At 41.0% G+C, this 232418-nt stretch overlaps 4 protein-coding genes and 4 long non-coding RNA genes across 13 annotated transcripts; 2 read left to right on the top strand and 6 right to left on the bottom strand.

Moving 5' to 3' along the window:
- Positions 1-15727: 15727 nt before the first annotated feature.
- On the bottom strand, positions 15728-18899 carry si:dkeyp-92c9.2 (uncharacterized protein LOC571482 homolog). Its single transcript, XM_034704606.1, has one exon. It carries the CDS (start codon positions 18806-18808, stop codon positions 17825-17827), a length of 984 nt encoding a protein of 327 aa, XP_034560497.1. The 5' UTR covers positions 18809-18899; the 3' UTR covers positions 15728-17824.
- Positions 18900-31636: 12737 nt separating this feature from the next.
- Positions 31637-77516, top strand: LOC117827823. Of its 2 annotated transcripts, none has more exons than XR_004634280.1 (4): positions 31637-31880; positions 36576-36684; positions 38170-38295; positions 77390-77516. It is a non-coding gene; the product is annotated as an uncharacterized LOC117827823 (long non-coding RNA). The 2 variants fall into 2 exon arrangements; XR_004634281.1 differs by lacking the exon at positions 77390-77516 and adding an exon at positions 40073-40432.
- A 9346-nt stretch (positions 77517-86862) lies between these two features.
- Positions 86863-90101, bottom strand: edn1 (endothelin 1). The gene is made up of 5 exons (XM_034704601.1): positions 89602-90101; positions 89224-89374; positions 88740-88886; positions 88383-88487; positions 86863-87775 (listed from the first exon to the last, which is right to left on the bottom strand). The coding sequence occupies exons 1-5, from the start codon at positions 90074-90076 to the stop codon at positions 87637-87639; spliced, it is 1017 nt and encodes a 338-aa protein (XP_034560492.1). The 5' UTR covers positions 90077-90101; the 3' UTR covers positions 86863-87636.
- Positions 88674-106416, top strand: LOC117827833. Its single transcript, XR_004634291.1, has 3 exons — positions 88674-88934; positions 90979-91003; positions 105756-106416. It is a non-coding gene; the product is annotated as an uncharacterized LOC117827833 (long non-coding RNA).
- On the bottom strand, positions 93644-161172 carry hivep1 (HIVEP zinc finger 1). Of its 5 annotated transcripts, XM_034704535.1 has the most exons (10): positions 161011-161027; positions 160648-160808; positions 158571-158690; positions 107787-107840; positions 98851-104645; positions 98043-98179; positions 97733-97908; positions 96912-97013; positions 95637-96169; positions 93653-95360 (listed from the first exon to the last, which is right to left on the bottom strand). In XM_034704535.1, the coding sequence occupies exons 3-10, from the start codon at positions 158608-158610 to the stop codon at positions 94236-94238; spliced, it is 7962 nt and encodes a 2653-aa protein (XP_034560426.1). In that variant the 5' UTR covers positions 158611-158690; positions 160648-160808; positions 161011-161027; the 3' UTR covers positions 93653-94235. The 5 variants fall into 5 exon arrangements, with proteins under 5 accessions (XP_034560428.1, XP_034560429.1, XP_034560430.1 ...); XM_034704537.1 differs by having other exon boundaries at positions 93644-95360; positions 160648-161172; XM_034704538.1 differs by lacking the exons at positions 160648-160808; positions 161011-161027 and adding an exon at positions 159853-160229 and having other exon boundaries at positions 93644-95360.
- Positions 161173-167888: 6716 nt separating this feature from the next.
- Positions 167889-169432, bottom strand: LOC117827834. Its single transcript, XR_004634292.1, has 2 exons — positions 169347-169432; positions 167889-168399 (listed from the first exon to the last, which is right to left on the bottom strand). It is a non-coding gene; the product is annotated as an uncharacterized LOC117827834 (long non-coding RNA).
- A 24430-nt stretch (positions 169433-193862) lies between these two features.
- On the bottom strand, positions 193863-213281 carry tmem170b (transmembrane protein 170B). Its single transcript, XM_034704635.1, has 3 exons — positions 212771-213281; positions 201499-201669; positions 193863-198331 (listed from the first exon to the last, which is right to left on the bottom strand). Exons 1-3 carry the CDS (start codon positions 212931-212933, stop codon positions 198201-198203), a joined length of 465 nt encoding a protein of 154 aa, XP_034560526.1. The 5' UTR covers positions 212934-213281; the 3' UTR covers positions 193863-198200.
- A 4329-nt stretch (positions 213282-217610) lies between these two features.
- Positions 217611-226398, bottom strand: LOC117827832. Its single transcript, XR_004634290.1, has 3 exons — positions 226188-226398; positions 218160-218314; positions 217611-217717 (listed from the first exon to the last, which is right to left on the bottom strand). It is a non-coding gene; the product is annotated as an uncharacterized LOC117827832 (long non-coding RNA).
- Between the last annotated feature and the right edge of the window lie 6020 nt (positions 226399-232418).

The raw sequence follows: 232418 nt of genomic DNA, 5'->3' as shown, positions 1-232418 counted from the left end.
TTAATGAACATTTTAGCGTAGCATCCATTTAACTATGCCAGAGATAGCCATAAGGTTAATTTTCATCAGTAATCCCCCAGCAAGTCAAAAACAGAGTTCATACCAAAAGATAAATATAAATATTCACACATACTAACAATACATCATGATAGCATGACAATAAGGACACAAAACTCCACAAGAGCATCGGATACACAAAATAGTGCAAATAACGTGGGTTTGAACTAAAAGCAGAAGAGACAGCAGGCATGTAGACCGACATCAGTCTGATTAGCTACACCTGTTCGCTTAGCTCAGCGGTGGTAACTCAAACTTTTCACTTTTGAATTGTTAACTGAGCCATCTGGAAGTTCTTCCAAAGGAAACTGTGTCAATCAAAAGCTCAGTGATGTGGTTATTTGCCTTCATGGCATCAGAGGAAGATGCTTGGTTTAATTTTGGACTCAAAACACAACCTACTTTTTATGGGATCAGGAATAAACAGGAGCTCACTGTGAGGGAAGTGAGCAAGGAGGTCAGATTATCTGGTAAGTCATGAAAACTTTTACCCGTCATTTGATTCCAGCTATCTGTTGTGCTAGGAAGTTAGCAGTGTGAATGCGACAACAGTGAGGCTTAAATGAAGTTATCATAAAGAATACATCTTAAAAAGACACTATGTGATGGATCCATGAGCGAACACACAACCAGACCACCTCAGTATGTGACCTGGGGGATCAGATCTCAGCACACTGATGAGCGTTCACACAGCCAATTGTGATCCGATCATCTTGATCTGATCTTGATGTTTGCTGTAAACAGGGTCTTAGATCCACTGTTATGCATTAGTGAGCCTTTAAATATAAAAACATTGCTGCTCATATTTGTCTGTAATGCTGGATGCTTCAGTTCAGACTGACACTCTGTATATCTCAGTGAACAGTTCAGTCCAGGAGCTTAATTCTGTCGTCCTCTGCCAGTTTTTCATCCCTCTCTCCCCTCAGTGACCTGTTAGTGCGACTTACTGACGGCCGCTTTCACTGCTCTCTGACACACTCCCTGCTGTGATTCCCCCAAATCTCCCTGCTCCATAATACTCTGAGTCCATGTGTGTGTGTCAGTGTGATTTACATAATGTAGGAAACAGAATGTGTCAGTTGTTTCTGCATCATTAACATCAAACTCAGCAAAAATATTTCAATCAAATCTTGTTAAAATAACTCTGAATGTCAAAACTCCACACTTAGCTGTTTCTGCGCCGCACGTTCACACTTAGGAGAGTCAATTTAACACATCTGAGGAGTGTGCACCTCTTCGATCAACACCCTGCAACTTAAAATAACTGCAAAAACAAATCTGCATCATGTTATGACAGCTTAGAGTGAGTAAAGATCTCTGCACATGTCAGGAAGCATTCAGGTTTCATGTGCTGCTGTGTCTCTCTCTTTTGTTTCCATGAATGTCTAAAAGGGGCAGAAGATGTTAATAATGAAGTGGAGTTTAGAGTAACTAAAGAAAGACTGTGTCATGTTTAAAGTTTAACAGGCAACAAATAAAGCCTCACCACCAGTTCAGTGACGTTAATGAGGTTTAAAAGCAGCTGAATAGTTTCCTTTAATTGACGGTAATTTAAGCACGTCTTCCCCTCGCTCTTTTGAAGTGGTCTTTGGTCACTTTCATCACAATGTTGCTTCTAGTTTGTCGTGCGAGTGTCAAACAGTTCGAGGCCTGAGGCAGCACTTATCAGCTCCTTTCAAAGCCATCCTTAGACGTCCCTTATGAGCGCTTCGACACCACTCACACCTTCAGTCCTGAGGACTCTCACATCACTGTACTGTGACCTTAATGACCCACGGTGACATCAACGTGTGAAAGAAGCACAGGAAGTATTTAAAGCCTGACGGTCATCAGGACAGAGATACTGAGAAAAACTGAAATGTTCTTTTAAAAAGAGGATTTTCTTCTGTCCTCATTCTCAGTTTTATATTCTTCCTGTCATGCTGTATTTGGATGCAATTATACTCCATACAACTTTATTATTTCCAATGAGTGACTGAAAACAGGAGCACAGTTACAAGAAATAAAGAGCTGCAATTTTCTGGGTTGCAATTGAGGAGTCTATCCACGAAATGGAACGGTGGTTGGATGTAGTTAGAACATTTACTTCTCTACTGTGATCAAGTTTAAATATTGAAATAGTTATAGGCTATGTCCAAACCATCTCTTAATGTACTTTTTACTCTTCTACAATTATGGAACAGCTTTGGGTTCTACTTCTCTTCCATACCCAGATCTTGATTTACAAAAATGATGCTGCAAAGTCCATGCTAACACTTAACTATGGAGAAGTTGTTGTTTTTAACTTGACTGAAACTTGAGCAGCGTCACAACACACCTTCAAACTTTTACTTTACTTTTTCACATCTGTTTGGTAAAATGTGTCAACTTCAGATCTGTTTGGTAAAATGTGTCAACTTCAGATTGTATCATTAGTTTTTAAGTGCAATGTATAGATGTTTGTTTTTTCACATATCTGTCCTCTTTTTTTATTCTCCACCTTTTTTTTGTTGTGTTCATTTTTATTAATGGGAATATTGTTTAAAATAGAAACATGTAAAACTTGTGATCTGCATGTATTTTAACCAAAATTCCCCCAAAATTATAACCAAAAATTTAATCTGATTTAATAATTATGAATTAAACTACTACACATAACTCTTGGGTTACCAGTAGATACGAGCTGGAAACAAGATCCCCATTTTTCCTTTTTTCTTAATGAAGTGGGTCATGTTTTTGAATGCTATAGCTGATGGGTACATGATACATTCAATTAGATTTACACACACATATTGTGGGGCAGGGCCGGATCAAGACTCTTTTGACTGGGGTGGCCCGACTCATGCACTGACTTCTGCAGGGGTGGCATGCACAATCACAAATACATCAACTGACCCTCTCTATGTTTCTATCATTTCTACTTTGACTCAATCATTTAAGGTGACATATCATGCAAAATGGACTTTTTAATGGTTCTCTACCTGAAATATGTGTCCCTGGCATGTCTACAAACCCCCCGAGAATGAAAAAAATCCATTCTGCCCCTGTTTTGATTTCTCCACCTTTCTGTAAATGTGTGCTGAAATGAGCCGTTTCAGACTTCCGTGTTTTTGTTACGTAACAACAATATCCGGTCTGTCACGGAGTCAGAGCTCGGAGCTTGTTCAGCCCATAGACTGTATAAAATAATACTGAATCCCCCCCCCGTTTTTCATTACCTGCATAAATGTGTGCTAACAAGGAGCTTAGGAGGGAGGCATGCTAGTTGTAGGCTGTCTTAATAAACACAAAGGTCAGTTTTACTCCCCACGTCTGCAGATTTGAAGATCTAGTGGATGATTTTTATTTGTCATGGATAAGCGCTAATTAGCATAGCCACATAGCTACATGTTCATAGCTGTAGCTGTAGCTGTGTACCAAGACACACGTCGACATACTGACAAATAAAACAACAAGAAACACTAAATCTGTGACCAATCCTTCAGAAAGGCCCTGCTGCCTTTCTGGTAGAGGTCGGTTTTACTCCCCACGTCTGCAGATTTGAAGATCTAGTGGATGATTTTTATTTATCATGGATAAGTGCTAGCGCTAGTTAGCATAGCCACATAGCTACATGTTCGTAGCTGTGTACCAAGACACACGTCGACATACTGATAAATAAAACAACAAGAAACACTAAATCTGTGACCAATCCTTCAGAAAGGTCCTGCTGCAGGCGCCTCTCCATCAGGATCAGATTCTGGATCAGATTCAGAGGGTTGAAGTAACGTGATCTGTGAGCAGCCGTGTATATTCAGCCAACATGTAAACATTAGATCAACGTGCTGGAGAGCCGAGGGCACATCCAAAAAGAGGGTTTTTCAGGAATGCCAAAATCTGATTTCAAAGTGTTTTTTTTGAGCATAAACTTTAAAGACATGTTTTGGGGACCTCTTAGAACAATATATATTGATGAAAAAAGCATGATATGTCACCTTTAAAGTATCTTAAATATATTCTAACATGTATACAGGGTGGAAACTTACAAATTATTTTTGTTGGATTCTTCAAGAACTCAAAAAGGGGATCCCAAATCACAAGACCACCAATGAACGAAGTGTGCTACATTAAAATGCAAAGAAAACTACCAGCAGCCCGTCCAAACACAGCCAAAATAGTTGATTTGAAGTCTCTGACAAGGCCAATGGCTTAGGGTTTAAGAGTGGCACCTGGGGTGGCCAATCAGATTTAAAGGGGGGGCACCCCTCTGGATCAGCCCCTGATGTGGAGTGTATTATTAAGTGCTACCATGAAACAACCTATAGACTGTATGAAACATGGACGCAGCCTCAGTGACATCACTTATTGGTTTCTGGAGAGACGTTGAAGCCAATGGAGGCGGCCATATTGGAAATGATGACTTTCAGCTAACGTAGACACAGATAAAGAGTTGACCCACCCTACCGTGTGTATGCATAAATAAATGAGCTTCACAGACCTAAAGGAGCTTCCTTGCTTTTTGCAGTCAGTCTCAAGTGGTCACTCAAGAAACTGCAGTTTTTTGCACTTCCACGTTAGCTTTATTTTTTTAGAAGATGCCGCTCGGGAACCCTGATCATAACTCGTTGCTGTTTCTGTAGCTTCCATTTTTAACCTCTCAAAACTATAAAAACTTCTTAGCATTACGCACAATCCTCTTTGCCTTCAGGTTCCTTGTGGGTGACCTGACTCAACTACTCTGCAGCAACACATCATTCTCCAGCATGTTGAGTTATTTTGAGATCTCATTAGTCAGAGTAAAGCCAGAGTAAACATCCAGCAGAAATAATCGTCCTCCTCACATCTTTCTTGACCTATTTTGACAGCAAACTGTTCTCAACAACAAAGTTATTTGTGATCTAATTTAAGGTCTGATTTGGTCGGAGAGCTCACGTCTTTCCTGGCACAGTTCAGCCCCTCCTTAATAAGAAAATCCCAGTGCCGCTGCAGCTGTGGAAGGATCTCGTGCTCGACCAAATGACCAAGATTTATTTATTGAAATGTCACAAACAACAGCTGCTGACTGATATCCGTTTCTGTTGAGGCTCTGTGTCGCATAAATCTGTTGTTTCCGCTCTGCAGAGACCATCGGCTGCTCGCTGATAAACTGGGCACCACAGCTCTTCTCCCAGTTACAGCTCCACCAATCAGATGACTCGCAGACCCTGTGTGTAAACCCGACATATTCAATCAGAAACACAGATTATAGCATACACTGAATTTGTTTGTTTCTGTGCAATCCTTTAATCATTCATGTAAGAGCCATGATTTATGAATTAAGGATGATATGGGTTTTTTGAAACTGTGACTTCAAAGTGTCTGGTTGTTCAAATCAATCATTTCCCTCACAGATAAACAGTTCATCCTCACATCAAACGAGGATACCAGAATCTGTCTCACTGACACAGATTTTTCTCCACATCTTTTATTTTTTTTCTTCTGTCAAACTGTGATTGCTTTTCAATCTCGACTCATGCAACAATTATTCCCCGGATTGTTTCCTCCTCACGTTCAAAGCCGCAGCACGCTGCCAGGCCTTTATTTTGCACATAATTCTGCAAATCATTTTCCTCTCTGACAGCTCAAAGCTTGTCTCCCCCTCGCTGTGAGAGGCCCGCGGAGAAAAGCAAACTCGCAGACAGTCTCGTAGACATAAAACCCAACATTGCAATCAATCCAGTAGTTAGAATATTCCTGCATGTAAATAAATTCTAATAGGTTTTCATCCCACGTTTGTTTTGCATTATGATGAAGCTTCTCCTTGCCCTGCTGTGCAAATAAGATTCTTCTTCTTCTAATCTAATTTATCAGGTCTGGCAATTGTTGATGCAATCACTTAAAGAGCCGTGCAATTCCATTACAAAAAGACAGGCACCTGGGCGGTCTCTCTTTGGAGATTAGCAGCCCTGCAGCGAGGATTTGGTAATGAGTTGGAGGGGATTTACCAGTGGGAATATAATATGTGGCCCAGAGCTGCTGTGTTTTTCCCTCTAAATCCTCTCAGGGCAGACCGGCCACTGGTTTGGTTGAGTGCTGCAGGTTTTCCAGCATCTCTGCGACATCAGCTCGAGGGGAGGTCACATGCTGGAGATTACAGTAACATGAGGGGGGAGATTGGTTTTTACTTTGGCTCACTCTGAATCAACATACCGTCAGCCTGAATGTTTACTAATCAGGAAATATTTCACAAACGAGAGCGTTTAAACTTTGAATTGTTTTTTTGTAAGAGTGACACTAAACTACAGCGTGCAAACTAATTACAAAGAATACAATAATAAACATATAGTTATGAAAGGATGTAAACCAGTAACTTACTCAAAATGTGTCCTAAAATACACCAAATAATATTTTGTGAAATAAACATTTGTAGGTAACATTTTTTTAGGAGAGGATTGATACTGCTTTTATTTCTCTACAATAAAAAAGATAGCTACAACCAGCTTATGTTAGCTTAAGCCTGATTTACACTTATGCATCTAGTAGCATACACTGTAGGTTCACGTGGCCTTGTTATCTATGAAGAAGCCTACCATTGTAGCCTGACATGCATGTCCTTTTAAAAATGTAATCTTGTGCCGATGTAACGCTGACCCCAAGCCCAGTGATTGGTCTGCTAGTTTTATATTAAGGTATTTCCTGCATTCAAAAAAATTCTGGTATAGCTGCCTAGCCTGACTCAGCGGTTTTATATTTCATCTCCACTGTCATATCATAACCCTAACCCTAACCATAATCCTAATCCTAATCACAACCCTAACCCTAATCATAACCCTAATCCTAATCACAACCCTAACCCTAATCCTAATCACAACCCTAACCCTAATCATAACCCTAACCCTAATCATAACCCTTAGGGTTAGGGAAAGAATGATTTTGTAACAGAATAAATGCACAAAATCAGGCAATTCTAAGGCTTCTCCTAAAAACATCGTACGTAAAAGGGTTTTCAACACAAACCATTATTTTTTGCAAAGTTAAGGTAAAACATACGGCTACAAAAGATCCTAAATTAAGAGCTGTTCCGGAGTCGAAAGAGCTGGCTCTTCTTTGGGAGCCGAGTTAAAAGAGCCGAACTTCCCATCACTGAAGCACATGCTTACTACCATTTGCACTCTTAGATGCCCTTGGAACTATTTGTATTGTAAAACGTATCAATGTAAATACTTTAGACCTGTACCATAGTGATAAACAGATAACTCTTCAATTTGAATCAAGTAAATACCACTTGTATACTTTAAAACAGAGGGTCATTTCATTCCTTGTGGACTCGAAATGACAGAATTTAAACTTTTCAAGTCATTGATCTTAAACGCTTTCAGAAAATTAACAGTAGCAAGACTTACATATCCCTTCGAGCCACCAAATGGTATCATAACAATGGTGTATATGCTGTTTTGTAATGACACAGCACAATTTTATAATTTCTTTGAAATGTATTCAAATTATTTCACGGACCCCCACACTATGGTTCGCGGACCCCCAGGGGTCCCAGGATCCCACTTTGAGAACAACAGGTTTAGGCTGAGTTAAAAACTAACATCAGCTAGCTGTAGCTCTACTAGATACATTCTTTCAAATGCGCTAGCTTAGCCATTTTGGCTCTGACTGGGAATATGTGATTGATGAAGTCACATGACAAGGAGCATATGTTGTTAGGCAGTGGGTGGTAGGTTAGGATGTAGTTTCAGACAGATTTGTTTTTGAAAACTCTTATCTTGAATATCTTCCTGGCTGAGCAGATTTCCATCAAATCCCAGAACAAAAGCCAGATCCTGCAAACTATCTATATTTACAGTTCCCTAAATCAATGAACACAGTATGTGCAGTAAGAGACGGCTGTATTAGTGACAGCCAAATATACTTTGAAGCAAACCATCATGTGTTGTCTCCTTTAGATGCCAGCTCACTGAGCATCGTATATTCAACATACTCATGTGTTTTTGCACAGTCTCATCTGAAATTTAAATACATATGGATATGAGCTCGCCTGCTAGTTTAAGCACTGCATGAAGCTTTAATGAGACCTCTGATTGCTCTTCACAGAATTTGTTGTCCCCTAAGAGTCCTCTGGAGTCCCCTTCGGCGGCGTCCTTCGCTTCTTATGGGTGCATGGCTGAGTGAACCATCTGTTCACTGAGTCAGGACGTGCCAGCAGGCTTCTGCTCTCCAAGGTCCCAAACTGTACTCACAATCTGTAAAGAATCCCACAGTGGAGACTGACCCCGTATTCAGATGATGATATTGCTTTTAACGCTCATCAACGCAGCATGGGGTCCTTTTTTTTTTTATCCTGCTGCAGTTTGTGGAAATCCTTTACTTTAAATTCTGTCGGCTGCACTCGGTCAAACTGACGGATTAAAATATTTTAAATATAAATATGTGGGTCAAAAGTGCAGCTACTGTAGTTTGTGAATCGTCTGCCCTCCAAAGTAGTTTTGCAAACTAAGATAAAAAATTTAAAAAAAAGTCATATATTGGTTTTTGGATTATTGTTCTGAAGCTTTGAGTTTAGAGTTTTTCCCTCTCCAGCTTTGTCTTTCTCAAGCTCGAAGTGACCCAGTTTGAAGGAGATGATGGAGCTGGAGAGGAGAAAGTGGCTTCCAAACACAAGGTCGTCAAAGTTTTTAAATTTACCGCAATGACCCAAAAAAAGAAGGCCACCCTGATTATGAGAAAACACTGATTTTTAAGACTAAAGGCCTCTTTGAAGACTGAATCTTGTTTCTATGAAGGAAATGTTTTATTGAAAATATGGATAAAACTAGTTCCAGTCACCATGTCTTTATTTTTTCCTAGCACTGTAATGGTTTGTGATAGCTAGCTTGTTGAGCTCGTTATACACAGAAGTGACTGTCCACTGTTGTACCAGATGTTAGTATATACTTGCTAAACCCCACATATGAGACGACCCCCCTTTTCTCAGATATTCTGATGTGTTTTGATGGAAAAGAAACCTGTCTTATATTCCAGTCAATACTATAATTCATAAGCTAGCTTACTACATTTAAAACAAGCTTAGTCAACAAGTTAGGACCAGCACAGAAACCAACTATTTTGTAGCCTTCAATGAAATGCATCACTAGCCATATTGTCTGATATTTGGTTTGATAAAAGGTTCAAAACACACACAAGGCTATGATGCTAGGAGACAGAAGCTGAAGCTAACATGCCAGCAGTATCTTTGCCAGTTCTTTTGTAGGACATGAAAGGTAATGTAATGCATGCGATCAAGGGGAGGGTTGCTCATAACGTGGTCTCAGTTGACAGTATCAGTTTTTGAAAAGTCAGATATGCATGCATGTGTTACCTTATATTGTGTTTAAATTGATTCTAAAATATAAAACTGACACCAGCTGTAATCAGTTGAGACTGAGCTTGAAATGTGACTCTAGCTTCAAAACACAGCATCCACTGATAATGTCTCTGGATACCATCTATAGGAAGCATTAGCAGAGGGGGGATTTGGGGCACGTTGGATCCCAGAGGGCAGATAAAAGGCAGTGAACGGCAGCAGCCGAGGCTTTCAGAGAGCCACTGGGAGCACTCTATAGAAGAGTGACATGGAGGCAGAGAGCTTGGTGATTTGTGTCCTCAGAGGACAGGAGAAAGCTGGAATGGACTCAGTCAGGCTGTCGCAGCCATCTGCAGAGGTTCCTCTTAATGTCATTTCATCCGTCGTCTTTTTTCTCTTTTTTTCCAATCAAAAGCATCCCGGCCTCACCTCCCTCACCTCTCTGCCCTCTGAGGTGTCCCCAGCCAATGCCACTGACCCCGGCTCCGACCAGCGCCATATGGTTTTCACCCGGCTGTCCTCTCGGTGCAGCATTGTGAGCAGATTATAAATGGCATTTTAAATAATCATTTTCCAATACCATCAGATGGAGAGAGCAGACAGAGGCATCGGGCCTGGCAAAGTAAGCTGCTTTGCCTGAAAAGACATTTGAGTCTTAGTTTTACAGCAGACATCTGTTACACTATCACAGCTGTATGAATCCACTAAAACTGAAAAAATCTGCCTCTCTTTTTTTGGTTGATTGTGGTATTTTACACAGTGCTGCATCACTGCTGCTAAAATGAAACATCCCTTTATTATTGCTCAAATAAACTGTTATTTCATGCAGTGTTGTAGTGGAGTCCCCAAACCTTGAGTCTTAGTTGCATTTCTGTTGATTGAGGATTTATAAAGAGGAGTGCTTTTTAACTCCAAACTACTGATTGTATGAACCTGGACTGACTGTGTGGCACCTTTTGGATGTGTAGATTTCATTGATTAACATTAAATTCTAACTGATCCTGTGGCGTACATAAATAGAGAGACCTTTCATTGATTCTGCTGCAGTTTCATCACTGCAGGTGTCTAATAAACACAAAAATACATGCAGCCCACCTGCTGTTCATCAGAATTTCAACCAACCAAACATCTTGGACCTCATTGAAGAGTCACTTGAGAAGCTAACGTCTCTACTAGCATGCTAACATTTAACAACAACAGGCTAACTTTAGCAACTCTGGGTGCAGAATGCACTTAAAGTTTGAGCTTGTCCCTGTCTTCCCCTCTATGGTTCTTCTCTGCATCAAACATGTTGAAAATCTTGAAAGGCAAAAACACATGATTTGTGATCTGTCTGCTGAAGAGTACTGAACGTAAATGCAGGTGAACATGTACCAGCCCTTGTGCCAAACTAAATAAATCATCATGAAAAAGAAAATCAATCAGCAACATTTTTTCAAAAACTAGTTTGAGTCCTCTCTTCAATCTTCCAAGTCTGAATGCAATCAATGCTCTAGGCTGAGTCTGAATCGAAGTCTGAGTCATCAGTGCTCAAATCCAATGCTAGTCACGAATGCTTAAAATCAGAGGTTAGAAATGTTCTCATCACACTTCAAATCAGTGTTGAAGTATTTGAGTCTAAGACCGCAGGAACTTTACCCCGGAACTAGGGTCTTTACCCCTGAACTACATGCGTTCCGACCAGAGGAACCAGGGTCTAAATTTAGTTCAGGGGTAGATGATCTCCCCCCTGAAAAGCCCCTGCTTTGGGGGTAGTACTTTTCAAAGGTCCTGGGACTTTCGGCTGAACGTAACAGTGTTTGTGGAGTTAACACAGGCGTTCCTGGGAATGCATACTAGTTTAGTTTTTATTAAGATTTCAAAATATTATTGAATCTAATTTTTTTTCTCCATATGTCACTGGCCTGATTTGCACAATTTACCTGGGACTTCAGCTCACGGTCGAAACACAGACAACAGTGGGGGCAGAGGAACCTTTTAGTTCAGGGTAAAGTAGTTCTGGGGGCTAAAAGACCCTGGAACTCTTGGTCTAAATGCACCTTTACACTTTTGCCACAGGGTCAACAGGCAGCGGTGAAATCCTTTTCATTGATTGATTGGACTTGAGTGTGGGAGTAGCTTGTTCCTAGCCACGCTATGCTGTGGACAAACAAATCACCAGGATTATGGGGTTTCAACCACACAGCCAGGTTATAGATTATTGAAAGAGTCGTGATGTTATTTTATTATCTTAAAGTAAGAGAGAGAAAATGAAGGATTAAAGGAAGTAAAGGTTACTACAGTAATAAAGAAAAGAGAGTTGGTATACTTATCTGTTAAATTCATCATCATAAAACTCATCAATAGCCACAGAAGTCTAGAGGTGCTCCGGATATTCAATGGTTAAATAAACATTATAGGAGTAACAGAATGGAAACAATATTGGTCTTCTTCCATCCAGATCCAGACTTGGAAACAACCGAGACCAAACCTTGTTTTCCACATTTTTCTATAATGAGTAGGAGCCGTATAAAACCTGCTCATCAACCCTGCTTTCTTTTCCTCTTTGTAACTCACAGAACAAAGCACCAACTCTCCTCTTTCATGTTTCTGCCTGTGCAAAGTTTTTGTCAGGAGAGGGGAGTGTAGCTGAGCGGAGACAGCATCACAGTGTTTCCACCTGTGGTTGCAGCAGAGAGGGTGGTGATTGACTGCAGGGACACGCTCAGATGGAGCGCAGCCCCCGCCCTGCTGACAGGAAGCCAAAAGGCCATCTGCAGTGCCGGGCTATTGTGTGGCTGTGCATTAAGCTATTTTATGTCCCACATGAATTTACTGCCAGTCTTAAGTTAGCTGGGCTGCAGGAGGAGAGTATTTCATGTGGGGAGAACAAAGGCAGTTTTGGTTAAGTGTGTGAGCCTCGCAGATGTAAAAGCTGCGCACGTTTGAAAAGATGAAAACAGCAGATCTGGCCTTCAGCTCAATACTTTATTAAATAATCAACAAAGTAAATATCATCATCATCATCATCATGAAAAAGGAAAACAAAACATGAAAAATGAAACAGTCACATTTGTTTTTCTTCAAGTTTCTCCCATCAACAGTATTGAACTTTAAGCGACACGTTTTAGTGGCTTTACAAAAGTCACTCGAGGTGATGTGCTGCTTCGTTTCGCAGTGACGGTAACAATGATGGCTCAGGAGTGTAAATATGGAAACACAGGTGGATCTAGGCGGAGGAGGCGAAGGAGATGGACACTTGACAGTTGTATATTTATCTCTGTATTAACATCCTTCCAGTGTTGGTTTAATGTGAAATGCTGTGATGGATCAGAGTTTGTGAAACCTAAAGCGCTGGAGCTACAGTCTGTGAGGCTGCAGGATGAGCCGGGGCTGCCTGCGACAAACGCTACATCTACAATGGCTGCTTTTGTTTAACCAGCTGGTGCACTGATGAGAAAAGCTATTGATAACTTGATCATGTTTAAATGTATGCTGTGATGTTTGTGGCTGTAGATGACCACATCTAAATCAGCAAATTGACTAATGAAGTCTGATATGAGACGGCTGAGTTGAAAGAAAAGATGTTCTGTTATAACTCTGCTCACATGAACTCACATGCTCTGCTATTTCAGGATCAAGCTTGAGAAAATGATATTGATTAGTCATATATTTTTGTCTCTATTTTTCTAAACATGAACAGACCACCTTTAAGATGACAGTTACATCTGCACACATAAGAGACTTAAATACTGTTGACATCATGTTTCCTTTGAAGGAGCACTCCATTGAGATCCATTTTTAAGTTACCAAAGTCATAATATTTCATTTAAAACTTCACATATAAAAATCAAACAAAAGCAGAAGTAATAAAAAAAAAGAACATCTCTAACCTATCTGGCTGGCATGCATGCTACTACACAGCAAGACTATTTCTTTTTGTTCATGTTTTTCATTCTGAACAACACCCAAATATTTACAACGCAGTCTAAGGTGTCCATTGAAAACTCACACCAACCTACAGCAGCAGCAGCAGCATACTGAAATAACTTAACACAACTCACAGAGTTGTGGAGACTTAAAGGAAAAGTTTTTGTGTAGTCAATATTTTTCTTATTGTCAAGAAAAGAACACCAGTATTTCTTCATTACAATGAAAATTGACGAATTTTTCTTGGAGCTAACCTCCAAACACAACAACAACTGAAAATTCTTCAGGAATAAAATGTGTATTCATCCCCAGCTGAAAATAGTCCCTAAGAACCAATCTAGTTACTCATGATGAGATGATTTTAAAAGCTGTAGTGCTTCCTTGTAACAGGAAGTACTCTGCTTTGTTGAAATCATTTTTTACCTTCATGATATCAGAGTCTGGAGTTCTGAAAGTACTTAAATAAGATGAATAAATAATGCTTCTTGACAATAAGAAAAATAAAGAATAACCCTGGACTAATCCGTTAAATCTTTATCACATTGTTTACACATAGTCAAGAGTCTTCAAAACAAAAGCCAGTCTAAGGCCCATCTGAAATATTCTGCAAAGCAGAACAGTCAAAGTCCCAGATGAAGGTGCCATCCACAGGAAAATGTCCAGTTTCCTTTCATTTTCCTTCATAGTCTTGTTGGAGTATCCCCAGTCAATGGGTGTCCATGTAACAACAGTTGTAACTCCTCCGCAGAGATGTAGCAGGCATCGCGTGTCAGTTTTTGTCAGTCAGTGAAAGAGCTGAGGGCTCAAGCCGAGGGGTTTGATTGGATGAGCAGAATTAAAGCTCCACTTGAGTCGTGAGTTGATTGGCTTGGAAGCCGCTCGGCTCTCGGTGGAAAAGCTATGACATCCAGCTGGGCGGGTGATTGGGCAGATGTACGGATCGGGGGGACAGTTGCCTTCTTGGTGGGGACTAGATTTCATCACATTTGACAAACTATGTCAAAACTCAATTATGCTTTAATGAGCCGGGTTCCTCTGTGTCCGTGCCATTAACTAACAAGATGAATGAGCTCATTTGTCTGAAGCTGTTTAGGATTAAAGGAAGGCTAACAACATGCAGCTAAAGAAAACCTGCAGCAGATTGTTTCTTAGTTGTCCCTGATGTCAGGGCAAAGCACCATCTGACTACAATGTATGGTATCTTTTATTTTAACCAACATCCAGGTCTAAATGAAGAGCATAGTGGAAGCAGATTTTGCCCTTTGCTTTGACCCACATTCACACACAAACACAACCAACATGATGCCAACAAACGATCCCATTCTGCCCTTCCTCATCCTGACAATGGCTGGTGGGTGTGGGGTGTCAAATCTAATGAAACAGCCAGGGAACAACAGCTGAGTGTGAGTGGATATGGAGGGGACTGGAGGGAGGGGGTTGAGTCAAGACACAAGTGTCCTTGTGAAAGCCACAGCCAGACCAGAGAGAGAGAGAGAGAAAGAGAGAGGGAGAGGGCTGCACTGACCACAACAACAAGCCCAAAATGGCTGCCAGTCAAAGTTACAGAAAAAGAGGCATGAATCACTGCCGTCGCTCCTCTCTGGTTGAATGGTGTGAGCTCATGCAAGGTCCCTCAGGCGGGCACAGAGGCAGGCTTGACTCGGATAAACCAGGCTGAGCTGGAAGAGGCAGCAAGGCTGAGCTTTGGGTCTCTGAGGCCTCCAGTATCTTAGAGCAGGATTTGGAGGCTCAGTCGAAGGCTGAAACTATGCGAGAAGCGTGAGACCTAATCTTAACGGATTCTAAACCGTTTGCGCCTTTCCTCACGTTTTCATTCATTGCTCCTTCTCCCTGTTGAATTGAGTGGCAGGATTTTAAACTGAATTACCAAAGGAGCGGATGTGTACCAGAATCTGTTTGTTTGCCAATGCGTGTAAAGGTCAGATCCTCGAGGGATACATCTTTATCATAAGAGGGCATTTGAGTCACACTCAAAATGTGTAAAAAGAGGGGCTGACAACTGTGGAAGGGAAATGAAGCACCAGAATCTCAAGATACCCAAACACAACAAGTTAAGACTGAGATAGATGGAAATAAAGCAGCCATGTTTTTTGGTTTGCAGCGGCTTCCTGAACCAAGAGAATCCAAATGTTAACCATGAGTCCCATATTGGGAGTCCAGGCCCAAAAAAGGCTGACACAGTTAGTCTAAGGAGCCCAAAGAGGATTGACTTTTCCTCTACATTTAACAGTTTCCAACAATCAAACGTGGGTATACTGTGTACAACCATCATTGTATTTAAATTAAATGACTTATATGCCACATGAATGGCATGACTCAGTGCCTTGAGGGAGTCATGGTCAAGATATAGGCTCAGCTAACTGGTTAGCGCGGGAATCTTCCTGACGTTGTGTATTTTCCAAATCATAGAATCCTTAATCTTTAACATGGAACTGCTTCATGGTGTGTTTTAAAGTGTTTTTTATTTGTTTTAGAGCCAAGATTTGAATACACAAGTCAAAATTCCACCTCATATTGTGAGATGGAAAACTGCCATTGCTAGCTTATCCTAATGTTACACTCTCTGCTAGCACAACAGCGCTGTTTGCTAACGTCGCCTGATAATATTTTTGAAACTAATCTTTTTTTGCTGCTGTAAACTGTAGTTGTTAGTAGCAGTGCCATTACTCTTAACTGCTGTCTATAGTAAGAGAGGAAGAAACATGTCAATTCTGTGGCTAACAAATTATGGTATTGGATTAGTGCAGCAGCTAGCATAATAGTAGGTATTGCTAGAGCAATTCAGGCTGTATATGAGGCATTATCAATATTAGTAATGGTGTCTAAACAACTGTATTGTGCAACTTAAATTTTTCATGATTCTGTATAAAAAAGTAGAACAAGTAATAAGTCCCTCTTTGGCTGAGCTAGTGTTAACTGGTGATCATGTTGAGCAATGCAGGACAGCAGGCAGAGGTTGCAGGGTTCACAAGCCAAAACGGTGGGTAGCTCCTGTTCTTGTTAAGGACCATTTTTAAATCTAATCTACTGCTTAAAATCCATATATTTCAATGTAACAGTGACAGTTCTAAGGCTCATCTGTTACCACATCTGATGTGCACAAACAAGGGGAAATAGAGATTAAAGGCACTCAGGCACAGATGCCAATGACTCATTCAGGGGAGCAGTTTAGCATGGCGCAGGAGTTTGAGGAGGGATAAGAGAGGAAACAAAGCCTCTTGTAACAGATGAGAGTATGCAGGTGACCGATAAGAAATTGGGGCAAATTCAGAAAAGACAACAACAACGAAATAAACAAGCTTTCCTGCCCCTTACTTGAGCCCAGAGCTGCACACGTGCATCAAACACTGCTTCATTCATGCATTGAGGAGAATAAAGTGCACACAAAAAGGTATTTAAAGTTGTGTATGTGTGTGTGTGTGTGTGTTTACAGTCCGGCTGACCTGGATAAGCCACTGGAGCTCTGCAGGGCTGCCGAGTGGACTAGAAGGGGGCAGAGGTTGAGAGAGGGGAGGGGCAGCAGTAATCGGCTAATCTCATTAATACCCCGACTGTGGGTGCCCTGTCAACAAGACGCAGCGAACAAAGGAGGGAGTAAACAGCTGATGACCCTGGCTGCCGTCCACCCCGCACAATGCCGTACACACACATGCCCATGCATACTCTCGCACAAAAAAACACGTCAATCTCAAATCCGTGTTCTGCTTCCAGGAGGAAACTCTCCAGAGATTAGATAAAATAGAAACAGTCCGCTGGCAGGTTTGAGTGAGTTGAGATAAAAAAAACAGCAACTGTCCCCTCAGGCGAGACGACCCTCAAAAGGCTCCACAAAACACTGCCTGTTCGTCTTGCTTTAGTGATCACACAGCGCACAGCAGGACCAGCGGGACCTTACATGGACCTCCTCAGCTGTTCCCATCAGTCTGAGTCACTTTTCTTTGCTGGCACACAGGGCTTAGCCAGCAGCGGATGTCAAGATGCCTCCTTATAGTGTTCGGGAAAAGAACAGTGCAGCGTTTTATTCTTCTGTGAATCCCCTCAGATGTTCAGAATAAAACTGTGAGGAATCCTTGATGGTGCTTTGTGTTGGTTCCTTGATCTCTTTTTCATACTTGATTGATCACTTTCAGATAGAAGGGCGAGGATACAGGGATGCTTGGCTGTGCAGATCTTTAGGGGCAGCTGGGATTGATCAGACACAGGAGGTCAGAGGGGCAGGTGGACCAAATGGTTCCCCAATGTAAGTAAACTTTGGAGGAAATTCCAAGAAAAGGAACCCACTGGGAGCCTCTGATAGCCAATTATCAAAGTAAATATTGGGAGGAGATTATTTCTAATTCCTTTTTTCTATCTGTGGATGGACGAGACGACATAGATTAAATGGCTGCTTAACTTTGTCAAACAGGCCTTCTTTGCTCCTTAGGAACAGCAGAAGAAGAAAAGGGGAAGACAAATCTGTATGAGACAGATTTGTGTGTCATGTGCAATGATACGTGTCAATCAGAGTACAAAAAGGCATGCGGTCGGCTGAGATCAGTGCTCAAACTCTCACCGATCCAGCACCCGACTATAGTCCTGAGGGCCACAGCTGCCTTCACTCTTGAGTTCAGCGAATACTTGTGTGAAAAAGTGCGGGTCTGCGTTGATTCGCAGCATCTTGGCGCTGGTGGCATCAATGATGGCGAGGCAACGGTCCCAGAAGGCCTCCTTACCGGCCTCAACCAGGAAGGGCTTAAGTGGGTACGAGATCTCATTGCCCATGTAGGAGTACGACAGGTAGAGACAGGTGAGCAGGATGGCCTGAAGCTCGTGCTCTGACGCCACCAGGTCGCCATCCACTACGTCTCGGCACAGCATGTAGACGAAGACCACGTTGGCTGGCGTGACGAAGGCCTGGTCCTGCCAGCCTTGCAGCAGCAGCGAGCGGTCCACAGCCCGCAGCCAGAGAACAGGGTCAGCGGGAGACAGGTGCTTGAGGCGGTAGCAGCGACAGCACAGGAACTCACCCAGGCAGCGCAGGAGCTCGCTCGTGGAGGCCTGGACGATGACTCGCTTTGGGGACGAGGTCACCGTGCTCTGGGGGACTTTCTTCACAGAGGACAGCTGCTGGGACTTGCTGTAGCCAAATCCGTGCCCCTGACCCAGCCCAATCCCGTAGCCGAGCCCAAGACCCAGACCGGCTGGGCCCTCGTAGCTGGACAGGTTGGCACATGACAGCGACTTCTTCACATTCTCACGGTTGAGGTGCAACAAAGGGTCTTTCTGATAAATGTTGATGTTGTTGTTGTTGTTGAGAGGATCCCCAAAGGTCACTGAACCCTTCTTTGAGTTGCTCTTCTTCTTCGTGGAGGCCACCAGTCGCTTCCACGTGAGCGCCGGCAGGAAGATGGACTGGCCCCTCTTCAGCCCGCGGTCTTTCTGGCTGTTGAGAGAGCGGCTGCTGAAGCTCGGGTAGTGGCTGAGCGAGCCTGGCCGGTTGTCATAGTAGCCTGATTTCCTCGAGCCGGGAGACAGGGATAGTACAGTGCCCATGGTGAGTCAGAGTTCCAGAGATTACTCTGCCTTACTGCTGTTGACGAGAGGAGGACGGGTCTGAGGCAACGCTGTCTTTTCTTTTTCACTGTCCAGTAGATGTGAACTCTAAAGATGAGGTGAGCGGTGCAGACATGACAAGGTGAGCACAGCTTTAATGACTGTGGCTGCAGAGACCTGCAACAAGAGAGCACACAGAGAGAGGATTTACAGACATGGACGGCAAAATACACAAATGCAACAACAGCTGATCATACTTAATAAACATACAGGTCACATACTGAAAGATGCAGCCTGTTAAGATTAACCCTTTCAAATCCTGTGCCTACCACACCACTAGAAAACATGTGCAACCAAAACTATAAAAAAACACAGTCTACTTTTGATTGTTTCACCTTTAAGAACAGAATGAGAGTTAAGTATCTAAAATTCCTTGCTGAAAATAGATGCAAAAACATCCGTATTTGCAGATCTGAAACTGTGCAGTGTTGTTCCTGACTATTACCTCCACTATGGCAAAAAGAAGATGGGGGGGAAAAAATGATACAGAATATATACGGGGCACCGCAAGACATTTACTTTGAGTGCTGGTATCCTGTATTGATCTGGATTTAGAAGTGTTCCAGTACATCATACTCTGCTTTTGAGAAACCTTGAAATGCTGCTAAGAAGATGTAAACCAGAAACTGAGGCGTAAAAAACTCTAATCCAGATTTCCGTTCATTGTTTGTTTGCAGACCAATGTGGCTTAGATGTTGACAAATAAAGTATTTACTGCATGGAGATTATGGTGATATTGTTGTTCTAATACAAACAGGGACATGAATAACCAGGTTTCTCTGTAAATGTCACATAAATAGGAAACTAATGAGGATTTAAAGGCATTCAGTGCAGAGTAAGACAATTTGTTCTGATCTGTAAGGAGAATAATAATCCGAGTAAAACTGGATTAGAAAGGGTTAATCATCTGATTCAATCAAGGAGCTCCTCTTCTGTGAAACTTGTGAAGATTCCTGGATTTGAAACTGTGAAAAGGACTCTTATCTCTCTTTGAATAACCCAGTGCATAAATAAGGATACACTTCTGTAACAAGCTACTGTATGTTATACACAGCATCCAACCCAGGATTAAAATGACACAACTGTGACTTCAAAATAAAACATTAATGGTACATGCATTCTTCATAGGGGTGCTCACCTGTGCGCACGAGATGATGTCCGCAGTTTTCAAGGGTGCAAAAAGATAACGGAGTGCAACAAATGTGTCTTTCAGCAGACACAGCACGATGACTGTGGTTTGCAGCAAGCAGTTTTGGGATCTGTCTGCAGAGTCGGAGACAGAAAGGTTTTGACCCACTCCTCAAAGATGCCAAGTCTGGATCCACGCGTGTGTCCTCGCCAGGCGGGGTGCAGGTGTCATCCTCCGCTGCACCTTCAGCCCAGCCCGGAGTGAAGATGTCTGACTTTATGAGATAAAACAGCGCTTTGTTTGTGTCTCCATGTCCTGGATACAAACTTTTCACAGAGTCTGAGTCCTTTCGATACATTCCATCTCTCAGGTCCGAGGTGGAAAGTGGTCTCCCGGGTCTGATCCTGGTCTCCGGGTACAGCTGAGGGTCCGCGCGCTGGCCGGAGCTCTTGTCCCTGCAGTCCGACCTCGGCACGCGCTCCTCACACACTGACGGCTGAGCAGCCAGTGAGCGCACAGAGAGCCTCATCACACACACATACACACACACACACTCACACACTCACACACCGCCCCCTGCCACACAGACTCCTCCTCGTGGGGCTCAGCTGCAGCTTGACACACACACACACACACACACGTACGCACACACACACAGATAAACAAACCTGAACCTGTCAACCCTGAACAGCTGATAATAACTGTGATGATTCTTTATCTTTATGTTTTATTTTACCTCGTGGGCTAAATCTACATGGGTCACTAGGCTACACAGTGTTACACTGTTATCTTATCTTCAGTAGTAGTAGTAGTAGTGATGGGAATGACTTAAAAGATTAGCCTAAAGTAATCTGGGGTACAGTTATAGCTAAATCAGTTAGTAAGTAAGTAGTTAAGTAAGTAGGTAAGTAATTAAGTAAGTATATAAATAAATTAGATTTAGATAATGAATTTATTCGAGGTAAGAGAATATAGTAAAAACACAGTTATAAAAAATGTAGAAAATAGGGGAATATCTGAATGCTTAGAGAAAATAGAAATATAGTAAATGATATTGTAAAATGAATACAAATTTTAAATTAAATTAGATTAAACAATGAATATTTATGTGATCCCAAAAATAACCCCAAACAGTGGAAATAAAGTAAGATATGAAATAAGATAACATTACTCTATTGATCCCCAGGGTGAAATTCAGTTGTTGCAGCAACACAGACATAAGTACAATCAAGAATAAGTTTCAATAAGTAAAATAAAATAAGAAAAAATAGAAATTGATAAATTAAGATAGAATACAAATTTAGATATATCAAATCAAATCAAATCAACTTTATTTATATAGCACTTTGCACACAACACAGCTGATCCAAAGTGCTTTACAAAAGAAAATGAGGAAAACAAAGAGAAAATTAAATAAAAAACACACAGAGGAAGATAGAGGGTAAGAAGAGTGGTAAGAGAGCAATATAATTAAAAATGAATATACAAATGTTACAAATGGTTTAAATAGTGGTAATTACAGGCAGTATTAAAAAAGTTTCAGTAGTTAAAGGTTGACATTGTGTGATTATGGTTTAGTTATGACATATTAAGCAATATGATAAATGAATATGGGTATATAATATGATATGACTAAGTTGTAGTTAACAATAATAATGTAATATAACATAATATAATATAAAAACAAGATAATTATGTAATATAATGTAATATGCAGAATATGTAGAATGGTCCGTTCAAGTACACAGACTGCGTAAAACATGGACACAGTCTCCAGGTCACCCATTGGTTACCGAAGAGGTGCTTTGAACCCCAACAATGACAGGCACCATGCTTAAAATACTTACTCCACCTAACTCTATATCTACCTAGACACAGGCAAAGAGATGGAGTGTACCTCCTGAGAAACAGCTGCAACATGCCCCACCAAATGTATGTATAATGAGAGACTTGATAAAATCAAAGCAGATGACTTGTGAGAAAAAATCATCCTTGCATGGTGTGTGGGGATAAATCAAAAAGTTGGCTTCATTTTTTAACAACTTAGGTTGCAGCTTTTCTAAGTACCAAATGCATTATATTTATATGATATTTATATATGCATCACTTAGATGTTGCAGCTGGTTTATAATTACATATCTAAGAAACTTCATTTGTTAAATAAACGTAGTAAAATGTTTTCTCTTTAATGTAAAGGAGGAGTCCTGGTAGTACGACTAGAAGTGCTTTGCTGAATTACAGTTGCAGCAGTTGCACTTTTAGAATTAGCAGAAATCTTTTTTGTCACTTCTGCACAAAGTTTCAGTCCCCTGCTGAAGAATGTGTTTGTCTAATAAACTCTGTCAGCTCCATAAAGTGCAAATGGTGCAGAATGCATGCGGGCCAATAAAGATATAATGACTTGACAGAAGATGTACAATAGTCCCTGAGAAGCCTGGAAATATAAATGTCAGACACAGGGAGCTCAAATAATACAGGCTTATATAGATTTATAGGAACATTAAGGTACAGGTGTTGCATTCAATGTCCTCTTGTAATCTCTCTGAGACTCTTAGCTACTCGTTTACCTCCCTGAGATCTTGTTATATGGTCACTGTTGGTGTGCTGTACCTGAAAGGTAAACTCAGGACCATGTTTGCGTTTTCATCTGCCTGCTCAAACCACAAAACCTGCATACTCCCTTGGAGGCTCATAAAGTTTTATGGATCAAATCGAATTGAAAAGGGTGTATCAGCTGGAGCTGGAATGAGAGCGAGTATGTCTCACCTGAGAGGGTTTTACCGCTGGTTAGAGTGGGTAAGCCCCCTCACGTGTTCACAGGTCTGCTTCTATTATGCAACTGTCTCAATGAGTTCATCTTGTATTGTAGGTTGAGTGTAAGAGGATCAGATGCATGGATTGGAGGAGCGTCAAAAGGATATTGAAGAAGATATTGCTTCTTCCTTTTTTTGTGTTGGGTTATGGGGCAGAGACAGTGCGTTGCTGCAGCCTGGGGGTCTTGATCAGAAACAAAACACCCAGAATGGCTGATCAAAAAGTTTCATATACTTTGGATACTACATCAACTGCATCAGTGTAAATTAAACACAACTTAGATGAGGATTGTCACCACAAGGGGGCACTAAGACTGGAACTGAATTGTGGCAGGTACTGTAGAGAGATTCAGACTGATATCAAACATTTGACATTTGAGGCATTTAAATTTCATCAAAGTGTAACAATTGACCGTATATAAAGATGTGCAGGTCTACACCTCCTGATGCTGTCTAAAAGTGAAGCTAAAATAAAATATGAAATATTGTACACTCGCAGTCATACTCTGCACACCACTGTTCAGCTAGTGAAGCCACATATGTCTATGTCCTGCCCCATCATTCATTGCATTATTACCTCTTATATAGTATCAAATAACTAATTAAAAATAAACTTCTCAGAAAAATACACACTTGGACATAAGACGGCATGATAATAATTGACTATTATAACAGAAACCATGTTTGAGAAAAATGTATCTGATGTTTATTTGGGATTTTAAAGTTTGACTCATGTCCCATCTGTTAACATGGAAGAGGTGGGCTGTATGACCCACACTGCAGCCAGTCAGTAGGGGAGCTCTAAATATTTCAGCCGCAGTTTTGGGGAGCTGTCATGTCACCCATCTTTAAATAAGATGTGGTTCACAAACATTTGGTGTTTGTGGCAGTCTAGACCAGGGCTGGCTCAAGTCAAAGGGGGTAAAGGCAGTCGCTCAGGGCACCATGGATGTTTTGAATGTGGCCCTGTTTATGATGTTAAATATAGATATACTACCAGACTGACAACATCTTTGCTCTGCATCGTTCACATTTAACACTCCCTCTTTCTCTCTCTTTGTTGCTTGACCCACTCACTCACTACACTCACTCACTCAACACAGTTTATAGCAGGAGGAGAAATGCAGAGCTTTCAGTAACAGGAGGAAGAAAGAAGAGGGTGAGAAGTTACCTTTAGAAGTAACTTTGTATTAAAGGATGATTTTTAAGATGATGTACATTTCTCTTCATCCTGATCCTTGCTTCAACTATTTAAATAGCAAGCCAATGTGCGTCTAATGATCACACTGTGTTCCTGTATGCAAACAGACAGAATCAGAAATACTTTATTAATCCTCCGAAAGAAATGTGGGTATTACAGTTGCTCCCAAACAAGTGAAATCAAAAATATAAGATATAAACATGAAGACAAAGATGTGGCAAAGAAATAAGTAAAACATGTGAATTATTTGTACAGAAAGAAGGAATAAAGAACAAATAAGGCAACAAGTATTGCAGTAAGTTTGAGTATGAATATAAATTTGTGTCAGTGTGCGTATTCAGGTTGAATATATACAGATATAAGGAGAGAGAGAGCAGTGTATGAAGAAGAGTCGGGTGAAGTGACAGTGTCAGTTGCTTTAAGGTAGACAGAGCATTGCAACACTGCATGAGCTGAATCTCAAGGTGTGTATTTGAAAGTCTTTGAGTGAAGAAATAACCAGTAGAAATGATATCTATAATAACATAATAATATGAAACTAATGTTAAAATAAAGAATGAAAGTGGCAAAAAATCCAACTTTGACTTCAAGCTGATGTAAAATAAACTTGAGGTAAACAATAACATCTTTCAATAAGTATGTTGGACATGAAGTACCAGGAGTGTATAAATAGCATCAACATAGAGTACTGTAATTAAAATACATATATGTACATCCTAGGGGAGAACCCTTTAGACACCCATACTGAGGTCTGAGCTGTCTCCCAAAAAGACCCATGATGTCGTCTTATCTTATCACACTGTAGAAATCTGGATATTGATCAAATAACATAATTAGGTTTTGGGATTTGTGTTGCATTATGGCATTTAAAATGATACTCCGTAGCAGATAAACTGATTTTACAATGTTAGGGAGTATAATTGTTCTATTCTCAGTAATTCCTAATAATAAATCCCTGTGAGGAAAGTTTGCACCCACATTAAATTCAGTGGTGCCAAATCATAATCTCGCCTAGGGTGCCAAAAAGGGGTTCAGACCCTTTATATCTGAGTCGCATCACTTAATGTTGATGACAAGACAATCTAAATTTGGTGGGCCCAGATGCCAAAGCCAAGCTGTTCATAGATTGTACAAGAACTGAAGAACTTTTCATCCTTGTGTTTTTTTCTATTCACCCAGCAAGTTTGAAGTCGACTGTAAGAAAAGGACACTTTGATTTGGTTCGAAATAATCAAAATGGCAAATTGGGTTTAATGCGGGTCCAAGAAGTCTAGACATTATATATACACGCACCAATTCCAAGTACTTGGTGCTGATTAAGCCTATTTATCGTGCTTGTAAGGGATTTAAAAGTTGTATCAAATAGTTTTAATCAACAGATAATAAACAACTGTAAACATCATTATCTGCAGCAAATCTCCTCTAAAGCTTAACACAAAAGACAGAAGTGCTAAGACAATATCAGAGGACCTCTCCAGAGATTCTCTTTATCAGGAGCTCTGTGGTTGAAAGCACTCATCTGATTGATCATGAATCACTTTATAACCTGGCGGAAAAAAATATCTAAAAGCCTGTTTGGCAGTGTCTCAAACTCACTGTCACACTCACAGCTGTCCACTGCTTTTGTGACTGAGTCATCCTCCAGAAGAGGGGAGCCTTAATCCCAGCTGTCAGCAACACAACACTCCAGTACAGTGGACTCAAAGCACCTTTAAGGCAAGCAACTTTATTCTGTACTCCCTATTTAATGATACAGAAATTAAACTTGTCATAAAAAGACACGTAGAGGAATGTAAAGATTTAACACATTTTGTACACATCAAACAAACTGATACCATTCTCCCATCTGGAAGATATACACATAAGATGTGGATTTAACACCTTTTGTTTACATTAATCAAACAAGTCAGTCTTTCGTAGAAGAGTTTAACATTTTGGGCAATAGGTGTTTTTAGCTTGATTTGAAGAGACTTTGATAGCTAGCTAGCTTAGTTTAGCCTAGCTTGGCCTGCAATTGAGAGTGGAAATAGGGGGAAGTTGATCTTCTTAGGGTTGCCAACTGTCCCGTATTAGCTGGGACATCCCGTATATTGGGCGAAATTGGTTTGTTTTTCATACGGGACCTCAATTGTCCCGTATATTGACTATTAACTCTTGTAAATACAGCAGACTACACTCTACAGTGGCAGATCATGTGCCAATCACACCGCCTGTCATCCAATCACAGGCCGCCCCTCACGCGCATCAGTTGTTTACAGCGCAAATACGCCAAGTCCTGCAAAAAAGTGTGGAGAGGATTTTCTCTCTGATGGCCATTAAATGGTCAGACTCAAGAAACATATGCAGCACAGAGCTGATCAAAAGTGAACTGCTAATATCTGTAAACTGTGACTTGTCATGTAAGGACTTCTCTCTGGTTGTGCAAAAGGACTGAAGACTGCTTGAGTCAGTCAAGAGCAGCAAAGAGTATCCATGGGAAAAGTACATTTGGTGAGTCATACTCCTCTTTTGCATTTGATTTTTCTTTTGCTTTTTTTTTATGTAAAGAGCCAAATTGTGGTTTCTTTGAGGTTTATTCATATGAGGTTACATAATGATACAGTAAGGATTAAAGGGAATATACACTGAATTCACACATCATGCTCACACCACCATGGCACCGTGCACCTGTCCCTTATTCAGTAGTGAGAAAGTTGGCAACCCTAGATCTTCGGTAACTTGTAGAGACAACACAGCAGCCTAAGGCCTTCCCTGGATCAGTTAGCATTTTGGAAACAAGTTTATTAGCCTGATACTGAGCGAGATCAATATCTCCCATCTGTCTGTATGATACATATTTGAAATAGACAGTTAGCTTAGGCTGGCTTTGCTATGAGTCAGGTCATGTCAACAAGGTCACTTCTGGCCCCAAATATCAAAGACGGCACCAGCAGAGACAACTAGTTTGAGGGTTCAAGAATGCTCCTTGTCAAAGTAATGGGTTAATATCAAAGTGGCGAAGTCAGCTTCTAACATTAAGTCTGCAGTTGAAATCTCATGCTCCTCTTCCCCCTGACAGTCAGTACTTTTGAAATTGTATAAGATGCAAATGATGTTATGAGTGTGGATTACTCACCCTGTAACCACATGTTCAAACCATCTCACATATTTAAACCCAGATAAACCACAGAATCACAAGTGTTAGTCTGAGTCATCGAAACACACAAAACAACGCAGAGGCAAGTCCTCGTTAGGCATAAACCCATCTTTGTTCTCTCTCTTCTATTTAGGTTTCGTACGTCAGTGTGAGCTGGCTGATTGGCTGGGCGGGTTGTATAGGGGAGATCTCCTCATTCAGCACACACACACACACACACACACACACACACGCACACACACACACACACACACACACACACACACACACACACACACACACACACACACACACACACACACACACACACTCACAGTACTATTCCTTTCCCGTCCTCATTTTCTCTGCTGTCCTTCCCTCTCGCTCCCTCGGACAGCTGCAGGACTCTCAGCATCTCCTGCACAGCTGACCCGGATGCACTGACAGCTATGAAAAGAGCTGTTGTTGTCCACCGATGACCCCCCCCCTCCTTGCAATCACACTCACACACATAAACGCACACATGCACATCACCACTTTACAACAGCAGACATGAGGCAGGAAACACGAGCACAGACCTGTGATGGCTTTTATTGTCATCCTAATCCCCATTTTGACATTTTAATTTTTAAATCCTGGGATTAAATGAGGATAAATTGGATGACACTTTATATAAGCATTTTGTATTCTGGCAGCAAAAGTATTCACTCAAGTCCAAGATTCTTGAATGAGCATGTTAGCTTTCAATAAGGGAAGTTGAATGGTTGTATTTCTTCAGTTTTCCTGATTTGAACCTTTGTCTAAATCCTAACTTTGGTCAGAGATCTCTTTTTGAGTGATTTGTTGTTGTTTGACCTAGTTGAATTATGCAATGGGGATGTTCTGTCATGTCCCACATTTTGCTGCAGCGGCAGTAGAAAAAGACTGCTGCAGTCGATAAAACAAATTGTTTTTCCGAACCGTGGCTTCTGTTACAAATGAGGCCCAGCAGCTGTTTTTTCTGTCATCACAGACACTTTCATCCAGATCCAAACTCACAGCGGATCCGTCTTGCCTCTCTGTCACACACCCACCGATCTTGTTTGCTTTCTTTGAAACAGAGCAGCATGAATGCAATGACATGAAACCTAAATATGAGTTTTGTGTAGCAGCAGAGCTTCAGTTTCCTCTGTTGATTTATAATTAGAGCTCATTTCTGTGTGTATGGTGGTAAATGAAATGGAACTTAACTTGTTTGATTTCTTTATAACATTTACAAAAGACCAACTTATCTGATGCATCAAGAGGGAATCCATACCTGCTGATATAGAGTATAAAAGCACAAATACTTGATTCTGACTGGTGACCCCAAAACAACGATGATTCATTAACAATATCAAAAGCATCGCTATAGGAAACCTGACTGTCAGATCAAATCAGCCTGGGTAAGGAAACCCAGTTGGCAAAAACATCAGTTTCCATCTTCAGACTGGTCTTGACAGTCAGGAAATAATGACGGTTACAGGCCAAAGATGTGAGAGCAGCCTGAGGAGCTGCTGGACCTAGACCATCTCTGATAGGGGAGGGGGAGCAACATCCTGTCCTGCAATCCAGGCCACGACTGCAGAGCTGATGAGAGCGTCTCTAAGTTTTCAACCACTACAAAGTAACTTAAACCAAAAGTGGAAGAGACAATAGCAACACTGTTAAAAGTTGTGACATTTGCCTCATTTGTTTTAAGGTGTCAACTGCACTGCTCTTAGAACAGGGAGAGCTGAACAAAGACAGAAATATCAGTATAAATATCCCTGCTGAAGTCCTGTCCATCTTGTCTAACGTTACCTTCAATTGAAATGTTTATTTTGATGTAATTTATAACACATGAGCATGTTGATTTTCTAACTTTACTCTACTCCTTTGTAGTCTTTAGTGATGGAATGACTTGAGTCCACAGAGTCCCATTCATTGATAAAGTTTGAGACTCAGAACTTTTGTGAATGTCCTCCACACTTAATGCTACCAATGATGATGTTGATGACAAAGGCATTGATGATGTCGATGATAATGATGACAACGATACTGATGCATATGATGATGGTGATACTGATATTAACATTGACATCAGCATTCTTGATGATGATTGATTTTGTAGCTGTGGAAGTGATGATGTCAATTCAAAACAAAACACTGCTTCGCCTCTAGCACTTCATCAGTGACACTTACTCATGTTGTGTCCTCCTGTCTAGAAATGTGCGTGTGTTGTTCTCAGTCTCATGAATGAATTTGTAAATTAAAATATTCAGTCTAATGTTTATTTGAACTGCAAGGAGGCTGAGCAGCGGAGGAGTCTTTGTCTCACCCTTTCGGTATTCTAATTCACATAACGACTAATTTGTGGGCTTTGTTTAGATCGATCAAGATCTTGTAATTGCACAGGTCACCGAAACAACTCTTATTATACTAACATGATAAACAGAAACACACATGTAGGTCTAAATACTACAAAGGAGTCGTTCTCCCAAACATGAGGATGTTCTCGATGCAGGAAGGATGCTCAAACTGGCATATTTCAGTTTGAGTATAAGGTGGTTTGACTTGATTTGGTTTTATGAACAGCTGCCACAACAAGGGTACTGGAGGTTGAAGGGATCCCTTTAAAATCTCTTTAAAGGGAGAACATAAAGGCAAGAAGAAACTGAAAGCTCCAGGAAATGTCAGGAAAGGAGATATCAGGGAAAAGGGCAAATACTCAACTGAAGAGGAGATAAGAAAAAGGGAAAGTCTAAAGAAAACAGGAGTTTTAGAGACAATAACCATGGCTGCAGAATGAGGACACAGGCAGGCAGAGAGGGACAACAAGCTCAGCTGTGGGTTGCTGCTGGAGTCAGACAGGTTCACCTGATGACACATCTGTCAGTCTGACTTACCCAGACTCTCTAATCTCCCTCTTACAGACCTGCGTGGAGCGGCTCACAACACTGAAGGGAAAGACAACACACATGCTGCAGGGGGATTACAGGATGTTTCAGGACAGTTTCAGGCTGTATGACAACCTATGACCTGTTTTAATGTGAAAAGTGTTTGTGTTGTGAATGCCTGAATGTGTAGTCCCCTGGGGACATATTTGAAGTAGATGTACTCAAAAACATGCCATACATTGTGCATGCATTATAGTTAAGTCTTAAAGTTGAACTTAATTTGAAAGATGAGTTGCTGCAAACTAATCTTGATGGTTTTCAGCACAGAGTTTTTGATGCAAAATTACATATTTAAAAAACATCAATAAACAATATAAAAACTGCTGACCGGTTTACCGGTTCTGTTAAAATGAATGAAAGGGTCTACTATTAGATCTTATTCTGCTTATATGTGGTAATGCTGCTCTCTAGTGGACAAAGAAAGGTCATGCTTTAGCTTGGGGTTTATAATAAGCAGGCTCGGCTATGGGAGTTTTAATTGAGATGTCAAAGTGTAAAAAATAAGATGCATTGATGTGAACAGGATTCTACCTAAATGTTGCTGAGTATCTTTTTTGTTTTCATGGTTTTGTCTTCAAACAAAAGGATGAATACAGTCTAATCTAAAGATACAGTTTGGTTTTATTGTTGATTATTTTTACTTTAATAATCAGATTTTTTACCAAAATAATGCATTTAAGTATACTAATACTAATACAAATACTAATACTACAACTACTACTACTACTACTACTACTACTACTACTACTAATAATAATAATAATAACAAACACAAAAGACCCAAAGATTCAACACAGACAACACAAGAACCCAACAATAAGAACTGAGACCAAATGGACCAAGAAAGTATTACAATTCAAAATATAAAAGGAAAGAAAGAATAAAAAGGGTCCACAAGCAGTAAAAAGGAATACACATTTGAAGAGAGGTAAAAGCAATGAGGTGAAATAAAAGCAAAACAGATCAAATCATCAAGATAGGTAAAGCATTTAAGGATATGTAGATAAAAGCAGTAAAAATAAATTAATTAATCAAGATGAATAAAAGCTGTAAAGGCAGTGAATGAGATATTAGGAGAGTAAAACAATTAAAGGAAAATAAAATGGAATAGAAAGTAATATTTTACTAAAGGCAGTAAGAATACGGTATAAGATAAGATATTTGCTTTTTAATTATAGGGTAGTACCCCCCAAAGTCCCCCAAATTGTACAGCACCTTAAATACACTGAAACATTTGCCATCACTGCTTGATGCCTGAATTATCTGCCTTTATTTCCTTCTTATAATTATTTTGAGGAACTGCTAAGATCTTAAGTGTGTGAAATAGCCTATATCGAATTATATATTTGTTGCAATAGCGCCACCTTGCGGACAGGTGCAGTAGTGGTCAGTAAACAAGACTGATAAGTCAGGGAATCATCACGGCGCTTAGAAATGGCTTTCAGTTAACCAGCCACGCTCTGTCAGCATTGGTGATTTCATTTTCAATGCAATTCACGTTTACACAATGTAACAAAACTCGTCAAAGCATCATGAAAAAATAAACAATTGATTAAATATTTAAAAATGGCGGACATTCTGTCGTCACGTGAAGGTGGCGTGGCTTGTACCGCATTTGAAATTAAGGGCTGCACCTGACACATAAACAAACATACCGAAAAACACAACTTCCGTTTAAGGTTTTACCCCAAACAACACTAAAACTAAGACAGAAAGTGATTAAGTTTAAGAAGCACTGATGTGAAATGTAGTAGTCTTTTGTAGTGTCCTCAGAGGGTGAACGTAAGAGCCGAACAGGTGAGTTTCTAATTACATTGCTAATTGTTGCCAGCTTGTTTGTTTATACACCGTCCAGCACTTCCCCTAAATTTAATGGAGTTCATCTTTCATTTCACATGTGGGACTCCTTGAAAACTGTTTTCCTGTTCCTGTTGGTGCAATTAACTTTGGCAAATGTGTGTCCTTTTATTTCAACATTTTAAATGTAAGAGTGTCTGCTGTGAAGAGAGTAGACTACAGTAGCCTACCCAATTGTGCTTCATAGTTGTCACTATTGTCACAACACTAAATTCAATTTATAGGATATTTAATATGACAAGGTTGTTTGGATGCATTATACAGTAAACACCATAGCCGTGCTTTTTGTAAAATGAATCATATAAATTAAAAAATAAATACATTTCCCTCTTGGAAATGTGATAGCAATAGTGATTTTATTTATAAAGCACTTTTCATTACATGAAGCCCAATGTGCTTTACATTTAGAATCAATTAAAAAAAACAAAAAAAAATCAGTAAAACAATGAAAAACAATAGATACACTTGACCAGTGGTGGACAAAGTACACAGCCTCATTACTTAAGTCAAAGTATAGATCCTCCAGGTCAAATATTACTCCAATACAAGTGAAAGTTGATCTGTGAAGTATTTTTAAAAGCAAGTACTCCAGGACTTTAACTCAAGTAATAAGTACCTCTTAAAAACATCTCAAAATGTTGTATTTTCACAATACATAAATGCAGTCAAGATTACAAAGAAGTACATTCTGTTACATCATGTTTATCTAGAAACAATTACTTGAAATCTCTAAAAACTATACCATGGAATAAGAACAGAAACTAAGTTACTCCAAGCACAGACAACTTAGTTTGAAATGTTCATCTGGAATGAAACAGATGTTACGTAGCTCAACATCTTTCTCAGGTTGGACAGTGAATGTTTGTATGTTTGGGCAGAGTGGGAAACAGGGAGAACATTTCAAACGATACGTATCATTCTTCATTTCAAAAACCTCTAACACGAGCTGAAGATATGACCGTGGGTGCTCAGGTGGAGAAATATAGACATCATTACCACCTCTTAATGAACTGCTCTGTGTTTGCTCCACATTCAACCGTGGAGACGCACACTATACAGATATGGCTAAACCACTGAGACAAACAGAACTACACAAACACATGTTACTGTCTTAGGGATCAGATTTCAGAAAAGATAAGGAAATTCATGAGCTGACTTCAAAGCAAAAGTAGTGAGTAACTAGAGCATTGATAAAAATGTAGTGGAGTAAAAAGTACAATAATTGTCTTCTGAATGTAGTGGAGAAAAAGTAATACGTTTCCCCAAAAAATAATACTCAAGTAAAGTAAGTATTCAAAAAATGTACTCAAGTAAATTTACTCAGCTACTGTCCACCACTGCACCCAACATACTTCAGTAACAGCAATCAAACAAAGAGCAAGTGTTGCCGCACATGCAGCCTGTCACAAGTTATCATGTTATTCATACACTCTGGAAAATAAATATGTTTTCAGCTTCGTTTTAAAAGTAGAGACAGTTGTGATGGACCGTAGGTCAGCAGGCAGTTTATTCCAGAGATATGTACCCCAGTAACAAAACGCCCCGTCCCCAGACTTTGTCATCTTTGAGGTACCAGCAAACCAAAATGTTAAGAAATGCACATCATTTATAGAACCCGACCCGGACCCTTAGGTCAGCAGATGTAAGACTTTTAAATGTACCCAGTCAGATCATATTAATGACTCAACCCTGATTATAATAAACAGATGATCAATAAGTCAGGACTAGGGATGGCACTGGGTTAATGTAAAACAATTTTTCCTTTGGGTTACATCAATCTTTTTGGTGGGTTAAAGTAAACTATAAAAAAAATGCAAATTGGCCTGCGCTGAGTCTTGTATTTTTAGATAAAACACAGCATAATGGTAGTGCTGAAGAGGCTGTCATACAGTACCTCAACTTCCATGTTTGAGATAAATCACAAAGACCATATTCTAGAGAAGTTAACAAACTAAACTTAATTTATGAGTGCTGAAATGTTGGCACAATCATTTTTCAGTTGCAACAAATGTTGTTGACTCTTCTCTCCACTAGAGGGCACTACATACCTGTGATGTTTCCTCTGGCTGTCTGCCTGCCTGCTTCCCAGTACACTGATAGATGTTAAATCCTTTGGTGCCAGTTTAGTTTGGATCTAACCTGTTTTGGCAATGTGCTAAATGCTTTTTATAGTAGCTCAGGGCTTGGCAGCAGCAGTAAAAACCCAATGGCTGTATGTCCCACATTAAGTGCAGGCCTATCATTACTGTCTGCACGGCTTTTAACAACCTGATGGGCTGGTTGCTCTTATATCATTGTTCAAAGCTAGACCATATGTACATACATCCCCACACATCCTTCACATGTTTCACTTCCTATGACTGGGGAGGCTTTGAATTAGAGCCACAATAAGATCCAGTGACCTCAGGAGCCTTTGGAGGAAGTCAGTGAGACCCCCTGCTACATATAAAAGTGATGTACCCAGTACTTTAAATAAAGGAAGGCCTGAATTCAGACATTTTTTATTGCTTTACCAAGATTAATAATTAGATTGATTGAATATGAAAGTGTTTTAAGGGTTATCTGTGACTCAGAGAAACTACAGTAGTCTGCAAATGGGGATTTAACAGGTGCTCTAGTGCAGATGTAACTCTTAGGATGAAACAAAAACAGTGTTTAGCTTTGTCTCTTGAAAATTGTTAGCCAATTATATCATGTCTTAAGTTCCCCACACATCCCTCCTGCTGTTTTTTTTCCATGTTTGTGTGTTGACCAACCTGTCTGTCTCTGCAGGGTCAAACCTGTTAACCTCTCCATTGAAGAAAACATCATCAGGCAGGGGGGGCGATGAGCAATTCGCTACACCTAAAGGCACCCAGACACCCTGATCCCACAGGCAGAACGTAGCTTTCAGCACCGAGCAAACATTTGATCCCACAGCGGATCAGCACACTAACCCTCAGCCCCCATTAGACCGCCGTGTTTCACCCCATTGCTTGTTCTTTACGATGTACAGATTGAGAAGGTCCAATAGAGAAAAGATTTACGCCCTGGAGTTGACATTTACTCATACAGGTGAGTTTAGGGTTGAAGTGCAGACGTAAACTGTGTGTGTATAGCGTGGTAAGATTTATAGGAGCAGAAAGTGAAGCCTTTCAGCTCACGGTTGGGAACTGAGGGACAACTTGTTTGTTGTTTCAGAGCTGCCAGTGGTGTTAACCCATGACCCCGCTGCCCTCTGACCTGTGGGACGACAGCTCCATCCACGCGTCAGGGAGAAGGGCTGTCACAGCGGAAACATCCAGAACACGGGCAGGGCCGGCAGGGAGACAGGGACAATTAGACACGGTTTGGCTAAAGCAGGATCAAACACACCGCATGGCTGAAGAGTGTCAGGCTACCGGATGCATGATCTGTCTGCAGGAAAAGTGTGAATAGATGCCACAGGCTGCAGAGGAGAGTCAGGATTAAGAGCTCAGCTCATCAGGGAGCAGGTTGCGTGACATGTATTCGTAAAATCTCAGTGATTGAAGCTTTAAATGTTTTGCAGATTTATTTAATCAAAACGTTTCATAATTGTTTTGATTAATCTGAATCTAATCGATCAAGACATCAAAAGTGGCATAATCAGCAGCTGCTTGTATCCAGAAAAATATATAGCACTGTAGACTTTGGATGAACTTTAAATGTACATTTTTCAAACTTTGGCTTTACCCAGGTCAATACATGAGGTTTTGTTGCCTCTGCCTTTTGTACACACTTCGTAAAACCTCAGTTGTAGATACATAGCAGCCTGGGAAACTGGGTTGCAAATTCTCCTCTGTTTGTTTACATATCAAACCAAACAATCAGGAATACACTTTGGAAAACAACCATTAGCTGCAGCCTCGGTACATTAAATGAAACTATGAAAAGAATGCATCACAACTTCTCAAAGCCCCATAAAACATCTTCAGATTGCTGTTATTGTGTGACTGCTGGTTTGAATTTGAAGGATGTACAGTGCAGCAGATAAAAGCTGCAAATGTATCACTTTTGGGAAGCATTTTATCATCAGCGCAGTGGCACGTTTATAGATATATCTGCAAAGTACTGTATTATTATTACTATTATTATTATTATATCATTATCATTATTATTACTACTATTATTACTAATATTATTACATATTTTTTTTTTATTTTTTTATTGTATTTATTGTATTTATTTATTTTATGCCAAGGTGCTAAGATCATACTGATCCAACTAGACTTTGAAGCAGTGCTTTTCAGGGTAAAAATGAAAACCCGTTAATGCTCAGTACGTGATGTAACTATTGTCAATGCTGCAGGCAAGAAATGATGGCCGTCTCTTGGATTTGTTTTGGTGAAGCCCCACTCGTTTAATGTTCCTTTTGAACAAAAGCAAATACAGCAGAATGTACAGAGAACAATGTCTCAGGTCTGGAAAATATGTCGGGCCAAAGCCTGATGGAAGACTTCAGGGGAACATTGGGGGTTCAAGTGGTCAAGGTTCCTGCTTGTACACTGTTTGTTTGTTTTATTTGGAGCTCTGCAGCCATCTGATTTTGATGGCTCCCTGAATTTATCACTGTTTTCACTGATAACCACCTTCCACCGAGGTTTAAAGGTCCAACATTTGTCTTGCATTTTTCAGGTGACAGATCTACAATACCGATGCGACCACACGTCTGTGTCCAGTGCCTGGAAATCTGCTGAGGGGAGCTTTCATTCCCGTCGCTGGACCGTCAGAGGACAATGCAGAGGTGGGTGACAGCAAACATCAGTGCCACACATGTATCGCACGGGGTCACATTATCTTCAAAGCCTGTCGCCTCCAACATGTGATACGACTCAGAGCTCCAAAAAAAAGGCAGACATCTTGCATTCCTGAGCCCATTCCACAAAGTACAATAACTTCCTTGAATTCTTCGACCCTCGGCGGCGGAGCCAGGGCACATCCTGTTGTCCTCGCCGCACTTCCTGTTCATGCAGCTCAATCAGTTGTCCCCGTTACCATAGACACTGAAAAACACTGTGCTCATGCTTAATAAGCTAACAAGCAGGTAATGCATGGATGACTGTGAAGAGAGGGGTAAAAAGGCGGGAGTCGCTTAGTTATTATGTTGGCATCAGTTCATAATTTCCTGCCTGTGCAGTATAAGTATGGTTCATGTTTACAAGATAATTACAGGAGTGTGAATGTCAGTCATCTATTTATATTTTACAAGCTGAAGTGTTCACATCATTTTATTCCACGCTCTGTGACGGTTGAAAGTTTTTATCCAGTAGCCGCTGGTTCCTTCTCTTCAATGAAGCTTTATGATTTCAGACCTGAGTGTGTTTTACTGGCTGCAGTGGAACATCAAGTGGAGACTTTCTAGATGTCACATTTACATTTGATTTATTTTCCCCTCAAAATTCAGCCCCAGATTTGTGAGATGTATCGAGGTTTGTTGGGAAACTTTGAAGTCAGGGATCAAAGTGGCGGTGAGAGATCAGTGTAAGGCAGCCCTATTCAATTAGCGGCCCATGGGCCACATGTGGCCCAAAAGCAACCTTTGAGTGGCCCAAAAGCCACTGCAGAGTGATTGTGACCTGGATGCGGTAAGAAAAAACTATGCCTACTGTTTATTTTTTTGGTTATATGCACTGAAGTTGTGACTATCTCAGATGGGACCAAATATGGACAGGGACAAACTGTGTTTTTTGTTATTTCAAAAGAAGAAAAATACCTCAAGTTCTGAAAAGTTGCTGTTAAGCAAGTTACTTTTTGATGCACTTTCAGATGTGACCAGAACTAAAGATGGTGTTCCTAATCTGCACTTTGTTTGATTTTGTTCATATGCACCTTAACACGTGCTTGTATTTACCCATCAAAATGTGTTGAAGTTATGTGTTTGAAATGTAAAATTTAAAGAAGCAGTATCTCAGCATAGATTTATATTAAGTACTGCTCTTGTATTGTGTTTTTGCCCTTTTTCGATGTGGCAATACGTTAATAAACATCCAGTGTGTTTGTTATCTTATCTATTTGTTTTTCTTTTAAATGGTTAACTTTGCTCACTCTGCTAAAAATGTCCGGCCCAGCTCATGTCCTTAGTCTGAAAATCCGGCCCGACCAAATATTTAATTGAATAGCCCTGGTGTAAGGGATAAACTGTCCAGTCATTACGATGTGTCATACTTTAGAAATGTTGTTATACTCAACCTTCATTCTCTGCCTTTGTTCTTTGAAAACATCATTTTAGATGAAGTGCATCTGAGTGGAGGCAAAAGCAAGGGAAGGAGGAAGGTGGAGTCGTATTGCTGCAGATCCATCCAAAAGTGCACAATGACATCGGCACCAACCAGCTGCAAAAATCTATCAAGCAATGGTATGAGCAAGTCCATACTTAACATGACACATCACTGATCAATCAATGCATTACCAAGCAAGTTGTACCAAGAGGCATCTCCCTCTCTCTGAAGACACTAGTTGAGAGTGAATGGTGCTCTCTCACAGGGACAGATGTAAATACGCCTGGGCTGCTTGCACATGTACAGTATGTAGCTATGTTTCTTTTACCAAGATATAGAGAAGTAACCGTCCATCCTGATACATATGGATATTCTACCTTTCTTTTACTTTCATTAACAGAGGTAGAAGCTGATTTTATAGATGGCAGAAGTTAGTTACCATACTCTCTCTACATTCCTAGCCTCTTCCTCAGTGTGGTAAAGGGTTATCGTCAACTTAGCTGTCAAACTATCATTTTGAAGCATCAAAAGCAACCTGCATAGAACCATCACACAATCAAAACCATCAGAACAATGGTTTTGAAAAACATAAATTTAACTTGAGACATCACAGTCATCAAAGTGCGTCCTTCAACAACAGGAGGAACGTACAAGCAGACCTCTTTCTTTCTCTCTCTCTCCCTCTCTCTCTGTTTCTCTCTGCCTTTCTTTCTCTTCCTCTTCCTCTCTCATTTTTTCTCCTCTCTTCCTTTTCTGTCTCTCTTTTTCTCCAATTTTCTCTCTCCTTTTCTCTCTCATTTCCTGTCTCTATCTCTTCATCTTTCCCCCGTCTTTCTTCCTGTCTTTCTATCTCACTTTCTCTTTTTCTCTCCTTTTCTGTCTCTCTCTTTCTCTCCCTCTCTCATTTTTCTGTATATCTCTCTCTCTTACACATTTCCTCTCCTTTCTGTCTCTCTCTTTCTTTGTTTCTTTTTCCTTCCTTTTCTGCCTCTTTCTTTCTTTCTTTCTTTCTTTCTTTATCTCCCTCTCTTTTTTTCTAGTTCTCTCTCTCTCTCTCTCTCTCTCTCTCTTTCTCTCTCTCTCTCTCTCTCTCTCTCTCTCTCTCTCTCTCTCTCTCTCTCTCTCTCTCTCTCTCTTTGTCTCTCTCTCTCTTCTTTTATCTCTCTCTTTTTCTCTTTCTTTCTCACTCTCTTTTTGTCTCCCTCTCTTTTTCTCTTTCTTTCTCACTCTCTTTGTCTCCCTCTCTCTTTTTCTCTTTCTTTCTCACTCTCTTTTTGTCTCCCTCTCTCTTTTTCTCTTTCTTTCTCACTCTCTCTCTTTTTGTCTCCCTTTCTCTCACTTTCTCGTTCTCTCTCTTATTCTATCTCTTTCTTATTCTCTCTCTTTCCCTCCTTTTCTCTCACTCTCCCTTTTTCTTGATTAGACTAGACTTTCCCTCCCATTCTCTCTCTCTCTCTCTCTCTCTCTCTCTCTCTCTCTCTCTCTCTCTCTTATTTCTCTTTTTCTTGTTCTCTCTCTCTTTTTCCCTCCTTTTCTCACTCTCATTTCTCGACTAGACTTTGTCGACAGCAAATAGATGAAAGTTTGTCTGTTCATGTGAGTGAAGGATGATGATTTTAGTTCAGTATTTATCAATAAACAGCTAAATCAAGACCAAGATCTTTCCCCGAACATCACAAAGATGTTCATCAGTGTCAGTGAAGATTTTTCTGGTATGTTCAGAATCTAAACTATCTTTGAAACTTCTCTTCCATAAGTTATCACTGCAGGAAAATAGGCAAATGGAACATCCTTATGTTTAGTTGTTTTTCATACCTGTCTATTTTAAGTCAGTGATCGGTCACTTCAGAGTTTGAGCCCCTTCCCCTTACCTGCTGACTCGACTAGTATTTACTATTTATCATTTCTAATCAGAATTATGAAGAAAGAAACACAAGTATGGACAATTTGATGATTTCTTAAAACTGGGTCACTGCTGGAGTCTCTGTGCATTTTTGTCTGTCCCTGAACAAAGCTTTAGGGCGTTTTCACCTGGATTTTTTTTTGCATGTGTGTGAACTGAATGTTTGTCAGAAGAGTTGCTCTGTGCAATTTTCTCTGGTGTTGAAGTTTAAAACTAGAACAAAAATGTTATCCTTTGTGTAGTCATTATGGAGTCAACAGTTACATCTCATTCACTTAGAAAAATCTGTTCTATCCATCCAAGATCAGAAAATTGTCACATATCTACCTCCATATCTCAAATCATTGATTAGTTGTCCCTGACTGAATTGAATTATAGAACTTAAAGTGTAATAAAAATGCATGGAATTGTGTAGATTTGTGATTTCATTGATGCCAAAACTGTTTGGATACGTCACTTTATGAATAGAGATTCATTATGAGCGGTGGTATGCTAACATTAGGGAGGGAATAGAGAAGTTGTAGTTGGAGCGAGTGTCTTTTTTCACTTTGTCCCCCTTGGGAATAAAGTTTATTCTCAGCAGTCAGCTCATAAATATGTGTACTCTGCCTGTGATTGCTGAAAACAGTATGCTCATGTGCATGATGTTTATTTGTAGTATTAAGAACGCCTCCAAGACAATCTTTATGCAGTTGCGTAGCTGGAAACAGTAAATTCAGATGAGGGAAATAAAAGAGTTGGTGAATAATGTATGCCTGCAGTCATACGGATATATTATAAAGCCTTTACTAGCTGTGTGCTGCATATTAAACACTTGGATGAGTGCTACAATAAGCTTGGTTTGTTTCATAACCACAATCCTGCTGCCAGCACGGTGCTCATTTGTCAGCTTCCAGCACAGCAGCCGCAGCCAAACTTTCATCCTACGCTCACACAGAGAGAAAGAAGGAAAATGAGTGGAGTCTCCAGGGTCCTTACTCACCCTCAGGGATGCATTCAGTTCTGCTTCCTGCAATGCTGCGTCTGTGCAAGAGTCCAACAGGCAGAGGAAATCAGACCGCTAACATGCCCTTTAAAGGGATGTTGAACAGGTCAAAGGAATTTTTTGCCATCTTTTGAGTCTTTTATCTTATTTTACAAACTTATTTTTTACTACCTGTCTAAAATAACAGTTTCTTTCTGCCGGCTTTGAAAGCAGAGGAGGAATGTAACAAGCCCTCATACCCTGATATGATGAGGATGAGAGAACATTAGGAATGGACAGAGATAGCAGACAAAGGTGGCGGTCCATGACATCATGCGTCAGGAAGGTGATACTGCCTCGCCTCTCCTTTAGCTTGGGTCAACCCGTATGCACACTGCCTTAACACCACACCTCCGTCTGCTGCCTGTAAACATGACACTAATCTTTGGTGTGTTGGTGCATACAACTTCAGATTCACTTGGAGTGAGGAATGAACCCTTGTTTTATGGAGCATTTAATGTTTTTGTTCCCCTATTTTACCTCAAATTACCAGATTAATTGTGAAGTTATGTAACAACCCTGCAGCCATACTTAGGCTGACAAAGCTGCAGCATTAAGGTGACGATGAGGGTATTCGTGACTGTACAATTTTCCTCCTGACTCATCCCGTATCTGGTCATGCTGAGGAGTTTTCACGCCTTTTGGATAAGCCGTATCAGATGGCATACCGGATGCATGCGTCTGGACGAGGGCAGAGTTATGTTTCGATATTCTTGGCATCAGGTTGTTATCTGAAACGCCCCTACACAACCAACCCAAAACAAACACAAACAATATGTTATTGCAGCAACAGGAATGCATTATGCAGGATGATTATTTCTCTTAACAGTGTGACCATTTTAGGGTCTCTGGTACCAAATCGTTGAGGAAACTTTCTCCCTTTAATGTGCTCCATCATGACGTATCATCAGCATCACATTCCTCTGTCTCTCCTCTGTCTTACCATGGTGGTAGACAATCATGGGAGGTGATCTCTTATCTCAGATGGTGCTGAAATCTTTGATTGTCCTAATCATCAGTGGTGAAAGTAGTATTCAGATCATTTCGATGAGTAAAAGTTCAAATATAACACTTTGAAAATACACCTTTATGAGTATTAATGCTGCTTTTTAAAGAAAAATCTAAATAGTGTGAGCAGTATTGACTGAACATGTAGCAGAAAACTTTGATGTCTGTAGGAAAAACAGTCAGTATGGAGAGCAAAAGCAGACAAAATATGATAACATCCAGGCACTCATTAGTGGTAATCTGAAGACTATATATTATTATTTTTATTTCTATTTACCACTCATTGATAGATATCTGCACCAAGTACAACTAGCGATCTGGTCTGGTTTGAGGATTTCAACCTGAACGTCAAATTGGTGTCACTGAAGTTAATCAGCATTTGCCTTTCCAGTCTTAATTAATGTGTGATGGTTTGAAAATCATACAAAACATATTACCATTAAAAAAGAGTAGTCCCCTGTAAACACAGGCAGCCTTCCATCATGTTTTTAATTATATTTTTTATTTTGAAAACCTGAACCTGAACTTTTTGTTTCACCATGTTAGAGCTTTAATCAATCACTGAAAAATGTGAGGTAATAAGTAAGCTTCATTTTTGCAAGTTTAGCATAAATGTGTACCTTTTTGTCTTAGTGTGGCCTCTTTGTATTTACACTATTACAATCATGGCAAGGCAAGGAAACTTTATTTGTATAGCGCATTTCATACACGAGGGCAACTCAATGTGCTTTACATTAAAAGAAAGCATTGGAAACATTCAGACAAGCATAAAAGAACACAATTAAAATGACAAGTATAATAAAACAGAAAAGAAAAGGTGTGTTAAATGTGTTAAAAATAAAAATAAAGTTTGCATTTAAAGTGAGTTAAAATGAGCTAAGATTGAAAGGCAGTGGCAAATAAAAAAGTCTTAGTCTTTAATTTAAAAGAGGTGAGAGTTGGAGCAGACCTGCAGCTCTCAGGGAGTGTGGTGATATGTGGTGCATAATGACTAAACGCTGCTTCACCATGTTTCATTCTGACTCTAGGGACTGAAAGCAGACCAGTACCTGATGACCTCAGAGTTCGAGGTGGTTCATAAAGTAGCAGCAGATCAGCAATGTATTTTGGGCCTAAACCATTCAGTGCTTTATAAACCATCAGCAGGAAATGGGAAAACATTTTCCTTTAATGTCATATAATAATCACAGCAGACTGAAATAGATACTCTGAAATTAGCACGCCTATATCACAGCAAGAGAACTAAGAATCACTTTGAATTGCTTGAATTGATTTTGAATCAAAGCCTGGCTTCAAGAGTTGAAATCATTTTTTTTTAAAGAGTCTCAACAACTTAATCATTATAAAATAGCAAGGTAGCAGCAACATCAATTGGCCTGTTGCAGCCACAATAACAGATCATCTCATTATGATCTTGCTGCTCTCCTAAATTAAAGCTGTAGAGGTTTTTTTAACAGATGCATTTATAGTCCCTAAATGACCGCATTTAAAAGTCAGGTTAGTCTTTACAGAGCCTCTATAGACATTTTTTTTAATATTTGGTACTCATAGTGTAAGAAGAAGTGTAAAATCAGTCTTGAAGTTAGAAGGAAGTCTCTACTAATATTTCTCAGTTTCAGCAATTAGACTTTGCCCAAGCTGGATGGGATTATGTCAGAGGATCCCAAAGAATTGAACCCCAGGTCTTGGTTTGTGCGTCTGAACGTTGGACATGTTGAAACTTCTGAATGTTTTGCTGTTACAGTGATATTTCTCCTTAATGTGCTCCTCTCTGAGCGGAGCGAGACTTAGTTTATTGGCTCTCTGACACCATCAGTGAAATCCTCTTTAAGCCTCTTCCCCTCAGCTCTGCATGCTCATCAAACTTCACTCAAATATGTTATGATCTTCTAACTGCTTTCCCCAGCAGGGCAGCATGTTAGGAATGCTGCTTAATGTCAGCGCCTGTCAGTCCGACTTAACGCGGGCCGCTCTGTAACACTGCGGATATGTTAAACCCTGTGATGTCATGGCGTGAGACTCGGGTAAGAAAAACTGCAGGCACGCGATGTTATTAATAGAGTGATGTGTATACTGCGTGTGTGTGTAGCTTGAGCTGCAGATATTGCATGGAGCAGTCCTGTCTTATCTCAGCTCCCAAAGGTGTTTTAATAGAGGTGCAGATGTGTGTAGAGATCAACGCAGATTAAGAGAAGTCATGAAGACATCAGCTGTCACTGAGGGGTTTAAACACAACCTTTGTGCTGCTTTTGTTTCATCATTTCTTTACCTTAATTTAACATTATTTACTTGAAATTCAGAGTTAAATTTTGATCAAGGGAATGTCGAATAAAAACATCCACAAGAAACATCTGGGAGTCAAGTTAATGCTGCTCAAATGACCAGGAAGGACTGAACTTCTAGCATATTTTCTGCCTTATGTTAAAAGATGAATAATGCCATTAATGCACTTGTGTGGTCAAATTGAGTTTTACTCTCAGGGGAGAATAATAAGACACAACTACAATTTTAAATTCTGAATGCACCTGCAGATTGTAAATGCACCCAAACGCTGCTGTTGGTGCTCTGGCTCTATTCTTATTATTCAAATAAGATGATATGCATACATGCAGCACCATACAGGTCTCAAATCACCCCTTTTCTTTCACATGCAGTAAGCGTTAAGTTAGAAGTGCCTTCATACAGCATGTGATAACTAAAGTGCAGCATTTACCGGTGGTGTCTTGCCCAGATCTCCTCATCTCTCTCTTTTTTTGTGTGTGACCTAAAAAGACCAAATCGTTCTCTGTAAATATTTTGACAGTTGTATTAATCAGGGGATAAAGTGCTCAGGAGCTGACACTGGCTCAACCTCAGTTGAACTCAGTCAGCCAACAGTGCCACTCTGCTCGGCTCTCGCTGCAGAGAGAGAGAGAGAGAGAGAGAGAGAGGAGGCACTGACATGTCTTTAACAAAATCAGAGGCACAACGAGAGCAAACAGCTCTCAGCCGCAGAGCTCTAAGGGCGTGTTTGGGCTGGAGTGTCATTAGACGTGCGCCAGTATTAATCTAATTCATGTCTTGAAATTGGGCAGAGAGTGGGGGGAAGTGGTATTCAATACATAGTGCCAAAATATCATCTTCAAGGGACTTGTTTCTCAGTACTGATTAATTTGATTGATTACTTTGCAAAGCTACATTATATCAGAGTTTCTGATGTGTACATGGTCACTGGGGCAGTGAACAACAAGCGTACATGTAGATGTGGGGGATGATATCTGACATCAGGTGATAACCCTGATGAAGATGGCTCCACTGCATGTTGTTGCTCAGTTTAGGTGGATGTGGAATCAAATGTTCATGCCAAACGACAGGCAAGTGTTTGTCAAAGTCCAAAAGATCCATCAGTCAGCAGGGAGAGAGAGACTCCTCGACTAAACAAATGTGAGTGGTTACCAGATTTAAAGGCTTTCTATTATTTCAAATTTTTCAACTGAGAAATGCACTTAGAAAACACGAAGTGCTAGTCAAATCAGCCTCAGTTGAACTTTAATAGTATAATCATTACTACCATTGTTTTAGCATCATTTTTTGTTTTAATTCTATCTTATATATTATGTTATTTTATTTTTCTGGTATTTATCTGACTCTATTTTATTAATTGTATTATAATGGTTGAACATTTTTTTAAATCTGATTTTATTGTAATGATTTTATTTTAATTTTTTAAGTATTTCATATTACTTCCCTCTCTTGTTGAGGCCCTGTATCATTTTACCTATCGCTATTGTTTTCTGTCTCTCCTGTTTATTTTGTGAGGCACTTTCGGCTGCATGCTTGAATGTATGAAAGGTGCTAAATAAATAAAAACAAGTTTTGATAAATATTAGATTAGATTTAAAAGTCATACATTAATGTTTAGCACAGGCTAAATCTGCCAGACTGCACTCACTCCCTGAATATGAAATTCAAGCCGCTGTCATCTGGTCGCAGATCATCTGATCCTCTTCTTCAGTGTTGGACAAACTTATTCAATAACTTATTCATCCCTGGCACTAGTGACCTCTCAAACATCACATATGATACTTTGTCCCCTTGATGTGTATTTAAATGTTCACTGTGTATGTGTTTTAGCATTCATTATGTGTGTGTATCTCAGTGTTGTGTGAATGAGAATCATTATTTGTCTTGTTGTAATCATCACTGGCTGTAAAACAAATTACCTCTCAGGAACAATTAAGTTTACTGTGACCTTGTCCTCATTAGAGAAAGAACATTTATTAGCACCTAATATATAACTGAAAAATGTAAAATTAAAAAAAGAACAAAACAAACCCCAATAACTAATAAATACAAGATCATTTTTGTTGTGGCATTTCCTTGATTTTCAGTAAAATGACTGTAAAGATACTACTCGCCGTATTTTGTAATCCTTTGTAGAAGTCTGCAGCATAGACTGAGAAAAACCATTACATGTTGGTCCAGATCCAGACCTGAGTCATGAACCAACAATTAAATTGAAGTAACTGGATACAATGCTGTTTAGAGAAATTAAAAAGGTGTGGTGCAACCAAGAATGCAGCAAAACATCACAGCGGCCCAGAACATCACTGTAGAAAAACACTGCAGCTGGTGTTTGAGAAATACAATGTTTTCTGTGGCAAATTATGACCAAACTCTTGGCCTGGCAGAGAGCTCCTGCTCAAAGATCAACTTTCACAACCCGTGCACGAGTTTGTAGAAACTCTTTGAACAAACACAGTGAACAAGTTTTTAGAATCCATTTTTTTTAACCCCTTTTAGTTTAATGATTTTCTAGTAAGCTGGTCTAATATCAGTCTATAATTGCTATCATTGGGGTGCTGCTTTGGCTTGTTTTTTATAAACTGAAATTTGTCAGATCCACTGCCAAGTCTACATTCTTCCCTGTAGTGGATTGTCACTGCAGACCTAGCCGCTGTGACCTGAACCTGATCGTTATAAAAGAAGAACTTGACTTGGCATAATTAGACTTGATATTGGCTTTACTAGTTTACACTTACTTGGAAATCTACGAGTACTCTCCCTCCTTTTGTTTGTAACTTCGAGGAAGCAGGGTTTATCGTGGGTAGTTCCAAAGACACTGCACGCAATGGATCCATGTGTCACCTTTGTTCATTGGCTGGGAACTCAGCTTGGCCTTGTTTTTTTTTTCTGGGTCAATCTAATTGTTGGTGGCATTGATGTCTTTGATGAGGTGAATTTGCTGTAAGCACATTTTATTGCGTAACATTTTCTCTAAAAAACTCTATGACTTTGTATTTTATTGTAACTCTGGTCTTTTCGTCTTGATTAAATTCAATCATTTTGTGTTTGACCTCTTATGCAACAGCGACAGATTCACTGCAAGGGTTGGGGACAGGTGACGTTGGTCGGTTAAACAAAAGGTCGTCTCACGATATTTCAGAGTTGTGCAACTCCTCATCAGATCAGGTGATGTGACCTCCAGGTGGGCCGTGTCCATGCATTTATCTAAATTGCTAAATTGCTAGTCTGAGCCTGCGTGTTGGTTCAACATGACACAGGCGGGGACTTTACGTAATAAATAATAGCGGTGCATGGTGCCCCAAGTGTCCCTTTTTGAGCGTGTGACGATTCTCTCTGTCCCACTGGTGTTCTGGTGTATTTCAACTCACCTCCTAGAACCTCACATCTCGTGATACAGAAAAGATACCCAGAGTTAGCCGATAGAAAACCAAAAATTGTTCCTTTTAAGGGAGGTGAGTCGAGTTGAGGTGTATCGTGTAGTAGAAATTATGCATTAGAGTCGGACTGCGCTGAATAAAAACCTTAAGAACTGGCTCTGAACTTGTATAACACTTGTGTTACTCAGCTTAAGCTTTACAAGGGAGTGTTTTGTTGTGAAAAGCTTTTCGCCCATAGCAACATATTTTCTCACAGCTCGACTTTAAATGAGACGCACAGTAGCACTCAGATCAAAGTCGGTATAACCGCAAACCCCAAACTTCACAGAACCTGTCTGCCAATCATAACAAGCTGGCGTGCTTCTTTGTCCTTATTACAGAGTCCGTGATGAGAAGGGACACGTGTGAGTGTGCCAGCTGAACCTGAAAAACAAGCAAACATTAAAACACCAGCAGAGCCTTAAAGTGAGGGCGAGGGAGCAGGAAAGTGGTGGGAATACTTATTTTTAAAGTAGTGTTTTTCCTCTGAGTCCCTGGACTCTTCAAACCGTCCTTCTCTCTTTTATATTTCCTGAATTTCTCTCCATCTCCTGGTCTCTCAATTTGAAGCCCCCCTTCCCTGTTGCTTAACCTGAGCAAGGAGCCGTTTGATTGGTTGGAAGGAGTGGTGGGAATGTGGCTTTGGCTCATATGCCAAAGTCCTCGGGGCATCCATAGTTCTGGGCTTTAATTCTCACCAATTTAATGCCTGAGTAACGTTCAAGATCAGGAAAGGCTTCTGTGGAATTTAAAGGAGGACCGTTGAAGCTATAGAAGTAACAAAGCAGTAGTGTAGTCTATAATTATATCCTCTACGTAGTCCACAAGTTTTATATCCATGTTACAGTGGATGAAAATGGAAATCTCTTTGGGGCACGCATGAAATGTTGAGTGGAAATGTTAAGGACCAAGAATCAGTTTCATAGGGTATCTGTGCCAAAGTGAGCCAACGACAATACTTTCACCTCATAACCGCCTCAAAATGCAAACCACAAAAAATGAAACTAATTGGAATACAGTCATACCTTCATGTAACTCAGTCAAAGACAACCAAAGGAAGGAAAACACAGTCATATGAAGAATGAAACTCTTTGAAACAGAAGGCCAAAATGTTACAGAATGGGTTCGTTATTTCATGCTTGGCAACTGTACAGTAGAATTTAGGATATAGAGAAATGAGATTAGGACATGGTAGTCAGTATTCAATAATTTACATCAGTGCAAAAAAAAGAATTGGACTATCAGAAAAAGAAAAACACTTCAAGGTGAGCGTTAAGTCCACTGAACGATCAAACTTTGTCACCCTCACTCTCAGCAGTGGAATTAAAAGTCGGTGAATTAATGTTCTTAAAATTGTGGGCACAAAATCCCAGTCACATGTTTTGTCTGAGCTGTAGCACAGCCCAAAGCTACTAGCTGACCCGAGGGTCAAAGGTAGCTAGCTCTGACTTTGATGTTCTTATATAGCTGGATTTTTCTTAATACGGTTTCTAAAATATAAACATGTAGATTTTCCAGTAACACAGAAACCAGGAACACACCAGTTATAAAATAAAGATAATAAAAATACAGATTAATTTCAGTCTATTTATGCTAAATTGTCTAATTTGAACTGTTAATCTCAGCAGTGTTCAGCAATTTAACATTTCAGTCAGTTGAATAGCTAAAATAATCACCAAACAGAGATAACAAATATCAAAAAAGAAGAAAAAAATATGAAATATTGTGTCAATATAATCACTGTGAAGATTTGTCTTTTTTTTATTTAGTAGAAGAGGAAAAATAAACACGCATTTTATATTTGACATTTATTTACCCTCCATTCTGTGACATGGCATGATTGGCATATAACCCCTCAATGGGAGTGATGTGTAACCAGCACAGGCACGTGGACGTTAACCTGCAAACAGAACCCAAAGCTGAGGGTGTAAACCAGTATGACATTGTTCACCTGCAGACTCTGTGATGTCGTGTTAAGCTGTGTTTAATAAATTGTGGTTCATTTTGACAGTTTTCTGAGTTTCTTCTTGCCTTAAGTCTGGTCAGTTAGTCTGAGTTTTACATTTCTATCTAGAAGACTATGAGATTGGGGCGCTGGTGGCCTAGCGGTCTAAGCACCCCAGGTATGGAGGCTACAGTCCTCATCGCAGAGGTTGCCGGTTCGACTCCTGGCTGGTTGAACGTCTACCGCATGTCTTACCACACTCTCTGCTCCCCATGTTTCCTGTCTCTCTCCAGCTTTCCTATCCAATAAAGGCAAACATGCCCAAAAAATATATAACTGTAAAAGACTATGAGATTAGTTGCTTCAAAATATTCCTGGTCCAAAGCTCAAAGCTGCAAGATAGAGCTTGGTTATACTTTCCATATTGAAAGAACAGCTGAAAGAAGAGGTTAGGGTTGCAGGGTAATCTAACTTGAACTGATAATGTCGTAAAAAATGCTCATCTTTGAACTCAAACTGTTTCATTTTGTGACTTTTCTTGCTTTAGATTGAATCTCTTTCCTTCTCATGTACATGCGTGCCTAATACCTTCAAAAGAAAATCTCCTCCTTCTTCCTTTTAACAAGCAGACATAGCACTTTGAAACTTTGCCAGGAGAAATACTAACAAAAGTCTGCGTGTTGTTCATTTCTCTGTGGGTATCAGACCTGATGACAGCAGTGACAGGCATAAAAAAAACCATAAATAGAAAGAGTCAAACCGGTAGCTGATGGTTTGCTTTTTGTAGCTTTAAATAATCAAACCAAAGGTGCATTTGTTGCTGACACCTCAGTCGAATATAACAACAAATTTTTCTGCAGTACGAAAACAAAAGCAGTGCCAAGTCTGTAGAAATATTGCCAGTAACAATAATCCAGGGAGCGATTACATTTCCTTTGACACGTGTTTGGAAAAACAGTTTAGCAGCATATAATTGTAACTTCTCGTAGACGGGATTGTTTAGTTCACAACTGCACAATTTTAGCATTGAGGCCACAAATCTTAAATTGATGTTTACATTCCAGCTTCAGCTATTTTCCAGATATACCTGCTGAATCCTCCCCTTCTGTCGGGTTATTTTTGTACAACTGGAGGAGGCTTTTAAGTGAGAGCTGGTGTCTATTTTTATCATGATTTACCCGTCTTTGTGATGATTTTGAAGCCTTGAAACGCAGGTAGGAGCAAACCACATAAACCTTGTTTATGACAAGTATATCCTACAGAGGAACAGATTCATTTTGCTGCTCTTAATCACAGAGCGTGGCGTGTACATGCAGCGTGTCAGTTGAAGCACGCCCAGTACATACCGACTCGTATGATGTGGTAAACAAGAAGTCAAAGAAATGCATCGCCTGACCTCATTTCGCCACAAAAATATGTCTTTATTAGAATTACATAACATGTTGGAATCCTGTCCTGAGGCCTCCCCTGCTCGCTGATGATAAAAGTTGATAAGCGCGTATGTTTATGAAATACTGGTTAGTATTTTTCATAATATTATTATCCGGGAAGACTGAAAGCCAAGACATTTTACAGGAATTGGAAGTTGTCCTGGATTATTTTTCCAGAAAAACAGAGTACACAGACAAATCCGGGTTATATGTTCGGTTCATCCACCTTTACGTTCGAAACAACTTGTTTATAGTTTGCGAGGGCGGAGAGGTAAGAAAGGATTTCGAGTGAACAGCATTCCAGGAGTTGCTGTATGTTTTCCATTACATCAGAGCTGTCTGAAGGGCATTGAGGGCAGAGAGTCACTGTCAGTTAGCAAGACTAATGTGTCTCATCATCAGCCTGACATTGTCTGTCAAAGAATAAGAGGTGATCCCATGATGCACTTTGTGGTTTCGAGTTTGTGATGTGTCATTTACTGAAAGTGGTTTAGTCTAATCAGATTCCTGGTTGTATATTGTCTTTAAAAGCGGAATATTATCGGCGTTATTCATTAGTGGAACCTTTTATGAAGCGCCTAGAACAGCCTCAGGTCCTCATTCAGCATGGCTCTTATCTGCAGCGCTGCAGGAGTCTCTCTGTGGTTCCTGTTATTGCGATCGCCATGCCGTGCAGGCAGATACTTGCACCCACTTTGGCTGTGGCCAGGCTCTCGGCCTTTTTCCAGAGCCTGACAATTCAAATTGTTTAAACCTCGATGGCAGAAAATAAGTATTGTTTGTTATTACAATGCCAGTCTACAGTGGTCTGAGCGTGCGTTGTTTTGACTCTGAGAACAATCAACTGTGGCAATAAAAGAGCGTCCCTCCCTCCCTCCCTCCCTACACAGCCCACCCCCTTCCCTCTAAACCCCCCGTTTATTTAAAGCAAGGATTCCTCCAAAAATGTCAGCGTCTCCTCATTATCCCTCACTTTTACTGGAACTGGGGAAACACCTCCACACAAAATTTTTTGGAACCTGATGTGCTGCCAGCTGTCAAGCCTACGACTATATTAATTTAAAGTAATGATTTGAAGAACGGTCATGTAAGGCTGGAATGGAGGAATCATGTAATCACAAAACATGTTCATTGAATGTGTAAGTTCAATGAATGTTCTGGAAACTTCTCCCGTGACAGCCAACATGACTGGACTTCCAACGTGGCCATGTATGTACAGTCATGGCCAAAAGTTTTGAGAATGACACAACTATTAATTTTCACAAAGTCTGCTGTTACAGTTTTTATAATGGCAATTTGCATATACTCCAGAATGTTATGAGGAGTGATCAGCTCAACTGCAATTAATTGCAAAGTCCCTCTTTGCCTTGAAAATGAACTTTATCACCAAAAACACATTTCCACTGCATTTCAGCCCTGCCACAAAAGGACCAGCTAACATAATTTCAATGACACACAGGTGTCACACACATTAACACAGGTGTGGGTGTTGATGAGGACAAGGCTGGCGATCAATCTGTCATGATTGAGTGACTGGACACTTTAAAAGGAAGATGGTGCATGACACCATTGTTCCTCATCTGTTAGCCATGGTTACCTGCAAGGAAACACGTGCAGCCATCATTGCATTGCACAAAAAGGGCCTAATAGGGAAGTTTTTAGCAGCGAGTAAGATTGCACCTCAGTCAACCGTCTATCCAATTATCAAGAACTTCAAGTAGAGAGGTTCAATTGTTGCCAAACAGGCTCCAGGGCGCCCGAGAAAGTCCAGCAAGCGCCAGGACCGTCTCCTGAAGGTGTTACAGCTGCGGGATCGGGCCACCACCAGTGCAGAGCTTGCTCAGGAATGGCAGCAGGCAGGTGTGAGTGCATCTGCACGCACAGTGAGGCGAAGACTTTTGGAGGAAGGCCTGGTGTCAAGGAGGGCAGCAAAGAAGCCACTTCTCTCCAGTAAAAACATCAGGGACAGACTGATATTCTGCAGAAGGTTCAGGGACTGGACTGCTGAGGACTGGGGTAAAGTCATTTTCTCTGATGAATCCCCTTTCCGATTGTTTGGGGCATCTGGAGGAAGGCTTGTTCGGAGAAGACGAGGTGAGCGCTACCATCGGTCCTGTCTCTTGCCAACAGTGAAGCATCCTGAGACCATTCATGTGTGGGGTTGCTTTTCGGTCAAGGGAGTGGGCTCTCTCTCAATCTAGCCTAAAAACACAGCCATGAATAAAGAATGGTACCAGAACGTCCTCCCAGAGCAACTTCTCCCAACCATCCAAGGGCAGTTTGGTGATGAAGAATGCCTTTTCCAGCATGATGGAGCACCTTGCCATAAAGCAAAAGTCATAACAAAATGGCTCGGGGAACAAAACATTAAGATTTTGGGCCCTTGGCCAGGAAACTCCCCAGATCTTAATCCCATTGAGAACTTGTGGTCAATCCTCAAAAGACGGGTGGACAATCGAAAACCCACAAATTCTGACAAACTCCAAGCATTGATTATGCAAGAATGGACTGCCATCAGTCAGGATTTGGTCCAGAAGTTGATTGACAGCATGCCAGGGAGAATTGCAGAGGTCTTGAAAAAGAAGGTTCAACACTGCAAATATTGACTTATTGCATGAATTCTGTGTAATTCTCAATAAAAGCTTTTGATACTTATGAAATGCTTCTAATTGTATTTCATTATACCACAGAAACATCTGACAAAAACGCCTAAAAACCCTGAAGCAGCAGACTTTGTGAAAATGTAATATTTGTGTCATTCTCAAAACTTTTGGCCATGACTGTAGTGTTGTTGCATTAAGCTACTTTAACATTGTTCCTGTTTAGTGCACTCATGTGTCCACTTCAACATGACAGTAAACCTATTATAGTTGACAGATGACTACGATACAGCCATGCAAGAACTGTCAGGCTGTTGATGTCTGTCAAGTTTGGTTTTCTCTTGCATGAATGCTATTTACTGTAACGGTCACAGATTGATCATGGAAATGTGCAGTATTGTTTTTTAGCATAATACGCCTTCTTTTTCATACAGAACTCACAAAAACAGGCTTAAAGTTTTTAATTCGTAGCATTTAATTTGATTAGCAGAGATAAGGTAGTGCTATATTCATCGGAAAGTTAGGTACCATAAATGCACAGGCAGTAAACATAACATTTAAGGGTTGAGTGTAAGATGCAAAGGTGCTAAGACTGATAAGAGTAGCTGTAGATTGAACATTAATACAATTTGTAGCGACTACTAAGAGCCAAAAGCCGCTGAGAGGCTGAGAATGGGCCCAGTAAAGTGTTGCACGTGCAAAAAATCAAAAATCAATAATGCACAAAAAGTAAGTTTAACCTTTTATTAACGAAAAAGGATAATCAACTCATGATAAAGTGCACCAAAGAAAATAAGCAATAATAAGCGGTCAACAAAAAGTATGGAGATCCAGCTCACCCCCTTTCTCTACCTCCAAACAAAAGAAAACAGGTGGCCTAAATGAACTTAATATCCCTGCCCCTAACACATGACCCGTGAATAACCTAATTAACTGACCACACAATAAACCATATCGTAAACAAACAACAAAAATAACACCACAAAACATATACAAACATCTATCCCACCCTAAACCTCAAAATAAGATACAATAAACACTTGAATCCTTAATGGCTCCTACACAATTCTTCAAAAAAGTCCAACTGCAGTGATCTGAAATACCAACCAATATAAGTTTAATTCTTGCTAGTTTGAACATTTGCTTGACATCTGCTGCGGTTTTCATTTTTGGCAGGTTGGACACCAATCATTGGGATGTTCCACCTTCCATAAGAGGTCCAAATAACAAGTCAGGTAAACATTAGTATCCCTCTAAACTTTAATATTTACTTAAAACTTAAAGCTGCTGTTGGTAGTCACAGAGTAAATGTCTGTTCAGAGAGAGGGACTTCGAATGTCAACACTATCCCTTCCAACCAGATTTCCTCTTAGCCCCACAACACAGATCGTGTGTGCAGTCATGATAGTGCTGGACTCATAACACATCAGAAGACGTAGTAGGGGCCGCCCCTTAACCAATCAGGACAGAGGATTGGAGAGTAGCTATGATTGGTCCGTCATAACGGGAACGAGGGGAATAATAACATTGCTTGATACAAAGGCGTTGGAAAACGCAGAGATTTCGCAATAGTCTCAAATTACTCCACTTACCGATGAGTACCGATGGGCATAATGACCTTTTCTCCAAACCCAGCGGAAAAAAAATAACGGTTTTTACAACATTCCTACCAACAGCAGCTTTAATTAACATTTGCACAGTTGGAAGAAGGTCAACATTAGCATCTGAGCTAAAATCTTGCATTTCGCAAGCCAATGAAGTCTCTTTGGTCAATGTTAGTAGCTAGCTCGCTGTGAGAGTCAGCTGCAAATCAACACAGGAATCTGTTTTGCTGGGGATTGTTCTGACCTGAAGGACCTTTGCCATTTTATTGGTAAGTTGAATATGTGAGGGTAATTGGCAGTCCTGTGGCTCCACCAGCCAAATTGCTTTTGCAGATGCCTTGACTCTTAAAAAAAACGTCACGAGTGAAGTATGTCTGCATCCATCACGGTAGCATCTTAGCTTCATTTTTTTCAATGAGCGGAGAAGTAGGCGTGTCGTCCATTTGATATCCTCCAAAATCATACAGACGTATCAACATTTTTTTTCCATAAAAAAAGAACATTCATGAAGGTAGGATTTACTGGATTATTGTTGTATTTAACTGCACCAGTCCTCCTTGCTCGTGTTTTTGATCTAGAAATGAAAAGCGAGAACTTTTGGGTGGCAGATCTGAAACTTTTTCCTAAACCAGGCAAGTCTGGTTTCTTTAACATTTCTTTAGATAGTTGGTAGAATGTCTTATATGGAATAAACCGGTCATTTGTTGTGGGGAGGATAACAGGCCTAAACAGGCAGGTGGCTACACAGGTACTACAACCACCATCTCCTCTGATGTACTGTACCTTTAAAACCTAACAGTGTCGTTATAGTTGGTTCCACTTGATCTTAGGAAAGTCTGCAGAGAACAACAGGAAGCTGAGCTGAATGTTTATGGAACAAATAGCTTACAGATTATGTAGCTTTTTGTTGTGAGATAAGACGCAAAAGGGAATAAAATCATGCTGCAGAGAAACCTTAAGTGTGAAATGGAAAACCACTTACTGATGGAGACTTTGAAAGTGTTTCAGCCTTCCTCTCCAGACTTTCCATCCTTTTCTTCAGCCTTACTAGTGTGTGTATGTGTATGTGTGTGGGTGTGGGTGTGTATATGTGTGTGTGTGTGTGGGTGGGTGTGTGTGTGTTTTATGGGGGTTGTAGGTGAACGGTGGAAAGGTGGGAGTCTCTCCTTTCAAAAGAACTGAGAACAAAACAGGAAACCATCCCCTTGTTTTGGCTCGTGGTCGCTACAAGTGTTTGGAATTTTGAGGAGCCAAATTCACATGTTTTTATGTGCATGTCTGCGCTCAGGTCAGAGCATGCACACACAAACACACAAACACATCCAACCATACATTCACACACACGCACAGACATAGAGCAGGGGGAATGTCTGGCATGCCTCTATAAGCAGAGACCTGAAGACTGAGAACCCCCCGTGGATGTTATGAGGAGCGATCACTGAATAGACTAAATACACGCAGATACAGTTTGGCGGCCTTGGTTAACTCAGGGCTCGAGTTCAGTGTAGATCAAAGTGCTGTTGATGCTTGTGGCTTTATGATTTTGGCTAACAAATACAAAAAGCATCATGACCCCTTAGTATGTGCCATAAACTGTGCACCACTCCTGTTTTTTATCTGTTAGAAAATGTTTACTCTTTTTGTTTGGAAAGTAACACAAAAGCAAAAAAGGAGCCTGGCCCCATGGAAGACTTCTTATCGCCTCCAACAGGAACAAAAGATAATACAGAGAAAATGGGCTGTTGTTGTTTTGAAAGATATCTGGGAACTCTTGCTGTTGTTGATTTTGTCTTTACAAAGACAAGGCTTTCCTCCACTTCCTTCAGGCATCACATTGTTTCGGCATAGTTGGCATCCCTGTGCAGTTTGAGTCTGAGTCTTTTATTTTATACCGTTGAGGTTACCTGGCATCCTTCACACCCTGCCAACAGAGCTACTAAACAAAGTGACACCTATTCTTCTCGACTCATGCACGGGGAACCTCCCCTGTGGATGCCTTCCTGTAGCTGTCAGTTCCTCAGCTCCTACCCTCATGACAAACAACGTCTGAAGAGATGCTTCTCCTGATATTAAAGCCTTTTAATGCTTCCTTTTATTGTGTGAAACAATTCGGCTACATCAAGGTCAAAGCTACAAAGAGGAAAATAAAGGTTTGGCTCATAATTGATACTTTGATTGTTTCAACTCAAGCAAAAACCCACAAATCAAAACCCTCTCTTTTCTCTGTCACCATAATGAGCCTACAAGGTTCTCTAATGGAAAGCTTGATGGCTATCATTAAGGTAAATAACAATCCATCTTATTGTATGACACCTGGCTACTGTGTGAAAGGTTAGACTGTCAAAAGTCAAAGCTTCCAGGTGGATTCCACCTCACAAAACTAAATCAAAAGGTGTGCACTTACATCTAATTTAAGTTTGTATTGTTGATGCAACTAAAGGTTACTGGTATTGTCTTTTTTTGTACAGTATCAGAATCCATGATTCCCCTAGGAAACAATGACATTTTTTATTATGTTGTAGCGTGGCATAATCATTTTGTTTTGTCTTGTCTGGATGTACCGTATCTTATCTCATTTAGTTGTATCATATTGTAGCATAGTCTTTCAATGCGTAGCGTTTTGTTGCATAACGTTTCATTGGTTAGCGTTTCGTTTGGTAGCAATTCATTGGGTAGCATTTTGTTTCATTGCAATAGCATTTCTTTGCATAGCATTTCGTTGTATAGCGTTTCTTTGCATAGCGTTTCGTTGCATAGCGTTTCGTTGCATAGCGTTTCGTTGCATAGCGTTTCGTTGCATAGCGTTTCGTTGCATAGTGTTTCGTTGTATAGCGTTTCGTTGCATAGCTGGGGGTTTTGTTACGTAGTGTTTCATTATGAAGCCTATAGTTACGTTGCGTTTTGTTGCGAAGCTTCTCAATGCGTAAAGCTTTGTTGCATAGTGTTGCTTTGCTTTGCGTTGCACTGCGATTCAACCAAGCGGCAACCTCCGGTCTCAGACTATGAAGCCCATGCGGAAGTGTTATAAACTGCAGTTCATCAGGAATCCGCTGGAGGCTGGCTGCAGAAAGACCGGAAACCACATACACACCAATTCAAAAAAGACGATCTTTACAGCAGAAATAAACATGTATACAGCCTGGTTCAAAAAATGGCTTGGCTCTACGTGGATAATTTCTCTATCGGCACACACTGTACGGGGGGTGAATTTTTTTCTAACGCGATGGTTCAGAAGATATTAAGATTACGAGTTTTTGCCCAAATAAGGACATGACTGACTTGACTCCCGGTCGGGAACACATAGCTGTTGGCTACGAGGCTCAAACTCCGCCCCTTTACGTCACAATCTGCCTGGTTGAGTTCCGCATTTCCAATATGGCTGCCGCCGTCGATTGGCTTCAAAACAGCGCTCAGGAACAGATGGGTGACGTCACGGATACTAAGTCCATTATTTATACAGTCTATGGATTCAACCTACCAGCTGGAATCCTATCCCACTGTGTCCTGTCCTATCCTGTTAACCAATCAGCCGGAACACTTTCTGAATGAATGATATCTCGTTTAATCAAGAAAAGCAGTCAAAGCAGTTGTTAATTAACAATTCAACACAATTAAAGCAGATGTAAAAGCTGCTGATGCTTAACCAATTTATCAACACATTATTGTAGCTCTACATATACTTAGTATATCCTTATTGATCAATGCTGTTCCTCTTGGAAAACTATCACTTTTTTTCAGCAGTAAATTGGGTGCAGAGCAGATTGAAATTACATTTTGGGGCTTTTCAAAATGTGTCAAGTTCAAATTTTTTATTTTTTTTAATCTAAATACCATTCCACAACAGGAAATATTAACCGTTAAACTATTACTGTTGGAAAGAACTGATCAATTAAATGTAAATGAAAATAACGTCTTTCTGAGGAACAATTTGTTGAAGCGAAGAATAATCTTTTCAAGTCGCCGCGTTTTGTTTGATGTTTGTTTGAAAGAGTAATGTGGCAATTAAAGCCCACATTTCCCTTTGTTCTCTGTGAACCCAACATCTCTCCCATTACACCCAGTGTTTTTTGTTTAGGTATAGATGTTGTCACTCATGTTCAATAGCATTGACCTTTGACCCCGCAGAAGTACTTCCAGGTGGGACCTCTCTGGTCTTGCCTCGACATCGAGCCAGAGACCTCCTGCAGCTACACACAGATATCCCAACCCTAAACAAACAGTGATCTGACCGCTCAGAAATGTTGCGTGATCTCTGAGAGCAGGACAGCTCAGTCATGCAAAGACTGACGAGCCTGAAAAATCAAATATATGGCTCTGACACTGACCATGAATGTCCAAGTTTTTATTGTTATATTTAAGGTATAATAATGTGAAAACTGAAAACCAACTTTTTTTTTCTTATTCTTGGATTAGATGGTTCACATTTCTGTGTGATGCTGGAGCTGCTTCAGCACAAATTATCAACACCAACCTCTGTTGTCCCTTTTAAAGAACCAAATACCTCTTCTATCTTGGTTCATATATTTCCAAAATTGACACTAACTTTTAATTGACATTTCAATTTGGATATTTCTTGTAGCGGAAAATGCAAAGAGCTAAGCATGCAGGATATGCAATGTCTAATTCAACTGCAAACATTTCCCATGGAACAACAGTGTTTATAGAAAATACCAAGAAAATACTCCAAATTATATTGCAGGAAAAAGCCTTCAAAAAGTTACAACTTCTGACTGATATGCTCTTTTTTTGTGTTAGCATTAGGGATGTCAATTTTAAGTAATCTCTGTGATTGATCTTTGGAAGTGTTATCGATCAATTATTGATTAAAGCTGAGGTTGGTAGTCAGATTTAGATGTACTTTTTGTCATTCTGGTTAAAATGATCTTTATGTCCCGACGGCAATCAAAACATAATGTGTTCTTAAAAAAGAGCAGAAAAAGCTGCTATCTACAGCCGGAGTAAACCTGGGAAAACAACAACCAATCACCGCTTTTGGGGTCCAAAATTTTAAACCAATCAAATCCCGTCCTGCCCTACCTTTAATCCTTTAAAAAAAAATGTAGACGTGATAGAAAATTGAAAACAAATAACGTGTTTGAGTACGTTCTTAACAATCTAGTCCTAACGTTCCTAACATCCCTTAGTATCTCTCACACTTTCAGTTTCTATCATACTTACACACTCAAACTCGCAGACAGGATGGTTTTCAATAGACATTTCCTGTTAAAGAATAGATTATACATATTCAAACAGGGACAGAGACGACCCAGTATTGGACAGACGCAGGGTTTCAGATAGAGATGGTAGAAGCCCATAACTGACACCCAGCTGGGCAACCAATCCAAAAGGCTGGGTTTGATTGTGTACGGAAAAAGAAAACCATACAGACTCTATCGTCTCAACACAAAAAATGCTAAAGCCCAGCTTCAAACTAAGAATGCATGCATACAAAGACAAGGCCAAGACTTTGAGGGATTGAGAGTCAAGACCAAGACCAAGGCGAGGTGCAAAAAGGGACCAAGACCTTCAAGAAGTGGTCTGAAGAAAAGTCATTAGACCAAGGTTGATTCAGGTTACACTCCAAACGTCTGGACAGCTGTTCAACCTGGCGTGTTATCTGTCATCTACATTCAGAGTCAGTTCTGCATGGTGATATGGTTGATTTCATCTCTTTCCATCACAAACCTTACTGCTTGTTGCTCTAAAAATTGACAACACATCTTCTAACATGCATCGCTGTGCCTGTTGCTCCAAACATCATCAGCTGTCAGGCCATCGTCACCCAAATCTGCTCCATGTGTTAGAGGAATGTGTGCCGGACAAAGGCTGCAGCTTGTTACATTAGCAAAGCTGGAAAGAAATTATCATACCTTCTTCCAGAACCTCAGGAATGCTGGTGTGTGAACTGAGGGGTCACTGTGGAGCACACTGAACATGAATGTGAGGAATTTATTTTTCCAAAATCCTTAGCAGGTGCCTGCAAGCATACTTACTGTACATGTAATCTTCCCTAAGGGGACTGTGGCGCCCTCCAGTATCACGCAAGTCTCTGTGCGACTTCTTAGTCATCGTGCTTTGTCTGCTCTACCTGCGCTCCCCCAGTGTGTCTGCGTGCTAACATTAAGCCACAGTCAGAGATCTGGACGACTTCAGCAACACTGTCTTATGTCCAAATACCACCCGTGAAGAGGATGTTTAAGATATGAGAAACAGATCAGTCATTACATCCTCCAGCTATGTGGAACATTTTCCACTGGAGCTTTTTGGGACTTAAGATGAAGCATAAAATGTCTGCAATGCGTGAAGTGATACTTGAAAGAGTTATGCATGACAATCCATCTACATTTTCCAGCTGATCTCCCTTAACCTGAAAACCACAGCTCATGGAAAATTTGCAGAACTGCAGGGGAGGTCTGTGAGCTGTGACAGGCCAGTGAACAAACAAACCTGAGTGCATGAAGATGATAATGGGGGAGGCAGCAGGCTCGGGAAGAGGATGCTCTGTGTTGTGCCACCTGCAATAGAAAGACCTCACCAGCTGTTTTTTCCTTGAATTCTGTCCTCACATCCAGTCTGTTGGTGACTGAGTTCCAGGCATTAACAACAAGATTTCTGTTGTTCACTACCATCTCATTTTCTCCTGTTCCTCTAGCTTCTCCTTAAAATCTACAGTGGCCAGAACTGCTTTAGCTTACTTCATTTCCAGATTGTTGAATTGGCTAATGTGGGTTGAGGCAGCAGTCACAATGTAGGAATTTGATCTAAAATTTGTGACATTTTTAACATTTTTTCATCGGCTGTTCTCTGTCACAGAACCTACTAATCCCTTTCTGGTGAGTGAGTCTTGATCCAGGACTGATTATTGGTTGACAAAGAATTCTCAGCAATTTCTGACAGATGTCAAGTGTCACCTTTGACGGACAGTTGATTGATCCAAAGTCAAGTCTCAGGATCTCAGATTTCAGACAAACCTTGTAAAGAAAATCTGAGTTTCAGCCTAATTTGATCATTTGATCAATTAAGGTTTTTGCAGTTCCTAAAAATCTTTATCCCTTATGCTGTTGTTCTTAGATTTGCTGTAACCCTATAAATTATTTGAATGAAGACGTGTAACAAGAGTGAAGCTTGTCAGAAGCTTAGTGGTGTCAGTCACTCCTGCTCCCTCTGGGCATCACTGGTGCCCCTCAACTCATTTACCCCGCTCGCTCCAGTGCGAGCTGTAGATTATCTCAGTAAGAAGCTGTCTGTCATCGCCTGTGGCCTGTCGCAGAGCGGTAATGGAGCAGTTAAGAGTGTTTTGAGGTGTGTAATCTGTCAGGGGGTGCTGCAGGCTCATGGCTCTGGGATTAGCGTGACCGAGGAGAGAAGGGTCTATTTCCCTTTATTTGAGCTGACTGTGTGACCTCATTGTCGGCCAAAGACTCTGCGTACAATTAGCTTTTCTGATCGCCTCAGCAACACAAGAAAATGTTTCATGGTGTGACCAGAGAGCAGAAAACGATCAAGTTTATTGCTTGTGTTTGTATAGCTGTTGTTTCCGCAACACCTTTGATGGCCTTAATCAGCCCAGCAGGGACCTGAACTCCGTGACCTTTGGGTGCAGCTTTGATCCACTGTGTTGTTGCCCAGGATCTCTAAAGGGACAGGTCAGGAATTAGGAGGGGAGTCAGACGCCGTCTACAAACAGGCAGTGTCACCAGCACTTTGCCAAAATATTTCATGCTTAACCAGGCTTTGCCTGAAGATCATTACCTCAGTACTAGGAGGGAGGAGAGGAGGAAAGGGGAGGACTGCCGGTGACACCAGCATCAGGCCAAGATGAAGGATGTAGATAACGCTGCTTACAAAGATCTTGCCTGCATCGAAATGTAAAATAACAAAGTCTGAATGGAGTCATCCGTTGTCATAAATTGTTTCAGCAGGTGAAAACATTGCAGGTCCAAATATGGAAAATATTTGTAGACTTGCCTTCCTGTTAATCATAACGTAAGAATCTTAAATATTCTCTAGAGCTCTCAATTGTACCACAATGTTTTGATCAGCAGATTAAGTTTACCACATTTTATCCCAGGTCTTAAAATATCAACGCTTTGTCATTCCCCTTTGGAATTTCATTCCTAGGAAGATGATAGCGTCTGTTTTCTTCCCGTCCCCCATGTTGTTTACGTGAAGTGGTCTGTTTGGTTAGACTTGGGGGAAAAATGAAGGTCTATTTAAGAAAACTGCAATGGCGAAAAATGTAACTCTACTTCAACTTTTGATTTCACACATGATTTGAACCCACTTCTCTTGGGGGGTTTTTGTTGTGCCTACCCACTGCACCTGGCCACTACATTGAAGCAAAAATATTGCTGTCTTTCTGCTTTACCCAAAAGACCAGCTGGTGGTGGTTTGGTTTGGTTTGGTCTTGGTCAAAGGCCTTGAACAGCAGGATGAGATGCCAAAGAATCTGATGCCTATGTGGAGGTTTTTGGCGACATGTAAAAGAGAACAATAAAAGGTTTTTTCCTGATTCGACATCCATGGCCAAGTTTTCCTGAGGACACATTGAGATCTCCAAGATGTACATGACAACCATTGTTTACTAAATAATCTAAATTACAGGACTAGCAAACTGGCATTAGATACACAGTGAACATTGTGTGTAAAGCTGTGTGCCAGACTTTTTATTTAGTAGAACCATTTGCTATATTGTTAAGGTTATATTTTATGTGTCAACTATGCCGAGTGCATCAGCTGGGCATTAAAAAAAAGGTAATCTCTCTGGACACACTTGACTTAGAACTGCCCGACTTGAGGACTTCAAATCACACGAGAACCTGACTGACAACACTTGTAGCTGCACCCAGTCAAATTCAAATTCAAATTCAAATTTGCTTTATTGGCATGAACAAAGACATGTTGCTGCCAAAGCACATACAATTCATACACATACATTACATATATATTCATTACATATTTTATATGCATTAATGAACGATGGTGTCACCCATACAGCATATCTCAATGTCCTCACTTGATGCAGTATGCTCATAAAACCTTCACCCAACATCAGATATCATGGTATGGTGCGTCCCTCAGGCTGTGACAGGCAGACACATATTTAGCAGCCAGAGGAGCTGCTGACCCTTTCCCCAAGAGAACTGACAGCTTCTCTTCTGGGGTTAATGTTGGGAAGTTTGTTACTACTTTAGTGATTTCCCTGTTGTGGGAATCTCTTAGTATCTCTCAGAGAACTAGCTACAGTGGAGGAGGAAGTGCATCTCTGTCTCTATATCCCCTATACAGTCCTTTAATTTATCATCCTGTACACATTGTGTTTCTTTTTCAGTTTTGTGTTTGTCACTTTTTCGGTAGTATTGCTTTGAGTAGGCTACTAATCTGTTGTAACTTGCACCTGCACCATCCTAGGCATATACAATCATCCAGATGCAAAGCAGACAGAGCTTAAGTCTAACTGGTGCACATTGAAAAACTTATAGTTGGTCACAACTTTCATCTGTAGATCGGATGCACTTCCGCTTGTTAGCCCAGCTGGTGCATTCGGCTTCAAATGATTGTAAAACCAACAACTTGTAACATTAACCAGTGAGGTTGAAGTGCTGGTTGGTGGATTACCTTTGGACACAGCTAACAGGGTGCTGCTACCTTTGGTTATGCATTAAGAGAACCAAAATGAAAGTTATATCTTCCATTTCAGCAAAAGAGGAACTGAACATATTTCCCCTGATGGAGAACTAAAATTAGAGAATAAAAAAGGGCTTTTATATGAAGTTTTTTAATGGATCCATTTATGAGATATCGGTATCTAATAAACAAATCATGTCAACAGTGATGTTAGCAACTGGACCTCCACAGGTGAGCTGTGTTGAACAAACACTGAATCAACTTCTATTCATTAAAACAAGTGAACCGGACGAGGTGAATCAGATATGTGCAGCCTTTTGCCCTCTTCTGATTCATAGACTGGTGTGGACAGTGTGATGAGTGTGGCTGCATGGCATGAAATGATTGCTGTGTTACTCATTATAAATGCGAGACAGAATTCAGGAGAACTGCCTCATTTGATCCTCTCTAATCTCACAATGACATACAGAGAACTTGAGGTATTTTAGGGATTTATCATGAAGTGAGGTGACACGTCAGTCTCGTTTATCGTAAGCAAGAAATAAAAACACTGGAAACATGTTGAGTAACTTCTGTGGACTGATAACATACTTGTTGGTGTAATTCAACATAAAGAGGAATGTAGACTCAGTCCTTCTTTTCTGAGCCTGGTAATGCCACTTTACCCCATGCTGACCTTTTGCTCTCTAACCTTCCTGGACATGTTTTTTTTTCTTCTTCTCTTCATTCATCTCTTTCTTTCAGCCTTTTGTTCCTGACTGTTGTCTTCCTCTGGCTTTTCAGGAGAGCGTCCTCCTTTCAGGTTCAGTGACTTACAAGCATCTAATACAATAGTTTGAGTCTGAGAAGTGAGGGTCTTCTCTTCCCGGTACAGAGAAATCCAGTTCTTTCCAGATTGTAGACACAAATCAGAGACATTAGAGTCTTCACAGGGTCTTATATTTGTTTGTGGTGACAGTCCTGGTATCAGAAAACATATTTTATCTTTATAGAAATATTTATTTAAGACCCTCTTTTTCATTGGTTGGGAGATTCCAGCGACCAAAGCATCAAAGGCTGTAACCTCTGTAAATGTTGTGCCTACTCTACAGACTGAACTGCATGTCCAAGGCCTGATTCAGCTTTTTTTTCTTTGTGCCACACTTTTGAAAAACAAAACAAATCGGTGAGCCACTCCTTCCCAACATGTCCCATAATTACTATGAACACTGCTGTATTTATACAAGCCACCCTGCTGCCAGGAGTTCTGACACCTGCTTTTAACAGTAAGAGAGAAAAACCAACAAACTGTGATGGACGAGGAGCCAAAAGTTGTCCAGATAAGCAATGTTGCGTGAAAGGAGAGCAGAGTTTGTTTTCTCAAAACAGGGGACATCAAAGCTTTCTCAAGAATCAATCTGCATTTGACCGAGTAGAAAGTTGACTGAAGGTGCAATGGAAATGTGATATGTCTTTCAAGACACCAAGTTTCAGCAATAAAACATCAGCCCTGAGATAAAAATCCACAGACATGATAATCAGATAGAACAAAGAAACTACAACAATAATTATGTGGAATGAGATCAGGTGTGCGGGTTTAGACAAGAATGAATAAATCATGATTTCTTTGAGTGCTGTGAATAATTTTAACTCCATGTCACCAGCTGCCACAGCATCCGTGTTGACTCAAAATGAGGACTGAGATACAAATATCAATCAATCAATCTTTATTTATATAACACCAATCACAACAAACGTTATCTGAAGACTCTTTACAAACAGAGCAGGTCTAGACAGGACTCTATGTTATATTATTAACAAAGACCCAACATTAAGACTGGATAAAATCGAGGCAGATGGCTGACTAACATGAGTCTGGTTCTTCTGGAGGTTTCTGCCTTTTTAAAAGGAAGTTTGTCCTTGCCGCTGTAACTTGCTAAATGCTGCAAAGTGCTCTGCTCATGGGGGATTAAGATGAGATCAGACTGAGTCTTGTCTGTAAGATGGGACTGGATCTTATCCTGTCTTGATGTTGGGTCTTTGTTAATAATATAACACAGAGTACGGTCTAGACCTGCTCTGTCTGTAAAGCGTCTTGAAATAATGCTTGTTGTGATTTGGCGCTATACAAATATGGATTGATTGATTGATAAGATCCAGTCCCATCTTACGGACAGGACTCAGTCTGATCTCATCTTAATCCACCATGAGCAGAGCACTTTGCAGTATTTAGCAAGTTACAGCGACAAGGTCAAACTTCCTTTAACAGGCAGAAACCTCCAGCAGGACCAGACTCATGTTAGACAGACATCTGCCTCGACTGAGTTGGGGTTGGAAAGAGGGATAGAGGAGATGAAGAGACAGAGATGATTGTGGTGAGATGCATAGTAGTAGTTGTTAAAACTACGATCAAGGGCGCACAGGGACACCAGAAAGGTCTATGGTTAGTAACTTTAATGGGACAGGGAAAGTTATAAAAAATATGTCACCTGCTGCATGTTCTTCTTGGTAAAACTAACTACATGGTTGCTCCCCTTTGGACTGAGAAATCAGGAAACATACGTAAAGGTTTCTATTTGAATGAATTCACTGAAACAAAGTAGAAAGTTTGTCCATTTATCAAACTGTAACAAAGACCACTTTCTAAACAGTTTCTTTCTGTAGAGCAGCCTCAAAGTTGACAGTTACAAAGAGGTTCGATGACTTTAAGTTGTTCAACTTCCACTTACCCACCAGTCCTCCTGCGCCCCTCCAACCATCACACCATCAGTCAATTTCTCATCTCAAAGAACAGCAGGAGTCACTCAGGTGAGGCGAGACGCTGGCACTCAGCAGCATTTCTCCCAGCAGTCACTTTTGAAAAGTGGCTGTTTGGATTCTGCCGGGGAAATTGCTCATATCTACAAAGAGTATTAGATTGTTTTTTAACTCCCTGGTCCCTAAATGCCTTGTTAGGAATAACAAACAAGCTGCCAAGATAAATCATGCCCTGTTTTTCCCTCTGTGCTCTAAAGGCTGCCATTTCATCACGCTGCTGTCATCCTCACAGGTCCGGTCCCGAGGCAGATAGCAGGTCAGAGACTAAGAGGGTGCAGAAAGCCATCTGTCTTTAGCTTATGCTCTACACGCAAACACATCCAGTTTGCATCCTCCTGTCTGTGGCTTTTGGCAAGTGAGCATGAAAGGGAAATTTATGTTGCTATGTCCGGATGTCTGCATTGCACAGGCCTGAATGTTGATATGAGGTGTTTTAATAAGGAGATAAAAGAGCTGGAACAGGCTACATGGCAGAAATTGGAGCAACGGACAGGATACACTCAGCTAAACAAATACCACCGGTGCATTGATAAATGTGTCACAAGGCCATTATCACTTCCATGCATCCTGACAGACAACACAACATTTTCCCTTTTTACAATCTTGGAATGCCAAAAATGCTTTAACGGGGTCAAAGAATGGTGACACATTTCGAAAACAAATTTATTAGCTGAGTTGGAACTTAACTTATTTTGTAATTGTCTCACAGAGTAAAGGCCAAATTCCACCAGATCCATGTCTGGTCCATCTCCGATCTGTCACGGCACCGTATCTGATAGGTTTCTATTCTAGTCCGTGTGTTAACTCCCACTGGATTCGCTTCGTTGTGTTCCGGCTGCGTCTCTGATCCGGCAGGTCAGAACGCAACGGATCAGATACGCAAGACTTCTATTTTTGCTGGGTGCTGGAGCACGACGCATCAATTCAGCACAGAGCAGATGGAGCAGGACAGGAAGTCAGGCACCAAAACAAAATAAAAACCTGGTTAGTTTTCGGAATAAAACTCTGTGTTATCACCAGATCATATTTAACTTAACTACAACAACAAAATGTAATTTAGAGCGGAGGCAGGCCTGGAGTCAACAGGTCAGAGGTTTTCAGAGGACCATAAAGACAACATGGATGATGAGAGGAGGAGGAGAATCCTTGATTCAGTGATTGTCAGTGAAAACCTTGGTCACATGACTCAAGCTGTCCAGCAGTCCTGGTCCGCGCTGCATTCCGAAAACGCAACCGATGGGTGTTGACGGACGAGAGCCGGACCGCAGCGGATCGGAGACAGGCCTGACACGGATCTGGTGGAAGTCCTGTGTAGGTCTGAAAGCTGACATCATGTTTCAGTGCCTTTCAAAACAGGCTCTGAAAAATGCCTTGGTCACCCCCTGGACCCGCCTCTGCTCCGAAGTAGCTTTTCTTTACTGTAGCATCCATCAAGTGGTGAACTTAGCCCTCATAAAAAGTATTTATATTTGTAGGACCAATTTTAACACAGCCTTTAGAGGAGTTCAAAAAAATTTGTTACATGTTTCTATTTTTTTTATTATATATTTTGGGCTTTTACACCTTTTATACAGAGAGGATAGGACAGTGGACAGGAAACCAGGAGAGAGAGTAGGAGAAAGACCATAGACTGTTTAATAAAGGGACGTAGTATCCATGACGTCACCCATCTGTTTCTGAAGCACTGTCTTGAAGCCTATTGTCTATGGGTGCCATATTGGAAATGCTGACTCAACCTAACTTCGTCCGAGACGGTGTGAGGTAAAGGGCGGGCCTTTAGCTTTTGCGCTAAGCCTGTCAATCAAGCCAGCCACGCCCTTATTTAGGCAAAACTTGTAAGTAGTAATATCTTCCAAAACAATGCATCATAAAAAAACCTCAACCACTCAAAACATTTACTGGAACTACCAGTTTCTGTGTTTGGCCCCATATCAGCTGATAATTACAAATTACCAATCAGGGTCTTGTTTCGTAAAATAGCAGGCTGGATTATCGGTGAAAAACATGTTGATCTGTAATGTCTCTGAGCTGAGTCAAGATGAGGATTCATGGCTCTCTGGTTGCCAGATCTCTGACACAGTGCCAGTATTCCCAGCCAAATAAATTTGAACCTGGCATATGAACAACTGGAACAGGTTAGCTGAGTCAGAGGATGGCATTATCTTGCCTCAGTTAGTCACGCAACACAGCGTAAAACTTAAGTTTCCATCTGGTGACACCAGCAGTGCATTTTAAGACGAGACCACATCTGAATGGTTTTTATTAAACTGTTTCTTGTTTGCATAACAAATAAGCTCTGAGTTATTCTGAGAGTCTAAATGTTTGTGTGACAGAAGGCTGAGACAATTAGGTGGATGTTTGACGTGCATGTTACTGAACTGTTCTTTTGTCTCCTTTATTGGACGGTAATCATAATACCATAACTGCTCCATGTAGCTGCACCTGTTTACTTCATCTTCAAACCGATGTAAGTGTGAGGTGTGGCGACTTTAAACTACATCAAGACAATGTTGTAATTGGTCTAAATTCAGACATTGTATAATTATATAACCAGAAAACACTCGAGAAGACTGCAGTTCTACTTCTGCAGAAGAAGAGTATACAACAGAAGTGCATGAGTAAATTGTGAGAGTCCTGAGGTGACATTTGGCTTTTAGTGCCATTGTCATCAAAACCAGCTTTAACTAAACCTCAATGTCTTTCTCATTTCCTCGTTGATGGTGGTCTGATGCGGTTTGAGACCTGCGTGGTCTGAGATGTGGATGAAAGGTCAGGGCAAACCATTAAATCTGAAGGATTTATGCCAAACTGCTAAAAGCTCGTTAGAATCCATAACTCAGTGGCTTCATGCTGCTATTTTCTAGGTTATATGCGAGGGACATTTCTTGGATCAAAGCGACACAGCTAAATATTAAATTTGTATACATTGTCAAAAACGTGACGTCAGTGTTTTAATTAAATGTTTTGCAGACACAGGAATGTAAATGATTTATAGCGCATCTTTTATGATAGTCTAAACAGGTTTGGCAGCTTTGAGTCAGCATAGAGCTTCAATTACAGTGATGTTTGGTGGGGCATGAGGATCTCTGCAGAGTCATTATTTTCCCTTCCTCTTACAGGAGCAAGAACTGCACAATTAAAGGACTCAATATACCTTGCATGGGGCAGACTTCGACACTGTTTGACATTTTGTCGGTGTCTCACTGAGAGTTTGATATCAGTGTTGATCATCGGCTGAGCTGCAACTTCAGCTTATCTCCTGCTGTCACTCGCCTTAGCTCAGCAACTGAAGGAGAGACACAGAGCAGTGCTTGTTGTCTGTGCTGTTATCACTAAATAAACTGTCTGACAGAATGTTTCTCCATTTGCAGCCTATTTGTCACCATTTCTTCAGATGCATGCTCCTTTATTTCCTTGGAAATAAAATAGTTTATGAGGAAATTTCTTTAAGCTCCCCTGAGAATATTCTCTTGCCATGCTTTATATTATTCTATAAATGTTTATACATTTATGGTTTATACTTCTGTGTCCACCCTACACAGGAAAGGGCTGACGTGGACGTGAGCACCACATACTTCTGCGTTGATGTGTCCCTGATGCGCAGCAATACTCCGCCGAAACACTTGAGGCCATTGTGGTCTCTCTGATAGTCGGGTTGTCTGTTTCTGGCGTTGATACTTTTCCTGTTTACTTTTTCACAGTGTTTGCAGCTGATACATGTTGCTGTTTATCATACAGCACTTATTACAGGGAAGAATAGAGAGGACGTGTCAGAAGAGATGAAATACACAGCCGAATTGCATGGATCCCGGATGTGCTGTGAGTGTGGGAAATTTGGAGGAGGTGCACATCAGCTACGTGCGTAGGCATCTGTGAAGGCACGGGAGCTACGCAGACCTACGGTGTAGACTAAGCCGTTGATTTGACGTAGAAGTATAAATCAGGCTTTAGGAGACAGAGTGAAACCGAAAAGTTCTTATAACCCACATTGCACAACAAAGAACGCATTAAAGTGGGGCACCGTTGGCCTATCGGTTTAAGCGTGCATCCTATGTACAGAGGCAGTGGCCCCCTGCCTCAGCTATTTTCTGCATGTCTTACTTCACTCTTTGCTCTCCACATTTACTGTCTTTCTTCAGCTGTACTGTCAAATGAAAGCAAAAATGCCCAGATAAATAACTTTAAAAGAAAGCATCAAAGTAAAAATCTTCAAAATGTCAAAGCACGAAAAAATATTGCAATGAGGCCGTTTATCAATCTTCTCATGCATTGTTTAATTTCTTGTTTGTACAAAAAAAAGTTAAATGACATAGATTTATTTTTCTTTTATCTTCAAAAACCTGCAAAAACAGAACACAGCACATAGTGAAGAATTCGAAGGTTCTAATTGTGGTTAACAGTCTATACTGCAACCTGCTGGGGGCGCTATTGGAGCTTAGACTAATCGTTATATTGACATATTTAGACTAATAATACTGTACACTGTTTGAAACAGATAACTGCCTTTAATCAGACTTGCTCTGTGTATTCTACATTCACAGAAACAAGCTCAGTATTATGGAACACGCTCAGTGTTTACAAGCTGACAAGACACCAGTTTTATTTTGAAATGTAATCATACAGAGCTTTATTTTGGTACATTGTGTTATACAAAGCAGCATTCTCATTCAATATTTAATTTTATTGCTGCAGAAACACTGAAGGGACAAAAAAATTTGCTTTTATTCCAGACCAAAACACAAACTTTCAAAGTGATAAGCAGCACTTTCATATCAAGAGTCAGTTTAATGTCAAAGAGTCGCAGATTAAATGGTCTTTGCGGTGACACCTGCTCACTGTTACTGTAACAGCTGTGAAGCTGCAGGTGGTACAGTATGAGTTTCTGTATGCAGCAGGTGTCAGATGCTGTCACACCTGCAAGATTCCTGGAAGCACCAGCTTGCATTCAACAGACAGTCAGAGTTAAGTATAGTTCATCTTGTTAGAAGCCATCAGAAGTTGTCTCTCTTTTATTTAAAGCAAAGATCGGGACATGTGACCTCTCACCCGGTTGTTTTAAAGGCCTCCTGTGGCACAATCCCTCATGTTGGTTCACAGTGCTTGGCTGTTACATTTTTACCAGTTTCAGAGAAAGATGTGCGTGAGATCAACCCCCTCTGTGCCCAGGGGTCACATCCCCACAGTGAGGGTCATCACAGCCTGAATGGGGTCTCAAATAGCCCTCATAAAGGCTTAGTGGGTGCAGGACCCCTGTGGGTAGCAGGTAGGGCATCAGAGTCCCACGGACAAGGAAAGGGTGTCAACACTTGAAAGATGGCCGGAGACGTCTGTGATTTCTGACCCCCTAAAAGTAACAGCCAGAGGTCGAGCTTAAACAAAGTGATTGTTCAAATTAGATTTACAATCAACACGCCTGCAGCCTACAACAAGTTTTATAGTCATTTAATGGGTATTCCTAAAAATCTGACCCTCGCTGAGCCCAAAAGGGAGTGTTCAGTTTGCTTGTTATTATGTTGCCACATCCTGAAGGGATTCTATTTCACATAACCACCTGCTCATTTAATCAGATGGAAATTCAGCATTATATGTTCAATATAGTCGGGATTGGAGTGGCTGGATGATAACTCAAGGCTTAAAAAGGTTCAGTTTTTATTTGTCCCTCTTCCACTTTGGTGCCTCTAATGCTCATGGATTTAAACTCATTAACCTACTGGAATACTGATTTAGAACCAGGAGTAACGCAGGTACAGTTCTTGAAAAATGTGCCTGCAATTTTCTTTACAGGATTATAAGAAGCCAAACACCTTTATTTTCTCTGAATTTTGAATATGAAGTAACATCCTGCAGCTGGTTAGCTTAGGTTAAAATGTAGGATTCAAATAAAGGAGCACAACTTGACTGTCTCTGTCTAAAACAACCAAAATTCAACCGCCAACCTCTGAAGCTTATTATTAGCACCCAATATGTCATCAATTAAATCCGAACAAAACGTGTTGACAACATCTCCCTGGATAAATAAAGTTGTTTGAATCTTGTAATAAAATAACAAGTTGTGGTTTGACGAGTGATGACTTGTCCAAATGTTTTCGGGTTAGAGGCAGTGGCTTACTGGAGGTTCTGCCTGGCAACCTTACGTCAATAACAAGAAAATCATATTTCCATATGAATCAAACACTTCCTCTGAAAACCATTGTTAGACTTTTGAATCATAAACTGATGTCCCAGTTTTACTCAAAGTAAGTTATGTAATATTCTGAATGTTCCACTCTCAGATTGATACTGGGGTTTTGGAGGAAGTTCACGTTGGGTTGCGATAATCCTGCCAGTTGTTTGGGTTAGGGTTGTCTGAGGATGTGTTGGTTGTCAGCTGACTCACCAACTGTTGACAGAGTTTGGGTTTTGTTTGGGAACGGCTGCCTCGACTTGCAGCAGGTGCACACAATCTTGTTTGGTTTCGGGGAGATAGCACCAAAGCTGTGAGGCAGAGGGTATACTGTTTAAAGACGGGGCAGAGCGACTGTTAAAGCTGAGAGTCAGGGATGATGGAGTGATAGCAGAGTGTGTAAACACTTTCTTTTTGAAACTGTGCTTCAGTGTGTGTGTGTGTGTGTGTGTGTGTGAGTTTGTATGAAAGTGGATGTTTGACGTGATGAGAGGCCACTACTTTTTATTTTTGGACTCCTTTTGCTTTGAGACACCCATGCAAAGGCGTATGAACAAACACTGCACTGAGTAGTGGTTTTACAGCAAACGTGTTGAATTGAAGAGTAAACTTAGGAAAAATGGTCCAATGCAGACTGACAATCACATAATCAAATTAGCTGAGTGTAACTGAGATGTTGACATAAATATGGGTTACCAATGGCTGAGTAATGGAACAGCTCAGCGCCTCAGACCACTACAGTGTTTATTTTTTGTCCACTAGTTGAGCCATGTCTCTTAGAAATGGAGTTTGAAGAAATGCCCTTTTAAAAAGACATTGACTATTCCAATCGAATTTATTTTGAAAGTCCCTCTTCATACAAAATAAGATTAATTGTCATTGCACAGATCATTTTATGTATCATGTAACAAAGAGTACAAGAAGATCACTTTTAAAGCTGAATTTATGTATGAACTGAATGGTAGAATTGGAATATTGCAGTTTAACAAAAGTGTGAATTGGATGACATAACATTTAAGCAATGCAATACTATTTAAATCATAAAGCAGATGTATCCTGTTGGATGCATCAAAGTCAAAATGCGGTCATTGAACAACAAGAAGTATGAAGTTTTCAATACAGAGCGGGTTCCTTGGTTCTTTAATCCCTGAATTCTTAAAATTGCATCTGCTGTGGAAAGCAGATGCAATCCATCCATCCATCCATCCATCCATCCATCCATCCATCCATCCATCCATCCATCCATCCATCCATCCATCCATCCATCCATCCATCCATCCATCCATCCATCCATCCATCCATCCATCCATCCATCCATCCATCCATCCCATCCATCCATCCCATCCATCCCATCCATCTCTATTACAGGTTGTGTTTTATGTCACCTTATTTCCTGACTGTGTTAAATACTTGATTCTGATTGGTCAAAACTCCAAAACAATGGTAATTAATTTGCAATGGCAAAAGTGACACTAAGGACAACCTGATCACACACAAATCAAATCAATCCGCATAAAGTCCGGCTCATTTCACCTCTGCCTGTTGACACTGGTAAAAAAGGTTAGTTTCCCTCTCAAGCTTCAAAGTCAGGAAATAATCACGTGCAGATGTGAGAGCAGCCTGAGGATCTTGAACCATCTCTGAAAGGGTGTCCCCCTGTTGGAATTCCACTTTGCATAGCCACCTGTTTAACATACATTATCCCTTACATGTCACAAAAAATGCAAAGACGTCCCCCACTCGTAGAATGGGGGACATGAACTGAATTGGAAACTGAACTGAAGTGATAATGCACTACTTTTGCACTACCAGTGTTCTCTGTTTCCATCTCTCACCCCTGTTGCTAAACTTTAGGGATGAGGATGTGTGGTCTGCGATCAGTTGGGGCTCTAATGTAAGAAAAGCCTGAGTGGTTTTATTAGACTTCTTAGGAACAAATGATGTAAATGGTTTTTATGTTTGGAGCTTGTTGAGTAAAGTACAGACAGAGAAGTTAAAGTGCTGCCTCGTGAAGCAGCCATTGCATTAAGACGTCCAAGCATAAATTGTGAATTATGTAATCTAGGAAGGGTTTGCTATGCTGGTGCAGCTGTGATGGGTTTGCCTTTCTTGGTAAGCACTAGAAAGGACTCGGGCAGTTTTTTTGTAGTAAATTTCAGAGTCGAGTTCCTTGCTAAAACATTGTGACATTTCTTTAACTTGATTTTATGAGTCAGCACTCTGCAATGTGTTTCATGCATTATTCTTGAGGCTTAATTAGTTGTCCTGCAAACTTAATCCAAGGCAGAAATAAACCCTCACACTACCGTAACACACACATCTCTCTGTGATCTACCATCTGTCACGTGATGCGACCTCAGGACCTGTCAGACCACCACAGATCTCCCTCCAGTGCAGCTGCACTGTCTGCTCCGTCCGTGTTTCCGATAGTGTTGTGGGTGAGGTATTCAGTGTTGAGTGGGGACATGTGGGGCCTCCGTGCAGACTGACAGACGCTTTGGGAAATGGGACAAAGTCTTGCAGAAAATATGTCTGGAATGTGTAACAGAGAAAAGGGACAGAGAAACTTTCATAACAAGTCCAAATGAGGGTTAACAGTTACGGCAATCTTTTAGTTTATCAGTGAGGTAAGGGTTGAAACCCCCGGCCTTGCAGATAATTTACAAGGATATTAGCCAAGCTCTGGATAGCACTGACATCTGCAGAGTCTGTGCTCATTTAGTTTGGTAATTTACTTGAGATATTTCAGGTCAAGGTTACGGGACATGTAAGATTCACTCTCCAGTTTGTGCCACTGTACATTGTCCTCCTCTGACTTAGATTTTGCAATCTTATCTACAATATTGAATCCTTGACTATTAAAGCTCTTGTAAGGAACATTCAGATTGCATTGATTTTGGTAACCCCTGTGGAAATACTAGAACCTCTTATCTGTTTGATGATTTTGTGTTTACTGACAAACACACTTTGAATCGTCTCAAAAACCATCAATGTGCGGCAGAATTCTTTAACGAGTTCTAAAACTGTTAACACGTTGAGTATATAGACTGTACAAATAATGGACGTAGTATCTGTGACGTCACCGATTTCTGAAGTGCTGTTTTGAAGCTGATCGTCGTTTGGAGCCATATTTGAAATGCTGAACACAGCCTGACTTGTGTCAAACTAGTGTGAGGTATAGAGGCGGACTTTGAGCCTCCTAGCCAACAGCTACAGTTTTCCTGCCTGTCAGTCAAGTCAGCTGTGCCTCTCATTATTGAAAACTTAATATCTTCGAAATTGCAGCGTTATGAAAAAATTCATCCCCCCTACAGTGTGAGCCGATCGAGAAATGAGCTATCCTACACTTGTTTTTTGTACCAGACTGTAAACATGTTTATTTCTGCTGTAAAGATCGTTCTTTTTGTATTTGTCTGTTTGTGGGTTCAGGTACTTCCAGAGCCAGCCTCAGTTGGACACTCAATGAACTGCAGTTGGCTTCAATTCTCACGGCTGGAGGTTGCCGCTTGGTTGAGTGTCAGGTAATGCCCGATCAATAAAGCTCATTCTGAGGTGCCCCAGTGTCTTCCCTTGAACCCTCTCTGCACACCCTGCTCTGCACTAACCCTAAACTTGAGTTGCATCCTTATTGTACTAGTGCACACATGTCAGCAGTCTTTACATTCCTCTGAGCTCCCGCATTTATAGAACTCATCCTGCAGCTCGTCCCGTATTGTTGTTACTCTCTTGTTTCCCGCCTCAGGATCGGATTAAATCTCTGAACTTCCATTGAACTGCTTCAACCCAAATTAAGACATCCAAATTATTGAAAGCACGTCGAAGGCCACGGTAAACAGCTAACTTGTTTTGTTAATGTTTCTTGAACCTCGACAGTAAACTTGTGATGGTATAACAAAGTGACATGATGGTTTTGTGCAACCTGTTGCAACAAAGTCTTGGAGAAACTTCAGACTGTTTCATGCAACAATAATTACAAGCAAAAATGTCAGCATGTTATATAATCTGATCAGGCAAAGATTATGAATCACTCCTTGTAAAATGCCTGGAGGAGATTTTGTCAGGAGGCTGTATAAAAAAATGCGCTGAGAAAATGCTGCTGAATTTACGAGGCTATAAAAAATCTCTGAGATATCAGGGACAGTAGGGCAGTGTTGAAATATATCGGGCATGAATTGTCTATTATTATTTTGTCTGAGCCTGATATCCATTCTTTAAATTGATGATAGAGGTCCTAACATTTATAATTATCTACAACTGTATGCGATGATAGACTGAGCTAAAGAGGATGATGATTGAGTTCATAAAAACACTCAACAGAAAGCCAAAATCAGAAGTTTATCACCTCCTTTCAAAACAACAGCCTGTTGGCAGTGTTGAGCTTATGTTATGAAATAATTCAACATATAATGAAGAGACAATTATGTCAGTTTGTGCTTGAAGTATTGCCGGAGTGTGGATGTTTTTAGTTTAGGATTAAAAACAGAGGAGTAGCTGGTTTAGTTCTGTAAGATGTAAAGAGAAATGCCCCAAAACTTCATAAGTGTGGTGTTATATTTGCTCATATTTTAAAAACTAATATTAATATTATTTTAAATGTTGGATGTCATACTACATCTGGGCAAAGTTTCTAATTGGGAGGTAAATGGCATTTGAATAATCCCAAATTGAGACTGCATGCTGCTCTGAATGGCTTGTTCAAAAAGACACATGAGAATTAAGCGAGAGGGACATGAGATTTGCTCAACTAGTGACATCACAGATTGATGAATCTTCTTAAAAGAGCACGATAAACATACTTCTCCTCTCTCTGCTCATTGTTGATGATCATCGTTCCCTTTAAAAATGTCAGGGTCCAAATAGAGAAATGCCGGTTAACACTGACGACTTTGTAGCTTGGCAACAGTGGAGGAGGCTTCACCATTGCGATGTTACACCAACCAAAAAAATATATTTTTTGGAGCTGTCATTCATGCAAAGCTACTACAGAGGTATCAGAGGGACAGTACAAAGGCTGAAAATAAGCTTAATACCCTCTCTTTGAATTATTTTCTCGCATGGATCAAACATGAATTTATCATTGAGCATTATTTTCAAGTCAGTGATATTTGGACACCAGGATATTTACTGCAAACCTAAGGGTTTTAAAGTAGCATTGACTTACACTGTGAACATCTGTTATGAAACAGTATAACAATGGACAACTTTAACCAGAAAGAAAAAGTTGTGGGAAATCCCACTTATCTTAAGAGTGAAGAACAACTTAATTTCTTAACGAGCATGAACAAACAAAAACTGACATAATAGCACTCATCGCTGATGAAATGTTTTTTATTTTAAGTGGTATACAAACAAAAGAAGGTGAAAGAAGGCCTCATACAAGCCATCAGTGTCTTTCAACATTTACCTTATGAGTCCTTCGGAGTGAATTTTCATCATGTGTTGAGAGACAGAGAAAGAAAAAGAGTGACAGAATAAAAGCTTCATCTCCACCTGCTTAGCAATGTAAACAAACAAAGCCGACGAGGAACTCAGTTCTATTAATAACATGTGTTATCGTGCAAGCTGCTCTAAGTGTTTGTCCCTATTTCTTTTTGTATTTTCCTTTGAAATTATCTTTGGAAACCCAAATCAGATTGATATCTGTCTGTTTGTAGTTCTGGCTGAGTGCAGTGTTATTCCTAAAGAGTGATGTTTTCACTAGATCCCATATATCAGCGCTTACTGCTGACAAGCATAGCTGGGGAAAATAAAAAGAGTCAGAATCCTTAAAGCAGAAAGGAACGCATTTATCAGGGGCACCATATTCTTGGTTGCATAAAACCTTGATGTAGTTTTATTCTATGCAGAATTAAGCCTCAGGGAGATCTCGCTTTGAGTCAACAGGCATGCCAGCAGCTCTGTGAGGCTGTATCTGGGACACAGAGGTGCTTTAAGGTTAGAGCTAACATCAACGTGCTCACAGCGACAGTGCTAACATACTCACATTAAGCAGATGCAGCCATGTGTTTCACATGTTTACCATCTTAGCACACAAACAGTAGCGTGTCATTATTAGCCATGTGAGCAGGAATGCTAAGAGGTCAATGCAAACATCAACATGTTAACATTGACAATGCTAACATGCTAGAGTTTAGCAAAGTGGGTAATCCTTTTTCACTATCTTTGTTTAGCATGCTCACAAAATCTGTTTAGCCTTACTGCACAAAGAGGGCTAATGGATGCCATTACTTTGGTTGGTATTTGGTCATTCACTAGCTTAGAATCAGTGAGCTTAAATATGTATGTGCTGGCAGAAGCATACTGGGATCCTCATGTTCAGAACTTTTTACATCAGACGGGAAGCAGGCTTAATACAAAGACTGTAAGACTGCAGCTGAGGCATGTTCAGTAAAAACCAAGATGGCTGCCGCTGATTTGTAGCATTCAGAATCAGCTATTCAATTCAATTCAATTCAATTCAAAACCTTTTTTTATTCTCGAAAAGACATTGAGGTTTCCCTCATTTCCAATGTCGTCGAGATCACACGCACATTAGAAACAACAAACAAACAAACAAACAAACACACACAATCATTCATAAAACAATATATTAATTAACACAGATACAGTTTGAGACACAGTGGTCCGAGATCAAAGTCTTACACTCTGCAAAAGAGGGAATGGATGTCAGCTTTAAAGTCTGTTGGAGGGTATTCCATTAATAAGGGGCATCAATGGAAAATGCTGATCAACCCAGTTCAGTGTTAACTCGAGGGACTTTCAGAATGAGCCAATCAGAAGAGCGAGTCCCGTAGGATCCATAATTTTATTCCAACAAGTCTGAAAGGTAGGTGGGAAGCTTTCCAACAAGCGCTTTACAAATATACAAAAGCCAGTGTTTGTTCTCCTTTGCTCAAGAGAGGGCCAACCAACCTTCTCATACAGGACACAGTGATGGGTGTCATATCTGTCACCAGTGATGAATCTGAGAGCTGAGTGGTAAACAGAGTCCAAAGGTTTTAGTGTTGAAGCTGCAGCATGTTTATAAATCACATCACCATAATCTAAAACAGATAAAAACACTGCTTCAACAACTCTCTTTCTACAAGACAGTGGGAAGCTGGATCTATTTCTGTATAAGAAACCAACTTTCTGTCTAAGCTTGGTGGAAAGAGTGTTTACATGGCTTTTTGAATGTTAGATTCTCATTCAGCCATATTCCAAGGTATTTAAAATCAATGACTCTTTCAACTTTAACAGCATTTAAAGTGGGTATGTGCACATTTTCATGAATAAAGTATCTTTCTATCTATCTATCTATCTATCTATCTATCTATCTATCTATCTATCTATCTATCTATCTATCTATCTATCTATCTATCTATCTATCTATCTATCTATCTATCTATCTATCTATCTATCTATCTATCTATCTATCTATCTATCTATCTATCTTCAACTCCTAGGTTTATTCCTAGAGGGGCATTTAAAAGTTATGTTTTTGTGCTGTTATTGGCACCAAATGTTTAGTCATGGAATCATATTTGGCACAATACATGTTGAGGTGATCCTGAAACCTGCCCTGTATTCCACTGCTCTCCATCCACTTTATGTTGAATCACCAAAGTAATGAGGGTACATGCAGTATTTTGCATAACCATGAATGCCAGTAAAAATTGAGACAATTTTTGACTAGTAAAATATTTCACTACTACATTAGTAATGTTTTTTCTGTAATGCTCCAGGAGTAAGAGTCAGAAAGTCACATAAATGTCTCTATTGCTGTCTCTGCTGGATTCGAAATGTCAACCTGTAACTATTGAGATGTTTCAGGACCAAAGCTACAGACTGACTGACATTATAATCCCTAGAGCTATGCTGCTACAGTGACCAAAACTGACAGGAAGTATGTGTCTTTGAAGTAAATGATGCTGTTTTAAAGCGTTCACTGAGGTTAAACTGTACTTCTAGCTAGTACAGCCTCAGGCCTCTCAGAGCAGACACTGATGAATGTTTGACTTGGTGAACTTTAATTTGGAGGGCTTTAAAACTAACACCTGTTAGCCATGTCAACAGAAATGCATATAATTACTTTGAGTGCCAAATGCATGCACATAAATAACGAGTTATCTGTAAATATCGGGTGAATATATCAGTTATGTAACTTCTGAAGTGTTAGACTCCATGGGATGTGTGTATTTCATCATCCATGAACTAATTTCGGACAACAGGGTTCAAACTGACTGGTTCCTGAAACGTTGTGTGCAATTCTTTGCATTCTGAACATTCCCTCCAAATGTGCAGAAGCGATGTATGACAGGCCCCCCACTCTTTTTGATTTCAGACTTCAGTAAAGTGAAATGAAGTCAGGGAAAAGCAGAATAATTGCAGAAAGGACTCATCCCCACATTCATGTCTGTCAGCAAAGCATTTTTGAAATATCTCAGGGATATTCCTGTAATGCTCCCGGTACTTGTTGGAGGCAGCCGCTGGGTTGAGTTGGGCTGAGAGCGGGATTACAAGCAGACAGAGTGCTGAAAGATACCTGCACACAATCCCATAATCAGCTCTCTGGAAAGTGTGTCATCCCTGCGCACCCAGATGTGATGACAAATCAAATGTAACCATAGAGGAGAGGTCGCCAATCTGACTTTCTTTTGCAAAGCTGACTCTGAAAGTGCAACTTAACCACCCACCATCCTCCCTTGACAGGTTTCTTGTGGTGCTTAGTCATCCAGCTGACTCCTGGTGACCTTCTTTAGACAAATCTTGGAGTTTGTCTCAGTCAGCCACGGTTAATAATCCCCTCGGGTTGCACAGCTGCAGGGTTTCGTGAGACGTTTTGGCACAGCTGGGAGTGTTAGTTGGAAAACAGGGCGTGTGGTAGCGCTGGGTGTTGGTTGAACGTCAGTAGTAGAGGCCAGTCTGCCCCGCCCAGACTTTCCTCGCGCACAGTCCTATTGTTTGGCTACTAAGCTTGAGAATTCCTGTGGAGTCGAAGAGATTCCTTGCTGTGTAATGGGGTATTATGTTAGAACTGGCTCTATTCAATAGACTAATGAGTTATGCCAGAAGCTAATGTCTCAGGGGGGTTCTGTTCGTAGAGCTGCATACTTTAGAGGGTAAGTGCCATTGTGCTGGCTCCCAGGCCCGTCCGCATGCTGTTAACCTCTTCAGCGTGCAGGTACAAAGAAGCATCTCCTTTTAGCAATGCTCCTGCAGGACTGACAGGTCAATAAAGCTGCTGCTGCCTCATGACGCAGAGGGCATGTGATTGTGCTGAAGATAAGCCTGAAATAGCCGAGTCACAGAAGCAAACATGCAGCGGTCTCTTCGATAAAGGTAATCTGATAAGAAGCCAAGCAGTCAGTGGGTTAAAAAGGCCAAAGTGATATGGATTTTCAATGGACGTGTTGTACAATAATAGTGTCCGCTGGGAAAACCGTATTGAGGAATTTCTATTTTAGTATTTCCATTTTAAGCCACTTCTACTCTGATTCATTATCAATCAATCAATCTTTATTTATATAGCGCCAAATCACAACAAACGTTATCTCAAGACGCTTTACAAACAGAGCAGGTCTAGACCATACTCTGTTATATTATTATCAAAGAGCCAACATCAAGACAGGATAAGATCCATACAGACAGGGCAGTCTGATCTCATCTTAATCCACCATGAGCAGAGCACTTTGTAGCATTTAGCAAGTTGCATCAGCAAGGATAAACTTCCTTTAACAGGCAGAAACCTCAAACAGGACCAGACTCAAGTTAGACAGACATCTGCCTTGGCTGAGTTGGGGTTGAAAAGAGGGATAGAGGAGATGAAGAGAGAGATGATAGTGGTGAGACAGCAGGCCACCAACGGCAGCGACTCAGAGGAACCTACGAGACAAGGGAGCTCAGGGACTCCAGAAAGGTCGTTATAAACTCATATAGACTTGTATCTGCATTACAAAATCTATCAGATTTCAGAACATGCAACCCAGAGCAGTTTGCATGTCTTCAAGTATAAATCATAGGAACAGTTTAACATTTATATAACACTTAAAAGTAGGTTGATCTATCTACTTATGCCTGTTCAAATATTCAAATTTAGCTAAGCAATGTCACCGACAGATACAAGTTTGGGGTTAAGGCACAATCTTGTCATCTCAAACTTATTTTTAGTTTGTTGCAGCAGTTTACGAGCATTTTAATCAACTTTAACATTAAAATGCTTCAAGTTAAGACAAGACATTTCAATCAATCAATCTTTATCTGTATAAAGTCAAATCACAACAAACGTTATCTCAAGACGCTTTACAAGCATAGCAGGTGTAGACCGTACTCTATGTTAAATTATTAACAGAGACCCAACACCCACCTTAATCCACCATGAGCGTTGCAGTTCGCAGCATTTAGCTAGTTACAGTGGCAAGGATAAACTTCCTTTTAACAGGCAGAAACCTCAAGCAGAACCTGACTCATGTTAGACAGACATTTGATATTTGAGTACTTTTACTCTGAATAGTTTCGGTGCAATTCTGCAGAGAGGACTGTTACTTCAGTAAATTGTTGAATGCAGAAGCAGACTTTCTTATTTTAGAAAATAATCTGCATTCTTATTCCACCTGTGATGACTAATCCAAATCATGTTGTGCATCATTGTTACATCATGCATCCGCTCATGAACCTGAAACAGAAATGTAAGTAATGTTGTAATGGAGCCACTTTTAACCGGAGAACATCATCCTGATTGTTCAGTTCCACAGGTTATGTAACATGTTGTGAACAAATAACACACTGTATCAAAGAATAATTCTGGTTTCTTGTGGTCTTGATAACATTTCCTCTCAAATCCCTTGAGAGCACAGTATCAGCACATCTACCTCTAATAACCAGAGGTTTGTTTGGCACTCAGACTAAAACATGCTGTACCTGTTTCATTTGATTAAATCCAGCTGAATGCATTTCTCTTGTGTCATCCAAACTTTTCCCCCCATTGTCCTCGCACTGTGTCTGCAGCCCTGAATGTCTCCTGCAGCGGACAAGTCTTTAAATTGTTTTGCAAACAATAAGTAGGTCTGTCTGGAAAATATGACATCAGTATTATTATGATTCGACTCTGCACGCAGGAGGACACACCGGATTCTTTCAATAAGCCCAGGGCTCAGAATCCAGCGTGGATTTGTTTGCTAAATGGGCTGCATAGATAAGACTTTTCAAACAATTAGTATTGGATTGTTCTCCGCTGCCAGTTTGATTAGTGATGAGAGCGTTTTAGCCGCACCAATGTTTGAACTGAGCCCAAGAACAATTTGTATGACATCTATCCTAAGTACAACAGAGATAATGCCGGGACAAATCTGACAGATTGATGCAACACATTCACACTGTTTGAGTCTCCACTGCAGAATTAGAAAAGTAACTCTGATGAAGAGAAATCACTTGTCAGGAGCAGCCTACTTCAATGCAAGGGTTATTATGGGGGAGAAATAGTTCTGCTGTCCAGTGAAATCCAAGTTTGGATCAATACGTTAGCATAAAAATGTTATGTAATAAGGTACTGACAGGAGGTCTATTTTAAAGGTACAGTGTGTAGATTTTAGCATCATTTAGCAGAGCAGACTTTGTAGAAATGTGATATGATATTCATAAGTATCTTTAAATCAATATATAACCACCTGTTGCTTTATTTTTCATAACTTAGAAAGAGCCTTATATATCTACATAGGAGCGGGTCCCCTTCAAGGGAGGCGGCCATATTGCACCACCATTCATCAACACTAGCAGGAAACAAACAAACTAGTAAGAGCCATATGTGCTTTTGTATTTAGTGAATGACCGTGGGAAAATGACCGGTTGGAAGACATACAACAAGAAGAGAGTGGTTGTTAAAATAAGTTGTATTCACAAATAGAGGATCATATATAATGCATCACAGCAGCTTCTTGTCCTCGAAGGCCACCGTCACTCCTCCGTCGGAATCTGACCGTGAAATTTTCCCATTTCTACACACTGTACCTTTAAAGCCGATTTGATCTCCTCAAAACACCTTCCAGTTAATTCCTGTTGGGCTGGCCTCGAGGTGATACAAGTTTTTTTGTGTCAGTTGCTAAATGAGCGTGATGAGTGATTCACTGAAATGAAAAGGAGTTGATTTATGAGCCAAGATGAAACTTAAGATATCTGTGAAGGTGTCAGAAGTTCTGGTGTCATTACGGGAGAATAACAAATGCAAGGACTCCTGGAGGAGGAGAGGTAGAGGAGCTACAAACAACAACTATTATCTGCTGTAATTTGAATAAATGAACGCTTACTCATGTTTTGTAGAATAAAAGTTGAGTCACTTGTCGGCAAAAGTAAGAAAAGCCCTGTAAAGGCGGCGTTAGATACCTAGACCTATTTTGAAACAGTGATCATTACAGACCTGTAGAAAAACAAACGTGAGGGATGAGTGTTTGAAACCCGAGCTGCTGAGAGAAACCTGAAATCCACGTAGAAATTGCAGCATATTCTTTGGTTTGGCTCCAGATGAAAGGACAGGGCTGGTCGAGTATTTATTGCTCTTTGCCTCTTTGTCCTCCACATCAACACTTTCTTGTTATCACATCTTAGGCTGTCTCTTTCTTTATCCTATGTCTCTTTCACTCTTTAACAAGTTCCCCTTTCACTTTTGCTTTTTGTACCACCTGAAATACCTCTCCGACTGATCCAGACTGTTTTTATTACACCTGAGACTTAAAAAAACAATGTTCACAGAGGGTTTGTAAATGTTTTTGCCTGTCAGTTCTTGCACTCCTTATGACTTACCACTAATTTCCTACTTAGTAACATATATTAAAATCATTAAGAGTGATTGCAAATAGAACACAGCAAAGATTTCAAACATTAAGGATGACAGAGTTGAGCAGTTGTTTTAAATAAGTGAATACATTTATTTAAATGTGGCCAAATTTTGGCACCTTGCCGACAAAACATTTCATAGAAATGAAAAAAACAAACATGAGACAGACCAATATGGCCAAAAAAGCATAAATAAATAGATCTGATAATTACAACAATATAGATTACATATTAAGTGAAAACTTAAATTATTATAAATGCAAATAAATCTGTGAGAACATCCACATGTAAGACTCCCAGCAGTGACTGTACTGCAAAGCTACAATGACCTGCGTCCTGATGAACAGGAGACGACCTGTTACATCCAGTAAATAGTTTCAGTCAGTGAAAAACTGCCACAAGGCACCCTTCTATGAATGTATAATAGTGGGCTCATTAAATATAACAAGTGGTTCTGCCTTCCTCCTTACATGGCAGTGGTTTTATTATCTTTAACAGCAGCGTTTGTACGGACTCTTTCCTTTAAAGTTTTTGAAATGCTGTTTGTTGGAGTCCAAAGGAGTCGTAGAGTCTGACCCTGACACATTCACGATCAATCACTTTCCTTGATTTTTGCAGATGTGGGGCCAAGTCCTCTGTTCACCTTATCTCCCTTCACCTGGACTCCCTGTGTTGTCTTTGACTTCGACCTTCTGATGAAGTGCAACTAAGTCCAGGTGGAAACACTCCGCTCTGCTGCAGATGCCGCCTGACACTGCAGCCAACATGGAGAACGTCTGCTCTCCATTGTCTTCCACAGATGCTTCAGAGAAAGGTTTTGAGACTCTTTCTCCCTCTGTATGACAACCTGCAGAGGTTATCCGTCTTCTTTAGGAGGCCGCGCTCTTGCCCTCCCATGCTCTCGCCCTGTGGCGCTGTCTCACCCTCCACTTCTCCAGCAGCAGGCGGGTTTTCAGGGCGGCCTTGATCGCTAGAGGCGACACTCGTTTCTTGTTGCTGCTCTTTGTCCTGTGGACAAAAACAGAAAGCAATCAGACATCGGGACCTTTAAACTCCCAGGTTATGTAAAAAGTAAACCTATATCTGGGTGGATTTGGAGCTGTCACTAATATTCATACTGATAAGTATGTCAAAGAGTCATGCAGATACACTTTGGTAAGAGATTTGAAGTTTGAATTTTTTAAATATTATGTGTCAGACGTTTGGCGCCACCACCTTGAGGAGGGTTTTGAGTCTGAAACATGATGGTACGTGTGCAGGTGGATCTCTATTACAAACATCACTCTCATAGATAAGTGGTGGAAAGTGATGCAGCTAACTGTAGGTTAATTCCACACAGTCTTATCCAACACTTACATGGACTTATACTGTTGCTCAGTCATCATAATTTATAGGGAATTCCTTGCTGGAGGGTTAATCTCCAAATTCTTTCTCTCAAACACGTGCTGACTGTTTGTATCTCTCAGGCTCACACAGTTTAACTCAGGAGAAGGTTCTGTCCCCTGACATATTTGCTCCACAAAAGATCTCAGTGTTGCGTGAGGTTATAATTGCCACGTACACTTATTTTGCAAATAGACTCTCAGTTATTCAGCCTCCTATGGGATTGTCTTACCTCCTAATCCTGCCCGTGTCGGCTGCCAGCTTGTGTTTGCACTGCGTCTCAGCGCAACCATCGCCCTTGGCTGAGCGGATCACCGTCTCTGGCGATGTCCCATACCTGTGAGCACAGGGGAAAAAAACACACAAGATGAGAACGGGCTCACGTTTCATTTATTCATACCACAGTTTCGACACATTCAGGGCCATTTAAAAAGACTTAACTTGTCCTCACATGTAATGAAACCAACAATTACAGAAATGATAGACTCAGGCGATTTCTAGTATCACTGACAGTAAACACGATCGATATAGTTTGTTATTGCTTGTACAAAGATGTTTTCAGGGATGTTTCAAAATCCTAAGTACACACCTGGGGTGTTTTTCCAGCCGGCAGAAGTTTCTGCATGTTGCGTCGTTTTCACGCGCGCACTGGCAGCGGGGCGCGCTGATGGTTGTGGAGTCCGCAACCGCGCGCTTCGTCCTGGGAGCACTGCCCAGTCCGTATGAGACCACGCGCCTGGAGCAAAAAAGAGACACAGTTTGAATTAAACATCTGAAATGAACGGTCAGTAAACGAGGACTCCCTGTTTATAAAGTTGTTTAGGCTTTATAATGTGATTGAATTGGCTTGAAAGTTACATTTATCCGAGACAGGTAAGACAAGCTGGACTTAATTTATCATTACGTGGAGAAATGTAACGATTAGCAACCCCTCTCTGTTAAAGTAGATTAATATTTCGAATTGGTTATCACTTGCCTGTTATATGACAAAATCACAGATTGAATTATGTCTGCTGCAGAAAAATACTTTATCCCCACTGTTAAAGACAGGTATCAGGTTAATGGTGACTTACTCAGGTGTGTTGACCCATATTATGTCCAGGTGGCAGAAGTAAACGCACTCCTTGTCCCGAAAAGTGGCGCAGGAGCAGCGTTTGGTCCGCACATGGCGCGCCTGGGTGGCAGTGGAGGCGGTGGGTGTATTATCAGCAGGCGCCGACAGAACTGTAATTGAATAATCGTGATCAAAACAATGCACATGAACCTAAGGTAATACATCATTGATATGCACGAAGCAAACATTGTGTTGTCAGCCTAATTGCAACAAGTTTTTGCCCGGCTTCTTTGCATTTAACTGTTAAATAAAGTTGGTGCGTAAATAAGTTATTCTAGCGTATCCAGTTCTCATGCACTGGGTAAATTGTTAAATTGGTGGTTAAAGTGCAAATTACCTGTGCACAGAATCCAGGAATACATCACTGATAACACGGAAATCAAAACGTGTATATCCATTTCAATGCTCTTCTCAAAAAAACAGCGTGAATAAAATGAATAATCCTCCAAAAGTGTCAAATTAATCATCCAGTGTATCTCTCCCTCGCAAAGTGTTTCGCTGATCGTCCTCTGAGGTTGACGCAGCAGCGTAGAGGCGTCACTCTGGAGTCTCTCTGTCAATGTGGCCCCACATGTGCAGCCCTTTGACTTTATACAGGAGCTTCCCTCTTCCACTCCTCCTCCTCCTCCTCCTCCTCCTGCTGTGCAGTACAGCTTTGTCCTTTGGCTCCTACCCAGACATTGATGTTTGTTAGTATTCAGTCTCTGATAAGGCGCCGTGCAGGCCACGATGGGGACTTTGAGATGCCCTAGGTTTGAGTTAGAGGGTTTGAGGGGGTGGGGAGGAGGGTGACTGAATGTGACCTGTGCCATACTCTTAGAGGACTCCTCGGATGAGCTGCAGTTGCATGTTTGAGACAGCAGATGGCAGTCAAGCTACAGAGTTAATGTCTGGTTTTCATGGTGAACACAGTTTTTTTATTGAAAAGGAGAAAAGTTGATTGTTTAGCTGTGAAGTTTTGTTACTTGACTTAAATACTACAGAAGCAAAAACAAAGTTAACACAATCACAAAAATCAAAGTACTTCACTCTATCTTGTTATTGGAGTTTGTACCACTTAATTCTGGACGTAACTGTTTATGAGATTGTGCTGCCGACATCATATTTTCCTCTTCATGATCTAGACCAGGGGTTCCCAAACTTTTCAGCCTGTGACCCTCAAAGATATAGGTGGCAAAGACTTCCGACCCCCACTGTCCCTGGCAGTGGTTTAATGTGGCTTCATTTAGCTGGTCTCCAGAAATTTAGCCTACCTATATGAGCCTGTGTCTGTGTTTCCTGTGCTGTTATGAATTAACCTGCTGTTACTGATGCTTTTGATAATTTGAGTCATCTGGCAACAAAGAAAGGCAGAAAACTTATTACATTTTCTAACTTCAAGGTTTTATTTCAAATGTAGCTTTTGTTGATTTTTTTATTATAATGGGTAAAATGTATGATTTTTAGATAACTTTGAAAAAAACATTCTGGAAGACATCTCACGACCCCCAATTTGTGTCTCGCAACCCCCCAGGGGATCCCAGCCCACACTTTGGGAACCCCTGATCTAGACTGTAGATCTGATTTGTGAAAAAGTCAGAGTTGATGCATCCCAATCTCTGTCTCCATGAATATATTGTGCTAGCTTTAAAACTAACATTGAACATTACATGCAACATAACCTGTTTAACAATCTTCATCTGTGACTTTTTTTCCTGCTGTCTCATTTCTCTAGATTAAAGCTGTTTGTGAGGATTAAGGTAAGATAAATACAATTAACTTTATTTTGAATTTCTCTGCTGTTGTTTGGAAATGCTAAAACATAAGACAAAATAATAAATTCATTGAAATACAAATTTCACAGAGATAAAAACTATTTTTTAATTTTTTTATAATTAAGTAATTAAGTGGCTGAACTGTCAGGTTAATATATCTTTAAAGCATATATTTGTAGTGTATGAGGTAATCTGTTTAGCGTCCTGGAGCTCTTGTGCCCTGTGGTCCATGAAGGGATCCTACAGTTTTGGATGTACAAGGAATACTAAATGTGAAATCATCCCTGTTTATGGATAAAAATGAGTTTAAATACTTCAATATAAGTTTCAATGACCAGTTAAGAAATACATGCAAACATTTTCAGGTTCAATTATAGGTTTTATTATGATTTCATGAAATAGTATGTGCCCAAAAGTATTATTGTTAACACTATCACTACATATTTCAACACTCAACAAGAATATGTACATGGGATGATTGCTGCTACTTTTCAGACCACTGTATACCATTTAATAGCTGTAGTCCTTGTTTCATATTTATTTTAATATAACAAATAATTACCAAAGTACAAAATGTGAGTTAATCTTGTGCTTTTCCTCCTCCATCAATTTTGATTAACAGCAGTGGAAAATGTACCTTGTTGTTGCGTGAGTGTGTGGTGCAGACACACATCCTGTAAGTGGAAAAGTTCCCTGACTTGCTGTGGCTCTGAGGCCCCTAATGAGAAGCTGGAGTGTAGAGTTTCCACTTGATAGGGAACAGCTTGTACTAATGGCAGGAGGAGCTGATTTGTTGTTTCTTCATCAAGGACAGAAATCCCAGTCCACGAATCCAAGAGAGTCGAGTTAGTTGAAGTTTAAAATGTCTGTATATAAGTTTAGTCACTTGAACCATTCAGCTGTTGTGTTGTGATACTGTGTAAGGTTTGTTCTCACCATGTTTTAGTTGTAGGTTTCTGCGTGCTCTTCACTTCATCAGCATGAATTGTGTTGGTCTCAACACTATAATGACCTCTAGGGGTCTCTGTTTGCTTATATTTTCTCCCTTAGGTTTCATCCACCTCTGTAGGAGGAAGGGGGTGGATGATTTGGTCTGTACTGTAGATGGATGAGTCACCCTCTGAATGAGGTTATCACAGTAAAGCCTCTTGAGATAAGAGAGAAGTTTCCCTCTCTGAGGCTAGATTTCTATATTTAGTCAGAGTTCCTTTGAGAGCTTTTTACCATGACTTTAGTGCAGAAGGCGTAAAATAAAACAAATGTAATTTATTTATCGTGTGCCACTCATTTGCTTGGACACTGGTGGTTTCTGATTATGTGGCATTGTGATTATAAAACTTACTGAGCAGTTTCTCACTGTGTGTGGTAAGTGGGATGGATGAAAATCACCAGTTCCTCCTTCTGCAGGCTCGAAAAGATCACAGCTGAAGCAGAACTTACCTCTGCATAGACAGTTGTTTTTGGGCTCTGCAGATCGTGGCTTGAATATTGATTGTTTTTCAGACAGGCACCCTACATGATCCAATATTTGTGGTTACATTTTGCCTTTATTTGATAGGAGAGCAGAAGAGAGACAGGAAACATGGGGAGCAGAGAGTGGGGGAAACATTGCAGCAAATGGCCGGAGTGAAACCCATGACCGCTGATGAGGACTATAGCCTCAGTATGGGGCTTCTATTAAACCGCTAGGCCAATGGCACCCCTACATGATCCAATATGGACTATCGATGATGGTCCTTGGTTTGCAGTTTTGTAGCTTGTGAAATTAAAACACTTTGACAATTAGTTACCAAAATAATGGTTATAATTAGTAGCATTTCTTTTCCAATTATCTCTTTTTTGTAACTGTAAGTCATTTCTAATATTAATTTAATAAATGGAGCAATAGATTTTTTCAATTTTCATTAATCTACTTATTTTTCTCCATTATTTTTCAGTCTATAAAACTTCAGACGATCATAATTAAGCCCATGTTGATGCTGTCAAATGTCTATTTGGCTATCCAACACCACATATATTCAATTTATCATGGAGGAATAAGAAAATTAAAGTTATAATTTTTGCCTTTATTCCATATGACAGCTGAAGAGAGGCAGTAGTATGGGGAGTAGAGAGTGGGGGAAGACATGCAGGAAATGGTTGACCAGCCGGGCATCGAACCGGCGACCCCTGCGACAGGGACTGTAGCCTCCGTATGTGGGGCGCTTAGACCACTAGTCCACCAGTGCCCAGAGGAATAAGTAAATTAAACAGGATTCACTGTGAGAGTGAACTTTTACATCTTTGTTTAAAAAGGTTAAAGGAATTAATTATTGATATGGTTGCCAGTACTTTTTCAGTCAGTTAGTTGTTGCAGAAGCAATTTTATTACTTTTTGATGTAGAAAAATGTGCTACTTCTCATGTAGGATTCTGCATTCAATCAACAGATAAGCATAACATTAACATAGAATACATAAAGGCGGATCAATCAGAATCTTTTTTACACCACAGTCCCACATTTGTGCTCTCATCGCTTAGAGTCTAAGTTGTTGAAAGGAAGATGTAACGGCTCAAAGTGTGAATGTTGATCCAGTCCAGAGTCTACCTCTTATGAATAACTCACCAAAAACACACAATCAAACAATTTATGTTTGTAAACAAATTTTTACTGATACAGTTAAGAATATTGATACAGCAATGTAAAGCTACCATAATGCACATACCTATGGACTTATGAATCAGAATGGGCACTAGATGGATTATAATAAATAGTTGAACACAACATCTGTACACAGAAACATTGCCCCATAATCCATAGAAATGTACATATACCAGTACAACATTTATATTTCCATAAATTTACGAATGACAAATCCAAAATAAAATTGATATCCTCCATTGTCAGGCCTCTTTTTACTTCTATTTTTGAAATAAACACGAGCAACTACTGATTTTTTTAAGGAATTATGTACAGGTTCCTAAACAAGAAACTTCATAAAGGCACAATTGTCTATACAACATGTACAAAAGAAAAAAGAAATTGTCTGGAGCTGACAATCAAAGTAAAAATAATATAATTGGTCATCATTATAATTTTCATATGATTGCACATACAATATGTCAGCATCTGTGCTTTGAAGGTGATTTGCAGACACAAACCCCGGAAAAGTTTTTCAGTCTTACAAAGTGACAAGAATTACAAAAAGAGAACAAGAAAAACTTTCCACTCAGGGTTTTCAGGTGGCGATGACCAGTCTGTCTTCATCATCACTGGATACCTCATTATAGTCATCATTCACCTTGTGCCAGCCGGTCATTGGCCGTGGTCTCTGATGTGGAGGATCTCTAGCTGCTTCAACCGGTGACTCCTTAGCAGGGTCCTCTCTGCTCTGAGGAGCTGGTGATGGATGTTTCTGTGGGGATTTATCCCTTTCTCTTCCCCCAGCAGTCTGTGTGAGCTCGACTCTACTGTTCCCTGCTGCGCAAGCCCTGCTGCCTGAGGTTGGTTCTGGTGAGCTGCTAACCTTTGAAGGTGCAGGCGGCGAGGCAGGCATGCAGCTCTGTAAAGAACCGAGCCCTTGTTCACTTTGAGATGGCTGTGCTCCAGGAGCTTCAGGGCTGCACTGCTGCTCTGAGGACCCAGGGAGAGGACTCAAGGTGGAGAGAGGGCTGAGAGAAGGAATGATGGCAGGAAGGGCGATGTTAAGTATCTGCAGACCTGGGAGATGTGTCTGCGGGCCAGTGCTGCTTTGGGAAGTTGGATTGGCAGCCAAAACCTGAAGCCCAAGGGTGGCGTTGAGGGTTAGCCCTTGCTGAGAGAGCAGCTGGGTGGATGTCAGGCCTGTGTTGGTAAGCCCCATGAGGTTAAGTGCCTCCAAGCCTACTGGCTGTATTGTCTGAGCCTGCAGGCCAGTGACCTGCCCTAAAGGAAAGCAGGGTAGAACATTACTGAGGGGTTCTTGGACCACAAGGGGCTGGGTGTGCAAGCCCTCTGGGTGGGGTGAAGTGTTGGGAGCAGGTAAGGGGCTTGTGTTTCTGTGGATGACACTCACTGCCGGGATGGTGAGTTGGACGGGGCCAGCCTGTATTGGTACAAAGGTGGAGTAAGCTGCCAGGCCTGCAGGGACCAACTGGATCCCCCCAACTGGGACCATGCTGTAAGTGGAGCGAGAAGGCTGCTGGGAGTGCAAGGGCAGGTGGCTGAACAGGTGGGTCTGGGCATGTGCTCCTGGTGTTTGGGACAGACCATGTGGATGAAAGTGCATGGGGCCTTGAGATCCAAAACAGGAGGTCTGAGTTCCTCGATCCACTGGTACACCTGTTTCACTGGTACTCACAGCAGGGGAGGAGGAGGAGATGTCCTGTGAAGAGGAAGACAAACATAACCTTTCAGTTTCATTTCTTGACATTAATGCAGCACAGTCCTTTAAGATTGGATGAGTTGAAGTGTTATTTTCTAAACAATCCACCAAGCCTAGTCAGAGTTAACAAGATGCATTCACCTGTTTGTAATGCATTCACAGGAGCTTTGTGGATGTGCCTCGCATGCAGGATTCTAAGTGAGGGTATGAATGGGAAAGAAGGGAGGCAGGCAGGGAGGGGTGAAGAGTAACACAACGAGAATACACGGGTCTCACCTGGCCTAGCTTGGAACTCTTGCCTGGCACTGGGGGACTAGGGGGGACCTCAAAGTCAGGGTAGTCGATGGACATCTGTCTGCATGGCGACACTGGGCTCATCATGTGCACTGACTCTGTGTCTGAGGTGTAGGATTCTGATGTGGCAGCGACAGGTGGAGGAGAGTAGGGGAGGGGCATTTGGCTGTAGCAGGACGCAGAGATGGATATCTGCTTGCTCAGGGACACAGGGCTCATCATGGGGACAGACTCTGAGTCTGACGTGTGGGATTCAGGAGCTCGAGACTGGGAGTGAGATAGGGAGATTGAGCTGATTGACATCTGGGCTAGGAGGGCGCTAGGAGGGACTTCAGCTTCTTTGCAAGGGATGTGCTGCGGGCTGGCAGAGACCGAAGGGTTTGTAGACAGGCCAGACTCTGCCTGGCTGTCGTCCTCTTCCTCCTCGTTGTCGTCGTTCTCCTCATCATCAGGGCCATCAGAGTCATCACCATCTGAATCTTGACGGTCAGCACTGCTCACCTGACTACGGTCTCCTGTTGGTGAAAGAAAACGTAAGAGGGAAGTCTATTTCTGGTAATCCCTAGAATATATGAGTCATCAGAGCTGAAATAAAAATAGATTGTCCCCTTGGTAGTACTGAACATTCATTCATTAAATATCCTCTGTTATCCCACAGTGAGAGAATTCACGGCCAAGAATGAATTTCAGTGACATTCTTTGCTGCTGCGGCATTATTTCACACCCTACACCACCGTACACCCCTGAGCTCCATCACAGGCAGAGGAGGTAAAACAAATATGCTGTTAGAGACTGGGACCATAGAATGCTTTCAGGCAGCTTCTTTCTGTCTCTCTTTTTTTTTTTTTTTCTAAAATTAGACGCAGCAATTTCCTCTTTCTAAATGCTGTGCATGCCGCCCACTCAGCTTCGAGTTAACAGAGGAAGAAGCTGCATTTAGAATTTCTAATTAGACCGTGGCAAAGCTATTGATCGACATAGCAACAGAGAACCAAGCGGGAACAAATGGGGTTTTATATCTCAGGCCATTAACAGAACTATTTAAAGATTTGCAATCGTGTTTGAATCCAAAGCAAATAGTTTAAACAAGACCTATGTTTGTTAAATCATTATCCTATTTATTATCCTAAACCGTTAACAAAGTCCTGAATTCACAGAGAAAATGTTGATTTAGTTTGATAAGCTCTGGCTTTGCAGCACACAAAGATTCTTCTCTATTTCCATCACATGGTAAATCTGCTCAATGAATCACCGTACCTGAGTCCTCTGCATCCTGATCCTCAATGAGACCTTCAGGAACTCCCATCTCCATGCATTTCTTACTGTGGGCCTTGGATTTCATGTGCTTGGTCAGATTACCTGTGAAGAGAGAGGCAAAAAAGGTCTTATGGGTGGGTAGAGGTTGAACAATAGCACAGAAGGAGTTTATGTAAGACAATGCGGTCTTTGGACAAGCTGTACGTAAAGGGTGAGTAACTGATAAAGACATTTTTAAATTAACGTGGGTTGCTCTGACACCAAGTACTGTTCTGCAGTGTGGTGTGGGTAGGCGAGTTCGATAAAGAACGGTGAATCATACTGTCTTGGTTTAAGACATGGTGAAAAAAAAAAAAAAAAAAAAATCTTTAATTTTCATTGCGGCTAAAGAAAGAAGAAGTGAGCTGCAGCAGTTCTTGGCTACTTGGAATGTACAGTCTGAAATGTACATTTCATGTTTAGCTGCAGTTATAATCTGCTAATTTAGGTTTACTTATGTGTGTTTTTTAAATGGCTGTACTTTGTTCTTAACCGTATGTTTGTATGTAATGTATCCAGTCAATTAGAGCTAACTGTCTGATGTGTGAGGACTAATCCAATGTTTAGATAGTATTAGATTCAGACAACATCTGGATTATTACATATATAGGATCTGAGGATATTAATATTTTTACAATGTTTTTAATGTATTTATTTTGTATGATATTTGTTAAATTGATGAGACCTACACTCCTCTTCAAACTCAAGTTGTATTGTATTGATAAAGGCTTCTCTCCCATATGAGGTGCAGTGGCTGTACACTTGATTTACTGAGCGCTAACCTTTAGTCTTGAAGGAGAAGTTACAGTGGACACAGTGGTATGGCCGGACATCTGAGTGGGTGCGGATGTGTTTGCGCAGCATGCTGGGCTTCTTGCAGCGGATCCCGCATTCCTCACAGATGTATTTACCGCGTCCACGTCCACGAACATAAATGTACTCCTCATTGGATTTGAATCTGTAGGATTGCAAACAAGCCATGAGGAACACATAATATAGAGAGGCAACAGGTAAAACCAATAATATGTTTTTTTTAATATGTGTTAAGATACAAAATAATTACTAGATTTATGAATCTTTTTCTTATCTTACCCGCCATCAAATATCTTGACCCGTCTTGGTTCTGTTTTAGATGCCAAGTCCTTGTCTGACTCGCTGCTGGCCTGAGTTTCTGGTGGCACTTTACTTCTGGTTTCAACTGAAACCGACTTCTGAGCTATTGGCACCTTCTGAAAGAAAAAAGTAATGAACAAATTAGGAGTGATTACTTTAGGCCTGTGTTTTCTGGCAGCTTTTTTTGTGCTGGCAGTGCCTGTTTCCTAAACAAAACCAATGCATTTCAGCTTTTTCAGTGCTAATCATCCTAAACTCAATCCCCCCTCCTTGCCATAAGCTGTTTTTTTGTAGCCGACCTCTCAGGGCTCTCATTTTCAGATGAACTTTTGAAACACCACCCTTCAATGTCACTCCTGCACTGACCAATCAAAATCAATTAGGAGCGGGACTTGTAGTATCAACTTTGACAACATCTTTGGGGTGATGAAACTATGCACAGGTTTTTTTTTTTCACAAGCCCAGGTTCATTTTCTCCAGTTCTTTTTCTGTTACCAATGGAAGGACAAATTTCCTTTCCATTTTTTTCTTTGAGAACATTTCCTTGAATAAAAGTAAATGTTGAGAAAACAGTAATTTCACACAGACACTCCAAAGGGGAGCAAAGGTACTGCGAGATAGCTTTTGTAACCTATTAACAGTAAGCACGAGTGAGGAGAACTCTGAAATTGAGGTCTTGGCGCTGCAAGCACACAAAGGCCATTAGTGGACACAGGCCCTCATTGATTTGATTCAACAAACACTGCAGCAATGTGAGTAAAACTCAAACATGAACATTAGCTCTTACCCTTGGCATCACGTCCTTCAGCTTGCTTGAGTAAGACAAGATATCCGACTTCTCGCTTGTTCTTATGGCCGAGGTGTAGTGTATTTTCTTGGAGCTCTGTTTGGAGTCAAAAAGAGACATGACCACCTTGGTGGGCAATCCAAGTGGGTTGGGGTTGTTTGGGCTGACATTCCAAGCAGCATATGCTGAAGTCTTTAAGTCCGTCTGAGGAACATGGATAGGTTTCCTCTTCATTAAGAAACACCAGGTAAAAGTGGTGGCAGTTTTCAGACTTGGGAAAGAAAGGCGATGACTGTCCTTTGTGTTAACCACAGACACAGATGTGTTCAGTTTCACTTGACCACCATGAAAACTGGAGGGCCTAATAGGTGATTTGGCGGGAGACCATCTCTGTTCTTCAACTTTTTCTTGGGGTTTCAGAGAATTACCAGCTGGCATAGAGGTGACCTGGCTACAAGGTGTAGTTTTGGGGACAGGTCCTGCTTCCTCGAGAATAATGGTACTTGTGTTTTTCTCCAGTCCAGTACTGTCAGGTGACATTGGCTTAATGTCGTCAGTATCCTCTGAATCTTTCTCTCCGTCTGTTTTCACCTGTGGCAGAGGTGGGGCCTCAGTTTCAATGGGACTGTCCACCGGCTCAGTTGTGCAAACCTGCCTAACAAGCGTTAGCTTCCTCTGTCGGGTAACCTCTGACATCTTGGAGTTCAGATAATTCACTGACCTCCCATCAGTTAAACAGGCCACCCCATGCTCATCCTTGGCCCGTTTCTGATGCTTTTCCATATAGATGTCCAGGCTGTTGGCAGGCGACAGCATTCGTTTACTTGAGGCAGTGGGTTCCTGCTGTGGGCACAGAGTTACTGATGCCAGTTTCTGAGTGCAATGTAGAGACCCAAGAGAAGGTGCTCGTTCTCCTGAATGGACATGAGTGCTGACTGTTTGAGTCCTATTTGTCTTTGCAGCGGGTACAGCTTTGGAATCACTATCTATGCTGTGAGAGGATGGAAGGCTGTCTTTTTTGGAGAGAGGGGGAGTAGGGTGCATCTGTTCATGAGTTATGAGGATCTGTGGCAATGTTTTAGCACCAGCTTGGGTCTGATCAAATAGGTCCCTTTGTTGTTCACCTTGCAGAACAACTGCATGTGTCTTAATCTCAGAGGCCTGTTGATTTGGTTGAGCAACATATACATTTTTCAGTACATCTGAGGATTTTGAAATGCTCAAAACTGGATTGGCAATAGGTATAGTCAAAACTGGCAAGGCAATCTGAGTTGCCTGGGTGTTGGCAAAGGAAAATGTTTGGCTTGCTCTTAGAGCGGGAGACGTTAGTTGGTATTTGGGCACAAAACTTTGCTTTTCCTCAGAGTCAGCTGGTTTGTTTTGGATAGTCTGGCGACAGACTAAAATCTGGTTCAGCGGTTTTTGTACCTTTTGGCATGTTTGAACCCTTGAAGTTTGATGCCAAGGGTGTGGAAGGCCATGGATTTGAGGCTGCTGAGTTGGGCTCCCCAAATTAATGCTTTGCACAATGTGCTCGTTGTTTTGCAAAGGTGACTCTCCACTTTGTAGAATAAAAGGCTGAGCCATGGTCTGCCTATTGGCGATGTGAATCTGCTGACATCTATTCTGAGTTAAAGAGCTAACATTTGCAATGGCAGGTTTATCTATAGGAATGACAGTTTTCCGTACAGGTTGCTGACTTTCTGGGCCTATCTTTAATGACATTTGGCGAACTAATGGCCCTCGCCTCCTTTCAATAAGTGGTACCTGGGGAGCTTGGGAGACTTGTCCACCTTTTGGCTGAGCAACAGGGGACAGGGATCTGCTAGGAGATACATTGCCACAGTCAAAGGACTTGCTACGATAGTCACATGCAATCTCAACAGATGGCTGAGTGCAAGTGATTTGCTCTGATGCAGCACGTCTCATAATTCCAGGAACACCAAGTGTGTTGAAGACTGTTGGCAAACATTGAGGCTCTTGAACTTTATTGACACACTCCCCTCTGGAAGGACTCTCTGACCTAGATGGTTCTTCTCTGTCAAAAGAGGCAGAGACACTTGAACAACGAGAAAGACTACTGTCCCTGCTCAGGCTTCTTGAAAGGCTGGACTCAAAACTAGATTCACCCGAGGAATGTTCCATTTGAGCCAGGCGAATTCTTTTCTTTTTTGGTGGGAGTTTCTCTGCAGGTAACTTTGACAAGCTCTCACTTCTCTGAGGCCAGTTAAACTGATCTGTCGGCTTATCTACTGGATCAGCCGTCTGTGTTTCATGTTCTCTGTCAGGTTCCTCTGTGACCAGAATCTCAGGAACTTGGATGTTATTTTGACGAACTAGACGAGAATGATGGACAGGAGTATGGTTTTCACCTACACCTGCTACTGTGCCATCACAGCACTGGTCCTTCTGCTGCTTTTCATAGTCAGTACTTTTCGGTTTCGATATATTTTCATGATAGCTGTCAGCTGTGACATTTGATTTTGCATCAGTTTTGAGTTTGTTTAGGAGCTCCTTCTCCATGCCATCAACAGGAGAGGCTCTGTCAAGTGATTCTGTCTCAAATGAATTGGGTCTGCTGAGAGAGTTGGTGTGTCTAATGACTGACGTACCACTGCCTTGCCTTTGCAGTTCTCCCTTAGTAGAAGTGCTTATTTGGGTCTCTCGTATAGGAGACAGTCTGGAATCTGAAGCATTGAGACCTCTTGCTACGAGTTGAATCTGAGGTAGCTTTGACTGGTTGTTTTTAGGCTGTATGTCCACTATTACATTATGCTGAGAATAAGCCTGACTTGCGAGAACAGATGGTAGCTCAAAACTCACAGAACACGGTGGAATGGTGTCAGTAGGGGATTGATCATCCTCATCTCCAACACTTTTCATTTTTCTTCTCTTTCTTATTGATGTCTGTTGATCAAGTATCCCCGAGCCCCCAGTTGATCGAGGGACTAAGGGCTGCAGTATGTTAACGTGAAAAACATCTTGATCAGTGTCTTTTACATTGACTGGTTTGTTTTTTGGACCATGAAGCTCAGAGCAGTAAAATTTCTTGTGAGTTTCAAAATTCTCCAACTTTCTGTACCGGTTACGACAAGTTTCACACTCATACATCGTACCTTTATTCTGTTGAGGCTTTCTGTTTCTGTCCTGACTATGCTCGAAGGATCTACTTCTTTGCATCTGCTCTGTGGTGCTGTTTTGAGCTCCATAATAGCCCTCATCCATGGAGCGAACACTATGAAGACCATGCCCCTCACTCGTGGAAGAGTCCTCCACAGCTGCTTGTCTGACTAAGGTACGGGAATGCATTGCTGGATTTGGGGTTGACGGGGCTGATGAGAATACATCATCATTCAGTGAGCTAATTTTTTCATCAAACGACTGACAAATTCGCAAAGGATGGGGGAGAGGGGGAACATTCATGGGAAGAGCAGAGTGTCCTGGTGTTGTAGGCATTGAATTACTCCTTGTTATAGGCAAACAATCCATTGGTGGGTATTGGGAAGGTACGGAGAGAAGAAATACTGGCTTTGATTTGTCTGTGGGAGTGAATGGGGACTTGGGGATATCTGAGCTGGAACTCGACCTTCTCCCAATTGGTTTTAGGTCAAACTGAAAAGAGTCTTTGAATATGTATGATTTAGGGGAGTCTATGCTACCTCTCCTTGACAAAGAAGTCCTCCTTGGCTTTACACTGTCCAGCTGTTTATTGTCAACCACTGCCTCATTATCAGAGATCAACTTTGAAATTCGTTCTTCCAGAGAGAGGGCTTTGGCTTCTAATGGCGGACGCATCTGTCCCTCTGTGGCCCTTGGCCTTTGATCGGCTACTACATGCATTACTGTTCCAACCACAGGAGGGACAATGGGAGGATTGTTCTTGACAATGTCAATGTCTATTGGTGGAGTTATCTTGACAAATGGACTGGGCGGACTCATTGCTTGGTCAGCACTTTCCGATCGTGAGAAGTATCCAGAATCTGTACTTCCCAAACTGCGGGGACTGAGTAGACACTTCATTTGTTGCTGTTGAGAGAAGTCTGTTGCTTGTTGCCTCTGAAGCTGAGCGTGTCCACCTAACATTGGAGACTTGCAATGTGGGTCTTCGTCTTCACTCACGGTATCTAGTGAGGCATTTGTACCATCAACCTCTTTAAGAGATGACAGGACTGTGATGCTTGATCTTAGGTTGGCAGTCTGGAACTCTCTTTGACGTTGTGCAGCAGCTTGCTCAGGTGCTGTACCTGTAACTCTTGGGCTGTCTGCCCTCATTGGGGAGACATTAACCGGGTATACAACAACTTTTGGTAGTGCAGCTGTCACTTTGGGCTCATGAGCCCTCTGACCAGGGATGAGTTTGTTTGACTCAAACACAGCCGATGAGTCAGTCTCCCCATGGCTTACATGGGCTGTACCTGCACCCTGTAAACTATTTTCAGACAAAGCTGCCATACTGCTTTGTGATGAGTCAGGGTCCAAATCGGCAGTGCTACTCTCCTCATCACTATCCCCGCTCTCCTCTGCCTCTGAATGTGTACCAAGGGCTTTGTCAGACTCTTGAGATAGCGACCCACTTCCAGATTCAGATCGTGCAATTAGACCCAGTTTTATAGCGTGAGCATGTGATTTCTTGTGCTTGTACAGATTGCTCTTTGTTTTGAAAGAAAAGCCACAGGTAACACAGGGGTATGGTCTCTCTCCTGTGTGAGACCTGATGTGTTTTAGCAGCACACTGGGTTTTGCACATGCTCGACTGCAGTATTCACAAACGTACTTTCCTGGCTTCTTAGCCTTTTGGTCTTTGTAAACCTGTTCAGCGCCAAAGTTCATTACAGAGGTCATCTGCACTTGGTTGCTGCCAGGTGTAACAGGGACCTGAATCGTGCTTGGAACACTTGCTGAGAGGGACTGGCATGTGTGCACAACCGGGGGTTGGCTTTGTGGCAAAGCATTTGAGCCTGAAGGAACAGGTGCATGAGTTATGGTGGATGGTCCAGTAGCAAAGCTCATGTGCAAGCTAGGTTTTTCAGGGTTTGATGCAACAGGCATAAAATGAGGTGAAGCAAGCTGAGAGGGCTGCATGGGAGTACCCTGTGTTGATGTCTGCACATTTCCTTGTAGTGGTCCTGCAATGCCAATAAAGTTGCCTTGTTTGTCAATATAATAAGTCTGCATATGGGGAGGTTGGGTCCGGAGACCAACATTGACAGCTGGCATTGTTGTTAATTCACCACTAGATTGAGCACCAAGGGTGGAGGCTGTTTTTCCGATGGCATGCAAGGAGTTTTTCCTTTCAGCCAGCGTACTAAAGTCAGGCTCCATGGCTTTGAGTAGAACATCAAGTGGAGCACTGCTGTGGTAAGGGTCTCCCTCCAAGCTGGAGCTCTTGCTGTCTTTAAGATGAGACTCTGCAGCAGTTATCAAAGAGCCCTCCCCACCAACAGTGGGATCAAGTGATGGCGATCCAGAAAATGTTTCCTCCTGCTTCAGCCTTTCAGTGTTAATGGAAGGTGACCCCTTGCAAGGGGATGCTGCAACTGGCTGGGCATATTGTGGGTCTCCTTTCCCACTGGGTGATGTTGCAGGATTGTGGGCAGGACTGTTGGAAGAAGAGCAGCGGATAGGTGTAGCTTCCCTGGATGGTGCTCTGTGCGGTACAGCTTCAGATGTTTTGGACTGTAAAGGCTTTTTTACAGGTGATTTGGGAATTTTCTCCAGACGATTCTCTGCGACAATCTTTTTCCTCTTCAGGCCTTTTATGTTATCTGCATTTCTTCTTTCACCTTCAGATGTCCCTGTGGAGACACACACACACACAAAGTTGGTATGGTGGGGTGTGGGGGTGACTGCATTATTATTTCCAAACTTGTTCTAACACAATTAGTAAAGTGTGAGTTTAAAAATCAAATCTGGTGATACAAATGTAACTGTCTGAGATTGATTGACTATTCCTTATTAATATAAGAAACCAAAACCCTTCAATTAAAACTTAGTGGGTGTAGATAATTCTTCAAGTTGGTGTAGGGATATAAATATTTAGACCTTTGTCCTTTCATTTTAAAAATGTGTTGCTTTTATCAAGCTGTGTGATATTAAGCTAAGTGTTCATTAATTACCTAAGTAAACAGTTTAACACGAGTAACAAGAAACCAAAGGATGCAGTTTTGCTTCCTGAGAACACACTGACATCATGTGATTAAACCTCAGTCACTTAGCATCTACTGGTATATTACAAAGTCTACAGCTTCACTTTCCATAGCTGAATCATCTTTTTCTAAAGTAACACGGAGAACAAAATGAAAAATGTTACAATATTTCTTTCTATTGTTATTAAAAATTCTTAATTCTTTAACTAGAGTGTTTTGAATCTCACAGAATGAGGTGAAGTACCTCTGTAGTACCCTCTAATTACACCGTCTCTATGTTGATACGAATAAATGTGAAAGCTAGATTATGTTAAGTATTCAGTAATATTCTTGTCTGAATTGCTTTGAAACTGAACCACACAATCAGTCCTAAAGCCAGTCATTGATAGCTGATGAACACTTATATAATCTGAAATGTAAATTTATGGTGCAATAAAATGACATAAGTGATAAATAACAATTGTGGGTGTTATATAAAATATAATTCTACATTCAGTAACTGTTCAAGTATTGTCAATTACATGAAAAAGACGTAGCTTTAACACATTTAAATTCAAAACCCTCTACCTAAAGCTGAATAAATTTACTGTCAATTTAATCAGTTGTATTAACAGCCTCTGTTTCTGAAACTGAATGGAGATGCATCCTATAATTTAGTCACGTCCCCCTTACTTTTATTATCATCTGTGTGACTAATACCAAAGAGGCCCACGCTTCATTACATAAAGTAATGATCATTTTTTCCTTTCTTGTTTTCAGTATCGGCTTTAATAGGATGGGCAGATCAGAAAATGAAAGACACAAGTCAATGAAGAGAAACTGCATTCCAATTGTGGATCAACACTGTTTGAAAAGGGGCACACCCATACCATGGTGTCCCATATTTGTTGACTTGGCTCTGCTGTAGTGATTCAGCTAAGTGTTTTTAAGGGCATGTTGCATAAGGTTACCAGTGCCCTGTCACAGTTTCCTGGCTTATGTAGGTATTTCCCATAAGATGAGGTCAGGGTTCCTTCAAGGACTCAGGCATAATTAGATTGAGGAGCGCCTTGTCTTTTAAAAAAGTTAATCCGTTCACGGCACAAACATGCAAGGAATATTTAAAGCACCAAGCGGTTGCAAGTTGCACACTTTAAAAACAAACTGTGATTTGTTTAAGTTAATCCCAAATGACTTCATGATTAAAAATAACAAACAAACATTGGGCCTAAGCTGTTAAACCATGTGACTCATGTACAGAGGTTAGAGTTCTTGAAGTGGGCTGCCCATCTTTGATTGATACCGGTGGTCCACTCTCTCCTAGTTGCCTACTCTGTCCACTCTCCTGTCCTCTAAATAAAGGCGTAAAAGCCCAAAAATAAACAAAAAACCCCACAATTGTTTAAACTGCAGTGGAAAGACACGGAGAAGGATTAGTTCTTTCAACCCACTATACTTATACAAGTGTGCCAAGGAGATTCCATGACTTCACTGAAGCTTTTCTGTTGTAATAAACCTTCTGAAGAACATTTGTTCCTATCTGTCTCGAGCTAACACTTTCAGGTAAAAAAAAAAAAGCTGCAAAAGTAATCTCTCAGCACAAAATAAATCTAACAAAAACAAACAAAAAAATTAAGTAATCAGCAGTGTGATTAGATATCTGCTTTCTAAATGTCATCATAAATAGGCATAACATCATTAATTCAAGCGTTGATTCATTTTCTAATGTGAAAAGACCGTGGCTTAATGAAAAAGTGTGAAAGGACTAGTGGAAGACTCAGCGTCTTTAAAAGACCGTTCTCAAAGAGATTAACCTTTGACTCGCCGGCACAACAAGACGTCAGAACCTGCTGTACTGTGAGAGGGAGATATTCTTAAGTGTACTCATTCTACTTAGCGTCTACACCCATTCTCAAGTACAGAAGATGATTAAGCCAAAGCCAGCACGTCGTGCAAGTAAGCTGGGTGTTTTTAAAACGACAATGTTGCAGTGATGAGTAAGCGCCGTTTAAACAAAGACCGTGAAGATGCTTCGGCAAAGGGAAGCAGGCTTCTCTGAGTGTAGTTGCATAAGAACCCACGTAACAAAAGAGATGTTCTACACTATACTCTAATGACTATATATAAATGTGCTGTTATATATAACACATACATTTTCATTTGTAGTATACAAGTCTTTATTTTGAACCAAAATATTTAGCTGTGTTAGAATTAAAACTTGGTCTTGAAAAGTTTATTCGAATCATAAATATGACAGAACTCTGCAGATACTCAAAATTAAACTCATGGTCAGAAAAAATAAAAATAAATTCTGTTCCGACTAACCTAAAAACCCTCATAAAATCATAAAAAAGCAGTATTCACTCAGCAATGCTGGAGCCAACAATTTTTATATTACAAGGAATTTTACTGATGCAGAAACATGCTGCAAAAATCCAGATGTTACACAGCAGCTGGCTCTTCCATTGTAACTACTAGTAACCAAATATTATTAACTTCACTCACACGTTATAAAATATTTTCTGAGAGGGAAAAATAAATATAAAAAACAAGTTCAATAAAAGCATAACTAAATACTGGAAAATGCAGATTTAACGATGCTGCGGTGTTGGATTTTTTTGTATCAATGAGCAAAAAAATCTTTTCAATTCAACAAAATTACATTTATTTTCTGCTTCAGTTTCAAACATCTGTTTTATTCTTTTTAAACTGCCAGGTGGTGAATAAGAAAAACAAAGCTTTCAACCCATTCCTTTAAAAAAATCATCAAAGTATTTTCTTTCATCAAAACCCTGAGAAAGTCTCTCTTACCTTTCTGTGAGCCTTTGGGGTCTTTAAGCTCTTTCTGTGCTTCTTCGATTTTATCTGTAAGACAAGAACAGAAACTATTGTGAGCAGGGAGAGAGCGGTGCTGCACAGAGGCACACAGACTCTGGCTCCACGGTGAAGCCAGTGCAGAATGTAACTAATGATACTGGGGATGCTTCCCACACGGCTGCAGCAGGATGAAGGTCTTTCAAATGAAAAACAGATATTCTTCCATAGCTGAGAGAGAGCACACTATTCCATTATGGAAACTACTTTAATCACGGAGGGGGCAAGCCTGAGTGCACACACGGTAACACGAGCATGCGAGCACACACCCGCTGCAAGAAATAACAGCATGTAATTGTGTGTACGTACAGGTTAAAGTTTGCAAACAAGTCAATATGGTGGGTTCATTCTCATTGTCACAGAGTGGGTGCCAACCCACAGAACAATTTGCATATTCAAATAGTGTTTAAACCCCTCAGGGAGGGCAAATTAATTCCACTCCAGTCATCTATACGTCCGTCATTACCCACAGTCCCACAGGTGAAGAACCTGTTACTGTATGAAGCCATATGGATGTGTGGGAGGTGATGAGGTACTCGCTGTGCGTTACTGTCATCATTATTAATTACATACGCTAGATAATGTGGCGTGAATGTGTTACACTGAAAAGATGAGTAAGGACAGAGAAGTAAGCCCTCTGATTTTAAAGTTTAAATGTGTTTATATAATCATCATACTAACAGTGCTAACTCCACACCAGCAGTTTCCTTCTCTGCTAACATGGAGAAAATCTGGAGCAGCCTTTTTTCTTTCCACTTTTTCATTATGTGAAACATATTCTGGTCTATTCTGCCAACTCCCTGCAATACAGCTTTGTTTACTGTAAACTTAAGTCATCTGTTAAATCTGGTAGCAGTAAACAACAACAACAACGCAGGATGTGCAAAGTGCTTTTTTTAGTTTGTGCTTTTTCTTATTTTACAGAAAGCTAAAACAATGAGTCCTTTTGCAACACGTTCATGAGCAGAAAATAAGAGCAGTACTGTCGCATGTTTCTTCCCCTCATGACCAACTAGATGGAAAAATAACCCCTCTGAGGATCTGTGCCCTGAACATGACATTAATGTGCAATAAGAGTCCTCGAGGACCAGCGGTTACAATTTTGTCCTAGATTGCACAAACGTTAATGGAGGGTGAAAAAGGATGTTCTTCTGCGGTTCCCAAAATCACAGTGCGATGCCGGGAATAACCAGAGGAGGGGGGTGGACGCGGGCGGGCCACAGAGGAGGTCAGTAGATTATGTCATAATGTGTGTGTGTGTGTGTGTGTGTGTTACTGCGGGCACACCCTTCTCCATCTCTCTCTCTCTCTCTCTCCCTCTCTCTCTCTGTTTCTGTGTATATCCCCGGCACACGCCACAGATTACATAATGCGTCCCCACCCCTGTGCTGCCGTGAAGCAAAACAAAGGCACCCTGCCAGCAGAAACACAGCAACCAAGGCTCATGAGGAGCGGGCACGGTGTTTGTTTGTGTGCGTGTCTCTGACAGAAAGGTAGACAGAGAGGAGTAAGAGGTGTGTGTGTGTGTGTGTGTGTGTCTAGTCTATTTACATAAATATAAGCATGTGAACGCCCTCGTCCTCCTACCAAAGAATCAGGTAGGCTGTGTTTTCCTGGCATTGCTGCGGTATTTCTCCAAACGGAGAGGATACCGAAGCTTCCCTCATGGCAACCACGGCTCAACCTCGCAGCTTCCTCCAATAAAATGCTGTGTTTGTACACCAATTTGAGATATTAAGTACTTCTTTTGTGGTCAAGAGACTGAGAAGTAGATATTCGCTAGCATATGCTTCATTGTTTGCACAGCATGCTACATATGTCTCGTATTAGACCGCACTGGAAAACCGAGGCATAAGTGATTACTGCCCAACAAAAATCTTATTAGTGGTTCTGTATGGTAGTGTAAGCTGCTATAGATCAGATTGCACTTCTTACATAACAAGCCACAAACAAGACCCCTCATGCTGAGCGACACCCATGATGAAGTCAAGCTCCGAAGCACGGAAAAGAAGAGGAAACGCCAGCTCAAATGGGTGGAAAAGGACAAGGCAGCATTACTCCACAATAACAAAAAAAAAAAAGATTCCATCCTCAGCGCCGAGTCATTAAGACAGCAGGGAATGATTATAAGCTGGTTCATATTTCCCTCATTACAGCTGCTGGGGTTGCTGAGGTGGTCCCGTTGATGGCTGCATATTTCATCTGAAAATCTGTGTAATCGTCCTGTAACCACCAGAAAACAAAAAAGGAATGTACACAGATGCGATGAAAACCAGAGCACATAATGGAACACGACCACAAAAATTAGAGGGCAAGGAAGGGAAGAGAAAACAGTTTGAGGGCTGTAAACACAACCAAACTATTTACAAGTGCGGTCTTTAACAACACAGGGAAAAATTACATAATTTGCTGAACGCACAAACTCCTACTGAATATTGCTTTACTGTAAGACAAGTCACACTGTGATTCCTTTTGCCAGATTTAAAGCTCCTTCTGACCAATAAATGACGGGGGAGAATTACCCAGAATCAGCAGAGCACATTCAACCACTTGCCTGAGGGGCTTTCTATGCTTAAGCGGGCTTTATGGTAAGCAAAAAGCATCTGAGGTATCGGACTGTCTTTAATAATTTACAAGAGTATGAGTCAGTACGCTCCCCTGATGTAACTTAAACATGCGGTTGAGATATTGCCTCTTACGCAAATCACCAAAGACATTGATCTACAGCTGTTAAGTATGACAGGCTGTTAAAATAAGACGTACTATTTGTCATCCTCTCCTCCGTTATCTACCAGACCTCCCTGATAACTCTTATCTTAACTACAGAGCTACAAACGCCGGTGCTGGATCTGACAAAAAGGATGACAGTCACACTCAGATATCCAGGTTCCTCTTCAGTCTCAAGGTGTCCGACTCGTGATCTTTGATCTACGCAACGTGATATCCGAGGATTGGCGAGGATCAGGCTGGGAGGGGCCGGAGTGGGTGGGTGGGTGCATGACAATTAGGCAGAAGTTTGTGGGGGAGGGAGTGAGTCTCTCTCCTTGCTGTCATGACAACTACGAATCTCTGATGCTACCCTCCCCTCGTCGATGCATCTTTCAGCCCACTCCTCTCTCTGCTCTGTCGAGGATCAGTAGGAAATGTGATTGTTTGCGCCCAGAGGGACGAATGTGACGTCACCGCACAGGAAACGTGCGTACATTTCAATCCCAGTGCCCACCTGACAGAGATTTATAGCCTATCGGTGTGACCCAGGGGGGTTCTCAGCATGAGGGGAAGCCCATCTTAACTCTATTAAGGTGTCTGACAGATAATTATCTGCTGGGATGTGGCTGCAGATACAAACATGCTTATACCTTTACAGCCTCTGGAAAAAGGATTGACTAAACCTGACTTGAGTGGACCTAAAAAGCTTCGAAAAGTAGATTTGATTTTAGAAATTTCTTGTAGGGCATATTTTCAATTAATTAGAGATCTTGCAAATCACAGAGGAGGTAAGCCTGAATGCACAGGCAGTAAATTGCACATCGCAATTGCAGAGAAGATGCAAATTTTTGTGGGGGTAGGAGTCAAGTCTTGTACTGACATGAAAAATGATCCTGTGTTAAACTCACAAATCAGGAATGAAAGAGAAGAAATGAAAATACATCAGCTTACAAAATGTCTAACGAATTTTTGTTTCAAGAGAATGGGAATCTGTCAGCAAGCTGTGAGTAACACGTTTCTGTGACTCCACGACTATATAAGGCAACTAGTAGTGTAACCGGACGTAGCCAAAAACTACATAAGATTAATCATTTGACTCAGAGGGTGAGGCTATGCATACTCGTCAGCACAGTAGCAACACACTATAGCTGGTGGTCGACAGATGACAGATGTATGTCTAACATGAGTCTGGTTCTGCTGGGGGTTTCTGCCTGCTAAAGGAAGTTTGTCCTTGCCACTGTAACTTGCTAAAAGCTGCAAAGTGCTCTGCTCATGGTGGATTAAGATGAGATCAGACGGATTCCTGTCTGTAAGAGGGGACTGGATCTAGTCCTGTTTTGATGTTGGGTCTTTGTTAACAATATAACATAGTATAATCTAGACCTGCTCTGTTTGTAAAGCGTCTTGAGATAACATTTGTTGTGATTTGGCACTATATAAATAAAGATTGATTGATCTAGTGATAAACATTCAGGTGTTAGCTTTCCGTCTTGGAATAACCAGCATTATTTTCCCTTCCTCAATAAGGACATGAATACAGAGGTGAGTTGTAGTCTACATGCAGGAGGGAAAACTTTGTATAATGTCAAGTACGTCTAATCTCACAAAGCACCCAAACCAAACAACACGCTTCTGCTGAGCTAGCTGCCAGAGAGAAGGCTGCTGCAAACACCTACAACCCCAAGGTCAGCCCAGGTGAGCTCAGCAGACCAAGAAGGAGCCACTCAATGGGGCTAAAATGACTGATTGTAAGGTATGTTGCTGAAGGCCTGCTTCCAATATCAACTATAGAGTCTGCAGCTTTAAGGGAACTAATTAGCAAAACACTGGTGACACGAGAGGCAAGGTACAGGTATTAAGTCAAAGTGACTTTCCCAAGAAACCAAAAAGTGTGACAGTGCAATAACTCAGTGATGAAGTTACTTTCTGATTTTAGTCACAAATAAATGTAACCTATTACTCATTTTCAGTAACTTCCCAAACACTGTCACAGGTGGTGATTTTGATGCGACTTGCAGAATTCCCCAAAAACTTTTGAAAACTTGGGACAACTGGGATTGAGGCAGTGGAGTCTAAAGTGAAACTAAAAGTGCACCAAAGCTACACAAGTATTCAAAAACACATAACAGTGGAGCTTTATGGACATGCAAAGACCTCACAATACAGCTGTTCATGTCTAAGACTTCACCTGTTGCCACTCTGCTGACACAGCTTCAATGCTGGTTCTGTTGTGTGAAGAGTAAGAAGTTCTCAGTGTTTGGGTCTTAAGAAGTCTTACATTTGATTTTAAAAAGGGAAGCCTGAACAATATCCTGGACTCACCCTGAAAGCATCCTGTTCCTGTGTACTAACAAATACCCACGAAGCTCAACACCCCCCTCCTCCCATCACTGCCAGCTTGAGACAGATTCATATTTTGCTCGACAGCCTGCCCTGCTGGGCTTCAACATGCCAAACAGCGGCCATCAAACAGCATAGTGGCAGCTTTTCATGAAGTCCATATGCACGGTGCTCAGATGGCCCCGACGGCTTGGCTCTTGCTTCCCCCTACTAGCATAAGAGATATATGTCCGAAGGGGGGGAGGGTTGTGTTGTTTTCCTAAAGCAGCATCTGTGGGGGTTGAGGTGTCATCAGTTTGCGTGACAGTACACCACTGTACCAGCAACAAGCCACAACAATGCCAGCGGAGGACAGTGTGTGGGCAGATGGGCGTCTAACAGCGATGATGATACAAATCAGTTAACAGGGAGTCAGTTTATCTTGCTATATTTAATGTGTTTGGACAGATAGCATTGTGAGTGGTAGAGGTTGAACTCATTTGCCTGTTAGTGTAGAGCTGTGATAGATGTGGTTGATGTAACAGTACGAAATGTGAAGTGAGGAGCAGCCAGGAGGATTGGGTTTGATGTGTGGACGATGGCAGGTTGGTTTCGAGGTGCACTGCCAGCTGGATGTGGACTGCACGGCGAAGCAAACACAGAACCAACGCTGCATTTAAAGAGAGGAGAGGAGAGGAGAGGAGAGGAGAGGAGAGGAGAGGAGAGGAGAGGAGAGGAGAGGAGAGGAGAGGAGAGGAGAGGAGAGGAGAGGAGAGGAGAGGAGAGGAGAGGAGAGGAGAGATGCCTCAGCAGGCTGAAGATGACGAGATGGGAGTCGGCAGCTGCCCCCTTCTTCCCTGTCACTGCGGGGGGGAGATGGAGATTATGTAATTCGAGCACCTCCACCAGCCTGCTGTACACACCCGACTGCATACTCACACACACACTCACATCAAACACACCCTCGCACTGGCTGATGCATTCTTAGGACAATGACTAACAAGGGCATTTTTCAGTAAACAAAACAGACACGACGGGCAGACGGAAAACTAAAGTGGATAAATCAATTCTTAAAAGTAATTTTGAGAGCTACAGCAGAGCTAATCCCTTTATTCCAGCTCCAAATTTAAGAGAGTTTGTTGCTTTTCTTTGTCCTACGCGGTAGGAAATGGAAAATCTTTGAGTTACAAACACATTGCCGGAGACAGCTGGGAATCTTGTTAAGTATTCTGACTTCAAACAGACAAACAGATTAAAACAGATTGAAAAAAATATTTGCTTCCCTTCTGTAACGACAACCTGAGGCGACTTGTGAGGCAAAATCAATTCATCTGGGACGTTTCCAATAAGGGGATTTAATGAATAAGCAAGTTTCCGAGCTAAAATGAAGCACTTGTTTGTCTTGTTCCAGCGAGTAGACTCTCTTATTTGATTTTTTAACCATTACTCAACCAAAACAAACAAACTTAGGGTCATATGAGGATCTGAAAACTTGTGACAGGAAAGATGTTTTCTACTCCAGTCAAGCATTTAATGACAAATTATTCAGCATATCGATCCGAGTTATAAATAACCCGTAAACAAGACCGTTTCCAGTATTTCAAAAACAGAACAGGCAGCTTTTTGGAGAACTGAGAACAACTTAAGAGCTTAAAATATTAGTTTACTCATCAGTTACATAAGTGATGGAAAGTTATCAGCAACATCTTTGAAGTTTAACCGTTATGAAAGTTATTTCCAAGGAAGGAAAGCCAAAAATCTGCTGGTTAAATCCTGTAATGCTCAAGACTCACTGCTGAAAATGTACCTATTTGGGTTTTAGATCAAGAAATAAAACAAGCAATCTTAGATTCACACATCGGGAACTTATGATGGATATTTCCTTTTCTTCTTTCCTGACATTTTCTGACCAAACTTGATTTATTTTTGTACATTTTGAGATGAATCATGAGTACTGTGAACCTTTTTGCCCTTTAATATCATGACAGCAATAAAAAAAAATGTTTCTGTCAACCTTTGCATCCGTCTTTATCACTCACATCAGCCACAAATGACAGTAACTATTTCCACATTCAACTATTAATAAACAAAGACACTCCTCCGCTATGAGCCACAACAGCTGGCCGAAGTATGAGCTTCGCAGAAATCCCTGTCGTGTTCAAGGGAAGTCAGTTGATCTGATCTCAGCTCTTTCCTTGTATCTTGTGGAGGAGAGACGCAGCATTTCTGCAGCCCTCAGCAGCTGACCCGAGCAATAAGTGACCATAAGGGCTGCTGTCAGCATCTGACACACTCTTTATCTTCTCGGACACACCCGGACAAAGAGACTCCCGACAGCCTCGAGGGAGATGAACCGGTCTGGAAGCAGAGCCGAGGCTCACAAAGAGGGCGAGTGTTACAGGAAGAACGGCGTAGTAATCGCAGACAGACGATGATGCAGAGCAGAGGAATCCCCCCGACATACCGAGAGTGTCCCATTACCCTGCAGTCCATCATCATCATCAGCTGGCCTAAAGGAGGGAGCGCAAAGTGACTCTCCTCTCCGGATCCTTCTTGTGTTAGTCGGGCTGAGAGCTGGAGTGAATCGCTCTATCAAATCTAATCATCACAGAAGGACGGACAAAATGACGGACAGATAGAAGATGGAGACTGAGGAGAGTGATGTAGAGTTACGGACACCTAACTGTGAAGTCAAATCTAACGGCAGTGCTTGAAGAAGGATATTAATGAATGGAGGAGTGAGAATCAGCTCAGATTACAGACAGTTTTAATTAAGTTATAGAGGCAGCAACAATCCATCCCCAACATGGAACTATAAAAGTCTCTCAAACACCTTTAAGTCTCATATTTTAGCATTTTGTTTTCTCTTTAAATTAATTTCCTTTTATTGATTCCATGCTGATATTTAAGTGCTTTTACTCCTATAGCTTGACGTCCAATAAGCCAGTTACAGTCTTCAAATTAACCTTCTTCTAACTTTTTTCAAATGTGTAATGGGGGATGTGTTTTGATTGTTTGACTACTTGTTTGGAAAAAAAACATTAAGGGCCTGTTTCCATTCAGTGTTTTTTTTTATGCGTTTATATTTTGCACTGGCTTTGCCTCTGATCTCAATTTCAGATTCTTTCCCCCCTGGAGCTTACTGTTTCCAGGTTATGAAAGCTGCAGCTTCCCTCGGTAGTGACCGTGAAGCCTGTTGTGAGTCGCTCTGTATGCGTCATATTTTCTGTAATTCAAGGACGTTCTACAAAGGAACGTTATAGCTATAAAAAAATAATTGCATCCTGGCATTACCAACAGCTAAAAACCTGGTTAATGTTCCTGCGAAAAACAACTCGGGGTAGTTTCTCCTCTTTCATTTGTTGTTGACAAATCTGATATCCAAAGTCCGGCTCCTTCTTGTTCAATCATTTTAGAGAGGTGATGTTGACGAGTTCAGCGGTGTTATAGATGTTGAACTTTCTTTAACGGAGAGCAGTGGGAGCTCAGAGACGAATAACAGCTGACACTAAGGGCCTTCAGTGCACAGAGGACACTTAAAATGTGCTGAAATGCAGATCTAAATTGGTTTGTATAGAAATAGGTGCTACCAGTGCAAAAAACTGCTGTCAGTGGACACAGGCCCTTAAGGACGTCACATTAGACACTGATGTGATGTATGTTGAGTTATTTTGAGGTTGCAATTAACTGTTTAAGGTATGTGTTTATCTATTGCTTAAAAGACTGTATTGTTTATACCAAAGGTTGACACCCAAGCTGTTGAGTTATTGATAAGGAGCAGGTCAGAAAATGTCAACTATCTGGTGTTGAGAGTCACCAAAGACGTTTAATCTCATCTGTTTATTGGTCAGATTGTTTCTGATTTAAATCCAGATAAAATGACTTAATCAGGTTCTGATCAACATCTTATAAACAAATTCTTTACAACGAAGTTTGGTACATGGCTCAAACATTTCAAATGAAAGTCAGCCCCCAGTAGACAGAGCAGGGTTCGGTGTATCTCAAAATCTTTCAGCATTAAAAACAAATCATTGGAGCATCTCTCTGCAGGCTGGAGATCAGCTGCTGACTGCTAAACATGGAAGTGGAGGGAGGGACGGAGGCAGCATTCAGGGCTGTTTACCCCCCATCAGAAGAGGCTCATCACACGAAACAGCAAGTTGAATAACGGGCAGGTATGAGTTAAAAACTACAGCTTTAGGGTAGGCCCCTTTAAATAATGCATGACTGTAAAGGGATGAAGAGCAGCACAGAAACAAACACACAGAATGAGCGGCACAAGGATTAACTCATCTGAATGATCTAAGACATGTTCTGGAGTATTAATAACAGTGATTACAGGACGTGTTTAGAGGCAAAGTTATTCCTCCATTCTCATAATAAATCGTGACGAGGCTGCAAACACCAAGTCAACGAATGAAATATTGATCACACTCTCCCTCCTGCACACACACACACACACACTCTCAAACACACACACACACACACACACACACAAACGGAGACAAAGACAGTGGTTCGGTGCAGTTTCTGTACAGTACTGCTGCTGCCCCCGCAGGAAACTGTAGGTGGAAGAAGCAGCAGACTGGAGGCCACTGATTATTGGGACTGCGTGGGCACCCTGTGAAAAATTGATATAACGAGAAATCTACTGGGTGGGTAGAAGAGTGTGTGTGTTAGTGTGTGTGTGTGTGTGTGTGTGTGTAGGGGGTTTAATGGTGCAGGCGGGGAGATGAATATGAATATTACCTCTTGTATCTTTTTCACACCACGCACAATTACCCCCCCCAAAACAAAGAATATAAATCTGCCTGTTCCAAAATAGACAAATAAAGCCAGACTTTAAACACAATACAGAAACACAGAATCATGATTTTATTACCTTACAGCAACAAATCATGAGAGGTGTAAAGCCTCTAAAACTTCAGATATAGTAGAATCACCCTTTTTTCACTAAACCAGCAAATCTGTGACCCCAGGAATTGCCAATTTTGAGGCCACAGATAGAGTCTGAGGAGTGTTTGAGATCTTTACTGGGATATTAAAGCAGAAAAAAAAGAGCAGCAGTGTGGTTTCAGCTTCTCCAGCCCTTTAAAAATTATTCAAAACCAAATTGGGACACAAATCACTCCAGGGTAGAGATGGGACTGCGAGGAAACGTTCTCGTTTGTGTTACCAATTACACCAGACATTCCACTAGGATAAATATTTGCAGATGACGCCCAATATTTGCAGATCATCTCTTTTATCTTAAAAGGTGCTTTTTGCCTTTAGGTCAGCGCTCCTCTCATCATGTATAATCAGATTCCCGCTGCTGTACCGAGCGGGTACTTTCAATTCAGAGCTGCGGCCTTCATTGGAGTACAAAGTGTTCTTGAGATGATTCATTTTACGAGTTAGAGCCTTTGGATTTGCGTGGCTGATACCCAGAGATGAGCTAGATTTGATTTATCTATATTATTAAAGAACAACAACAACAGAGAGGGCAGAGGGTAATAAATTAAAGTGGTGTATCAATGAGGTGCATGAGTTTACGCATGCCCACCAACTACAGTGACGAGAGTTCCCTGAGGTTTGACTCAAACTGACTATGACTGATTATGAAAGGTCACAAACACACTCACAGGTCTGAACAGGTTGTGCTTCACAGATTTAGTCTGTAACGTGTGAGTAAACATCAAGAGGAAAAGGTTACAGATAGTTTTCCCCGAGTCCAAGGTGATGTCTCAGTGCTTGTTTTGTCTGACTGAAAGTTTGAAACCAAAAGAAATTAAGGTCACAGTGATATAAAAGAGAGAAAGAGAGTGGATGGGTGAAGGCGTATTCAAATCTATTACTGAGTGTAAAACCACTCTGAAAAATCACCCAATTAAGTGCTTTGAAATGTTAGTCAGTTCAAAATGTTGTGCTCAGTATTACTTTTTTCATTTATGAGTGCACAAGAAAAATGCACTGCTTCACTCAAATGCAATTATTACAAATGGCAACATGGCAGAAGTAAGAAAGATTAAATTAAAAACTAAATAGTTATCAAAAGAGTTGCAGCTAAGTTTTCTGATGCTCAACTACTGAACTTATAGTTTCTGTTGTAATATCTTAAAAATTGGTATTTTTGTATTTTCCATGACATATTCTTATTCTAATAAAGGTTCTTTATTTAAAATGCATATTAAGTGTTGTTTGTTAAGAAACCTGTCGAAATAAAATAAATGTGGTGATGTTGAAGTCAACAGGCTTCCCTTGTCAGTGTAGTAAAGCGTAAATATAATGATACGACACGAAATGACATGACACGGCACAAAAAGACACAACATAAAACAAAACGACACAAAAAGACATGACATGAAACGACACAAAAAGACATGACACGAAACGACACAAAAAGACATGACATGAAACGACACAAGAAGACACAACATAAAACGACACAAAGACGCAACACAACACTACACAAAACAACACTAAAAGACACAACACCAAACGGCACAAAACTACACAAAAAGACACAACACAAAAACAAAACGACACAAAGACACAACACGACATTACACGCAACAACACTATAAGACACAACACCAAGCAACACAAAACAACACAAAGAGACACGACACAAACTACACAAAGAGACACGACACAAAACAACATGAAAAAGACACGACATGATAGGATACGATACACTTGATTGTTCCCTTTGGAAAATGTGTCTTGGGCTCAAGCTGCACACATTTAGAAGAACAACAAGAAACACACTAAACTATAAGTGACTTAAAGTATCACTTTCAACACTAATCCTCAGAATCAAAAAGAAAAAGAAAAGGTTTCTAATTTTTACAGATTGATAATCAAACTATTTCTGAAACTGTTTCTGCTCTGAAAAAAACCCAAACAATGCTCTGTGAAAATGTCCTCAACTAAGAGAGTCAAGAAACGTGAAGCAGTAATTGTCTTTTCGTCGTGTGCAGTTGAGGGCTTGCTGATTAATTTCAAACACCCACATCTTCCTATGCGGAGGTAAAAGTGGAACTAAAACAAGCTGCACACCAAACTGAACTCAGTCAGCGTGTCAAGTTCCTCACAGATTGAAAAGCTGTAACACAAAACTAACGGAGCTCAACAACTAATCTGACGAGTAGCTGTCAGACAATGCTCAAATCTTCTTCTTCTTCTTTTGCACAAATGAAACAGCAAGACACACTTCTTGGCTAGGAACAAAAAGGTGCTAAAAACATTTGTCAATTTGATCAGAAGCAGGTTAGCTATCTCTCCCTTGTTTTCTGCATTCATGTTAAGCTAGCCACAATCTAGAATGAGCTTTGTAAATAGAACATGTATGCAAATCTCAGCTAAAAGACAGCTGTGCTTATTTCCAAAATTAGTAAAGTAAACTTTGAAAGTTTTCACAGTTTTGCTGTTTTATATGCCAAATAATTGAGACAAGAAAGTTTGAGCATGGAAGAAATGTAGACTGAAGAAACTGCAAGCTTAACAAAAGTGAAAATAGCAGCAATAATATATCAAAATAATAAAAGCTTTACAAATAAAAACTATCACAAATTTAACCAGGACTGTAGACTGTGAGAACAGATAGACAACATGACAGCTTCCCAAAAATAAAGCCAAAACATTAGAGCTACACCTAATCCACTACCTGCGGTACAGGTCCAAAAGTCCACCTCCTCTATGTGAAGAGACGATATATGGGTCAAACTTGAAAGGCAAAGTAGAGGTCAAATACATGTTTCCCAAACAAGGTTATTATCAACATAAGTAGTTCCTTTCATGCAGATTTTTGTGCAGGTGTTGGTCTTTTGGAGAAGTACAGTTTGAATTAGGAATTTGATTAAATGAAGTAGGCAATGACGTTATAATTGACAGCAAATGCTACAGCAATTTCCACCATGTGTGTTTAAGTTAGGGGAAAAGGGCTGGATATCGATACCGAGGGCTGAAAATATCACCAGAGCATTACGTCTGTGTCCATTGAGCGGGAATTTTGGCAGCTTGTCCATGTTTATATAATCAATGACCAGGACTTACACATTAGTGTGGTATCACAGAGCAGCCAGGAGTCCCATAGAACCAGTGGAAGTGAAAGCAGAACTACCCTCTGTTTCAAAGGTCTGTGCGAAACAACAAGAAGAAATAAAACACTTTCAAAACACACCAAATCCCTCAGGCTCCACTGTCCCTCTGCCCACTTGTTGTAAGCTGAGTGACAGCACACTGACTGCTTCCTGTCAGAGCCGTTCACTTTGACGAGAGCTGTCGTGTTCACTTTGATGAAAACAGAGATGTCGCTCGGGTTCTTTAGGTAAGAAGAAAAAACACACAAAAAACACAGACCTGCAGCTGCACTCACAGACTGACCTCAATCTCACACTGACACACTCCAGTCTCACTCAGCACCGCTCAACCAGATACTTGATAACCCTAACTAACGCTCAATATCTCTGTGAGAACTTGTTCCAAAGTGTTTCACAACAGTCTACAGGACAAAATGTTCACTTCTTACCAGGGACTTGGCTGATGTTTCATGCAGAAAACACTCAGAAACTCCTTTGTCGGGAAACAAAAGCCAGCAGGAGAAAGAACAACAAGTGCACACATACTCCTGTGTCAACACCAGCAGTCACAAGTGTGTGTTTCCGCCCTATCAGCTGTGGCTGTGCAGCAGTGCGGGGCGTAGCCAGCGGTTTCCTCAGAATAATGTGACGAGGAGGGGAATTCCTGTAAGGCCCAGGAAGTGAGACAGAGAGGGGGGGAGGAGGAGGAGGAGGGGCGAGGGCCTGCCCTTACAGAGCCGGCCAAGTGACGTCACTTAAACCGGCTTTGGCACCCTCCAGGGGATCCTTCTCCCTCCCTCTCTGCCTCTCTCCCTCTCTCCCTCTCTGTTTGTGTTGAGGTGGGGGCGGAGGAATTTAATGTGCCCTGCCAACTTGTGATTGCCCAACAGTTCGCTCACCCGGTCAGGAGGTGTTTACCTAAGAGATCTAATCTTTTTACCTCCAGCTCCTCTTTCTGTTCCTGTTCAACAATGAGGTTGCACCATAACAGCTTTTTGGTTTCAGTTTACTTTGAGAGCGTTTTATAAAACCAAGGCTCCATTCTGAATCCCTTCAGACACCCTCAAGTACTTGGTATTTTAAGTGTTCTCAGACTTATGCTCTTATTAACTTCTTCTTTGGTTTGGTTCTTTCTTCAAACTCTTGAGACTAAAGGTTTTTTAACTAAAGCACTTCTGTCAAGTTGATTTGAAGGGTTTTACAACATTTAAAAAATTAAAGGTCTCCTCCATATTAGTTTGAAGCAAAAACTTGAGTCCAAGTCCAGTTTTGAGTCCTCAGTGTTCAAATCTGAGTCAAGTCCAAGTCACCAAAGAAGTCGAGTTCCCATAACCTGAGTCTGAGTCCTGATTATCAATATTGTTTATTATTTATTATATCACTTAAAATTACTGACCACATGAACCTGGACTAACTGTGTGGGACCTTTTGGATGTGTAAAACATTTCATTTACTAACACCAGATTCTGAATGATCCTGTAGGCATGTTGACATTTAAACCATCAGTATAGTTACAGTGCTGTGTCTCGTGCATAAATGAACACTGCACTTCTCTTAAAGGGACATGCACTCATTGTTTCTCATTGTGGTGAATTCACAACAGATGCCTGTAATCAGAGTTTTAAATGACCAAACATCTTAAACCCTGTGGTTGAGTCACTTTCATTACTAACATTCATCAACAGTTTAATTAACTTTAGCAACTTACTTATTTTTCTGCTTGCATTCTGGATGTGTGTGTGAAAGTTTGAGCATGTCTCTGTGGTTCTTTTACACATCCAGCATGTTGCACTGCTCTTGCTTGCATTTATTTTAAAATATTAAAAAGCAAAATACAAGATTTGTTGATCTTGTTCAGGCATTCTGGCTGTAACTGCTGCTAGACAAGATAGCATGTAAACATGCATGCAGGTGAATTCACACTCAGAACTGAATAAACTATTAGAGGTTCATAGTAAAAGAAATAAACTATACTTTAAATTCTCTACCACTAAATAAGTCTTAGTTTTTGAGTTTTCCAACCAAAATTCCATTAGGGTGTTTAAAAGTTTTCCAGAACATTCCCCTCACTGCAAATAGATAAATAAATTAATAAATAAAACAACAGATAAGACTAACATGTGAATACAAACTTTCTTATTACACTAATTTAAATTTGAGTACAGCTAAAATTATTAGTCATACGACAGAAAAAAGGCTGCAAAGTTTATCATTCATTTTCCATTTGGTTATATTCCCAGCTGCAGAGTTCATCCAATGAAACGTGATGATTTGATGTTTTTTTCATGTCATATTTGGTAAAAAAAAAACAACAACTCAGGGTTCACTTTGATGTTTGGACAAAATAAGCTTTTTTTTAATCTTTTGCTTAAATAGTCTAAATACTTGATGGATTAATTGCTAATAAAAATCATTTGTTGAAACATGGACAATTATTGTCCCCTCAAGCTAGATGGGATGTCCTCAAATCCAACTCTAGATGTTCAACTCAAATTCAAGACAAGATAAAAGAAATGTTCCTCTTCCACAGATTAATGTGAAAACAGAATGACTGGTAATAAAAGGGTTATTGCGTGATGTTATTTGTCTTTCTCTTTCACTCATAAAAATGATATCCTCCGGTCAGGAAGTGGCTGTAAAAACTGCAGGAATGTGAGGATCTTGAAAGTTCACATTAAAAGGTGGCACTCGGTCAATACTTTGTCAGCTGACAGTGACAGAATGAGATAAAGCTGCAGGGTCTCAGTCAGATTCAGCCTGCAGGTCACTGTGTGTGTGTTAGTGTCTGTGTGTGCTTTTAAAAATGACCAGGGTCGATATTTAAAGGAGGGGATTCACCCGGCTCAGGGCAGACAGGCTGACAACAGACAAGCACTCGGCCTGCTGCGTTACATAAACACGACCAGCCGGGTGTTAAATGACAGAAACATCTCCCTGAGTGACTCTCGCTTGTTTAACGATTCATTTCACTCTACTGTATTTCTGTTTGGAACAAGGAGGAAGCTCCCTCCGTTTATTTTTGGATTATTAAGAACGGGGAATTCTTTGGGTTTTACAGTTTGGCCGCAGCAGAGGTTCAAAAAATCAGACAAATATTTTTTCAGGCCTTGTCAACAAACAGTGACCGTGCACTTTCTGCAGCGTCACTGCAAAAAGTATGGAAGATAAATACTCCAAACTCCTGCATCAACATCGCGCTCTGTAATTAGGCCGACCAGAGCAACAGCATGAGGTTGGTGTTGGCCGGTAGGAACAAAAATAATCTCTGACTCACTCAGGCGGCTTAGCGCAGAATCTCTACTGTTCTCATAAAATGACACAATGGAGGATGGTTTGGGCAAACACTGCCTCGTGTGTGCGAGAGCAATGCAGGACAAACTGTCTCATCCCTGTGGGAACATCTGAGCTAATGACAGCTGAGCTGGTGATAATGCAACAGAGCCTGAATGAAGTAATCCAGCCAGTAACCTCTAATGCTCAGCCCTGTGTGTGTGTGTGTGAGTGTGTGTGCCTGGTGTCCATTAGGTTAAAGATGTCTGCAAACACGCACATAATCAGGGGATTGCACACAAACTGAATCTTCACAGTCCTGCAGACAGAAAATAGGCATCAACTGAACTGTTTTCTTGCCAAAAAATGTTCTCTGCATACAACCAGACTCCCACGCTGACCCCTGCATTCTCAGATTACCAAACCGAAACCAATCCAAACCCACTCTGGAACGACCTGTGAGTAACAACGCCGGAGCTGGACAGTGTTTTCTATTCAAAAAGCTTCTGACTAAACTTCTTGGCTACATTTTTAGAACTTTTAATACAGACAGTAACGTGCACAAGCCACATCCAGATGTTGCTGTTCTTAAGAAATGAGCTCATGTCTGACAAATTCACTTATCGGGAACGTCAAAATGAAAGTCCAACTAGAGTCTGAAACCAGAACGGTCAATGTAGGATTGCTCAAGAGTCGCTTACTCAAGTATTTCCCCTCTCTGATACATAAACTTCGACTCTGATTAATTTATCTGACAACTGTTGCAGCTGTTTCAAGTTAATTTTACATGAAGATCATTCTGAAGCTTCTTTCTCAGTGACTCCTTTAAAAAAGAAAGCAGCTTTGTCACATTTCAGTGAGGTTTTCAGTTCCACCAAGTAGAAATTCCTCATCTCAACCTCTAACATATTTCATTCACTGTAAAATTCGGTGTATAAGATGCATTATTACGACCTTTTTTTCCTAACTTAAAAGTGGCCTGCTTCCTATGCATCCAAAACTTGGGAGTTAAAGTCCACAGGTTCTTCAACATGCTTCCTACATTGTTGTCAAAAGAGAAGATATGTTGACCAAAATTTAAAAGGAGAAGATTTGAGAACAACTTAGTGGTTACTGCAGTTTGTCAGATTGTTCTGTATTCCAGATGTTACGTTCCTTTACTTAGTCACGATTCCTCAGAAAGCAAAGAATCAAAACATTTAATCTTGTATTTTTTTGTGCCAAAACTCTGCTTTCCCTCTCTATGACCCACAAGATGTATCCTTAATAGACTAAATCTTTTTTATTTAATGCTTCATCACCAAGGCCAATAGTCTAGATGTCTATGATATGTAAAAGTGTAAGTGCAACAACTGTATATGACCGGACGTACAAAAAATAACCTGGAAAAGTGTGTCAAAATATCAGTTTTCTTACGAGGAGATGTAGTTGTTTTTTTCCTCGGGCTATGCTGCACCCTCAAGTTTTGTGAAAATCCAGTATGCAGCTCATCTTATGGGAAACCTCTTCATCAGGTGTAATAATTAATCCGTTTTAAGGCATGATGAGAACTTCTACTTTCATGCCGTAAGTCACTCTTATAATTTTTACATACATTCACATAAGTAGGATTATGGCTCAGTGAAGTATTTTTACTACTACTTCAATTTCCGCCCAAGTCCAACAATCGAGGGCAATCTTTAGAGATCCCAAACACCAGAGAATCCTGAACACGACAAATCCTCATTAGACTTATAACCCTGATGCTTTAGTGAAACCAGAGGAATTGAACACAATTCCAGTGAACAAATGTCTTCCGGTTGGCAGATGTTGCTCTTGTGTCTCCGTCTCTAATCGCAGGGACATCCTCGCTCCAGAGGAGAGACTGTTAAATCCTGCAAGCCTTCCAGGAAAAGGGACAACTCTTAATTAGATCTGTAGCTTATGAGAATGAGTGCAGTAGGCGGCTGTGGGTGTAACAAAAGGCCGTGAGCCTGTACAGGAAATAAGGATCTAAGCAGTACGCAAGGTCCTTGATCACGTTACCAAACAGCAGTGGGATCCCGCTGAGGCTCAGTTTCTGCGTGTTGGCTGCCTCTCACCTATTCTCTTCCTCTTTCCTCCTTCCTCCTCCTGATCCTCCCTCCTTTCTGCTCTTTAGATTGAAAACAAGGCCCGTCTCTCAACCGTCTCACTCTCCTCCCTCCGCTGCCTCCCCCTGCTCTCCCCCAGAGAGGGGCGGAGATGTTAATGAGGGCTGCTGTGATCACTGTATGTGTGTGTATGAAGTGCTGCTGTGTATTAGAAACATGTGACACATGTTAGCAGCATGACATCATTTCATTTAAACACATGACCCTTTCTCCGTAAGACGCGTTGTTACAGTGTAATGTCAGTGTAACATTTGAATGTGTTGTTACACCGTGACAATGATATTTCAGCCGTACATTAGTTGTAACTTGGTTAACTCTTTCTTTATCTGACCTACAGCATGATTTTACAATGCAGCTGTGCTAGATGTGTTACATTGTGTTGTTAGTGTTTGTTCCATACATTGTTAGTGTGATGTTACTGTGTGCTTTTAAAATATTTTTACATTGTGTAGTTACAATATAAGAGTTTGTAGCAGTGTTGCCTAACTGTGTTGTTACTCTATTTTGTCTTTTTTTACAATGACTTACAGTGTGTTGATGGAGTTCGCTGTTACACCACATTATTTAACTGTGTGTTAGTGTGATATATTGTAACACTATGGTGTTATTTTGTGTTGTTACATAGTTATAACCTCAGTGTTTTGATCACGTTATGTAACAGTGTGATGACCGTGTATTACAGTGAGTCATGTGTTGTTACAGTGGGTTGTCAGTGAGTTGTTACAGTGTGTAGTGTGTTGTTACAGTGTGTAGTGTGTTGTGACAGTTCGTAGTGTGTTGTTACAGTGTGTTGTAACAGTGTGTAGTGTGTTGTAACAGTGTGTTGTTAGTGTGTTGTTACAGTGTGTTGTAACAGTGTGTGGTGTGTTGTAACAGTGTGTTGTAACAGTGTGTTGTAACAGTGTGTTGTTACAGTGTGTTGTAACAGTGTGTGGTGTGTTGTAACAGTGTGTTGTAACAGTGTGTTGTTACAGTGTGTTGTAACAGTGTGTTGTGTGTTGTAACAGTGTGTTGTTACAGTGTGTTGTTACAGTCTGTCGTTAGTGTGTTGTCACGTTGTGTAGTGTGTTGTTACATTGTGTAGTGTGTTGTTACAGTATGTAGTGTGTTGTAACAGTGTGTTGTTCAGTGTGTAGTAACAGTGTATTGTTACTGAGTGTTGTTAGTGTGTTGTTACAATGTGTGTAGTTTGTCGTTATAGTGTGTTGTTAGTGTGTTGTTATAGTGTGTTGTTACAGAGTGTAGGGTGTTGTTACAGTGTGTTGTTAGTGTGCTGTTACAGTGTTGTTAGTGTGTTGTTACAATGTGTGTAGTGTGTTATTACAGTGTTCTGTTAGTGTGTTGTTACAATGTGTGTAGTGTGTTGTTACAGTGTGCTGCTAGTGTGTTTGTGCAGTCTGTCGTTATAGTGTGTTGTTAGTGTGTTGTCACAGTGTACTGCTAGTGTGTTGATGCAGTCTGTCGTTATAGTGTGTGTTGTTAGTGTGTTGTTAGTGTGTTGTTACAGTGTGTAGTCAGTGTGTAGTTACAGTGTTCAGTCAGCCGGCCCTGAGGGAGCGGTGTCCGGCTCCACAGACTCCCACAGTGCTCTCCTGCAGCTGCTCTGAGCCTCTCTCTGGTTTCTCACTCTGGTGCTGCAGACAACCATCTGCCTTTATAGCTCATTTAGCACATTCACACTGCCACATACACGACTGGTACAACATGTAAACACAGAGGGACATGTCTCTACAGCGTCTGCAGCAGTCATCCATGTCATCATCAACCAGTGAAGCGTTCGCTTTCGAGTCAGAAGTTAACCTTTGAAAGAAAACATCCAACACAGTCCAAACAAAAACAGGGCAGCATTTTTAGAGAGCTTAGACCTTCATGTTTTGGTTTTAAAAATTGAGTTTATCAAAGCTTTCACAGCGTGGTGAACTGATGAAAGGCAGAAGGTTATATTCTGGGAGTCACAAACAGAAAAGGGCAGTTTTTGAGCACAGAACTGGTTTTGATGAACACTGATCTGGTTCTAATGGATACTGCTGCTGCTTCTCCCTCTGATGTTGTTGTTGCCACCCACCTGCATGCCATTCACTGCTGTTTCTCTGTGCTTTCCTCTGCCATCAGCAGTAGGCAGGAGGTAACGTTACATAACTGCACCGAGCACAAACAACACGGCGTTCCCTCACTGTCTTTTTATGTTCCTCCTCTTCCCAGTTTCTCATTCCTCGATTTCACCCCGTCTTCCCACTCCCTTCTTTCTGCCTCCTTCCATCATCATCATACTCCCTTTATCCACCCCCCACCCCCATTTTCTCCCTCCCTGCTACCCACTTCCCTCTCCTCCGCCTGTGTCACATCAGAGTTTAAAAAATGAATCAAGGATGTGGAACTAACATTTCTGAGTCTTTGAAAAACCGCACTGCTCTGCTCACATGTTCACGCACCATGACATGTTTGAAACTCAATCAGGGTTGAAAGTGCGAGTAAGATTGATGCTGAAAGAAACGTGCAAACTGTGAAAAGAGACAACTGGAGGTCAAATAAACACCTTCAACATGCTGGATTTATTTTACTATCAGTCTAAAATGCAAATTTGATCAACTGGCTCCAACATGAGGAAACTAAACACAACAATTTTACACATTTTAAAACTGGAATGATCATTTTCTTTGTTATTATTTATTAATAGATTACAATTTATGGGTTCACTGGCATAAAAACTGATATGCAACCATTCTTAAATTATTATTTGACTATGCTCTACACATGAAAATATCCTCTCCATCTAGAAAATAGTTTTCATCCAGCTGTGGCGAAATTGTAACAAAACTTCCTGTATTTGTAAAAAAATAAATGAGCAGTCTCTACCCCAGAGTGTCATGTGACTGGAGAGGGTTCATGAAGTTTAACAGTTGGTGGCGATATTTCTCCAGTCATGCGATTCAATCTTTGCAGAAGAAGAAGGCTCAACAAGACGATGTAATTAAATAAATATGACACCTGATTCGAGGATCATCATTCGTCGTCACTTTCAGACGGATCAGAAGTTTTTACACTTTCGTTTTGTTCACAGCATCAACTTTCTCACTCCCTATTAAAGACATAAACATCAACTCTTCCCTTTAAACCGAAAGTTCAACTTTTTGGCAACTTTCTCAGTTCACGTGGATTCCTAAGGGCAATTTGGACACAGGCTCATAAACACATGAGTGGAATAGCCCTTCGGTGAGTAAATAAATCAACAAGGAAATCCGTAAACACCTGCGGATTAAGCGCAGCCGCTGCTGAGGTGGATGTTCCCGAGCACCTTAATCAGATGATGCTTTTAAAGGAGTGTAATGAAATTACAGCAGAAAAGAAGAACAATTAACAGAAGGATGTCTGCAGAAGAAGAAGTACAGACAGTCAGGAGAGAGGCAGCAGCACTGACCTCTGACTGTTTTTTTTCTTTATAACAAGTTCCTCTGTTCTTTACGCGAGGCTAACCCAGCAGGGGGGGAGGAGAGGGAGGGAGGGAGGAGAAGGAGGGAGGGGAGTCTGATGATCTCACGGTGTGTGGATGAAGGAGAAGTGAGTAAGTTCAGCTCTATCTCTGGAGCGAGCTTGTTGCATAACAGCAACACAGCTCATCCCCGGCTGCAGTCCACAGGCTTATCCTGTCCTACTGCTCATGTCCGACGTCAGCTGCTGCTGCCGCCGCCGCCACAACGAGGAAGAGCAACATGTCGCTGCAGAGGAGCGCTGGTTAGAGCTAATGTGGGGGGTTGGCAAGTCAACCACATCACTGAGGAAGAGCTAAAGTTTAGAGAAAGATGAAGGGTGGGCAGCGGGAGGAACAAATATATAGAGTTTTAATGATGAAAAACTGCTCAGAAACTTGTGTCCTTTGTTTGAATCAAGACTCAAACTGGGGAATAAGTTCAACTAAGAAATATTAGTTGGTTTATTTTAATTTTTTTAATTAATTGGAAGTTGTTTACCAAAAAATACGCCAAATATTTAATGGTTAATTTCTGCAAGAAATAAGGATTTTCTGCTTCTGTTCAACTTATGTTACATAAAACATGTCGTGCTCTTTAATATAGCCATTCATGATAATATAGTTGGATATATTTGGCTCATTAAAAGAAACAAAAACAGCCTAAATATGTCCGCTTAAGCTCGTGAGGCTGTGATTGATATCTTAAGAACTATTGTCTGACTTTGAAAAACAGAGTTCCTCACCTTAAGCTAGGTGAACAGGGAGCTAATTCTGCTCAACTTCAATTCATTTTCCACATCACAGAAGATCCGAGAGTCACTTTAACAGACACGAAGTCAGGGAAACTATTCCAAACTTAGGCAACATTACAGAGAAATAAAAATGATGTAATGCCACAAGAAAGAAGAAGACAGAGCCAGATATGAAAACTGAGCCGACAGTGAAACAAAAGCCCGCAGCGAGGAATAAAACACAAACTGATGAGCACAAAGACGAGCTCTCACAGTGTTACACTGTACCTGTTAGGAGGAAGAAGTGCACCAAAGAAAGTCGACACTTTTCTCAGAGAGTGGCTGCCGGCTGATTTTCCCTCCTGGAGTCAGACTCCCTCACGGGGAACACCTGACATTCCCGACCCAGACAGACAGACACTTCCCCAGCCAATAACCGCTGACATTCCTCTCTCCGTCTCCCACAAAGATATTGAAACAAAATAAAAAAATGCCAACGCAGAGCAGAACGCTGTGCGTCTGTGTCGTCTGTCTGTCTGTCCTCGCACTCACACACACAGCTGTGTTTCTGTGCCGAGAGCTTTCACTTCTCACTTCTGCCTGCTTCCTCCACTGTGTCAGTGTAGCAACCACGCTTCTTCCTCCTCCCTGCCTGCCCGCCTTTGTGTTCCTCCCCCCTCCCTCCTCCTCCTCCTCTCTTCTCCTCCCTCCTTGTCTTCTTTTTTTCTAAATTCCCAACTCAAAATCAGGGAAAGCCCTCCCTCCCTGGCTGCTTGCTGCCTGAGCGCTGACTTCCCTGAGCTGAGAAGCAGAGCGCTCTCTTTTAATGAAAAAAAAAAAAGCAAAACAAAGCAGGATGGAGGATCTAAAAACAGCACTGGGCTCTAATTCCTCTCTGCTCACATACACACTGTCAACATCAGATTAGCAGCTAACCCACTTGTGGCGCACAACCTCCCACGCCCCCACACGGGCTATAAATACTCCTCTATCCGTGTTGTGCATTGATCTGTGTGTGTACAGGCGAGCAGCGGCGGGGACATCCGCCACACACGCAGCGGCTAATAAAGACGCTAATGTATTAAGAGGCCACTGGATGGTGTGTAAATGAGCACAGCGTTAAACTGGACCTAAACACAGCAACGCCTCCATCACACCAACACACAGGCGAGAGACTGTGCTTATTTTTAGCGTCTTCTGCTGCGGCTGGGTAAACACCAGATTACTCTGTCAATGAATCTTTTAATGCTGAATATTTTGTAACATCTTGTCTTCAATGTCTTATTTTGTTCAACATGCAGAGCCAAAAGAATCAACTTCAGTATCATGTAAGATGAAGACATGCACCAAGCACGGAGGACACCCACATCATGCTGAAAGAGCAATTACCCAGAGTGCACCAGCTGAGACTTCAATGCTGAAATTTGGCTGATAAAAAAAAAGTGACATCATCTAAGATCTTATTTCAACCATTTTTTAAGCAGCAAAAACTCTGTTATAATCTCAACACATTCATTTGTTCATTTTTGCACTGAAAGGGCAACAAAAGTTATGATTGTACATGCATTTCTCCAAACCATTTTGCAGCTGTGGTTGAAACCTGCTCAATGCAAAGATGCAATTCTGCATTCTGCATGAATTCAATCCTTTTTACAATAATCAGAACCACAGCGCTTTCTGTGCTGTGTGCTGTCAACAAGAAGGTTCAGAGACTTTGTAAGTGGAACAGTTTTCAGGACTCACCACAGAAGAAGAAAAAAGTAGACCGCACATGTGCTGGTGCTTACGCTGTGCAGCAGGGCAGAACGACCCCTGGATGCTGACGTAGCTGACTGACATTCAAGAGAAACTCAGCAGCTGAAGATGATGAAGGCTCACATATTCTATATACCCTTCATCTCCCTCTATCCCTCCTTCCAACCCCAACTCTGTCAAGGCAGATGGCTGTCAAACATGAGTCTGGTTCTGCTCGAGGTTTCTGCCTGTATAAAACATTCAGTATCAACAATTTACAACAGCTTCCAAGGTGCTTGTATTAACTCTAATCCCACATTATGTGTGTTTAGAAAATTTTTTTATGGAAACTTTGACATTTTCCTGCAAAAAGTCTTTCCTCTCACAGATGACTTGGTCTCAGCAGATGTTTGTTTAACATGAGTCTGGTTCTGCTCAAGGTTTCTGCCTGCCAAAGGGAGTTTGTCCTTGCAGCCGTAACTTGCTAAATCAGGAATGAAAGAGAAGAAATGAAAACAAAATGCTTACAAAATGCAAGTGTAAAGAATTTTTTTTCCAAGATGAAGAGTACTGAGAACCTGTCAGTAAGCTGTGAGTAACACGTTACTGTGACTCCATGACTGTTTAAGGTAACTATAGTGTAACCGGACGTAGCCAAAAACTACATAAGATTAATCATTTGACTCAGAGGGTGAGGCTATGCATACTCATCAGCACAGTAGCATCCTGGAAAATCAGATAAACACACTATGGCTGATGGCTGTCTAACATGAGTCTGGTTCTGCTCAAGGTTTCTGCCTGTTAACGGAAGTTTGTCCTTGCCACTGTAACTTGCTAAATGCTGCAAAGTGCTCTGCTCATGGTGGATTAAGATGAGATCAGACTGAGTCCCGTCTGTAAGATGGGACTGGATCTTATCCTGTCTTGATGTTGGGTCTTTGTTAATAATAGAACACGGAGTACGGTGTAGACCTGCTTTGATTGGAAAGAGTCTTCAGATTATGTTTGTTGTGATTTGGTGCTATATAAATAAAGATTGATTTATTGTCACTTTTTTCAAGTTGCTAGTTTTGTAAAAAGTTTTGGAGGCTTTGCCAAATAAAATTATTTAAATGAAGGAGATTATAGACCTTGAACAGAGCCAGAGTGACCCATGCTTCCAGATAGAGAGCTAAGCTAAGCTGGTAACCTTCCAGCTGTAGCTTTACATTTAACAAACAGACGATGGAGGTGGTTGTGATCTCTTCCACTTCACAGACAGAGCTTTTCTCAATCCTCTAAAACTAATTTTGAAAATATCTTTAATTGAAAACTTTCTGGATAAGTTTGTGTGTCTGTTCTTACACACACACGCACACGCACACACACACACACACACACACACACAAAGACTTAACAGCAGAGACACCTGAACACCCTGCAGAGATTCACTGTTAGTCACGCTGTTCAAATGGAGAATACAATCTTGGTTAAAAAAAATTGCCTGAATTTCATTTTACAAGGCACACCTGAACCCGAGACTGAGTCACACATCAACGCCCTGCAGGTTCCCACACACGTATATTCAACGCACACACACACACACACAGCCTCTCATGGCAGCAGTGAGCTTGTTTTTGGTCCGGGGGCGTCTGGCATTCTTGCGTATAGTGCTCTAACAGAAACCTTCCAGAGTGCGAGGTCTAAAAATACAACTGGAGGATTTTTAAATCCACCTTCCTCCTGCAGCTCTGCCTCGTTAGAGGAGGGAAGTCGCAGCACAGAATTCCCCCGAGTCTCTCCCATCAGGGGCTTAGAAACCCCCTCCCAACATCTCTCCCCATGGCAACAGCAGCTAAAGGAAGAGACGGCCCATGTTACGCAAGAGGATGAAGCTTTGCCAGCAGCTAAGCACCCCTTCTTCCTCCTCCTCCTCCTCTTCCTCCTCCACACATATTTTCACAGCGTCTTTATTAACCCTCTTTACATTTTCCCCGTCACTCTCTTAGCCCGATATCATCCTCTGTGACGTTCATGCACTCTTTCACACCTTTAACTGAGGCGCACTGCCATCTTCATCTTCCTCATCCTCATCTCCTGCTTCACCCCTCTTCTTTTTCTCTTTCCCCGTCTCCTCCGGGCGTTTTTTCTGAAACATTTATCTTTGTTCGTGAGCTTCTGCTGCTGCTGCTGCTGCTGTGGGACGTCTGAGCTTCTTTCCATTTAAAAAAGAATTAAAAGGCAGCTTTTTCTTCCGTCAGCTGACCCGTCAATAGTTCACACAATGCAGCAACTTGTAGGGAAGCTTTAAATGAGCGCCTGACCTCACTGGAGGGGACGGAGCACGAGTTTCCCTTTGCGAAGTCTTTGTTTAAAGATCAGAGTTACTGCAGGTTCACCGGATCACGTTACAGACATTTGGAGCTTTTTAATACCACAAATGTGAAAGTTAGTCCCCCTCATTCAAATGTCTAAAAACGACAAAGTCTATGATTTCCTCTGACATCTTGCTCATGATGGAGAGCTCAGACGCTGTTATGATGATATCTATCTGTGTCTTTACACCTTATAAATGTAGGTAAATGTAAAGACTGACATTATTGCATTGCTTCTTGATTGATTGAAAACTACTGAGACAACTGATGGTGAAAAAACAGAAAAACTGCAACCTAACCTAAACATAAAACATTTGATTCCTTATTAGCAAAATCAGACAACAGCTATGGCTAGCATTCCCCCTTTCTGACTAAACAAAACTGGTAGCTAGCTAACGTTACAGTTAGCTTAGATTGAAATAATGCTATTTTTAGAAATAATGCTGCAGGTAAACAAAGTCAGAACTATCCATTTAATAAGATTAGCATTAAAAAAAAGTTGAAACAAAAGTTACTATAAACAGATGTGTTTAACATTGTTTAAAAAATAAACTACTTTGGTAATAAAAATGCAGAATCAACAAGTTATCACAACTTTTATGGTGCTTTTATTAACAGTAATTCTGCATTATATGTGTGTAGAAAATGTTTTATGGAAGTTTTCCTGAAAACAGATGACTTGCCGAGGCAGATGTCTGTCATGAGTCTGGTCCTGCTGGAGGTTTCTGCCTGTTAAAAGGAAGTTTGTCCTTGCTGCTGTAACTTTCTAAATGCTGCAAAGTGCTCTGCTCATGGTGGATTAAGATGAGATCAGAGTCCTGTCTATAAGATGGGACTGGATCCTGTCTTGATGTTGGGTCTTTGTTAATAATTTAACATAGAGTATGGTCTAGACCTTCTCTGTTTGTAAAGAGTCTGGAGATATTGTTGTTGTGATTTGGCACTAAATAAATAAAGATTGATTGATGACTGATATGTAAAGATCATTTCTCAGTGACAGGTTAGTCTGCACGATGGATCGTTTTTTCTCACCTGTCTGCCGGCTGTCACTGCAGCCCACATCAGCTGACAACCTCCTGACCTCATCCTATATATACACAAGTGTGTGTGAGTGTACAGTATAGTCCATATGTTTGTGTGGAGCCCTTTAAGTATTGACCTGACCTCACTGACCCTGCCCAATATATACGCGTGTGTGTTTGACGTACAGTATCGTCCGTACGTCTCTGTGTACGCCTTTGAGTATTGACCTGACCTCGCTGACCTCGCTCGCCCTCACTGATGACTCACACTCTGTTTGGAGGCTTTCAATCATCACCATCGACCCGCTGGAGCTCGCTGGATCTAGGCAGAAAAGGACAAACACCCTCCCTCCCTCCTGTACTCCCTTCCTCCCTTCCTCCCTCCTGACACTGACAGACACTTCAGGGCAAACTCTTCCTCCTACTCCTCCTCTGCATCCTCGCTAAGTCGATACCGTACGAACAGAAACACACAGGCAGAACAGCGTGTTTTCTGCTCATGGCAATGAGCAGACATAAACAGCTGAGACAAACAGCGAGTTTATGAATGAACACAGAGGAGGCGGGGCTTGTACCTTTCAGAGAGGCCCTGCAGAGGGAACAGGTTTGCATGCATGTAAAAGGTCCTCTGATTCCTGTTAAACGCCCACAGTCAGAGTAAAAAAGCATCCAGCTCCTTTACTCAGCATCCTGCTCTCTGCTGACTGGATGCTGTTTCACATTGGATGCTGACGGAACATTTACATGAGATCATGAAAACTGTGTGGTTGTTTTTCTTTTGTCTTGTTCACCTATTCATTAACTAGAAAGACCAGAGTGTGTTTCCATCTTGCCAAACTAACGCTAAACTGGTCATCACTATCCAGGCGGTCAGGTCAGCTGAGTCTGGGATCTGTCGTTAGTGCATTCGGTAACACTTTACAATAGTTGAACACATTTTTTAAGTGAAATAATGCTTAATTCATGTTGAAGTAATGCATGACTTATAATCAATCTCTGTAGGAAATAACCCTTCTGTTATGTTGCGGGTCAAATTGACCCATTTTAAAGTCTATTTGAGGCAATATATGCCTTCCAAACCAGCTAAATGCAGCGGAAAAATCTGGGCAGCATGTGACAGAAGAGGTGTCGTGTTAATTTATCAACATCACTTAAAATAAAAAAATAAAGAAAATTCAAAATTTAAAATAAAATAAACAAAAATCAATGTCATGTAAAACTATTGTATGTATATTTAGGGCTTCCCAATGTACATTAAAAAAAGTTTTAACATTAATTTTAATGAAAAACGAGTGAGTTATCCTCATTGAACCATGATCTGTGAGAATTAAAGAACACCAATGAACTAAAACTTGATTTAAATGGTTAGTAATGGAGTTAAAATTTTGAATTAAAAAAATGTGTATTGGGATTTTTTGGGTTCTGACACTTTAGTGTAATTAAATATATTTCCCCGGGTCATATTGACCCAGGAACATTATTGCTGTACCTAAAAAACGAACATAACAGGAGGGTTAAAACGGGGTGCACTTTTAATTCCTATTCCTAATTATCCTGTCACTATGACTTCATGTAATGACGCTTAAGACTGCTAGCAGGGTGAAACAGCCACCCCTTGTTCTGCTCAAATTGCAAAACACATTCCCCAACAACATCTTTAAAGCTTCCGCACTATCAAACAACTTGTTTTTAGAAAAGCAAACGTTTTTTGCAGCAGCACCATTAGAAACTGTTGTCTCAGTGAGTGCTGCATCAACAAACACAAAGTAGATAATGCTCCACTTCACACTACAAAAGACTAACTGCAATTTACTTTAATCACTTCAAATTGCTCTCGAAGATTTCCAAGTGTTTAGGGGGGAAGGACAACAAAAAGTAATTTCTTGAGAGGACTGGATAATCTCTAATGGAGCGGAGAATTGTTGTGCAGAGATTTTCAAGACAGCAAAGTGACACGTCTCCTGACAGGAGTTGAAACGCGTTGTTGTGGGATGCCGCTTCTTCTTTTTTTGTCGCCTGTAAGCAAATTAAACTGCTTCCAATCCCATGCAGCCTCGTCGTTAGTTAGTTAGTCATCCCCCGGGCTGGTGCATGTGACTCACAGCTGCGCTCTGATTGGCTGCTGAGCTGCTGTGATGGTGGCAGACGTCCCACGCAGCAGCAGCAGCAGCTCAGCAGTAGCAGCAGCAGCAGCAGAGAAACAGCGAGTGTCAGTGTTGATAAATACAGCCCACGTACTGCCTGACCTTAAGAAAACCGCACAGCTCGCCTCTCCCTCCTCACTCGACTAACCACCTGCCCCCTTCCTCTTCATCAACATCTGGTCTACACGGCAGCAGCGGACAACTTCAGGTCAAGGTCTCCTGATGGCTGAAAAACTAAAGCTTAATGATAATTTATACACCTTTTATCAAGTCCCATATGCATTGAGCAGAATGAAACAGCTTACATTGAATTAATTAAAGTCTATTATGTTGTTGTAGCAAACTGTGTGCATGAATAAATGTAAGAGAAGTCGGCAGCTCTGCACACAGCTCTGTGAATCTATGCATGATCTGACCGGATGGGAAGAGGATGACAGGATGGGGTGAGAGGGGTAGATTCAAGGTGGAACCAGATGGAGATGTCTGAATGTGACTCCGCTCTCGTCACTCTTAGGACAGAGGGAGAACCAACAGTGTTCTCCCACTTGATCTATCGTGACATTCAAACATTCAGCGGTTGTTACGCACCAGTTTCTCCTGTCAAATCTAACACCTCACTGCCCCGCTCTCCTGCCATGGTCTCACACTGAGTTGATATACTGTAGCCTCTCCTCCTTTATGAGTGAGTGTGTTCTTTTTCTCCCATCCAAACTTCTCTGACAGCTGGATTGTGACTCTAATCGCTGCAAGGGATTCGACAATTCAGTCCTTTCTTTGAACACGTAGCTTTATTTCAGCAAGCTGTTTAAGTGGTTTTGTTGTCTGTTGTTGCCTCTTTAAGGCTCTGGGGTGTTGTGTTAAAACACCTGGGTGGAAAAGGTTTTTTAAAGTCTGAATCAATAGAAATTGTCTTTGACTATCAAATATTGCAAAACCACTGTAGCTTGATATCATAGTTGGCCCTGGATCAAATCTTACGTATGGTCCATATTGTAGCATAACGTATCGTACCGTATCTTACTGTAACGTACCGTAACGAAACGTACCATATCGTAACGTATCACGTCGTATTGTGTCTTACCGTAATGCTCCGTTACATAATGTACCGTAACGTATCGTAAGATACAGTATCATATTGTAACGTATCATATTGTAACTAGCGTAGGCAAGGTGAGGCAAGTTTATTTATAAAGCACCATTCATACATAGAGCAATTCAAAGTGCTTTACAGAGTTAAAAACAAAAAAACAGAACAGTAACAATCAACAAAAACATACAGCAAACACTTCAAACATTAAAATCTTATATGCGGCCAGTTATGTTTGATCTAATCTCCCTCCCTCTCTCTGTACTTATGTAACTTAACATACATAGTAAATAGTGTTGGGTCTCATTATTTATTTAAATTAGGAGGGATTATTCTAAATAATCAGCCCCCCTTCGCTGCTCTGAAGTCTGTAACTTGCAGAGTCTTACTGTTCCGCCGGACACAGAATCACAACTGGTCTTGTCTTAACTTAATTCATCTCAGAACTTCTTCCCAAGGATTAAGACTCACACACTGAGTCATTTCTGTGTCGAGTTGCAGCCCAAAGCTGGCTCAGACCTCTTGACACCCCCGCAGGGTGCCCGTATGCCCAACATCTAATAGATTCAAATATCAGGTTCATTCCATAACACCATACCTAGTCAGAAAATAGCGTACCATATTGTACCGCAACATAATGTATCGTATCATACCGTAACATAACCTAAATTATTGTACTGCAACTTACCATACACTGTAACATAATGTATCGTATCGTACCATGACGTAAAGTACCATACTGTAACGTATCATACCGTAACATAAAGTATCGTGCTGTAACATATCTTACCGTATCGTACAGTGTCATATTGTACTGTACCGTATCTTATTGTATCACACTGTACTGTTTTGTACCGTAATATACCGTATAACCTTCAGATGAACAATTGAGGTCAAATAAACTTTCTCTCATTTCTTATTCCACTCTGTGTTTTCGTGCCATCTCTTCTTTCCCCAGTTAGCTTCTCTGTCCCTCCTGGAGGCTTTCCCACTCTCCCTCCACCTCCCCTCCCTCTCACCCCTCTCTTCCTTCCCTCCCTCCACCCTGGTAGGAGCTTCCAGCAGTCGGACACGAGGAACAGCACCTGCAGACCGAGACTCATGCTGCTCTGTTTCCCTGGCAACCCCTACATCGGGCTTTGCGTGTGCAAACCATTAAGCAATGCCAGCTCTGCATACACACACGCACGCATACGCACATGCAGCTGCACACAGACACAGAAAGCGCCCCCACACAACAACCCTTTTAAGGGTTTCCGGATGGCTTCTTTTTTTTTTTTTGAGCAGACTTTCCAAAGCGTTATTTTGTTTATTCTTTAACTCCAGAAGCTAAACTCCACTCACATTTTCCCCACAATCTAAAAAAAAGCACCCCCTGAAAATCAGCAGGCCGTGTGTAACAGAGGCAGGTTCTGTTGGGGCATTTCTCTGCAGATGACATACACCCTCAGCATGAATAGGAGCAGCTCTCCGTCCCCCCTCCCCTAAAGTGTCACATCTCAGAATAATGTGACATCCAGTCCCTGCGTCGGTCCTGTTTCGCCACCGCAGAGAGAATTTCTTCCACTATTCTGGGTCTCTGTGCTGACGCCAGCAGAGGCAAATCCTGCCGGCCCCCGCCCTGCTTTTTTCCCCTCATCAAGTCCCGCTCACCTTTCTGAGTTGCCAACATCAATGCTGCTCAACAAAGTTTCCAGGAAGTAGCTCGTCAGGCTGCGAGAGCGCACCTGCGGAGGGGGAAAGTGCTTGTTTGTGTGTGTGCGTGTGTGATTGTGGAGGTCAGTGTTCGTTAGCTCCAATTTAGCTCGGCCAGTCTGAGGCCTTCAGTAACGCTTTAGTTTGAAAAGTTTAAACCAAATAGTTTGACTGCTTGGGCAGCGGGCACAAGGTGAAGCCCAGGACGCACACAGGAGGCTGTAAACAGTTGGGTCACACGTCTGCAGGGGGTCGGACGTAAATGGTCGAGTGGGTGGCGAGATTTCGTTAACAGTAGAGCAGTGACGGTGAAAGCAAAAGTACTCACACACGCACCTCACTTGGACTACGAATGGAAATTTTGCAGTGCATGTGTGAAAAGGAGATTCTTTCATCATTAAAGTCACAAAAAAGCCTCCACACAGCGTCGCTCCAGCACAATGAGAAAGTGCACACACAACCATAAATATATGCACACACAGAGCACAAAACACACATGCACGACCTTTTCTGCACACGCGGGCGGACGCTGTTGACTCCCATATTAGTCACCAGCGTCTAACAAACAGGCAGAGTTTGACAGACATTCAAACTGAGAGTGCAGCAGTAAACAGAGTGAGAGGTGGGTGGGAGAGAAGCTACAGCAGAGGAAGAATTAATTAATGTCACTGTACTGTTTCATAGTAAAATTATTTCATAAAATTTAGTGAGCAGTTGAAAAATATGGCCAAAGAGAAAAGCTTACGTCAATGTACTCATCAATAACCACATAATCAAATATTAATAATGTCCCCGGATGCTGCTCAGGGTTTTTTAGGAGGGTTCAGTCATGTTATTATGAAAAAAAAAATTTGCTTTTTAGTTTTGAACTTCAGTTTCTTATCATCTGTCTTTAATTTGAATCAAATTGTGTTCCCTTACTATCAAAATGAAATGAGGTTGTGTTTTATAATGCCTCTTGTTCTTGTTTCATAGTGTATTTCAAAGATAATCTACAGTTAGAAGTGTCACGTATCAAATGAAGATGACGTGTCTGATAGCTTTATTGCAGCAGCAGAACATTTGTTTGTTCTGGCGTCCCTGCTCTGACCTCATCACTCCTTGAAGATTTAGAAAATGAATGCGTGACGAGATAATATCTTAAACCCACTAGTCAGCGCCTGCAGGTGGATACTGGGGAAGTGGTGAGGTGTAATGTTTAATCGCAGCACTTATGCAGAGGGAGGGACCTGAAATCCTGCAGCTCAGTTAGACCGCCAATTTGGGGAGGGGTTATATTCTCAGGGGTGAATGTGAGAATGAGATGTTCAGTGTGAATTCAGTGTAGATTGGAGTTCCCTGCACAGGAGCTGAAATGTAAAAATTAAAAAAGAGGATTTAGATTAAAAAATAGTTTATATTTTCATTAAGTCTCCACTTGTTGACCTTTAGGATCAGTAATAAAACATCCCCTTGAGGATTGAAAGATATTTCAGTGTAGTGTCTGGAGCTCAGAAAATGTCAAATCTTATTTTTTGTTCGTCAGAGAAACATCTTTCTCACAAAAACACGTCTTGGAGAGCAACACAATTCAAACTTCTCTTAAAGAAGATCTGACGACACGCCTTCAGGTCAAAGAGAACATGCATGTTGCCACTAGGGCTGCAGCAAGTTGTTATTTCTACCATCAATCAATGAGTGAGTAATTCTCTGTGAATTAATTTATAGGTAAGAGGGTAAAACTCAAAGTTATGGAAGAAAAGAAGCATACTTGATTCTGATTGGTCAAAACCCCAAAACAACAATTTGCATAACCACCCATTCACTATACATGCTCTCCTAAGTGTTGTAGCACAAGATGAATAATAAACAGTATGTTGTTTCTTTGTTACCAACAGGTTTTAATTCCAGTATTCATGTATTCGTGTGAATTAAATGTCCAAATGTTTGACCGGGTGTTTGATTTCTGACCAATCTGTGACTCAACTTCAATAGAAATGAAACAATAAAACAAATCCTGAAGTCGTGATTACACCAACAAGCTGCCAGCTGAAATCCTCACAAATTAGCCGACTCATAAATGTGTTTCCTCAGAACCAGATGTGAGCAGGTGTTGGGGCGGCTCCTCTCTTCACCTCCACGGTGCAGTCGACCCTGAGGGCAGATTTGTCATTAAGCGACCGCCCTGCACTTAGCAGACGGCCTGAGGTGATGAAAAACACTCAATTTTGTGAAATGCACCTCACAATTAACAGCTCACACAAACAGGCCTCTTATAATCACATTTTCTGTCTTAATAAATATATATTTGCACACTGGGTTGATGTCTCTGCCTTTGAAGCCAGCGGTCTGTGAAAAGGACTAAAGCAGAAGCTGTTTTTCCTTCATATGAAACAAGGAATAGACATTAACCCACATAGCAGGATGGCAAAATGAGCACATATTCAATTTCATTCACACAAAACACTGCAGGGCCATTAAAATTCCTCCCTCCCTGTCCCAGCTCTGCCTCTGTGTCAAAGTGAAAGCAGCTCCGAGGTAACCACTAGACTTCCCTGCCTTGTTGTAGTTACTGTTGCTAAAACCTTGCTTTATTCCCGCCTCCGGGAGAGAAGTTCCCTTTGTGTGAATCTTGAAGCGTTCACACACTGTAATTTGAAGGGACTGTACGGAAACACTGGTTTGGCTGCCTGAGCATGACACAACATGTAAAAATCCATTCAGCCGGGCCAGCATGTTAACTCTTTCTCTGCACCTCCCTGAGTTTTATATAAGCAAAAAAACAGACAAGCCGGTGACCTCAATAAATTCTACTCATCTTACTCAGCCAGATATCTAAACCGTCAATACGCCGCAGCTGTTACAACATTTAGACTTTTTAACTTGGTTTAAAATTAGTTTTGGACATCTTTGTGTAAACAGCATCTAAGTTGGTACTCCCTTTGTGGGTATATTTTACACAGCGAGCTTGGCTGTTAGACATAGATGCCAACAGGCTAAGCTAACCATCTTACAATTGGAAAGTGGAAGCTAGTTTGTAAGTAGTGGATAAAAGAGACAAAGATTGAGATACCAAAAAAAAAAAAAAAAATATCCACCCTGTTTTTACATGACACGTAATTTAGCTGCCAGAATTTTTTATCAAAACAGAACAAAATACATAGGTTTGTTGGCTCACATTCATTGTCATACAACCACCACTGTTAAAAAATGTCTCTGTTTTGGCTAAAAAAAAGCATTGATAGACACGAGGAACTATTCGCTTTACTTCAAGCTACCTTTGTTTACTTTTTGTCTTTCATCTTAATGTAATAGCTGCAGGTAGAGTTAAGGCTGATTTATACTTCTGCGTCTCCCCTACGCAGCAGGGGCTGACGCGGACATGAGCCCCACATACTTGTGCGTCGGTGTGTCTGTGTCGCGCAGCAATTCTCCGCCGAAACGCCTGAGGGCAGTGCGGTCTCTCTGATAGCCGGCCGCCTGCTTCCGGTCCCGCTACGATCTCTGTTTACTTTTCCACAGAGTTTCAGAGCTTGTTATGTTAATCTACAGCTGATACATGTTGCTGTTTATCATACAGACATGATTACATGAAGAATAGAGAGGAGGAGATGAAATACACGGCCGATGTGCGGCCGATGTCCGGGATCCCGGAAGTGTTGTAAATGCGGGAAAGACAAAGCCGCCGAGCGGACCAATCACAGAGCTTGCGTTCCGCGTCGGCTCTACGGGGAGTTATATTTTGGAGGAGGTGCACGTCAGCTACGTGCGTAGGCCTCGGCGTAGGTACGGGAGCTACGCGGACCCCCGGCGTAGGGTACGCCGTTGATTCAACGCAGATGTATAAATCAGCCTTTAGTTAACGAAAACCATTTTCTAACTTCTGAGGTAAATTCTGAAGTTTCAACTTAAGACAGTTTCTGTTTCTTTGGATTTATTTGCCATAGCAAGTTTTGCTAGGAGACACAGGAGCTGTCACAGCTAGGCTAGATGTGGTGCTGGTTTAGCTTAGTGGTAGAGCAGACGCTCCACATAGAGGGTACAGCCCTGGGTGCAATGGTTATAGGAACCATTCCAAGTGCTGACATGATTTGGTGAATGTTATCCTCCTCTCTCTCCTAAAGTGTCCTGTCTCTCTAAAGCTGTCCAATCAAATAAAGGCAAAAAGCCCCCGAAAAAATTAAAATTTAAAACAGGCTAATTAGCTTAGAAACAACAATGGAAGCGAGTTAACCTGTTATTGAAATAAAAGACTTCTTGATTTTGGGATATAAGCTCATTTTCCCTTCCATTTCACTCCTTCACACCAAAATGTAAACATCATCCAAACATAGGTAGCAGTAGGGTGAAGTCTTTCTGCCACAGAGCTGGCATCAGAGGTATTAACAGAGGCAAAGCGGCGCCACTGTAAACGCTAGCAGCATCAACAAGTTATGTGAATATGAGTGTGTCTGAGTGTGTGTGCAAATTAAGATTGCATTATTCTTTTACATGTCACCCCCTCATGCTTCAACTACACCATAAAGCTGAGGGAATCACACACAATTTGACCTTGTTGTGGTGTATGCTGATGTAAAAAGAGCTTCTGTCTCTATTGTGGTGAGGGTTTCTAAATAAAATATAAACAAAAAACAACTCGTCATGAAGCAGTGTTGCATTGTGAGTTGTTTTTTATGTTTATGAGCCACCATTTCTAACTAGTTTCAAGCTAATGGGAATGCGTCAAACATTGGGTTTCAGTTCCACTGCACTTAGGGTTAAACTATGTGACTTATTTCTTTGAATTATCCTTGAAGATTACAGTTGGCAGGCTTCCCCTTCTCTACGCATCACTTGATGTTTTCCAGGGTGACAGACGATCCAATAAAACCTTGAGTATAATTATGGATTTCTCTAGCGTAGAATTTTGTCACACACAGGCATCATACACACACATTTAAATATGGTGAATAGCATTTTGATGTATTTCAAAGTGGAGGTGTTTCATAATAAATTTTTAGAAACACATGATTTATTAATAAAACTAACCTTGTTCAGTTTGAGTGTTAGAGGTGTAGAAAATGGAGATAGAGGAGGCCTTAAGATTTACATTCTGCTTTCCACAGATTCAAAGCAGCGTCAGTAAACAGAAGACTCTGACCCTGGGCTGACGGTGGGATTAAAAGAGATTTAAGGAGGAACTTCAGTGCAGGTTAAAAATGAGGCCAGAGACAGAAGAGGCATCTCAAACCTCTCTGACCTTCACTCTGATGGCTAAGAGAAGCTCGCTTGCCAGAAAAAGATCTCTAAAAGCTTTAAATCAACAAACATCAGCTCAGTGACGGCGCAGGTCGCTGCTGCAGTTTATTCTGACCCTGGATATTTAACCACAGGGAGCGCTGAGGACAGTTTATCATTAACAGAAAACTGTTGCTGTCAGTTTGTTGCAAATTATTGAGTCGGAGAAAAAACAACGTGAAGCTTAAAAAGGCAGGAACTGAACCGCTCAGTTCTGGCTCATGTGGACAATTCAGCACCTGCTTTAATAAGCACAATAAAACCCTTACAAATTACACTTATAAACATGAATAAGGCACTGGGTCAATGTAATAAAGCACACAAACTTTATACCTGTGTTTAAACATCACTGTCAGCACAGTGAGGCCTGCTGCAGGGATGGGAAACTCCGTCTCCGTCTCCCTGCTTTGGCTTTATGGGGTAAACATTTTCCACCTTGTTAAATGCAGCCCCCTTTTCACTGCAGTTGTTCACGATTTATCTCACAGCGTGATCTCCGTTAAAGCAGGGAACCAGACCTGTCGGGCTCTGGTGCGAAGAGCCTTTTTTTATAAGAGGCGAGGAATGCAGAGTCAGTTCTATAAACACGGGTGCTGCTAACAAGTCCAGGCATTTTCAGGGGCACTGAAGGGCGGACACGAGAGGAAGACCGAATGCCACAGAGACGCATGACGAACATCAGAATCACAACTGAAGGTGCTTTGTGGAGGAAGACGATAACAGACATTGAATGCTTACAGAGGTAGTGAACGCTGAAGAGCGCATTAAACTTTACAGGTTAATAAACTTGTTTCTTAAAGATCGGGTTTGGAATAGAGGTAATCTCTTTCTGTTGCAGCTAAAGACTGCAGGCATCGAATCCCTCAGAGTGCTGCACCACAGTGACTGAAAATGAATTCTCAACTCAGGTGAGGATTTTTTTACGAGTTAGGAAACAGAGTGAAATGAATGCTGATGCTTTTTTATGACCAACAAAAGAAAAGGAGACCTTAACCATAAAGATGGATTCATTCCTAAATTATGTTATCAATGCTTGAAAATGCTGCTGCAGAGCTGGTGTCGGTGAGTTACAGCACACTACCAGAACAGCCTTTCTTTACATATTCCACGGCAAAGATCCCCAACAAGTGATACATTTGAGGGTTGTTTATTCATGGTTATTTCTTAGGGATATATATAACAAACTGAGAACGGCCACCCATGAAAGTATCAAAGTGTTTATAGCCATGACTAATTTGCAATACCGATCCCTTGAAGGGTTTTTGTGTGGATAAAAGATTAAAACAGTGAGTTATGGTGGGTTAAAAGAAAGCTCAATGGGATGATTTTTATTCCAGAAAACACAACATGCAGGACAAGAGATAAGATGTACCGCTTTGTCCACAGGGGCTGCCAAAAGCAACACAAACAAATAGTTTCTCACAAGAGCTTTCAAGGAAAAGTGAATGTTTCCTTCTTTTTTTAGGGGGGGGGGGGGGCATATTTTATTTTATTGATAGGACCGCTGAAGAGAGATAGGAAATGTAGGGGATGGGGGAAGACATGCAGCAAAGGCCTGTGGTCGAGAGTTGAACCACCAACCACTGCATTGACAAATACAGCCTCTGTACAAGGGGCACACGCTTAAACCCTGAGGCCAGCCGCACATCAAATAAGTCACTTTTCTGCTTTTTAAAAATTGTTGTGTAAAAGCAACAAGTAACTTTGTCAACATGTCAACGCACTGTTCTTCATACTGTGTATGTTTGTTTAAATAACCTGGTGCAATTTTTATCGTGCAATAACTTACCTTATCTATTTATCAGATAGAAGTGTACATAGTGTGTATATATCTGTAATAGTTGCCATATTTTATTTTATTTTATTTTAACTTTATTTTATTTTATTCTATTTTATTCTATTTTTATTCTATTCTATTTATTTTATTTTATTTTTATTTTATTTTATTCTATTTTACCCTTGTCATTGCTATTATTACTGTTATTATATTTTTTAACTATGTTAGTACATTGTTGTATTCCCCTGTCCCGTGTTGTAAGCTGCTGTAACAAAAGAAATTTCCCCCAACGTGGGACAAATACAGTGTATCTTATCTTATCTTAACATTTCATTCAGATTTAAATAATATGTTTGCTTTTTTTATTTCTATACTTCTTTAGTCCTGAATTTAAGAAAATGTTTGACAGATAAATTAATGTTCTTGAATGTTCCTTATGTAGCATGAATTGTATTTAGTTTATCTTTCATTATACTGATTCCACCCAGAGTTTTCATCAGCAAACATGGCCGTCTGTCTTGCACCAAGTTTAGCAGACATTAAAGCATAGTGACCCTCTGTTAGACGGATAGAGCTGGGGGTCATTGGCGTAGCAAGGGAATTGACTACCAATTTTTCTACCACAAACCATACGTAACTCAAACTCTCTTCACCGTTTCAAATCCCGCCTTACAACCCACCTTATTAGAACTGCATATTCACTGTAAACACATCACATGTGCATTTTATTGCATTTATCACACAGTCTTCTCTTACATGAAGTCTGTTTTATTGTTCTTGCATTAGTAAAGTGACCTTCAGTGTCTTAAAAGGTTCCCATAAATAAAAATGTATTATTATTATTGTTAGTTCTAGTAGGAGTAGTAATGCTACAATATAAGGCATGTTTCCATTTAGCTTGAGCACAAACTAATTAAAGGGAAAATATGCCACAGGATATGTTAATGTATCAACCGGATGGCCTTAAATCAGTAGAAGGTTTGCTAAGCTGTCCACAAGTCGAGTAAAGTTGTGTAAGATAACTTCAGAACTAGTCAGAGTGTTCATTTGCAGCATACGTAGAGCTGAATCGGACATTCTCCTGTTTTTTTGCACCATTATTAAATCCAGAAGTCCAATCCGATGATTTTTTCAAATGCAATCGTATAAACAGTTGAGTTGTTAAATTTATAACAAAACACCAGCATTTAAAAACCCTTAATAGATCTTAATTAAATAACTGGTTTATTAAGTATGAAGTCAGTAAAACTATCAAACACTTGAAGTCAGGTTCAATAATTGATCTGAATTTAGGAGTAAGAGAAAAAGCTGCAGGACTTTAAAGTACTCGACACCTAAAGGAACGCAAACATTTGATATTCCTCCGTGTTCCTGGCAGCAGTGAGTGTGTTGTGTGTTTCTGCAGATGTCCTCAGAGAGCGAGCGCGTCTGTCTGAAGGGGAAACCACTGTGTCTCCCCCTCAGCTGCTTAGAGACCAGCTGTTTGAGAAAAGTAAACAAAGACTGCGAGGAGGGGGGACACCAGCTCCCAACTTCCTGCATTGTTGACCGCAAACTGCGTCATAGGATCATTCCTAGAACACACACTCAGACAAAGTATACATTAACAAGCCTGAGGCAGGGTTGGATATCTGAGTATTTTCTGCATTAAAAGAGAGAGAGTGGTGAAATAAAGGGTTAAGTGAGTGAAACCTTTGATCGCTCCTGCACTGCTCCCAGGTAACCTTTATTTTGTTAATCTGTCGAGTTCCATGAATGAATCTCTCGGCTGTCCCTGGAGGGTAAATGATTCATTGAGCACCTGTGAGCAGGGTTTTTTTTTTCCACGGCGTACGTCTCAGAGGGAAAAATGGATCAGAAAATAATGCAGCTCAGAACAGCACACCGTCCCTCTGTTACTGAATTTACTATGTTTTATGCTTTTTCATGATTCAGACGCAAATACAGCCAAGAAAGCTGCAAGAGAAGCTCAGAAGATTTATCAGAAATGAGAAGAGAGTTAAAGCTTCTTCTACTCTGCGCCCTTTGTTTGTGATTCTGGAGAAAAGAGAAAAATTAAATACAAAAAAAGACAAAAAAAGAACTACAGAGGCATGCAAAACATAAAAAAGACACACAAGAAGCACAAAGAGACACTGACAGATGCACAAAAAGACACAAAACTAAAACTAAAACAACTGCAGAGAGACGAAACAGCTACAACTGAAACACAAACAGAAGAATGATGACACACACTGTCAGGAACAATGCAGTGAGACAACAAAAACACCTGTCATAATAAAGATAGGTATGGCCGTACTCAATGTTCCTTCACAAGCCCCGCCCCCAAAATGAATGCCATTCATTGCCAGGTAAACCGCTCAAACAACTCATAACAACAAACACGGTTTAACCAGGCTGTCTGCTGCCTGAGGGTGGATTAGCTTCACTAGGTCAAGACATTCTGTGTGATGGTATAAAGCACAGAGACATGGAGAGGAAGGAGCCATCAGAGGCTTCACGAGTGGTTTTCAATTACTTCAAAATCGTTGAAATTTTCACAATTTTTTTACTTGCTAAAATAAGTTAACAACATCTCCATCCTGTCATTTTGATTAGTTGTTTCGTGGATGAAAGGAGGATGGAGGAAAGGGATTTTTGTGACAGTATTTCTTCAAAGCTGTAGTTTAAATCCCATCCATGCAACAATGTAAATCATTTTTCATCCAAAAATTATATAAACAAAACCTTTGTGTGCTGTTTGATGTAAAAAAAATAAAATAAAATAAAAAGATGGTTTCAGGAAATCGGAATTGTCCAAATTGAGAAAGCAGTTTTAATTGTTCTCTACAAAAGAGATAAAGAAGACAGGGTCCGGGACGCAGACACCCTCTACTTTTAAGAGTAGGCTTTAAACTTTCCTATTTGATAAAGCTTATAGTTAGGACTGGCTCAGGCTTGGACCAGCTCTCTGTTATGCTGCTCTAGGCTTTGATTGCTGGGGGAACTGGGATCCCCTCTCTCCCCTCTCTCTGCCTATCACTCACTTAAACTCTACCTGTCCCATTAAAGTTACTAACCATAGACCTTTCTGGAGTCCCTGAGCTCCCTTGTCTCGTAGGTTCCTCTGAGTCACTGCCATAGACTTCCTGCTGCTGTGGACGTGCCAGACTCCTGCGGCTACATCTACTAACATCCGTCTCACCACTATCATTACTCTCTCTCTCTTAATTTCCTCTATCCCTCTTTCTAGCCCCAACTCGCTCTCAGCAGATGTGTGTCAAACATGAGTCTGGTCCTGCTGGAGGTTTCTGCCTGTTAAAGGAAGTTTGTCTTTGCTGCTATAACTTGCTATATACTGCAAAGTGCTCTACACCTGCTCTGTTTGTAAAGAGTCTTGGGATAACATTTGTTGTGATTTGGTGCTATATAAATAAAGATTGATTGATTGATTGACATGCAATGAGACTCAGTCACTCCTATACTCTTTAACTGTGATCACAGACGTCTTCTGAACTTGTCTTTAAAAGGACAAATGCTGATCAGGCTGTTGCTAATGGACCTGGTTGTGATTGTGTCATGTGGCTCACTAGAAGCCCCTTTTTTCATGCTTATGGTCAGCACTCACTCAACCCAACATGTTGGCTTAATTTGACTAAATTACGTTATAATCACACACCCTGCTCTGATCTGTTCTCCTGGTTCATATCTGCAGCTTCACACTTAGCTCCTGGTCTCAGCTGCTCGTGTGAGGTTTTCCATCGTCTTATTAAAGTTTCTGTCAGAAAAATTAATGTTTCCAGTCAGAGAGTGAAATGAGCACCTGCCACCTGCTGAATGCGGGCTAATGTTGGCGGTGGCAGGTGAACATTTGGAGTCAACTGCCTGCATGATAGAGAGATTTCTGAGCTTGTTCTGTTCTGTTCTGTTTCTCTTTGTTTCTTTCTGGTTGTTTTTTGGTATTTTGTGTTTACTTTGTGTTTTTATTCATCTGTTTGCAGCTGGATTGTTGTTGTCTTTGTTACTTTGTGGCTGTTTGTTCTTTTTGCCACTGTTTTGCTTCTTTTTGGTGTTTGTAAAGAATCTATTTTTACTTTAAATTCTTGCAAAATGAGTATTATATATCTGTAGTGCAAGTATCCATGTAGTGTGTGTGCAAGCAGCAGCTTTTGGGGTATTGTAGTTCTTTATTCCCCAAAAACAGATCACTATCATGATGTATTGTTTCCATCTGTTGTTATTGCTCTGTATTTGTTACTTGTTATGAACTCTGTTTGGCATAATGGAAAACAGATGAAAATTAGCCTCATGCATAACTCTGGCATATTCACATGGATCCTATGCTGAAATGTTCATTAACATGCACTGTCCCTTTAAATAAATAAATATAATTATAAATAAATAAAATAAAAGTAAATGAATTAATTACATATGAATAAATACATGAATATAATAATAAATAATACAAATAAATAAAATAAAAGTGAATAAATAAATGACATAAAAATTTATTAATTAATTAATTTAATAAAGGTGTGACAGGAGAGGGTCAGGAAGTCTGTTGCTTTAAAGAGAAAGGAAGCAAAAAAGATTTTCAAAATAAAACTATAAACATAAAAAAAGAGATGTTTTAAATATTAATTTGCTGCTGTCATATAATTATACATCCCCAAACAAGAGTTTGAATTGAAACTCTGAACTTGTCAAAGTAATAACAATTTTTTTTAACTTTTATTTTCTATAAAGATTTATCAGCTCTGCGTCAGAGTGCCAACAGAAACCGATCATTACGGGCTTCTTAAAGTCAGGATTTACTGCTGGCCTGTTTTATCTGACATTATTACTAGAACTGCCGACAAAGGATGGTTAATTGCTGAATTAAATAAAGGCCACGCTGTTTCTGGAGTTACGGCTTTAATGAAAGCAGAACTGTACACCAGCAGTCGTGACATTTTCACTTCAAAAACAACTGATGATGAATCATGTAAAGTTTCATCTTCAGCTCAGAGTGTTGATTTATAGACAGCAGGCTTGGACTCGTGCCCTCTGACATGAGCCAGCAAGAGCGCCTTAAATTCACCTGATAGATGTGGAAAGTGCAGCCAAGACGGGTAACAGAGATAAAACAGTTATGTGTCTGCGTCCTCTGACGGGAAAAAGTGTGGAACGTGACATTTCTGGAGCAAAGGAGAATGTGATCTACTGTGTCCTTTTACCCAAGTGAGACTACCGCAAGTCTCTGAGGCAGGACAGAGGTTTCCCAAATCTATACATACTGAATAAACACCAGCTCTGCATCTTTGCCAAGATTACCTCCTGCTCTGTTTTCAAGCAAAGAAAGCAGTGTGTTTACTGCTCATTTAGCTCCAAGCTGAGAGTCTTTTTAAGCGTCATGATGAGATGTCTTCAGGGCAGTTTGAGGCTGCTTTTTTTTTTATTTCTCTGAGCTCCCTGCATTTAACAGATTCTCCACAGCAGAGTCCAAACATGTGACAGCGTGCAGCGCAATTATCGCTTCCTGTCTGATGAAGGGAAAGCCTTGAGTGCAGAGGTGATGAACTGGGTCAGGCGGCGAAAAAACAAGAAGCCAAACAAATGTCTCAACAAGTTGTCAGATGATGAGGAAGTGAAACGGGTACTCCCTACAGGACTCTGAGAAACTTCTCCAGAACCGGATACTGCGAGTCACATCAAGTTCAATTACACACCGCCAAAAAAACAAGTGATGCATTTCAGGAAAAGTGAAACTAATTCTTATTCAAATTTAAGTATCTACTAAAATAACCAACACAGAAAAGATCTTTCTGTAACGAAAAATGTTGAGCGTGTCCGCTAAAAAAAATCACAGCTCAGAAAGGGACGGCCACAAAAGAATGCAAGAAACTACAAAGAGACACAAAACATGATACTAAGAGAGACATATGAGTCCAAAGAGACAGACTGAAAGCATTACAGTGCAAAATAACCACAGACACTGAAACTACACAAAACAGCTTCAGAAAATAAAACATAACAACAACATGCAATCTCTAAATAACCCAAAACTGCAAAACATCCAAGAAGATGCCCGGCAATGATGAAGAGTCAACAAAATCTGACACAACATGATACAAAGGCACAAACATTGACAGATAAAACCAACCTCAAGGACACAATTCAGCCACACACAGACACAGAATACCCAAGGATACACAACACAAACACACAACCTCAAACACATACACACAAAACATCCATTAACAGACACTAAAAGCAGAGACACAAAATGGTGTGAAACAACAACCAATGACGCAAGACAACTTAAAAAAACACAAACACAAACACACAAAGGAAGGTAAGGTTAAACCACAAAAGAGAGGGGGGAAAATAAAGACTACAAATACACACTTATTAACAACGAGGAGGTGCAAAACAAGCACAAAAGACACAAAACTTAAACAATTACAGAAAAACAACAGGTAAAGAAACACAGGACGACATCATTTAGACTACAAAGAGATGAATAATAAAAGAAAAGATGCAAAACAAAACAAAACAAAAAAACAAAAAACAACTTGGAAGACAGAGAAATAGTGAAAAGAGACATGAAACAACTTCAAAGATACAAAAAAACACAAAAATAAACAACCACAAAGAGACAAAAACAAAAGAAAACAAGCAAAAGGATACAAAACAACCTCAAAGAGACAAAGATAGATTATATTATTACAAACCGATGGAAAAACAAATATGAAAAGACTCAAATTGTATACATTAACACAAATACAACCAAAAAAAAGTTAATAAATGAAATTTCTTTCAGCCTGTGTTGTTGTTTTTTTTAGGTCCTTGTTGTCTTATAGTCTGTCTGTGGTTGTGGACTAATTTGAGTAATATGTAGCAGCTATTTATGAAGTGTCTTCTGTGCATCTTTTAAGTTGCTCACTACGCATTCATTTATTTCACAGAGTAAACAATTCTTCATATAGAGGACTGCAGATGACCTGTGCTTTTAATCTTTTCCTGTTTTAATATATTTACAAAAATGCTTCACAGACAAATAAACCGAGTCCAGAAATCTTCCATCCTGATCAAATCCCCGTTTATTAAACTGTTTCCAGTCCTGGATTTTTACCCACAAGCAAACAAAAATCCCCCTCCCTGCAGCAGCTGCAGCCTGTCGTCTGCACAGCGAGGAACAAGGGAACAGTCACCATTAAAAATAGAATCAAGTATCATTTGGCCGTCGTTTCTATCGTCCTCTGTTGGGCGATGAAATGTACTGTTCTCAAACTTAATTATTTATGTTGTTTGGCCAAGTAAGCTGAATGATGAAAAAAGAGCACAGGAAGTGTTTATATGCTGAATAAACAGAGGAATTGAGGCTCACTGCTCACACACATGAAGAAGTGTGCTGAGGATTGACTGCAGTGATGCACATTTTCACACCCAGCATGTAACGCTGCAAAATCAGAGATCTGTGAACTGCAAACGTCTGTTGACATGTAAATCTGTCAATTATCAACAGAACACAAAATTCTGAAAGCCAGTTGGTGCTCTGTGTTAACATGGGAGACGCTGCAGCTTCAATATGCTGCCTCATACTCGGACTTCAGTTAAAACCTTGTTTTCCTTAAAGGTAACGATATCTTCCAGCATGGTGATGAACACGTACACCAATACTATTTGAATACATGAATCATGTTCCATATTGATTACAGCAGACGTGACATAAACAGAGCCAGTGATCCAAGATCAAAAACTAACAATGCAGCCACAGACGCTGCTGAATGTTACCCATGCATACAAAGACAAACAGGAGCCAGCATTACGTCACAGGAGAGCTCGGGAGAAAAACAGACTCTAAATGAAATAAAACGAACACAGAGATTAAATATAGGATGGGCTGGAAGTTGCAGTGAGAAATCTTAATGTGTTTATGTCATGAGTGAAGATAAACATGTTTGACAGCAACATTAAACTAACTGTACAGTCCTGAACATACTGTGAAGATGTTTCATGACACAAAACTCTCTCATGTTTACTGTTAATTTCATGTAACAGAAGTTCCCTGACAGATCAAGCACCAAAGTTTTCTTGCGTTCCGTTTCATTTCCATGGTTTTTCACCACAACACCAAATCAAGTCCACGTGTGTGCAAATTCATACATGACATTAAAACTGATTCTAATTCTTCGTCGTTGACTCCTAGTGTGGCCACATTCAGGTTTAGCTCATTTAGACAGTCAAACGAACATGTATTTTAAGCAATTTCAATGTGTTTTATCAAACCAATATTTATGTAAAATATTTTTAATCAATAAAATGTGGTTGGATGTGGTGATATTACATTTTTTAAAATAATTTCTTGTCAAATTTCTGCCCTTAAGGGGAATTTCATTTAGTTCGAAGTGGGATTGTATGAGTAACATGTCATATGAAAGCAGCAACCTCCGGTCTCAATCTATGAAGCCCATGCGGAAGTGTTATAAACTGCAATACATCGAGAATCCGCTTGAGGCTAGCTGCAGAAACACTGGAAACCACATAGACATGAATGGTAAAAAGGCGATCTTTGCAGCATTAATAAACATGTTTACAGCCTGGTTCAAAAGATGGCTTGGCCCTACGAAGCTAATCTCTCTAATGGCACACACTGTAGGGGGGAGGGGGGGTTCTTTCTAACTCCACGATTCAGAAGATATTAAGATTACAAGTTTTTGCCCAAATAAGGACATGACTGACGTGACTCCCGGTCGGGAACACATAGCTGTTGGCTAGGAGGCTCACACTACGTCACACTCTGCCTGGTTGAGTTCCGCATTTCCAATTAGGCTGCCGCCGTCGACTGGCTTCAAAAACAGCTCTCAGGAACAGATGGGTGACGTCACGGATACTACGTCCATATTTTATACAGTCTATGGTCATATGTAATTCTATTAGCAACAATGGATGCCGATCAGCACAGCCCTTTTAATGAGAAACTGCCTGGAGAAACAGCACGCAAGCTAGGCTACAGTTAACTTCAGATGGGGCCTGTTCTGCCACCTAGTTTAGCTAATTTGAGAAACTCAAACCCACGCACTCCTCTCGGTTTAGGTTCATGCTCTACTTGGGATTTTTTCAGCACTTCACTTTGCCACCAGAAAGTCCCTTTTTTTTTAGCACTATTTGCAGACAAGGAAATAAAATAATAAAATTAGCTAACATAGCAGAATTGACCCCATCTGCAGAAAACTGTAGCCTAGCTTGCATGCTGTTTCTCCCTGCAGTTTCTCATGACAGGGGCTGAGGTGAGCCGCATCAGTTTTGGCTAGTACAAGTACAAGAGATATACAAAATCCCCATTTCAATAATAGTGAAATATCCATTTAAATTGAAGTTTATTGGGGCATTGGTGGCCTAGTGGTCTAAGCGTCCCACGTATAGAGGCTATAGTCCTCGTCGCAGAGGTTGCCGGTTCGACTCCCAGCCAGTCGACCATTCACTGCATGTCTTCCCCTCCCACTCTCTACTCCCCACATTTCCTGTCTCTCTCCAGCTGTCCTATTCAATAAAAGGCAAAAAAGCCCCAAGATATAACTTTTAAAAAAAATGAAGTTTCTTGCTTCACTGTCTTTTCAACTTTCTTAAAGAGGACTCATTTGTACCTCTGACTATTTTAGTGTTGATGGCACTTCAGCGTGTTTGAAAAGCAATAAACGGACAAGAACAGAAGTGTGAGAAACTGGGAGTGCAACATCAACCTCACCATCAACACACCCACGCCTGTTACCTGTTCACTTCACACATCTCCACCTCACTCAGATGTTTCAAGGATTTTTAAAAAAGGGGGCACGCAAGGTGAGGTCTGCTGAGGTCCAGTTTAACTTCATATGGACATTTGCTTCTTGTCTGGGTAATGCCCAGACAAGTCCAGGAGGGCACCTAATGAGTACTGATATAGACTACAACGTCACAGGGACTTTTTACTCTCTGTATCACTCCGCCTTTGCATATGTTTTAACTCCAAATTTGAACACTAGCACAAAATGTCAACAGAGAGAGGAGACAGAGGTCCATGTTGATGTACAGTCAGTGGTATAGAGACATAGGTTTATGGATGTGTGGTGTAAACAAACAAGCTACATGTAAGGCCAAACATAGTCGCACAATTCGCTCGTGGTTTCAACAGAAGTCAACAAAGTAGCCTGAAGTTTCTATCATAAAAGACAACATTTCAAGGCAAAAACCACCACTATGAAGGATGCAAATGTGATAATTTGACTTAATTTGACTAATTTGATAATATCTTATTGCCTATAGAAATAGTTATAAACTTTATAGAGATGTTATGGCCAGTAAAGGCCTCATTTTATTATGTCACATCAAAATGTAAGTAGTTACTGTCAGCCGATAACGGAGGAACAAACTTGTGGTTATCAGCTCTGCTTCAAGGACAGCTGCAGGCCGAGAAGCAACATACACACACATTTTTTGGTTACAATGCACAACAGAAAAGCTTGTCTGAAGACATGAGTATCGATTGAAGTACGCGACACCCAACTTCCAGGCCAATAGGAGTTGGCTGCTTACTTCCTGTACGCCTTTCAAGATGTATCTCTATAAAAGATTATGAAATCCATGATTCTGGGCTCATTTTGCTGATTTCCTGCGGGAGCTCTGTCATTTTGAGACCAGCACTGTACTTCTTTACATGTGACCACAATACATGTTTTCTGAGACCTGAACGAATTCTCCGGTTTTCATTCTCGAGCTGCCAACAAAAGAACTGGGGCTAACACAAGCAACAACCTATTCTCACCAAGAGGACCTTGAAGGAAATATTACTTAAGCCAAACAAACATACCTTACACCAACAGTATGAAGAGATATAATTGCCTTGTTGTCAGTAGAGACACCTGAGCAGTTCCTCTTGAGACTTCAAACAACAAATCCACAAGCAGAGACGAGAAAAGGAGAACACAGACTTGTGTGTGAGTTTCTTTCAAAAGAGCTTACCTTTTAGATTCTTCGGGTTGTTCTGCTTGGTGCGCGGCATCTTTCCCGCCCTCAGTTCACAGGTGCATCTTGGAGAACTTGGGATCTAGAGTTGACTCCTGAGCCACAGTCTTGGTGCATCTACAGAGAACACACACATATACAGTCATGTTTTGTAGTCTGGACATGAAGTCAAGCAGATCAATATGCCGGCCTTGCAGTGTGTTGAGTCGTCTGCAGCTGTCTGAGAGTCCAGGACCGAGTCTCTGATTTAGTTTATTCCTCAAACAGGTGCCTCAGCTGGACTTCTTCTCTCCTCTGTAATAATGTGCAGTGCAGTTCGGACTGCTGCCTGCTGTCAAAGGGAGGAGAGGAGGTGTGAATATGTCCCCCCTGTATCAATATAACCTCTACTGCAGCTGCTATCTGCCACTCTGATCTGGAACAAAGCACAGAGAGGTGGAGGATCCTCTCGCTGTTTATGGGAAATGTCTGATTGACATGTCAGTGGCTGATACAGGGCGCCCGCTCTTCACTTTGACGAATGTCAGTGCAGATGACGAACGATGCAAACAATAAGGTCCTGTGTGTGCTTGCGATGAACGCGCGGGCCAGCTGGGCGGCCACACAGAGGTTACTATCAGAGAAATCTCCCTGTTGAACTTCGGTCACTGCAGAAACAGGGAAGCCACCTCCACAGGGGAAATGTCTGCACTCTGATCGCTTTCGATGCCCTTTTTGTGAAACAACATATCACCATCTTAATGTGTCTCATGCAAATGTTGCTTTGTGAAGCAAAAAGGTGGGTGGTGAAGTTAAATGTTACTGAGATGTCAAACCCACAGAGCTGCCTGATGTGCATAAACAAGTGCACCAGAGAAGCTCACCTCTGCATGGAGAACAAAACCACAAAGCCATGAATAAAGACCTCCTTAACTCTGATTTTTAAGCTTCCTTCTCTTTGCATCAACCAAATGATCTCCCTTCAACTCCTCAACCTCAGCCGAGCCATGCACGGTGCAGAGAGCAGCAGCAGTCCTTCAGGAACCAGCCTTTGTTTCCCCCCTCACCAATATTACATAACACTTACTACAACTGGATGATGATTTTTTCCCCCCTCCATACAGTTGGTACATGTGGCGCTAGAGCAATGACATCATCTCACGGTGCGTTTTGGTGTAGACTCGCACTGCACCGGGTCGCATGATAAAACACACACACACACACACACACACACACACTCACACACACAGATCAGATTAGAGAACAGCAAAAACACATAGAGCTGAGATGCACACCTCACCTGGCTCCCTCAGTGATGCACAATCTGATTTCGGTGCAGGGTCGACGGCGCAGAAAAGGCGGAGGAGAGAGATGTGCACATTTCCTCTGGCGTGTTTGTCAGTCCGTCTGCCAGCCTGTCTGCTTGTCTGTGTGTGTGCTTTATGTGTGTGTGTGAGGAAACACCCCGATACTGGCCCATACACAATATAGATACGAGCCAAACATGCGCCGTTACGCGATGCGCTAACCCTGACAGCCTGGCATGCACTTGCAGGTGACTGATGAGTGATGATTCCGATCACACCTGAGGATCAACCGGAGGCATTATGTAAAGTCGAGGCAGCAGCGGCGCATTGTTCACGCAGAACCACGCACTGGCGACGTCTGAGAGTGTGTGACACTGCTGATTAATAAGTTAAATATCAGCAATTATGATTTTAAGTGATGCTGCAGGGATGTTTCTGTCCACGTTGCAGAGGGGGATGTGCGCCAAATGTAACTGGTGCATTCTTGACAAGCACGCCAGTAAGAAGAGGAAGAGTTAGGATTTAACTGCATGCAATGAAGTCAGCAAAAACAATACGTGGGAATAGCGCATTTTTTTTGAGCCTGTTGCAACACGTGAACGCCCTGTGAGAGAGGGAGGAGCCAGGGAAAACCCCTCACTGTCTCTGCAACAGCGCTCTGCTGTGCCGAGACACTTCCCCCTTATCCAACACCACCGTCACACACATGCAAATGAATCCCAACATAAGCGATGACAGTGAACACATGAAACACAGTGGAGGTAAAGCGAATAAAGCTCGGGGCTTACCTGTGGTGCGTAAAAGCAACAAAGAGCTGTGCGCAAAAGGGAGCACCGGTGAGCTCAAGTTGCCTCCCCCAGAATGAGAAAGGTTTGCTGCAGGAGTCCAGAAAATGCCCTGTTCCCCCCCTCTTCAGAACTCAAACAGAGCCTTGAAAGTTCACGACAGGCTAAACAAGGGAGAAACACAAGGCACGCAGTGTTGAAAGCATGTCCGACACTCTCAGGCAGCAGCTACCGACACCGATCTATATCAGAGTGGAGCAGAGCCCCGCTCCGGCTCCGCTTTTAGCTGGAAAATGCGCAGAAAAATAAACCAAACGCACCCAACCTGGATTTATTAATACTCACAGGTGCAGGGTTGTAACGCACCTTTTAGTGTAAAGAGGAGGGGGGGATACAGCTCTGTGTTTTCTCCCTTCACCTTCTCTCTCACTTTCTATTGCAGGAAACAGACAGGCCCACTGACGTCAACGGGGGTCCCGTCTCCGCCTCCCAGCCATCGGGTGTCTTCTCCTGGAAGAAGGAGGCTCACGACGAACCACAGCGCCTCCAACTCCTCGCTCCCGACCCTGATACAGAAATGTCACCCTCACGTTTCAGCGTCTGCATTAATCTGCATGCCCTCATTCTTTATATCACGTTCAGTGTGTGTTTAGACTCTTCTCTTTGCGCTAATTGAGGAAAATAAACGCATGTCGCTTGTCGCGTTCCCCCCCAGCACCCCCTACCCTCCCTCTCCAGTGCACATAGTTTAGGACTGACGGTTTTCCCGGAGGTTCCTTGTTGTCAGGTCACGTTGTGCCCCTCCGCCACTACCGACTGGGCTTTCCCTGCACAAAGCCGCAGCAGGGACACAATAGTGGGTCCCTCTGTAACCAGGACCGGTGCCTTTGGGGAGAAAGCAGAAAAAAAACAGTTGGCTTACAGTGACCTTCTATGGCGCCAAACAACCCCTCATCTTCAATTAACCAATGATGGAAGACGTCACGAGGAGTAAAAATTGAAACACTCTGTACAGGTTATTGCATTCAAAATTTGACTTTAGAAAATAACTTAAAGCTCCTGTAGGGAGTTTTTTTAGACGGCATTGAAACAGGCTAAAATTAACATTAACAACTCATTCTGACATGCAAATGCAAACAAGACTATTAGAAAAATAAGACAATTTATATAGTGTAACTTTTTTAATGCCTGTCACTGCCTTCAGGGGGTAGGTGTCAGATGAGAAAAATGACAGCATGGTGACGCAAACCCCTATTTTGTACTTTTTTTTCTCAACAAATCTAAGCAGGATGAGATATTTCGTCAGAAAACATAAGTAACACATGTAGATTAGATTAGATTAGATTAGATTAGATTAGATTAGATTAGATTAAAAAACTTGAATGTCCTCCAAGAGGCAATTTGTGGTACAGCACAGCTTAAAAAACACAACAACATGAAAGGTACATCAGAGACACACAACAAAAGGATCCAATCAACCCATATTTTTTATTACTACAATTAAAACCACCTCCACAGACATGACATAATATTCAGAGTAGTAGTCAGAGCCCAATGTGAACAGCAATTATAATTTAAATACAAATAAATAAATTAACATTGGTGTAATTGTAGACAACCTTAATTAGATCACTGGTGCATCTTATTTAATTGAGTTATTGCCATGGGAATGAATGAGTGACACTCTGTGCTGCTGGTCATTACACAAATGTACACGAAGAGATACGAGGTACCATTTTGTCCACAGGGGGTGCCAAAATCACCACAACAGAAACTTCCTCACAGGAGCTTTAAGTACTCCAATCAAAGTGTGCTAAAAGTCTAAAAGATATAAATACACTTCTCACAAGACAGACATTTTCAGCATTATATAGGCTACAATTTTTATTTTATTTAACATGTAATACTGTATACATGTCAATATTGTAGAATTTGAATTTCACATGAGCTCATTAAATTTCTGTCTTTATCCATAATAACGTATCCTTATTTTTGAGTTAATATACTGTATAATGTCAGAGAAAGTACAGTTATCATTGAATGTAGTAGAGTGAGTCAATGTACTGCAATATATTTAGAGTAGAAGAATACATTTGATGAAAGAATCCCAAATACGTCAAAGCTGTACTTACGTTAATTTGAATTGCTTTTAATATACATAACAATGAAGTGGGTGGACCACCAAAAAAAGTGTCTTTAGCTCAGCAGCAAAATATACAGAAAAATAAATGTCACAACCGAAAGCAGTCAGATATCTGAGCTAAACTCAATATTTTCCACTGTATAGGGGCCCTGATGAACAAATAAAAGAATATTATGTACGTTTATTGTAATTTTTCATATCTTAACGCAGCTGATGTAGCAGTGATAGGCCCTATCTGAGATGATACCAGCGTGCCATTGCTCATACGTCTTGCTAAGGATCATCAGTCAACATCTTTCAGGGTTCCAAAAGACAACTAACCCAACATAGAGTAATCACTTCTTTATCGAATGACAGTTCTGTAGCTTGTTGAACAAGCTAACAAACAAATGCATGTTTAGAAAAGTGCAGGCCAGTGTTGTTTTTGCAGGCTAGCTAGCAATGAGCAGAGCTTAAACAGCTTGAATAACAACACACAGGTAGGTGCTACCACTTCATTTTAGATGCTGGAAGTGTATCACATGTTTGTCAGTATCACTGCAAACATTACATGATCTGTCCTTGACCCAGTTAGCGGAGCAGGTTTGTTTACATTCGGTCTCCCTGTCAGTCAAACAGATCACAGCCTGTACCTGCAGAGGCTAAAGGAGGTCAGAGGAGACTGATATCGACCGTCTTTAAAAGCAAAGGCCTTTTTCTTGTTTGGGATATTAACCAGCAGTTAGACAAAGACCAACTGTAAAAAGCAGCATATCAAAATTACTTCATACACATAAATAATATTCTGATGTAAACTCTGCAAACACTTTCTGACGCTGGTTTGGTAAAACAGGTCATAAAGTATGATTTTTGTGAAGCCATCGAGCAGATTTATCTACCTTCTGAGAGCACATATCTTCAAATGTGTGGAGAGAAGTTTGAGATGACCTTTTGTGATTTCACACTCACTTTTACACTTGTGTTTCCCCTGAGTTTACTCATATTTTCCACAGTACCAACAAGACATTCACATCGTTTTTACATCAGAAAGCACCGCAGCACGAAGGGGAAATGTATTTCTTCCAACCTTTCTTCTTATAAACATGTGACAGTGACATGAACAATTCCCCTCACGTTGTTTTTAAACCCTAGTAGGTTAAGAAAATAAAGCTCTGTGAAATAAGTAACGTGCTCTGAATCGGCTCCAATAAGTTGACCACAGCTTTATATTTTCCAGTTTTAGTATCCTCAGGTTGCCTGGATGCACGGCTGTCTTCAGTCAATAACTACTGCTGTTATTTATAACCTGCATCCATAATTTTGGAAACTCTGGCCACCTAAGTGTTAGGTGGTCCAGCGATGACACATCACTGCATGAGAAAGGTCATGCTATTTTTTGCCTCATTGCTAGAAATAGCTCTGAGATAAATGCGTAAATAAACTGAATGCTTCCACGCAGCAGCTATCGCCTTATAAAGGAACAGAAACGTGATGAAAGTATGTGAACGTATGAATTATGGAAGTACAATTTCACACATTTCACAGGTTTTTGATGTCAGAACAGGCTTATTAATAAAGATTCATAGTTGACCCAGATAGCTGAAATAAAGTGCAGCTCGAACAGTTCCTCAGTTTGTCACATGAAGTAGCTGCACTTTCTGCAAAAACTGTCAGAGAAACAGTGTCATCCGCAGAAACTTTGCTGCAGTGAGGCAAATCTAGCCATTAATAAGTGATTGTGTGACAGCCGCCCACCTTCATATCACAGGCTTCCTGCAGACTGCAGAGTGGGACTCCTGGCTCAGTCGAGCTTTATGACTCACCTGTTTCAACTGCAACAACTTAAAATGGCACATTTGAATAGTGGAACTTTTTTTTTCTGCAAGAATAGCAGCGCAGGGTTGTCTCCTCAGCCGGCAGTGTGAACGTTGATGCAGCGTTTCCATCTGTGTGGAGGATTCATTTTGAATGGTGTTGTTGACTGCATGTCTGTAAAGACTCTCTGACAACTAACATCAACTAAGATGTTCAAATGTTGTGATGGAGGCTCCTCGTCTTTTTGAGAATGACTCCTGGCTTTTGTCTTGAATCCACTGCTGTCTGTCCTCCCACATATAAGGGAGATGTTTTTGGTTTTCAGTGCAGGATGAAAAAGGCAAAGAGGAGGGAGGAAGTGTGTGAGTGTGTGTTTTTGTGTTGTGAAAACCTTTTTTTACATAACCACATTTTTCCAGAGAAGACAGCTTGTTTGCTTTGAGCTAACGCAATGCCAAGAGTAAAACAATTGTTTAGTAATTAATAAACCCTCTGCTGCTATTTGCAGCCAAAGTAAATGTGAGCCAATAAAATCAGAATGTTTCTTGGATGGAGCTGGATCAGATCCATGTGTGTTTTTATGGTCCAGCAGAATGCACCATAGCTATGACAACAGTGGCCGAATCACAGCAAGATAAGGGACTTAACACCAAAAACATGCTTGACATAGTGCTAAATCTTAGCCAACGCTGGTGAAACCTAGTGCAGGTATCTTTATATTAGTTAAAAGGACCCTCACATATCAAATTTAGACAATAGTCACCCCTTGCCTTAGAAATAAGGTCACATTGAGCTGATAATCTCCCTATTTTAGTGCAGAAAAGCAGACTGATACATTAATGGTGCGATGCCTGTGAGCTAGTTCAAGCGTCCTCCCAAAGTAGTATTTTCACAACGGGGCGGTGCTGTGCTCCTTTCAGCCACACCACCTCCCCAGCATCCACCTCCAGGCTCTGACTGAAGGGGGTTTGAGATAGGATGTCATCACTCCTTAATTTCTGTAAAGTTTATCTGCAAGGAGTGATGAGGTTCAGAGCCTACACCCCAAACACAAACAATAATCTGCTGCTGAAAATAAAGTTTTGATCGATACAACATGAGTTGACTGCCTGAATTGCACTCCTGCACATGGTAGGTGCCTTTTGAAAACATCATCCACCACACTCTTAATATAGAGTGTGCTGTTTTTGAAAGAGCACCCTGCACATATGTGGGGAAATCCCACATGTTTGACATGTCCGTCTTCTCTAGTTACAAGCTCAACTAACTTCAGACTCTGATGGATGAATGAGACTGTTTGTCTGGGTTTGTCTCAAAGAGTGACAGGTTGGGGCTTCAAAGTTACTTCATATTACACATCCTCTCTTTTTAGACCTGCATATCAACCAACACACTTTTTTCACTTTCAACAAAAAACGCTTCCCTAAAAGTCTGATGTGGGAATTGTAATCGTCTGCATTTTGTTTCTGTCAAGTTTAACAACTATTACATTTTTTAGGCTTGTCCTGTACTTTTATCCTGAGACACTTCTGAATGTTATAAGGATTTAAACTAAAACTTTAAAATCAAGGCATTGAAAAACCTCCAATTGAAGCCTGCCCTAATCAAAGGCCTGGTCTCTTTTAGTAGTAGGGTGTGGCTGTCAGGTCTGGATTGCTGTTAAAAAAGTGTAGCAGAAAGACACTTCACTGATTATTACGAATATGAAAGGAAGCATGAAGCTGAACTTTAACTTCTGTCTGAGAAAGACGGTAAAAAGCAGATTGCAGAGTGGCGGGAGGAGGAGTACAACAATCTGCTGGGCCATAGCGTGCAAGCACGTTATCAACCACTGCTATGATCTCCTACAAGTTGAACAGGAGGATGGCTGAGGAAACTTAAGCCTAATGAGTGGCAGGGAGGATTTTATTGCTTGTTCTGGCTTCAAATATAGAAAAAAAAAGACTGAAATAACAACGAAAAAAACCCTGCTATCCCAAACAGGGCAGGGTGAGTTTATAGACTGAATCAATTAAAAGCCTAGGCTACTAATTGAGGTTTTACCATTTTAGATTTTTCCAACTCTGGTACTGACGGAGGTCAGATAACAGATTCTTCTTCTGATAGTCAGGACTAGTCAGGACCAAAAACTTTCCTAACAGTCATGCCGTCTCAGAGGCATGTTTCTAAAGGGCCAAACTGATGAGTTTTCCCTCGACCTGAGAGGCCACTCCGTCTGCTTTCCTTTACATTCCCAGACTCTGCCATGTCGGTTAGATCTTAGCACAGCAGTAAGATCACACTCATATTAAAGAAGGGGACTTCCTCGCAGCCCCCTCAGCAGTGTTGGTGAACGGTTGAGCGGCTATTAATATCCTGGAGTGGTTACAGAAAATAAGCACAGCTGCCCCACAGCACTGTCCTCCTGAACAATGGCCTCTTATGAGACGGGCCGGCTCTGCTCTGTGTGTCCTTCACTAACTGATGTTCACGGGGGGTTCTGCTGCTGTTTTTCTATCTTCGTTTCTCTTTGTATCAAAAATAGATATTTACTCAACGCGACCTTGCAAAGAAAGACAGTATTCATAAGGGAATGCTGGAGTGTCCTATTTCTCTTGGCACACAGCGGAGCGTTTGGATGAAGACTGATGTTGCTGAAGTGTTTATAGGGTGGCGTCCTTTTATCTCTTTGCTTTTTTTCTCTGTACACTTCCTATTTCTGCCGATATGCAAGGAACTGACCATAAACACCCTATATAAATACAGGACAATAGCTCTGGCACCCAAGGTGTCCTGTGGAGATAAGCTTTACCTTATACACATATCACAGGGAGCAGGTTTCCATTTAAACACTATAACAGGATCAGGAAGCAGGGTGCAAACAGCTGCTCGCCTCCCTAACAAACTGTAACTCAGGAGCTTCAATTAGAGGTAGCATGCATGGCAGTAAAAGGTGAATTATGAGGCTGTAATGTCGGCTGCTTGGAGTGTGATTTGCATCCATAAATAATCATAAATATAGGTTGTGTGTTTTTTTTTATATAGTCAATGCAACAAGTGTTTACAGAGACAGACAGCAAACGCTTTCAAGACGTCAGTTTTCAGGCAGGATTTTACACACTGCTGGATGCCTTGTTTACAACGCACCATATGATGTTACATAACTGAGGCTGTTACCGTGGCAACAACAAGACTCCACCCTCCCCACCACCACCTCACAACCCTTAGAAACACTCAAATAAACACATTAACACACACACACACCCTTTCCAAGCCATACAACACTGTGCAGCCGTATGACCTGCCTGGATGATTTAGAGCTCATGGGTTCTCTTTATTAACGAGATGGCCTCTCTCCGGTGGCTGCTTTGTGTTTCCTAAGAGATACTTTTTATATGTTACAGTCACCAGGGGAGAAACATCTCAGATATGATGGTCCACAAAGTAAACATTCAAATTTTACTACCTCCACTCGTCAATACAGTGATTCATGGCTGTCTATCAAAGCGTTATTCAACAGGAATGTGATGTTACTCAGGTACAATGTACACGTTGTCAGAGGCTGAATGACAACAGTATGAGTCAGGTTTCATTACTTTGTCTGAGCAATCAGTTCGGCTCGTCGATTTCAAGGTCAGGGAGGCTTCTCTGTACAATAACAACACCCGGCATCCCCGCATGAGAGCTGTCTCTTTGTGGTGAAGGGTGTCGTGATGAGTGCTCTCTCAGCTCTCCACGCCGTCTCAAAGCACCATTCACACGCCATCTGACAGTCCATCGAACCAGCCACTGGTCCAGGAGGCAGAAATAGAAGCTGCGGGCCTTCCCTGCTGCTTTATCTGTCAGCAAAGTGATCAATTAAAAGAGCCCTCTCCTTCCTGGAGCGTTATTTTTCCCATCCAATATTTCAGAGAAAAGCGCCCCTAAGAGAGTCTGCATCCTCTTCCTGCACCTTTTTCACAGTTTTAATACAGTCGTATTGTATTGCAGCTTATATTTCACAAAACTTAAAGGGAAGAATTCAACATCTGTGGAGCCACATTCTGGGAATGACTCCAGGTATATTGATGTTTGTTGGTCTGACTAATTCTTACATTCAGAACAACATTAAAGGTGCTTAGATATCACATATTGTCCTCTGATACTGATTCAGGTACCTAGACTTAAAGAGGTGGTTTGATTCTTTTTTCATATTTTACAACAAATATTAAGTTAAAATGTTCGATTTCAGTTCTTAACATGGGCAGAGATTTTGATTGCGGGGTAAACGTGTTTGGATGAGACTGCAGCCTGCTCTGAATATGTAGTTAAAAAAAGTCACATGAGAATCCGGCGAGATCAACACGAGAGTCGCTCTAATTGTGACATCACCAGTTGGTAAATCTCCTTAAAGGATCAAATTTGTCATTTTAAAAGCAGAAACACAACTTTTTTCCCAATGCAACAGTGAGGGAGGCTTCCAGAGTTCTAGATTCTGTAATGCGAGGTGGTTCTTAAAGAGACAGTAGCTGAAATGAGGGTCTTTAAAGACATCAGCCTGAGATAAGTTAACTTTTTTGAGCAGTTAATCATGTAACTACAAAGCTATCAGAGGGATATGACGCCTAAAAAGTGAGCATAGTACCCGCTCTTTAAATATTGGCCTATACAGAGTGAGGTCCCCTTTAATAGCAGACGTGACACCTTGTCCCATTCTAAAGTAGATTTTAGCTAGAAAATAACTGATTCACTTTGTTATCAGAGTTTAACTAAGCTAACTTTACACTATGTGATGGGTTTGCCTCACCTATGGAGGTGGCTGGGTGTAGCCTCAGAGATAGAGTCAGGGTAGGGCATCTGATCAGGGAGCTTCCTTGGTGTCTCCCTTTGGAGGGTTTTCCAGGAATATCCAACAGGAAGGAAACCTGGGGAAGAACTAGAACTTGTTGGAGAGGTTACAAATCTGGTCTAATCTGGTCTAGATGGCCCCGAGTTCTCTAAGGAGGGGCTGGGGAGAGGGACGTCTGGGTCCTGAATAGCAGAAGAAAGTGGTTGGATGGATTGGTGGATGGATGGATGGATGGATGGATGGATGGATGGATGGATGGATGGATGGATGGATGGATGGATGGATGGATGGATGGATGGATGGATGGATGGATGGATGGATGGATGGATGGATGGATGGATGGATGGATGGATGGATGGAAGTTTTTAGCATGTTTTTTAACTAGCTAAATCAAGTTTCAATCATACCATTCTGTGGAAGAGGCAGTGAAGCATTTGTTTGCATGCGTGTGTGCATGTGTGCGTGTGCGTGTGCATGTGTGCGTGCGTGTTTGTGTTTGTGTGTAATGTGTGTAATGTGTTGAAGAATGGATTGCATTTTTCTGTGCTGAAACAGCCTCTTCACACACATAAAGAAATTGAACCATGAACAGTTGAGGTTTTACGGACATCCCCGGCATGTCGGGATCTTTAACTGTGCTGAAGCATGCAGCTGGGCACAGATCCAGAGATACTTCAGGTTAAGAAAAAAAGCTGTGAAGGACAGTGTGTGTACAGTGTGTAGGTGTGTTCGTGTGTGTGTGTGTGTGTGTGTGTGTGTGTGTGTGTGTGTGTGTAGACATAATTGTCTGCCCTTTGAGGAAGAACATTTGACAGTATTCCCATGTCATCCATCATGTCTGTGCAGAGGTGTGCAGTGAATATATGATGACAAGAGACATTCACCTGACTTTGATTCACCTCCAGATAAACACAGCAACGGAGCACAGCCTGAGTATGAAGGAAGACGACATCCAGACTTATTTTATGTGGAGATTGTGTTTATGTGAAGCTGAGATACTTTCAGGTCGACTTGATGCATGGTTCAGTATGTGGATTTGATGTTTAATCAGTGGAGCAGAAGTGGAAAGATGTTGTTAAGTGAAAAGATTTTACGCCCTACTGTAATCCCTGGTGGAAAAATCACTTTGCCCAACGCCAGCTCTGAACACAGCACTTCTCGGAAAAAGTACAGTTGAGGTAACCCCCGTTTCTGTGCCCTCCTTCTGTCCCAGTGGCTCCATCCAGCTCTCCATGCCCTGCAAAATGAGCTTTTAGGAAAAATAAATTCCACTTCTTTCACTGTTCCCATGTGACCTGCATAATGTCCAGAGGAAAAAAGTTTTTTAAGCCACTCTTTAAAGCGTGGCCAACATCCTTCTTCTTCTTTTCTGGGATTTACTTGCCCTTCTTTGAGTCCCTGCCAAAGACTTTGTGCCAGTCCCTTTAATACAGTCCAGTCCTGCAGAGTTTCCATCCAGCTGCAGACACAAACCTGCAGCGTGGTATGACACCACGCTGGGGCCTGTGACGACATCTCAACAGCATTGATGAGTAGGAGGATGGGGGTTGAGAGAGGCCAGACTGAAACCCTGGACCCTGAAGAAGCAGAGTGTTTTTGAGAAAAGCCGGGTGTTGTGTCAACATTTCCAGTGAGGCTGCCACAGAGGGAAAAATCCCTGCTGTGGGGAAGGCCAGGCTGTGCTAATAAGGGGAAAATGCTCTGAGTGTCTACTTATATAACAGAGAATTTAACATCTTGAGAGAGAAGTAGGACAGAAATGCAATACTTCCATCTCAGGGTGGTGTTTAACAGAAATATGTCATATAGTAGCTTCATTCAGTCAGGTGTTGTGTTTGTGTCCCAGCCAACATTATGCACTGCAGTATTTGGTTACAAGGGCTGTCAACGTTAATGCATTCAAGATGCGATTAAGGTCAGAAATTATTGCGCTAATTCCTTTTTCATTGATATTTTATTTCTCTGCCGGCACACCACAGCTGAGCCACAGTTGCCTCTCCCAGCTCTTGATGCTGTGGAGATGGAAAATAACGACACCACTGAGCTTTTGAAAGACACATTTCACTTTGAAAAAAACTCCCACACAGCTCAATTGACATGCCAAAAGTAATATGCACTTTGTGTCAAACAGGATTAAATATCAATGAATTATATCAAGTTTGAGGCACCTCCTATGAGCTAAGCATACAGGTGCAGCGAATCAGACTGGGCTCTGTTTTGGAGTGTGTGAATCACCACAGATCGGCCGCTATGATTTAAGGGACGTCCTTAGGTTGGTATGCTGAAACCATAGTGTCACTGAACAACATTAAACAGTTTCATGCATATTGGACATGTATGTGATGTAATGTAATGCTGTCACATTAGCCAGGGATGACTGGACATAAGTAAGTAGGCCAAATTGTCTTAGAATAACTGTACATCATATTGATACTGCTTAGTTCATGCACTCCTGTATATGTGCAACAGTGTTATCCTTTAAAGAAGAAATAAATAGATAATAAAATAAAAAATAAAAACTATATTTCCGGGAATAAGCACTTATAAGTCATGGTTTCAGACCAAACTAAAAGTCAAGATCATACATTTCATTGCATTCATTTGAGTCCCTAATCAAGACACAGCTAAGAATTTTTTTTTAATTGTTGATTTGGACATTAAAACAGTTTTTTGAATGCGTAATAGTGGAATTTTAAACAAGCCATTAAAATGCAAGTAACTTAGATATTCTGCAATTAATCATGATTAAAAAATATATTGATTTTAAATCTTTTAAACTAGAATTATGAGGCTGGGAGTTAGTTTTCATATTTACACACAAACCAAAGTTTTTTAGGTACCGATTTAGTCTGGCTCATTTACTATAAAAATGGATGATATGTCTCCACCAGGTTCTGTTCTATAAAAGCAAAGCCAGACGTATTGGGCTGGTGACATTAAACCACATTAGATATACAGATAAGAATACAAATATATATATATATATATATACAAAGGTCCCTCAGGTTGGTGCAGTCTTCCCTGATTTCCCATGTCATGTCAAATCAATCCAGATGAAGGACATTAGCACATTGCACAGATGCCTGTTGACACTGTGGCAAAAACATTGGGAACATTTTAGAGTGAGAGACGGGCATTACCACCCCTTCACTATACATTATCCCTTACATACTTTATCATGAAAAAATAACATCTTTCATACACACTGTATGAGCCATTTCACCTATGTTGTTTTTGTTTATTCTTTTGTCACTCGCACAATCACCACAAAGGGCATTTCAGGTAAACGGGCAGGTAAATGCTACAAAAGGGGCACAGGTAAAGCAGTGATCTTGGCAATGGGAAGAGCACACGGTTTTTACTGCTCGTCTTAGACACCACGGTTACCCTCATCACGCATATCACCTTCAAAGTAAGTTGTCTTTACCTGTTTATCATTTGGATCAATAAACGGCAAGAAATAACTCAACAATAACCTCGGATTGGACATTGGATTCTTTTAGAAGCGGGTCAAAAACACCTCACTCCCGCACCCAGACAGTGACTAAAATCAGGTCAGAATAGTCCCTACACAGTCAGATATGCAAACCTGTTTCTGTATTTTATTCTTTGAAAAGTATTCAACGACATGCAGGTGTTGCATCTCATACTCCTTAGTCTAAACCAGCCATATTTGAGAAGGCTAACACTAGCATAGTCTGTCGGCTCAGTTAGATATTGCAAAAGTGTTGGTTTTCTTAAATACTTTGTGCGACAGATTTGAGTTAAAATCTCCATATTTCAGTTCGATTTTCAATCATTTAGTGTGTTGGCTATGCCTCCTCTTGTACTCCCCTGAATGTGCCATGTGATAGCAAGCTGAGATAACACCTTTGTTAACAAACTGTAAGTTTGTACACTCAGTGGCAAATATCCAGTATTTAACACTAGTTCAATGCAACCCAGTTAAAGGTGGTGTAATTCAGTTTACAAGGTTAACTCAACAAACAGTTACACTAAAATGTACACCTCCTGCAATCTAAAGTTTTATGATGAGCATGAGTAGGTAAGGTTTATCAGGCTAACTGTTGTCCTTCTGGTAATGAATTAATGAAGATTGTGAAACAGAAATCAAATAATCTGATTGTTTTTATTGGACATGACTCAAACATTTCTTTAGGGTGAAGTGTTGTAACATTGCAGCCTCATCAGCTTGCTGTTTGTTATTCTTGAACAAAGACTGCAGACTAACTCGAGGAGAGAGTTAAAAAGGTTGAATCAAGTGAAAAAATTATAACTTAAAAGCATTACATTTTCAAGGTTTTCACCTCTGACCTCTAAGTCTTCAGTGAGATATTTTCACACGCTGGCTATTTCCTCCTTTAAATGAAGATCTTCATGGTAGATTTGCACTTTCCACTTGTTTGCACTCTGAGTGGCTGGAAAACATTCGCAGGAAGAAGTGTGGGGAAAAAAAACTTTGGGAAAAAGTCATGTCAGCTGTACTGTTTCTACTTTTAGGCCCTTCACTGGAAAAGAAGGAGGAGAGGAAACAAAGAAACTCACAGGGTTAGTTTGGAAAAATGCTGCTTTAGTTGGAGAGGAGAGGAGGAGCCGGATGAAACTCCCCTGGTGCTTCATACATTAGCTGATTTATGGGTTACTCATACGGCACTTAATAACCCTCTGCTGGCCCAGGGAAAAAAGTAGTACAAAACCTAAAGTGGAGAGAAACAAGACCCAGAGGTCAGGGTGCTGAGGAAACCTCCAGTATTCAATACATTGACCTATTAAAGCTCCAGTAAGTTCTTTATTTGACCTTAAAGTGACAGCTACAAAATAAGTTTAACTTGATTGCCCCTTATTTCTTTGTTTGAGTTTGCAAAGAAGAGCTCGGACTCAATTTGAAGTTGTTAATGTGATGGTTGATAGCACTCTATTTTGTTCTAAAGTTGTTTTCATTGCCTTAAGATAAACATTTATTTCTTCCACACACAGAGGAAGTGGGCTTTATGACCTTTACGGCAGCCAGCTAACAGGGGTAGTTCCTAATGCTTTGGTTTCACTGTTGGTCCTGGTCGTGTTTGCTTTTTTTAGGCCATAAAGAGGCATCCCTGTCATCATCACTCTGTTTTAAAACCAGCTAATAACTCCTCACAGCAGCTTTAGAGAGGGGGGTAACTTTGGGGAGAAATGTTGAACTTGAAGTGAGTAATGTTTGAACTCTGTGTTCACATATTGTTCATGATGAATTGTTGTTGCTTGGACTGATTGGGTAATATGGTTAATTTTGGTTTCCGTCACTCTTTAACCACACTGTAATCAAACGTCACTGAGGGAAATAAACTATTTGGATTAATTTTGTGGTTGTATGAAATTTTTCCAGATAGAAACCTGACAGGGTGAAAGAGGTTTAGCTCCTACTGCTGGGCAGTGGCATCGCATGCAGGAGAAAAAAAGGGACAGTTTCAGGGCCAATGACTGACAGGAGCCCTGAGAAATATCAGAACTAGGGCTTTACAGTTAACACAAAAAAACGCCTTAAACAGCAGTCATTTTTTGACGTGGAATTGACACACGCACGTTCTGTGATTATGACCCTCGGCCGACCCTGTGGGAAATCAGGAAATGGTGCTACAGTAACATTGTGGAGGGCAAGTAGAAACAAATCTCCTTGAGCAGAACTGGGTAAAGGAACAGGTCTTCTGAATGGCAACAACATTTACTGTCAGCTGGTGCAGAGAGCCCTCCTTCTCTACACAAAAGTTGTCCAGTGTGTCCTTCTTTTCCCCCGTGTAAGGTCAGACCCGATAACACTGTGTGAGATTTTGCTTTATGTGTGAAGGATGAAGGAAAATGTAACTGACCAATGTACTTCTTATGCCAGGTGTCTGTTGTGATGCTTCATGCAAAAGGCTTATTGTCTTGTGTTGAGCTGTTCTTTGGTAAATCTTTGCAAGTGTTCAGTTAGACACTACATTGTGTTAGTCTTACTTGGTGATGTTACAGATCAATATGCTCATCTGTTGTTGCTTATTGGGCTTTATTTGCCATGTCATGTTGTGTTTTCACAGTCTTGCTTATAACTGAGTTTTATTCTTATAACAGTTTTATTTATTTATTTATCATCTAGTTCAATTTTTAGTCACTTTTTATTCTATTTGATTTATTTTTTAAGTATAGCATCTTATTTTATTTTAATGGTTTAATATTTTAGTGTTTTATTATCTTAGAAATGTATTTTATTTTGGTGATTTGAATTTCCTGTGTTGAGTTTTAACATCTTATTTTACCTCCAGTGTTTCCTCATTTAGATATCATAAGAGCGTTTCCTCAGTTCGTTTAGCAACTACTTTTTTATTTGTATTTATTTATTTTATTTTCATTGTTTTAATTATTATTGTTGCATATTGTGTTCTTCACTTTAGGATTTTGGGTGGGTTTTGGGGTCGGGGCTGGGTTGGGGTTAGGATGGGAGGTCTTTTTTATTTTTCTGTACAGCACTTTGTGTTACAATATCATTGTATGAAAAGCGCTTTATAAACAAAGTCTAATTGATTGATTGGTTGATGTTATGTTGAGGTTATTCTTGACAGTCTTTGTCTTTGTTTTGGATTGTTGAAATAACAATAGACACACATTTGCATAAAGCAAGAATATCTCTACTCTCATGTTGATATGTATTAATACTTTAAAATATTCCTTTGGGCTACATATAGAAGAGATAAAAAGGGTGCAATTAATTGAAATTAATCAACAGTTAAATGAAGCTTTGGGTTAGTTCATGCAGGACACTGAAGTCATACACCTCAGCTCCTGTCAGGCTGCATTTTGAAATCATTGTTTCCAATCCACACAACCAACCACAGCTCATTCTAACGATAAGGCGGTCTATTTAAACACTTCTTCCCTCTCGCTAATCCCTGCAACACCTTTGCTGCACACACTCTGCTGCTGTTGATTAAACGTTGCCTCTGCCTGTTTAGTCTAAATGTCTGTTTTACCCTTGCAGGGGATTTTGCAATGTACTCCCCTGAAAGCAGAGCCTATAGCACCAAACATAACTGTATTTCCATTTGACAATAAATGGTTAAATCTATAATGAAAGTGTTCCTGACTGAACTGTGGACAATGATGCCATTAATCAAAATCCAAACATTAATGCTCTAATCAGATCCTTCGCTGTAATGAAGCGCAGGCCGCTCATTTTCATATATTTTCATGGGGCCTAGAATCCCTGGCATTGCTCCTGCTGCAGGGTTACACAGGATGTTTGAAATACTTCACATATCAAACTTTATTGAAACTGTTTTTTGATTGCTTTAAATAACAAACACATTTCTCTTCAGGCCTTTTTCATAAATAAAGCACAGTGTCTGTCAATTCTTCTACAATCTGCAGTGGGATAAATCCCTTAATCTGAGCACTGTGGACCAGAAATAGGAGTTTTTAGGTCGATTAAGTATATAAAGTGAAATCAGGATCACTGTCAGGGCTTTCCCAAATCTTTACTGCTCCCCTGACACTCATGTTGGCAGCCGCTCAACCGTCCATGTGTTTTCTCTTTCACTGTGATGGACAAGTAAAAAACAGCAGATCACTGCAGAGGAGACTCAGTGCTGCTGTGTTTTCAGCTATCTTGCACCCCCTGTGGACAAAACTAAAACATACTCAGGATAGCACCCTCTGCAAACATGTCTATGGTATTCTCAACCTGAATTAATATCAGCAAATAACACATCAATTGAATTTCTTGGGGTGAAGACATCATGTGTATATAAGGATCTCATCAACTTCAGGGGTTTGTTTGAGTTGCTGGTTATTAAAAATGAATTGTCTCATGTTTTTTTTTTAAGAGAAATAAATCTAATTCTAGTTCTTGTTGTAAATCTCCTCCTCTTGTTTCCACCTCTGCTCCTCCACCATGACAGCCCTCACTCTCTGTCAGATCTTATCTCTCCTCTGAGAATCCTCTGGACTGTCCTTCAACATCTCACTTAAGTTTGACTCTCTGGTTTTCGTCCACACAGAATCGTGTATCAAACTCAACCCAAAAACATTCATGGTGTGTTCGGGGTCTCGCTTGGGTGTAAGAGCTACCCCTCAGTTGAGTCCCACATTGATGAATTATACATGGATCGCATCACACCTCCCACGCTCTCCGCTTATGTAATGTCAGCCACGCGTGGAGAATGGAGCGCACGTATGAGTGTCTATGTGGATGTATTTATATCCAGACTGGGATTGAGGGAACGGTGACTCACTCTCTTTGCTCTTTATTTTTACCCCACAATCTGCCCACCCACCCATCGCCTGTTTCCAAGAAGAAGAAGAAGAAGAAGAAGAGAAATTTTATTAGTTTAGACTTTTCCCAACAGTAGTGAGAGTGATGTTAGAAAATCACTTCATCTTGTGCTCTCAAACCAATATGCTTTCCTAAGACTGATGTTAAAACAAATATGATTAGATAAATCAGCCTCCTCTAGGATCATTTTCTAACAGTATACCGACACGTACACCAAACTTTCTAAGCACTGTGGCCTTCAATTGCTGGATTTTAAATTGTAGATATCAAATCCAAATAATGACATAAACCTTCAGCTAAAATAAATCCTCGGCCAAATGTTTTTCTTTGTGCTTTGGGATTGTTCAAACATTAAAAGCTGGCAGTCCTCTCCAAATGATATCACTGTCAGAAGTAAAACTCAAAGCTTCAGATTTAACACCTCCCACTGTGACTTTTAGCGCTGGAAACCAATGCAATGTTTTATATTTTTACCTGCCATTGTTCCAATATGTCTTCTTTTCTGACCAGGGCTAAGTATGGGCAGATTCCTGTTTATGTCATTTTTTTAAAAGGCTTTAATGATTAAATGCTGAGAAAACACATTTAATGTTATGTAAGAAACCATCATGATATAAAAGATAGAAACTTTTTAAAAAAGGTGCAGTGCGTAGAATTCTTCTTTGTTTTTGGGGTTTATACTATTGAAGTTAGCCGAAGTGAAGCCTCTGATTAACTAACTATTTACAGTGAAACTGAGAATCCCCAGACACATACAAAAGGGTACTTATTTGAGGGATGTAATGAACAAAGAATTGACTGGCTCTAATGATTAAATGCGGAGAAAAGACATTTAAAGTTATGCAAGAAACCATCATGATTTAGAAAAACACCTTCCAGACTTTTAACGGTGCAGTGCATATAATTCTTTTTTGTTTTTTTGGGTTCTTACTGTTGGGGTAAGCCAGAGTGAAGCCTCTGATTAACTATTTACAGTGAAACTGAGACTTCACAGGAACAAACAAAAGGGTGCTTCTTTGAGTGATGTAATGAACCAAGAAATGACTGGCTCTAATTATTAAATGTGGAGAAAACACATCTAGCGTTATGCAAGAAACATCATGATTTAAAAAAAAATCCTTACCAACTTTTAAAAAGGTGCAGTGCGTAGAATTCTTCTTCATTTTTTGGGGTTCTTACTGTTGGGGTAAGCTGAAGTGAAGCCTCTGATTAACTATTTACAGTGAAACTAAGACTCCCAAGATACAAACAAAGAAGTGCTTCTTTGAGGGATGTTATGACCCAAGAAATGTCTTGCTCTTGTGATTAAATGTGGAGAAAACACATCTAATGCTATGCAAGAAACCATTATCATATAAAAAAGAAAACTCCTTCTTTACTTTTAAAAAAGGTGCAGTTTGTAGAATTCTTCTCCTTTTTTGTGTTCATAAAGATAAAGTAGACCAAAGTGAAGCCTCTGAATAAATAACTATTTACAGTGAAACTGAGACTCCCCAGATACAAACAAAGAGATGCTTCTTTAGGTGATGTGATGAACCAAGAAATGACTTGCTCTAATGATTAAATGTGGAGAAAACACATCTAATGCTTTACAAGAAACCATTATGATATTAAAAGCTCTTCTTCTTTTCTCGTGTTCATAAAGTTGAAGTAGGTCAAAGTGAAGACTCTGATTAACTCACTATTTGAGACTCCCACAAAAAAAGAAAAGGTGCTCCCTTGCAATGAAACAAGAAATAACTGTTTCATATAGAAAACATAGAAAGGGTGGATTTCACTTTGTTTTTAAACTGAACACACAGCTGCTTCTATAAGGTTACTAATTGGACTTTGAACAACCCAGCTCACAGAAAAAGAAATCTTTCCAGGAAGAGGTTTATCACTAACAGCTGGCTTCACCAGAATTACTGAGAAATTGGCCGTAGCTCCAAGGGACATTCTGTATATCGCCGTCACACAATGGCTGATGGGTTCTGAGACTGCTTCCAAAAGCTATCATCCACATGTAAGATTCAAAGACTCTTAAAAAACAAAGGCCCGGATTTTGTGTGACTAATCAAACATTACTCCCTGGAGTTGGAGAAATAGTCAGAATATATTTCTAACAATTTGTGTTTAAGGGCATGAATTTCCTTTTTGTGTCGGCTACAGTTTAAATCTTTAGTTTAATTTTTGCTTAGTTTCTGTTGGAAACATGTTGCTGGCAAAATTATTCCACACATTTCCACAGTTGTCAGGGCTTTCAAGATTTTTTTAAAGAAATTCAATCATCTGTGATCACATTCATTTTAAACTTAAGAGTGACGACTTTCCCACAGAGTAATCATACAGTGAAGTACACTCAATCCCCTCCCCACTCTGCCGATGACGAGACCCGATCAGATTTGGTGCATAGTGACTATTTTAAGAGACTGCAGTCAGCACAATCCAGCATTATGTTTTATTACATAATGCTACACCTGCTGAAACTCTCTCATCCGGTGCTCAGACACCTGCAGGCTCCATTCACACCTGCCAGCTCATCACTGTCACATTCCCACTCACTACAACCGCACTAATCAGCATTTACCCACAAACTAACGCTGTAGTGGAAAGGTCAGCGTCCCGGCCGGCAGACCGAGCGTAATGGCGGGATGAAAGTCGTCCTGTCCCCTCCTTTCATTTAATGAAAGTCACAGGATGGCAGACCAAGCCATAATCAGCAGTGACATCTCCATGGGGGCTTGTTACTGCCATAGACCCCATGTGCTCTATCAAAATGTCAGAGATCCAGGCCCTGCAGGAAGGCTGAGGTTCAGACAGGCAGGCCTGGAGAACAGCTGATAAGGGTCCACCGTTGTGCCCTCCATCTTGAAGAATGCCATCCTTCCTGTCAGTGGCATTTAACTTGATGAGTATGTGTTGAACAGAGGCGAAGCAGAGAGGGGGCCAGGGGTGGCACAGACCCTCATTCAAGATCAGACTCCTCAATGTACAACAAGAAATGACCAACAAAGGAGGAGGATGCAAATCTCTGCTAATTGGTTCCTACTATTAATGCTACCTTAGGCTATGCTCAACTACTGTACCGATAGCTAGCAAACTTGCAAGAAATGATGGTACTAGAAAGAGCTACACATCTGCATAGAAACTGCACATTGCTGAATGCAGAGGAAATCTTCACGCAGGAAGACAGGTAAATCTTTTATCCCTCTTAGAAGCCCCAAAACACAAACTGCATATTAAATAAACCCTGGTGTGACTTATACTCCAGACTTTACAGGTATCAAAATGGAGGAGTTATCAAGTCAAGCTTTATTTATAAAGCACATTTAAAACAACCTCAGTTGACCAAAGTGCTGTACAGTTGTTAAAATACAATACAATCTAATCATACACAAATATAACAATAAATAAAACAATAAAATAATAGTAAGAGCTCAATATAGGAAATAAAAAAAGTAATAAAGTAAAAAGCCAAGGATTCTTGCTTAGCTGGGACTGAACGCCAAGCAGAAAAGATGGGTTTTCATTAGTGTTTTGAAATGCTCAACAGAGCTGCTGTGCAGCTCTTACCTGGAAAGGTAGGCTGTTCCACAGCTTTGGGGCCACCACTGAGAAGGCTCTATCCCCACGAGTAGAGAGTCTGGACCAAGGTACTGCCAGGAGCAGCTGGTTAGATGACCTAAGTGCTCTGGAAGTATTGTGAGGCTGTACAAGGTCTGATAAATAAGATGGTGCCAGACCATTTAAACACTTAAAAACAATTAATAAGACCTTTACATGGATCCTAAAGTTAACAGGCAAACAGTGCAAAGATGCAAGGACAGGACTGATGTGATCCCGCCGTTTCTTTCCAGTCAGCAGGCGGGCGGCTGCATTTTGGGCTACCTGTAGACGGCGCAATGCTGACTGGTCGAGACCAACAAACAAAGAGTTACAATAATCTAAGGGTGATGTAACAAAGATGTGAATAACTCTCTCTAAATCATTTCTGGGAAGATAAGCCTTTACTTTTGCTAATAGTCTTAGCTGAAAGTTATGTAACAATCAACCCCTGGATATTTTTTGTAAATAAAGAAAAAGGGTGTGGAGACCAAAACTGTTTTTTGGGCCAGGCTGTTAAAGTGGGCAAATTTAACATGGGTCTAATAGGCTCTCCTTGGCTTTTGGAACCAGCCTCAAGTGGACACTTAAGGAACTGCAGCTTGTGAACATATTGTATTACTGGAGGTTGCTGCTTGGCCATGATAGAGAGGCAGAAATATCTCTTAAATATTTTCCCTTTAGATGGCAAGAGCTGAAATGTCAAACCTGAGAATTCAAATTTGTCAAATCAGCTTGTCGTGTCCACTTTTGATACAGTAGGTGTTAGGAAGATGCAAAGTAACCACAGATAGGTCTGATATGACTTCAAAGAAATGTCAAATAAGAACAAAGACATTCAAAAGGCAAGTAGAACTACCTCACAAAGACACTGTGTGTGGTTGTTTTGTGTTTCTCGTTTGTCTGATCTCTTGCTCCCACACATGAGAGCTGTGAAGCCTTATTTCATATTTGATCTTGACTGCAGACTAGCTGAAGTTACACTAATGTCTAATGTTGAAGTATTTAAGTTTATAATTTGGTATTTATTTGTGAAGCTGCATTGTTAATATGACTGTGTATAGCTCTTCTAAGTGTTATCATTGGAGCAGGGCATGTTTTAGACTACCTTCAAACATTAGTGCCACCCTTCTGTAAAAGCCTTGACCTCCCCCTCCCCTTGAAAAGTTTCTGAACCTGCCGTTACATAACTGTTCTGGAAGAATGTCAACTCAGACAGAGCGCTCCTGAAGAGCAGGGGCGACAAACGTTTTTACGGTGGGGATCCATTATTGATGAGGACGAGGCTTGTTTATAGCACAACTCATTTGGATCAAGAAGGCAGCCAACACTGTGCAGCACTAACAGCACATTACATAACAGAGCGCTGAAGTGGGAGAAGGTGGAAATCCTTTAGTGTTGTGTTTGAAAGGCATCCGACATGCTCAGTGTGTGCAGCGTGATGCTATCTGAGCTGTGAGACATGCCAGCTCTCATCATCACACTGTGTAAAACGTGTCACTCTCAGACACACACATCACATCTGATGGAGATTCTTATCACGACGCCACGTCGCTTTGTCCTTCTGAAAGGAAAGGGAGAGAAATACGACCAGAGAGGGAACAAAGATAGTCTCTCTTCCTAAAAGGCATCATAAAGTCTGCTGCATGATTTCCAGGACATTTCACATCTTTCCAGTTTTCCTGAGGAAATGCTCAGAGTCAGACACACAGATGGTTTATCACAGGGTTTACTGAGATATCTCAGTTCTGTGGAAAATGTATGACAGCTGACTTTTTTTCACTCAGTGTTTGGAAGTGTGGACACAATCCACTTAGGTCAGAGATTATTTAGATTAGGAGGCTTGTAGTAACATGCTTTAGGATTAGATTTATATCAGAAGTTATGAAAAAAGTATAGTTAAAGCAGTCTCTCTGTTTGTTGTCAACTACATCCAGAGAGAGGCTGCTGCTTCCAATCTGAAACCCTTTGATTGAGCTTATTTCTGGAGACCCTTATGACAAATATCTTTATGTTCTGTATTACAAAACATCTTCATATCTTTCTGCACAGAGAAGAAGAGTAAAGCAGACGTATAACTTATAAATAAAAGTCCTTAATGGATGTTCACCTACCTCTATTACATGTTGAGCTGGAGCAGAGGACCTCAGCAATAGATTTGTTTGTCACAGTTTGGAGAAACCAGGAGGAGGACCCCTAATGTGGACTTAAATAAAAGTCTTTAATAAGAAGAAGAAATCAACAAAAAACGTACTTAAATCACACAACACATTCAACATAATAAACCGACACAAAAGGAAGGAAACACAGAGACTAAATACTGACAGGAGCAATCAGACACAGGTGAGACAACGAGACACAGGTGCAACCACTCAGCACACAATCAAAAGGAGGGAAAACACACAAAGACAGGAAGTAAGACGTGACCAGACACTGCCACAAACTAAAACAGGAAACTCTTCTCCACACACAAGGAATACAACAATGACAGTTTCCCTTTATGAAGTATAATATTTTTTGAAATTTAACTCATTAGTTTCTGAAAAAGTTTTTCTGGAACCAAATAGTTGCAGCCCCTCTGTTGGTAATGGTGACTCAACCTAACTTTAGATTATCCTACAAAGTTATGGAGTTGAGGCGGGCCTTTAGTCTCCTGGCAAACAGCTACAACTCTTCCACCTGTCAGTCAAGTAACCACACCCCTAATTATGCAAATGTGTAAATACATTCTGGCCTTCATTCAATGATATTAAATCATATGTAGCTCTAGTGAATGTTCAGACCGGAAGACTACTGCTGTTTTTTCAAAACCGCCTACTATACTTACTAGCAGTACGTACTGATTTGGCCAAAATTCAGTATGTATGTGAACAAGAGCAAAATCTGCAGTATGCCAAATCTCCCCGGATGTTGTGGGAAAACTTCTCAGTATGGACCAGTCCCCCTTGCGTAGTTTCCCATAGTGCAAAGCGCTAACGTTCAGCTTCTTCTCTTTACTTGTTTTTTGACAGGGGAACTCAGTTTTTAGGTGCTGTGGAAATTATTGAATTCCATATAAACCACTTCTTAACTTTTTAAATCATAAGTGAATGCTAAAGAAGCACTTTCGCTAACAACTTGGTCGTTGTTTACTTCCACTATCCGAAACCGGAAATCCAGCTATGCCTGACCCAGCATACTGCAGACCAGATCCAACAGAACAGTCATACTACATACTACCTTCAAGTAGTATGCAGGACTTGTTGCATACTACATTTATAGGTAGTATGTAGCAGGCCGTTTCGATAACAGCCAACATTGACGGCAGTAGTTAAACTCTCCTCTCTGTTGCTCATTAGCTCACCCTCTTCCAGCTGCATGCTCCGGGGCTGTCATTGGTTAATCAGCGGTGGCTATCTTAGTTTAGTCTAATCATTAGTTTTAAAGTTTTTAACCTCTGATTGTACCTGTTTTAACTGACTTTGTGTAACATTATTTCAATGGTTGTAACATTACTTTTAATTGTTGTCTGTTTTTAATTGATCATCATTCTTTTAGGGTTACATCTTTTATTTGCTTGTCATGCATTTTAATGTTTCTTTTATATGCTCGTCGTCATTGTTAATGAGGGCTTGCTCTCAATGATTTTTGAGTTTAAATAAAGATAATAATAGTCTCTCATCCAATAGCACAGTGGCACACCCTTATTTGTGCACACCCCTCCATCTCTCCATCTCTGCTTGGTCTCTCTGCAAAGTCTTTAGTTTTCATCTGGTCCTAGAAAGTCATTAGCCACCACCACAACCACCTGTGTCTGGACTCCATGGGGGATTTCTTCTGCTGCCAAGATCGGACATCCTATACGCTCATGAAATATCCCCAGAGAGTCCTTACAGCAAAGATCTTCTGTCACGTTATGTTATTCATTAAGTTCTAATAAATAACATTTCATTCTTCAAATCTTGTCTCTCCTGATTGAAATATTGATATCTTGCTCTGGCGCAATCAGTGCAATATATCAGCACTCAATGAGGCGGTATTTTGTCTTCACATGTCACACTGGGGGAGATGAAGACACACCGTCCATATTAATTAACGATCAATTGTTGACATTGTTTGGATCTTTAAAACCCTAATCAGATTGGCTCATACAACATCTAATAGGCTGGGGCAGCAGGTCAATCTTTTTTTTCACACATATTTTCCTCACACATCGCTTTATACTGATGCGCAGTGACAAGGTGAACCTTCCCATCTGGTATTCCCCATGAGTTCCTACATCACCGGCCTATTTTTAATACTGACTGATGAAGCCTGGACTGTGCTTCTGTTGAACTTATGCAAGTATTTTTACACAAAGAAAACTGTCTTCACTGCAAGTATGATCAGAAGTAACAATAAGGGATGGATAACTCCTTTAATGACATGTTAAAGAGAATCTTGAAATCCACTTTACTATAACTGCTTGTATCATTCTTGTATTGCCAAAGTGAATTTCCTCTGACGATCTAAAGACACGTGTTTGGAAGATTGGTGTTTCATAACTGCTGTGATGGACTGGTGACATGTCCAGATGGACCTGAACTTTGAAAGACAACAGCCCCACTGGGACCCTGTGAAGAAAAAGCAGCAGGTAGACATGTCGGTACTAGATGGACAGATAGATAGATAATTACCTCCTGTCAGTCATCTGTACTATCACTTGAAATACACGTTACTTTGAGCTATTTTGGTGCAGATGTAGCCTTGAATATGTAATTTGTGCATCTGTCACTCTGGATAAATAACACTGAGTAAACCAATAAATCCTCTGCAGACCATCCCCTGTTTGCTTTTCAAATCATCCCCCGGTTTGGAGCCCCGGCCCTGTAAGCCGCAGGCCGTCACTCCCTCTGTGCCTCAGGTGAATAAAAGGCTAATGTGCTCGATTTAAAGGGATCATCACTGAGAGGATGGGATATTGACCGCATAAATGAGTGATGGGCTCTCTGACTGTCGTCAGTCCCAGTGGCTCGGAGGATGAATCACTGCGGGGATCCTGGAGGGGATGCAGGCAGAGCTGGACAGCATGAAGACACACAGAGAGGGGTGTGATGCTGCCCTCTAGTGGAATTCATGGAGAATAACAACTTGTGTGCAAGTTTTGGAAGACAGCAGATTCCACATGTCTAATGACTTTCCTAAATCCTGCTGGTTTGATGTTACTTGTCATTTATGTTCATCATCTTTGATAAAAATATACAGATACACCACATTTTTAATATCAGCTCTTTGATACTGTTGAGCTCATTGTAAAGAAACTATCAGCAACATAAGAGCTGAGATCTTTAGTTGTTGAGGTGAAGGAGATATAAAACTTGACCAGATCTTGGTGTCAGAATTTGTTGAAGGAAATTACAGATACCATTTTGGAACATACATGTGAATAAACAATATGTCATAAAGAAAATGTAAGATCATGTGCTCCAAATATTGAAGAATCTTACATTAATGATATGTTGAATGTGTCATTTTCACCTAAAAAACATTGAGGTTTGGTTTATATTCTCAGTTAACAAAAGATGTATTGATTTTTATTATTATTATTACTGTGCTTTGATCAGTTTAACATGTTAACACGTTAAATGGTTGTCAAAATGAGATGTAAACCCAAATTTCTGTCCAAGTTAGCATAGACTTTTTGAAGATGTTTGTGATCAGGACATTAGTACTGATAAGAGTTCTTTACTCTTTTAAGAGTAGGTTTAAAATTTTCCTTTTGATAAAGCTTATAGTTAGAGCAGGCTCAGGCTTGGACCAGCTTTTAGCTATGCTGATGTAGGCTTAGACTGCAGGGGGAACTGATACAGCGGGATCCCCTTTCTACCCTTTCTCTGCCTGTCACTTACTTTAACTCTTCCTGTCCCATTAAAGTTACTAACCATAGACCTTTCTGGAGTCCCTGTGCTCCCTTGCCTAGTAGGTTCCTCTGAGTCGCTGTCATAGACTTTCTTCCAGCTGCTATAGCTACCACCATCCGTCTCACCACTATCATCTCTCTCTCTTCATCTCCCTCTATCCCTCTGTCCAACCTCAACTCAGTCGAAGCAGATGTCTGTCTAACATGAGTCTGGTTCTGCTCGAGGTTTCTGCCTGTTAAAGGAAGTTTGTCCTTGCTACTGTAACTTGCTAAATGCTGCAAAGTGCTCTGCTCATGGTGGATTAAGATGAGATCAGACTGAGTCCTGTCTGTAAGATGGGACTGGATCTTATCCTGTCTTGATGTTGGGTCTTTGTTAATGATAGAACATAGAGTATGGTCTAGACCTGCTCTGTTTGTATATAATGTTTGTTGTGATTTGGCGTTATATAAGTAAAGATTGATTTATTGTTAGTAAGTGGTATGAGCACTAGTATATTACGGAGTATCTGCATCACTTAGCTGGATGTAAAAGGCCCAAAGATGAGATATGCACAGAAGAATTTGGAAGTGCAAAGGTCCCGCCCTTCATTCTTTGAGGGTTTTAAAGTCCCATATTTCAGATTTTCAAGGTTTCCCCATTCGCTGACTGAGTTCAAAGCCCTTGTTGTCTGGTGCTGGAGACAGAGGCAGAGAGTCAGGAGTGTGTGCTTGTGTTTGTCGCAGCATTCGTCACACGCGACCACTGTTAGCTGAGACAATAGTCCCTCATCAGAGCGTTATCATCAACACACCCAGCAGGAGTTTTCATATTGTTCTCAGCAGAGAGGAGAAGCAGGGGAGTGTGTGGAAGATATTCTGCAGAACAATGGAGGCTATTTTTTATGGCGATTATTTGAATATCAAAGGATGAAAGAAAGGAAGAAAGAAAGAAAGGAAGCTTGGTGACTTACAATGCCGGTTATATTAAGTTTTAGTGAAGTTCCTGTAATCTTGAGTTATACTTTTAAGAGAAATGTGTCTCTGACGTCCAATAAATCGAAATAAATCTGCAGACGGAGGCCACTTCAACAACTTTTGTTGGACAACCACCAGCTACTTTTTCTGTGCAAACTAGAGGCTGACACTCAAACAAACATGAACCATTACTGCCATATTCCTCTGATCCTGGGGCGGCAGCAGCTCAGTCCATGGGGGCTTGGCTTGGCAACTGGAGGGTAGCTGGTCCAAGTCCCAGCATGGACAAAGTTTGGCAAGTGGACTGGTGGTTGGAGAGGTGCTGGTTCACTTGCCTGGACCCCCAACTGCTCAGGGTGTGCTGGTTGATGGCAGCATCCTCACTCTGACATCTCTCCCTAAGTGCATGTCCAATGCATGTTTGTGCATTAAATTGTATGTACACCAAACTGTGCGTGTAGCACGACAAAAAAAAAACACGAGTGGAAAAATTGAACTTCCACCCTGGGAATTAATAAAGTATGTTTTTTTTCTCTCTTTCTTTCTAAATATCAGACCGGTGCAGCTTGATACAAATAAATATGGTGTGCAGATAACTAAACAAAAAGCCCTTTTGTCCTTCAAATTACTCTAAATTTCCCTCTCCATACATTTTCAACCATTCAATTTTTTCAGTCAATACAAATACTATCTTTCTCATTACAAAAAAAACATGACCTCTCACCTTGATTTGCATTTATCACCTTTATAAAGTGTATTACCATCAGCTTTGTTTTTCTCTGACGTAGCCATTGAAGGCATTATTTTTGAAGCCAAAAACTTAATTCAACAAACCTATATTTGGAGTTACTGGAATTCTACAAAGACATCAAATGTTTGCCATTCTTCAGCCGTACACATACACAAGCCTCACTCAGATTTCATTGTGTAATCACTGTTGGAGAAAATGTCTATGTTTAGGATATTACAGTCAAGGAGGAAGCGCAGACAGACATCACAGCCAGACGGCAGACGCTACTCTGATGGAGCCTTGACTCATGTAGTGTTTGTGTGTTGCCTTTGTTTTATATACTGTACATTATGAGCAACTGAAGTCAAGTCAGCCCGCACAAAGGCGAGGTGAATAATGTGGAGTGATCTGCTGGGTCAAAAGACTTGGCCTGGGTCCAGTCATTGTTGAAGGGGGGTTCTTTTCAAAGCAAGCATGCAATGCCGTTGTCTGCACTTACGCTCAACTTTGGAGTATTTCCTGAGGAGGAATCAATGAGACAATAGCTGCGAGTGGCTTGGTGGTCAGCGTACAGGAGAGGTCAGGACATTTTACTGGACTGAATGTTTGGATATGCAAAGTGGCAGGAAAACAGTAAACAAACACGACAAACAATACAGTTTTCACTTTGACAGGCGTCTCCTTACAGTGTGGACACAATGACATAACAGAAATACCCAGTGAGTTTAGCACCACAGACCTCCTTTATAGGCCACATTCACAAGTGGACCTCAGGCCTCAGTCATTAGAGGCCTTATTTACTGGACCAGGTAACCAATCTGACTTAATTGTTTATATTTCTTAGCTTAATTAGCAAATGAAAAGACGATGGATGGAATTCTGGCGAGACATTAGTTGAAAAAACTGATGCAGCAGCAAATATTTGCCCTCAGTTAGTCTGAGATAGCAAAGTGGTTAGATATAATTTAACTCCTTACCTATCAAACACTATGAAACTGTAACATTAGCATGGAGTTACTTCATTGCTAACAGTAATGTTAGGGGAACAGATGAAATGCCATTTTTGGCACGTTAAGAGATTGTGAAGTTAAGAGGCGGGCTTTGAGCCTCCTAGTCAACAGCTACAGTGTTCCCGCCTGTCAATCAAGTCAGCTGTGCCTCTCATTGGAAGACTCGTAATCTCAATATCTTCTAAATTGCGTTAGAAAAAATTCTACCCCCCTACAGTGTGTGCCTATCAAGAAATGAGCTATTCAGACTACACTCGTCTTTTGTACCAGGCTGTAAACATGTTTATTTCTGCTGTAAAGATTGGCTTTTTTTAATTGGTGTGTATGTGACTTCCAGTACTTCTAGAGCCACCCTCAAGTGGATCCTTGATGAACTGCAGTTTTTAGCACTTCCGCATTGGACTCATATTTTTGGACCAGACGTTGCCGCTTGGTATTAAGGAACATTCCTTCATTATGTTTTATTACATGCTTCTTTGACTGTTGGTCACACTTTGGCTCTACTGAACTGAAGCTACAACAAAATTTAGCAAGCTGGCTCAGCTGAATTTTCTATAAGCGGTTTTACAACTAACTGGTTTTTTAAACTAGTTAGCTGTTTGTCTAGCTAACTACAATTACTACAATTACTAAAAGTGAACAATTTACAAGCTGGTTATTGAGACAAGTAAGCTATTTGGCTAGCCAAGTAGCTAAATACAGCTACTACTATATATTTTTTTTAAGTTATGTTTTTGGGCTTTTTTGCCTTTACTGGATAGGACAGCTGAATAGAGACATGAAATGTGGGGAGTGGAGGGTGGGGGAAGACATAAGGCAAATGGTCAGCTGGCCGGGAGTTGAACTGGTGACCTCTGCGATGAGGACTGTAGATAGATTCAGTAGGTAATGCAGGGAGGCTAGACTTGGATACAATAACAAGTAATGACAAATATACTACAGATAAGTTGATGGTATGCTAGCCAAACAGATAACTTAGCTGGCTGGTTGTTTGTTAGATTTTTTTGTGAGCAAATAATGCTAATTCAGGGTTCTACTTTTGTGTATAGATTATTCCCTGCAAAATTAAGTGGTATTCAAAAGCTTCGGGAGTCTCGTTCTATTAGCCATCTATCCAAAATTGCTAAAATTTCCATGAGCAGAATTCAGAGTCCGACTGTCGACAGACGGCGGTGATTCAGAGTGATTTCAGGTCACATAAGGGCATAAACATTATTGTCTAAGCCGTCAGTACTGTTATACATTTTTTCTCAGTTTAACAAACACTCATAAATACCAAAAGCCACGTTCCCTGGCCTCTTATGAAACACTTCCTGCCCTCGTAGCAACCACTGACCTCTTATCAGCCCCGTTCAGCCTCCTTCAGGTTATAAAACCAGCATCCAGAGCTGCTGATGAGTGGAAACCAGAGGCTCAGTCACAGACTCATTAAAGAATGAAATAACAAAAACAAGGTGATAACAGCTCAAGACCTTTGTCCTTGTAAATGTACAAGCATGGTTACATTCCATCACAGTTATTCATAGCCCCCCCCCTCTCCTGCTTATCACAGCATTATAAACACATTAGACAGCAGAGACAAGTGGCTGCAGAGGTTTGGATGTGTTATGCAAAGAAAACCTTGAAAAAAGGGCTGGCAGTCAAATTCCTTCAAGCCGGGGAGGAAAGCACATCACAAGGCTGGAATAAGAAACAAAATGTCAAATCAGATACGAGAATCAGCAATTGTGTCTGAGACTGAATTGTGTTAAGTTCAGTCACGGAGTCAGCACAATCAGAATGCTTTAGGAGGTCCTGCCCTGTCATTATAACCATGAGGCATCACGTACTGCAAGCTTTTTTGGGTATCATACCACCAAACGAAAACACCAACTTCCTCTCCCCCTCGGGCAGACAAAACAAAACCTCTGCTTCTCCTAAAAAAGGTTTCAGCAAAGAGCACGTAGAGCAAAAGCAAAAGAGCCTGATTGTCTCATATTTGTGCCAGCAGGGCAGCAGCAGCAGCAGCGTGGAGGCCTCCTGTGTGATGATCCGACCCGGTGCCACCAGGAGACGAGCCGTGACTCGAGATGACGCCTCTCGCCCCGAGGACAATAGAAGCACAGAATAATAATTCATTCACAAACTGAGCTCTGTGGTGCCAGCTTGATGCTGCCTCTGATAGCATTCACAGAGCAGAAACACTAAGTAAGTAATACTAATGAGTTTTTTATGTGCAATTATAATTGAGCAGCCAATTTGGATTTATAACAAAATAAATCATTTGCAAGATCAAAGCCAAGAGGGCAGATCTCTGAAGGGTGGAAGTACTTCAGCTGGATCGTCAAATAATTATTATTTCAGGTTTACACATTTTGATACACCGCACATTTTAAGAGTCTATATTCTCCAACTTTAAGGCAGTTTTTGGAGATTTCAGTTTTCATAATTCTGTCTTTTTGATCCAGATCATTAGACTTTATAGACATGCATGTTCCTCTGAGAATGAATCATAACAACATGGATGTTATATTCTGTAGCAGTCCACTAGCAAGAACCCCGCCACACAAGGATATGAGTTTAAACATTTAATGAAGTATTTGTGCATAGTGTGGCCCAGCAGAAGGAGACTCAGGATGGGGGTTCTGTCTCAACGTTATCCTGTAGGACCTGATCTTGACCCAGGCTGAACCTGGAATTAGACAAGGACATAGAAGAAGCGAGCACATGTTGAGTAGAAGGGGATGAAGAAAAAGGTTAATTGAAGAAGGGTAAGAAGAGGGAGGGTGGGTTGAAGAATCAGGAGTAGGAGTAGGCTAGCTAAAGTAGGCTTCTCAGGTGATTGAGGGTGGGGTTTGGGTGTGGTCCTGCTCCTGAATTTAAGTTAACACCGCTACCTCATTTAATTAAATTTTGGGACAATTTTTGGTTTGACTTTGTTGAAATTTGGGTCATTTTTTGTGTTCTTTTAGAATGATTTGTAATAACTTTATTTTACTACCAGCACCACAATCATTTAACATTTTCTATTTCCCAATACTTTTGTTCACAACCAAATACGCGCAAGACTGATGTCATTCTCATCAGCATCAAGCTCTTACTTGTACAGTAAATGAACACATTAGCATACTTAACATAAGAGATCATCAGCATAAAAATTGTCTCTTTCTTTTAACGTATCTTTAATAACTACAAGATCTACTGCAGGTAGGTGTCAGAAAAGTCAACTATATGTCAGAAACAGCCTTTTTTTTAACATTTTCCTCCGCTTTTAATCTCAATGAGTTATGCATTATACTGTTAAAGAAGACACAATTTGACTTTTTGTTAAGAAATAACAATACTTAGACATGTACAGGACACAATCCCCAAAGACATGAGTTACTATTTTGTCCACAGGGGACGCAATAATAAATGCAACCTAAAAGTTCCTTACTGGGGCTTTAAAATTGTCACATTTTTCATGCTAGCATGCCAATGTTAGCATTTCGCAACAACATTGTAGAGGTAGTAATTTTGACTCAGTCAAAGAAGTTGAGCAGTGGCTGCAAAATGAAGCCAGAGTCCAAAGTAAGGTTCCTAATATTCATCAGTGATCACTCAAACAATGAAACTGCACAGAAACTTTAACTTTCAAACAACTTCAGTGGATTATTGTTTGAAATAAGATACTGGTATTGTACTAAGTACTGCAGCTGCTTCCAAAACCTTTAAAGAGACGTCATAAAGATGTCTGATAACTTTGCTGAAAGCCCCCGCAGTACAAACTCTGGCCTTGACTTTTAAAACAAAAGTTCAGCTAATCAGGAAACATTTTCTGTCCTTGGCCAAAGTATTTGATTGTTCTTTTACCTTGATACAATTAGTGGAAAGAGGAGGAAAGTGAAGGAGAGTAGAAAGTAAAAAGGCAAACTTAAATGAAAAGGAGAAGAGGTGAGAGACGTTAACCCACAAGGACACAGAGGCAGACAGAGGGACCGATGTATTCACAGGATGACAACACAAATGCAGGAAGGCCACGGAGACGTGAAACAGCACTCCTGAGCGATTATACTGCAAAAGATTTTTATTTCAACCAACTGTTGAGTATGTACAGGAGAACAATTTGTACATAAATAGGCAATAGTTATAAATATCAGCGGTTCAGCTGGTACAAAATTAAAAAAGAACTTAATGTACATTATCTACAAGTGCCACTTTGGGTTTTTGTACAACATTGTCTCTTGTTGGATTGTCCGTATCGTCCATTCACACGTTTTCTGAGCCGCACCGCTCACGCAGTCGCAGCAGGTACACAGTATGTGTCCGGGGGGAAGATGTGGCATTTTGGACGACGGTGGACTGAGGGGGCGGCTTTAGATATGAGCCTATGAAAGAGAAGGATTATTGAGCTGCAGTGTGATGGTGTGTGTTTTTGTCTTAGAGTCTACAGGGGATTATTAGTTGCTGGGTGTCTCCTTAAATATTGCAGTACACACATACACACACACACACTCACACACACACACTGTCATCAGCCACTTAGACGGCGGCTGAATCACAGAGCCTGGAGCGGAAAAAACAATATTCACTATGAGTGATCATGGCACTGGGTGTGAATACTCCGACTGTGTGAAAACAAAAACACTCTGCGGTGGTTTGTTTGTTCGTATCAGCTGTTTGAATCACGTTTATCATGTTGCACGCTCTTCTTCCGGTGGAGGTTTTTGTACACTATGGCTATATACAGCTCTGGATGTACAGTAAGTGCACTAATCTAACATCTTCAGTCCAGTTCTTGCAGCTTCATTGGCAGAAAAGTCATTTCTAACACCTCAAATTAAAAGGTTTCCATCACGTTATGTAAGACATCGCTCAGTGGACCGCTTTCAATTTCATCCTCAAGCTTTCTGACGCTTCAGGGGTCCAAAAAAGAGAACGTGAACAACCCCTCCAAAGAAAGTAATAAATTAATATCCTATTATAGTACACACATGGATACAGCACCAACAATCACACCACACGTGTCCTATGAAGCGCGCACACACGCTCACACACATGTAAGAACATGCAGAAACTGCCCCACGAGCAGCTTCAGAGATTTCATTGCTATGACAGCAGGTGAGTCATCAGCAGCAGCTCACATTTGGTCCCTGAAATTGAGCTTAAACATTCAAACAGGTAGAATGGACACCGAGCAGAGCGATCAGTGGATTAAAAAGGTTTTTTATCTAACGACACTCTTTGATCTAGGGGCTAAATTTAGTCTAGAAAACATTATTGGTTAAATGTATCAAAACACTCTGTACACACTCTGTTTCACCGTGTTAAAATCCACAATCATCTTCCAAGCAGTCAGTCCATCTCTTAACTCCTGTGCAATATCGCCCTCTTGTGTGCTGAGCTGGGACTGAAGGTGAGTTGTGTCAATTACATAACTCTCATAAATACACAGCGGTTATCTTTAGAGCTACAAAACCACACAGCACACATGCTTAATATCTCAAATTTCATTTTCATTTTCATCCAATTCTCATCAGCTGTGGTTTTTAGGAAGTTTAGGGGGAGTTTGATACCAAAGCCAATGTGCAAATGTCTCTAAAAAAGGAATAAAAGGAAGAAATCATGGCTGTGATATCAATAAAATGAGACAAAGATGATAAATAAAGCTAGAAAGTGAGCATTACTTTGGCATTACAACCTAACTCTTCTCACCCTGCATTAGAGCTGAGCACAAGAGAGTGCTTCCAACTTATGAGCCGAGTAATGAGCATTAAACTTAAATAAACACCAGTGTGTCTTACTCTTCTTCATCGTTTTCAGATAATGCAGTAGCTCCGAGCACATTCTGAGCACTTTACTCTTTACAGTGTCTGCTATTACATGTTTTTTAACGCTGGGCTGGGTCACACCAGAGAAGTTTGATCGCACACGGTGCTAAAACAAGGCAGATTAATCTCAGTGCAATATGCAAAGTTTAACTTAAGGAACATGGGTTAATAAATAAATCCAAAAAAGAAAAGAGGGAGCCATAGAAGAATGGCCGTCCGAGCAGCAAAATTAGTCCATCTAGGTGGCTTTCAACGGGGGGATTTATGTTGTATCAGTGCAGGTAATGTTAGTAAGCGAAGGAAGGCTGGGTTCCATCGTTATAACTAACAATCTGCACCAGGACTCACAGACACGGGATCGTTTGTCTGAAGAAACGTCACAGCTGACTCTCAAGCAGCAAAACACATTTATCATACCGTTATATCTTCAACCCTGAAATACAAGACCCTGATCCTGATCTCATGCACACCAGACCTGGACCGAACTGGCTCAATACAAACTGAAACAGTCTGCTCGTCCAGGCCTTTCTCTTTCTTCTTTTAAAGGAATAGTTCACCATTTTTGGGAAATTGACTGATACCACTTTTATATCTGATCCATAAACATGAAGCTCACTCAGTGGGCTTACTTTTTTTTTTTTTTTACTGCAAAGGCCCTTCGGTGCACGGCATCCTCACTCTCTCATCCTCTTATTTCCCATCCTTCGTCACTCTCACAGTGATTCAAGACAAATGCCGAAGTAAGAAAATCTCAAAAGTTAGTGGTAAGCTTAGCTTAGCACCAAGACTGGAATCAGGGATAGACAGGTAGCTAGGTTCTGCAAATGAGTAACAAAATCTGCATACAGACGCTTCTGATCCGCAAAAACTAGGACTGTCAAGCAATTACAATGTAAGACGAGTCTGTACTGCAAAATTTTGCAGAACCTTCCATTGGAGCATTTTTAAAAGCAAACTTTTCATTCAGTGGGAGAAGAACTGTTTGAACAGCTGACCTCATGCCGTCTACAAGGCGTCAGTAGACAGTTGTGTGCTCAGTCATGTATTTGGTCAAAGAATCACGTGAAGTGTGACTCATCTTTGTTGTCACCCAGCTGAGTTAAATACTTCATTCTGATTGGTCAAAACCCTGTAACAATGGTAATTAATTCTCAATAGCAAAAGCTAAGCTGGGGACAACCTGATCACACACGTCATATCAAATCAACCCACAGAAAGGAGTCCCGCTTATTTCACCTCAGCCTGTTCACACTGTGGCAAAAACTTTAGCTTCCATCTGAGGCTGGTTTTGAGAGTGACAGACATCAGGCACAGATGTGAGAGCAGCCTTAGGAGCCCGGACTATCTCTGATGGGAAAAGTGGAACAAGAACTATCCGCTTTACATCGGGTCCTGCTCACCCTGTTGAGGTTCTAATCAGCATAACCACATTTTCCCTTACTCAATATCTTTACAGGTTTAACACTAATTCAGGATATTGTAACAGACTTTTTCTTGATTCAGAACAACCGCTTTGCTAAAAACCCAGAAGTAGTCCGGCCTAGGAAAGCTGCAAATATCGTTTTTTCTACTAAACGTCATAAAGAACGTCTTTATAACACTTCTTTGTCGTTTCTTCATCATGCTTGGCTAGCCGTCTCTCCCTGTTTCCAGTAGTTATGCTATGCTAACTATCTCCTTGTAGCTTTAGATTTACTGTGCAGACATAAGAGTGGCATCATGTTCGCTTACTCTAACACTAGAAAATGAGTCAGCATATTTCCTTGTGAGTCTAAATATTCCTTTACCTTTAGCTCTCGTTGGCACTCAAAGAATCAATATTTCATCACGACAAACCAAACGTAGCGCTGATGCTGGTTTTCTCCTCCATGATTTCACACCTCTTAGGCAAAGAGCCTCTCCATCAGTTACAAAGTGCAAAATTTAAAGCTGCATCTCACTCACGAGTGGAGCTTTAAAACCATTTACGGGAGAGGAATGATCGTTATGATCTGTACTTGAACGCTGTGGAGAACAAGAGGTGAGGCTGATGTCTAACACTGAAGAACAAGGTTGTTTTTTGCTGATGAACACTGTTTGATCGCCACTCCTCGTCGCTGCACTGTTGTTCTCACGCTGATCACCAAAGAAGGTCATCAGATCACCATAACAGATCGTCACTTTGCTGTTTTTTTATTTTTCCCAACAAGTGCAACAGAAAGCCTTCAAGAGTCAGTGGCCACAAAGGCGTCTGGATGTCCAGAGAAGGCTGTTGGCACGAAGAAGTGATGAAGCTCCGGAAACACACAAGACATGGCTTTCAAGTTCAGAAGCTGAGCACGGCGCCTTCTCTGACAAGCAGTACTGCATTGAGTTTCCTCTGAAATGCAGTGTGATTGTGGCAGTAACCGAGCAGAAACACTGGGTGGCGCTCTCTTTTTCTCTCTGCTGCATCCAAAAGGTCCAGAGAGCCATATCTGCCTCCTCTCCTTCCACAAGCTCGGCCACTTTTGAGCATCTAAAAGTCTCTGATTGGCTCGATTCTTCTTCCCGCTCTTTCATCTCGGCGTCTGTCCTTTATCTCGACGAGCGGTTCTTCTTCACAGTGTGGCCAGGATTCTTGAGAAGGAGATGATGACGGAGAGGGTGGTCTGACCGACGCCGAACACCAGAGCCTCCAGCGGTGCCATGTCCTTCCCTGCCACGCGGTACACCCCCGCCACAGCCGCGCCTGAGGGGGGGGAAAAACACACACGAGCAGCGTTAATACACAAAGCGAGTAAACAGATGGGCAGGCGCACAAACACAGCTGTCTGTCACGGCCTGTCACCATTACTGCAGACTGCCCGCTCACACTGAGGACAAACTCAGCCTCCCACATATTCTCCATCCTTCAGTGAAGCCTCCGGCCGCGAGTCAAGTATCCTGCACTGAAGTTATTTTTTTTGGGAGCCAGTGTTATAAAAAGATATTGGAGCGCTCATGTGTGGCTCCATGCAGTGAGCGGGGACAGCAGTTAGCACACGGCCACCACTGTGCTCACTCGCCATTCTTTCTACACCAGTTCGTTTCCATGACAATTGGCCCATGCCGCATATGGTGAGGACGAGTGTCACAGACAGACACAGAAGAAGCTTTCATGAATCCCTCTTTCTTTGTGCTGTTTAACTGTTTGTTAGTTTAAAGTCTGTTAGGAACATGTTTGTAAAAGATGATCTGTCCACTGGCCAAGTTTTAACACAGGGATACACAATGTAACATTTCAAAATGTGTTATCTTTGTGTATATTTTAGATTGATTTTGGCCTTTCCTTGGTTTGAAGAGACAGCTGAGCGGATGAGGAGAGAATGGGGATGACGAACTATACGTACGAAGGTCAGGGTCGAATCCTGAAGCCAAAGAGAGGAGGCTCTGCTTCTGTATCCACGTCACCTGCTCTACTGAGCAAGCTAACCCTCAATAAATCAAAATGTCACACTGGTGTACAAATGACTGATGTGACAGGGGTTGTGGGCTCAGAGTCAATAGTCTTCTCTCACTGATTGTCTCACATTAATCATAACCTGTCTTTGTTTTGAAGCTAGCTTGAATCTAAAATATGGGGTGATTCATTTGGCGAGCCCTGAAGTATCCCTGCCTTACACTCAGATTGATAAAGGTTTATTTACACAGCCTGTGACTATACTCTGTCGCAGAGAGTGTAAGGTTAGGAAGGACAAACCAGACTTAGCATACAGAGCAAATAAAACCAGACGTGACGTGGTGTGGCGTGGCACGGCGTGGCATGGCATGGCGTGGCATAGCATGACGTAACATGGCATGACGTAACATGGCATGACGTAACGTGGCATGACGTAACGTGGCTAGGCATGATGTAAAATGGCATGTGGTGTGGCGTGGCATGGCATGATGTAACATGGCATGACGTGACATGGCATGAGTGGCTTGACATGCCAAGGCTTTAATGATGTGACGTAGTTTTAATGGCGTAGCATGACCTGACTTATTGTGGCGTTGCGAGATGGGTCGTAACGCCATGTAACGTGGTGTGACATGGCATGACTTGACATGGTGTGTTGTCGTGATATGGCGTGTCACCTCGTGATGTGGCATGTCATGGCTGGTTGGGTTTTTGGCCTGATATGACGTGATTTGGCATGGTATGACATGACGTTGCACGACGTGGTGTGGCGTGGCATGACGTAACATGGCATGAGTGGCTTGGCATGCCAAAGCTTTAATGATGTGACGTGGTTTAAATGGCGTGGTATGACATGGTGTGGCGTGGCATGACGTAACATGGCATGAGTGGCTTGGCATGCCAAAGCTTTAATGATGTGACATGGTTTAAATGGCGTGGTATGACGTGGTGTGGTGTGGCATTGCGAGATGTGATGTAACGTGGTGTAACGTGATGTGTTGTGTAGTGATGTGGCATGTCATGGCTTGACGTGACAGGATATGGCGTGGCATGATAGGATGTGGCGTAAATGGCTCGACGTGACATAGCGTGGCGTGATGTGACGTGGCAGGACGTGACATGACATGGCATGACATGGCATGACATGACATGGTGAGTTGTGCCGTGAAGTGGCGTGTTGTAGTGTAGCGTGACTTGGAGTGACTTAAAGTGATATGATGTTTGCTCTGGATGTTAGTATTTGCTGGTAGTTGAGGACATTTTTAAAGCAAATGTTCAAACAGTAAAGAGGATTCTAAAAAGCTCTAAAACAAGTCAGGTTAGTTTCTCCTCTGCCATACTTTTTGATATATCAGAAGTCCCGCCCCTTCTTGAATTTGATTGGTCGGTGTAGGGAGACATTATATTGATGAGCATTGCAGCTTTCTGTAACTTGAACTATTGTCAGCATACAGTTCTGTGAGTGCAGCAACCATAACAGCTGACTCTTGGGGAAGTTTTGTGCTGAGGATGCTCAACTGCATTAGCTTTGTACAGGAAACAGGCGTCACCAGTGCTAAAAATGGCGTGAAAAGAACTTCACCTTTTTTTATCACAGATTATTTTTTGTGGAGCTAAAGCATCAGTTTCATTTTTTGACTTTGCCTATACTTTATAAACTCAATTTTTGTTCTGTACTTTTAAAATTATTTAAAGTGGTGTCTGCTATTATCAAATTGAATTGACAAAGGTTTTTTGTTACTTTGTGATGGACTTGTTCTAGAAGTGACGGTTTCAGTGATTCCACAGAGACAACAACATCCTGAATTCAACCTCCTAGTTTGGTTCACATTCTGTTTACCCTGCATCCACCTTTTCAATGTCTCTGCCTTCACAGTTACTGTAGTAAAGCACTTCCTTCAGATTCAGTTTATATTGTGTTTGAGTTGTGCATTAAGTATGAATAAACAAAGATTAATTCAATTACCACAAGCTAAGGAGCCCTGGGGGCTGTAGCTGTTGCCCAATTTGTAATTCAGCCTTGCAGCTTTGCATCATTTCAGCAGATTTGTTAAATATTTAAAGCGATACTCAGCTCGTATTTAATGTTGAGACAGAGTTTAAATACTGTAAGTCAACATATCTGCATCACTTATTTCTGTTTTGAACAGATCAATCTGTCTTTAAGGTTGTCATAAAGGTGTTGAATGGAGTCAGAGACACTGTTGAGATGATTTTCACACTTTTAACCAGACATAGTTGAAGTTTCCTGCGCAGCATAAACAGGAACAACAAGGAAGGTAGAGAAAAGAAACAAGAGTCTGAAATCTCTCTGTCTCTGTCAGCTCCTGTCCTCCTCTGTGTGACAGGAATCAACCCTCTCTCTCTCTCTCTCCTTCCCTGTCACCTCCACTTTTCTTCTTCTTGGCTGACTTGAGGTCAGTCTAAAAAAAGAATGAAAGAAAAAACAAACAAATAAGGGTAGAAAGTGGACTTACTGGTGATGACGCCTCCGGACAGCGAGGCCAGGAAACCCACGCTGACCAGCACCAGGGTGATGAGGCGGCCCCACTTGTGGCGCTGCAGCATGACCAACATGAGCAGCCCCACCGCCCCGTGGACGAAGAGCGAGGAGAAGAGACACCACAGGAACACCCAGTACCACATCTCTGACAGGGAGACAAAACACAGGCAGGAGGCTCCATCAGATAGTGGCATAAACAAATCAAACACAAGGAAAAATAAAGTGTTCCCTGAATCTGTGATTGCAGGGATGGGCAATCTGGTAGACCGTATTCAGGGAAAAATCACCCTGATGAAGTCATAGTGATGTCAAAAAACGTTTCTTAGACTCATGATGGGCTTGGAATGGATTTTTAAGTGGCATTGTGGGAAATGTAGTATCCTGTTGACTCCTGCTGGACTAAAAAAGAATTGTGATGATTATTTCTGTCAACATTAAAATCATGCTATTTGAAATGAATCAGCACATTTCCTTCTGTCTGAATATAGCAGCGCCCTTTTCAGCAAAGATAAAGAGAAAACCATTATTGGTCCCAGAGGATTTCATTCCACTCAGATGAATATTCTTCCTCCTTCCTGTGAAGGTACGGATACAGCGTCCTGTCCTGCCCCCTGTAGCTTCAGTTAAATCTTCCCTCAGATAGAAACGCTATCCGGCTCGTAGACATCTGGCTGAATTGCTGATGCATTTTTACGGATTAACACATACCAGAGCTTGTTTGAGAGCCACAGATCAGGCCTGCACAGATACTCAGAGAGGGAGGATTTCAATCTACGACCCCCCCTCCTCTCTCTGTCAGGGCTCATGAAGGAGGCAGCCAAGCGCAGTAATGGACCTGAGGTTGAGATGTATAAAGACTGGTGTGAGTGAGATTTCAGAGAAGCTGCTGCAGATGAGACATTAAGCAGTAAATAGAAGAAAATAGAGGATTTTGTCTGAGACAAGCGCGAACAGTTAGCTTTTGCGAATCTTTAGATGGAGAAAAGATAAAAGACTCCACAAGCAATCATCTGAGCCCCCTTATAATATTAATTTGGAGACCAAACCTATGAAATATTGGCCATGTACCAATTGTTAATGACGCATGACAATCTCTTTCCTCTCAGGCTGATATCTATATTGATTTAGACATTCATATTTAATCAACTTTTAATTCAACATTAATAATTCACTAATATCATAGCATAGCTTTCAAGACAACTATTAATTAATCTGAAGGCTTTTTTTTTCTTTTTTAATTGGGGGATGATATCCACACCAGTATCGATTTTAACAATGGTATCAATCAATATTGATATCGGTTGACCAATATCGTCTTTTTAAAGGCCAGTGCCGATAAGAATGGCCGATCTATTAACTGGTCTATCTCTAATAGATACAACTCTAAATTCAACATGATTAAATCAGTTATTTTGGGTCTGGGTGACTTTCTCGTCATGCTTATATCGTCAGTAGAAGGGATATACAGCTGTGCTCATAAGTTTACATACCCTGGCAGAATTTGTGATTTTTTTGGGCCATTTTTCAGAGGATATAAATGATAAGAGAAAAACTTTTTTTTCACTTATGGTTAGTGGTTGGGTGAAGCAAAATTTTTATCAAACAACTGTGTTTACTTTTTATATATCATAAAGACAACAGAAACTACCCAAGAAACTATAAATTCTGCCAGGGTATGTAAACTTATGAGCACAACTGTAATTACTTTTATTGATATTTACACAAGCTTCAATTCAACATTAATAGTTCAGTAGCTGGAAAAACATAATTTACCTACAACTTGTTTATTATTGTAGGACTCAGGTTTAAGTTTTTTTGTGGAGTCAAATCAAGAGGCAACCTCCGGTCTCAAAACATGAAGCCCATGCGGAAGTGTTATAAACTGCAGTTCATCGAGTGTCCACTTGAGGCTGGATGCAGAAACACCGGAAACCACATACACATCCATTCAAAAAAGACGATCTTTGCAGCATAAATAAACATGTTTACAGCCTGGTTCAAAAGACGAGTGTAGTCTGGATAGTTCATTTCTCTATCAGCACACAATGTACGGGGGATGAATTTTTTTTTAACGCAACAGTTCAGAAGATATTAAGATAACGAGTTTTGCCCATTTAAGGACATGACTGACTTGATTGACAGGCGGGAACACTGTAGCTGTTGGCTCGAAGGCTCAAACCCTGCCTCTTTACCTCACACTAAGTTTGGTTGAGTTCAGCATTTTCAATATGGCTCCCGCCGACGATTGGCTTCAAAACAGTGCTTCAGAGAGAGATGGTTAAAGTCACTGATACTACTTCTATTTATCATACAGTCTATGTATCAAATCCATACTGTGTGTGCTCAAACAGTTCTGGTATCAATACTGACACACTTCTATATTTTTTTTGTATTATTAAGACAAAATAATACAGAAGAAACAAGTTGATTCTTAAGGGGGCTGATATATGATGTGTTGATACTGAAACTGGCATCAATTGTCATGCAACTCTAAATTCAACAAAAAATAACGCAGTAAATAAGACACTATAATGTCCCTAAAATCAGTTAATGTTTGGGCCATCTACACCCACACCTGTGTTGATACAGAAATTGGTATCAATACTGATAAAACTCAAAATTCAGCATTAATACTGATAGATTCAAGTTGATAATGGTAAAGGTATTGAAATCAATACATTTCTCAATATTCCTGGAAAATAACAAATGGACCACAACACACTGAATTGACTTTACTCAGACTGTATTGTTTGCTAAGAATAAAGTCTGATTAAAGTGTTTGGTGGTGTATTTGTTATTTTCTATATGTTCCTGCAACCAACTAGCACCTGAGTACATAAGTTGGTTGTTCATGAAGAGCCCTGTTTACCGTTATTCTCAATATCCCTATTGGTACACACACAATTCTATGATCAGTGTAAATAATTAAGTAGTAACAGCTCTGCTCTTCTCAGATGGTTACAAAACAAAAAATGCTGAATTAGTTTGGTTCCAAAACTGATGAAAATCCCTTGATGTTGCTGTAAGATGAACTCAACAGTAGTCTCAGAGAAACCATATTATTCCCCAACAAGCACAAGACTCTGCTACTTGTATAAACACCTTAATAGAAGTCAGACTAAATATAATCGCAACCCCATCCACTATCCCTCTTCCTCTTTCTCCTTATGCCTCTCTCCTTCTGTCTTCCTGTCAAACAATCTGGCTTCACATAAAAAAAAAAAACTCTGGCTTAATCGCACTGAACCAGTGAGGGGCCGAGCTTTGAACCACTGGCACGGTGGGAGCAAAGAGGAGCCAGCTGGCCCTGGGATTATTCTGGAAGAAAAGAGATGGACTACAGAGAGGGGGTGTCCTGCACGGATGGGAACCACCGATCCAAACGCACAGGAATGTCACGTAAAAAGCAGAAGCCTGTTTTTTTTTTTTGTATTATAAGACGTAAACAGGAAGCGTGACATTGTTGTGTGGTGTAAACATCTGAAAACACAGAGTATTCCTCAGCCCAGAGGGAGCTCTTTAGCATATCCATCTACTCTAGTTGTTCCACAGCCGACTGAGCTCCTACATCTACTTATTGATCGGGTAATCAGCCGTCAAGCTGGGTGGAGAGAGACGTGACAGCACAGCAACACAACAGCTCTTTGTCCTGCATGATAGGGCATGTCACACTGTTAGATTCCCCACTGCTGTCTCTATACAATATACAGGGATATAGGGGTAAAGAGAAAGAAACAGGATGTAGCAGAAGACACTTTAGAGTTACACTGCCTCCAATACTCGATCTTTCGTCCTCTGGCCTGTGACCCAGAAATCAATCAAGGTCGGCCATCTTTACTGATGTCTTCACAGTTTGAATTTGATCACCGAGAACACGGGGAACAAAGAAGTGAAACAAGGAGTGTTCAAGACCTAGAGTTCAGACCGTGATTAAAATCACATATAGCTCAATTTTCAGAGCTTAAATATTTTTCACTGCAAGTATTGGCACCAGAGAGTGTATTAAAAAATGGACATTATGATTGCTTCCCTAATGTGAAGCAATTAAAAAAATACACATCAAAATAATTTGTTAAACATGGTTTCTTCTAGTTTCCTCTCATCATGCTGGTTTATTCCCAGGTGTGCATTCTTCTGCAAAGTTTAGTTTGTACTTGTTGTTTGATGCTGATTGACAGCTCTGTAACAAATGCATCACCTGCAGCGTTGTGTTTCAATTTATGTTTTAGTTAGCGGACATGGTGGGTGGTGGGATGTCAATACCCAAGTTGTGGAGGAGGGTATTTTGGCATTACTTTTCTACAGTTGGAAGAGGTGGAGACAAAATGTCCATCTTTATACACAGGCAATGATAAGAACTGATGGAACCAAATTTGCTGATTGATGACTAATATAAAGTTTGTTGGGATCCAGTTTGAGTTAAAAGAACACAAAGAAATATGAAGGCCTCCGTGGCTCTCTTTGTAATTCTAATCTGTCTGTCTCTGAGTTCCTGCCTACATGGAAATGTTTTCAGTAGAAAACAGTACACTATTGTTGTATTACTGTTGTATGTGCATATTTTGTTACCAGTCAAATAGCCATGTGCAAGTAGAAGGACAGTAACAGGAATGGTGGACTGCAGAGCTGTGTTTGTGCTGCTGACTACTGAGTTTATTAACACTTCTCCAGACGGTTTTCAAGCGTGTGTGCGTTCGCCAAAGTACTCTGGTTTGTTAGTACTCAATGTACGTATACCACCAACTATTGCTGTCATGCATACTGCAGCTTACTCAGTTGTTTTTGCATTGTCATGAGCGCAGATTTCTTTAAAAACCCAAAGGAAATACTGTCCTTTTTTTCAATCAGCCGTTCTGTTCAGTTTAGGAACAAGGCCTGTTCCTAAACTGAATTGGTTCTTCCTTAGCCCATGTACCAAACTTTCTAAGATGCTCACAATAGCTATGCTAGGAGTTCTTTCACAGTCCTGCTAACAGGCCTGCCATAACCATCTGGGTCAACCTCACAAGGAGGACAGATGTATTTGATTGGAAAAGGTTTTAAGAATGAATACAGGGTGAAGAAGGACAGTTGATGCTTTCCTCTGTCAAACAGAGCATCATTCAGTTATCCATCAATATCTACCATCAGTAGGAAGCTCCTATATTTTTTTTTCCTGTGAGGAGACAAACCATAATCACAGGCAGCCAAGAGCTCTTCACATCAACCTTTGAATGGTGTCTGAAAAACTGATCAATAGTCTCCCACTTGGTGATAAGTACTGCAGACTGCAGGTGAATGGTAGCAAAGCCAGAACAGCTTGCAGTTACATTGAAACGGAATACGTTATTTACTCACGTGGAACCAATTCAGCTGATTTACATTGATAAAAGTTGTTTGTACCTGATTTCACTTTTGAACAAACACAGAATTCAAAGACTGCAATCCTCTACCAAGGCTTCAACTGAACGGGTTCCTCCTTGTAGCCTTGCACATCCTTACACCATTGTAAATGGAAATGGAGCCAATAGTTCCTCTGTAATTCAGCTAACGGGCCAACAAACCTTGGCAGAGATAGTAGAGGAGTACAAAACACACAACACAACAACAAAAAAGGCTAATTAAGGATATTATTCAGATGGGACCAGCAGTGGAGATAAACAGCTTGGAATGAAGCGTGAACGTTTACACGTTTTTGGAGTAACTGTTTTTCAGTTCTTCAGATTCACCTCCCAGAAGATAATGTGTGTGTGCAGCAGAATTTAGAAAAATAACACAGCTGTGGACTTCAAGTTATTATTTTAGGAATTCCTAAATCAGTTTTAATCTGGAGAGTACATCACATGCACTGTGCCTGCGTCTTTTAAGCAATAAGTTAAATTATATGATTAAAATAGAACATTCATGACTGTATTCATCCCTCAGCTGTGATAAACATATTTAACTGGTTATTGTCACTAAAATAAATTCTATACATCTGATTCACTTTTGAATATGCTGGTATAAGCAATGACATCCAGTGCAATCTTTGATCCTTTTGAATCTTCCTACAAAGGAAGCGGGGGAATGAGGGAGCCAGGTTTGTCAAGTGAAAGCTACCCAGACATCCCTCCAGGCTCTGACAGGATCCCTCATCAGGTCCTGGTCACATAGACTGGGCATCTGTCGCTCAACTTAAGCCTGCACGGATTAACACAACACTCAACATAGGAGCATGTCAGGCCACCGGAGGACGAGTTTCACAGACCACACTTCTGTCAGAGAGCCTTACAGCTAGTGGCAAAAATATACTTCTATAGTACCTTAGTTTGGATTCGGCACATGTTGAGGTTTTTTAGTCTGCCGCATTTGTCTGACAGCTATAGCTAGAGGGTACTTTACAAAGTAAGTGTCACAAAAAATGTAGAAGCTTAGAAAACACACAATAAAGGGTCAAACTAGCAAAACCTCCAAATGTCATAAAACAATAACTGTAACTGTTAGGGAAGCACCGATCATACTTTCAGGTCCAGATACCGATATCTGGGCTTTGGTATCTGCCGATACCGATACTAGCCGATCCGATCCCAGTATTGATTTGACAATCTCTACTCCTTAATGTGAGAATAGAATCATGTTTTAGCAACTTCAGGCTTTTCTGACTTGATGGTGAACTGTACCTGGGTTCCAAGTGCTAAACCAGAGGCTGGAATCTCTTAATTTCAAGGATCTGGAACAATTAAATCCAATAACAGTTTTTTCACACTTTGAATCCATTAATAGAAGGTTTCTTCCTTCTTTGCAGTACGCTAGAGCTGACTTAAACTTCTTCCTACGGGCAAAAATGCCCAGACTGGCCGGCGCTGATGACGTAGATGCACATGGCTATTTTAAACACAGAAATGCTTGGAATTGAGATGAATAGATCTGCCATATGGATCGGCACTATATATCGGCCCTTTGTCATCGATATCCGATCAAGCTTTTTGTGTCCGATGTAGCTGTTATTCGTTACCAGGATCGGATTGGTGCATCCCTAGTAACTGTAATGACAACACATGTGGATGAGGTAAATACAACTTTTACTTCCTAGTCATGTGACCAGTCTAGGGTGGACCCTGCCTTTAGCCAAATGACAGGTGGGATTGGCCTCAGCTCTGCAGACCCAATATGGAAAAACTGGTGTGGATAATGGGATAATGGAATAATCTATTCATGATTGAGGGATTTATTTATCCTGTGAGTATTATAAGTGTGAGGACAACATTAAATTAATCTCCTTATCATTACTTAAGTGTTAAAACAACCGCCATCTTGACTGGCTACAGCACTCCTTGTTTATAATGTGATGCACCAGTATGCAAGGCCTATTAATCTACAATGACATATCAGGCACGGATCACATTATTCACTTAAACCTGCACTGCAGTATTATAATCAATGAAAAGATCTTTATTTATACAGCGCTGATTCACAACAGAGTTATCTCAATATAATAATGTAAAACTGTGTCATTGGTTATTCCTCTAAGGTAAATGATCTGCTTCAACCACTGCTGAGCAAACACTGAGGGGCAGGGTCAGACGCCGACACCAGCTGAGAGCCAAATGTCAGTAAAATCTGTCTGAGGTGGATAAATGGTCACAGTAACCTGCCAAGCTGGTTGCCGACGGTCAAAGCCTCCATAAAACGGATATATATAACTTTTTAGAGATTTAAATAGACAACAAGAGATGAAATATGTTAGGGCTGAAATGTTTTAGTGAAAATACACGGCTGTATATTTACTCAGGATAGAAATCAATCTTGGCAGGTTGTTTTTCAGACGTAAGGAGCTGAGTCAAACGAGTCCTTTTAGGGGACAGCAGCGCAGGTGGTCACAGCTCAGAAACACACCTTTGAGCTGAGAGATGTGCAAGTCTCAAGTGCTGTGTCATGTTCAGAGATACAAGCAGCCAAAACACACGGTCAGAGCGCGGCATTAACTTCGACTAATCCCCAACTACTGATAGAGGTCTTTGTCAGCACGGCAGCTTTAGAGCTCACCCGTCAACGCTGAGGCATGAAAGAAAATCAGAGGATCATAATTTTTAGTTGCTTGATAAGAGGTCAGAGGTTTTATTTTTTTTTGCATGAGCGTGCAGGCCGCAGTACAACATGAACAAGAGGAAGTGGCATGACTGCAGGCTCACTCAGTGGGAGCTCTGCAGGGGCGTTGAGTTCATCCATCAGCAGGAAGAATGATGGATTCGTCCCAGTATAGGGTGACACAGAGAGGAGGGCTACGGCCGGCTGGTAGTAATACAGCTGGAGCTGTCTTGACTTCCATTGTGCAGTGAATAGCTGAGGTTTGCAGTATCAATGACAACTTTAACATACACGCAAATACTTTTAAAAAGACGCTACTTGTTACTCTACAATGGTTTATGTGTTTGATAAATTCAGTTGTTATTTCTTTATGATAAATTGGTAGAGCTTGCACAGTCTAATGGAGGGTAGTTCAGTCAATGTTACTTTAAAAGTATACATGTACAGTTTACCGAGGATACGTTCCCACCAAGCGTTGCGATGTGGTTCAGTATGGTTTGTTGCAGTGTGGGAAAGTAAACCCTGAACTTTTTTGTGTTTCCGCAACTGTACACTTTAGGGCTTCAAACAGGAAGCATGTCAGCTGTGCGCTGATCTCGACCAAAATACACACAGAAATGAAACACTGCAGTCTGTATAAGCTAACTTCATGTCAAAAGCATGCAACAAATTGCTTGAAAGCACTACTGGAATGCTTTTCGAAGCAAAAGCCTGATCCCTTTTTCCTATGGAGAACCTCCCTTTGTTTTCACACAGTGCTTTTATTTTGAAGTTTTGGCCTGGACATTTAATTGGTATAGAAAGTACCGTGCATAGCATATTCAAGCTTGGGGTGAACTTTAGTTGAAGATAAAAGTAGTCATGAAATAGCTGCAGATGAGCTGTGTTAATGATCTAATAACATCAAGTTGCAGGAAATATTTTGTCTTGTGCAATCTCCTTTTCCCTTTACACCCATCTCTGTGCCCCTCTCTCTGCTCAGCTGGTGTCTGTGTTAAGCAACCGTTTGTTTTTTAACAACACTGTTTCCTGATAGGAACAACTTGTCTGACATTGGAAAGCATTACTTGATATGAATAAAAATGTACATAAAATTGAGTCACCATTCTTTAAATGACATAATATTTATGATCAATTAACATCAGGTTAGGTGATAAAATCCAGTACGATCGCTCCTCCAACAATGGATTGCAGTTTGTCTAGCTCCACCGTTCAGGGTTGGATATGCTTGGTACACCCAACATAAGGAAGCCAACAATGTAGGACCGTACTGATCAATCATTTTGGTACCTTTCACAACTTTTGAACAACTGCATACTGTTCAATACAGTATTATACTGTACGTATCAAATCGGACTACTTGGTGAAAACGCAGCTACAGAGATGTCATTTTTCTAAAGTATTTCTTATAAAACTTGTTTACAGTAAATATTATTACAGATCATTATAAAGCTTTTAATCTTACTTTCAAAATTTGGGAGTCCCAACTTTCTAAATTAAAGCTTAAGTACACACAAACCTTGCATATAATAACCTTTATTATACCATAGTTCTACCATGTCTTTTTGCACACTCATATTTTTCATAATGAAACATATGTTCCTTATATGGTTTGCTGAAGTGAAACTGCTGTGAGCACACAAATCATAAACAGGAAGTCCATTTGTTAAGGCAACTCCCTGGGGCCTCAGAGAGAAAGGGCAGAGGGCCTGAGGTCTCTTAAAAGTTTACATCTGTTTCTAAAAAGCACTGCTCTTGTTATTCACTACTCACACTCTTCCCCTGACCTTATTTACGTCCCAGGAGGTTGTTTTTCACCTGGTGGTTGACTGCGGGGTCAAGGGGGATCGGGTGGCGGTTTTCATGCACCCTGCTAGTCTATGCATCAGCTTCTCACAGCTCTCTGCTGCAGCTCTGCTTCCGCAAACTTCTCCAAGCGCTGCAGCTTCCTGCTGAGTCAGCATCATTAACTACCTCTTTTTATGTTCTTGCATGATGTGTTTCCCAACTCAGGATGTCAGCTGCGTTTCATGGGATGGGTCTGTGCCAACTCTGCTGTGACCCGACATCCGCCTGTGCTTCACTCTCACTCTGCAGGGAGGATTTCAAGAATGTCTATAATCTTGTGTTTATATCACAGAGCAGTGCTGTTGTTGGCTTCATCCCTCCAAACCTCTGGTTTTCATACATTCAAAAGTGAAAATATTATGTAGTGTTTAACAGATGGTGGCCAGCAATTTTTGTAGCATCAACTTCTCGCTGAGGAAGTTTGGCCCGCCTGGGGAGGAAAAGATCAAATGCCCACACTCCACTCTTCTTCTTTTATTTCATGTGGACATGACTGAGCATGCTTCAACCTCAGACTGTCCTTCCTTGAAGCTCCCCTACAGAGATCCTCAAAAAAAAAAGGTGCATAATCACATCTACCTGTGAAAGAACATCCAGCACAGCACCTCTGTCAATCAAGTCCTCATAAATTAAAAGGAAAGGCAACAAGAAAATCAACGTGCAGGCGGGCATTGTATCATTTTTTTGTGCTTAAAGTTCACAGCACTGACTCCTCAGCTATCGGCCCATGACGCTCCTCAAACCACATACTTACAGCTGATGCTATCCATATAGGAACGCTGATATCACCTGCCCCTCCCATTCAAAACTACAATAAGAATAGCATTGATTTTACTCATCCTCACTATTACTGAGTCTAGACTGTCCCAGACAGACATCCTGCCCAGAGTTGAGGATGCTGCCTCTAATTGCCCCTTCATAACTGGACTGCAAGACAAAAGGAGGAGGGGGGGGGAGGAGGAGGAGGAAGGGATACTTAAATTACTACACAGTCAAGGCGCATTCACGCAGCAGAAAGATTAATTAGCCGCATGTTGTGATTATTTCTAAGTCATACACTGACTCCTGAGGCGTGGAAAGAGGAGTGGCATTTTTTACTGAAGCTAGAATCCACCAGCTGGGAGCGGGGGTGGGGTGGGGGGGCTGAGGTGGTACCCCCTTTTCATGGGACCAGCCTTGCCCTTTCTGCTCACTAAGCATGTGAGATGAAATATCACACATGTAGTCTGCTTTAAAATGGACGCGCTAAAACGCCAGCAACACAACTACACAGTACACGCTGCTGCTGCTGCTGCTGCTGATGGTGATGATGATTTGTGTGTGAACATGAAAACAGCATTCATTCCGCATACCTGTGAAGTGCTGCAGCGTCGTGCCTTGCACCCAAAGGCTCAGCACTTGCTGCACCGACAGATTAACAGAATAATCCCTGTTCGTTGTCATGTTTCTGCCGCCGCCGCCCGGGTTCGCACCCCTCTTTATCGAATAGCTGTACTTGGCTTTAGACGAAGGCATGGAGGAGACCGGGGTGGCATGGGATGTGAGGCGGCTCTCCCCGGCGCGGCTCGCCTCTACCGGTGCCTCTGTTTCGGCTTGACGTCCGTCTCCGCTGCGGGAAGGGAAGGGCCGCTGGCTGGTCGGTTCATCCTCGGTGGTGGCGTCGGTGGCGGCTGTGTGGAGGCCATGATGAGGATGGCAGCGGGAGCGCAGGCAGGCAGGCAGACGCACGGTCGGCTCGTCCTACATCGGCTAGCCCGGCTACATAACCCTTAAAGGGCCAGTCGCCTGTTCAGTGAGGGAGGGGGGTGGGGGCTTACAGTTTACGTTGACACATCTCCGGGACACTGACGTCGCTTCATGAATGGGGAACAAAGGGGAGGATAGACGCGTAAAGCAGAAAATGAAGCGTTTTTACGCAGCGTAATTATTAAGCAATAAAATCGGAAGTAGGCAAAATTAAATTGAATAATAGGCTGGTTACACCCCTACGAATGCCATTATATCCACTCACTTCCTAAGGAGGAGTTAAATTTTCGTTTATGTCTTTTTAATCTGTTTAATTTAATTAATGTTGAGTGCTGATCCAAGGCCAAACAATGTGCTTATTAAGCGACAGATATAAAACCATTAGTACAGGTGGATTCAGCATCTCTAATGTTGTGGAATGTGCTTCAGTGAATCAGAATTAAAAACGACATCTGTTTACAATACATCTCCATATCACTATAAGTCTATATATGTATATAATATTTATTTAAATACTATTAACAATTTAATAAGTGACACATTTATAAAAATATAATCATATGAGCTCGTGCCAGCTGCTGCCGGGGCGTTGTCCATGACGATGGATGGATGTAGGAGCTCTCCGTGGTGCTGATTGGCTTCTGCTCTGTCACCACAAAACGCCTGATACTATAATATATAATATCACAGGATACATCTATGCATGGCAAAAAGGGAAGTTGAGACTGAATGGAAGGTTTTATAATAAAAGATACGACCTATTGACAGTTTATATGTCAGTATAGTGAGCCTAAATGTAATTATAAATCAAAACTTTTAAGCTGAGGTGGACCTAAACTAGGGTTGCCAACTTTCTCACTACTAAATAAGGGACAGATGCACGGTGCCATGGTGGTGTGAGCATGATGTGTGAATTCAGTGTATATTCATATTCTGATTCAACTGGAAATGCAGAAAGTGTGTATATTCCCTTGAATCCTTACTGTATCATTATGTAACCTCATACGAATAAACCACAGTTTGGCTCTTTACATAAAAAAACAGGCAAAAGAAAAATGAAATACAAAAGAGGAGTATGACTCACCAAATATACTTTTTCCATGGATACTTTTTGACAGGCGGTGTGATTGGCACATGATCTGCCACTGGCACTGCAGTTTTATCTAATCTAGGATCTGTAGAGTGCAGTCTGCTGTATTTACAAGAGTTAATAGTCAATAAACTGGACAATTGAGGTCCCAAACAAACCAATTTAGCCCAATATACGGGATGTCCCGGCTAATACGGGACAGTTGGCAACCCTAACCGAAACACACATCAGACCTCTCTTTTATCACAGAGCACCTACCTAAAGACATTTCGTGCTGATTGAACTACGATGTCAGTCCCAGCAGGTTTAATCTGAGAACAGATGAAAGCTATTTTAAATAGTGTGAAGCTCGACACTTCTCCGACACCTTATTCTCACACGGTTAAGCATGAAAAAGACAAAGCAAAGTCAGCTGTGGAAAGACTGCGAGGGAACCTGAGAGTTACGCAGACACTAAATGTTCTGGTACATTTCTCTGAGGAGGGCGGTATTTTAAGAAGTGGCCCAGTTCAGAGGTATGAGGGTAAGGAATTGTGTGACATTTGACATCTTTTGCGTCTGTAGAATTATCTCGAAATGCAAAGGTTAACAGAGTGGCTTTAATAGGCTGCTGGATCATGAGGGAATTCATTCACACTAACATCTCCCTCTAAGCTTCACCATTGTTCTCAGACAGGCATCTAGAGAAACAATTAACAGGACAATGTACTATTCAGCTGCAGAGAGATACAGATAGCAGCAAGTTTTTGCCTCATAATTAAAACTAGACTTTTTAAAAAGGTTTTCCTCTCAGACAGTCACTATATTTATCTCACTTCATCACTTTTTTAATGTTTTACATTAAAACCTTTTGCAGACTCATGCAAACTGGTATGAGTTATATAATCCACCAAAACTGAGATCGGGACATTTTTAAAGGTTACTGTTACTTGTGCAGCAAAAAGTAATGACAAGAGACAGAGTTAAAAAATACATAAACACTGGACTTAATGCAAATGAATGTGCAGAGAAAATTAAGCACAAAACAATCTATTAAAACTCCTGTATCCTAAATTTAAGAGGATTACTTGCAGAAGAAGAGTGCTGCATGTTTTAATGTTTCCCTCTGTTGGTTAAGACAGCAGGACACCACAACCATGAAGTGCTGCCACAACTTGTGATACACTTCCTTTCCCACTTACCCTGAAGACATCTGGTTTTATCACAACATCCTCCTGCAGCTTTTTGTGCCCCGAGGGTCTGGCAGAGACTGACAAATCTGGGGAAGAAGTTAAGGCGAAAGAAAAAAGTGAAAATAAGAAGAAAAATGCAGCTTTTTCCTTCAACTGTAAAAAGTGATGGTATCTAGAAAAGGACATGCTGTTTTAGTGAAACTTGCTTCTTCTTAGATCATTGAACACCCTTCATAATCTTGAAAAGTACTCAACACAAAGCAAAACAAACATTTCTTTACTATTCTGTTATTCCCACTTTCTGTCTTAATTTCTGCTTGATGCACGTGCATCATTCTGTATTAACACAACAGAAGAACAAAGAAGTGTTACCTCTCTCAGCAGCACACTGATAGGTGTTCTTTGAGTGACGAGGTAGATGAGACAGGAAAGAGACACAATGATCAATGTGTTGTATCTTCACCCTCAAATTCTTGGTTGGCCTTCTTTCTCTTGGCTGTCAGCATTAATTCAACAAGACAGCGCCACAGAGGTGACCCCAATGCGAGTGTTAGGATAAGGTCATATACACAGTATTTTGAACCGTTCATGAATGGATCAAGATGTGTACTATCTAAAATAATCTGTGTCATTTCATAAGAAATGTTCAATATATTGCATCTACATGATTCTGAAATACTTTAAAGTAAGTGGTAGAATGGATCTGTACCTCAACTCAGGAACTGAAAGTTCAAATTTTAGGCACTTGAATCTCTTTTTGCTACTTCTGCTACACTCTACACCTCAGAGGTACACACTGTACTGTAAACGATAGTTCAGATACTTCATTACTTGCTCCATTTTTCAGATGTTTGCACATATATAAGGCCTTAATGTTAATAGAAAACATGGGATTATACTGTTCAAATACTGCAATGATATGAAGTGATTTAATCAAGGATAAAAGTGGTAAAAGTGGTGATACTTTTCAAATTAATTCAGTCGAATACTTCATGTAAAATATTTCACAACAACATAGGATTAATCATGTGGCTTGGCAGGTGAAGTCTTTCCTATGTCAGCACAGTAGCATACTGGGAGAAAAAATGCTGGGCTAAGTAAACACACAATGGTTGATCATTCAGGCATGAGCTCTCTGTCTTGAAAATACCAGCATCATTATTCCCTCTTTGGGCTAAAGAACAAGAATACTGTGGTGAGTTGTAGTCTATATGCAGGAGGGAAAATGTAGTCCACTGTTAGGACTGGTAATTCTAATCTCACAAAGCACCTAACTAAACAACATGCTTTCACTAAGCTAGCTGCCAGAGAGCCCAGTGCTGCAAACACAGGTGACTCAGGTACAGTTCACATTAGCTCATCAGACAAAGATGGAGCCACTGCATCCAAACAGCCAAGGCTTGGCTTTTAATCCCCACCATCTCCACAATCTGTAATCCAGGGAGAACTAAACAGACTGACTTTAAGGTATGCTGTTGAAGACATGCTTCCTGTATTAACAGTTGAGTCTGCAGCTTTAAGATAACTAATAATCTCAATACCAGTGAGATGAGACAACACTTAACTCAAGTAACCAATTACTTTAATAATAGTGTAACTCAGTAATTCTATTGCTTTTTGATTGTAGTGTCTAGTACTTAAACCGAGTAGGACTAACTGCTTTTTTTCATGTATTACATAGAACTTCTGTTTGCATGTCTCTCCTGAATCCTCAACAAATCTAGAAAGCATGTTTTCACCACTGAATACAAAAGGTCAAATGTTTGCATGTAGAGCGAGAAAGCATTGCTCATTATTGCAATAAATGTAGACTTTTTGCAGTGTGGTTGTTATTAATTCTCATATCACAACAATGATGAAGTTGTGATTTATTGTGCAGACCTAATTCCAGTAACAGTATAACAATCACAGGGGAGATTTTTTTCCCGGTAGCCTTTTACTTTTTATGCTTTAAGAACATTTCACTGATAACACTCGAATTTAAATGTGTTTTTGATTGCTGGACTAGTGTAGCAGAAAAGGTTTTACCCCGTTAGTCATAAATCTAAATGGGTTAGAGTCCATTTATCACTGTATACAACACACAACTATCAATGTATGTAATGTTTTTATACTCATCACATTCGATCTTCAAGACAAACCTACCCTCCTCATTCTTTACCAAAGGAAGGGGTAAAAAAAAATGAATTCTGTCTTTTTTAGTGGGGGAGTTTTTTTTTTTTCTTCGTTGGTCCTGTCAGCCAGTTGAGGGTCATCCGGGCCACATGAACCATGCTGGCAGAGGTGGAGCTCTGTGGGTGGAGCAGATGAAGGATGAAGATGAAGGAGCAGACACATCAATGGTCATGGCAGTGGGATGAAAGAGTCCTTTGACTCCCTCACAGCTTTGCTGCATCTTTGAATCGATCTGATCTGACTCAGTCCATGAATCTGAAACCCCCCCACCCACTGCATTCTTTTAGTTAACTCTCAGCTAATAAGCACAGAAAAAAAGCAGTGAAGGGTATTTTTCTTTTTATTTACCCCCCAAGAGACTGCGGCTCTGTTTATTGAAGAAGCACAAGGAAAACAAACAAGCTATTAACATATCAGATGCAGTCTGGGTCATGTAGATTTAATGAGCCGCTGACTGAATGCTGAAATAAAGGTCAACTAGAATTAGGTCGAAACTTAATTAATGATCTTCGTTAGATAGTTAGTTAAATGTCATGTAAACCGTCTTTGGAATATTACCCAGACTGGAAATCTGCTGTCTTTGATCATCTGGACAGTTCCTTCGTTTGACCAGTAGGTGGCATCCTTCCTCCAGTTTTCAAACATCTCCTTGTAGTTTTCCATAACAGAGCAGTGATTTCTTTTTTCCAACCATCATGTCCATTTTTAGAACTCTACAAAAGAAAACAACAAGCTGTTAGTGTGTCAGACGGTGATTTAAATTACAGTGTATGACCTCTTTCAGCTTTATGACACTTTGTTTTTTCTGGTATCTGACTCTTGACTTACTGACACTGTCATTATGTTGGTGTGCGTGTCACAAAGTAAAGCCTCCACCACATCTGTCATTGCCTTCCTTTGACCTGTCAGTCTGCTTCTGAATATACAGAGTCTTTGTGAATCTCCTCTCCCATTATGAGGCCTTGACAAATGGTTTTGTCCAACTTGGGGATTTTTTGGGGAGCAACCCGAGCCGTCACCAAACCCCGGACAGATCCATTGTGCTCGCCCACAAACTCACCCCAAGGTTCTTCTTGGACCTGCATCATTTTGGACCTATTATCTTCAGAGTTTTATTATTTGATCTCAGGTATATTGCACCTATTGTGTTCATTTTGCCTTGATGTAACCTGATCCCCCCTCCAATCTTTTCATCTGGAGGTGCGATGGTCTCTCTGTCATTCTCTCTCTCACCGTGTTTTTTTGTTCCTGAGGCCCCTTGGGCAGATCAATGGCCTTGACTCAGGTGAGTCACCAGCAGAGCCCCCTCATCTGGATAACATCCCTGTCACAGTGAGGATGCTGACTGGAACCAACCGGCTGTGTGATGACTCAAGGTGCTACTGCTTTACTATTACACAGACATGCAGTCGTCCTCAGGCTGTTTCTGTTTACTTTTACTGGTCTCTCTTTGGGTGGCCATTTTTCCATTCATAAAAATAAAGGTGTTCAAAGCTGCATCACAAACACAAAAAAAGACAAATTTAAAACCCAATACAACAAATTCACATGCATGAAAGCACAGATATTAAAAAACGTAATGCGTGGAGAAAACTAAGGATAATGAAAGTAGTTACTTGGTGTGTCGTTCTTTATGTAGCCTAGATGTAATAAAGAGCTCACTAAAAGTTTAATAGTGGTCTTTTATGTCTTAATTTAAAGAGATAGGACCGTGGATAGTAGGAAACCGGGAAGAGAGAGTGGGGAAGGGCTGCAGGCTGGAATCAAGAACTCCCCGTTTTGAGGACCATAGCCTCTGTACATGGGGTGCACTATCAAACCACCAAGCCAAACTGGTGCCCAAGATTCTAAGATATTTCAACAAAAGTTTTTGCTCTCTTGCTGGGATTAAAAGGGGAGAACTGAAACTATTCTGTCCTGATGATAAATATGATACTATCCTTACCCAGGACTTTCACCAGATCCATGACTGGTCCATCTCTGATCCGCTGTGCTCACTTGTCTGTCAACACCCATCGATTGCGTTTTAAGAACGCAGCATGGAGCAGGACCGCTGGACAGCTGGAGTCATGTGACAGAGGTTTTCCTGTGGTAATTACTGTATTAATGAATATCTCCCCTCTCCTTATCCATGTTGTCTTTCTGGTCCTCTAAAAACCTCTGACCTGTTGACTCCAGGCCTGGCTCCGCTTAACACGACAGTTTGTTGTTGTAGTCAAGTGAAAAACAATCTAACGATAACACAGTGTTTTATTTTGAAAATTATCTGGATGTTTTCATTTTTTGTTTTGGTGCCTAACTTCCTGTCCCACACGATCTGCTCTGTGGAGACTGATGCGTCGTGCTCCAGCATCCGGCAAAAATATAAGTCTTGCGTATCTGATCCGGGGGGCTCCAACCTGTATGATCAGAGACGCAGCAGGAACGCAAAGGAGTGGATCCAGTGGAAGTTAATGCATTGACTAGAAACCTATCATCTTTGGTGTTTGTGGAGAAAGACTGGACACGGATCTGGTGGAATTTGGCCGTTAGACTTTTAGCTTAGCCTCAACATAAACTTCAGACTGGTTACAGGGAGGAATGGCTAGTCTGGTTGCCTCCGTCCTTCCACAACGAAATCCTGCTAGCAATGTTTCTTATCCTCATCAACATCTAGCTTCTTTTTCTTTAAAGAAACAAGAGTACAGTAACATATTTTAACAATTTACTGCACAAAAGAAAGCACAGAACAACCAGTTTCAAGAGTGAAGCTATAACTTTTAGAGCTCCGCCTGGTGACTATTTGGAATTTAAATTTCCATTAAACAACTAGCTAAAAAATGTTTTTTATATGGGTCGGTTGAAGGATGTTTTCTTCTTTAGCAGGAACCAGACTAGCTGTTTCCCTCTGCTTTTAGTCTTTATGCTAAGCTATGCTAATTGTCTACTTGCTCAAATGCTAGCCTCCTCCTTTGTACTAGTATGTCTTTGTGGCCGAAATGTTTTGCATCATGGGTCAGTTTATTGTTCCGACTGGCTGAAAAGATCATAAAAACTACACCTAAACCATCAGTATCCTCTGTGTGCCCAACAAAAGCAAAATCATAACACCAGAGCTCCCTTGTTTGATGAAGGATTGGTATACAAATCTAAAGTCAAACAGAGTTCAGGGGGAAAGGTGCTCTGATTCCTTTTGTAGTGAGAACAAGGAGCTCCCTTAGACTCAGCAGTGGGGTTACTGAAGCTCACCTTTGATGGCGCTCCGCAGGCAGGTGTTCACAATCACAGTTTAAACAACGAGTCTGTTTGAAGTGGCACGAGTTATATCGACTGGGAACGACTGACGGTTTGATCTCTCTTTGGCTTCACATGAAAATAGCCGCACCTGAGAGACCCACTGTTTGACCCCTACCATTGTCTGCACCTGCATCTGACAAAACCTGCCCCTGGCAAGTCTTGATCTGCAATTTTATCTTCATTTATCCTCCTATGAAAACATAAACCTCCTGTATATATTTCAGTGCAGCTTTTTGCACTCTTTACTTGTTCTTATCCCTAAAACAAAATGCCTCCTTGATGTTATTTTTGGTTTCGGTTCCCTTTGTGTCCTGGGAAACTACAACAAAATGACACAAGTGATTTACAGCTATGCATTAGAGCTAATTTATTGCTGCAAGTGGTACAACTCCGGGTTTATGTGATTAGAGGGATCTTGTCTCTTTGAAGGGTTACATCAAAAAAGTGTTGAGTGACCACCGATGATGTTGTTGAACTGTGGGAAACCCAGAATGAGATCCATATTGCTTCAGGCGATGCAATTCCCATGACAGACAACCTTTACTACTAGCTCGTAATGTTTAGCTATGGCTCGGGACTCGAGCAGTGTGGGTGAGTCATTAGAGGGAGGACGAGCTGCTTCATGCTCCTGCACGTGGGAGGATCTGCTCTTTCATTGAGAGAAACTTGTCCTCAGGGCACGGATTCTACGTTTTGGTCAAAGCAAGGGCTTTAGCATAACTGGTGTCGTATAATTCTGCATGTCTTTATTAATAACTATTTCACTTTCATGGTTTCTATAGCAGAGAAATATCACCAAGAGTTTTTTTATTGTAGCTTAGAATAAACACTTAAAAAAGAGAACTAGTGAGTAAGTACACCACACAAAGTGTTTAAAAAGACATCACAGTAAATCACAACAGGCATTAAAGACCACAGACCAGCTCTGTGAGGCTGTATCAGGCAGTGGAAGGCTACAGATCTGAGCAAAATGCCAGTGTCAGTATGCTAATAATGTCCATGCTAACATGCTAATTTAACCTTCAGACTAACTGACTCGTCTAAAGGTTAGAAAACACTCAGAAAACTGAGAGCACTGAAAACTAAGTACCAGTAAGGTAAACTATACCAAATTTGTTTACCAAGTGTGGCTAACATTAGCAGAGCTAGCACCACAAGCCTTCAGTCTTCTCTGCAACGTAATGTCCATATTCTGTGGCTCAGTGGGTAGAGTCGGTCATGTATCAATTGAAAGGTTGGCGGTTCGATCCCAGCTCCTTTAGTCACATGCCAAAGTGTCCTTGAGCTAGACACTGAACCCCAAATTGCTCCCGCTGTTGTTCAGAGGTGTGAATGTGTATGAATGAGATTGGCTAATACTGATGTTCCCTTACTATATATACCATCAGTGTGTGAATGGGTGAATGTGATGAGTAGTGTTACAGCGCTTTGTGTGGTCAGAAAGACTAGAAAAGCGCTATACAAGTACAAGTCAATGGTTGAGTGGTTACATGCCAGTTTAACCAGACTACATACAACTGTATCTCCATTAACTGTGCTGCGTTACGAGATGCCATCTGTCATCTGTGCTTGTTTACATCCGGGTAGTAGAGCATTATAGCACTATGGCAGTAGCCATTAACCAGAACTACTGCGCGGTTAGTGGCAGATGACTGCGCTACTGGTTAAACCAAAGACAGTATAATAAATGGATGGATCTGTTTCTGAAGCCCTGTTTTGAAGCCAATCGTCTCTGGGTGCCATTTTGGAAATGCTGAACTCAACCTAACTTCTGTTGAGCTAGTGTGAGGTAAAGAGGCGGGCTTTGAGCCTCCTTGCTAACACCTACAGTGTTCCCCTCTGTCAGTCAAGTCAACATGTTTATTTTAGCTTTAAAGTCAGCACCAAATTTTTGAATTGGTGTGTATGTGTTTTCCGTTACTTCCACAGCCAGCCTCAAGTGGACACTTGATGAACTGCAGTTTATAATACTTCCACACTGGCTTCACTCCTCGCAGCCAGAGGTTGCTGCTTGGGTTGAACCCAGCAATTCCACACCAATAAAAAAAAACATGTTAACAGCTGTTTTTCTTCTTTCAACTATTCTCAAATGTCTCGCCATGACAGAGCTCCTGCACAGAATAAAAAAATGTGAACTTTTAAGGTGAAAGATTTGCATTAGGAGAGGGAGCCTTAAACATTAACATGGCTCAATACCAGAATTCACTTCGAGAACAAATCACTCCTGTCTTTTTCAGCTTGGCTTGGGAAGTAGTTGTTAGTGTTAGATATTTAAAAACCCTTACACACTGACTGCTGAACGTGGGCAATGTTACTTTTTAACTAGGCAGCCAATTACAGGGTTTTATGCCCAGTGTACATTCTGTGAATTTGAATAATCTGAACCAAAGCAGTGGTCTGAGAACTGAAAATTTAAATAAGCTCACTTATACGGATGTTAAGTATAATCACAGATGTCTTTATGCAAAGTTCAAATTTCAAAAAAGGACATTAGAAAGTATAATAATACAAAATAAACAAATAAAAGTCTGAAACAAAGGCTGCATGGTCTTCTGTGAAGCAGAAGCCATTCTATTCATACAAGACAGCCACAATCTGAAACTTCACTTATCCCAACTTAACTCTCCCCTTGAGGCCCGTATCCCTCCTGGGGTCACTATAACTTGTCTGGAAAGCAGAAGGAAAAAAGCAGAGGGATGGATGCCAGGGGTATGTGGGTGATGCAGACAAGCTTAACACCAAACTTTCCAGAAGCACAAATGTTCCCGGCACGTTTTGAGTCAGACGAGCAGCCAAGACCATCCAGTCCCAACAGGCCTATCATCGTCTGGGATCTGGCCTTACTGATCCTTCTGTAGGAGGGGGGAGCACAACGACCCACATAAAGCTGCTGTGTAGATTACACTCAGGCTGTAAGGACACTGGGCTCTTTATAAAGGCCCAGGTAAGCTGTGAAAAGCGTTGGACTGTGTCGGCACTCAATGCTCAACAAATGACCATGAGGCATTTACGGTTTCCGCTGATAAGATGTCTACGGTTTGTGACAAAAGGCTCTTGAATTACCAGAAAAGGTCTCCACGGCGATAAGAGCCCTTATTTTTTATTTTCTGCAGAAGTCTAAGAGAGGATGAGAATGATTGTGAGGATAAATACCTCAACAGCCTTCATATCAGCGGCTGAGAATGTGTCAGAGTCCTATCAGTCCAACACACTGAATGGACACTAGATAAACAAAGGCACTTTGGGGCATTGTGGGCATCGGGATGTGGTCTTGCTTCCTCTTTGTGCATGAACAAGACTGAAACTGTATTCCAAATAAAAGCTGTCAAGGCTACAAGACATGATCATTAATTTCATATCTGTATCCTGGACAAAGGATTCTTAAACTGTTGAATGAATGTACCTTTTTTAGATTATTTTTCAGCTAAGCAGTCAACACAGAGCACAAAAAAAGGTCATAATTGTGAGATAAAAGCCCAAAGTTGGAGAGGATATAAACATAAGCATCAATAAATGTTCTCTCTGATGCTGAGGGTTTTTTAAGGTCTGTTTTTGCCATCAGTTTCTTTTTATTATTGTTATAAACTGCAAAAAAAATCCCCATTTCAGTCTGCCTTCTAGTATCAAACAAACAAATATAAACCTGAACTTGGCAGCTTTCATTGTGACAGTCAGCAATTTACTACAGTCAACAATTGATGGATGTAAAATGTTAAAAATTGTAATGTTAAATATTTTTTAAAAAATCTCATGTTACCCCGAAGCTCATCAAAATACCACAAGGGGTGCTAGTAACTAAATTTGAGATACACTGTGCAAAGCTATTCACTATGTTCACACTGCAGCTGTTTTTACCATAGACATATAAAGAGTAGACGCCGCATTGGCTGCTGGGGCGCAAGAAATACGGCCGCCATCTTGGTCCGGTGATCCTACCTGTAAACGTAAACTTAAGCAGCAGAGACTTCAAGATGCCAGGGCACTGTGCGGCAAAATACCTATCACACATCACATATATCACATATCAGAATATTCTATTACTGTTCAGCCCACTATGAATATTAAAATACGCTGAACCATGTGTCCTTGTATCATACGTACATGTATGACGTTTGCAGAAAAAAAGAAAAAAAAGAAAATCAGTTTAGTATTCAGCGAGTTATGATTTATTAAATGCACTGACACTTAATTGCGCCTGCCAAACAGATTACACTGAGTGGAGCGGGTGACCGGACCAAGATAGCGGGTGACCGGACCAAGATAGCGGCCCCACGGCTTGTCAGCACCAATAGGTAGTAGCGGTCGATGTGGCGTCTACTCTTTATATGTATATGATTTTTACCCTGGTTGGGGGAGCTATAGTGCTAAGCCTATGTAGTACTGCTTTGTTCACATTTTGCATAACACATACATCGACAAATATTTGTTGTTTTACTGTTTCTTGATTGATCAGGAACTGAAAAGACCATGAAAAGTCCACATTTGGGGGCGGAGTTTAGCCAACATTTTACCCTGACAGTTTTAAGAAAGCAATCAAAGCGCACCTTTTCCTCAAGGCCTTCCCCATTAGATATCCCCACCTACCCCCCAGACCCCCTACCTGACCCTGTGAAGCAACCTTGGGTTTCTTGAAAGGCGCTATATAAATACCAGTTATTATTATTGTTGTTATATTTAATAACACATTAGCTGCGGTTGAATGACGGCAAACGTTAGCTTTTAACGTTAGCTCTCCATAGCTAATATTACCTCCTGAGACTGTCAAAAACAAACACATATTTCTAGTGATGTTCAGCCTATGTTAGCTAGCTTACAGCAACTGTTAGCTGGAAACTAGTTGAATGCTAATGTTTAATTTAGCTGTTGTTCGCTAGATGTCTTTGTTTGTGTTTTACTTTGACATTAGGCTTACTGGAAACATTTACTTACTACTTGGAGATATCTGTTCGAGTGTGACGTGATGTAATCAGGTCTGGTGTTTACATACAACTATAAAACATAACAGCTGTGTGACATGTATCAAAGAGATGCTAATCCGCCTCACGACCTTCTCTTTTACTATCCCAGCACAAATAGACTTTTTCGTTTGATCAGCTCTCTGACCTGAAGATGGATAGCTACACTGTGTATTCAGTGGCGTAGTTGCTGTTAATTTGTTTCTCTTATTTGTGCATCATCTTAATATCAACTAAGCCTTACTGCTACTGAACACAAGAAGGAGATGAGCCCATGAAAGCTTTTGTGGTACCACTACTTGGCTACACAAACACCTTACTGCCGCTGCCCCATGGAAGTGAAGAAGAACCTTACCTCACTTAGTTTGAACTTTCCACCTTCAAAGTGAAGTGCTCCCATAGTAAGAAAAACTCCCTCATACAACTTCCTGTCTTCCTCTTTCTATCAAGACGTGTGCTTTCTGTCGTACTCACTCCGTATGAATAATGCTGTGGGTGTGTAGCTTATCTAGTCAGAGTAAAATGTATGACTGCACGCAAATATTTAGACTTAGCCGCGCAGTAAGTTTTCCTCTGGATTCATTAGGGCTCCAAACTTTGAATGAGTCATTAAAGTGTGCAGCGTGAGACTAAACAAAGCTTTTGCTATTTAAAGCTGTGATGTCATTGTTGGAGGCCTGAATCCTCCAGAGTTATTTCTGTGTCACTATTCCCATAATCTAGTCCATTCATTCACTGAACACATGGATACAATCAACACATTTACCTCAACATTTCTCGTCTGTAAATGCAGCTAAACCACAATGAAAACATGCCTTGACTGTTTGCTAACCCTCACCACAAACAGCGGTGATGTATTGAGCACTACTTTTAACTGGGGTCTGTCATTTCATGGAGTTGGTTTAATATTTGTTGACCATCCAGCTGTGTACTGTTGCTGTGAAGAAAACATAACTATTAGAGCTCGGGCAGTGAGATGGGATCGTTTGCAGAACAGGAACGATTTAGTATTTTACATTATCCTATTCACAAAGTCCTCTTGTTTTTTTTAAGTTATATTTTAGGGCTTTTTGTCCTTATTCGATAGGGCAGCTGAAGAGAGTCAGGAAATGTGGGGAGAGAGCGGGGAATGCAGGATATGGTTGCGGCTGGGAATCGAACCGGTGACCCCTGTGACGCGGACTGTAGCCTCTGTATGTGGGGCGCTTAGACCGTTAGGCCACCAGCGTCACATTCCTCATGGTTTTTAATCATCCATATATATCACTGCAGTGATATATGACCCTCAATATGCTTTAACACACACATAGGTGATGATAGGGTTTCATACTTTTAAATAAGGATGTTCTGGAATGACTAATTTCCTAGTTGTTCAAATAAAAATACAGATGTAGGCTAGACTTGTCTAAAGGTGAGGAAAAATGACGCAGCAGTTCCAACATGCGCCATTCAAATGGTGAATGGGATACTGCTAATTTGCAAGTGTGTCCTTTGGCTGAAAATAAAGTGCGTGACACAAAACATCCCTAAAAACCTGGGGAACAGCTTACCACTTCAAATACGATCGGACCCCACTATTGAATGTTTTAAATCATTGTTGAAGACCCATCTCTTCTCTTTGGCCTCCTCCTCGAGATGAGAACATTTACAACCTGACAGATTTTACTATTTTATAAAAAGTATGTTGTGTTTGAATGGCTGTTGGGTAGCTATATTCCTGTCTTTCTTTTTGATTAGCTGGTGCGTGGCAAGCTCCTTCTGAAGGAAAAGTGGCGCAACTTGGTGGTCATTGTCCTAGTAATTATTGTGCGTGAGAAATACAAAGTGTGGCGTGTGAGCGTGTGAACAGGTTGAAATGCGTGACTTGAGAGCCCTGTTTCTCCCCTGAAAGCACTGTGGCCAACACTGATTGTTTTAAATGTGCTATATAAATAAAGTTGAATTGACTTGACTTGAAAACATGCAGCTCAGGGTGGTGAAAAGACTGTTGTCTGGTCAATTGGGCGTCCATATTTCAGCCCTAACAGCTAGCTACTAGCATAAACTATCTACAGTAACTAAAGCCCTATTCACAAAGGACTAGTGTTAACAGGGGACTTCTGTTTTACCAAGACAAACAACCCATCTTAGTCTTCTTTCTTACGCATTTACACATGTTGAAAAAGAAGTCTGTGCTTTGTCCCATTTTGCACACCACTATAAGGCTTGACTGTTTACTATTAATAAGCTAATCTTAGCGCTGCTTGTCAAATTATGTCTCGGATAGGCTTTTAAATGTTAGAAATATTCATAGTCACACACTAATAGCTATTTAGCCTACTTTTAACCCTCTTTTCATTTACTTCTGAATGGATCACCAGTTGGAAAGTGAGCTGTTAGCTTTAGCTTCAGTTTTAAGAAACCAAATTAATGACTTAAAGACTTGAGGAAGCCCACTGGAGGGAAATTGTCAAAAAAACCTATGTAGTTCCCCTTGCTAATGTTATCCTATGTTAGGTGGGGATTTCTGTGGAAGTCATGCTTGAATCTAGAAATGAGAGGATTTTTTTTTAGAATAAAAACCAAAAGTAAAAGAGAATTTCTGTAGAAAGTACTGAGATCTTTACAGTAAGTCTGACTCAGGAAAAAAAAAAACATCTATTCCCCAGAAACTATTTACTTTGGTAGACATATGAAAACAGATGTGCTGGGGGTGAAAAATCCCTCTCAATGACCACATATCCGTTTTTCAGACCTCTGTTCGGCTTTTGTTTCATGCTCGGCCAGTTTCATCAAAAGGGCAGAGTGGGGGCAGGTGCAGCGCTTCATTCCAGGTGAGAGAAGGATTTGTTCAGGCACGAAAGAGGAAACCTTTCCAATTAATGATTACAGGCGACTTCAAGACAGCAGAGATGTGGAGGAGGGTGGAAATGTATGATAAATTAATATACGAAAGTGCGATAACATCAGGCTCAAGAACAAAGACTCATTCACGGTGACTTTTATCTGAAAGCCACATAAACACCAACAAAAGTGTTTCAGTCTACAGAAAATGACACCTGGGATCACCTGTGTTTTATCTGGCATGAATGGATGCTATTGTGAGTCTGGCAAATAACTTGTTATTGAGTAAAGTGTCTACGTCTGAGGTCAAATTACACCTTTACCTTGTTTTTATGAGACTTGAGTTCACATTTAGAGATAATAAAACCTTAAAATCCAACCACTGTGGGCTCCTTTGTTACAAAACCTCAATTCAGCTGTGTTTTCAAAGCCAGGGAGATGTGTGCTAACTGGACAAACACCCCTTCCAGGTCCTCCCCTTATAAGGCTGCTATACAAACTTCATTGCATAACACAGCTCACCCCAGACTTGCTCAATATACCTGCACAAACAGTGAGGAAAGACTAACACATTTTGTGCTCACACACTGGTCTTTGTGGTGCTGAGTGAGCGATGGCTGCTGGTTAGACACCGTACCTCTTTGGGTTTCGTGCCCAGAGAGAGAGATGATGTCATCGGGTGCTGAGCCGTGCCAGTCTGCAGCGGCTCAGCTGAAAATTACAGGGCAACACTGACAACATGGATACACTGTGAGGACAAACAAACAGTGTTCACCTATGACCCAGCAGTGTCTACTGAGACAGGATGTTCATTCTGAAAGTATTCAGAAGACAGGGAAACTCGTGTCAAATTAAGTGCTTCAAATTTCAAACATTAAAAAAAAGAAACTGGCTCCATGTTTCACATGCTGCTGGAATTTATTTTAGTTGTAATGAGTTGTGAGTGCTTTAAATAGAAGTCTGAGTATTTCATAACAAATGGAAACTAAACAGTTGTTGTTGAGTGTTAATGGGATGAAGGCGATGTGAGTCAGATGCCTTCACTTTGTAAACAGCAGCTGTGAGCCTGGACTTGCTTTCAGTATTCTTACAATCCAAACAACTCCATTTAGTTTGTACTACATCAGCCGTTTCTTACAAGTGAAGTGTTTTGGTACACTTATTTTTTGGTAACTTGGTGCCGCTGTGTTGGCCAGATCTTGCAGATTCCTTGACATTCAACAGTTCATCACATTATCATGGTCTACATCAGGGGTTCCCAAACTTTTCAGCCCTTGACCCCCAAAATATAGGTGCCAAAGACTCGTGACCCCCACTGTCCCTCAAAGTGATTTAATGTGGCCTCATGTAGCTGGTCTGCGGAAAAGTAGCCTACCTATATGAGCATGTGGCTGTGTTTCCTGTGCTGTTATGAATTAACCTACTGCTACTGATGCATTTGATAATTATCTGTTCACTAACCCTTAACTCAGGATGTCATCTGGCAACAAAGAAAGGCAGAAAAATCATTACATTTTCTATTTTCAAGGTTTTCTTTCAAATTTAGCTACTATTTTTGTCAATATTTTTCACTACAATGGATAACTTTAAAACAAAAAAAACATATGAAAGACATCTCACAATCCCCCAGGGGGTCCCGACCCACACTTTGGGAACCCCTGGTCTACATGACAAATACATTTGGACATAAATGGGTACACCAGTTGAGAACAGAAGCGTTAGATGTGTCCATATCTCTTTACTTACTATTTTTAGAAATATTCTACAGGATAAGAAGATTAAGTTTCTTCAACAGCGGCTGATTATAACGTTTAATCCAGTGTTTACAAAACATTTGTTATCAGCTAGCTTAAGCTTCATCTTGACACCAGTAACACTTCCTCCAGAGGAGTTAAGATCTCTCTTGGACGACTTTTATGTACCTCCTCCTCAAATATTTAACAAAAGACTGGATGTACAACAGATGCCTTCCTCTAACTTTACTCTCTTTTTGTATGCAGGTGGTGGTAGTCAGGGTGGGGGGTCATAATGAGTCCTAAGTGAGTGACTTGATGGGTCACAGTTCAGCGGTGGAGCTTCAAATGAGGAGGAAGGGAGGTCTGGCAAGCATGGCTGCTTTTTGCATCTGCATTACCTGAGTCTCTTGTGGCTGCTCTCGTACTTACAGCCCTTCAAAGTGCCCATGGATAGCTCAGCCTGAACTCTTTGTAATAATGGGATCACACACAAAGGACAAGGCATGCTAGGCTTTTACAGGCTCCCTTAGAGAGTATTAAAAATACACAGGGTTTCTGATCAGAGGCAGCATACCAGGGGATGAAACTGGGTTGGAAAATAGTTTGATTGTGTGTATATGTGTGCAAGACTTCAGAAATTCCTCTGCATAAAACGTCCCGTTTCAAAATCTGATATGTTTAGCAGAGTTGCCCCATCTGAAAGCCCCCAGAATGCAGAGTATTTTCTTGATCTGGGTTGAGCTAAAGTGGAAGGCATGCGGGTCTGATCTGAGGGTCACCACGTTTAAAAGCAGATGTGGACAGCAGCCAGTGGAGTAAAGACGCTACCGCAGAGTGAGGCTGTGACTCAGAGAGCTCGCGTGCATGTATACGTTTGTGTCGTCTTGTTTGTCCTCGTCCTGCATGACTGGGATGTCAAAGGAGGACTCAGATTTGATGTTTGAGGTATTTGGTTTTATGTGTCCACAAAAAGCTAGGCATCAGCTGGTGAGGCAAAATCCTCAAATTTTCCTGGAAGAGGCAGAGGTTCCTGCCTCTTCCTGCACGTACTGAGCGTCTTACCATATAAGAAAAAAAATTCATAGGAAGAGAGGAGATTAAGTTGTGCTTGGAAAAAGTCATTAACATTCATGAAAGCCTTGATTTTTATTAATGCCACCTGTAGAAAAAGACTGAGAAAAATCTAAAACCCCTAAAAAGCACCTGTCACATCACCAGTTTGGGTGGTTTCTAAAGGATTCTTATGGCTCCAGAGTCCAGTTCAGATTTGATTGGCAAGAATCCCTCCCTTTATTATGGCAGTAAACAGAATCTGGGCTTTGAAGATGAAACCAGTTGAGAAGTGCCAAAAGCTGCAGTTCCTCAAGTGGCCACTTGAGGCTGGCTTCATACACAAGTCCATCTTAATAAGGTAAGTGCCCATATGAACAATGTTTAAAGCCTGACATAAAAAGAAATGAAATCCATAGCTCTATTTTATTTTATTTTTTTTACCAATGGCAGCTTTAGGATGGTTTAGCTTCTATACAAGTTACTAAATTGTACAAAGGCTTCAAGTTAGCATGATTAGAGGACTTTCAGTGACTGCCTGAGTGAGTGTTGGGCGACTTGGAGATTTTTTTGGAAATATCTGAACATCAGAAGTCCATGCTTAAAAGCACTCTGTTTAACTCTTATTCTTACTTTTATTTTTTTACTGTATGGGTATTTGCATGCATCTGTGGCAATGCCTATGTTTAGGCGTGGCTATATTTACATATGTATGCAAGCTGATGGGTGGGTGTAGGTATGTGTATGGGTCTGTGAATGTATGTACAGATACACCTTTTCAGTTCAACATTAGGTACACTGTTGTCTTTGTATTTCATATGAATACTCATCCGTAGATGTGTATGTATATGTATGTAAGTATACAGTTCTCTTAATGTCTAAATTATGAAAGAAGAGGACTGAGTTGGGTTCGGGGAGGGGGGGGGGGGGGGAGAAAATGTTATATTTTTTTACTATACCTTTGTAATGCACCTCTT

Source organism: Notolabrus celidotus, chromosome 16 (assembly GCF_009762535.1).
Source record: "Notolabrus celidotus isolate fNotCel1 chromosome 16, fNotCel1.pri, whole genome shotgun sequence".
Lineage (NCBI taxonomy): Eukaryota > Metazoa > Chordata > Actinopteri > Labriformes > Labridae > Notolabrus > Notolabrus celidotus.
Note: the sequence above shows the minus strand (reverse complement) of the source record. Positions and strands in the feature narration are given on the sequence as shown.

Excerpts from the sequence above, each read along its gene's own strand:
- hivep1 (XM_034704537.1), bottom strand. The coding sequence starts at position 158,610 with ATGCCGCGCACCAAGCAGAACAACCCGAAGAATCTAAAAG. Across the intron at positions 107,841-158,570 it reads CAACCCGAAGAATCTAAAAG|ATAAAATCGAAGAAGCACAG; the intron begins GTAAGCTCTTTT and ends CTTGTCTTACAG. Across the intron at positions 98,180-98,850 it reads TGAAGGACGTGATGCCAAGG|AAGGTGCCAATAGCTCAGAA; the intron begins GTAAGAGCTAAT and ends TTTTTCTTTCAG.
- edn1 (XM_034704601.1), bottom strand. The coding sequence starts at position 90,076 with ATGGCACAGGTCACATTCAGTCACCCTCCTCCCCACCCCCTCAAACCC. Across the intron at positions 89,375-89,601 it reads TTCCTGGATTCTGTGCACAG|TTCTGTCGGCGCCTGCTGAT; the intron begins GTAATTTGCACT and ends ATTCAATTACAG. Across the intron at positions 87,776-88,382 it reads GACACGGGCAGGATTAGGAG|GACAAAGAGCAGCAACAAGA; the intron begins GTAAGACAATCC and ends TTTTGTCCACAG.
- tmem170b (XM_034704635.1), bottom strand. The coding sequence starts at position 212,933 with ATGCCTTCGTCTAAAGCCAAGTACAGCTATTCGATAAAGAGGGGTGCG. Across the intron at positions 201,670-212,770 it reads GACGCTGCAGCACTTCACAG|AGATGTGGTACTGGGTGTTC; the intron begins GTATGCGGAATG and ends TCTCCCTGTCAG. Across the intron at positions 198,332-201,498 it reads GTCCGGAGGCGTCATCACCA|GCGCGGCTGTGGCGGGGGTG; the intron begins GTAAGTCCACTT and ends CCCCCCCCTCAG.
- si:dkeyp-92c9.2 (XM_034704606.1), bottom strand. The coding sequence starts at position 18,808 with ATGGGCACTGTACTATCCCTGTCTCCCGGCTCGAGGAAATCAGGCTAC.